This window comes from Cyprinus carpio, chromosome A11, assembly GCF_018340385.1.
Source record: "Cyprinus carpio isolate SPL01 chromosome A11, ASM1834038v1, whole genome shotgun sequence".
NCBI lineage: Eukaryota > Metazoa > Chordata > Actinopteri > Cypriniformes > Cyprinidae > Cyprinus > Cyprinus carpio.
The window spans coordinates 12,709,557-12,917,590 of record NC_056582.1 but is presented as its reverse complement, the minus strand read 5'-3'; the positions used below and the strand labels follow the sequence as shown (position 1 = coordinate 12,917,590).

General features: G+C 37.7%; 2 protein-coding genes and 1 long non-coding RNA gene across 8 annotated transcripts; 1 reads left to right on the top strand and 2 right to left on the bottom strand.

Annotated features, from left to right (window-relative positions):
- Window positions 1-9,064: 9,064 nt before the first annotated feature.
- On the bottom strand, window positions 9,065-34,625 carry LOC109085177 (myoD family inhibitor). 3 transcript variants are annotated; one of them, XM_042766283.1, is made up of 5 exons: window positions 34,125-34,625; window positions 33,360-33,493; window positions 23,172-23,309; window positions 10,951-11,226; window positions 9,065-10,813 (listed from the first exon to the last, which is right to left on the bottom strand). In XM_042766283.1, the coding sequence occupies exons 2-5, from the start codon at window positions 33,460-33,462 to the stop codon at window positions 10,560-10,562; spliced, it is 771 nt and encodes a 256-aa protein (XP_042622217.1). In that variant the 5' UTR covers window positions 33,463-33,493; window positions 34,125-34,625; the 3' UTR covers window positions 9,065-10,559. The 3 variants fall into 3 exon arrangements, with proteins under 3 accessions (XP_042622217.1, XP_042622218.1, XP_042622219.1); XM_042766284.1 differs by lacking the exon at window positions 34,125-34,625 and having other exon boundaries at window positions 23,172-23,311; window positions 33,360-33,494; XM_042766285.1 differs by lacking the exons at window positions 33,360-33,493; window positions 34,125-34,625 and adding an exon at window positions 33,205-33,329 and having other exon boundaries at window positions 23,172-23,311.
- A 5,425-nt stretch (window positions 34,626-40,050) lies between these two features.
- On the bottom strand, window positions 40,051-161,909 carry LOC109075752 (forkhead box protein P4-like). 4 transcript variants are annotated; one of them, XM_042766280.1, is made up of 19 exons: window positions 161,353-161,909; window positions 157,573-157,651; window positions 123,047-123,224; window positions 103,165-103,254; window positions 89,412-89,534; window positions 83,554-83,640; window positions 76,908-77,058; window positions 71,467-71,671; window positions 70,600-70,695; window positions 68,188-68,292; window positions 62,684-62,771; window positions 58,985-59,068; window positions 56,199-56,400; window positions 56,017-56,093; window positions 55,634-55,735; window positions 49,976-50,097; window positions 48,325-48,391; window positions 45,538-45,710; window positions 40,051-45,327 (listed from the first exon to the last, which is right to left on the bottom strand). In XM_042766280.1, exons 2-19 carry the CDS (start codon window positions 157,575-157,577, stop codon window positions 45,180-45,182), a joined length of 2,103 nt encoding a protein of 700 aa, XP_042622214.1. In that variant the 5' UTR covers window positions 157,578-157,651; window positions 161,353-161,909; the 3' UTR covers window positions 40,051-45,179. The 4 variants fall into 4 exon arrangements, with proteins under 4 accessions (XP_042622214.1, XP_042622213.1, XP_042622216.1 ...); XM_042766279.1 differs by having other exon boundaries at window positions 76,908-77,061; window positions 161,353-161,908; XM_042766282.1 differs by lacking the exon at window positions 157,573-157,651 and adding an exon at window positions 151,036-151,117 and having other exon boundaries at window positions 76,908-77,061; window positions 161,353-161,908.
- An 8,813-nt stretch (window positions 161,910-170,722) lies between these two features.
- On the top strand, window positions 170,723-172,961 carry LOC122146718. The gene is made up of 3 exons (XR_006161237.1): window positions 170,723-170,875; window positions 171,088-171,124; window positions 171,941-172,961. It is a non-coding gene; the product is annotated as an uncharacterized LOC122146718 (long non-coding RNA).
- The last annotated feature ends 35,073 nt before the right edge of the window (window positions 172,962-208,034 follow it).

Below are 208,034 nucleotides of genomic sequence, written 5' to 3'. Positions count from 1 at the left end.
ATTTTAATTTTTTCTTTTATATATGATTCTATTCTATTCTTTGTTGTTGTTGTTTTTCTTTTTGGATGTGAAGCCTCTTCCTTTAGAGTCCCAGGGGCCTCCTTGATGCTTGGGGTACTGTTGCTCTTTCGTCCCACTGCAGACTCACCTGCTCCAGGCCTGCTGAGCACTGGGTCCCCTGCCTCAGTTTCAGCACACTGGGACTGCAGATGCCGCTGATCTGTGACATATCTTAACCAAGCTGTGCAAATACATGCTTCATTTGAAAACATTTATGGACCTCATGAATGATGGTAGTGATGTCATTATTATGATTCTTGCAGTATATATACATCACTCCGGTCAATGTGCCGGCCCGTGGGTCAGACTAGCCAGACAGATGCTAATTTGACTCACCTGGTACATTTAGTTTGCCGTTTTGGAGTCCGATGATCATTTTGCACAGTGAAATATTTCAAATCAAGCGTATGTAAATATTAGAGAAGACAAAAATCTCCAAGTGTTTAAGATGAGCTGAAGTTCAAGGCGAAATCGGAGAGCCAGTTAGCCCTGAAAAATGTTTACTTGTGGCAAGCCTCCATGAAGGGCTGCGACATCCTACAAGGCTACGGTCTGTGCTCCTTGTTTGTGCAAGCTGCACTGAGTCACTGTGGGTTAAACAGAGGGTTGTTTTTTCATGCTCTGCCAAGCAGTCCTTTGACATTTAGCTCTGATACATAAAATGCTGTGTTCTTTTGGGCTTAGACACTCACAAAACACACCACTGAGGTGACGATACTGTATACACACATATATGTGATTGCAAAACAGCGTCAAAAATACTGGTTCAATTCCAGTAAAAAGCAATCAAATCATCAGTAGTTTTGCATTACCTTGCTGATTCCACTTTCATTCTTTCATATAGGCTTATATAAGAATTTTAAATGCATCTTGTTTAAAAGAAATCTACGTTGCTGAAAACTTAAGTGAAAACTTAAAACAAACAAACAAAAAAAAAAAATACATGCTATTTGTCCATCTTAATTTTCCATATTTACATCATTTATACAACTATTGTGTCTATTATATCAGTGAGGCACATTTTTTAAAAGTTGCATTTAAAATATGTTTTATGTTTTTATGTGTGTGTGTGTTAATGCTTTGAATTAGCTATTATTTTTATATTTTCATTTTTTATTTGAATTTTTTTTTTGATATTTTTTATACTTTTTACACCTTGATGCCCATCTTGTTACATTTGCTGATGCAGTCATTTGGCTGTAGACCAGTAGTTGCATAACAGTATAGCCATAAAACAGCAGGGTGCATATTGTACTGCTTTTTTTGTCGCACAGGCTTCCATGTCTGCTAACGACAGACAAACTGTAACAGCATGCCACGAGGAAGTTTGCGCAGCAGACGTGCAGACAACCTTACATCAGAACAGTCACCCACCAAGATCAAAGTCGCCACCCTGCTGTTCTGTCTGTTTTTACGCCACTGTCTGCTTTTTCATAACCTCGCATTGAGCAATACTGTACAGTAGATATACACCAGACTTCATATCTAAATTACTCAAGTTCTTTGTGGATGTAAAATGTTGATGCATAAGTAATAGTAAAAATGTTATTGTTTCAAATAAATCAAATTTTCTAACGGATTTCATCCATGTCATCATTCCAGAAAAGCATCTTCAACAACTTTAAAGGGATACTCAACCCCAAAAGGAAAATTTTGTCATTAATCACTTACCCCCATGTCGTTCCAAACCCATAAAAGCTTAGTTCGTCTTCGGAACACAATTTAAGATATTTTTTGATGAAAACCTGCGGGTTGAGACTGTCCCAAAGACTGCCAAGTAAATAACACTGTCAAGGTCCATAAAAGGTACAGTATTCTTCATCGTCAGAATACTCCATCAGATGTGCAATCTGGGTTATAAGGAACACTTTTTGTAAGCGAAGAAAACAAAAATAACAACTTTATTCAATAATTCCTTTGTCAACAGTCTCCTCTGTGTCTCTCCATATCACATGAATGCTGTGTATGCTCTGCTGTTTCTATGTGTATTTAGCCTGTATTTGAAAATAAAAATTTGTGGCGCGGATGACACAGAAGAGCATATGATGATGATGGCAGATGGAGTATTCTGACGATGACTTTCATACTTTTCTGGACCTTGACAGTGTTATTTATTTGGCAGTCTATGGGAAAGTCTCAAGCCTCCAGGTTTTCATCCAAAATATCTTAAAATGTGTTCTGAAGGCGAACAGAGCTTTTACGGGTTTGGAACGACATGGGGGTACAGTAAGTGATTAATGACAAAATTTTCATTTTGGGGTGGAGTATCCCTTTAAGTATTACAGTGCTCTTATTGCATACCATATAGGATGATTAGGCTGTATTTAAGAGGCACTTATTTTGTTTGTTGCATGTTGAATTATACTTAAACCTAGAGGTGTGGATGCAGAGAGAGAGAGAGAGAGAGAGAGAGAGAGAGAGAGAAAGATTAAATAAAAAAAATTATGTAGCTTTTGTTAGGTTACCAATTTAACTAAAATCACCTTATGTGAATCGAAAAAAAAAAAATCAATGAATAGAAATGTTTAAATAAAATACAATTTTATGTCAAATAAAATGTATTTCATGTAAAATAAAATAAAATAAAATGCATTTTGTTAGTTTACTAATTTGATTAAAATCATCTTACATGAATAAGAAAGCAGAAAATAATTCAATAAAAATATGAAATTCAATTCAATTAAAATATAAAATCAAAATATTAAAAAATAAACAAATAATACACATTTCCCTAAAATTTTGTTTACAAAATTACATTATTATAACATAAAATTATAAATAAAATGATGCAATTTTATTATACTTATTATTTACAATTATTTTATTATTTGTAATTCTGTTTGAATTAAAATATGATTCCTGTTTAGAAGGTTATTTTGAAGATGTCCACATGAGGACATACACACACCACACACACACACACACACACACACACACACACACACATATATATATATATCCATTTTATTATACAGGTTATTTTGAAGGTGTTTAAATGTGAAACTCCTAAAGGTGCATCAGTGAACAGAATGTCACTGAGATTACGAGAAGCACAAATAATAATAACAAATATGTATATTTTAATTTAGCTAAAATATAATAAAATTCCTGTTCAGAGGGCTTTTTTGAAGGTGTTTATGAGTAACCTCTCATCAAAAGGAGCATAAGTGAACAGAACGTCACTATATAACTCTATAAGCTCATGAGCAGCGTTTCTAACGCTCCTCTCATTGTTGCATTATCTCTAATATTCACTGTATGTATGGCAGGTTCATTATTAAAGCCACTTACAGTAATCTCATCCATCTTTTAATTTTTTCCCTGCTTCTTAATTTTTTCCCTTCTCGCTCTCTCTCTCTTTCTTGAGACTGGTTTTTGATTAAATAAAAAGCCGAAGGGATGGATATGGCTGTTAATTGCATGGGGCTGATGCGAGAGCTGAATCAACACAGACGAGAGGTCATTAAACCCAGCCGGTCCCCTCCGCTCCGTTTGTCTGACTGCGCTCCGAGCTGCTCCCCCCTCATCTGTTGTGCAAATTCTGCCTTTAATTTAACTTTGCAGTGTTGGGTTGCTCCAGTCCACCGGAAATAATCTTCCCTCTTCATCTTCAAACCACTGTTATCCCCCTGCTCTTATTGTGCAGTCACGTAGCCCATTGTCCAACTACCAAACTTCAATTAAAAGAGGACGAATATATCTGGGCATTCATCAACTGATTCATTATTCTACAATCCGTCTCCCATCATAGTTATTTGGATAGGTTGATTAATCTCTCTGTCATGCATCTATAAAGATATATGATGATTACATAAAAAAAACAAAAAACAAAAAAAAACATCAAGGCATCACAGGAGTTTCATAAAGATTGGTGTGCACAATCATTTGAATCTGAACAGTGTAGAGCAAATCAAAAGGGCGAGAAACACAAAAAACTCCATCTTATTATCATCTTTGATTACAATTAAATGTTTATGCAGTGCCTGTTGGCATTATCAGAGAAAAATGTGTAGGATTGACCACACGAAGACGGTTGGAAGATCTCATATTTCTGCTGACGGTAAAGCCTCGGCTGCAGAAGCACCCTTATTGTTTGCCAGGACTAAAGGGAAGCATTGTGCTCAACAAGCATGTGTTTCTGATGAAAGCATCAGTACAGCGCAGGACTGCTGTGCCGTAACGCAGAACTTCAGAGACAAAGTGAGAGAGACAGAACTGTGAAGGGAGGGGAGAAAGAGCGAGAGAACCATGTTGCAAAAGCTTATGATTTATACTGCAAATTTATACCTTCATATTCATTGCTTCATGACATTGCAGAACAAGTCATCTCTTGTTCTTTCTGCCGAGGTCATTAAAAAGAAAAGTGAGCTCTGAATGAGAATGAAAAATCTTCAGAAAGAAAATCAGATCTGAAAAATGATTTTACATTTTTTATTCTAGAATACCATGGTAAAAGTCCACAAAAAGAAAAAAAAAAAAACAGGCATAAGTACATTTTTTTGTGGGAATTGGATTTGATGTCACTCATTTTTAATATATATGACACTGGAACTTTGTTTTAATAGGAAGTGATGTCACTTTCCAAATGTCCAGACATCCACTTAACAGTTTCATCATAAGCCAATTTACCTGTTATTGGAAGTAAATTGAACACAAGTGCCGAAGTGATTCCATAAGGAGCCATTTCAGTCGTTCATGTTATGTTCAAGCTTCATTGTGCAAGTTAAACAAATCCAGACCCAATCAAATCCATAACCGTCTGCCAGGCTGCACTGGTTTAAAGGAGCCACAATAAAATACACATTTCACTCATATTTTAAATCATTTTCTTCTTGAATGAATTTCTTGTAATAAGCTCCATTGTGTGCAAAGTAATTCTAAGCACATTTCTGTGATTTATCCCACTGAACCTGCACATACAGCAATGATTTTCTGACTGCTTCAGTTTTGTTGAAAATACACATAGCACACTTATGCTTATCTTTATGTTGCTTGCTCTAATTATTGTCTGCATGGCAGTTACGTGTAAGTGTGCTTGTTGGACACAGAATAAAAGATTTAACAGTATTATTGTGGAACAGTATCATTTTTGTAAACAATACACTACTGTTCAAAAAATTACCAAGCATAATTATTTAAATAAATACATAAATCAGAATTTTCAGCAGAAAATGTGTTTCTTGTGATCCTTCAGAAATCATTCTAATGTTGATTTAATGCTCAAGAAACTTTTCTTATTATTATCTTCACTATTGTGCTACTTAACTTTTTTTTTTTTTTTTTTTTGTGGTAACTTACATTTTATTTCAGGATTCTTCAAAAATTGTGGCTATATACACCACACACACAGCAAAACTGAGCACACAGTGGTTGAAGGAGAAAAAGGTGAATGTTCTTGCATGGCCTAATCAGAGCCCAGACTGAAACCCCATTGAAAATCCGTGGAATGAATCCAAGACTGTAGTCCACAAACACTCACCATCAAATTTAACTGAACTTGAGCAGTTCTGCAGAGAAGAGTGGACAAAAGTCTAGATGTGCAAAGTTAGTAGAGTCATATCCAAACAGAATAAACACTATAATTAAAGCAAAAGGTGCTTCAACAAAATACTGAAACAAGGGGGTGATCCTTTTTCCAACTCAGTGATTGTTTTTTGTTTTTGTTTTTTCTGGTGTTATATCTTTCACTTGGATGTTATAAGCTGCACTTAGTAAATACAGCTGGATAAACCAAAAACTGTTTCCATCTTCATTTCAGGCTGCAAGAAACAAAATATGATTATTTTAAAGATGGGTGATTCTTTTTATAGCCACTTTATGTATGTATGTGTGTGCATATATACAGACGTTGTGAAATCTTTTTAAATGTAGTCAGAAAAACACATGATATTGTAGTGCATTATGGACTGTTTTCTTAAATTTTGAGACAAAATGTTACAGGATCAGAAAAGGTTAATGTTGGAAGATGTTAATGTCAAAAATGGTTGCATATTTTTAACAACAGCAAAAATTGCCTATTGAATTATTTAAAGTATTAGAGAGAAGGCATAAAATAGCCAAAACTATTTAAAATATTAGATTAATATTACACTAAAAGTTAAAATTCATTCAATATATTGTTTACAAATAAAATTAATTAAATAACAAAAACATGATGTGACCTTTTAAGAAAATAAGCAATTAATGCTTAAAAAATATACATTGCCTTTTTATCATTCCACGTTTTTGAATGATTGCCTGATTTGATTGATCTTTCCTGTTTACAGAAGTGCAACACGTGCTGTTACGACTGTGCATTTGTTTGCTGTTGTGTGCAGAATCTCATAAGTGCATTTGAGCTATTGTGTGTGTTTGAGAAGTGTCTTGAAGACAGAGTGAGTGGAGTGTGTGAGCCAGCTCTTTTACTGTGGGAGGACAAGATGTTGCACTGTAGAGAGAGCAACTGGCTCTGGTCCCAAATATCTTGTGACTCACCAGGCCTCTTCAGCAACGATTCCTCTGCTCTGTGTGTGTGTGGGTGGTATGTGTGACTGGGGTTGTGCATATACACTACATGTGCACAGATCCCACAAAATGATCATAAAACCACGGACCGTGCTCAACCTTTGGTATTAGTGAAATCCAAACAGAGAGATGTGCTCCACTGAGAGCCATCCACATTAAGAAAAACCAAAAGAACCTGACCAACATATTATATTACGCTTTGAATATACCCACTCTCTCCGCAAAATGTTTATTCTAGTCTCAGACATACATTTGCAGTTGGTTTGATTAGCGAGGCCGGATGCATTAAGTATAACCAATAATTGCTCTGTTTGATCCAGTTTGGTTTGGATGAACCATGCAAGTAATAAGGAGACCATTGTTTGAAAGGCATTAAGTGTTTCAGTGTCCTCTAAACACTTCTCAAACACTCTGAATTAGAACTGCATGATTAATCGAAACAAAACTGAAATCATGTTACAGTGTAGTGCAATTGCGAAGCCTGCACTTTACATGTGCTGCGTGTTTCAGAGTGAAGAGCAGCGCTGTGTTCATTTACACACGAACAGCTCATGATCCGGTGTTTTTAGTGTCTCAGAGCAGCTGTACCAAACCTTTAATGAGAAGCACTTACAAAGCGGCTGTTGTCCAAAAAAAATAAAAAATAAACAAAAACAAACAAACAAACAAAAAAAAAAATTGAACACAAGTGCCGAAGTGATTCTGGCTCCCTGCAAAAAAATTATTACACACACACACACACACACACACACACACACACACACACACACACACACACACACACACACACACACACACATATATATATATATATATATATATACATATATATTACAGTGAAATATTGCAATAGTAATATTTATTGTTTTCTGTATTGTTTTTGTTACTACTACTACTAAAAAATTATTGAAATAATATAATCGTGATTTTTTTGCCTAAATTGTCCAGCTCCTATAAATAAGCACAGTAAAAAAAAAAAATACTAATAATTAAAATAAAATATTTAATGTTTGAATACGAAGACAGCTATAAAAATTAAGATTGTAAGTTGTGCTGTAAAGTAAGATTTTTCTTAATACACACACACACACACACACACACACACACACACACACACACACATTTATATATATATTTTACAGAACAAAAGTTTACAATAGTAATACTTATTAATTTAATATTTTTATTCAGGAATAATATTAAAAATTGCTTTTTAAATAGCAATCACATTTTTTAATCTCAGTTCCAGATTTTGTGTTCTGAACTCTTGAGAAATGTGGAATGCATGCTAGCTATCCCTTTATTATGACTTCTTTAAAGTCACCAAGGGTTTTTTACTCTCCTAAAACAGTCAGACTAGCAGCATAAACTGGACTACTTGTAAAAGCAATCGAAATATGGCTGCCGTTGTCCTCTGTTGACCCCTGCATTAATAAAACAGACAATATGTATTCTGTTTGGCATCTTTGTGACTTCTGGAAGGAAAGAGAAGCTGAATTTTCTCTGCGCTTGAGGCCAGTGGGTTTTTCACATCAGGGTTATTAATCTATGATTTTCATCACAACTGGCGACCTCTTCACCTCCATTATAATGCGCTCTTTGCAATTTCATACTTAATTTTCAATAGCCACTTGTCCTCTATTGTTGTATTGTGAGAATATCCAGACGGGATTGGTGAAAAATATGAATATGTTCGTGAGAAAATGAGAAACTGTATAGATGCATTGTGTGTGTGAAGACACTGGAGTTCTCAAAACAGATGCAGATGTTGGAGAATGTGTTTAACCTTTGCCTGGATGGAACCTTTGTTTCATGCAAACATTTAGAAACCAGAACTGCTCTGACCACCAGGTTAAAACGTGAAATTCCTGTCTATAGATGTGTGTGGTTAAGACTCAACCAGGGATAGAATCTACCACCCACATCCCACTATGACCATATTTATGGACCACAGACTTAAAAGAGAGAGAAAAACAGAAGGAAAGAGAGAGGTAAGAGGCAAATTTAACAAGAGATGTAACAGAGAAGGCCTTATCACACATTGCACTGTTGCCTTGAACAGACATTCCTCTTCAACGACTTTGGCAGCCCTTTAAGAGCCTATTAAACCACACTGTTTTCTGTTGCCCAAGCCTCACAGAGCTTTCTTGGGCAACAGAAAAGAGGTTGAAGGCAATGCCTGTCCAAACAGCAGTCTTTTACACATAACTTCACACAGCTAATAGCAAAATAAGATGAAAATATGTGGATTACACGTAACAAATGCTAACAAGATGCCACTGTATATGATCTGATTCGTTGTAAGCAAATAAAGCAGATATTGTTTAGAAAACTGATGTATTTCCCAGCATGAAAGGACCTTAGACCAGTGGTTCTTAACTTTTTCTGACTTCAAGGCCTTTTTTCGTTAAAGACAATATTTAAAGGCCTATATAATTTAATGTACTTCTGGTACTTGTACTGTAATTAAAATAAACCAAAAAAATATATATATATGGTGTCAGTTTAATGTTGTACATCTTTATTTATTTATTTAGCATTTTAATTATTATTAAAAATAAGTTTAAACTAAATTTAAATTATGTGAACCATTGCCTTTGATACATTTTGGAGGTTGACCTCTGATGCCAGACAATTGGATTCCTTGCTATAAAAAAAAATACAAAAAAAAAAAAAACCACCACCACGTATAACAGTGATATATTTCTTTTATCCTGTTATTTTATTCCATTACTGTACAATATTGTCCAGTTACAAAAGTATCCTGTCTACTCCAGTTTTATTGCAAGCAAGAATAGAGATTTGTCCTTAAAATGTAAACAATTCAAATCAACGCACTGCTTTCGCCATCATTCTGTGAGATCATTATGTACAGGTTATGATTTATATTATGGGCTGTTGATACTCAAGACTACATATGCGCTGCTCTAAATTTAGACAGTAAGGAAACCTGTTTTTTTGAAAGGATAAAATAATACTGCTAACACTAGGCATTTACTACATCAAAAAAAAAAAAAAAAAAAAACAATAGGTAGATACATAAATTTAACATTTAGATTCAAACAACTGATTTAAATGGAAAGTTTTGGAATTACAAGACAGATATTTCACATTGGAAAAAAATTACGGAAGCAATTCACAACCGCTTACAGTATAATATTCCAGTATGTAAGAAAATTGATTGATGAAGTAAAAATGATAGAAAGAGTGAGAATAAGAACATCACATGACCAAATGTAGAGACTGACATGATTCTTTTCACGTTTATATACAATCTAAGATACAACTGTAGTATGGCACCATATATTAAATAGACGTCTTTCTCCCACTCGCATACATCTATGAGTTTCACACTCACAGTTTATGGCTTTTGTAATCTTCAAAGGACTACACCAGTGTTCTACAGTAAGTGTGCGTACCGAGAGGTGATATTTGGGAACAATGTTACAAAATAGCGCTAGTGTTGATTGTGTATGTGATCTTTGGATAAATCTTCCTTTTAGGATACTGTATTGTTTTTCGACAACAGATCTGAGCTGCAATTCAAGCTCTTTTACGGTGTGCATTATTGTGGAATTCTTAAACCACTGGATGGCTGTGGATTGTGCATTTATCAAAAGTTTGGCACTAAGACGATTTCAAATAACTAACAAACACTGACATTTACAAACCATTTTTTGGCTTTTCTCAGTGGCCTCATAAGTCTTTTGGATGTTTTTGTATTCAGCATCATGCCAATGTAGACTCAATGAAACATTTTAAGCAGAAACCAGTCCCGAAAGAGTTCATATGTATAAAGACTATTGCAGAATATCACCACTAGTGTATGACGCCCTAACCCTTTTCCTAGCAAGACAGTTCAAAAGGAAGCTACTAGACTGTAACTCACAACTCCAACTAGGTTTGCACCCACTCCAGAACATCGGATGTCATTCTTTGCTTGTTTCTTCCCAAGTCCCAAATCAGTGAAAGAGGCAGCGCCCCCTATCGGAGTCTCAGGAGGAAAAGCACAGCCCACAACACTCCATGCAGATCTCCAGACAGTCTGCAGACTCGCAGCACGCGTCAATGATGCCACAGTCCATGTCACAAGGCAGGTCACAGTCGCCACATTCCTCTGAAGCGCAGCAGCAGCAGAAGCACGAGTCGTCTGATGCGCAGGAGCCACATGTGGCGCAGTCCAGCACGATGTTACACAGTGTGAGGAACTCGCAGAACAGACAGGCCAGGATGCAGTGGACACAGCAATCTGGACACAGCACAGAAAGTTAGTCACAACAGAAATCTCATTGGCTAGTGATGGCTATCTCCGTCAATCAAACTTCCTGCAAATGAAAGAAAAGTGTACAAACAATCACGGTTATTGTGCAGTGAGGTCTGACTCACCATCCTGGGCCTCTGTGGGGATCTGGGAGCTGTTGGATTTGGAGCTACCTTTGCTCCTCTTGCTGCTCTGACTGTTGATGGATGGGTTCGACTGCAGTTTCTTGGGGTTTTTATGGGCTGTGGATGAAGATGAGGAGGATGACGAGGTGGCTCGTGAAAAGGTTCCGTTTCTAACCCCATTGCTGTGCGGCTTGCTGTCTCTCCTCAGCAGCGCCGCTGTTTCAGTCGAGTTAGATAGCGTGGGGTGTATGGGCATAGATCGTGCCTGAGGTTGATCTGAGACAGAGAGAGAAAGAGAGAGAGAGAGAACAGACAAAAAGGTGAGCAGGGTTATAGTTGCGTTTTATACCAGCTTTTTCTGCTGCTGTGTAATTATTCTCCTTTTGCAGCCTAAGGATGTGTAAAAGAAAAACAGCAGCTGCATATTTGTGGCTAGAAGACTTTGTTAGCATCTTGTTACTTCAAATGGAATTAACTATTTCCTCACATGTACCAATCATCTTTCAAAAAAGTGCCTGAGGCAGATTCTTGTGTAATACCCAAGAACTTTACTTAAAGATCCCACTGTACAGAAAGGGAGAGGTAGTGTGCTTAATTGTAAATTTGACCCATGCTAGCAAAATCAGTCGGAATGAGAAAATTTTCAAAAATGAGATTCATATTCTACATTTAAATACCTTCAGAATTATATATAACTTGTTGGAATCGCACCAAAAATGACTGAGCTACAGCCGTTTTAAAATCGAAAGAGTCAACAAAGTTAATTTTAAGAAAAATCGAGTTACCTGCATATATTTTTTACTAAATTATTATTATTATTATTAAATTAAAAATATTAAAAAGTGTGAACTTTTTGCTACTCTAAATCAGAGACTATTAAAACATCTGTCATATGTGTAAGATCACAAAACTAGTCTAACGAGGCTTAGGAAACTTAATGAGTATATAAAAAGCACATTAAAAATCACAATGTTGCTTAATTTTATAAATCACCAACAAAACCAGCAAATTCAATTCATCTCCCAGTCCTACTTTTTTCAACAGGTCAACCACAGGAGGAAACAAGGGCAAGCCTGACTGAGATTTATTCCAAAGTAGGGTTTGTTTCTGGGAAAGAGCCTTCAGTGTTCAGTAGGGACAGGGGTCCTGACGGGAAAAGCACATGTGTTAACAATATCAGCTTGATGCTTGCTGGTCGGCAGTGAGCATGGGGTCTAGACTGTTGATATGACTAGACACAATGATATGGCTCATGATTTCAGATTCACTGTCTTAGTTACTTTATCATTTTCATCTGTCTCTTCTACAGTTTGTTTACTCATAATGTTTCCTTTATTTTTGGTTCTGTATCGTTTCAGTGTGATGGCTTTCCCCCCAACCAGCTTCAAAGGACCAAAGAAAAACAGTCCAAAACAAACAGACAAGCAAACAAACAAAGAAACAGGAATTAATAAACTGAGATCAAGAGACCAGAATAGATTTGCATATCATGGCTTCAGAGTTGCAGGAAGAGTACACAAAGGAACAAACAACCAAAATGAGATCACCGCTACGCTTCATTTCCCACAGAGAGCAAATGACAAGACAATATACACAAATCAAGCAAAGGAGCAGAAGTTGCAGGAAACATTTCTGTGTGCCTCGAAAATGAAAATGAAAATGAAATAAAACCACAGACATCTAGGGGTCCAAACAGCAGAGATTTTATAGTAGAGGATGGCTTTAAAATAAATGCAATAATCAAGCTCTACAGTAAAGAGTCTGAAACATGCAGCAGACTAACAGCCTACTTTCTCTAATGTAACTTCCGAAATATACTTTTTTTTTCATCTGATAAACATGCTGTAACATATTCCAAAAAAATATTGAATTAATTTTTTAATTATTGAGAGATTAATGGGAGCGGTGCATGGACACAAATTTATTTGTATAGCGCAATTCACACATGCCGATAGTTCAAAGTTTTGCTTTAAATAAATTGGTTTACACTTGGCGTTTATGATAAATGCTCTTCATACTGAATGCCATTAAAATTTATGTTTGTTTTATACTTACGATTACAATTCCTGTTCTGTTCTAAAGACCGTTACATTTAAAGGATTTGTTGTGGAGTGAGGGGAACTAAATGGTTTATGATGTTTATGTTTGTAAACATTTATTTTTAATTATTGGCATTTTACATTATTTCTGAATATAATAATGAAATGTGACTTACAGCCAGGTGCAACCTATTTTCTAAAAAAATACGGTATCTGCAAACTTTCTGACTGCAGCCACTCTCTCTAAATCGAATGCCTCATAAAAGTCTGAAACATTTTTCAGGTCTAATTAAAAATAAATGCTTTGTTTCGGGCACAGGCACTGATTAAACAAATACTCAGTTAAGCTCTTGAATCTGGGCACCGTATGGGGGACAACTGTTTGAAAAGCACAATCCATGCAGGCTGCCATTGAAAACAAAAGAGTGAGCACAATGATACGCAGCGTTGCAGCCAGATCAAGGTAATGAAAACAAAAGGAGATGCATATCAGCTAAGTTATAATTACAGCGTCAGTCTTTTTGTGCACTGGGTGTGAGGATGAGGCCAAACGTTTGGCGTTCTGAAGTTCAGACACAGTCTCCCTGTGAGTTTACAGCCTACAAATGTTCTAGTGTTCCTCCACAAACTGCTCGTGGAGTTGACTTTGGCAAGCAGTCTACAGCACTTCATATATTTTACTCTTGAGCACTGCGAAAGACTAATTATTCTGGAAAAAAAGAAAAACTATGTGAAATGCAGACCTTCAGAGCCAAAGGAAATAAACCCTCAAAACAGAGAAAGGCTTAATGGATCTTTTATGTGAAATGTTTTGTTATATTTTTTTTGTGAATGATGATAGTATTTAATCCCATCTTATTGCTGCACTAAACATTTTCTTGACCTTAACGCACATTTCAGGTCACACAAACGACTGAAGGGAATATTAAGAGAGCCAGGGTTCATAGGAATACGTCTGGTGCCCATGCGGAGGCATGTGGACACGACAGAGTCCAGGAAAAACATACACAAACACACCTCGTTCTATTCACAGAGTTTGTTGGTTGATGGTTGAAGGTCCAGAAGACAGAACTGGCAATCAGCTACATTAGATAATGGCTGAGTGGACACATGCCCACAGTGTGCTGGTGTTGGAGCCTGGCCGAGGTCAGACCGCAAGAAAATTCATTCCGATTGGATATTTTGCCATTTCAAACATTACTCCAGATGTTAAGTTTGTTATTAAAAGATAACTTTATATAAAGTGCATTAAATGTCAGAGTCTATGAAAAGACTAAAAGCTAGCATTTCTTCAGAAGTGAAAGCAGATTCTTCTTTCAAGCGGGTAAACATCAACCTTGAGTCCATATGTTCCGTGTTAGATTGGTGGGGTGTTTCTAATGAACTTCCACCCCCATTGTTTGCCAGGCATTATTGTGTATAATCTTGAGCTTGCCAGCTCTAGATTGAAGGATCAGCCCTTCAGAAAAAGTTACAGTAAACCATAGAGATACATCTGACATTTGAAGCCGTGTGATTCTTTGCGATTCTTTCATACACAGAGAAAAAGTCAGTAAACCTGAAATACATCATCACCACCAGCTGCTGAGAGGTTCACAGCACAACTGTGGTCGGGCATCTATAATATTACCTTTACAACACATTACCCTTCAAAAGTATGGGTTAACTAAGATTTTATTTTAATAAATATTTTTTTGAGTGCCAAATCAGCAAATTAGAAGGATCATGTGACACTGAAGACTGGAGTAATGACTGCTGAAAATTAAGTTTTGCCATCACAGGAATAAACTACATTTTAAAACAGATTAAGATATAAAACAGTTATTTTAAACTGTAATGCTATTTCACAGTATTACTGTTTTACTGTATTTGTGATCAAATAAATGCAGTCTTAGGTAAGCATAATAAGATTCTTTTAGGAACATTAAAAACTATTTCTGACCCCAAAGTTTTGAACAGTAGTGTACAGGTGCATCTCAATAAATTAGAATGTCATAGAAAAGTTCATTTCAGTAATTCAACTCAAATTGTGAAACTTGTGTATTAAATAAATTTGTTTCTCAATGACTGAAGTAGTTTAAATCTTTGGTTCTTTTAATTGTGATGATTTTGGCTCACATTTAACAAAAACCTACCAATCTCCACAAATTAGAATACTTCATAAGACCAATAAAAAAACATTTTTAGTGAATTGTCGTCCTTCTGGAAAGTATGTTCATTTACTTTACATGTACTCAATACTTGGTAGGGGCTCCGTTTGCTTTAATTACTGCCTCAATTCTGCGTGCCATGGAGGTGATCAGTTTGTGGCACTGCTGAGGTGGTATGGAAGCCCAGGTTTCTTTGACAGTGGCCTTCAGCTCATCTGCATTTTTTGGTCTCTTGTTTCTCATTTTCCTCTTGACAATACCCCACAGATTCTCTATGGGATTCAGTTCTCGTGAGTTTGCTGGCCAGTCAAGCACACCAACACCGTGGTCATTTAACCAACTTTTGGTTCTTTTGGCAGTGTGGGCAGGTACTAAATCCTGCTGGAAAATGAAATCAGCATCTTCAAAAAGCTGGTCAGCAGAAGGAAGCATGAAGTGGTCCAAAATTAATTTGTAAACGGGTGCAGTGACTTTGGTTTTCAAAAAAAACACAATGGACCAACAGTGCGCCCTCAGATCGCACCCTCAGATCACTTGGACGTGGTTGTGTACAAGAGGTAAAAACAATATAAATACTGTTCGTTTTCTCAAACAAACCGCTCATTTCGTGTCTTAGGTCATCAATGTGTACTTACGATGGGGTATTGTTTAATTTGGACTTCTCTGTGCATGTTCTTTGAGGTGGTGACCATAGACCTGCATTAAATGACTGACAGACAAGATTTGGTTTGACCTAAACACAGTTTGACCTAAAAATATCAAAATTGAAACTACTGCGGAAACAAAGACACCTACATCTTGGATGCCCTTGAGGTAAGCTAAAACATACCAAAATTTATTTTTTTAAAGTGAACTATCCCTTGAATGCTCAGGAAACCACGAGTTTCACAATTTGAGTTCAATTACTGAAATAAATGAACTTTTACACAACATTCTAATTTATTGAGTTTGTGTTTATTAACAACCATAAATGTCTTTTAACACAGAATCCCAGATGTGCATCTCTTTTCTAAATAAGTGGTTCTTACAAATCACAGAGATGAAGGTACACAAATTTTGCGGCCCATATACATTATGGTCCAGAAAGAGCACACTTTAACCAGTATTCTGTACATAACTATTGACTAAATATTGTCTGATGATCTGTGTTTGCTAAAGTTACTTATGTAAAAAAAAAAAAAATACAGTACAAATGCTTTGTAGTTTCACTAAGTAGTGTTCAGTAAATATCTGGATATTGCTATAGGAGTGTTTGCAAAGGAAAATAATTCACACTAAAACTCAAGTGATGGTATAGCAATGCACAAATAAATGCATTTAAGTGTGAATATGAAACGTGTGATGAAGGCTACTTTATGAAATGAAAGTTCAACTCTTTTGTAAGTGTGGCTCACTCACTCACAAGATGGCTCAGAGAGATAAAAAATAAAAAAATAAAAATAAAAAAAAACTTGTTGGACAATAACACAATGGCTTTTCAAATCCAGCCAGAGAAAAATAAAACATTTTCAAGAAAGATTAAAACTTGTGTTCAGACATATACTCTTAAGAAACTGTTTCACAGGAGCACATTGTTTTCACAGTGACTCATCCAAACTTGCATTCAGAGTGTCTATTTCAAGGTTAAATAGATAGATTAGTGGCTCTTGGAACAGCGCTGTATTGTACACTGCTTGAGCTACACCCACAGCATTTCAGACTTTTTTGACCTAAATAAAAGTGCACACGCGGTTAAAGGGTGTAAACATATATAAAAACCAGTGGGCATTTTTTATTTTAATTTTTTTTTTTTGGAAAGTTGGTGGTCATGAATTGAATCCACAATAACATGGGGCATATTTGTGTTATCCTGGACTGCAGTTTTTGGATGAGGTATTTGACTCGGGGATGCAACTTTGTTTGTGTGCATTCGTGTTTAGGGCAGTAAACGCAGCGTCAGTTGGTCTCCTGGGCATCTGCCAGTAAGACAGAAATTTCTACAGAAGCCAGAAGTTTCTCTGCTGAGAATCAGAGGGCAAAACTATGATGTCTTGTGGTCTCATATTCAAAACAAAGTTCATATACATGCATAAAAACGTGACATGTTCACATACATTTCAAAGCTCTGACACATTGCCATATATTCATTTCACATACTGAACACAAAATCCTAGTCAGGATTATGGTGAAGGAAGTCGTTGTTGGGTTGTAGGTAAATCAATACTGAAAGAGACTGGATGTCCACCTTCTATTAATTCAATCAGTTTTCATTATTTACCATGCACCCACAGAACACAAGAAAAAAGGGAGAGATGGACAGAGTGAGAGTGTCAAGAAATGGATGTGTGGATGTGAAGCTGATGACAAACGACAAGAAGAAAATCAAAAGGGAAACAATTCTTCATCTTTCAGAGAGGCTTTACTGAAGTTCTCTCATCTTTAAATAGTCTTCCGCTGCTAAAATAATAGTCCTTCAGTGCATTACTCCGCAGTCTGAAATCATCTGCGGGTGGGGACACTCAGATAAGGGGTGAATCATCCTCAGGTTGCTTGTAAAAAAAAAAAAAAAAAAAACAAAACAAAAAAACAATGTAAAAGTATATTTCATAAAATTATATATTTTCCAAAATCATCCATAAAGCACATGGATCAGCAGCTCTTAGCATCACCCATTCTATCCTTATCTAAAATGCAAAATTCAGGCCTGAGATGTCAAGTTTCTCTAGGTGTGCAGATCACTCAGGACCCACTATATCATCTGAACATGTGGCTTTCTGGGCCCCTGAGACCCCCAGACGTCAGCTGCATTATCTCACCTTAAATTCCCTGCCCAGGGCCCCTGGTTTCCCATAACACCTCATTTAAAGTCCCCCACTGATCCAAACAGCCATGAGTAACACTATCTTTTGTCTAAAACCCGCAGGACCACAGAAGCCAGTGAGTCAGCACTTTTTCATTAATACAAAATGAAAACACAAACACATGAAATCTTCAAGAGCAACAAGCTTTCAAACATAAATGATTATCTGTTCTTACTGAGAAATGTTCAGCTGAAGACACAAAATAAATAAATAAATAAAAATAATGTGTAGGACAGATGGTGCAAATAAAAGCACCATATCTTCACACCAGTGAAATGGAAATCCCCTACTTTTTAAACAAGGACGCCTGTTGTCGGTAAAACTGAAAAGAAAAAGAAAACATCCAAATGTGGCAAGGGATAAATGATATGGCTCTTTGAAAAGCAAAGCCAAATTTTACAGGGTGGCCTCAAACAAAAAATACAGCATACAGTATGTTCGCAAGAGACCAAGTAGTCTTTAATCCCGTTCTGCCTGAGCTCATTTCAATGACAATCTCCAGTGATGAAGACTCTAATCAGAGAATTTTTAAAGCTGTAATTTAAGCCTGCATTTTTCCCTCTTCCTTTAAGTCATTTATTTCCCCTCTGAACACTTATAATAGACGATGTGATGAGTGAGACACAGGAACTGAGCTTTAAGCCCTGCTGAAGCTGAATAATTCAATAAAAATGCCAGAATGGGACTGAGAGACAGGATATGCAATGAGACCATTCTCTGACCAATTTCAATTTTTATCAAGCCATCTCAGAAACCGTTTTCCTATACAGTATATGGACCTCCCCAGTCATAATTTTCCTAGCTAGCCTTCTGACAATCATTTGAGAGGTAGTCACTTGATCAGTTCAGAGGTAATGCATTGATAAAATATCTTGAAATGCTCCTGCTAATGAGAGTGTATGAGGGGGATGAGTGATTGTACTGATGCACAAACAAACACAACAGTCTAGCCTGCCAGTACTGATTACTGTCATTATGTTATTGTATCACACAGGGGGAGTTTGAAAACCAGATGTCCCAGGCAAATGAAATGGCTCTTCAGAAAAGCCATGTCTTTAAATTTACCCTAGGGCTCAACATAAGGATGACCGAGTGGCCCAGGGCCAATGTCTGAGTTTCAGGCCAGTTGACAGAACAATCACTTGCCTTTTAGTTGCCATGTATTGGTTTTGAAACAAAAGAGCACCTCTTATGGAAACGGTCACATAGAAGTTCATTCGATCTTTAAGACCAAATAGTCTCTTACTTAGATTTCTGCAATACTTATATAAATATATTTACCAGAACTTGAAATACTGCATATTAATGAAAATGATGGATAGTGAGCAGTTTTTTTTTTTTTTTAAGCAACCAACAAATGGTGTTGTAAAAGCAATCTCCACTAATATGACATCAACACAGACTCTGCTAGAAGACCTGAACCCATGTTTTCACTCTCTTTTCCACTTCTCAATCACACTAGACACAGATTCAAACTAAAAAAAAGTGAATTTTTACAGCCTTTCTGCACTCTCACAGCCTGTCAAAGGAATTCAATCCGGTGCAGCCCTGCTGATTTAAAGGTCTATCAGCATGCCTACTGAGCAGTTCAGTGTGTGTTCTTGGGTGTTTTGTGTTGTGTACCCTGTGCTAAGTGATTGCTTGTGAATTTGAGAATCGACCACTTGACTTTGTACAGTTAAGGTTTATAAGAGTTATTGTTCTTTGATCTGGGGGAAAGAGAACAGGTAAGCAAGTCGCACAATATACATATTGCCTGTAGTTATCAAGTGTTAGATCACACTAGGCAAGGAGTGTGCGCCAACCCTTGTATTTCTTGTGTTGTGTATGTAGAGTAGGTTATATATGGTGTCATATGCACCGAAGATTTTAATTTTTCACATTTTTGTTTTGGGAAAATAGTTTATGGGAATCGTTTTGTTTTGTTTGTTTTGTTAATTTGGCACCATTCTAGTTCCTTTTCCACTCAGTTAACTATTTCTTTTTTTTTTCCTCTCGTTTTTTTTCTTTCTTAAAATTGTTGCATTATAAATAGCTCATACACTAGTGGCTTTGGCTTATAGTCACCAAACACCTGATTTAGCATTATTTTCTATTTGCCTATGGTTCTTTCTACTTCCTCCACTCTTTCCAGCAACAATAACACAACTAAATGCTACGTTCTATCCAATAGACCTCTAGAGTTTGTAAAATGTCCATTTAGTTATGCAATCGTAATGCTGCCTTTTTTATGGCCATTTTAAAAAATGTGCAAGGAACAAAAAGCCAAGAAATGCAGGATGCATAAACTCCTTTTTATGTTTTCTTGTTACTGACGCGGAACGCTGGGTCTTTGTGGGGTCTTAAACATCCCGATGTGCTGGCCAAGCATTTACACAAATCGGCCTGTAGAGAGTCTCCATTGCACCTCACCCAGCTCATTACTGGGAACTTGTAGACAGGTAATGTCGTACCATCAAACCAAATCTACACATTATGACACACTAAGGTGTCACAGATTTGTGGAAGTGGGCAAACATGAGCTGTGCTTTCAGTATCATTGCCATATGAGCAGTCAACATCCACCAGGTTAGTGTGATCACAATCCACATGCCTTCAAGACAATTAACTTAAGTGAACATAATTTTTCTAAATTAACTGTTGCTAGACTGTGAAGAGACAATGAGATCATGTTACAAGCTTTTCCGCTCTCAAAGTCTCTGCAAGAATTGCAGTCACGGTACTTGCAACCACTGCAACCAATTTTGTTTTTAGTCTGTGCCTCGGTTTCCTGCAAGATAAAGTTTAGCTGGTTGCATGCTCAGATGTACTGTAATGGTCTCCAGGAGGAGGTGAAGGTGAGAGAGGAAATGGCCACAGAGCCCAGCTGTAGACGCCCCAGCACAATTATTCCTGTAAATAAGCAGCAGTAGGTGTCTGGAATGTGTCAGAACACAGGCTCAAACTGGACAACCAGAGCACGACCTCAAATACCACACACACAGTGAGGGCCTGTCCTTAGCATACTTATTCTTGGTAAGTTTTACATAACCTGAGACTGTGTGCAAACATGCTCATGGCTGTGATGGCTGTCTCTTTGGGGTCCTGCACAGATCCATTTATTCATCATGGAATAACACTTACAGGAAATCACAGTCAGCTTTTTTTCCCAGCAATAACTGGTAAAAGCACCAGTGACATGGGGCTTTGATGACTTCTTCTAAAGCAGCTTGCATTTAGCCATCAGTGGAAATTTTCAGATTGTGTCTAAAATCACGCCTTTGAGTTTAAATACAAATGTGAAATATTAGTTGCTTTATACAGTACTGTTTGAGAAATTACATTTTTTATTCAGCAAAGATGCATTCAATTTATCAAACGTGCCAGTAAAGACATTTACAAGGTCCAAAAAATGTATATTTAATAGAAATGCTGTTCTTTAACATTATCAACAGTAATAAGGAATGTTTCTTGAGCACCAAATCAGCATATTAGAATGATTTCTAAAGGATCATGTGACACAAAAGACTTGAGTAATGGCTGCTGAAAAAAGAAGCTTTGCTATCACAGGAATAAATAACATTTTAAAATGATTAAAATAAAAAAAAGCTCTTTTAAATTGTATATTAATATAATATTAATGCGAAAAGTAAGCTGAAAGACCATGAAACACTATCACCAATATATGCCTTGGAGAGCAATAAGAAAGCTGGCATTGACTGCCAAAAGCACAATGTTATAACTCACCTGGCACTGTTGCCAAGGCAACATCACAACAATAGCAGTTACCTCCATAAATATCAAATCACAGTTATTAAATAAGGCAAGTATGGGTCATTTCACACTCCTCTTAACCAACTTCAGCCGACATGAGACCCTCTGTCATTGTCCTGCCAAAGTGAATCTATGAGAAAAAGTGACAGTGACGTGACATGTCTGGGTTCTTACAGCCATATTTCTTAAACCCTGCATTTTACAATCTTTGCTCTACTGTTTTATGAATGTATTTAATACACCGAGTAGATAAAAATGAACACAGCTGAGTGTGTGATTAGTCAATGTGTTCATTATGTGTATGTAGTTATTTCAGGTTATGGGTGGGTATGCTGTCCCAGAGGGGACTGTGATGGTGTGGCTCAGTAACAGGACACATCAACAATCTACCCCTTAGTCAGAAGACTTAGTCACAGCCTTCTGACTAGTACACACCCAGTCTACATCTACACACAATCAGAGACACACTACAGACTCCTTAGCACTGGTACACACGTCACTGCTTCATCTCCAGAACATTTGTTGCTCAAGATTTTACTATCATTCAGAGCCCTGCAGTTAGTGCACTTGCTCTGAGCTATTGAGATGATGCACCGATATACTATATGGGTGATGTCAAACCCTGATCCCATTCTCCACACCATTTCCTGTCCTCTCTAACGTCCTACAAATATGGCAATACAGAAAGATTTCACTGACAAACCCAAATTCACCAGAGGCCTCATTTATAATTATGTGTGTATAATAATCCTATAAAAATTTCCAAAATGTTCCTATTAATGATTCAAAAAACATCCATACACAAAATAAATCCATACCACTTAATAAATCACAGTTCATCTGCACACAATTCTGTAAAAAAAAAAAAAAAAAAATGTCAGAATTGAGATTTTCTGATTTTTTATTTTTTTTGGTCAGATTTTCAAAAAAATTGTACGATGAATTGTGAGATGAAAAGTCGCAATTGTTTTTTTTTTTCTACCCAATGGCAGAAACAAGTTTTCAAACAAAGCAGTTGCTGATTTGTGCATGTAATTAATTAATTAATTAATTAATGCATATTGTGATATTCATATATTCTGTCTATTCATCTTTACATTTGAACATTTTTTAATAAATAATGCATGTTGGTGTAGGAATAAGACATTTTTACAGCATTTTTTTGCCTTTATAAATCCTAATTTTTCCTCTCTTTTGACATAGGATGAAATACACAGAATATAGAATCAAATCCTAATCAAATTGTATGTGCGTTTTATAAACAAGGCCCCAGAATCTTTTATAACAGAGACCTTAATATCTCTGTCCATCTGGCCAGTGTTGTCAGTCCTAATTTCCTCATAGTTTCATCTGTTTCCATAACAATGGAACAGACAAACCAAGTACAAACAATCTGTGAATGGCTGCTGGGTAACATAGTCCAATTGTTTCATGCTTACATGTTATACTTTTGCCAGGAGTGCTAGTGAGGTCCAGTTGGGACAAGCTGTTGTTGTTGTTGCCATTCTCCACGTCTCCTGTCTTTTCCATGGGTGGGGTGTTTGAATTTTGTGCTTTCTGCTCACCGGTTTCATTCCCTCTGAGGCCAAAAAACACAAACAGAGGAGAAAGAAAGAAAAAAGTTATACAGAGATTTACACAGGGCTTCACCATCATATCCATTTCTAAAGTGTCATGAAGCAACAACAGTACAATGTGGATGCTCAGTTTGGAAATGTGTTTATATTTGCACCCGCTATTTTGCTAGATCATCACTTTGCATGCACGCTGTGCTCAAGTATCTGTGAAAGCGCATTCATGCAGTCAGCAGCATGTGTTTGTGTGTCTGTGTTTTATAAGTTAGCGCTGGAGCCAAGTGGTCTTATTATGAGGCCATGTAATTATACAGGGCTGTCTGAGGAGGCTAGAGCAGCATGACATCAAAGAGGGTCAGGACTGGGTCTTAGGGATGAGAAGCACTGTGTTTAGCTGAACTGAGTGCAACGGAGCTCTGCTCTGTCCCATACCTACCCAAATGGAAGCCAGCTGGGCTTTACTGGCAGTCTGATAAACACACAGCATCTCTTGTGGAACATCAGTCCACTACTCTCTGTTTATTTCCTTTAGTGACTCTCTGCCTCGTTTTGCTTTACTTGATTTTGGCAGACTCTAGTTTCTACCTTTTTTGTGTGATTTTGTGATGTGCCGAAGGACTTCTATCTTATAATTTTGTTGACAAGAGGATTGCCTTTTTAAAGAAATTACATTAGCAGGGTCAAGATTGATGACAACTGATTAGTCATCCAACAAATGTCTATTAGGAGTTTTGCATGGTAAAACCCTCTCAGAAAGGTTTTATTTTGATCTGTAAAGCATTGCAGATACAGCATTCAAATTGATGTCTTTTTGTCATTGCATAGAGTTATAGAATTAATGTTTATTTGTTTTTGTCATTGCAAAAGTTTATAATCTATTTTTTTCAACTATTAAAAACCATGTCCAACCAGTGTCAGGTCAACCCGAAACTAACCTGATAATGGAGTTTTGTCATTGCATAAATTATTTTACTAGTTGCTCCGGCAAGACTAGTCAATTTAAAAAAAAAAAAAAAAAAAAAAAATATTGCACTTATAGTAAAAGTCCTTGGTGAAAAAAAGAGAGCCAGAAAGAAAAAGAGAAAAAAGGGAGAGGGGTGAGTTTGAGTGACAGGGATCTTGACCTATCAGTATCAGACAGATCAGCTGCTGACAGAACTGTAACCATTTGCTCTTATTTATTTTCTCTACTAAACTCTTTTACCTCGGAGCAGGCAAACAAAGATGACTCACGAGGGGCTTCCATCCCCCATTTCCTCAAACAAAACTCCAACAACAGACAAATTGTCAGGGCCTGACCTCATAGCTCACAGAAACGTCAACATTCTCTGCTTCTCAACTTCAATGACAAAGTACAGCTTGTTTGCAACACTTCATGCCAGCAGCACAAATATCCCCTGACACTTTGCCTGCTGAGGTCTCAAAGCATCCTGTGGTTCTGTGTAGACCCCTGGGCCTATCCTGTATGTGGCTGTGTAGTAATGAAGGAGCTGGAATTGGTAAGTCCACATCTGGAAGCAGCTGCTGACAGAGCAGAAAGTGTCACAATAACAGCAGCAAAAGTCCCCAAAATCTATCTCTAACCATGACACAGAACGTGCGAGCCTATAAAGCAAAAAGCAGTTTATTTTTTTTCAAAATATTATTCAAAATATTTGACAATGAAATTCTGTGATTGACCAATCAGAATCAATGTACTCCAGAAAGCTGTGTTATAATACACACTCAGTTATTAGAGTGAAGCAATACAGAGACAAAGAAAGGGAAAAGTGAGAGAGTAAAACCTGCAGGGTCCAGAGAGTTATAAGCTGATGTGGGTGAGTGTTAGAGCAGCGCTGGAGCTGTGGACAGACAGGGATCACATTTATGAACCATTTTAGCTTTAAAACATAGACCACTGAAGCCTGCCTCAGTAACGCTACTGAATAGAAGTCTGCTTATATACCGCTCTGGCACTGAAGCGTGTGTCAGCTCCTTCTGTTCTCCCATTGCAGTGGATCACTGAGCATTAGCAACTGGATCCCAGCAGTTATCAAAGGCACAGCTTTAATTCCTCATCATAATCAAGGCGTACAGCAGGCAGGGGAGATTTACTGCGCAGGCATCAGAGTTTCAGCTCAGCCTTCCATATTATGTGGTGAGGAATTTCAAGAACCCGCACTTAAAAATCTCAGCAATTACGCCACGTTTGCGAAATCAGATCTCTGGGTTAACGATCTAGGGCTTTAGACACACTAGTTGTTTTAGAGCTGGTCAAGTACATTACAAAATAAATACAAATTTGCAAAATGTGATGGACTATGGTGTGTCTATAGGATATTACTTGTACACAAAACATGTGTGGAGCCTAGAGGCAGAAAATGTGTGGAAAGTTTACTTGACTTGTAAACACAGCACATACATTTCCCAGTAAACAACATAAGAACATAGGAATAAAAATATAGGATGTGGGTAATGGTCATAAAGATGTTATGGAATTAAATGCATTGCACTGCATTTAATGTACAACAGGAATGAGGTGTATTATGGTAAAGATTACTTGGAAAAATGTACATCAGCATCTGATTGGTACAGTCCCAGTGAAGTTTTAAAGCAATATTCTGTAGTACATTGGCAAACATGTCTAGTTCACCCAAAAATGAAAACGACATCAATCATGTCATTTCAAACCTGTGTGATTGTCTTTTTCAGTGGAAAACAAAAGCAGATGTTTTGAGTATAAAGTATAAAATCCCCAAAAAAATGACACACTTCACCTTTATCAAGTGAGCAGAATGACGAATGTTCTGCAGGTGTGTACAACATCCAGTTACCAGGCCAAGACACTCATCCATGGCTGATTCTGAGTCACTCTGCTTGCCTCAAAGTTCTCCATCTCTCTCAGTGTCTCTCTTTTTCTCAATCTCTTTCTCTCCTTTCTGTGGTTTTGCCTTATTTACTCCTGAGGTCTGGGAGCACACATTGAGACTTTCTATAATCTTCAAGCAGTCAGGTATGAGGTCTGGTATTAGAGCAGCCATGTGGCTTTACAGGGACACTTTGAAATAGTCTCAATCCTCAAACCCCAGCCTTTCTTTATTCTGTGCCCCTACTAATGCTCTTTCAGAAGAGACTGACAAAAGAGAAAGAGAGAGAGACTGACAAGAGACTTAGAAATATTTCACACCCCTACACATCTCAGTGGAATAGCTGAACTTAAGACTAGGCGAGAGACATGCTTGAATTAGAACTTCCTCCAACTCTGGTATCCAGAACTTCTCCTTTGACTCGATGAGACCTCCCCTAACAGCGATGACTGTAAATTCAGCTTTTAATGGACTACAAGAGATTACACCATTTGAAAAGGTACTTTCTCTTGTGCAGCAGCAAAAATATTATCCCTTTCAATCCAGAGAAAATTTGCAGAGTTGAAGTGTAAAACTTGCATCTTTACGGTTCAGAGTGTGCCTGGAGAAAAATGTATTGGAATAACACGACAAAGAAAACTGTTAAATATCAGGCAATCTCAAAGGCGGGCCTAGAGGAGCAGTGCACCGGCCACTTGTGTTGGGAGTTAATTACTTGTCATTATCCTGCCTAATTAAAACCATCACTCTTTAAAATCCACCGAGGATGATATCATGCTAGCACAATGCGAGGATGGGAAAAACAAGGGGGAGAGGTAAAAGAAAAAAAGTACAGATGAAATGAAAGGCATAAAAATTAGGTCGATTTTATGCAGCTGTAGGCTAATATTATCATCGGCTTCAGGTTTGGCAGACAGGGTCCGCTGTAGCTCTGCAGGCATCTGGAACAATGTGCTGGCCACGGGGCACAGAGAACAGAGGAATACATTGGGAATTTCGACCGCTAAAGAATGAAACTACGCTGCAGGCTACGTTCCTGAAATTCACAACTGGTGTACTTTGAGATCACTTTGCAGGGATCGACATTAACGCTTGTCCGCTTGTCCGGGACAAGTGGATTTTGTGAAGGGGCAAGTGAAAGAGAATTTTACTTGTCGACCGGACAAGTAACCTGATTAAAATTTTAATAACAAATAATAACTAGGGCAGCACCAAAACTTTGGGGAGAATGATTCTGATTATATTACTTTGAGTGTAAATGGTGACTAATAACGGATAATGTATTAACAGTATCAAGGTCACGTCAGTTGAGGCTCGTGCAGCCTGTCTGACTCGCGGAGAAATCAAAACTTTAAGCACAACAGCACACACAAAGAAACATGAACAAACATACGGTAGAAAAAAGATAATTATTCTATATAAGAGTGATGTTTTCCTGACTTTCAGCTCGATTGCAAATGTGATAATGATTTTATACAACTTTAGTTAAATAAACAAGTAATATTAAATAACTGACTTATATTTTAGACACATTATTGATAATTTTTGGCAAAGCCACAGCAGAACAGCCACGCATCTCCGAGCAACACACAACAGTCTTTCGTTACTGAATGATTCAGCATTTTTGAACGAGTCAATGATTCAGTGAGCCATTCATAAAGACAGTCACTTGCTTCATTTATTGAATGAATCAACCATTTGAACAAATCAGTTGAATCAATGATTCACTCATTAAGATGGTGACTTGCTACCACCTACTGGTGGTTTAATTTCTTTAAGATACTTTAAAAGTATCATTGCATTTTTCCAACATTTCATATTTGTATGTTAAAAAAGTAAAACATTAATCTAATAACATTATTTATGCATCTGCAATTTTGAGTATATGAATTTATGGAACCTCTTATCTTCATTAAACAGTCTGAGTAAATACATCTAAATGAGACTTTCAATGCATCGTCTGTGTTTCTTCTGCTGTGGAAAGATGGAGTTTGTTGATACTGAGGCCATTTGAATGGTAACAATCATGTAGTGTCTTTTTATTCTAACTGAATGTATTGACAAAATTTAGGAATTAGACGTAAATGATGACATACATGTAATCAGTTTAGGAAAATATTGTCCTTCATAAAGTTAAAAAGTGTAACAGCAATCAATTTAAGGCATATATCACAAATATGCTGATTAAAGTTATACCTGATAGAGCACTGATGAGACTATTGCTTCAGAATAAATTACATTATGCCAAAAAAAAAAATGTGAATGACTGATTTACTTATCCAAAGGATGTGTCGAGCCCTGACTTTGAGAAAAGAAGGTGCTAAACACTTAATTTTGTGTTAAAATGCAAATATAGAGGGTGAAAACAGGTCATCAATGGCATAATCCAAATGTGTTGTACCATGTCTTCATAATGATGGATATTTGTCTCCCTAAAAACATTACGCAACGTGAAATGTAACAGAACATGCAGGGAGTTGCACCCATGTGGTTGATTTTTGCCTTGCCCTTGAGTCAGTCAACCTCAGTCATATAGTATGCTGCTCCCAGAAACAAAACCCCACTGACTGTTGCATATTTATTCACATTCATCTGTATCTTACTCAACACACTGCAACTGCATTAAGTGCTACAGGAAACAGGTGGTGCCACTTAGTGGAGCATCTCAGATGGATTAAAGCAGAGCCCCTCATTTAAAGCCCACATTCATCCTCCCCGTTACACATTTGTGAGCCCATCATGACTTTGACAATTTTTTTTAGCGATGACCCCTCAGGGATGTAATTAGGGGAGCAAAAAGGAAAATAATTAAGCAAATGTCTGTGGCTGATCCTCTGAAGAGACTTGCTGATAACTATGGTAACATCTTCACTTAGCTTGGCTCTGAAACAATAGAGTCTAATCTGGGCTTGTAAACTGGCCAAGAGTAAAAACACATGTTTAGGGGGGGAAGCTTCAAAGAACTGTTTGGAATTTATCCAAATTCACAGATTATTTAGCAAGTACAATAGAGGAGGGGGAAAAACACTGCAAGCTCATTAAAAAAGAAAATGTCTGGTATTTAAGAGGTTTTAGGGAGGATTTAACAGCACTATATCTTGTGCTTGAAAGTTTAAGTCAATAGGTTTTTTATTGACTTAAACTTTTGTGAGGAGATAGAACAGTGTGAAGAAAGTGGGGGGTCTGTATCTCTGTTTTAAGGCTTGGCGTCTTCGATGCATGGCATGCCACATCTCCTGGTTCTCTTGAACCCTTTCACGAGTAAGTTTAAAATATTCTAGCTGACCCACAAAAGTCTTTTTTAAACTTTATTTCTTTATAAAGATGCACCAAAAACACCCCCAGATTGTCATGGGGTAATGAACTTCAAATCATAAACAGGAACCACCAAAAATATTTTTAGAGAATAATATTGTGACACATAAATTATTTTTTACTACACAACCACAGACAGGAAATTTTAAGCATTCAAAACAACAACGTAAAAAAAAAAAGTTTAAAGTGGACATACGGTAACACACACAGTTTCTACCAATCTCATGTTAATCTTGAGTACCTATAGAGTAGCACTGCATCCTTCATATCTCCAAAGAGTATTTAGTTTTATCAGTTTTATAAAAGACACTAAGATACAACTGTGCCGCTTCTCCCCAAAAACAGTCAAGCTCCTTGAGGTGTGCCGTGGGTGGAGTTAAACTGTAGTGACTGTCTGCAAGCTGTGACATCAACATAAATAAAACAGGAACAAAAACCTATTGACTTAAATTAACTATGGCTAACGAATTAACGAATGAGGCACGTTGATGGGCGTGCTCTTGCTCTGGTTGATGAGTGCGTGTGCTCTTCCAGGAGAAGTGCCCATACAAGGAATTCTGCCCTTTATGGCGTCATACAGGGATATACTCGAAAAAATAACTTTACAAAACTTATACAAACCCTGAAGGAATGTTTTTGGCACAGAAATACTCTGCCATACGTCCAACTCACTTTTTGAGACTTTGGTTTAGCATGAGAAACCAACTCTTTAGCAGTGTAAATACACTTTAAGTCAGAATAGCATTAGGCATCCCCTTTAATAATCAATACTTTTTGCAGTTAAGGTGTCTAAATGGAATTTGTCAGTTGGCTTTAGTTAAACAGTTCTGTTTTCATTCTCAGAATAGTATTTTAATAAAGTATTTTTCTTGGTTCACACACATACATGGTTGACCTCAAATCACTTAGAGAATTTTTTTTTTTTTTTAAGAAATGAAAGGGAACCTAGGAAATGCTAATAAAAACTGTCCTTCAATCTATACAGTATATTCATTTAATTTAGAAATTATGTATTTTTTTAGTATTTATTTTATCATATTAACTGCACAGCTTTTACAAAGTTGATTATTAAAATTGTTGTCTATCACTAAATTGCAGTTGTAAAAAAAAAAAAAAAAAATTAAATCCCCAACATATAAATGCTTTCCACACCATTCACCACAGCTCTTTAAAAGATAATGCAAATGGTCCTATGAAAACAAGATGCACAGATATCATAGGAATTTGTTGTCCTCTTGCAGTCTCCCACATCTACAATAAATCTATGAAGTTCTGTTATATTTGCTCATCATGTAAAATACTGTTACATGATCTGTGGACACATTCATAAAGCTTAAAAACAAACAGAGCTCTGTCATCGCTGTCAAATCATAACTCAATTCAAGCAGAATCAAAGATGTTGGCAGTTTGTCAAGTTTCAAATTACACAAAAAAGCCTTTAGCCTTAATTCTTGCTGAACCTAAGGAAAAAAAGTTAGATTTTTCGAAATAGCAAATCCTTCAGTGTATCTAGCGAAAACAGCTTTAGTCATGCGCTCTGGAGAGCAGGGAGTTAGTGTGGATGTTTCATCTCCCACAGTGAGTCAGGCCTGTACACTGAACTATGGCACCAAAGCTACAGAAAGTCAATGAAGGCAGTGTTCAGCCTCGGACGGGTGCCATATCTGTAATCAGGGGGCCTCATGCAAGCTTGTGTTTTCATAAAGTTCTTTCGACTATGTGTAGATCATGTTGGACTTAACTCTAAAAATTAAAAAAGCAAAAACGTTTGCAAAATCATCATCCTTTAAATTGTGAACATTTAAATTTAGACAACTACAAACACCTTAAGCTAATGTCTAAAAGCCCCGAGACGAGAATTCCTCAAAGCCCAAGTGAATGTGCTTCATGTTGAGGTGCAAACCTCAAATATGAAGGAACAATTCAGAGCTAAATCTAATTAGCAGTTATTGGCCAGATTGCATATATGCCTGGGGGTCTAATTTTTACTGTGGCTGGCTTACCATGGTGACAGTCACACAGGAATCAACACGCTCACTGATTTTTGCAGCACTGTTATGCAAATGGAGGATTGAGCCAGGACTTGCCCTCTTCCTCAGTAAATACGAGGCCTCCGCCTGCGGATCTGATTCCTGTGGAGAGGACTGTATCAGTTTGCAGAGGTGGTGAGCTAAAAGCCACTTGTTGTTCGCGCACGTACATGTGTGAATACAAAAGTTCACAGGCCCCCAGACCAAAGATGTACAATTTTGGTTGTACACACAGGCCATGCATATTCTGCAGTGCCCTTTGTATAAAGCACCATGACTAATCAGGAACTTTGACCCCTTGCTACTAGGACAGTACGGCAGATCTGAAGAACATTTCCAAGAAGCTCATTCCTCCTCTGGAATTCAGAGACCCTCAATGCCCTACTGACAAACCAAAGCTCACTGAACCCCATTCACTGCAAAGCATGATGCCAAAGCTAAGCAAAGCACATATTCTTCAAACCACTAAATGCCTCACTAGCACTGTGAGTCCTGTTTGCAGACTTCCACTAGCCAAGCACAAAAACAATAGTGTCTACTCTTATTAGCTCTGTTCTAAATCTAGTGAGCTGCCATTCTGCCTACTGCCTACATACAGGAGCCTGCACCCAAAATGGAAGGGAATTCAAAATAGCCAATGCAAGTGAAAAAATAATTAAGATTCAATGAATTATATTTATAATATACACACACACACACATATATTTACAGCATACACTAATACACCAAAAAGAAACTAATTAGCTTTTTTAGGAAGAATGCATTAAATTGATCAAAAGTAAAGTCATTTATAATGTTACAAAAGTTTTACAAACAGTTTTATTTGTAGATTTACAAAAAAAAAGTTAAGCAGCATTCAACATTGATGATCATAATGATATTAAAATTATTTGTATTATTAGAAGGATTTAAGAATTGCATGACAATGAAGACTGAAGTAACGACTGATAAAAAATACAGCTTTCCAATTAGAGGAATACATTCTATTTCAATAGAAAACAGTTATTTGACATTAAAAATTTCACAATATTCTTCAAAATATCTTATATTATATTCTTTGTATATAATTATTTTTTTCTGTTTAGCAGGAGAATGAAATTCATACAGGTTTGGAACAACTTGAGGGTGATTAAATTATGAGAGAATTTTTATTTTGGGGTGAAATATATCTTAAAGAGTTTGGAAAAGTTTGGAAAAGTTTAGGAAGCAACATCAAGTTGCTTCCTACAGTTGTTGCTCACTAGGTTTTGGAACAGCTATTACAATAGGCGTCTTTTCTAAAAAAAAAAAAAATAGTGTTTTAGAAAATCATAATCATCTTGACCTTAGTATATTTGAATCTCATTACATTGTCGCCATCGCAGTGCATGGACCTGACCACAGCAAAGGATCAGATGAGAAGCAGACGTCTGCCTCCTAATTTTGAATGTCTGGCAGTCACCAAAGACAGACTGCATGGTCTGATACAGTTAAACACTGAGCGTCACATTATTTACAAAGATATACTGTATTTATCAAATTTGCGTTTTTAATCATTGTTCTGAATGGAATATATTTACAATCAACATTTCTGTTGCCATGTCATTTTTCACTGAGCTCAAAGCAATGCATTCTGGGATTGTCTTCTCCATGTAGGATACATAAGATAGTGCCATATAATTTGGTTTAAAAAGGGATCTTAGCAGGCAGTATAAATTAGTTGCCTACCTTTTGGAACAGCCTTCGTGTCGGAAGTGTCCCTATAATGCCTTAAACACCCTGAGAGGGAGTTCACTAGCTTTTGCTTGTGAAGTGTTCCTGATCCACTTATTAGAAATGTATTAAAGTCACATCCAGAGATCTGCTAACAGTGTCTTTTGTACCTGGACATGGCACGGTGAGAGTTTCCAGGGGCCGGCTGTCCAGTTGGGCTCCATCTGGAGGTTCGGTTATGCTGGCACTGGGGCTGTGGTCCTCCTTGGACATCTGTTCTGGAGCCAGGTGACTAGAAATTACCCTGCAAAAGAAACACAGATGAAAACATAGCTAAAGCTTGCGAACACACAGCTGTCCTTGTTCCCACTATCGCTTTCCCCTCCTATTGTTTGGCTCATGTCAGTGGGCCAAAGAACTTAAAAAACACCAGCGGCATGGGAAATAATGCTTGGCTGAAGAAGAAGAAACTAAAATGGCACAATGAAGTAGAACATGGCCAGAAATTATCAATATATGGTGCGCTAAGATACAATAAACTTGTGCAAACGATCAAGTCATTAACTAAATAAAGAAATAAACACAATTTTGATAATCAGACCATGGCATTCCTGTGGTGAAGATGGCATTTCAAAAGATTCTTTAATTAAAATGTAATGTGCAAAATGAATACTAATTTAGCTTCTTAAAACATGTACTTAAAGATTAGATATAGTTACTTAATAACTACTAAAAACTTAAATAATACGAACAATATTATAATAATCTTGCATGAATCGTGCAGCGCACACAAAACCGTGATTGTGTTTTCATGCTGTGGCGAGTCTCTGCACGCTCCTGCTAAAACTCACTCAAACCTGTTGATCGTGTCCACAGTTCACTTTATAGACAAACCTGAGGCAGAAATGTAAAACTTAACAGTCCAAACGTCTTACCCGTAACGGTCACGCGATACCAGTGTTGTTTCAATGTTGCATCTTTTAGGACTCGCGCAAAACAAACTTTCAAGTGTCCCGTTTAGCGGGGGGAAGTCTTTTCTTTCTCTTCATGTATCTCTCATTTCAAGTATTGGAGTTGTTTATTTATTTACATGAATTTTGACACTCGCTGATCCTCATTTGTTCATTTATCTCGCCATTTAACTCCAGCGTTGATTTATCTTCGTCTTCAAACTCTCTCAGAGTCAAAAAAACTTGACAGAAAACATCGTAAAGTAGAAAAAAAGAGCCTGTTATTTCTCACCACTCTAAAGGAAAACAAGAAATAATCAGATGTAAACGGCTATGAAAAGTTTTTTCCTCTCAAATCCTCCTAATTTCCAGAAATGATGAAAGCTCGCGCGCGGTCGCTCAGGACTCTCGCGCAGCAGCAGCAGCAGACGCGCGCTCAGATCCAGACTGTTCGACAGGAAATGACATTGAGGGCTGATTACTCTGACTCCCTGCAGGCAAGAGATGCCTGTACTCTACAATTATACTGATTACACTCTCCAGGACCACATTATAAACAAAAACACATCAATAGAAGACAGAAAAGTAATATATTATATTATAATATAATATAAAAAGGGAATAAAACACAAATATAATTACTATATAGCCTATATGTTTCCTTCTATTTTGCCTTTGTTTAAATTATAGTTTATATTTCAGTTTTATTTTGATAACTACACACACACACACACACACACACACACACACACACACACACACACACACACACATATATATATATATATATATATATATATATATATATATATATATATATATATATCACATATAATGTAAAAACAGATATTTACAAAAACAAGTTTAATAAACAAACAAGTAACTAAAGAGAACGCTATACTTTGATGCCCTCCCATTGTATCAGACGGCTATCAGTACACACCAGCATTGTGCAGACTTCAGTTTTGTGTATGTGTCATACAAACTGATGAGATGTAATCAATGAAAATGCTGATGACTGAGTAAGGTGTGATGTCCACACCCTCACCCGCAACTAAATCTAAAATGACACTCATTGCAAAAAATGCAGCACTCCTAAGACAACGTCAGACACTCATTAGCCTCTGCCAGTGTTTGTTGACTGGTCAATGATATTCAACCCTTCAGCGTTTTTGTCTTGTAATTAACCTGACATTTACCAGGTGCCACTCTGCGTAGTTTCTTCTCTCGATGGCCTCGGAATATTGTGATCCTGAAAGCCTTTTAATCTGCCGCATGTTTTCATGGAGACATGAGTTTTCGCATGCTTAAATGTGGTCCAGACTGGGTCTAACAGTGCTTGGGCAATCATCAAGGGATAATTACTCATCCTCATGTAGTTCCAAACTTTCGAAAGAAGATATTTTGAAAAGGCAATGGGATTCAGTGTTGATTTAGACCCCACTTACTTTCATTATATGGACAGAAACAGTTGTAACATACCTTATTTTATGTGCTGCTAAAGAAATAAAGTCATAGAGGTTTTTAATAACATGAGGATGAAGAAAATGGTGACATTTTTGGTGCTTGTCTATGCATCGCTCCATGTTTATAGGTCATTGTACTTATCTAGGTCAACATCAGTGAGTGCCAGATCTGGAGAAACTGAAGAGCTGAGTAAGTGAATGTCTTCCCAAAATACCTTGTAGAATGTAAAAAAACAGTCTGATATGCTCAACTGTTGGTTATGGTCTAAACATTTTTGTGATAAAAATAAATGAGGAGGAGCTAGAGAGGTGCGAGGTGAGTGTAAAACAGGTAGACTGAGAAAATGAATTACTCATGTCCAACAGCGTTTTTCTCTTGGATGTTATTTTAAACATTTGACACTGATTGTTTGTAGCAGAATTGAACATTTTGGCAAGGTTGGGGTAGGAAAGAAGGATGAAAATGTGTTTCTAATCACTCACAAAGATGCTTTTGTTCTCTTGTCCAGGCCTTCTGTTCACTAGTGGTCCGGGCTGAGGTATTCTCTCAGCCGTCTTAATTAGACTCATTATGTAGGGTTGCATGGTGCAGGATACACTTTAATGTTTGTGGGTGTGTGTGTGATTTATCATTCATCTAGATGGATAAGTGGTGCAAATTGGCATATTTTGACACTCAATAGTAGAGTCACGGTGCAAACATTATCAGTCAGACTTTTCTTGAGTTATTCAGTCTTGCTTGAGTCATACAGTTTAATGCTGTTTTTCCCCAAAAAACTTTCACCAAATTGAACAGCAAGTGTAAGTTTCCTGTTTTTTAAACTCTAAAAGAGAATCTCAAAATACTTCAATCAAATAAAAATCTAACTTTCCCAAAATCACACACATTTTCCATATTTTCCCTCAATTTTACGGCAACACCTCTACTGAGTGGAGGGCTGTGTGTTTTAAAGATACGCTTTCAGGGCAGATTTTAAACTAAGAGAATGGATGGCAGGAATAAAAAGACAAGAACCTGATCCCTGTCTAAATGGGTTGGAATAACACTCTCCACCCTGTCTGTATGTCAGTGAGAGAATTTCTTAGAAGACTGAAAGAGTTCTCTGACTGGGCCTGTCCTGTTATTTTCCTTTTCTGTCTTTCCTTTTTTTTCTTTTCTTTTTTCACTCTGCCCCCTTCAGTTTTTGGCTGGTTTATTTACCCCTCCTGGTGGACAGAGCCTGTAACACAACAACAAGACCATCACATGGCCACACTTCAGTAAGGTTTCAACACATGCCTATAAGTTGTCAGCCTGCTGCTCAAAATGAATCTTATATACTGCCACCACACTGTCAGTCTGAGGGCTGCAGACCTACTAGACAATTCAACAGTGGAAATAAATAAATAAATATTCTGCTCAATACTTGAAATGAATCTTATATGTGTTGTTAATGTTGCTTTTTTTAAGTGATAAATAAATAAATAAATACATACATACATAACCTATTAACTACATATCGGTTTATATATACTGTCTATATATATATATATATATATATATATATATATATATATATATAGTATTTTTAATTATAGTAATTTTAGAAAGTGTTCTCAGATTTTTTTATGATTTGGATTATTTAATTGATAAAATCAATGTTTTATGTCACTATTAAAATACAAAGCGATGCAGAAAAGATGCATTGTTCTCGTGATCGATGTCTCATGTATAATATATAATATTCTAATATTTTATCTATCATTGTATTCATACTCTGGCAGTCAGTCTACAGCTTACTAAACAGAATTTAAAGTGAGAGAGGATTTGTGCTCAGATTAAATATGAGCAGTAAATTATGTAACTGAGCGATTAGCTGGATGCTATTACGTGAAGAGTTAATTGCAAATATTACCCCATTACTCAATGGACCATAGATGGAGCACACACAAATACACAGCTGCTGTTGATTTTATTTATTTATTTTTTAATCCTGTGCCCCATCAATCTTGTCAGATGGACCTGACCATGATGTTCCTCTTCTTAAGTGAATTGGAATGGCAAGTGCTTTGTAGACGCCCCATTTCCTTGAAGTTGGGGCCCCTGCTTTCTGGTTCAGTCACCCGCTGTACACCAAAGTCAAAGTGTCACATGCATGTTGCAGTTTTTAGGGGAAGCCACCTCCCTTGCTTGCTCCTGCACCTCACACACAATGGACTATTATTGAGCGTGTCTGTAAGAGAGAGAACCACCACAAGCTCCAGCAGACTGCCACCACAGAGACTGGTAGTGTTTGAGCAGGCAAGACTCTCTCTCTACTACTGTAAACCTCCAAATGCTGGCAAAGATTCACAAATGTTAAAATATTCACAATGGCTAACAAAAGAACAGTACCTGTATCCACCTGTATATTTTATTCCATGAGACGTTCAGGCATTATAATATATATATATATATATATATATATATATATATATATATATATATATATATATATATATATATATATATACAGTGCACTCCATAAGTATTGGAACAGTAAAGACAAAATTGTTCTGTTTGCTGTGGAGTCAAGAAATCTGTAAATACGATTAAAAGATGAATATGAGACAAAACTACAGAATGTCACATTTTATTATTGGGTGAATTAACACAAAGATGTTTTACCAGCTAAGAAGATCAGCACTTTTAGAGTTTCATGTCCCTATCTGATGTGAGCATAAGTATTGGAACAGTTGCCTCACAGGTCTTTCTAAATGTTCAGCTGTGTCCTGATGCTTCAGATATTAAAAGCAGGGAATGTGTCTTATCAGTTATATCCATTGCTTCTGCATTCTAAGTCTTGCATTCGATGATGACACACACAAACCAGGATGAAGACGAGGAAGCCGAAAAAGCAAGCAATTTGGATGCTAAAAGAAAAGAGGAAGTCAATTAGAACTATAGGAAAAACAAAGGGCATGGAGAAATCAAGAGTTTGGAAACTACCAGCGACATCAGCAACCAACGACGACCTGATCGGCTGAGAAAAAAAACAGTAGTTTATGACAGACAAATCATAAAAGCAGTGAAAATGAACTCTAGATACACTTCTGTAAAATCACCAACAACCTCCAGAAAGCTGGGGTGATGCTCTGTCAATCTACGGTCTGCAGGAGAATTTGACACAGAATTACAGAAGCTACACTGCAAGATGCAAACCTCTGATCAGCACCAAAAATAGAAAGGCAAGGTTCTTCACAAATGTTTAAAAAGTTACCAGTTTCATTACAATAGGCTAATGCAATCAAAAGTTATTAGCATTTTTGGAAATTTAATAATTAACGGTTAATAAATGGTTTATTAGTCTTGACCAATAGGTGGCGATTTTACCAAATTAATGTGGCATGGTCAGTGTGAGGTGACAATGGCACATATATAGTTTGATGTAAATATGTCAAAGCGTTGCAGAGATACAGTCCTCAGATGCAGTTTGGCATCTTTCCAGCAAATTTGTTGATGTGCTAAACAAGAACCGTTTCTTATATCAACACAAAATCCATAACTTTCTGCCAGCATGGTCTTAAGATGATCCGAGTCAAATTTATTGAAAATCGGACAGACGATCTAGGAGGAGTTCTAAAAAGTAGGTTTTAAACATAAATCAAAATGGTGGACAGAAAGTTAAGGCAAAATGGCAAAAATTGGTGTTCTCGGCATGATCCAAGGAATCTATCAACATCTGTCCCATTACAATAGGCTAATGTAAGCAAAAGTTATTAGCATTTTTATAAATTTCATTAGAACTTTTTTCGTAAGGAGTTTTTAAAGATGCTTACCGACTTCGTAACGATACGTCAATGCGTTCGTAAATTATAGCATTTTATGACAAAATTCTAAATGGTCGACGCCCAAAATGGCTGACATGGAAATTTTTTTTTTTTTGGCCCAACCAATTAGAAGTTATAAGCAAAAATATGCATTTTTCATATCTCCTGACCACTAGGTGGCACAGTGCCGAAACTGCAGGTAGTCTCAGGTTATGTTTGTTATAACAAACACCAAGCTTGGTCTCAATATGCCTAACCATTGCGGAGATACAGCCTTACATGCATGTTTGTGTGCTTTTCGTGGAGTTCTGTGTTATTCAAGAATGGTTGGACGAATCAACTCGAATTCCATAACTTTAACTAACTATAACTAAGCACCTTCAGTGCTTGGCCCCTAAAAAGAATAATGTAAACTTCAATAATGACATCATATGTTGTAAACAAATATATCAGTAGGGCTATGCATTATGGACATACAGTATTGGGGCATGTGCATATTTATATAAAATGAGAATGATGACTTTTGATGAATGAAATGCAATTCATTTGACTTAATTCATGAATCATATGATTATTTACAAAATAATAATAATAATGTTAATTCTAATCAAATTGTTAGTAAAAATGTAGAAAGAAAGCTACAATACACAGCCTTAGACAGTGTAATAAGTATTTTTATTGCATTTTATAATGCCATTGTCAATAATTAGTACAGATTACATGCAACTAGACCTACTGTACAGTTTTTTTTATTGTCTGCATGGACAGACACAAGAAGATTCAGGTTACAAATACACAGATATATGTGTGTGTGTGTGTGTGTGTGTGTGTGTGTGTGTGTGTGTGTGTGTGTGTGTGTGTGTGTGTTTATACAGCATGAAGAAAACGGCAGTGACTGGCATAAACATGGTCACCGGGGTTAGAACGACAAAGGTGGATGGCTAGTTGCCTTTTTTTTTACATTTTCTATACCATTTCAAAAGCCATCACCTATACTTCCCCCAAGTCTCATCTGAAAAAGCAAAACAAATTTAAAAAAATTACAGAGAAGTAAACAAACAAGTTAAAATGAAACTAAAGTACACAGAAGTCACTGCTGAAAATGTACACACATTCGTAAAAATACAATAAGAGGAGAGTCGAAGTGGTAGTTCCATTTGATTGGCCGAAGAAGTGAATATCATCAGGCAAAAGCTCCCCTTAGAATACTGCAGCTCAAAGCTATCCATCACCAGGCAATGGATCTCTGAGGCGACATGAGGGTGTGGTTACAGTTCTGGCAGACTTGATCGATTTGGAATACAAACATCTAGCCACAATCCTTTTGGTGGTCATTGAAGATGAACAAGAAAGACGCACTCGCTCGGCATAATTCAACCAAAGAGAGCCAATCCATGCACTTTCTCAGAGAACTTCTATACAAATCTGGAGCGCTATTGCCTTACCAGAGATAGCTTTGAGTGCTCATGGTAAATAAAGGAATGATTTGACTTTAAAGGGAGTCTGTACATATATTGGCACCTAAAATGACCAATAATTAAAAAAACACCTTAAAGTTGCTCTTTCTTATAAGCAAGAGAGGGCTACACATTTTTTCTTCAATGTTTTTTTTTTTTTTCTCTTTCATTGTTTTTGTGAAGTTTTGGTCCTGTCTTTAGAGAAAAGTCCTTCTGAGGTATCATTACACAATGAGTTCAACTTTTTAGTTTGTTTTCTCTCTTTTTTTCCTTAAAAATGCATAAATGCACTACAGAGACAAAAAGTATCAAAATAGACCTAGCTAAGATAAATATACAAACAGGTGTGTTACCTTAACCACTTATCTAACTCTTTTTTTGAGAGATAAAATCAAAAAATCATCGTCCCAGACATTTTATGACAGAAAAACTGGGAAAACAAAACCAAAAAGGAAACCAAAATTTAACCATTATACCTGCAGCACATAAAATGATAAATACATACACTTTAGCATAAGCAATACAGTATAGGAAATTCTGAGCTCAAAACTTTACAATAGCTAAAAACAGGTGCGGAAACATAAAAGCCAAAAGAAAACAAGTAAAGGAAACACGAAAAGCAGGGAATGCCCTTGAGAGCTAAGCCGAGCGGTAATATACAATAATACATCATTACAATGCGTGTAAAAGTAACGAAGAAGTCATGGCGATCACCACTAATGCGTTTTAGTCCACATCTTACAAAACAGCTTTGTTTACACACGTGCCTTAAAGCACAATTGTAGTCCATTTAGTGAATGCAGCAATTAATTTGTGAGAGTTTTTCAATTCCTTTGCAATCCTCAGTTCTTGTAGCACAAGCTCGTTGGTTCTCTTTGGATATTTTGGTAAAAATAAAGGCTCGTTTTAGCAGAAGCGTGATGATCTCTCAGGGATAGTCTGTCTCTGTGTGTGTGTGTGCTATTTTTTCCACTGCTGTCACAAAACTACACTTTGCATTAATTGGGAAGCGGGGTCCGTGTGAGAGTGGCCTGCATTAATGCATTTTGCCTATCATCATTTCTGACACCCAGCTGACTGGCCCATTGAGTACGCTCTAATGACCGGCCAGCTCGATGGCTCTCATTGGCCTGGCCTCTCATTATGCATGTGGAATTAGAACACACAATTAAGCCTTCGCACAGAGGACCTGTACATAGACACTATGCTAATAGATCACTTAAAGTGGGGAATATGTGATTTGGAGTAGACCCTTTTAAATATGTTGACCACTTAATGCTTCATACTTAACAGGACTCAGCATTTTATTTATTTATTTATTTTTAGGAGGGGATAGAGAGGTAGTCGTCTGTTTTTCCACCGTTGTGTCTCGTTTATTTGTTTCCATTCATGAACCCGAATTCATGAAAATGAATTTGGAATCAAGAGGAATCAACAAACGTTCACAGCTACGCAACAACGAACATATTTTGGTTATTTCGACAATATGTTTATTTTGTATTTTGTGGAAGAATGAAAAACTAGAAGGGATTTACATCTTTTGTTTGACTATAGGTGACTTTCATTGGCCTTTCTATTTTGTGAGCCGTTTTTTAAAAGGAGGTAGCATTATTTTTGGTTTTATTTCTTTGAAGGTGTTTCAAATGTGTGTATGAAATGAACATACAGACCAGGTACATCAGAAAGATTCTCCAACATAAAAGAGTGGAAAATAATTACTTGAACCGTCCTTAAAATGATTCCTGTCATGTTTGAAAAGATTCCCTATCAGTCATCCCTTTTTAGTGTGGTAAATAATACTGTTCAACAGGCAGGGTAAGCACAAGCAAGTAAGTGCTTGCCTGCTTTTTTTGGTATTCGTTGAACTGTGTTTAATTATGAAATACTGGTAATTGATGTAAACCATAATGCTGAGTAATTGATGCTGGCTTATTCAAGTGCCTTTTGCATGTAAAGTCCTTTGCAATCTTAGACGGTGAAGATTGCGTTCTCAACACTGCAATCGCCTGAGCACAAGATGGGGTAGAAATCTTCCTTTCGCAGATTGTAAGTGCTTGTACATTAACTAAGGAACCGCAAGAGGCTTGTTAATACTGCTTTTTTTTTGCTTTTTGTTTCCTTTTCAGTTTGTTTTTTGGCCTTTAAATATATGTAGTGTTAAGAAATCATTAGGTTAACGTATATTAAAACAGTTCTCTCCTTTTTTTGAAAAACAACAACAAAAAAGCATTTGCATTTTACACTTTGGTTTTTGGAATGCTCTGTAGTGTAAGTCAAAAAACGAATGATTTAGCTGGGAAAAAAAAGGGAAAAATTAAATATTCACATGACAAGTTTGTGTTCTTTTGGCCAGTTCTTTAGGAAGAAGAAATGATAAATAAAAAAGAGTTTTTGGTTTATTAAATATCTCTTTGGTTACCTGTAACAAAAGTAAAATGGGGAAAAACTGAAAAAGCAACATATCTTAAATTAAACTCAGAATTTGGCATGGCACTACTGAGAAAAGATATATATTTTTTATATATATATATATAGTTTAGTGAAAGCAAAATGCTAATCACACACTTTCTACTCACACAGTGAATTGCAAATAACTTTTATATATCTAATAACTATAGAACTTTGAACTGATAATGAGAGAGTCACCATGTTGGTTAGCCACAGTACAAATCCCCTTCGTAATAACAGCGTGAGGGGCAAACACTGTGGTCTGAGGTATTCCGTGACCGTGTTATGTTTTACGTTAAAGCAATATTTTGTATCGTAGCTGATATCAATTGGCTACTATAGAACATTCTGAAACAAACAAGGCGCAAATCTGTGAAAATAAAACCTAAAAATGTTAAGTAAATGAACAAATGAGGCAAATTTGTGGAAAAAAAAGAGAGATATGAGTGCCTGTAAAGTTTTCTCCAGGATCTAACAGGGAGCCCTGCAATGTGTATTTCACCTCTGTCTCTTTACTTTCAGCTTCTCTCTGCTAAAGAAATGATCGAGTGGTTTTGTTGGTATTTGATGTTAGATTTCATCTGTGGCTCTGTTTCGGAAGTTTTCACTTAATTATAAGTGCTATCCTCAAATACTTGTGATCTAACACTAGGATATATTTTGGACTTTTTTTTTTTTTGGAGTTTGTAGAACAAAGGATTTTGGAACTTCTCTCCTAAATGTAACCCCTTTTTGGAATGATGAGAGAATTCAAAAAAGCAAAACAAAACAATCATTAACAGAAGACAAAAGTTGAATTACATCACAATGAAAAATGTCGATCCTTTAGAAATAAATGACTATGAAAATAAAATGAAATCGAAAGCTACTGCACACATATTATGTATTATAATCAACAATACAGTCAATAAAGTCTCTAAGCTGGTCCTCCACAAGCCTCATATCAGTCTGGCTGTCATAACAGCACCACAGGAGAACAACAGCCAAAAAGTTCCTTTTCCTGAAATACGCCTTTTTTGGGGGTAGCAACATTTTCTGTTTAGTTTGACAAAGAGCGAGGGAGGAAAACACGTTCTGGCAGCCTTGTGGATAGCATCAGATAAAGATAGGGACAGCGCAAGCATCCGCTAACACTGCCTCGAGAGAGAACGTGCTCCCCGTTTCTCTAGTCCAGTCATGGAAGGGAGACGAAAAAAAAAAAAAGGAGTTGGTCAGATGGCCAGGGACACCGTTGCCAGTTTTTCAGCTCATTTTGTTTCAGTCTTTGCCTTTGTCGAGAGTGGTGAATTTATCTGTGTGACCGCAAAGTTACTGAGTCTTGCAGCATCCTCTTGAACAAGTACAAAAATCCGGTTGAAAGCAGAAGTCATTCTAAAGATGTGTGTTTGTCATCTTTTTCCTCTTTTTTCAAACATGTGAACATCTTTCTGAGGTAAATCACCGCTGTGTATTTATCCCATGGAAAAGTAGTGTTCTTAGGCCCAAAGAACATCAAAATTAAAGCTAAAAAGACTTAAAATAGAGAAACCTTGAGTGACTTGTGGGAAAAAATGACTAAGCTTGTATACTGACGTCAGGTTTCCCTCAGTAGCTTTAGACACGGTGGTCCGTACTTCTATCAGACCATGTTTCAAAGTACAGGAGGACATGAACGCACAGCTGCTCGACGGGCCTTTTCGGAGGGGACTGACTGAGGAAACAAAAAATAAAGGGTGGAATGGGGGATGTGTTTTTGCATTGGGAGCTGATGAGGTCTAACCCTGTTTTGGTTTCTGAAGTTGTAGTTGGTTTTTTATCTTTGTTTTCTCACTTGATCTTGAACATCTTGAATACGAGGGAGGGACAGGGCCAGTGAGCTCCGCCTCCATCAACACTTCCTCCTACTCCAGCTCCTCTGTGGGAAGCTCCTCATCCATGTCCCGCTCATCACCAGGCATGCTCAGGTTTTGAGTGACAGATGCCATGAGGGACACGGGTCTGCTGTCCTCCTCCATCTCAGCTGGCTCCTCTTTAACGTGGACTTGGTGTCTGACACAGAAATAACAAGCAATAAGTCAGTCTTACCGAGTTTACAGAAGCATGACAAATTCAAATGAGAGATAAACCTTTTAATATGCTTCACTTTTAATATGGTTAAATTGCTTTTAAAGCTTCACACTGCTTTATTCAGTAAAGCATTAACAAATGCACTACATATCAAGGCACTAGTAATTAGTCAGCTGTGTTGACTAGTCTTACCCATACTGCTGCGGAGAAAGGCCAGGGCTGCAGCTGCCATTGCTGTTGACTTGTTCAACAGTGCTGCTGACATCATCGTGGCCGACATGCAGCATGTTGAGGCTCGCACCCGTGCTGTTGTTCATCAGGGTGGGGCTGTTCAGAAGACCAAGACTGCTCTCCGCAAGTGCAGCCTGCACACACAATTTTAAAGGGTTTAGTCTTAGTAAAAAGTTAAGAGGGATGCATGATGGCTGTGTTGCTGTAAAATCATAAAGCATTGTTGATGTTACAGTTGTGAGGTCTGAAAGATCATTATAGTGAAAATATTAAAGTCATATATAAGCTGAAGAAGATGACTGCAAGGTGTTCTCAGGCACAAAGCCCTCTGGTGCCACCATTACACTGACAATGGTTGTGTTTTTTCTCAGGATCTGGGAGTTGTGGTGCAGCAGTTTAACTGACAATGGCGACTATACCTAAAACACACAGACTCACACTCCTGTTACACATGTGCTCACCTCTTGCCCAATGAAAACTTCTCCAAAACTCATTAGCACATGATATACATTAAAGTATATTATAGTGTTTGGTAATACTTTAATTATTTCACTGTTCGCTTAGAATCTTTATTCAAAGGGGGAAAAATGTAAGTAAAAACAGTAACAAAAAAAAGAAACTTATAGTAAGGTCCAAAAAAAAAAAAAAAAAAAAAAAAAACACCAGCAAAAATGCTTCTACTTCACTTTACAGTTCGGACTAAGGTATAAAAGTTACATAACTATAAACTGCTTAAAAAAAAAAAAAAAAAAAACTTCAAACAAGATCCAAGTCAGAAGTAATGGTAAATCCATGTAAGTGTGTTAAATTCACATTACTACAAACAAATCTACATAAACAACTACGCATATGGATATTTTAATGCATAAGGAAAGGTGGAACGGAAAACGGTTCTGCTTGGTTTCCATCATTTCTACAGTCACTTCTGAACTGAAAATTTCATGTGGTACTCATGCCAATTCAAACTGTAGCGACTGCCCAAAATATGCCACCGAGAGAAAAAGAGAGAGAGACAGAAAAAACAACAGAGAGAGAGAAAGAGAGGGAGAGGCAGAAATGAAAAAGAGTTTGAGGGAAATTCATTCTGATTCTGTGGAGACTGGGCGGTGGCGAGAAAGATGATCGGGGTCACACAAGTTTTAAAGGAAGTGAACCAAACAAAGGCTAATTTTTACCCTTTAAACTATAATTAACTGGAAGCCACCTACAATTTTAAGCAAAAACAGACAGATCCAGTAGGTAAACATGTTTAATGCCTGTTTAATGAGATGGCCAGGTTGAAACAGTTTTAAAAGGTTAATTACAGGCGAGACTGTGCCTACCATATGCAGACTAAAACACGTAACACACTCAAGGAATTACAAATGGAACACAGCAGAGAGCCACAGTTCTCTCACACTCTGGTAGGGCGTTGTTGTGCGCATCAGAGATCCCCACTGTTTGTCTGCTCTTTTGTTAAAGGCTAGTTTATGTACGGCCTTTTCAGGATGAGCAGTTCCATTTCCATAGAGATGGCCTGCGGGGTCAGAGCAGGACAAACTGGGCCAGGCCGGTGGAAGTGTGTGTGTGTGTGTGTTGCCTGTGATTAGCTGGGCTGTTTGTTTGTCAGTCGCTGACACTGCTTGTCCTGTGAGGAGATGGATGGGCACAGATCTGACAGAGCGCCACACACACTCACACACCCAGACCAGGACTCAAGCACAAAGGCTAACCTCCCAGATCCATCTCTGTCTCGTCACACAGCGTTCTTGGGAAAAACACACACACGAACACAGAAACACAGAGCTAGGCTCTGAAAGCTCAGAATAAGAGTCGCTGTGACACCGCGGGTTTCAGATGGATTTTCTAGGACAGACACTAATTTTATGCTATGACCTTCATTGACAAATATTTGATGCTATAAATCACATATGGCTGGCTGGGAGCACGTGTGCGATGGAGGGAGGAGAATGGAGGAGGTTTGGGAGAAGTAGCTAATTAGAAGAGGAAATTATTATCAGCGCCCTTGTGTGCTTGATCTGGCCTGATCCGTGCAGGATTCCCACACTTTCTGAGGAATGAATTTTCTAGGATCTATCCAGTTGTTTAAAACAACGTTGCTCATTTAGACAGGTTCACTAATGAACCATTTAGACCAGTTCATTGAAATCAACTGAAAAGTACAGATTGATTTGTTCACATATCAGATCTCACTATGGCAATTTTCACCCTACGCAAGGCAGACCAAATATTTCAGAGCTCTAGAAAAATGTATAGTCATATTTAGAAATATTCATAATTTTAAAGATTTTATTTTCCATGCAAATTCTAATTCAGACTGATTTGCCGAAGAATCATTCAGATTCAGATTAAACTCTGAACTGGTTTGGGAAGACTTAAAACATTCATTTACAAAGCAGACAATCAAAATATTTACTTTATCTGAGAGTTATATTTAGCCGAAAAAAAAAAAAAAACCGGGCCGATTTAGATTTAACAAGTTTGACCGAATAATTTAAAAGAACCAACTCGAAAGAATGATTCACTCAAATATGAGGCACTATGGCTTGCTCAACCCAGAAGCAATATTTATCTGATTAAATATTTTATCCTGCAGCTTAAAATAAAATAAAAATAAAATAATAAAAAATAATTATTCACATTTTAATATAGCTGGATACATTTCCCCATCATTTTCAATGCTGATGAGCACGTGTATGAATGCATAAAGGTGTCGATTTGATGTACTGAAGGCACACATGCACTCACCTGATAGCTGGCATTCAGGGAGCCAAATCCCAGCCCAGAAATCATATTCTTCACGAGAGTGGGACTTCTGAGAAGGAGAAGAAAGAGAGAGGGTGATTAAGTACATGTGTGGATTACAACAAAACACATCTGACCAGAGTGTGTGTTAAAAAAACGCTTCCAAACCCGTGAAAAATGCTGAGGCACTATTCTATTTACAAGAGATAAATAGAAAAGTTAAACAATGGAGAGCAGCACATGCATTCTGACACAGCATATACTGCACACACACACTACTGTTTGTTGGCTTTTGTGTGCTACAGGGCTGAAATCTGGCGCGCAGGCCGTCGGCTGGGTAATTTGCCATCGTCTCTCTGGCAGAGCTTGAGACGCTGTGTAACATCTGTTTGTACAAATGCAAGCAAGGCATGCTTTTCTGCAGTGCATCTGCTCACAATGCACCCTAAACAGTGTAGACACAGACGGAAAAAATATACAGGCGCACAGACACACACACACACACACACACACACACACACACACACACACACACACACACACACACACGTACCGACAAACACAAGGAGGCGAGGCACAAAAGAGACCTTTGTGCTTTTGACTAGAGAGTCGGTAATAGGGTAATGATGGGAAGCCCATTAAGGTAATCATACATGCCAATAATGATTATAGCCCCACTTACAGAGCAGACCTACAAGCTTACACGTTTGCTACAGGAATAAAGCCTGTTTTTGGGACTTCTACTCAATAAACAGTCTTCACTTAAAGAGTGCTGTTTTAATCCAAAATTTCACAGGTTGTTGTGACTAGTATGATTTCAGACAGGCTCATTTTTTTTCAGTCTGTAAAGCTACAGAAGGTTTCAGCAGGCATTCTTAAGGAAGCCAAGCGTGGTAGCACAACTATTTTGACATCAATGACATCAAACATCATTGTTCATGTCAAACTTGACGCAACTTGCCTAAAGATGCAATATTTAATGAGGTGATGGTTTTAATTAATAGTAATTATATTTTGGTTTGTTTCTGACAAAACTACAATGTAAAAAAAAATGTAGGTTTAGGTTTTTGCAAAAAAAAAAAAAAAAAAAAAAAATATATATATATATATATATATACCGTATATGAATTGCCATATTTTATGGTGAAAAACAGTCAAAGGACAGTCCAGAAGTCTCTTTGTCACATCACATTATACTGTATATAAATAATTTTCTTTCTTCTTATTTTACTGTAAAATGTTTCATGTTAATGTTTATGGCATTATTTTAGTGTCATGTGTGTTCCCAATTGTCTTTGTGTGTACAGTATGACCCTGTGCACCATCTATATACAACTATTGGTCATTAGAGATTAGAGGTATATTAACATTATATCACATAATGAAATATAAGAATCTCATTATTGTCATGCTTGTTTTTTTTTTGTTTTTTTTTAACTACAGTAAATTTCTGGCAACCACAGCTGCCAGTTTTTGCCATAAATATAATGGGATTAGATTCAGAAGGCTTTGAACATGGTGCATGAGTCGTATAGACCACTTATATGTTACTTTTATGATAATTTTGGAGACAACAGCACTCTTTGGAACAACAAGAACTTTTATTTTTTGGGTGAACAATCCCCTTAAAGATGACCAATCTGAGTCTACATACCCGGTCATCTTTGGTGGTCTCCTCTTTTGGTATTCCACTTCGTCCACAGTCCAAACAGCACCCTTGACGTTCTCGACCCGCACAAAGCACTTGTGCAGACTCAGGTTATGGCGCACAGCATTCTGGGTAACAGTGACGGGACATACAGAGAAGACAGAGAGCAAAAAGAAGCCAGTCAGTGTCTCGTTCCAGCCATGACTCGACACCGTATGTATCTTAAGCAGAATCGCGACCGCGTCGCTGTCATCGCTGGAAATGCAATTATAGCGAGGCCTGATATAAACAGCCTTTAATAATGGCATAAATCTTATACCTGCTTTCTAATTAAAAGAGTGCACGTGATGATGAGCACAAAAGATTGCATGGCTCAGAGAGAGACGTGTCGACTGAGCGTATCTCTCCATCTCGAACCCGTCCCCCTCCCGCCCGCACCATCTCACAGACACACACAACCAATTAAGTGCACATTCTACCGAGGGGAAGTGACAATGTGGTGCCACACCATCATAACAGTGGTTAAAAAAAAAAAAATAAATTTTTTATTTGAACGCAAAAAAATAAGAAACGATGTGCACTATCCCCCCTCTACCATCAGCAAACCCACCCCCTGCTTTTTTTATTTTAAATTTCACTAATCAGCCACTATCTAGAATAACACCCCCAAGGGAGGCCCCTTCCTTTTCATCTGCTATTTGTAGTTTGTTCATGCCCAATTTCATTACCAATTTTAATTCGTGTATAATTAAATCCTGTGTATTTTTTCCGACGCGCTCTTTTTCTTTTCCTGAATCCATGAGGGAGGGACTGCTGATGCTGGAATCACTCCTAACCATAATTACAAGTGCCATAATCAGGCGAGGCCTCCCTCCTTTGAATAAATTTCCCCGTGCAGGAGCGATGATGCTTAGTTTTGCAAATGAGTATGACCCCAATTTCAGCCTGCCACCTCACCGATTTTATTTGCATTCCCATCCGTGATGAAAGACTAATTCTCCCAGTTAAAACATTAGCAGCAATTTAAAGGGGGTCAGCCTCTGCAGACATAAACAAAATGCCTGCCTGGCTGTGTGTGTGTGAATGAGTGACTGGAGGGGTGGCAGCTATATTAGAAAGATGGCACGCGTGATGCGGATGTCAAACGGTAGTGGACGACACAACGGCCACCATTTTAGCCTAGAAATGAACAGCGACAGTAAATGTACTGCACTGTTTGAAACTGCATTCGCAACCTGTTTTACATCTGCAATTTCAATTTCAAAATGAAACTGGATATTCAGGTTATTGAAATATTACAAAAGGCTATTTCACCGCTGAATCGCTTATAGGACCAGGGACTTGCATTAAGAAAGTAAATATGTGTCAGCTTTAGGCACAGTGGGCTTAAAAACTACACAGCTTACCAAGGACACCAAGACACTCAATCTAGATACAAAAGAAAGTACCAACATACAAGCAGAATGAAATGCTTCCTGCAGACACCAGAATAAATGCTCCACTGAGGAAGAGAGTATGAGAACAAAAATCAGCTTTTAATATTCCTTACAAGAACAAGGCATAGAGAAATAATCAGTGTGGGTTACAAATATTCCCCACTCTTTATACACAATCATTAGTTAAACTACTACTGTGGAATTCAGAAAAGCAATGGGGAAGTTAATGAAAGACTCTCCTATGTAACATCTCCATAAGCCCATAAAAAAAAAAACCTTTTAAAAATGCAGGAGGTGTGTGTGCTGAGAAATTTAGAGCTGGGTCATTCTATGAAACAGACGTCTTTTCCTGATTGATAATAAAGTACTTAAACCTTCTGTGAGACAAATGATGTATTGAGGTGTTAATAAATTGCATTGATAGAAGGATTCGTTACTATAAAAAAGGATAAAATATGATTGCTACAAGGTTGTTACAAAATACATATTGTTTTACATATACACTACCATTCAAAAATTTGGAGTTTACTTTTTATTCAGCAAGGATGCATTAAATTGATCAAAAGTGACAGTAAACACAATTATGATTTTACAAAATACTACCATTTCAAATGAACAATGTTCTTCTGAACTTTCTATTTATCAAAAATAAATAAATGTATCGTGGTTTCAACAAAAATAAAGCAGCACAACTGTTTTTAACATTGATAATGAAAATAAATGTTTCTTGCGCAGCAAATCAGCATATAAGAATGATTTCTGAAGGATCATGTGACACTGAAGACTTAATTTTTACATATATGTCTATGAGGGACACAAATAGCATCATCTTTGCAGAATGACCCAGCTGGTGTCCATCTTATGAATAAAAGCTGCCCTCTAACTGATCAATGACTTCCCCTACTCTCTGGACCTGACTTTTCATGAAATATAGATGGCCATTAAGAGCACCGGAGAACATGCATCTCCATTTCTATATTTAATACCGGGTCAAATGACTGGCAAGAGAGGAAGACGAGTGAGAATGTGCAGTTATTAAAATAAAAAGAAGAGAGAGAGTGTGGAAAAGGTACTATAGGATAGAAAAATGATCTGGCTCTGGTTGAGGAGGAAAAGAAGATGGATCCATTAATTGTTAAATTTCATAAAAGTGAAATGAGTTATTAAAGACATCCCTGCCACTTTCACCTCCTTCCCCTCAACTCTCACTGGCTAAGCTCACTAACTGCTCCTGGGTGCCGCTGCGGTTCAAGACTATTAGCCCGCTGTTCTGTCTCGATGCCCTCAGCCTCCTTGGGTCCCTCTCTCACCTCACCTTCTCTGTTTCTCTCCCTACTTTCTCCCCTCCAGAGGCTCAGGCACACAAATGAGCCTTGGGCCAGTGTTGGCTGAATGTGGGGCAGCACCTCCTCAGCCCAGGCCCCAGGCTCCAGGCTATAGGCCATGTGATTGCCTAATGAGGAGACTGACTGACAGGAAGCAAGCTACTCTTTGCGGTGTCCATTTCCTCTCTGGCCTGACAGCACCTTTCCAAGCTCCTAGTCCACAGTGGGAGTGGGAGGGGGAGGGCAAGAGGTGCTGGGAATGGAGGGATGTATTAGCACATCTTTGGGGTAAAGTAATGGCTATGCAGGGTGATGGGGAGATAGTCCGCTAAATGGGACGGTTACATGATCAGCCCAGGTCTTTAATGACCACTCTGCTCTTCACTTTGGACAGAGAGAGAGAGAGAGAGAGAGAGAGATGGAGAGAGAGAGAGAGAGGTGACTGGAGGCAAAATTTCATAAAGGTAAGTTTAGATAAAAAGTTAGACTTATGATTATGATGATGTAATAATAATTAAATAATAATAATTAAAATATCATAAAAGTAATTTTATATTAATACATCAATATTTCTATGGTGGTGATTATTCTTATTATTAGCAGCAGCATCATTACTACAACTAATTGATAATATTACTTATTAAACTGTCAAGGTATAAAGGTATGTTTAGATAAAATTAAACAAACAAACAAACAAACATGTTAAACTTGTAACAAACATAAACATGTAAAACAAGTTTTAATTTTAATTTTAATATATATTATTATTTGTTTTGTAAAAAAAACTTTTTTAATAATTTATAGTATGTAGAATATGAACAATATGTATTATTATTATTATTATAAGCAGAATCATTACTACTAATAATTAATAATATTGCTTATTAAAATGTCAAGGAATAAAGGTATGTTTAGATAATTAAAAAAGTTAAACATAAACATGTTAAACTTGTAACAAACATAAACATGTAAACCAAGTTAAACATGGTTATTAAGTTTTAATTGTTATTTTATTATATAATATACTATTTTGTAATATTTCAATTTATTAATATTTGATATTTTTATTATTTATAATATGTAGAATATTCATAATATTTTTTCTTATTATTATTCATTACTTTTTCCCCTATTAGTCTTAAAATGTTGGTCTTTAATTATACATCTTTTCGGTTTAACTTCTTTTTTTTTAAATGTGCTTTATAAATAAAGTTTGACTTGACTTGAAGTTTTATCTTTATATTATTATGAGATTTCAATGTGCACGCGCAACACATCTAGTATCAGCTCGCCTTGCGTGACATGAAACCGAGCGCCATATGGTTAAAGCAGCTGACTGGACATCAAAGCTTAGGTACTGTGCTCAGGGGAGAGCTGCGTTCCTGTGGCGGGATCCAGTGGAGTGTTGCATGTCGGAGCTGGTCAGAAGATGCGGAGCTGATACAGAACTGGCTGCAGACCAGTGGGGCACATGCTAATCAACCGATACAAATGAAACTGTCTGATAAGAGTTACAACGCTATGTGCCCATGGACTGATAAAACAGGCTGTGTTGGAATATGCAAAGACTGTTTTATGCATCACTGAATTTGGGGGGTCTTTTGACACTTTTTAGTGAAAGTTATAGCATATAATGCAAAGGAAGCAGACTTGAATGAGTCAGACTTGAACTTCCTGTTCCCACCTCCCAAACCCCATTAGGCAGGCCGACGCCACATAACACAATCAAAACAAAAAGGAGAGCACATCAGGACACCAAAAAAACAAAGAAAAACAGATCTGGGGATGGCCAGGTCGTAACTTGGCTGTCTGTGTGATGCCAGGCGTCATTAATAATCTCGGTGTTATTGGAGCTCTACAGAAGGCCGTATCTCTGTTGTACCCGCTGTACCCCTTGGCAAGAAGGGAGGATTTATTGTTGTTTGGGTCATGTTGAACAATGGGCTGTGTCTGTTGCTCTGTTTTTATCTCTGAAAGACTTATAAAAGAAGGAGCCCTTCTGCCTCATTGCCAGGAGGCAAACATGGACTAGCCAGAGCTTCTTAACATTGTGGCCGCTGTAGACCGGCAGTTTCTGATAACCTAGGGTACAGAGGCCGGTTGCAATGATGTTAGATAAAACATTCACAAAGCTATCCAAACAGAGTTTACTGGCAAAACTTTGTGAAATGTTTAAATACTTGAATAAACTGTTCAGTATTTAACAACAAAATTGTATGTACTGTATATAAAAACTAAACAAAAAAGTCTAACACAAATCATTAAAATGAAAAACATCAAATAACTGCAGAACAATATTTCATTCTTAGTTCAAAGGAGTTTCATTTACTGTTTTTGGAGGTCAAAAATTCACTTGGCTTTAGTGGTGCAGAACCACGGGTCAGGGTTAAGCTGGATAGCAAATGTCTATGATAAATGTCTTGATTTTTTCAAACAATATATAAACAGCGAAATTTACACTACCATTCAAAAGTACAAGTTTATTAGTTTGTTTTTCTCTCTTATGCTCAAGAAGGCTTTTTTATATTAAATCAAAAATACATGCTCAAGATTTAGTGCTCAAGAAATTAAACCGCATTAAAAAACATCTGTACTGATACATTTTTTCCCCACGATTATTTGATAAATATTAAGTTCAAAAGAACAGATTTTTGCAATAAACATCTTTACTGTCACTTTTGATCAATTGAATGCATCCTTGCTGAATAAAAGAATTAATATCTTTCAAAAATATTACCGAGCCCAAACTTTTCAACGGTAGTGTGTATAATACTTCAGGAGGGTCCTGCGTTAGTCAAGAACCTGCCATCGCGATGAATAGGACTTCTAACAAGTATTACTTCGAGTATTATAGACGTCTATGGTGCAAAATAAATTGACTTTTTCACTTAACGGGACATTACCTTCCATGTTGCTGTGTTTCTCCTGAAATAGGCGAACATTCGTGTAAACCAGTTATAGATCTCGTTTAGAGTCAGCTGTCGGTCAGGGGTTTCCAGAATGGCCTGGTTGAATAAAGCCAAGAGAACGGAAGAGAGAAAGTGAGCAAGTGTCAAGAGGTGATTCAAATGGCTGCTATTAGTGAGACATTAGCTGATGGACTGTTTCCAGACGGGCAGGTAGTGCATTATGGATAGTGCTGTGCGTTTCAGCATGACTGACACTGAGCTAAGAGATGCGCATAAATCCTTAGTTACCAGCACACACCTTTGAACTTCGCTCAAGTGTACTGGAGCAAGAGCACACAGTCCAGATCTCTACAGCACACACACACAGGCTGACTTACGTGTCGTATGAGGGAGGCGTAGGTGAATGGAGGCCTGACATCAGCGTTTTTGTAGAATTCACAATTCTGTGCAAGTTCTGTAACAGACGGACAAAAAATCAGCCGTAATTATTTCATACATATTTCAGTGTTGTAGAAGTCGATATGTAGAATATGATGATTTTGTATGGAGGGACACTGACCTGAAGCGATGGGGGTGCAGAACTTGTCGGAGTTGCGCCGACGGATGGGCCCGACTCCATGCAGGCTGGAGGAGCTGATGACGGAGGGTCCCTGCCTCATGGGGGTGATGGGAGTTGCAGCAGAGGTGGGGGGATGAGGCAAGCCCTCAGGAAACCCTTCACTTTCTCTTTTTGACAGCGACACACTAGAGGCCAGGTTCAACTAGGCGGAAGGGAACAAAATTGAAAACTTATTTACACTAAAATTTACCAATCAAAATTCGTTTGAGGTCGCTAAAATTTATAAATGTTCTCTTAAGAAGTCTCTTATACTCACTAAGGAGTAAAAAAAATGAGTAAAAACAGTAATATGGTGAAATATTATTATTTTAAATTAATTTAAAATAACTGTTTTTCTATTTTATTATTTTTTTAAATGTAATTTATTCCTGTGATGACAAAGCTAAATTTTTAGAATCACATGATCCTTCAGAAATAATTTTGATAAGCTGATTTGGTGCTAAAACAGTTAAAAACAGTTGTGCTGCTTTATATTTTTGTGAAAACCAGGATACATTTTTTTTTTTCAGGATTCTTTGATGGAAGGTTCAAAAGAAAAGCATTTATTTGATATAGAAACAAGACATACACAGCATTGAAATTCACTCAAAAAGTCTAAATATTTATTATCCTATTGCAAGAATGTTGGTATTACTTATAATAATAGTATTTATTTAATATTTTAAAATACATAACATACAATATTTATAATATTTATTATAATATGTAATATTTGAATACACATCTTATTGTAAATAATATACAATAAATAATAAAGCTATATTTATAACAATATTTGTAATATTTGTAGTATATATATGTAACGTGTGAAATTTCATACAATTATAAGGTTCATTTAAACAAAGTATGTTTTATGTTTGGAAAGAGGAAATATTGTATTGCATTTGATATATAATATTAAATGTTTACTTCTATTAGCTTGTGTTTTTGTTTACAAAAACATACTTTCATATGTACATACAGTACATAATACCAGAAATAGCACAAAACAATGACAGCGCAAAACATAAATAATTTTCTCCCTCTATTTGGCACATTTAAGTCTCAGTGCAGCCTCAACTCTAATTCACATCATCTTCATGGTGTACAGTAATCTCCAGCTTTGCAATTACCAAACAGGAAATATAATTATCTTTAAATTGTCATTGGTCTCCTGCTGTGAGATACATCCTGCGATCCTTGCCAGCACATCCATGCCAAAAGCAGTTGGCACAGTGACTCCATTATAAGATGATCCCATTCACCCGGTGAAATTCAAACAAAGCACCCCACAAATCATGTTTCTCAGACACAAGCGGGTGCATGCACACAAACGAGGCTCCTCTGTGACACAGTGTCTGCAATTAAAGCCACACAAGAGGAGCAAAACAAAGCGATACATAGTAGGAGGGGGTAAAACAACAATCTGGCAACAAACAATGCTTGCGGTTACCCGCCATCATTGTGGCCCTGCTCTGCCCAATTAGCTTCGGCGGGCAAGGAGCACAAGGAAACAGCTTTCCCCATTGCTCAGGGAGTCTTTTTCAGGGTTGCTTGTTTTTCTCTAATTAAAACCATCATGTGCACGTGTGAGTAGCAAGAGATAGAGCGTGTGAGAGGAGGGGCAGGCATAGTGGGTTGAAGCTAATATGGCGAATTAAACAGCGCCAGCCCTCTATTCTCTCCATTCTCATTGCCACAGGAGCCAACCTGGCCCATCTCCAGTAATTAGGGGAGCAAAATGGTTTAACAGGTACTTAATTATTGCTGGAGCCATGCCAGTTTGCTGTGCCAAACACCCAACGATCTTAATAGCGGTCAATGCCACACACGGGTTTGCGCTAAGCTTCGCCCTAATGCTCACCCTTACCACTTAATGCTAATTCTTTCTCTTGATCACACTCACAATTATAATTTTGTCATTCTCTCTCTCCCTTGTTCTCGTCTAGGTTGCTCGCCCCGGCCCAGTCGCTGTTTCCCATTACCGTCTAATAGCAGCTGATCTGTAGAATTTGTCTCCAAACAGGAGACGCGGCCTACTTTCGCCCTCCGCCTTCATTTATATCCCCTCAAATTAAGACACTCCACTTCTAATTGACAATTAATTTCAACATCTTCGTATTTTAATAAGACTCCTCATCAATCTCAGCATGAAATATTCATTAGATTCCTAATAATTGCACAGGCAGCTGGTGGCTTGAGGGAGAACCGCATTGTGATGACTGCGGATGAAGCAGCAATGTGGAATATCTAGTAAGTCTAGGCCAAAACACTCACTTTCATTTACACTGTGGCATAAATACAAGCATCTTTAAGTACACAAACACTCCTCTAAAGTGGATTAGAGGAAAACAGAGCAGCTGCTACGAAGAGAACTCTATCTATAAGAATCCATCATCACACTTGAGTTGAAGGTGCTTAATGGCTTGCTTGAATAAGTGATTTATTACTTTTGTAAAGCTCAAGGATAAGATGAACAGGTAAACGTAGGGGTCTGCATTGAGACTATAGAGTTTAGCTGCTCTCTAGGAATACAATCCAAGCATTCACACAGATATACGGCAGATAAGAAACCAGTACTTCCTCTGTTCTCCAACAGAGAGCGCTCTTTAGTGCCTCACACGGTTGATTCACTGATCACAAAGTGTGCCGAACAGTTACTTCTCATGCAAAAAATACAGAAAGACACGCGATCAAACCAGAGCAAGTAAGAACGAGATGGTAGAAGTTAGAGGTTATGAACTTACAGGTTGGTTGAAAGACTTTGGCTCAGATGGACGCATGTGCAGGTGGGTCATCATTGCCTGCAGACGCTCGCTCTCTTTGGCCAGCTAGAGAACACACACATACACACATATTTAAAAAAAAAAGTTTTCTTACATAAACCAAATATGTAAAGGTAAAATGTTTATATTTTTCATGTTTCCAGCTTAATATGATATGACAACTATAAGTAAGCCACTTGTAGGTTGAATTTTCTAAAAAAATAATATTCTGTGGTGCTATCAAAACATCCCACCAACCTACTTAACACAGCAATACCCTTATAATAATAATAATAATAATATTATATATATATATATATATATATATATATATATATATATATATATATATATATATATAAATTAAATATAAATATTATACAAAAATAAATTTGTTACTTTACATTTGTTACAATATTAATAAACTTATTATACCAATGTAAAAAAAAAAAACATTAAATATGTGTAAAAATAGGTTTTATTGAAACATTTTCTTATCTTTAAGTTAACTTAAGTTTAAGTTCTTTAACTTCTTAATACCTAAAAATATTTTTTTCATTTTCCTTAATATATGTATGTTGTTTTGTACTACAGTATTTCTGTTCACACTGTTTTTGATGTGCTTTGGGAGCACATGTGTACAATTATTTGTAATGCCAATACAGCACATTAAAAACCGAGTGTCGTCATAGTGTGTGGGGCACTTGTGGGTGCCGTGGAGGGGAGGAGAGAGTAACTTTAGATATTCTCTTGTGAGGATAATTTTGCATTCTGCCTGTTAACTGAGTCAGCTCACAGGGATGTTGACATGCCGTTTCACAGCTCTTGATACCTCCGGGAGAAAACATCTCTCTCACCATTCTTCTTCCCCTCTCCCTCTTTCTCTCGATTGCTGCGTCTCATTCAGAGACACTTGCCCTGTAACCACACTCGTCCTCGTTTGACATTCCCACTGTCATTTAGAGGAAGTGTGGAGGCAGCCGGTTCCTCTTAATCAGGGGGCGACACACTACCTCAGAACATTCCAAGACTGGCACCGTACACTAAAAGTGCCATTTCTCACACACAAAAAACAAAAAAAACAAACAAAAAAACAAAAAACACAGACTGTTGCATTTTACTACACATAGGAAACTGTAAATTAAAATAAAAAAATTCTAAAAATAATCTCCTGAAGAAAATTTGAGTCAGGCAAATGTGGTTACTATGGCATTTATAGGCTTGGTAAGTTGCTGGGCATTGCTAGGTGATGTTAAGGTTTCTGGGTGGTCAAATAGGAGTGATGGCAATAATGATGGTGGCCTTAGCAAATGTCACTGCCTAATACTGCATACTAACTGGTCTGTTTTTTAAATCAAATGTGAGTGGTAAAAATCAACCTCAGGATGTGATTAGACTGTTGTTGTGTTGTACTAGTGCTCTGCGGCTGTGCCCAGTGTTGCTGAATTCATCCACAGATCTGGGCTGTTTATTCACCCATTAGCTGATATGTGTGTTTAATGAGGGGCTGTTCCATGCTGGTCAGCCTGGTAATAAAAAGAGTGGAAAAACTGAGCTGGTATGCTGGGAGAGACAGCAGGTTGGCGAAGGGTGGCTCTGGTCGGTCTGGGTTGGCACTGGGGCGGTGGGGGAGTTGGGGGCAGAGTATGTGACAGGACGGAGGTAGACGTGAAAGGAAATCCTCTTAGACGTGGACTGACTCTCTTGTCACTTCTCATCATCCCTGCATCAATCTGGACACGTGTTTAAACGCTCTTTGCGGGCCATAAAGTGAGCTCGCTGCCTGCGTGCCTGGCAGGGCAGTGGTTTTTTTTTTGAAAGAGTTTTGTTGTGAGGGGTTTATTTTTGGGAATGAGACGAGATGGAGAACATGGGGAGGGGAGGTGGCGTGGAAAGAAAAGAGAAGCTGACCAATTACCAGGTCTGTCGGACTGGCAGTGATGATGGGAAGTTGTTCTGCCACGTAAAGCTGGAGGGTCTGAAGTGCCCGTCTCAATGTAAGCCCGTCCAGGACGTGTTTTTTGTAAGCGATGTTGATTTACAGTTCCAAAAGCAGAGGAATTTCACAGCTGCAGGCGCAGTAATGTTAGTTGCCCTGCTTTTAGTTTGGTGTGTTTGAGAAGGGTGAGCAGCTCCCCCATAGCTAACGGTCTCTTTAATGCAACCTAATGTATTTGACCGATGTCCTGTCAGTGTCTGCCAATCCTAACGGTCACTACACACTCTTCTGACAGTCTCTGCGTCCAAACAAATTACTCACACGGACAATAAAACATCATCCAGCACTAAACACAGCACGTTGCAAGGTCAAGAATAGTTTATGATAATGAAATGCACCTTACATTATTTGTGCAAAAATTATCTTACATTGAAAATTCCTTCAAATTCTTCCCAAATTTATAACAAAAAGTGAAAATTATGTTTTTTTAAAGGTTTTTTTTTTTCTCAAGTGAAACATTTTGGACTTCTGCACACACATTCCAATTATCAATAAAGTCTACTCTGCATAATAATTCTTTTGAATATAATGGGACTGCCAAATGAAAATCTATTCATATTTACTGTTATATTAAAAATTAATAAACTGTCTTTTTTGTCAACTTGACAAGGGGTTTATTATTTTTACATTTTATTAAATTAATTACAATTGTTTGATTGATTTAAATGTAAATTTATCATTATTATTTTTACTGTTTTACATGCATATTTGTTGATTTTGACAAGTGATTTTTTGTTCATTTAAATGTTATATAATACATTTAAAACAATTTTTGTAATTATTTTCGAATGTAATCATGAATTCATTTAATTATCATTTAATATTAATTTAATGATAAGAAGAAGAAGCAGAAGAAGAGAATAAATTTTTTTGTACTTTTGTATTTTTTGTTTAAAGACAATTAAATGATAACTGAATGATAATTGATTCTGCCATTTTATTTACAAGTAGCAGTTAATCTGGGCAACCGCAGTTGTAATCTCAGTTATTTTTCTGATTAATAGTGCTGCACTACTGAAAATAACAAAAAAGCACTAATTTGCACTAAGGCCAACATCAGGAGAGTGACGCGGGCCATGGAGGGTGTCGTGGGCAAAGGATGTCTCTAGCACTTCCCATGTCCACCCTTCTCCTTATCTGCTCTCTCATTAGAGATGACACCACGTATATGTGCACGACAGGCAGCCCGTAGTGCTTGCTGAGAGTCCGTGGCATGAGGGATGAGAGAGGTGCTGGGAAACTCTCTAATTGGGATCCATCAAAGGCAGAAATTCTGGCCTCCTTTCTCACACCCACACTCTAGATCACTCTTCCTTTTACAAGCTCCAGTGATCTCTATCAACTCATGTGGCATATAGTGGGCAGAAAATCATGCCAGCTGGTCGAGAGTGTGTTTTGTATGTGAAACAATTCTGGAACACCAAATCTCAGCATCGATACACCATATTGTTAATTCACATTCGGGCCTTGATCCTCTAAAGTTGAGACTGATGACTCAATTACCTGCAACATAATTACAAGGCCAAAACGTATACACCAAATGCACTTGCTTTGAATAAAGCATCTGGCTAATGCATAAATGTAAATGAAAACACAGGAAGAGAGGTAGTCAGGCAGCTTGAATAGTGCGTTTGTAAGATTTTCAGAGAAATGTTGATTTTGCGTTTGTGCGAGCATCCCACCTGTATCTCCAGCTGTTGAACGACCTGCATCTGGACCCTGCACTGGGCCGTACTGCGATCATCCAGGGCGTGTTCACTGTTCAGGTGCCTGAGAGAGAGAGAAACGCAAACATGTGATGACATATCTTGATACACAGTCTACTAGATCAATCCGCGACCCTATCTTAACTCCCAGAGAGAGATCTGTAAGCACATTTGGACCATCTGCCACAAACTGTGTCACTGACCTGCCTGATACAGTGCACACACACATACTGTACTGCTGTGTCTTAGCTTTTTGGGATTGTCTCGCCGTGTATGCTACAGTTTTAACACTACATGCCCGCGCGTCTCGTCCCGATGACACAAACACACTTATATCCAAATGTAAAGGTCACTGGTGCATCAGAGATCAAATTGCGGCGTCAAACCATGACTTCACATAAACAAATAACCACATCAAAATACGAGCACAGATAACAGTTTATTTTTTCATTTTAGAGAAGAAACATTTGGAATGCTCTCGGGATCACAACAGCCCTCTCAGAGGAAACCCCTAACAATAGTGGATTTCCACTCGAGAAAACACTTTTCACTAGGCGTATAAAATCAATTTCCTCTCACAAGAAAATAAAAACAATATTAGGACATGAAAGATGTGGAAAGAGAGGTTTTCCGCTGAAGACTGTGTCATATGAGCGAATGTGACCATGCTGTTTGCTGAAGTGTATTTTTGAGAAATAAAAAGTATTTGTATTTATTGTCCCTCATTGAAAGAGATGAAAATAACATTAGACATGAATGTCTCTCTATATTAGGTCTGAATGAGTGTCTTAATGTCTGTTATTCAGTTGAAATGCAGCTGGAGTGGGATATTATTTTGGAAACGGTTTTGTTTTTTGTCAGAATGTGCCGCAGGCCATGAACTCTGAGTGGGAGTTGAAAAGGGGAAGAAGAAAAAAAACACCTGGATATGACTTCATTTGTTTTACTCATCAAACACAGCGTCAGATGGGTGAGCTCTGCCCTTAGTTATTCATGTTTTCTTTATGAAGCAATCCAGAACAAAACTCCAAAACACAACAAAACAAACAGATGATGCAGGGCTGAGACACAAATGAAAAAGCAAAATCAAACAAGAAAAGTAAGAACTTAAAGGGACTGTGTCAGAAAGGATACAAAGATGGACTCTGGGGTCTGTAGTTTTGGATAATTCCTTTACACCATCTGTCTACAATTCTATAATCCATTAAACATCCCTCTATCCAAACGATGATGTCATCAAGCATTTGAGCGATGATGTCATTCATCTCTCCAGGTGTGTAGGAGCCCCTCCCGCCTTCTAACCGCACACCTGGTGAGGTTTAATGACTCCGAGGTCAGGGGTCAGAGGAGCACATTATCGAAGATATAAGTATAAGAACCACAATGCTCCCTTTCTAGAGTCGTGGTAAAGCAAAATCTTCCTGAGGAATACTTTATATATTTCTTTCAGGTTAAAAAATAGAACCTAGGGATGCACAATATATCGGTACCATACTGGTTATATTAGACTTTTTATTTGAAAGTTATCAGTATTGGCCAATATTAGATATTTCATTTAATCTTTGAAAATATTAATAATTTAATAACACTAATAAATGTAATCTTTAATCTCAAAATGAACATCCATAATGTAGTGAGTATGCCTAAATTCACTTGTAGCATTTAAATCGCCTGATTTTAGCTTTTAGTTTTTTATTTATTTAGGAAAAATGTTTCAGTTATTAACCAATTCTCAGCTTAGCTTATCAGATGGAATTTTAATATTGGTGCAGTCAATCTCATCTGATAAATTTATTTGTGAGGGAATTCCTTCATTTTTTTAGCAGTCTCCTCATTGTCGTGGGCAGCCCACTGTGTTTTGGTCCCACACGGCGGGAGAGCAGCAAACGGAAGTGTGTGAGCAGCAGAATCTTAACCTTCGAAATACACACTCAGCCTCATGATCCTGGCCTGCTATATCTCCACAACACCCGCCGCATGCCACAACCGTTTTGAGTGTCCGACTGAAGGAAAAGAGGGGTGCGCATTTGCTCTCTCATGAGAAATTAAACAAAAAGAATGATGTCACCCGCTCGACTAATCCAGGCGCAGATAGACATTTTTTCCCCGCAAGCACATGATGATAATAACAAAAACATGATCTCATCTTACACTCCCTCTGCAATCCCGTATCTCTCTTTTTCTGAATAAAGGAACAGACCACAAGTTTTATGGCTCACAATAAACAGTAGCAGCATTTTTCCGAAAGACCCGACAATGAGGCAGTGTTTACTCCCTGCACCCCGACAGGGATTTGAGGAGCATTTACAACGGTCACAAAAAAAAGTCACAAGCCAGCCCCGACAAAGGGCTTGAGTACTCTAACACATTTCGCCCTGGCATGCCAGAGAAAACTGAACATCATTAAAGAGCTCAGATTGAGAGTGTGTGAAATAGAACAAGAGAAAAAAAGGATGAAATTTTAATTTGATCATTCTCACACTACTAGCTAAAAAGAAAGAAAATGAGATTTCATCTGGGGATGAAAAGTTTTCAGCATTTCTTGAACTGATTTCAAGGATTTAAAAAGTGCTGAGAGTATTACACTCTTAGTAGTTCATACCGAACATGTTTTATGTGTTAAATTGCAATGCTTTTTAATAGTTTTTCTAGTTAACATTTGCTAGATGGATATTCTTGACAATTGACCATGTCTCGTTGCTTCTGTGTCTCATGCATGAGTACCAAAAGACACAAAGTCAACTCATAGGAAGTTAAACTGTTGACATGCAGGCTAACACATCAAGGTTAATTTCAAAACACTGGGCCAATCACAAGAAGCAAGGGGAGGGGCAAGTAACACTAGTGTGTTTAGAGCAGCAAATGGCAAATTATTTCATCTCAGAGGAGGCGCTTAGTTATGCCCTGGATGATTATTTTATTTTATTTATACAATTTTAAATAATAACAATACTAATCATCAACCTTTATCTTGTGTTTCTAAATGCAAAAATGTTTTCTGTACATTTGTCTCGCTAACGGAACTTGATCAATATTCCCTCGGTAGCTTAAAAACACTGCATTCATGTTAAAAAATGTTGCGTGACGATCAAAAACATACATCTACTGTGTGTTTAGATAGACAAAGAATTAAAAAAAGAACACATTCTGTGTGAACGTCCCCTTATTGGAAGCTGAAAACTTTATTAAATTACCCAAACTGAACATGCATGGGGCAAGGGCAATGTGTAGAGCTTTGTGAATGGTGGGCGTTCGTTCAGCGGGCACCGATTCCATGTGGGCCTCATTTCCTACTATGAGTGGCAGGCTGCCAGATGGGGTTATAGAACAGACAAAAAAGAACAGAAGGAGAAAGAGAGAGAGACTCCTCTCTTCCTGTCTTTAGCGATGACTAAAGTGTTCTGACTAGGCCATGGTGCACGGCACTGACGGCAGTATCTGTCACCCCCTCCCTTCTTATCTCACGTCCTCTCCCCCCTTCTCCGCTTGCCCCGAGGCTATGTGAAATGAGATACCATGCAACCAAACAACAGCTTTACTCTTAAAACTTTCCCAGACTCTCCGGCTCTTTGATGTGCGTGTCAGCGACCATCATACGCGCTTCCCGCTCCTGCCAGCGTGCACCGAACGCGCTCTTCTCCCCCGTCGCCAGGGACGACCGGAGGAAATTTACATACACATCTTTCCGGCCTGTCAATACAGCAGTCCCCTCGAGGAAGCACAGCTCTGGAGTCAAAAGACAATATGAGGGCCGAGCATCTCGTCAAAGGAAATAAACACACAGGGATGTGACCGCCACTCATTAACGGACAAGAACACCCGGCTACTGTAAGAGACGGCGTTGACCTGCCGGAAATCAAAGGAGGTGTTTTGAGAGAGAGAAAATAAGCAGCAGAGAGAACGTGCATTGCGAGCCTCGAGTCCGCTGGGACAACGGCAGCATCAACAGTCTGGCTCGCACCCCTGTGACAGGCGGACATGTCAGGACTTTCCACTGTGAAGTCTCATTATTTTAACACACAGAGACAATGGGTCTGTTTACATCGCCTTCCCTGTCTGATCTCTTCCTCTCTTTATCTCCTCTCGGCCCCCCAGCGTCCCTAAAGACCCAAAACTGGCAAACACACGCGCAAAGAAAAGAGAAGGCGAGAAGAAAGGAGATTGGGAAAAGGGAGATAGAGGAGGGGAGGGAGCCTCCTTTTGATGTCTTTGCTTGTATCCAAGAAACAAAAGCTTCTAATTGTAAATGAGCTAATTAAGTAAACCACTAACGAAGCGTGAAAACAATTTGCTTGACCTAGCAGTGGAGCGCTCAGGGATGGAGAGGCGGAATTATGGGAGCAGGGAGTTAATCGGCCTCTGACAGCATTGAAGAGCTGTGGGCAGCTACCTGATCAGACGCACACACACACACACACACACACACACACACACACACACATACGACAGGTCAACAGGAAGAGTACAGAACATCTTTCTCTATGGTTACTTGCAGGGCATGTGTGAACTAGCTTCCTTTGCAAAAGAATTAAGCTGATGCTTTTGGGAAATTTTTGCGAAAACCATACAGCTCAATTATGGAGTTTTTGCACACTGTCATAGTATGAATTCAGAAATGAACGGGCCCAAAATGAATGAAAAGTCAGTTTTCTTTTAGTGCATCAACTTGTAGTTTAAGTAATACTTAAATTTCGTTTTAGTACTGTTAGTAGTTTGGGACCTGCTTTGTAGCATGTGTGAAAAAAAAGAGTTTATGCTCACCAAGGCTGCATTTATTCAATCAAAAATAGAGGAAAAACTGTAATATTGTGAAATACTGTTACATTTAAAATAACTTCAGCAACGCTGAATTTTCAGGAGCCATTACTCCAGTCTTCAGTGTCATAACATGATCCTTCAGAAAGCATTCTAACAACAGGATTTTAGGATTCTTTGATAGTTCAAAAGGGGTGTACATACATTTAAAATCTGTGACCTACTACGAAGTTGCTTGCAGCTCTACAGAGGGCACTCTACTTTGATTGTGTTCTGTGACTGTGAAATACCTGTCTATCAAGCGTTAGCTCTCTGTATTACATACACCAGTACAGTCCCACAGCACTGGTGAATGTCTCACGCTCTCTCCAGCAATAACCTTGCGCCCCCCACCTCCCTGTGGAATTCATTCGTCTCTTGTCTGTTCAAACATCACACCTGAACATGGCTGTCAGTCGCCTGGCTTTCTTATTGCCTTTCCTCTCATCCCCACACTCACTTCAGCACAAGAGAAGGCCTTTAGTTTACAGGTGATCTGCAAGCTCATCAGAAAAACGATGAATGCACATTGACGGAGGGTAACGCTAACAGCCAGAGACTTGTTTTGTGTTGGACGCAACAGGCAATGATGGTTTGCTGTGATGCTTATGCGAGTTACGAGCTTTGACATGAAGTTTGCACATTTCATGTTTATGAAGTGGATTTGATGGACAGCTGTCACTCACTTGATGAACTGGCCCATGTCCTCGCAGAGCGCTTCACAGCCAGGCCACTTGCACTCGCCGTGTCCATAGAGTGGGTGCGAGGCCGTGTGTTCCTCGTGGTTTGAGCTGAAAGAGACAAAAAAAGATCTGGTTAGTCAAACTATAAATGATTACATCACACTAAACCTTGACATAAGTGGTAGGAAGTGGTAGTTTAGGGCAAAAAATTGTTTGCTAACACAGAAATCACACACCTCATCTTTAAAAAATCTGAACTCTTGCCGAAGTAACATGATCTTTTAGAAATCATTCTAACATGCTAATTTGGTGCTCACAAAATGTCTTATTTTTATCCATGCTGACAACAGTTGTACTGCTTAATATTTTTATGGAAACCGTTAAATATAACATATAATATATATATATATATGACAACAGTTGTACTGCTTAATATTTTTATGGAAACCGTTATATATATATATAATATATATATATATATTTTTATTTTTATTTTTTTTCTTTAAAAACATCTAAACACAAGCATGCTTAATCAAAACAACCCACTGGTGTCAAGATTTTATTGCAGTTTTTTCAGGCAGTCAGCATGGTAGCCTCACACACATGTGACCAATACAAAGCAATGAAGCAATGGAAACAGTCTGAAACATTTCCTGTCTGGGAAAGCCGATAGTTTTGAGCCAGTCTTTCACGAAGCTTTGAACAAATGCAGTTCGAGAGGACCTGGTAAATGTATAAAACGACAGCTTTTCCATAACTGTGACTGACAGGCTTCCAATAGTAAGTGCATAGCATTGTATTAGCATCTTGCACTACGACGCAGGTTCAAATGTCCTCAGATGCGGCCAGGAACAACAAGCCGCCATCTAATTACGAATAAACGTGGATGATCTTCACATGTTTCTCAGTAACGGTGAGAGTACGGATAAGGTGGCTGCTGATGTGCTGACAGGGCCTACTGGTGGGGCCTGGGGATAAATGCTACGGTCTTGTTTCGTTTGAGATACAGCCACTGTGTGCTCTGTGGCCGAGAAGTCTGGATCAGATCACTCTGGTCTGGCTTCTGTAGAGACCCATAACGGATCAGCCTCGAACCCAGGCCAGCAGTCTCATCCAGCGATTTTTCATTTCGGGCCTGGCCAGCCGCCACGGTCTAGCACGTAGGTTTTTTTTTTCTTTTATTTTTTTTTTGTGAGGGCAGGGACCACAAAATCCTTCGTCATGTGTCTGACTGCTGCTAAGCATGGGCAGGGGGCTAAAGGGGGTGGGGGGGGGATGCACGGCTTGTGGTGGTTGAAGGTCTGGGGAACTCTTCCCAATTCCACATCAGAGTACTGCTTAATATAAAGCAGCTTGCTAGCAGATGAGGCCCTCCTGATGCGGCGTGCACACACACGCTCCCTCCTCCTCTTCATCAGATGTGCTGGCAGTGGACAGCCCACGCAATTCAGAAGCTGCTTGAGCGCTAGACATTACAAACTACTGGCAACCACACTGTCCACATGTGCCATGTATTAGCCTCACCGCACAGTTTTTCTTCCCTTTTGAGTTGCGTGTGTGTGTTTGTGTGTAAATGTGTTAGGCATAAGTCAGGGAGAGCAGTGTTAGAAGAAAACATGATGGATAGCGTGCTTTACTTTCTGTTTAGCCATGTCTGCGTAGCATGACAGGGTGGGGTGTGTGTTAGTGCTGCTGGTGTGTGTGGGTTTATTTAGCTGTAGTTTTGAGGCCCCACCAGCGTAAAAAGGCCATATTACATAAAAAGATCCACAGAACTGCTGGAAACAACACACTGCAGCACCATATAAGCAAATCTCAAAAGTCTGATTAAAAACTTGGTTAAAAACAGGAATGTTGATTTAAAGCATTTTTGCTGGAGCTTTTATTTATATAGTTATGCACACTATAAATACATAAACTATATAAATAAAAAAATGCTAAATAAACTAAACTAAACTAAACTAAATAAACTAAATAAACTAAACTAAAAGGTTAAAAATAACATGCAAATTTTAGATTCATGGTGAGAAATAAATATTTAATTTTTATCAAATCATCTGCAGTTTATAGGCAGACAGGAAAAATCTGGACACTGGTTGAAACTACAAACAGCTAATAATAAATAGCTAATAACTGACGGTGTAGGAAGCAAACAAAAAGTGCTATAGCTATGCTAATGTAACATTTATTAGTCAGTCAATTTTTGTTATTATTAATTTGCACATTAAAATGAAAATGTTTAAAATGCACATATTGTAAGTGTGTCTTTGTGTAAATGTATAGAGTGGGCCAGCTCTTTGTAGGTTTGATAAATTACCCTTATATAAGAACAATAGCAGTCTAACTTACGTCCTCATTTAGATGGATAGGTAACCCTGTGTGTATATACATACAGTATGTGCGTGTGTTACTCACTGAGTGCTCTGCAGGGGAGTGCCTTTGGAATAAGGCATGAGATGCTCGTCACTGGACTCCTTGGTGAACGACGAGATCCACTCAAAAAGTCTTGCTTAAAAATGGAAAGAATGTATGAGTACACCAAAGTAAGACCAATTTGCTCTCACATAGCTGCTCACCTTGCTAAATTGTCACAGAATGTTTTTACCCGCTCCACACACACACACGCACACAAACACACTCATGCTAAACTGGCACAGGGACGTCAGTCATGCTGAAGGCATGCTATGTTCTGAGGAACTCACATGAGCAACAAATATCAAATTAACCCAGGTATTAACATCAGCTCATCAAACAGCACCTGACATTAGAAACCTTGAAATATGTGTAACAAAAATATCTATTTATGAAATCTTTTATGTAGCAGTTGCACTCTGAATGTTAATGACAAAAATACATTAGCATAGCTATAGCACTTGTTTGATTACTTTCAATATAGTGTCAGTTGTTACTTTGCAGTTGCAACCAGTTTCAAGATTTTACTATCTACCTGCCAACTGCAGATGATTTGATAAAATGTAAATGGTTATCACTAACCATGAAACTAAATTTTGCAAGGTTTTTTTTATATTTACATTGATATATACACACACACACACACACACACAAACACACACACACACACACACACACACACACACACACACACACACACACACACACACACAAACACACACACACACATATTTATTTCTTATTTCTCACTTTTGCAATTATTAATTATTATTTACTATTTTTTTACTTTCATATTTTTGATTAATCATACCATTGACAAACTATAAAAAAATCATCACTATGAAGTATGCCTGTGCATTTTCCACTGACCTGTCTCTCTTTGGAGTGTGCACAGAGTTCTGTCCATTTGGCAAAGGATGATGGGGGATCTGAGGTGAGACCTTGGAGGCTGAATATGAGGTAGTGTTGGAGCTGTTGGTGGTTAGATCGAGGCCCTCGTGTTTCATGGCCTCCTCTGTGCTCTGAATACCGGCCACATCCTTCCACAACTGCTGCAGGTCAGTGGGACACATGGCTGTGATGAACAAAAAGCAAGCAAGAGATTACTAAAGACTATAAATCATTATTTATTATCATAAATCATAAAGTCCTTAGACAGAAAAGCGAAAACTACCACCTTTAGTAAACTATAAGTGCTATAATCCACAATCACCACAGAAACACAAAGACAAAAAGGTCCCTTAAAAGCCCTGAGTCAACAACAGGTGCCATATGATGCAACCTTTTCTAGGCAGAGAGTTTTTCAGTATGTTTATATACTAATATATATTAGTTTTTCTCATCTTTGTTGTGCTGAAGACTATAAGCCCAGTGTTGAATGACGAGAGCTCCTTCGGAAAGCATCCAAACCTGCGTCTCTCCTTATCACACCTCCAAAGCCCCCCTCCACCTCACCGCATCTTGAATGGTGGCCAGCTGGCAGTGCATCCAGCCCCAGAGATCACAAAGCCTGGCAGTGTGCTGACATTAGTGTGGCAAGCCATAAAACACCAGGCGCACACCGTGCCACACTTCCTTACGGGAAGGGGGCATGCCAGTGGGACTTGTTATGTTCACAGGACAGCAGAAGGAGGGACCCATCCAAATTTGAGGAAGCAAATGACTAATTTCAGCATGCTTTTGTTATCTTTCAACATCTCCAGAAATCCCCCTTGCTACCTCCATTTGTAATTATCACTGTCCCGACCGGCACTGCAGCTCACTGGGTGAATTAATCTTGGCGAGATGCTCTCTTGGCTTTTTTTTCCCTCAAACTTGCTGAATTCAGGATTGTTTTTGTCTCTTGGAAAGGCAGAGGGGGTCTAGGTTGGGAGGGAGATTTGAGGGTGTAAAAAAAAAGAGGAGAAGAAGGGGGGCCACCCAAGCTCGTCTGGCGCACACTGTTCCCGAAAAGCCACTGCCTGCTATGCTGTCTCACATGGCAAAGACTTAATAGCAATCTAAATATTATGTCTGGTCCGTCTGCATTCTTGTCCCAGACCCCGCCAAAACAAAACTCCTCGCCTGGCCTGGCTCTCTTCATCACCCCTCCCCCCTCTCTTCCCAGCAGGCCTGGGGCCAGGGAAATGATGTATGGCCACACTTGTAGCTACAGGCTGTTGTTCACTAGTCACAAACAACCTGACAGAGCACTAAAGAGCCATGGATGTATTTTAACCCTGCAAATAACCGAGCCAGCCTGGTGGCATGGCACTGTTGCTGTGGACAGGGGGAGGGAGGCGATTTCTGCCAGTTTCTACTTTTGTGAAAGAGCAGCCAGAACATAGGAAGTGGAAGGGAGGACATAGGGTGGAGATGGAGCGGTTTACCTACAGTGAAGTGTTTTTGTATCTCATTTTCTTCCAAACACACACAGTCGCACACACACAGAGCCAGGTGAGGCGTTCCCCCTGTGGCTGGCCACACAGTCTCTATTTCTCACACACTTCACAGAAAACATTGAAGCCAATCTCAGCTTTACATATAAGAGTGTGTTCCTGAAATTGTGTAATATTTAGTGTTCGGTTTATTGAAGCGGATGTGTCATGACATTGACATGTCGATTTCTCTGACATGCATAAACAATGTGGTGTTTTCAAAATATTACTCTGTTAGTATTAGCAGGCTAGCATAGCAACACTGACTCAACCAATGATGTGAGTTTGGGACGGGGCTACCTGTTTACTTGACCAATAGCAGGTGAGTGTTAGGGAAACCTGCTTGGAAACAGACATTATTTTTGAATTTCTTCTTGATGCAGCACAAGTTCTGTCGCAATTTCTCTTATTTCTGTCGCTGTTTAACAACTAGCCCTCATTGCACCTTTGAAGTGCTGTTGCTTCAGCCCACATTAAATGTCTCAGTGGTGTTTGCTTTGGTTTATCGCCCACCCCAGCCAAACAAGGATTTTCTCAACGAGTTTGCTGAGTTTCTGGGGGATATTGTTACCAGCCATTACAGAATCTTAATCTTGGGAGATTTTAATATCCACGTATGCTGTGACTCTAAGCCACTCTCTAAAGAATTTCGAAGTCTTATTGACTCATTTGATTTTGATCAGTGGGTGTCTGACCCCACTCATATTCAGGGTCATACTTTGGACTTAATTTTATCATGTGGTTTACCTGTATTGGACATTAACATCTTAGACACAGGCATGTCGGATCATTTGCCAGTCTTGTTCTCTTTACCTTTTCCTGGAACTACACATAAGCAACAACCCCTTTCACGGCTGACTCGTGTTTTTTCCGATTGCTCTAGTGGTGATTTTACAGCTTTATATTCTGAACTATGTGCCAATCAGGACATGGACTCATGTTTAAGTTATCTAGATGCTCATGAACACTTAAACTTAATAATATGACAAGCTAAAATAACAGTTTTCTATTTTAATATATTTTAAAATGTAGTTTATTGATGTGATGACAAACATATTTTCTAATATGCTGATCTGGTGTTCAAGAAACATTTTTTTTTCACAATTTTTTGAAGAAAGTTTACAAGAACAGTGTTTATTTGAAATAGCAAAGTTTTGGTGTCATTTTTTTTACCTGTTATATTTGATCAACTGAATGCATCCTTCTGAACAAAAGTTTGTTAATTGTAATGTATGTAATTTGTATATAATGTATGCAATTCTAAAGTATGTAATTCTTTAAAATATTACTGACCCCAGACCTTTGAATAGTAATGTTTAAAACGTAAGCATTTATGCTACTGTTTCACCGCAGCTCGGACTACATTACACTGTCTGATTACCATCTAAAAGTGATTAATATTCATAAGTAGATGGCCAATGGGACTTCTCACAAGGCAACATAACAAATCCCCATTTGGTTTATCATGTCTGCTCCCTCTTCTAGCTCCATGCATCACAAATTCTGAAAGAAATAAAAAAAAAATGAAGAAAAGTTTGGCATGGTGATCACAAAGCATTACGCTGAAGTGTGACAGATTTTGTTGCGGCCTTTGGACAGGAATTAAAATTACTTACTGTAACTGTTGATTAAGTATTACAAAGAAACAAAAGTCATCCCAACTAGCAGTCTGTCTAATGCATTGAGTCACTAGGGTTTGAAACTCTAGCCTTTCTGAGCGAAAGACTGGACACGCCAAACCAACACGAAAACATCAACAACAACGGTTGGCGCCACCCATGGATCAGAGAACAAATCCTTTTTAGTGGAAGCTACGGCTAAGCATGACTAGCCAGAAGAATGCACATGGTTGGCTGGCCAGTCATAATGGAGGGCTTCTTTTCAGAGAGGGATTGTGGGGAAATTCCGTGTTTCTGCTCTGTTGCAGGATTTGTTGAAGGGATTCCAAGAGCCCAGAGTTTATTGTTCATCAGACCCCTTGAAACAATGACATAAGCAATGGGGGTGGGGACGGGTGCGAGGGTCTACGCCAGAAAGATGCCAAAGCCAAAAGTTTACAGCTGTCGTGAAAAATTATTTTCATCAATCTGCGAACCTTCCTCTGTCTTGCTCCATGCTCTCTCCCTCTCTCTCTCTTTATTTTTTTTCCATCAGACTACTTTTCTAAAAGCAGCCGTGTGCATGTGTGTGTGTGTGTGTGTGGTAGGCCCACTCAGGATTCTGGATCTTGAGTCTATGTTTTCTTAAGACTGAAATAATCAGAGATGTCAAGAGCAATGGGTGAGAATCGAGTCAAGCACTCTAATAAAAGACTGGGATAATTTTGGAGGCCCTATCGGCAAGAGTGGCAGGGATTTTGGCATGGAAACTTGAGTCGGCTCCCTGTTTGTTCTGTCCTGTTGAAGCTCTTGTAATGTTACGACCGCTGTGGAACCTGTAAAAGTTGATGTGTCTAATTTTGGTGGCCAGTGGCCAGTTTGCAGTCAAGATCCATTTCTGGAAGGGCCCTTTGACAAAACAAGGAAAAATGAAAAAAAAAAAAAATACATTAAAAAATGATCCAAAACCTCCATTTCCTTCTGTAGGATAAGTGCATCTGGAGTGTGTAAAACTCACGGGCACACACATAAGCCCCCTCCTAGCCTGTGCACAAAGCCTGGTGAATTTTGTGGCATATTTTACCTATTATCCAAATGACTGCCTTCCACAAAACCAACAATCAAGCTTTGCTTTTATCTCTTTATTAGCTGATTAAGTTAACAAGCTTCACATGTGGCTCTATGGACATGGCTGTAGTTAGTCTCCGGGGGGCTTCATCCCGCTCTAATAGATTGAGATGATAGCTCATTGCCAAATTTTGGAGGAAGGCGAATAAGGGATTCATTTAACAGCCAGCTTTATTAGCATTAAACGTTGCGCATGTAGTAGCGGGGCAATCTGAGAATGTGCACGAGAGTGTGTGTTTGTGTGTGTGTTTAGGGCTGACTAAGGAAGAATAAGTGGGCGGCGAACACAGACCATCTGGTCCTGGGCTACGGGTATGAACACAGATGCTGCATTTATTTAGCACGCTGCATTTCCTCCAGAGCTCCACTTTCCTTTAATAGGCATCACGAAAAGAGCGAATCAGACACTCTGCGGTGTTTTTCTGGCTGTTGAGGACAAGAGGAGAGCTGTGAAAGAGACAGACCACCGGGTTGAGAGGCCTGCGGTTGTAGCAGCTCACCCTGGGGCTAGACGGAGTCACATGTTTGTGGTCAGTATTGACCAGCTAATAGAGCTGGGGAAGAGTTTTGTACCTTTAAAGATATACATTAATTATTTGCAATAAAACTGTCATAAAAATCCTAAATTCAGCCAAATTCCCCTCCTTTTACAGTAAATGTTTAAAAAGTCTTTAAAATGAAATAAAATACTTGTTTTCATCTTAAACATAATTGTATTTTGTCTAATTAAAGAAGTACCTCTTTCAAGTATAAACTAGATAAAAAAAAGTAAAAAATCTGCCCGTGCAGAAATACATGATACACTCATATTAAAGAAACTATTAAAATAAGACTTATTATTTTATGCAGTGTTTATAACTAAAACTATTAAAAACATGTCAATAGATGCAAGGATGAGATAAAATAAAAATAAATAAATATTAGGTGAACACCTACTTTTTTTTAAGTATTATAGTAAAGAAATAATACCAAAATCACACTGGGCAGCACCTGTAGCCTCACAGGATAGCAAAGGGTCTACTGAAACTCAGTGCTGCAGTATATCAGGTACTGTCTGACAAAAACTGAATATTCAGACATCTTACACATTTGCAGGAAAACTGTCAATCCTGAGCCTTGTTTGCCAGATAAGTATGCTTACTGTGTGTGACTGCACTGTTATGTGTACCTTGCTGCAGGCTCTGAATGGGTACTGCTCCTTGTCCTGGCTGTAGGTTCACCAGGCCCTGTCTTTGTAGATTCAAAATGTGTTGCTGCTGTAGTTGTTGCATCTGGATCAGCTGCTGCTGGAAAGCCAGCTGTTTATTCCCCAACTGCTGCTGCTAAGAATTAGAGAGAGAGAAAAGCATGTTACACAACAAAACAAATAAATGGGAAAAGTGAGAGGAAGAGACTTGTAGAGCTGCAGGATGGAGAGGATGGGAAAGATGAGACATTCATTGGCTTTTATAAGCCTTCAACCTTGTCCAGGACATGTTTAGATAGGACATATCCTGGAATAGAGATATTTTCTCCTCCAATCACTAAAGCACTTCCTGTGGCGGTAGACAACAAGCAGACAACAAAATGCTGAGACTCGGTTCAAATTGTAGAAGTGCATTGTGAAGCCTTGTGCATTAAGAGATAACGCATTAATCTGGGAGTGACAGTTCCATGTGGTCTAGGACCGACACCAAAGACACGCTTGCAAACATTCTTGTTCATTCCTGCGTGTAGCAATCTGTTAGCATGTGGTTGGCTCGCAATTAACACGGCAATAAACAGTGACTAACAACATCTGTGCACAATGTTAAGAACAGTTCCAGATTATATGACATCAGATGTTTATCATTTTACGATAAGGCTTGGTATTTTTTCACTATGCATGAAATGTGCTTTGTGAGACTTGAGAAGCGTGACTCCAAAACCCTCTTTCTCTGTTTCATAAACATGTCTCAATGTGTGCAGACAGTCATTATTTAGCTATCAAGAGATATATTTTTGTTCCAGACGACTTCTGGTGACGTTTAACAAAGAGATGAAAAATAAGAAAACTGTTTTATCAGCTATGACATAAGCACTGTGTACTTCAAGACTTGCCCTAAACTTGTATAAAAACATGACATGAGTGAGAAAAACCCATCAGATCTTAAGCCAGAGGTGGGAAGGAACAGAAAAAAGGGCCAAAGTGCACACTCATTTCTAGAGCATAGAGGTGGAGAGTTCTGTGTGTGTGTTTGTATGTGTAAGGGTAAGGGTGAGTGCTATGGAATACATGGCATGTGCCGATAAGGTCAGCTGGTGTCGTGGTGATAAATGTCCTCCTTCCTGAACTGGCCTGCGTCGAACCACTGTTTCCAGCAACAAGCTTTTTGATGTTCCCCCAATGAGAGATGGGCCTTATCTTCTTTAAGATAACGGCACGAAAAAAGTGGAGGGGAGAAAGAAAAATTGTTCGAGGAGGGAAGGAAAATAAAAAAAGAAAAATAATTAAAGGTAGTTTCTTAATCTCACTGTCAGAGAAGTGTTTGAGGCCTCTGCCTGGGGCACAAGGCCCCATGGGAAAGGGCCACATGGGTCAACATCAACAGAGAAGAGAGAAAACACAAGCCCTTTCCAAAACCTAGTGAGGTGCTTTGTTCCCTACTACCTACATATGCAACTATCTTCAAAGGCAGTATCCTAACAATCATGAATCCTCATAAATGAACAATTTGGAACAGGCAGCAATTCAAATAGAGAGAATCAACTCACAATTGATTTAAATAGTCTTACATTAGCATGCTGCTAAGCTAACTAGTGCAATACTCTAAAAAAGCAAGCAGGGCAGTAAGCATCTGACCAACTGCAGCAATGAGTAATTAAAGCCATTTTAAGATGACTTTAAGCAAAATGGCTGAAAAAGCATAAATACAGTCACTAGTAATGACTGAAAGGTTTATCACTGAGGACCTATAGGTGTTGCAGTGAACAAACTGATGTGGTGAGATGAGAGTAAGTTGACAAAAAAAAAAAAAAAAAAAACATGCAAGTTTTTGGGCAAACCGATCAGAAGTTATAAGCAAAAATAGCCAATTTCATATCTCCTGATCACTAGGTGGTGCTGCACCGGAACTGTGCAGGTAGCCTCAGGTCATGATTATTATAACACACACCAAGTTTGGTCTCAATACACTAAAGAGTTGTGGAGATATAACCTCACATCCATTTTGGTGTGCTCTTCACCAGATTCGGTTACGTGTTATCCAAGAATGGTTTGACTAATCAACTTGAATTCCATACCTTTTTGCCAGCATCATCTGATGATCTGAGCCAATTTAGGTGAAAATCAGACTAACCTTCTAGGATTAGGTTTTTCAAACTCATAAAAATTGCAAAAAAAAAATAATAATAATAGGAACGTCAGTAGATACAATAGGTGCCTTCACACCTTCGCCCGCTTGGCCCCTAATAAAAAACACATTCCACACATAAATATTACGTTAAAGAATACATTTTTAACTATATTGAATTATTTTTTTCAATATATTCACCACTTAATGAAATATTTACAAGTATTTATAAATGGTAGCATAATTAAGTTTATGCTAGGCTTTTTTTTTGTAACTATGTGGGGAGATCACTAGAAATTTGGAACAGAGCAACTGTTAGAAACTCCAGATGCCAGATTCACAAAAAAATAAATAAAAAAAAAATAAAATAAAATAAAATTCTTCTCAAATGTTATTTTCTTCTTATTTTCTAACTTAAAAACAAAGTTAAGATTTTTTGTTCTTATATTCACAAAAAACATTTCTGAAAAATGTTTTTAACTTTTTCGTTAGGATTGTTCTATAGGCAAAATTTAAGAAGAATTTGAATTTCTGAAAAGCATGTTCTGAAAAATCATGGTAAATAACCTCTTAAAGTTAGGATAACCTTGAACTTTTCTTAAATCCCCAAAGTTCAGATGTTGAATGAATTTATTAGGTAGTTTCAAATATTAAGCAATAATAATTTCTAATTTCTGGCAGCATTCAGCACACATAAGAGTGCCAAAACACAAAAAAAATTGTAAATATCTGAGAATGTCAAGTGCAATTCTTGAAATATTTAGAATTTTTTTTTACTTTTTGCTTTCATGAATCCAGCTCTCTGTGGAGGGCTGTACTTGTTCTTTTCCCTAACTTTTGAGAATGACAGATTCAATAAAAGTTTACAGAGAAGAATCAGTTAACATGCAACTGAAAGAAGTTTGGTCACACCAATATTCAGCATGTCTATCCCTCTTGCTTCCTCCTCCTCTTCATCCCTGTATTCTCTCCTTTCTCTTTCTCTCCCTGTTTGGGTCCCATAGGACACAGTTCAAGTTCTTTAACACATTGTGTCTGCACGCTGTTTACATTAGATGCAGTTGAGTGGCTAAAGCTAGCGGAGTAACAGGCCTGTCAGCTTGATTTATGAGCACATCAAACAGAGTTTGGGCACGCCAGGCCCGACTGACAGCGCTACTTCATTAGGCTGACTCCAGGGTGACTCCACGGCTCAACCGTCAAACTGAGAGAGAGAGAGAGAGTGAGAGAGAGAGAGAAAGAGAAAGAGAGAGAGTGGCTGAAACAATAAAAAACAGAAAAAGAGCAAAAGTTGGGATTGATGATGCAAAAATCTTCTTAGTCTATCTCACCTCTCAACCTGCTTGTGCTGACTGGCAGTGATATGTGTGGCAATTAAAGCCTCTTTTACTGAGAGAGACAATAACGTGTCATCTCTCCATCTTCAACTGCTTTACAAAAGCAAAGTCCTGAGAGTTTGAGTTTCCAATTTCAATCACAGATTATATGAACAGGCCACTTGCCATGATCGTTGAAACTTTAAGCTATTAATGACGAATGAAAGGAAAATAAAATATATTGATGACAAAACTGAGGAAGTGGTATTACGGCCAGAGTTGCATCTAGCTTCAGGGGGCAGTTTTCTGTGCTAGGTGGACCAACAGCATGGCGTAACAAAGAAAAGGGAGGTTTCAGAGGATGAAGGGCTTTAAAAGAGGGATAGAGGGATGAGAGACACCACACATACTTGTGTTGCTATCTTCTTTCCTCTCCTCACGCCTGACTGCTTAACTGTTAGTCCAGTGCTGTCAGTGCACTCGTCCCCAGGGGAACACCAATACATGGCAGACAACACACGTGTAAACACACACTCACACAGAATAAACTTTCAAGATGACCTAATATAATATGCTTACATCTGATTTTCCTTGCACTGATACTCCAGACAGCATCCACTTATCAGTTATCTCCATAACCTAAAATGTACTCTACAGTACATAAGTATGAGAAAATGTTTTATGTATTTATTTAATAAATAAAATAAAAAAGAACAAAATAAGAAAATAAAATAAAATGTAAAAAAGGAATCAAACAAAAATGTGCCCTTTTAAAATGAATAATTTCATTTTAATTTCCATCATGCAAGATTAAATAAATTATTAATAATATAAAAAAGTAAAAGAATAAAAAAAAAACACTTTTAATATTAACCTTCAAGCAAACATCTTTGAGCAAATAAGCTACAGGTGGTGTTACAGTAGACTTCCAACCTAATATAACTGTGTGGTGGAGCAGCAGAAAGGAGGACTTCGGTTTCTTACAGAGACAGTAATGCAAAAGCACACATTAAGTATGTACAACATGTCTGTGACATGTTGACCAAGCATGTTAGCATACTTGAATAGGGCCATATTTCAGGCTGACTAAAGATGCCCAGAACAAACGTGAGCTGATCCGCGGGGAAGAGGAGCTGACCAGTGCCCTTCCAATTTAATTTCCCTTCTCTCCTTCCACTCGGAGAGTACATCGTCTCCCTAGCTCTAATATTTAATAAGAGAAAACATCTGAAACACTCCCGAGGCCTTGAATAAGGTTAGTCATGCTTTTTTATACCTTTCCCCTGCCTCTCACTTTTCAGTCTTTTTCCTTTTCTTTTTTATCCCTCATGGTCTCTGTCACATTCCTTGACTATCTGTGGAAAATGTCAGGATACTGGTCTCATTTGTTGGAGCGTAAGTGTGTGTCACTCTGTGTACGTGTGTTTCAGGTACCTCGTGCATTTTCCACGGATTTACTCTATCAGTCACAATGTTGTCTGAGGCATATCTAACGTGTCTTAATCCCTGTCCTCCATGGCCTATAGCATCCACCCTCGCTCACCACCCACCTCAGTCACTCACCTGCTATGAAGTCAAGAGCTCATTCATTTTTTGATCCTCTCAGTCACACATAAAGAGGACAGCAAACCACACTCAACCCTACTCAGCTCAGACGAGAATTGACCTATTTGCTGTTTGCAGTGGAGTTGTTAATAAATACAAATGGTCTGTAGATAATTCTTTCATTTAAACCAGTTGAAGCTAACTAGCTAGTCTTTAAACATGGTTAGTGCTGGGATCTGTTTTCTCTTTTGCTGGATTTTTAGGTACTTTTCAGATGGAATGCCAGCTGAGAGACTAGTTACTGTAAAAAAAAAAAAAAAAAAACTTAGTCAGGCTTGGAAACAATCTAGACCATCTTAAACCAGCCGAGACTCATTTGAAGTCTCTGTTTAGCAGGGCTCACCTCAATCCCACAATCCACTTGTCCTAACACAGGTTACTATTCCCTGCATCTTGCTAGTAACTGTGCTAGCAGCTATGTGCTAATCTCTGCTATTTTGATGGTTTTGGACGGATCTGTAAACGCATCTACCTGACCAGTCAAACCATTTTAACACCAGTTTAGAAAGGTTAAGAGACAAGCTAGACCAATTTAACACCAGTTTGTGGAGGCTGAGAGGCTAGCAAGGCTTCACAGGCTATCTTTCTAGTAACTGTGCTAGTAGCATCTGTGTTATTCTTTGCTATTTGGGGCTTTTTTAGATAGACAGGCTGCAAAAACGTCTGACTGACCAGTGGGAAAGCTGGGAGACTAACTAGACTATCCTTAACCAACTTTCTTAGGCTGGTTTAAGATGTTGTTTTCATAGGGATGCAAACACAATCCCCTATTTTCCTTTCACCTTCACAAGCTACTGTAACCTGCATGTTAATGTGTGCTAATCTCTGTACTAAGCTTTCTGTTCATTAAGCCCTCATGAAAACTCATTGATTGATTAAGTTGTATATATCTCATGCCACTGAAAAACAGGCTGCATAAGTTTGGAATTCATTTGACCGCCAGATTAGTGCAGATCTCCTCTCCCACAGTGCACAGGCAAGTGATTACACCCTTGCCTTTGTTGTGCTGCAGTCTTATCCTCAGTGATCCAACATGATTCCCCCTCACCTTCATTACCCCGATCAGGTCTTTCTCCCCCTCCAATGCATTAACTGACAATTAAAGAAAATCGTCAGCTCCACAATAGTGGGTTGTAATAGGGATTTTCCCCTAGGCTTAGCAAGCAGCGACTTGTAAATTAATGCTTAACGTGTATTAGCGGGGAAGCCCATGACAAGGTTTGGAGCATGGTCAACGTCAAAGAAATGAAAATCCATATTCCCCAAATGTAATTGAGTGCTTGAGAGAGGAGGGAAAGAACATGATGGTAATCGTCTATTTTCCTATTGAGGATTTCATGTAATGCTCAAGAGTCTTTATAAGGTCTGTGCCATTCATTGCAGCACAAAATCCATCATACAATCATCTCACATATGAAAACAGTTATTTCAAAGAGCTGGTTTCTGGCTTTTTTAAGAGGAACTGGCCTCTGCTGTGTGACAAATCATGTATCAGCCATCTTGAGGATGCTCATCTAGGGTGCTATGAGGGTGAAGTACACTGTGAAGTGCACTACAGAGGGAGGAGGCAGGGGTGTCTCACCTCTTTGGCCTGCTTCCCTGCTTGCTGCTGCTGGGTAAGGAGCTGGAGGTGCAACTGCTCCTGTTGCTTCTTGTAGTACTCCTGCAGCTAGACACAGAGAAAGAGAGAGAATGAGTTTAAGTTAATGGAAATGTAACACTACACTGCAAAATATAAAAAAGAGCAAAATAAATAAATAATGCATCAGATGTTAAAACTTTATTTACCATATTGCCTAAGCATAAATCTTACTAAATTGTAAACTTTATGCTTAAAAAAAATCTTAATTCAAGATTGAATGAAAATGACAATAGTATTATTATAATATTACAATTAGATTTTATATAATATAATACTATTTTATGCTAATTTGCAAAGCTTATGCAAAGTCAATTTATTTTATTATTCAGGATATTTAGATATTTTACTAAAATAATAACATTTTTATTTTATTTGTATTTTTTTCCATGTGAGATAAACAAAATTCAAACTTCAGTGTAGCAAGAATACAACATAAATATATGTTGAAAAAAGAGCACTTAAAAAAACCCTCAATAACATACACTTTCAAACATACCAGGTTCATCTGTACTGCAGAAACTAGTATGAAGGTCACATGCATTGTACCCTTTCTCTCCATTTTCTTTATTACTCTATATAAACCATATAAATGGTTTTTAATGGCATTTAAACATCAGTGCTTCTTCTGTAAAGAGACACCATGGCACAATAGGCTGCCCAAAATGGTCCTGTCTATCTGCTTATACTGGAAAATGTGGTGCTATCAAATGAGTCACATGATACTGGGTATCTAGGATGAGGTAGTCGGGTGCAAGGAGTTGCATTTATGTCTAAAGGCATAAAAAAATGAAAACAGGATAAAACAAGATCAGCTTCTAGCTTAAGGGCTAAAGTGCCTCCATAATAAGGCATATTCATCTTTTTTCAGCATTCCTGTAAAAAGCAACTTAAACACCTGGCAGGTGGCATATGAATGTGTCCTGTAAATCATCTGTCCACCTTTCTCTTGGCGTGGCACTCCTGACAGCGTCGAGACAGGCTTCCTTATTTATGATTGACTGAACTAAAACACACAACACCTGTCTGAGAAAGCGCAGGTAAAATTTGCCCTTTGCTTCTAATCTCAGAGCAGTTTTTTTGTTACCTCTAGAGTAACAGTTACGATTAGAACACAGGTGGTAGAAACCAGCCAGAGATCAGCACAAAAAGCCAATTTATGCCTTAAGCATCTGAGAGATCTGAAACACATACACCTGCCTTATTGCTACACAGATGCTTCCCTATTCTTGGCAATATCCTTCAATTATGTGCAATATGGTTTATTATATATTGTCCATTGTCAAATGGAAAAGCACCTTTTGTGTGTTTTTCTGGTTCTGTTTGCTTGCGTGAGGGGTTTGTGTTAAGTTAATAAAGCACAAGAAAGGTGTTTACACACTAGTTACTGATTCAAAACTCAGCTGAATGGGTCTCTATCTCCTCTACACAAGTAAACATAGACTTATTTGTGCTTTATCACATACACCTCGCAATGGCACACCTTGCTCTGATTAAAAGCTTTGGGAACAGCCTGAGGCATGTGGTAGTCATTGATTTTAAGTGAGCACAGTAGGGTTAGGGGTATGTTTCATTCTTCAGAACAATGAAGGTTATTAGACAAAAACATGAAACAGGTGTGCAAGGGCAGAAGAATGGAGAAAGGATTAATCATTAACAATTATCAATTACTAATTCTTTGAAAAATCTTGAGAAGAGCTAAAAGTGTTTTTATTGGTTGCCAGGGCAAACATTACTAATAGTATTCATCATACTTTAGAGGGTTGTTAACTGAGGGTCCATTTAAAAGATAAAATCACTCAAATCGATACCTTAGTAACTACATATTAACATGAATATGAGAATCAAACAGGTGTGTCTTCATGAGACACTCATTTCTTCAGAAGATGCAAAAATTTGTATTAGAACTGTAACTCAAATAGCAGTAAACTTTAACTAGAAGTAGCATACCTTTGATGTTCACTTGAAAACCTGGAAATAATGTTCAAAAATGTTCACTAAAACAAGAAGTAAGTTGTATATACTTGAAGGTTTTCACCTCCAAAGATTTAAATAAACTCACAATAATACTTTTTCCCTTTCATACATTTGAAGGAGAAAAAAAAAGTTACATGAGAAAGGCTTCCTGTTATGCTACCATGTTTACTTTCACCTATTTGAACTAGCTGCTACTTTCAACTTGCTACTCTTTTACAGAGTCCTAAGTCGGACTGGCTTGCACCTACTAACACTGTCATTACACATCTCCAACCGTAGCTCTGGCTAACCGCAGACCCACCGCCGTTTGTTTTACTTTCAGATTATTAATTTACCCAGGAAAGCCTATTAAGATTAAAATCTCAGCTTCGTGAGGATGACCTATTTGACATGGAAGCACATGTTGACCGAAGAAGCAGAGCACGCAGTGGCCACGGTGGAGTGCCTGGGGGAACGCCGGCCACAGCCGCTAGAGAAAAGTTGAATAATGATACCCTCATTAACTTCTTATCACACATAGTGTTTACAGATGTAATGTAGGCTTACTCAAGGAATGAGGTACTTAACTGTGGACTATGTACCACTTCACAACACTGTGCAACTTTAAAAAGAGAGAGTTGACACAAAATACTTTGTGTACTTTTAATAAGACATGCTCGAAAATTAATTCTTTACATAAAGTCTTTTATAATTATTCTGCATGCAGCTTTTCTTTGACCTCAAATTAATTAAAAAGACTAACTGGAATATTTGTCCTTTCAAAAAAAAAAAAAAAAAATTAAAATGAATGTTCACAGTTTTTAACCTAAGATTCTAAAATTTTGACCTAAAATGGTGACTAAAAACTTTAGTTAAGCGTGTCCGGGTTCATGTGACATACTTTTATGGAAATGCCAGAAAGGAAGGGGACGGGGGTGGGGGGATTAATAAAAAATATTATTATATTATATTAAATTATTTTTTATTAAATTAAACACAATTATTAAATTAATTTTCATGACTTTACCAGGTCAAACTTCCATGATATTTCCAGGTTTTCCATGATAATGGAAACCCTGCACTTTATACCAAAATCAACAGCCCAGATGTACTGCTGACAGAATAACTGCAAAAGACAGAAAGCTTTCAGTTGACTGGCTGTCTGTCCTCAGAAAACTTCTCTTGGGCTGACCTGAGTGTATACAAATTTAGACTTAAATGAGCCTTGACTTTAGACGAGCAGTTCTACCAAGCAACACTAAAACATTGTATTTCCTCTACAAAAGCCATCTCACACCACTGCGTCCATTTGACTACCTGTCGCCGTGCCACTTTACAGGATACTGAAGGTGAGCTACCTCGCATCTGTGATGCTGAGCCATGGTTCTTTCGAACAGAGGAAGTCAGCCAGCTGTAAGGTGTGAAACGAGACCACACTACCACAGTAAAGGCATTTGGCCAGCAATATGTCTCCTGTTTTCAGTTTAAAACTCTCCTCCACGCCTCGCTGTCGCCCGCCTGGCCTCGCCGCCTCTCGCCCACTCATTACCCCTTTAATTCATGCCAATATGAAGCTGAATAGTTGCAGGAATAATTAAAGAATAATTAAGGGTTTTTTAATGATTTGATTCAGTGGGCCCCTTTCACGTTAACTGCGCGCCTTGAAAGGCATTCACCTTAGATTCCCATTATTGTGACCTTGGTTTTACTTAACAGCACAGAGAAGGGATAAAAAAGGAAAAATATATCAGCTGGGCTGTAATTAAGGGTTGGAGGGATGTAAAGGTTAACTCACATATACATAAGTGCACATGCATACATAAACATGCACTTGCTCTGGCTTTCCTGCACTCGCAGTCTTTGTATGTAAAATCGTATTCGTAAGGGTATTCACATGCAGAAAAAGCCAAAGCCCACTCGTTCTCCCACACATACTGGGATGTGATCAGGGATGGATTGCTGTACGTGTGTGTTGGCAGGCTCTCTGATTGCTCCATTTGCCGTTTAAAAGCCACTTCTCACGTGGTTCATCACCACTGCAAACCATTAAACCCACTGGCTTTTGCTAGAGATGTAAAACGGCCCATGAACGGTAACTATTTCAATTTCAATATCCTCGTTAAATATAGAATTTTAAAAAAAGAGAGAAATAAAGCGGGAGGAGGGGGACAAAGTGCTAAGTTTCTTTCTCAAACAGCTGAATTTTGATTTCTGTGAGCAAGCGACTCTTGATAAATTTGTCAGATCAGCTTGGCACAATTTATACTCGCCTAAAGCAACCTCCTCCTCCTTACTACTAAATCGATTCTGCTCTCTGTCAAGATTATTTATGTAACAGAAAACCTTTTCCGTCTTTTAGCTGTGAAAAATAATCACACGTTCTCAATCAGGGAGGTTTGGGAGAGGTGCCTAACCTGATTTCTGCCCGAGCAGTGTGTGTGAAAAGGTCAAGGCTGCACAGAATTTTGGGACGATGTTAAATATTTGAGAGACGTGAGAGAAACGGGATTGTTTGTTTCTTCATGTCTGCTCAGGGGCCGCACCTCAGGCCTCCAGGCGATATCGCAGCAAGATAGCAGAGGCCACGCAACTAATAAACAAAGAAAGAATGAAGTCGGGAAGAGATATAGAAAAGTCTGGCTTAGCAGCTGGGTGAGAAACATTGTCCTTGCTTTAACATATCGCTCCCTGACCGCCGGCAAGTCGACATGTAGCAACACCAGCCAAAGGAGGCGTCACCAACACTAGAGTATGCTAGTAAATGCCTCTTATAAACACCAGAGCCAAGTAACATCAAAGCCGGGGAAGATATCATTCCGGGCATGCCTGTGAGGATGCAATCAAAGTTACACAAAATGCGATTACATTACAAACTCTGACATCCACACTCAGGACCTATAAACAGGGTTCGTACGTGAATGTGCATTTACTGTGCCAACAGACGGCACTCTATAAAAGCGTTAGCAACAGCTGTTGGAATGAAGGACGTCAGTCGGAGATTTCCGTCGATTTGGCAGGATTCTTCTATAAAACATGTAAGGCTTGTGCAGTTAGAGGTTTAGAGGGGAGAGATTAAGTTTTCTTAAGGAAGTATGGAACAAAGCATTTGTGATTTTATGTCTGAGTGCACTTATAATTGAAAAGGTTTAGAATGTTTGTTTGTTTAGTTCATAATCCTTGGCACCAACTTGATATTTCCCAAGTAATGTTGAGTTTTGTATGGAAGTCAATTTGTGCTTCAGAGTAAAATAAATAAATAAATCAATAAATACAAAGGTATTTGTGACACTTTTTCTTCATAGTGTCAACTATGACTCGTAAATGTGAATTTGTACATTTAACTTTAAAAGTTTGAGGTCAGAAAAATTTTTTAAAACCATTTTTTTTTCAGCAAAGATGCATTGAATTGATCAAAAGTAACAGTAAAACCAGAAATAACATTGTAACACAAAATTATATTTCTAATAAATGCTGTTCTTTTGAACTTTCTATTTGTGAAAAAAAAAAAAAAAATCCTGAAACAAAATGTAGCACATTTTGAGTTTTCTCAAAAATATATTAATCAAACATTTTCCTCAAAAATGTGTTAATATATTAACATAGTTATTAATAAATATAAATTTGACCAGACGTTGTCCAATATTATGAAACTCCATGAATATCTCCATGAACGCTATCATATCCTGCACACACTTTTGCCGTAAAATGACGGCAATCATTTACCTTTTGTGTGGTTTGTGTGGGCATGTCATGTCTGAGCAGCCCAGACACCACACAAATATCATTTTATGTTCTGTGTGTGGTGACTTGTGAGGCGCCCGTGTCAGTGTGTGTGTGTGTGTTACCTGTTGCAGCATAAGGGCTTGTTGCTGTTGGAGTAAAGCTTGGAGCTGAGGCGGAGAGAGGATCTGCTGCATCTGCTGAGGAGTTATCATCTGTGGGGTCATCATCGCCATGGATACCGGCACCTAATAAGAGTAGACAGACCAATAAATTACCACATGCACAGTTGTGTGTGTATTTGATCCTCATATTTGGTAACAGTGGTTCTGTAACAGTGGCTCCCAGCTGTGGGTTGTGACACTAAAATGTATCAAAGATCTGTTCAGCAGAGAGAAACTATGCTTAATGCAAATTATACCATGCATGTGATAAAATAAACAGGCTTATCGACTGATAAGATGCACAATCTGGGCCCAAAAACAAAATCACTGCACTAAATGATAATTACAGTGAGATAAGCACATATCCCTCACTTTAACATGATACAAAGCCATTTCTGTTTCTTTAGCATCATAAAGGAATGTTGTACTTCACTTTAATTAACTCTTTATCCTGTCATGCCAAAGACAGTACACATAACATCAGCTCTGTTGACACAATAGAGCTCCACACTGCTTGCATTGTAAAGCCCTGGCAGTTTTTCTAAAAGAGAGTGAGAAATCGTGTTGATCAAATCTTCCCTTGAGTATGTAGTCTTTATCAGCCTGAAAGTACTTCAATAAACATAATATTATGATTCGTTATCTAGAGAATCACATCTTTGGCAAAAATAACAAACAGTCTGATAAGATAGCTATCGGCAGGAAACAACTTGCAACAGTCTGGAATTGAGAGCGCAATTTGCTAGACAAGAACAAGGCGTAAAGATGGAAGGCGTGATTCTTATCTTATGACAAATATGCAGAAAAGGAGAGAAACGGAAAGAGAGCTGGGCTCAACAATAAGGATTTCTCTCTGTAGGCCCAGCCAGGGCCATTAGTTCAGATGTTTACTTGCCCTACCAACATTTTCAATGGCCCCATAGTAAATCCCATATTATTTTTAGCATAATATTTAATATTTAAATATTATCACTGATTTGTTTGATGCTTCCAAGACTATTCATTCCTGTTAGTTCATCAGAATCTCATCTAGATAACTTTAACATGATTAAAATCAGCACAATTAATAACAATAATGTTCAAGACATCACACAAAACCAAATGTTTATGTTAAGTTTGAAAGGCATAAAAACACGTACATACAAAACCAACAGATGCAGTGCTGCCCAAATATGGCCAGCGGCAGTCCATCAACTGTCCAGAAACTCTCATATTGGTCATAGTCACCCTTATTCTGTATGTGCGTAAAAGAGAAAAGGTTTGAAAAAGCCTGAAGTCAGGCCGCCAATACATGCTTACATTCTTTAATGATGTAGGACCGGCCACTCTGTGAACTTATGGGCAGCTTTTTAACGGGCCAGCAGTTTCCACCAGTACAATTTGTGGCTGCTTCCTCGAATGCAACTAGCAATCTTCCACTGAGACACACACACAGCCGCTCAGTGGCATTCCATTTATTTTCCTATTTACTGCTCAAGGGCCAGAACTGATCATCTCCCTGCAACTGCTCAATAAAAATAAAGCTATTTACAGGCAACGGCTGGCTTGAAGCTGACATACGAGCACAAACTACAATCCCGCATAATACGTCCATTTATCTACATTTTCCACTCAAAGGGAATAAAAAAAAGACGCTGTGACAACTTCCCAGTCCACTGCCAGTCCGATCTGACATTTGCATTCATTTGTTTTCATGTAGCGCCTGAGCGCTCATATTTTCAGCAGTTTATCTATTCGGAGCTCGAGGGCTTGTGAGGAGGGGCGGAGGAAGGGGGGTGAGATAAGGGGAGGAAAGACGAAGAGAGAGAGCTGCCAGACGCAAATTAAATCTGTAAAGGGCTGATTTGGCTTTGTAAACAAGATTGGCGGTAAATATGAACACCGGCTCTTTTTCCCACCGGAAAGAGGGATGAAAGCTTGCATTTGCGAGCCTTGTGGTTATCACCGACTGTCCGATACTCTTGTATTGTAAACGTCCCTATCACAATCAAACGAGCCATCCGTATCCTTCACTATGAGAAGGGGGGAACTCTTCCCAGAATCCATGACAGAGACAAAGAGGAAAATTATGCACTCTTTTACCCTCTATGACTTACGTGCCACAAGACAGACGCATTTTATGGGCTGGCGTGCCACTCACCTTGATTAATTATAGGTGTGACGGAGGTGAGGCTATGTTAGACTAGCGCTTACAGCTAAAACTAGCAAGCACAGACACATTTCAGCTGATGATATCATGCATTGGATGCCATCGAGGGTGAGAGTTACAGCTTTCGGTCCTCTGCCAAAATTCAGGCACCCGCCTTTGATGACTTATATCAAGGGTTAAAACATCAAGGGCCTACAATTACAGCTTTGAAAGTGAGCTTGTGCACCAAGAGAGGAAGAGGCTTCTGAAACAAAGCCAGGGTGCCATCCTAGGCAAGAGCCCGCAGCAGGCCAGCCGCCAGGCCGACCAGGGAGGGAGGGATGAGTCGTATGCGTGTGTGTTGTTTGTGCATGCAACGGGGGAGTCAGAATGTTAGATAGGGCAAAAGAGAGGGCTCAGCGTGGCGGGTGCTTGGCGTCACGACAATTTGCCACGCGCGGCTGCTTGTCACTAGAAAATGCGAAATGAAAACCTGTAATTAATTGCTCCTCTGCATCCCATTCTCCTGCGGTGACAACCCATACATTCTATTTTATACACACGTTCATTGACATTTTCAAGTTGCAGGCGTAATAATTACCAGAGTTATAACACCTTCTATTGCGGCGCGACAGTGGGATTGACGAGCCGCCTGAATGCTGAGTTGTTAAGGTTTGACGCCATTAATTGCCCCTATAATCTAATATCACAAAGGCGGGCCATTACACACCGTGAGCGGAGCGTGCAATTCGACACTACGGTTTCAGAGCAGTGCAGGAAAACAAAAGCGCGCCATTAGGGACTTGACGGCCGCTAACAAAAGCGCAGCACAATGCGGAATTATATTTTCATTCGGCTTTGTCTCTCGCCCATAAATGATTCCCCCCGTTCATTTGCTGCTGAATAGACCCAGTAATAGAGGAGCCCGAAACCCCAACCATTTGAAGTCAGGCATTTATTAAATGCATTTCTTTTTTTTTTTCTTTTTTTTTTTTCTCTCTTTAAATTAGCATGCAACGGGAAAGAAAGGCAAGGGAGATATTTTGCTTGATGAGCAGAAGCACAGTGGTGAGCAGCTTGCTGTGAATTATCAAGCCTGAAAACTCTTTTACTATATTTTAAAAACAGAGACAAAAAAATTCTATAAAGGACTAAAGACTAGGGCTGGGCGATATGCCAAAAATATCTTATCGATAATCGCCGTTTAAAATTATTGCGATATCCGATAATATAATCTACCTAAGCCCCACCTCAACCATGCCCCGCCCCCGCCGAGACAACATTGCCGACATGCATCATAAACACAAACCATGTTCAGTTTGGTCTTAATTATTGCCACAAAGTTTAGTTTTACTTTAGTTTGTGCTTAAACTAACAGAAAACATTATCTTTGCTGTTATTTTGGTGTTGCTAATAATTTCTACTCTGTTCTTATCAAATTTGTGTTTGAAATTAATTTTGTTTTGTGAGAAGAACTGTTGAGGAAAAATAATAGAACCCAATTTTGAGTTCACCATGGTGAAGATGGATATTCTGGCGGTGATTGTAATAATGATAAATGCAAGTTGATGTCATATAATAATGTCTTGAATAAATTATACTTATTTTCTGATTTTTCTCAATTCTTTTTGGCATTATCACCTGTGTAGACACATTGCATGATGGTAAGTTTAATTTCCTTAATTATAACAATTGCAGCGTTGTTTTTAAACTTGTATTCAAGCTATAACGTATTTGATATTTATCATGTATGACTAAAATAGCCTAGTTTGGAGGTCACTTTTGGCCCGTTTTTAACTAAATAAAAATAACTGCTTCATTTATTTAGAAGCAGGGTAATTTAACTTTTATTTTCGTATTGTAATTTCTATAATTTTTATTCTATTAATCAAAATACAACGCCCACAATATAATATTCAATGTTGGGCTGCCGAAACTCCGAACACGTGCATGTTGAGGGGCGAGCTTCAAAGCATTATAGTCTTCATCCGTTTGCAACAAAACTTCATAGTTTTGTTGCAAATTAATTAAGAATTTATAGTGCTATATCTCAGTTTAATTAAACATAATAATATTGTATACATGGTTTAAAAATCTGTAAAAATATTACAATGAAATGTGCGCTGAAGTAATTGGCGTAGCCTATTTTAATTATATCTGAGGTCAAGGTTTGGTTGGTTAACACGAGTAGTTTGCCCCTAGTGGTCAATGATGTAACTATAGTTATAAAGGGGTAAACAGCATCTTTCTATGTTGACAGTAGCTGAAAAAAATTTGCAAGCAACATTTAAATCACAATTGCAATTCATTATATTATAGATGGATAACTAGTGCCTATTTTCAATAGTCACCAATTATTTATTTTTATAAAAATCTATATATTTATATTTATATATATCTATAATTTTGTCTTTAATTAGTCAAATGGCATTTATAGTTCAGGTAACTGGCTTAAAAAAAGAGCAAAGCAAAGAAGAGCAAAGCTGGCATGGAGATTACATAATTAAGAGAGTCCTATGGTGGCTGAACAATTGCCACTGATATGTACAGGAAGGTTAACATATAGCTTGTTCTGCAATAAAAACAAATATCGGCTTATGCTATTATACGGCAAGTCAACCTGCAAGCCTCCACCAATCAGTGGCACGCAGGTCAAGGATCATCTGCAGAGGGTGGCTCTTGTGGTCATTATCACTTATCTCGCCCTCCTTTGATCAGGTAGGAGGAAAAACACACAATACAGTAAACAGAGCCCATCTATACAAGCAAAACCTCTTTTCACACTCACCCGCAGCTTTGAGTTTGTAAGTGGCGCGCCATCTGAGCAAGAGAAAGCACATAATGTATGGTGTGCATTTGAAGACCATCCCCTAAAACCATCTCCACAAGCTTCTGAGACTGTCTGCTAATAAGCCAGCTTCAGTGGCACCTCTGGTGCCTCCCACCACCATTAAGATTCACCAGCGCTGTCCACGTGCACCACATGCTACCCACTACTGACAGGGGTCAGCTTCAATACAGAGAGAGAGAGAGCAGTGGGGGAGATGGCCGTTCGCAGGGAGCGAAGCAGTAATTAGAGGGGCTATTTGAAGAGCGAGTTTAACTGATTAACAAAGAGAAGAGATGGGAAATGAGGGAGAGAGAGAGAGAGAGAGAGAGGAGAGGCAAGCTGAGCAGCAAGAAGAGCGATGATTCCCAGAGGGTCATAAAGGAAGTAGTAAGGACAGAGAATGCATTCCAATGAGCCTTAATCTGGCTTTTCCTTTTATTCTGGCCTTGATAAATTACAATCAGTCTTATCAACCACCCTCCACTCTTTAAAACACAGACACAAGGACGATAATGTGAATCTCTTGTGAACCTACAGACAGACCCACGGCCAAAGCCTGACATTGTGTGGTTAATCTGGGGTCTGAACGGGAACAAGAGAGAGTGTTTTAATATGAAATCCTCCTCAGCACAAAATATTGTCAATCTGCCAAATGACTCACTTTCATTAAACTAAAACAATCCATACTTAAAAGCATTTTTTTCTCCCCCGAGCTGTTTCACCTGTGCTCCTGGATTCAATATGATTCCATTAGTGTGGATATATGGAGCGTCTCAATGCATTCAGCGATAAGTTGTAACTGTTTCTGCTCTAATGAAGTGGCCACTCAAATTATTTGCTGTTTAAAAATAGATTTGGAAGTTGCAGCACATCTTGCAAGGTAATCAATGCTAGTTGCACTTGGAGTAAACTAAAACACAAAGAATTTTTTTAAGAAAGAAACTTAAGTTTAGATTATAATGTAGTGTGGGATGGAAATATATATTGAATATTTATGATATATTTGGAAATGATTTGTCTGGCAATATATCTATATATATATATATATATATATATATATATATATATATATATATATATATATATATATATATATATATATATATATATATATATATATATTTGAAAGACCTTTTTTAATCATCTTCTTTGTATTTATCTCTATTAACATTTTCAGAAAGTAAAAAACAAAAAAGACAGAGAGAGAGAGAGAGAGAGAGAGAGAGAGAGAGCGAGCGAGAGAGAGAGAGAGAGAGAGAGAGAGCGAGCGAGAAAGAAACCAGGCAGCGAGTACAAAGGTATAGAGGAGATCTTCATTTTGGGAAAGGTCAACCTCCCAGTAATGAGCCGTACACTAAATTATGGTATTTAAATAAATGGATGATGATGAATGCATCGCCATTCTCTGGAGGATTCTTTGCCATTCCATATTACAGGGTAATTATCACATGAATTGTGCCATAGTGCATACAGATGCATACAGACACACACACACACACACACACACACACACACACACACACACACACACACACAAAAGAGCCTCAAGTGAAAGCATATAAAAACATGTTAGTAAATTTTGGACAGACGTGGCAAATCAGCTCCATAAAGCTGTAATTGGGACTGGCTGAGTTATTGAAAGGCTTTTTATAGTTGGAGAGGAATAATATACTTGTCCATATAAAGAAGGGGGAAAATCTGATAAACGGCCCTTAAAGTTGAAGAATTTAGAGAAAAGCTCAAAGGTCTAGTGCTTTAAAGACTGTGAGGGAACTCGGCTCAGACTTGGGAGTATGAATTACGACAGAGCGACACTCATGTGGAAAGGTGGCCAAAGAATTACTTTGACTATGTAAAGAGTACAGAGTTACGGTCATCCAAATCAAAAATCCTTGTTAACAAGCAGGAAGAGTTTAGTTCTTCTAGAAATCTGAGATGGGGTGTCATATAACAGCTCAGAAACACAATTGTCCCACAGTGGTGAGCCAGAAAACGAGAGGATAAATAGTCTTAGACACAATCTTTAAAGGGACAGTTCTTAAAATTGTGATTATACTAAAAAAAAAGCAACGTAGACCACAAAAGAAAACAGCAAACAGGTTTGGACATGTCTTGAGCCCTAAATGTCATTAAATTTTGTAGGGTGCATCAATGTTTAAATTGTATCCAATAGAATAAAACAACATTAAATTTAATGTTATGACCAATAACCAATAAATGGCAGATATTAAAATTCTATAATAATCTGTATAAATCAAAACTAAAACATTATAAACAATTAAATGCTACACATTAAGAAAAATGGATGTTAGTTTTGAGAATTTTTGAAGCTCATATATATATATATAGTAAATCAGCATGCACTAAATATCCAACATAGATAATACCAATATTTTAAAGAATATTTCTAATATAAGCCAATAACCAATATATCATGCATCCCTATTTTAATATATAATATTCTCACAAAACATGAGCCATATACATAAAAACATGATTCTGAAAAAGCTGTGGATCTGACAATAGGTGGCGTTATAAAAAATGACATATAGGAACATTTTGTGCCTGCGCACATGTGTAATGGAGAACGATGGAGGCTTATAAAGTTATAATGAATATGTAAACACCACAGTCAGTCAATCTCAACAATCCGTCTTCAAACTCACTGGCGGCCCTGGAGCGAGAGAGATAATTGAAAAAAATGACAAGGAGATGACTAGAGGAGATATCACACGCAGCATCCATGCACACGTGGGACAACATTCTAGCGCTGTTTACCCCCGTCAAAAAGAATTACTCACTTCAGCGATGGAGGACTGGTAGACTGCCTAACCGCAACCCACAACTCACACTCTCTAATTCTCTCTCCTCCTGCACTAGGGTACCTGCAGTCTGTGCTGATGGCCATTATGATCAGTTTATTCACGGGTGTGTTCATGAGTCTACTGCCCGCGGGCTCAAGCCGGTAAACAAGCCGTCACATCTCATTTACACAACAGCGCAGTTAATCGCCTCGCAAAACCAATACCAAGTGGTGGGCCATGAGGCGAGAGGGAAATGCCGGGGAGGGAGGATGGAGGTTAAAGCTGGGGTTATGGAGGCTCGGAGGGGTCAGAGACAGGGGGTAAACAGGGAGAAAAAGGATGGAGGAACGGTGTACCCAAACAAAAACAGGAGTGATGGGGTTATCAGATATGACGAGGGAATTACGAAAACTGTACCACAAGAAAAAAGGGCTCAAGGAACCGCTTAGCATCTGAGCCTAATTATACAAAAAATTATATAAATTAAAAAAATACTTATTACATAATTATGATATTACACACAAAGCCATATCCTCAGCATCACACTGTCATGGTTTATTTTGCGATAATGTCCAAATATACATTATCCCTTACAACTTCTAATGTTGCAAACTGGTAGCAGTGTTTGCTAACATGGCTGTAGCAAGTCCCATTAGCAGCTACACATTTAAACTGTTGTCTCTGTCTCCTTATGATCACCTTTCATCTCCACCATATCACCATGACTATCACATGCACTTGGCAACAGTGCTAAACTGCACAATGCTAACTCTCCCAACCAAATTTACCCTTCCCCCATCAAGGTAAAGCAGAGTGTGTTTATGAACACATGAACGGGAGAACAAAATACCTCCACTGTTCCACCAGAAAAATGCCCCTCTCTTTATCCTGACAGGAGGGGGCAAGAGGTCACATTTCTCAGGTGGAAGCGATAAGGGAAGCTAGGTGGGGTTAGCATAAGGGGGGATGAGGGAGTGGGGGAGGGAGCTTTTACACAGTCACACCGCCACCTTCAAAAAGCCTGGAAGATATTAGCCTGCATGTGGAGACTGAAGGGTCACTATTGAGCGGGACGCGACGCTAAAGAGGCCTGTCATTTTAATAACAGGCCCGCTGAAAGGCTACAGGCACTGTTACCAGGTGGCTCTGTGATGATGTCTTCCAGGCTAAATAGAGGAGTCCTGGAGCACACAGCCTTTTCACAAGCTAATTTGTTCCAGAATGATCTAAAACCCCCATCGCTGCCCGTCCCCCCAAGGTAGCCTCATTACCTCCCACAGGTATTTATCATATTGCGCTTCTTATACAGTACATGGTGGTGGTACGGGCAGTTTAGTTTGCGATGACTTGTTGTTGTGAGTGTGGTGTGTAATAAAAGCCAGCCACTAGGGGCTGCAGGGCTGAGCGACTCCAGAAAAGCAGAGAATTCTGGGCTGTCACTTGCTTATTTCCCCCTGTTCAGAGATCGCGTATGGGGACCGCTTTCTCTGACAGCATTCGGACAGCATTCGGACAAATGAAAATCCACTGTTGTGCGAGTGGCCCGAGTCAGGCAAGTTCAAGTGGAAAATCCCCCCACCACTCCGTCTTCCATATCCCTCTTCCATTAGTCTCTCGCTTTCTGTGGACGTCACCTCGCACACACACATTTGTGGCTCTATCTAACGCCTCACTGCCCCAGAATAAAAATGACAACAAATTTCCAGTGGAACACAACAGAAGAGAAGACTGGGGTGCGGAAATATAAAAGCCCATTATCGACCACGTTCATTACACTTTTCACTCATGTTTCAGATCAAAAAATGGACTTTTACACTCCACTGCTCAAACCCAAACTCTGAAACAGCCACTGCGGCCCTGGGTGTTTCTCCTCTCGCTCTCTCTCTCTCTTGCCGTCTTCAATCTGTCAGGCCTCTCGCATTCTGGGTCACCCTCTCTAACCCTCTCTCTCTTCAAAACAGCCTCTTTGAAAAGGAAAAAAAGTGCCAACTAAGCATTTCCTCTTAATGGACAAAACAGAGAGTTTTTAAAAATAAAAGTTCAAGAAAAGGGGCTCCATCCAGTGCGGATTGTTTTTTTTCCCCCATTGATTCGAGGTGTCTATATTCATGTCGGTTTACAAAAAATGCCAAAGAATTCTCAACAAAACCTGCTCTTAAGTGGCTATTTGCATGATAAGCGCTGCATTGTATTTTACCCTGATGAAGAACTAACACAAGAGGTAAATTTTCATTTGGGTCAAAGGACTTTCAAAGTTCATGCTGTAAAAATAAGCCCAAAGTGCTTGACCACTCAGAGGTGGAGGTTCCAGCTGGCGTCACTTATCTCTCCATTGGATCATCTCGGATGTGGTGCTCCAGTGCTACCGTGGCAACGCAGCCTCTCTATCAACGCTCAAGAGAAGGAAACTAATTAGCATGTCTCTAATGAGTCTTTTCATTTTTTTTTTTTTAATTAAACGAGGTCCTCAATAACACATGAAAAGAGGACACTTTTTCTTTTCAATTACCAACAGAGATGGGACTGGAGTCACGTGTGTGTGTGTGTGTGTGTGTGTGTGTGTGTGTGTGTGTGTGTGTGTGTGTGTGTGTATAAAATGGGTCTATATAGCCATGTTGATAAATTCTGTGCCCTTTTCATCATTTCATTTCATACACACAGCAGATGAAAATACTCCTATAATGTAATGGAGCTTTTAAAAGTGTGGATTTTATTATGTTGCTAATTTAAATAAGAAAATAAATGAATAAATCACTATTTTTATTAAGCAAAGTTCATTAACTTGATCAAAAACAATAAATATTACCAACCCCAAATTTTGAAAATTAGTGTGTATATAAAAATAATAATAATAAAAAATTTAACTAACAAACCTAAGGAAGTGGACTGCAACCCTTGCCTTGAATAGTTTAAAAAACTCTCTCTGACTCTTTACATGTGTATCTATCTATCTATCTATCTATCTATCTATCTATCTATCTATCTATCTATCTATCTATCTGTGATTCTTCAGCCCTCACTATCCCAAAAAGGCAAAGAATATTACCGTCAAATAAAACGTTTTGGGGAAGAACCTGTTGATCAATGCCAAGGTTCTGGAAGATTCAGACAAAAACCTCTGTAACTTCTACCTTCATTGTCAGTGATGAAGAGGACACATTTGATTATCAGGCACCAAAAGATTTCTTTGTTCATCACACTGCTGTTAACCTGACTGGCTGCCATTTTCTGTCTGGCTAAGTCCTTTAACTAGTTTAATTGACTTTCAAGCCCTGCACTCCCTGTTATTGGACAACAGATTTAAACACCCTGCTGAACCTGAGGACTTTTAGAAATGTAAAAACAACAACAACAACAACAACAACAACAACAAAAAACCTCTGAAATAAGACCCTGAGAGTTAAAAGAGAGGTAAAATAACAGCAAAAATCTCTTGACGGCTAGCTGTTGAACAGCTGAAGGCCTTTTCATAAAAGCATAAGTGGTATGACGCGTCACTGCAAAAAAAAAAAAAAAAAATCTAGTCCTCCAACATGACTCATAAATCTACACACCAGACATTTTTCTTGTTCCAGAGTCAAGAGTAATGGAAACACTCCACAGTGATACTAACAAGGAGCGGTTTGCAGTCCCTTAAACCCAACAGAAGAGCTAGGAATGTACAGAGACCATGGCAGAGAAAGTTTGGGGTTGATGCCCTAAAGCAGTGGACGAGGAAGTGACACTACAAAGCAGAATCTCAGGGCTCACCTTTATCAATATTCAGGGTGGCCTTGTGCTGAGATGGGAAAGACTTCCCTAGAAGCCCAAACAAAAAGCCTCACCTGCGGCTCTACTGAGGGTCATGGGTCGAGGTCAGTGGATCAGACTACAGAGTTCATGAGAACACATCAAATCATGGTGTGCATGTGTGTGTGAACACTGCCTTATAACATCCAGTCTGAGAATACAGTTCTCTATATGCTCTGTAACTCCCTTTAGAGAGAAAGCATGATTAGCTCTTGTGCAAAACTTCACCAAAATACACTCGTCTCCATGATATGACTGATCGCTCGACTGATCCCTAGATATTTAGAGCCCTTTTTAGTGCAAGTCTTGTATTGTTTTCCCTTTTCTTTAAAATGAAACTGAAATGAAACTAATATCACACGTCTCCTAAACAAATTGCATGTTTTGAGATATCATTTATGTCTGTAGTCCAAACAATATGGGACGAGTTAAGTACTGCAGTTTAATACTTAAAGCAAAAGATATTCCAAAAACGAAAATAATGCTGTTGTTGTTTTTTTTAGAAATTGTATGACTTGCTATCATCTATGGAACAAAAAGAAGATATTATGAAAAAAGTCTAGTGACTTTTATTAGATATTTTAAACAAAACAAAACAAAAATACAAACAAAGGAATATACTGTACTCCCCTTTCTTTCTTTCTTTCTTTCTTTCTTTCTGACTTTAGTTCTTTCTTTCTTTCTTTCTTTCTTTCTTTCTTTGTTTTAAATCTTCATTGGGTTCCACAGAAAAAAAGAAAGTTAATTTTTGTGTACACTATGCCCTATGTATAAGCAACAGTAAAAGTGATGCTTGTCTTAGCAAACACTACAATTTAAATAGGAAATGAGCTAAACTTGTTCGATAAGTCACATCAATCATCAAAAGGTCCATTGACAAAAGAGCAACTTGTGAAAAAAAGGACTCTGAAAAAATGTTCCATTGATTTTCCTCTTTTTGACTTTTCGACAAGCACACTGAAGCAAACTTCGACCCAGGGTTCAATCTAATTAGTGTGGTTTGTTAATTAAACGAGTGATCCCCTAACGAGGTAACCTGCTGTTCCTTGATAATGTTAATTACCCTGAAGGGAAAACCTCTCAACACGGTCATTTAAACTGTCATCCTCCTGGATTATTGATGATTTGAAAAAATTCTGGGTGGCTCTCACACACCCCTTTGCTCGTTCATTCACTTGCACTCTCTACTTTTCACCTCTATGCTTGTATTGACTGCATCCACTTCTTTTCCTGCTCGTTATTAGGGGTTACCTTGCTCATCTTCCTCTCTCCTCCACCTCTATCATCAGGCTGAATCAAAAGTGCACCATAATCTGTACCTATATGCCACTCTGTGTTAGTCTCACAAATGTGTTCATACAGGAAGAAGCATGTTTCATGACTGTGATAGCAAAGCTTTACTCTGGTGTAAACGTGAGTGCGTCTTGTCATATTTGACGGGTGTGCTAAAGCAGGCAGTTACTACCACTGCACAAATTCAACATGGCAGGCATGAAGAAACAACTAGATAAAACATTACCAACATGCATGCAAAATGCACAGTGTATTACTAAAAACTAGTGTTTACTCTGAAAAGAAATAATAAAATAAATCATATATATATATATATATATATATATATATATATATATATATATATATATATATATATATATAAAACATTCCAATAAAACTTAGGATTTAGCATTAATAGGCCTGAACCTGGGATAGGTTATATAAAATGACAAAAATGGATATGAACTCTCCACACTACTCTATTCTCTAGATTCCTGTGTTTCTGTGCGTATGCGAGTGTGTCAGTGGGATCAGATGCTACAGGAACGTGTACTCAAGCTTAACCTCCTGCCCAATGAGAAATGAAGTTTGAGCTTAAAGTAGTGCCATTGTTCAGCACTTCACTACAAAGAGCCACATTCATGACTCTAGTCTTTAATATAGTACAAACGGGGGATGGGAGACAACCAGAATCAGAACTTAAACAGACAAAGATCTGAGAAAAGTAAGACATGATGATAAATAGGGCTGGGTGATATTTCTGAAAAATAAAAGAACAAAAACCTGATTTATTTATGCATACGCTTGTGTCTGATTGTTAATGATATGAGCCTGTATCTATGCTTGTGAATCCTTATAAGTGGTTATGTGAGTGTGTGGCACTCATACCTGCACGGGACTCTGTTTGACCTCGTTGCTGCTGGGGGAGTTGAGTCCTGTGGCCTGCTGGAGGATGAACTGGCGTGCTGCCTGGAGGGCCTGTGGACACGAGAAACAAGAACAACACAGCGGTGAGCACCACACATACAAAACACCTTTGCACTCTGCTTGTATTTCCTCAAAATCACAGGAGGGATTCACTTAGCACTGCCCGGTGGGCCCCACCTGTTTGCCAGCCTGAGTGTGTGTGGGGCCCCTCCTGTACAGAGCCAGAAAGGGGCCTTGCTTTCTCTTCAGACTGAAAATGCAACTCTGTAACTCTACCGCACCCTTTTTTCCTTTCTCTCACACTCCCTCAGATCATTTGTCCACTGTGTTGCCTGCTACAATGTCTGTCCCACATCATGTGGTGACGGTTCGCTACCCTATGAACAGATGACAGCAGTATTTTTTTTTAGACTGCACTCGCATAGGATCTTTGGTCCAATTGTAAAATGTGCCGCTCAAAAAAAAAAAAAAAAAAAAAAAAAACATGCAACAGTAAATCAGCGGGCAAACAGCTTTTTGAAGAGCACCATCAGGATGCACATTTGCTTCCTGGCCCTGAAGAGAGAGAGGAAGGTTACATAGTAAATATTGATTTATGAAAAGATGAAGGGGGGTGAAAAGCCCTCTTTAAAAAAAAAAAAAAAAAAAGATAAAAAAAAGACCTGACACCGAACATAAATCCTTAGAGTCATACTCTGATGCATATGCTAACCAAAAAAAGTCCTAACCTGTAAACTATTCAAGTTTTAGACATTTTAAGCCGGCTTTAATAGTTCACCCAGCTGTAAACTCACTTTGAAGGCGAATCTATATGGTTTAACATTCACTTAAAGGGATAATTCACCCAGAAAAGACCATTGTCATTATTTATTTATTCTCATGTCGGGATATAGCACCATAAAAGTGGTCCATACAACTCAGACAGTATATTCAAAGTCTTTTCTAGTCATACAACAGCTTTCTGTGATGAAGAAAAAAAAAGAAAGAAAAAAAAAAGTTGTTTTTCACTGAAAAAATCATCATTGCCATTACAGGAATAAATTACATTTTAAAATATATCAAAATATAAAACACTGTACAGATGATTAATAATAATCATATTATTATTATTTTACTTTATTTTTGATCAAAATCACTTAATAGGCATAAAAGAAAAAAGACCAAAAATAATTATCTTATCGACCCCAGACTTCATCTGTGGTATTTTGTGACAAACCTATGCACAAATGAGATTTTAAAGCTTAAAAAAGTTGCACTTTTCAGATCATACAGACCACTTTTTAGTGCCTTTTATTTATTTTTATTTTTTTTGAGCTTGAAAAATGCCTGGTCACTCTCTGATATTAATGTAGGGGGAAAAGCAGTGTGAATATTCAGAAGCAAGTTTCACAGAAGACAGCAAGTCATAGGAGTTAAGTAATTGAAGACATAATATTAATTTTTGGGTGAACTATCCCTTTAAAACATGGTCATTTAGCACTGATCCGATATCAGTAATAGACTGTTAGTGCTAATAGCCATTATATCAATTGCAGAAGTACTTACTGGATAAATGTGTGGGAGGGCGTATTTCAAAGCCCAGTCCAGGACCCTCTAAATAAATGGTGCCAATCCATTTAAGAGAGATACACCTCTGTCTTTTTTATTGTAGAAGGGGTGGTGGGGGTTTTAGAGAGAGAGGGGGCCAAAAAAGGCGAGAGGCCCCTATGCAATCGGCACATGAGAGAAAGAGAACATGCAGTGGTCGGTGTGATGAAAACCATCTGCATCAAGAGCACTTGCTACTTTTGCTGAGGTCGCAATTGAGCGCCGTGCACACGCACACACACACACACGCACATGCTGTGCAGAAACCCCCAACCCCCCTCCATCTGCGCTCATGACCTCAGCGGAGGGCTGGATAAGCTAAAGTGACCGGCAGCACCTCCCAGCTACGACTTGCTTTGAGAATACACACTCTACTGATGGCATGTGGTGTGAATTACTTCTTACAGACGTGCACACACACACACACGCACAGAGACAACTTGGACCAGATGGTTGTCTGGCAACAATGATAACCAATTGGTCAAAACTGCTGCACTGATTACCACTTTATTAAACTCTTCTTTGATTTTCATAAACGCCACAATTATTTGGATTAAATTTTAGCTGTTTAGTGCACACATTCAATCCAAAACAATTTACAGTGCACAGTTTAATGCACAGCACCTTCTAGAATGACCAGAGGTTAAGTGCTTTGCTCAGGGGTTCAATAGTAATAGATTGTGATATCAGTAATTTGGCAGTGACTGGGTCACCCCTAAATAGGACCACCCCTAAATTTGTGTTTCCAGTCCAGCCTTAACTATTAGGCTAAAACCACATTAGATTAGTTTCATGTTAAGCTTATTTTGTTGGAGTTTCTTATCTTAAAAGGAATAATTTACCTAGAAATGTACATTTTATTATGATTTTCTCACCCTCAATATCAACCCTATATATATATATATCTTATCAAAGACAAAATTAGATGCCAAGCAGCTCTTTTCAATACAATCAAAAACTGTATCAAAAAAATAGCAAAAAATTACCACAAAAATATATGACTTATTTTCTATCTTTTATAAAAGTGTTTTTAAAAATAAATAAATAAATAAAGCATAACTAACATGAAAGCAGTCCATACAGTGGTAATTTATGAATTGGCTTTAGAAGACACATAAAGTGTATGTGAAATTCTATGCTTTTATGATATTTTGTTATGGTGCTTTTTTGTTGTTGTTGCTATTTATGCCATTATAAATCACTTTTAGGAACTTGTGTGTGTGTGTGTGTGTGTGTGTGTGTGTGTGTGTGTGTGTGTGTGTGTGTGTGTGTGTGTGTGTGTGTGTGTGTGTGTGTGTGGAAAAAAAAAGCTGCTCAGATATGATCTAAAATCTCATTTTGTTCTGTGCTAAAAAAAAAAAATATATATACATAAAACAAAAAAAAAAATAGAAGGAAAGTCAGGTATTTGAAATCCTATCAGAAATGGAATGTAGTACACAAGTTGTATGGACCATCTTTACTATTTTACATTAATTGGTTCCCTTTTATTATTTATTTATTTATTTAGCTGCTTCTTTTCATTGTATGGAAATAAGATGCTTAGATTTTCTGCCTAAGATCTCATTTTGTGCTGCATTAAAAAAAGTAATATGATTTTGGAATGAAATGTGGAAGAGAAAAAAAATGTTTGGGGTGAGCTCTTCATTTAAGGAGAAAGGCACAATATCTAGTGATGAACAAGTGGTCAGTACGGCTGTTCTTAATCATGATGCACTGAGCTCAGCAGCGGGACCGGAGGCTGGCGGCACTAAACGGGCCCAAAATGAGAGCGTCTGGGGTCGGTGAGTCTCTCTGAGCAACAGGAGAGAGGCTCTTTTCTGTGGCTGGAGAATCTATTGAGTCTGACTTGCCAATTTTATTGCTTTCACGAACAGTGGAGGTTAAAAAAAGATTTGGAGTACAAACAGGGGGGAAAAATGCTTTATAACTTCCATCCATACATCTAAGCAGGGAGCGAAAAACACATCCAGATTTCAAACAGGAACATGAGTTGCTTCTTTCTTCTCCCTTACCTACTTTCATCTTATCTCTCTCTCCCATCTCTCTCCCAAAGCCTTGTGGCATTTGCTGGTGAGCGCTGCACCTTTAAAGAAAATATGAGGGAGGCCGCGGCTGGCCGGGTCCAACAACAGTTCCATTGTGCTGTTGAGTTAGACAGGTTTTATTGCAGCGCAGGGCGGGCGGTCGGACGAGCCAGAGCGAGAGTGCGAGAGAGAAAGAGGGGAAGGGGAGGGTGAAGAGGTCAGAGCCCAGCTTGGCGGCCTTAGCAGCACAGTGTGTGAGTTCTTCTGACTTGTCATCAGCCCCCCCGTAAATCAACACTCCTGACATCGCCTTTAATAACAGAGCATTTTTTAATTCAGCAGGGCCGTGGGGGGGTGGGCCGGAGGGTGTAGGGTGGTCGGAGGGGTGGGTGTAGGGAGATTTAGGAGGGGGGCTCCTTCTTCTTCCCTCTTTTACCCCTTTCTTTTCCTTTTTTTCTCGTGGCTCTCGCCCTCCCCTCTTTAAGGGGTTTCAATAAAAAAAATGTCTGACAACCGGGTTTCTTTTCTTTTTGTAGAAGAGAGGGAAGGAGGGGGCCCGCAAGGTGAGGGTCCATTATGTGAAAATAGCAGGGAAGAATTAATTTTGGCATACGCACATAGTACGACTCGTTCTCGTTCTCGCAAAGTTGTGACAGTAGCGTCCGTGCGCGCAGACATGCCCGAGTCCAATAATAATACGGCCGATTAAATTTTTGAGCCGCTCTAGGACAGACATTCCAAAACAACACGGTAAAACACACAAACAAGGGTGATTGCGCACCTCTTTCCTGAATGTCCCAGCTTTTATTCATTACGCTCAGGTTGCTTAAGTAAACACAACTGGGAGGTGATGAATCGGAGCCCTAATCCGCCTGTGTTTGTGGGAGTGAGAATGAGGGAGAGGGCAGAACGCGGGGCGCTCGCTCGCTTTTTCTCTCTCTCCTGTAAATCTAAACAGTGAAGTCGGCTCCTCCGCGGACAGGTGGGCACCATATGCTGGAATGATCCATCATCGCTGACAGAGAACCATTGTTGACGCCTGCAACGTCCCCCCGCAACCACCCCCGTAGAAAAACAAAGCCCACGGTGGGCCGTCCATGGGTGTGGGAGGGTGGATGGCGGCAGAGCGGTAGGAGGGCCAGGGTGGCACGAAGGGTCAGAGGGAATCATGTTACTGCAGTTGGCGGATCCAGAGCTGAAGACAGACTGAGGCTGCCACTGTATGCTGGGAGAAGCTCAGGAGATACTGATGCCGATTATGGTAGAAAGAGGCGGGAAGTACAAACAAAGTGCAATCCTTTATTTGTATTTTATTTGTATAGTGTATTTTTCTTTAAACAATAAAAATAATATACATACTAAAAAACGATTCCACAAAACTACACAAAATTTATATAAATAAATAAAAGTCTAATAGTTCCCCATTTAATCTTACTGCTGTCTAAGAGAAACAAATGAGATATTAAACAGTTCTTACTGAAATCAGAACACAGTCTAAGACATTGTTCTTTTCTAAAACTTTAGATGAGATTGTGAGATTACTGAGACTCTAACTTAAGTCTTTTTCTGAGAAAAGGTTTAATTTGTTGTCTGATTAATCTCATTGCATTCTATGTGATCACATTGCATTTATTTGAGATCTTACATAGATGTAATTTGTCTTTCCTTTTGGCCCATCTACATCAAGTTTATGAAACAGATATTGCTGCTGGCCACACTCGACCAATCAAACATCCACCTCTGTGCTGACCTCCAATCAGAGTTAGATATGATGTGCACTTATTTATAGTTGGCTAGTGAGGACCCTTTTAGAAGAGGTCAACAAAGTAACAGTGGTGGCCTTCCTTAGCGCTACGTTTTTAATTCATTCTTATATAAACCCCTGTCAACATGCTCCACTTACACTCTGGCTTCTACTGCTTCTATTTACCCACACTCAAAGCTTTGAGGTATTATGTCACACATTGTGACTTGACACAACAATGTTTTTGTCCTAACTTCTTCATAAAAAAAAAATATGATGAGGAAACAAAATAAAGCAACCAGTATTACAAAGCTCAGGAGACCTAATGGAGTTGACTTTCATTGAAAATATCAAACATTGCCTCAAATATTTCTACTAAAATTCCTTAGGATAAATTTGACAAATTAGATCATTGTTGATATTCACTAAAGCAATCAAATGAATGAGAAAAAAAATATGGGAAATTTTGGTAATTTTTAATAATGATGATAAATTTGAGAATTTTTGGTGTTTTTGATGGGGATTTTATCATTTTATAATTATGAGATTTCTGTGTTTTTATTGTTTATGTGGTTTAGGAGAAACAACTGAGATATTAAAGAGATGATTCTTTCCTATGCTTTATTATAAACAAAAAATAAATAATATCATTTAACATATTTTAGTGTCTCAGCACCTTGTGGTGAAATTTTAGACTAAACGCAAATAGGTGAGGTCAGTTTTCTATTAAAATGAAAAAGCATTTCAAATATACTCTGCAATTTGTTCAGACTGTTTAGGAAAGCAACAGGGTGTGCTCTTCATGTGGGTAATGTTACCTACCTCATACTACAACCACAAGCACAGACAGATGTGTTCAGACGCTCTACAAACAAACCTAAACATGCCATAAAAAAAATCTGTTTTAAGGGTGTGAAGACAGAATATATTTCCAACTTAGAAAATGGCACTTCATAAATAACTAGCCAAAGTTTTTATTTTCCCCTCACTCAACATCAACAGTGTTTAAGGCGGGACTGGAATGTTAAAGTTTAGGGAAAAAAAACATCCTGCGTCGCACCAAGAACTGAACCTAACCTTCTTTTAGCGGTACAAACCGGGGGGACTTGTTACACTTGGGTGCTTTTGTTCAGCATGCACCCTGCATGATAGCCACCTCCGAATCAGGAGTGGAGAGAGGAAGACAAAGACGCCCCTTTTTTCCCCAAACAGGGCCATTCAACCTTAAAGGAAAAGTAAAGCTGGTTCTTTTAAGGTACAGGCTTCATCCTCCTGGAATTAGGAAGTTCAGCTTTCTCCTTGTAATGTGTCTAAAAATGAAGACTAGCGCTGTTTCTGTTTGCTTGCGTTGGATAAGAGAAACAGAAGAAGAGGGGGGCGAGATGAAAGAAAAGTTTCACAGATGTAATACAAGCCAGCATCCAAAACGTCACTCATGTGAGGGATTTGGCAAAAATAATCACACCTGCTTGTACAACCTCTTCAAACTCTGAGTAACTACAGGCGCACAATGCGCCCGCTTCTTTCCTTTCGCCACTCCTGACGGCAGCCGCTTTATTACTTACGAGTGTGACAACTTGTGGGATTGCTTTGTATCTGAATGGCATATTTACATGAAGCATGGCTTTCAGTAGCGGCAGCTTGTAATGTATCAAATGCATCACTGTCAACTGTCAGAGGAATCTGCCACTGCAGATGTGTTTGTCCACACAATCAAAAGCGTTACGCACTGTCGCTTATGGAGTGTTGGCCAGGCCAATATGAACGTAATTTTCCAGAGAGACTATCTGCACCGATAATCACTAAAGGATGAATTATTGTTTGCCAGAGGACCAGACTTACTCTATTTTAATGCTGGAACGCTCTGACACAGCTGGTGACCAAATGAGCTTCATCTACATACTGCGCCTGTTAGCAGCTGTCCCCCCCGGGCTACGGGACGAGGTGTGGGTTGTTCGACGAGATCGTAGGTCTTAACTTGGTCCCCATGACTCAGAGTTGCAGAGCCTGCAGAGCTGTCCAATTTCATGGTGGGTTACAAATAAACTTCACTTCTAACCATATTTCTCTCCTTTTCTTCCCCCACCTCGCTCCTTTTTGGCCCAAGTTGGATTTAATTTGCTGCTTCCTGTTCCATTGTGCGGTTCACAGTCACTCGTCACATTTGTTTTTGTTCACATCCATTAGAACATGCATCTAAAAATGGAAAAATTGAGTGAATTATTCAATGCCGAAATCATCTAAAAAAAACCGCCGCTGTCCATTTTTGCCATTTAATGTAATGTTTCCGCAATATAAAGGCTATGACGAAACCTTCAAATTTAAACGGCTAAAGCAGACACCCATCAGCCATTAAAATGAGGAAAGGGGGAATTGGAGCCAAGGCAATAAAAAAAAATAAAACTAAGGGAGGAAAAAACTTCAAAATATGCTGTAATGTTTGAAAACCCTGACCGCTTTCATTTTTTTCACATCCTATTTTTCACAAAGGGGACCTTTTTGAAACTTGCTGCTTCTGCTGCTTTCCAGATGTGCTGTGCTCACCTCTAAGTCCCCAAAAAATGTTAAAACAAAAAGCCGGCTGGGGAAAAAAAAGTAAATATGAACTGCAACACGATAGCAGCAGCCGCATTTCGGATGACAGGAAGATTTTGTTTTTGAAAACTGCGAAAAAGATTGCGAGGATTGCAAGGCTGTTGAACTCATTAGGAAAAGGCGAACGGTGAAAGAGGCTCAAATGAGCTCATATGTACCTGGTGTCTCTCTTGGCAGTAACTTATCCCCATGTCCCATACTGAAAGAGCAAAAGAGGAAGTGTAATCCATCTATGGTTGGGCTCTCTGGGCATCATTACCTCGTTGTTGGCACCGTGAGCTCACTTTGTAGTGCTGAGGACCACAGCATTAGTGAGAGTTCAATGTTGAGACAGCTTAGAGACAGAAAGAGGGAGAGAGCTTGGAGAGTTCAGGATACGGGTCGTCTCGAAATCCTCCAGCCTAGGCAGCCACACAGCCGGCTAATTGATGGCAATTGCACGGCAGTTTTGCTGTGGTTTTCTTAACACCGCCCTTCTGGCAGCCAAACAAAGTTCTTCTTGATAGGGTTTCAACCTCTCTCTGCTGTGCGGACTGCAAAAACTAATAAGCAGAAATGGACTTTCAAGGTCTTGTCGTATTTAAGAGCTTTTCAAGATCTCGGAGCGAGTCTGCAGGGACGATTCAGGGCAATACGAAGGTGTTGGGGTGCGATGTGAGTCACGGCTTGAGTGACCTAGCTCAATGGGACACCATCCAAAACCATCCTCCTACAAACACATGCTAAACAGACTGACCTGGTCTCCATGGTGAGGATAGCGCTAACTGGCAGCAGGGCTTCCCATCCTAACCAGACATATGGAACACATTTCTTTGTTTTTATTAATAAAGAAAAAATTAATAATAAGCACTTGGGATGTCTCCAAAAGTTAGCTAGTAAAAAAGACACACACAGTGTATTGTTTAAAAAGAGGAGCCCTCAAAACTGTTAGCTTGGAGAAGAACTAAAAAATAAAGTTTGTGTTTTTAGTTTGATTTTGACTTTACACCTGGTAGTGGTTTAAACAATACTGATCTTCAGAAAATAAGCAAAAAGAATATACAGCATAAGGAAAGTTTCTGCCATGTGTTTGAACAGGAGTGGGGAGGTTTGAAGACGAGTTAAGAGGGAATAAATCATACAGAGAGGAAACAGTGTGCTATGAGGCCACGTCTCATGTCTTTAAGCACAAATACCATGGGCGAAAGAGAAGCAGCTACTATAGTGTCCTTTCCCAAAACTCAAAATCTCCTATAAAGATGCACCAAGTAAATACGATAAAGCAAACACACTTTCTTTCAGCAAACCTTCAACAAAACTGAACAAGCCGCAGGTTTCACATCTTCTTCATCAATATTCAGTTACATCAGTAGCATCAATCTATATCATCAATCCACATCACTCGGCAGAAAGCAGGCTTCATCTCCCTTCTATCTCCACCCATGGCTGTTAAGGAGAAAAAAAGAAACCAACATTCTCTGTCTTCTCTTCCCCGACGCCTCTCCCTGTTGACTTTAGTCTCTTTTTAAGATGGCAAACACAAAGAGCAAGCGGAGGCAAGCTAATTAGCAACACTTAAAAAGGGATCTGGCTTCATTGTTTGCAGTCCCTCGCCCTCACCAGTTACCAGGGCAACAACTTTGAGAGCGGCGCTGTGCATATTTCTTTTGCTTTTTTCTTCATTTTCTTTTTGTTTCCCCTGGGGGTTCTCCATTTTTTGGAGCCTGGAGAGGGCCGTTGGGAGGACAGAGATGGAGAGCAGAGGGGTCTCTTAAGCCGAGCACAGAGCAGGGGCTTCTGGGATGGCGTAAGGTTAGGCCTCTGCATTACACAGCACAATACAGAGTTCCAAGTGGGCATTGAAGGCAAGGAAATTGGGCTTAGTAAGTACATAAGTGTGTGTGTGTGTGTGTGTTTGTGTGTGTGTGTGTGTGTGTGTGTGTGTGTGTGTGTGTGTGTGTGTGTGTGTGTGTGTGTGTGTTTGTGGCAAGGAAATTGGGCTTAGTAAGTACATAAGTGTGTGTGTGTGTGTGTGTCACCGCGGTTAAAGGTCCAAGTGTGACTTTCTGTAGAACAAAAAAAACATATATATTTAAAATGAAAACATATTTTGACCAGGGGCTCCAAAAAAAGCCATATGACTCATTTGCATGTTTACATTTGACATGTCATGTTTGGTTTGAAAATGTGCAGGATTTCCAGTCAATAATGACTTAAATTTCGTGCTACTTCTAACATAAACCTATTATCTGCTTTTAGAAGTGCTCACCAAGGTAGTAGTAGAACAGTAACAGTAGAACAGTAATATTGTGAGGTGTTATTACAATTAAAAATAACTGTTTTCTATTTGAACATATTTTAAAAATGTAATTTATTTCAGCATCATTATTGCAGTCTTCAGTGTCATAAGATCCTTTAGAAATCATTCTAAGAACTATTTCTTATTATTATTAATGTTGAAGACGTGCTTAACACTTTTGTGGAAAGAATCATAATCAGCATTTATCTGAAATAGAAATTGTTTGTAAAATTCGTTATTGACATTTAATCTATATATTTACGCTAACTAACCAAATCCAAATCCTGTCATTTAATTCACTTAATTTAATGTTTTTCTTATTAAATGTTCCCTCAAGGTTTGACTACTAAAATAGTATTTTTGGACTTAAAAATAAATAAATTATTATTATTATTATTATTATTATTTGACAACCCCTGGTCACAATATGCTCTAACTCTGTGGCAAAAGCAGCTTGAAGATTCTACAAAATAGCTGATTTTCTGTTTTATCTAAGAAAATAAAGTTATAGGGCTTTGCAGCGATGCACTATTTCAATTTTTGGAGGAACTTTACCTTTAAGAAGTTAGATGTGCCACCAATCCTTGACAGTTTACTCTCTTTCCACCTCATCTGTTGATTTAAAGCTGAGACAGCAAAAACACATGCCAATTAGTGTCAATTATGACTGCTGTTTCCTGACGTGGAGTCCAGTAGGAAGTGTACTCAGGGTAAAGCCCTCCCTCTGCCTCACTAACTTTCTAACTAAAATTCCCTCCCTTGGCACTCTCCTCCTCCTCCTTCTGCCCCTAATTCTCTCCATCCTTCCTCAATTCCTCTCCACTTCAACTATTACCTAAATCTATCCTTCCCACTCCTCACGGCTCTCTCCGAATCACTAAATCCATTTTCCTGTCCTCTTTTTGTTCTTGTCCCTGTCCTTTTCCTTCCTTTCTCTCCTCTCCTCCCTCACTCTCCAGTGGTTTGTCAGTCAGCTCTGAGGGAGTTATACCTCCAAATACCTACACATTAGTATCCATCTGAGAATCTTTCATAATCACCATGGTGACTAGAAGAAGGTCAATGCTTGATTTGCTTCAAGCATTGCCTATGAACAGCCCAGGCCTGGAAATTACAGGCACGGAATAAAAGGTGGTTTTGTGGTACCAAGTTAGACGGTGGGACGTGAGTGTTTGTTGGTGCAACTCTATTATGTTTGCCGAAAACAAAAGGCTAAATGGCTTGTGAGTCAGAGGATAAAAATATGAGAAAAAAATGATAAATAAAACTTTAGAGTGTGAAAGTAAATTAGGATTTCATGTATGAGGGCCCTACGCAAACATACAAATCACATGAATTGATTTTTTTTTTTTTTGTAAAGTACATTTTCCTAATATTTACAGTATATCTGCATTTTTAACCATCAAATCTTTATATGCAAATCTCAGCAGAAATTACACACTTGTCCATTTTTTATTTTAAAACAAAAAATAACCAAAACTATCATTAAAATTAATATTAATCTTAATTAAAATAAACAAAAAATAAAACAAATATATTAAAATAAATTAATAAAAAAAATAACAAACAAAAAAAGAAAAAAAAGAAGAAAAAATAAATGTACTGCTTTGATTCTTTCAACCAACCCATTAACAGAAAACAAATCTTGTTGTCGCAATTATTCCCATATGAGTTTGTGAGTCATTATTGTAAATGTGATCTGTGTTGGGTGACAGTGCTACTGTGGTCTGGCTGTGTGTTTGGAACTGATCTGAGCCCAGCTGTGTTGGCAGTCCTTCTGATATGCTCTGAATAGACAGACGCACTGGATAGACACAGGAAGAGGCAACTGTGTGTTGCCACAACTGCTCCTAATGTAACTTCAGCTGGCTAAAATGATTCCACACACAGAGAGAAGCATACCAGCACACACACGTATGTAAATGCACACTAACGGCGGCCCTCTTTAGCCCTCTCAAAGGTTTCCTTGGAAAAGCCATAAATTAGTTTTATTATCCTCCCATAAATATGACATTCCCACATTCTTGAATAAGGACTCAACGTGTGAAAAAATCATTAGATGAAGAATAAGAAGTATCTATGAGCACATGTGAAATGCATTACACTTTGTACAAACCGTTACTTATAGAAATGTGCATGCTAGACAGCACCATGGGCGGCAAACGAAACAAATAACTTTTATGAGATCAAAATAATTATTTATCAGGGAACGTTATCCAGCTAAATTGACTTTTCCAAGAGCATATATTCTTCATTCCGTGAGCTTTGAGGGAACACAACAAAACAAGTAAAGAAACGTCCTCTCAAATACTTTCTTAACCGTGTAAGAAGCTCAAAGCCAGGCCAGCTTTTCAATAGTACTACAGGAAACCAGCAAGCCGGAGGTCTTTTTTGTATTGCTTCGGCATCTATTGAGGTTGTCCACAGATGCTAGGCAACTGCCCTCCCTTAACACTCCCCCCAAAACCCCTCGCCCCTTGCACCTCGGTCACCACCAGCGTTTCATGACCCAGCTTGACCTTTCTTCTTCACTGACCTCCGTACAATGAGACAGGCCACAATTAAAAGTGCGGAATGCTTTTAAGCGATAACACCTTTCAATGGGCTGACAATGTTCGATTTACTGGATGTTATTAAGCTGGCTTCTGGCCTGGCCCCCATCACCTAGCATCCCTGTCTTAATGGGATATGATCCCTGTATTTAAGTCTCTCCCTCCCCTTTCCCTCCGTTTTTGTGTTCATTAGACTTAAGCCGCTTGAAGGGAAGATGAGAGAGAGCAGCTCTGTTCGTGCTAGTGGGCACCAGGCCTTGAGACCGCTGACACGATGGGCTGCAATTGGTCAAATGAGCTTCATTTCACACAGAGGATGTGATACGGCCATTACCGTCCACCAAGTGCTGAACAGAAGTCCGTTCCTGATGGTAATGAGACGGGAGAGAGGCCAAACACCCTGACTGTCAAACCGTCCAAACTTCCTATCTCACCATGCTTAGCATTTCACATGCAGAAACCCAATTAGAGCATCTAGACTGCCTTACAGGTACCTATGATCTTGACATCAGGACAGCCAACTCAATATGGCCTATCTGTCCAGACATCTAAGATCTATATGCCTTTATCTGCTCTTTCCATCTGCGCTGCGAACAGTTTAATTAAAGCTATCATTACAACCAATTTGCAGAGTCCATTATGGCCTCTTAATGGTGGACAGTGCCAGAGAAAACAAAGAGTAATGCAAACATCACATGCACACGGACATAAGTAATTGTGAGGTATGATAAAATAAAAAGTGGGTGTGGGCTATGAAACAATGACCACAGGAAGACAAACCCTCAAGTGTTTCTAATGATATAGACCAAGGACATGAGAAATAGGAACACTTATGATCCAAATATAGCAAAATATAAATATGGCAATCTGTATAAATAGGTGGGTTTTTCTATTAAAACTGTCAATTAGTTAATTACATATAAATTTACAGCTACAGTATATAATACATTTATAGTATAATATATAAGTATTTAATATTTTTAATAATAGTATATTTAATCAAATAAAAATAAATAAAATATATATATATTTTTTTTTTTTTTTTTTTTTTAATTATAGATCCATAAATATGACAAATACAATGAATAAAATAAATAAATGTCTTTTATTGTATTGTATTAATGAATTCTATTATGTAAAATGTTAAATTAACTAAATATGCATAAATACAAGAATAATTAACTAACTAACAGTTGACCATTGTGACCCATTCCTCGTCAACACAAATTATTTTTCCCCAAGAGTCAAAACGAGTAAAATGTAAAGTGAGTGGAGAAAGAGAAGAGGAAGTGATTTAGACAGTGAAATAATCTGCTCCTGTCTGTAGGCCATCTGATCAAAAGAGCTTTACATGTGCGATGTGGTCTCCATATGCATCAGCTCCAAACTATAACCAGTGTTAAGATGTCAGTGTTTGTCTGTGCCTAGAGGAAGAGACTGGCAATCTGTTTCTCTGTCTCTCTCACTCTGGTGTGTTTCACATCTCCATTCTGCATTACTCTTTCTCAACTCTCCACTAATTAGGGAAGCAGTTGTTCATTTTCTTACTCCTCCCGAGAGTTTAACCTAAAACTCGAAAGTGGTCAAAACTGATCTGAAAGAAGATCCTGAGCATCAGGTCTCCAAGCAGCCCATCATCCTTACAGGGCACATTTAGTGTAAAACTTGGCTAAAAATCACATTTTAATATTAAACATAACTTTTCCCCTCAATTTTGATGTAGGATAAAATGCACTGAATTTATGTACAAATTCGATCATACATATATGATCCCCATGATCTTTAGAAATGTACAGTCAGTTATTAATGTTTTACCCATATTTATCATAAACCAGGTACAGTAAAACCATATATATCCAATTGCTTACATCAACATCACTGTTACCACTCATATAGCAGGATGAGTTATATGCTGAAGAACTTGGAAAAACTTTACAGGAAATTGGTTCTCTTGATACTAAATGGCATACTGATACAAAAGGATAGGCGACATGGTGCTTCAAGAGAGCTGCACAACATTTGGAGCACATCCTAACTAAACGGCCGATATGAAGCGAAACCACAGGTCTACAGTATCCCTAAAGAGAGCGAGAGAGAGATAAGACCTCCCTATTAAAGAAAGCAAGGAGCAGCGGAAGGGTCTGTCAGGGCCATTTTCCCCTGCCCAAGCCGCAGTAGCTGTAAACGGACTGCAGAGCGGGACCATTTGAAGTGAAGAACACTCGAGGGATTGAAAAACAGAAAAACCTTGGTTGGATTCCTGGCTTTGTGCAATAAGAGGATGAAATTCTATAAGGACTCCACTAGTGTGCACTCTTGTTTTTTTCCTCTACCTCTCCTGTCTTCCTATTTTTCTACAAAGCAAAGTGCTTTGCTGGTGTTGGGGTTGTGAAGCAGACAAGGAACATTCCTCAGGGGGGCCCAGGCGCCCTTTCTTGACACATCTCAGCATTGCACCATCTCCCCCCTCCCTCGGTTCCCTCTCTCCAACCACTTCAGCCCCACTTTCCCCCATCGCTCTCGACTCTTTTCTCTTGCCCTCTCTGTCTCGGCTACCTTGTATCAGTCCGTACCCACCATCCCCTCCTCTCCTGAGATGCCTGCCTCCGTTCCTCTGACTCAACCCCATCCTGGTGCTCTCTTTCGCCCCTTCGCCATCTCACCCTCCCTCTGCTCGCATTCTCCATCACTCTGCTGGGCTTCTGTTTGTTTGGTAAAGACTGTTGAGTCTTTGACGTCTGTAGATGCCTGTGATTTCTCCCAGGCTCCCGAGGGGCCCAGGGAGAGAGTGCTTTGTGCTCTGACAACGCGGGCCTGCAAAGAGGGAACTGGGACTGTTTTTCTGCTCCAACGCTTCTTGGCAGGGTGTTTAACCAGTATCACTGCACTATGCTGCTTCCAGGTGAAAGATTTGGAGGAAGAGACTAGACTAGACAATAAACAGAATCAACAGCAAAACTTAGGTTAAGTGTTTTTTGTTGTTGTTGTTGTTTTTAATGCAATTTTAAATAAAACAAGTATTGCAAAGCACAGTTCATGTTCACCATTTTTGGAGCTTTATTAATCGTTTTGTTTATAATTAGGTTAGGAGGACATGTTAAGCTATGAAACTTGCAGCATGTTTTAATAATACAAAAGCCACTTATATGACAAAAGATCAAGGCTAATTATATTTCACATACCGACCCCTTTAATATTATAAAATAGATATACAACTTTAATTACACTTGTCTATCTGCTTCTCTATTACTATGCATTTAAGTAATATATTTTGAAACGAATGCAACAACCTTGTGAAGTACCTCAAGGTACCTGTATGATGACAACAAAGAGTATGCCTTCACTTAAAGCTTGACATCTATCAATATGTCAAAGAATCCACTCAATATTTCCATGAAAGGGGTTTCTGAAAGGCTTCCTGAAACAACCCATAATCTCTTTCAATCCTTTTCTCCATCTCTGCAGAACTTCATAGTGACCCGCTCCATTTAAAAAAAAAATGCTGTATAAGATGAGGATACCGGAGCAAGACATTAAAACTTACTATACGACTTTTTAGGAGGCTCTGCCATGATAACACTTTACTGCTTGCTATGCCATTTTCAGAGCCTTCGTCATTAAAGTAATTTGGCTTCAAGGCCAAACTCTCCATACATTTATAATCAAATGAGGGAACTTGATGATGAACTAATTAATTCATCAGATTCTTATGAACAATGGCCATCTGAGATGGAATAAAGCACAAAACTTTTATCTCGTTTGAAGAAGAAAAAAAGAGGAGGAGTGAAGAAAAGAGAAAAACATTTACGACATCCCCGTGGACAAAAAAAGTCATAATTTTCATTCAGTCTAAATACCAAGTCACAAAGCCTATTCATTGCATTTGGATGCTGATTTTGAATAAAGTGACTATAGAGGCTGAAAAGTAAAGAAAACGTTTAAGCAATAGTAAATTTGCCATATTAAACAGTGACAGGAGATCAAATAGACCGCCTGGGGACATTCTCAGATGAACATTTGTCTGTAGAGCGACTCAAATAACACCAAAGTAAATGTATAAAACTGCTACTGGAAGATGAGCAGGTCTGTGGAGCCTCAATCCATACGGCCATGGAGAAATAAGATACACCTACACATAAATGCTGGCAGGGGCATGTACACACGCATTTATAGGCAAGTAACCACATAAAATATCCTTAAGGAAAGTGGCTACAGCATTTATACCACTGAAGGTCTCTTTGTGGCAAATTTTGCATGTGCACAACAAGTGAAACTTGTCCTAGTCAGATTTTATGACAATGATAAAACACATGAAAAACAAAAATGCTCACAGAAGGACTAACATGCTTCTGTTTAGACATGCCAAAAATCCTGCTAAAACAAATATAATGTAAAGTCTAATTTTTTAAATAACATCTCACAATGTAAGTTAATTTCTCATAAATGTGACTTAAGTCATAATTGTAAGATATAAAATAGCAATTGTAACTTTGTGAAAAAAAATTTTTACGTCACAGTTACGTGAAATAAAGAGATATAGTTGCAAATTACAAGAAATAAAGTTGCAATTATGAGGTCACTATGACTAAGAGTCTCTTAAATAAATACAGCTAAACTGCAGTTTACAACCAGACAAAAGCTTTTTCTGACCTCAAAGAAAAACCAGCAAACTACGGCATAATTATCATATAGAGTTATAGTTACACTGTCAGCTTCTAGTAGACATATGAATTACGAAAACCGTGATGTAAAATGTTTTGGACATTACTTTTACAAGAAGCCACCAAAGACCAAAAGTATGGGCATGCAAGAGAAAAAGTGGAAAAGGATAATAAAGAGAGGAAGGAAAGAGACAGAGTGTGGCATTGAGGCCACGGCGGCCGTATATTTGACATTGGAAACGGTTTAGAACAGAAGGAACTGGGCATTTCTATCTCTAATTAAAGGCTTTGGCTCACATGACCATATACAGGTGCACCAACACCAGACTGCAGAGCTGAGAAGAAAGGCTTTCTTGTGTGTGGTGAAGCCATGGACGCTCAGCGGGAGTCTGCACACACATACTCACAGAGGATGCAGCCAAGAAGTGCAGACATTGACATTCATTACCTTCACTACAATTTCAAGTGGCAGAAAAAAACTATGCAAAGTAATCGTTATTTTACAAGTTCTTCCCTTCTCTCTTCCTGTTCTGCTCACGTGCTCTCCTTTCTCCAAACAACTCACTTCATTGGTTACTTTTGGTCATTTGTGAGCAACTCCAGAGGTCAGATTGCTGAGGCACTATTTTTATATGCTTATGAAACTCCAGGAATCACAAGATCTGTAGGAGGCACTTAAGGGTAGATGGGCAAAATTTACATTTCTCATTTTCATCTACACTGAGTACAGTGTACAGTGTTATAACACATAATATAAGCCCTTAACCTTTTTTAATTAAGATTTATAACATCTATAAAGATTTTTTTTCCCTTTTTTTTTAATGACAGATTGTGTGGAGTTATTTAACCCTTTGATGTCTGAATTAATAATTGTATAAAATATAAATAATTATAAATATTATTTAATTTCAAATATAATATAAAAATTTAATAATATATAAAATACAATATTGTACTTTATAATATTTTACTGTATATTATATATGACTATATATTATATTATTATTTATAATATTTTATTATATAACAATATACAAATATGATTTAATAAAATAGATTATTACGGACACCAGCACCAGAGGGTTATTGAAGACAACAATTAGAGAACATCGTTATCTAACGCATTCATATTTACACACATTAGCTGGGAGAGGTTCCACATTCTTTTAGTAATAGTTAATCAATGTTACATACTAGGACCTGTTAACAGGCGTGCAGTCCAGTCTGTGTCATTGATAACAAGGTCGAGGTGTCCTGTTACCCTCTGCATCTGTAATGCATTTAGGGAAGAGTGTGAACAGAAAAAGAGAATTTCAGCCAAGAAAGTCCGGGAAGTGAGGAAATTCCAACTGACAAACTGGATATGGAAGACACTGACGCATAGGCCAAAGAGCAAAAACAGCACAAGCCTCTGCACGCTGACGTGTCACTGCATAAAACAGTCGCTTAGAGGATTATTGTGACTCAGTCTAGGCTGAGACTGCTGCTGGGACTGGATCTAAAGTGTGAGGAATTCAGTGAAGTCTGCATCATCTACAGGAACTAGAGTTAGGACCGAATGAAATCGCCAAGTGCAGTTCTGGAAAACCACACCGAAATATGAAACGTGAGGACTAGATTTGGTTAAAAGATAAGTTCACCCAAAAATGAAATCACTGGGTCAGTCTCATGTCATTCCAAACCTGTACAACATACTTTCTTCCGCTAAACACAAAAGACTGTGTTTTTTGCTCTTTTGTATGCAATGACAGTACCCTATATTTCAAGTCTTCTGAAGCTATATAATAGCTTTGATTGAGACACAGGCTACTACAAATGGATAATAATTTACTTAGTCGAAATTGAATGTGTGTGACTGAGCATATTAATTTGGGAATTGTATTAACCGATTCACTGAAAAGATCAGACTCAAAAGAATGATTCGGTCAAGTTTTCAGACTTGTATACTGTTTCTCACATAAAGCTATCATATGACTTCAGAAAATTTGTTGTAAAGTGTACCATTTAGAAATGGAATATATATATAGAATATATATATATATATATATATAAATCACCTTTTGTGTTCTACACAAGAACAAAAGTCATCGAGGTTTGGAACAACATAATTCAAACAAGTAATTTTTTACTTCTGTGTTGGGGTGAACTGTCCCTTTCATTTTTATAGTGTTCCCATTGAATGACTGAAAAATGACAAGCTGTAATACTATACACCACAAAAATAAACTCTGTGAGATGTTGAAACCAATGTGGTGCATGTTTGCTTCATATAGTTGGTTGTTTATAGGTTGTGCAAGACATGGGAATTGCACAAGCAACAACTAACAGCTAAACACACTTCCTTAAAGTCAGGGTAGAGAACTTAGGGTCTCTTTACACACACACATACACACACACACCTGCTGCTGTTGAAGATGCAGTAAATCCACCGGGCTGATCTCCCCATTGGTGTCACCGTTGGACCCGCCCTCTCTTCCGCCACCGTCTGATTGGCTGCTTAGGCTGCTGACTCCATTTTGATTGGAGGGTGTTGTTCGAATGGTCTCAGTTGCTGATTCTACCATCATCACGTGGCACCTTGGTAGGGGGGTAAAAAAAAAACAAAAAAACAATATTGAGTGACCATCAAGCATTGTTTGAAGTCTTAGGAAGAATGTTACAATCTATGTAGGCAATGCATTTTATCACAAAAGCAAATATACATACACACTAACCAACAGCACAGATTCACAATCAGCTCCTGTAGAAATACAGTGACACAGCTGCTAACCTTGATAAGAACATAGTAAACAAGCAGTGCGCCATACATCCATTTGGATATACCTAAAGAACCACCTGAGCTTTTGAACAGCCAATGGCAGTCAAGGACACAAATGCGGAGGAAGGCACAACGAAGGTCTGCCTGAAGAGATACTTGTGTCAAACCAAAATGGCATTGTGCCGTGAAAGAGTGGCGTGCTTTTCCCTTTACTAAAGGTTACAATACAGTGCATCAGCTCTGATCGAAGGACATTTGTCTTTGACAGAAAGTGTTGATGCATCCACCAGAGTGACAAAAAAGCCCTTTCAATTAGAAAACCTGTGCTCAAAAGAAACACCAACGTTTCCTGCACCTTATTATCAGCAGTACAAAAACACAAGCAACTTCCAACAGAACAGGAATGCATTTACCGCTTTAAGAGGTGAAGAGAGTCTAAGAAGAAAGAAATAAGCCTTCAAATGAGTCCTCCTCCGTTAAAAGAATGTCAATTTTGTTGTCATTTTTATTTAAAAATACATTAAGTATGCAATTCTCACATAAAATGACTTGAATACACCTATTCTATGTCTGAATTAAAATAACTAATACATTAATATTTTTACGAATAAAAAAGAAAAAAAAACAATTTAAGAATGAGATTCCTGAAAAGAAAATTAAGTAGTGATATATTAAATTGTTTGGCAAGGGTAGTTCAGACTGTATAATATCATATGATACATCCTTTAAAAAGATATTTATTAAATTAATGATTTGTTTAATTAAAATAATTGGTGTGTGTGTGTGTGTGTGTGTGTGTGTGTGTGTGTGTGTGTGTGTGTGTGTGTGTGTGTGTGTGTGTGCGTGTGTGTTTGTGAGTGTGTGTTTAACTTTGGAAATCATATAAAAAAATATTAAACTATTTCTGGTTATACCACATGAAATGAACTTAATTTAAACTTTTGTTGAAAATATTATAAATGTTTTTCATAAATATATAATACCAACAGGAACACACAGAGTACATTTCTAACTCACAGTGTGTGATTTTTTTGTACTTTTTGCTTCCTTTATTTAACCTTGCCCTCTTATTTGTCACTGACATGCTTACGAAAGCCATAAGATATTCATTTAAAAACAAAGATCAAAAACATGGAGCAGACTGTGATTGCATTGTGGGAATGGTATTATCTACACATGTAGTACGTGCCGTGCAGTAAAGCTCGCCACAACAACAGCTGAAGACCGCTATGACAGAGATAGAGAAGACTCTTTACCTGCTTTTACACCAAGATCTATGTCAGGACGTTTTGGAAACTCAAGGGTGCTTTTATGGCTCCGATAAGTTCACAGCAGGAATCACTTAAATGCACCTGGTTGAGGAGTTATACACTTCATCCAAAGCTGTCAACTGAGGCAGTCAAGTGAAACTCGCATTAACTGAAGAGGATGCAGGCATGTCTTGTTTCATGGGGGACACAAACCAAAGATGTGGGTAGTTTTATTCTCTGTGGACCCACAAGGAACTGTAAACCATGTGCGGTTAATTTACATCCACCCAGACCATCTCGGATGTGACATGTAGGGGACACCCCAAAAACTCTTCACCTTCTTTTTGATCATATGCGAGAGTCTCAAATTGTTCGAGATGCCTAAAACTTGTTGCCTTCACCACTGAAGCTGCATGGGAAAGCTCGAAGGAATGAGCAGCTGCTGAGTGAGTGCATCACTGTCATATTAACCAGCCTGGGGTGTAAGCAAGCATGAAGCCTTGTCATATCCCGTAATGGGTGTATATTGCCGCTATAATGGAAGGTCGTAAATAAAGCAGCCCAATAAATCTGCACAGGGAACCTTTGATTACGACTGTGAGACAAAAGTTTGCAGCGTTTTGTAATTGTTTTTGGCAAGCTCATCTAAGCTGCCAATGTTGAGGCTTGCCGCATCTTGTTCAGCCCCCGAAGCCCCTCTAGCTGAACTCTGACCTGTGAGAACTGAGGAAGATGCATTTTTTTTCTAAGGCGATGTGAGGGATACAGAAAGGGTGGGCATTCTTCGTCAGATCGAAGAGATATGCATTTGGGGGAGGGCAAGGTTTGCCTTTTAATTGGGAAGGAAGGGAAATGGGACCAAACTTGCCTTTGCTTCGGGGACAAAAACACACAGAAAAAGAAAAAAAATCAGCTTGCAACAGATAAAGTAAAAATTCCAGGAGCAGTGTCTTCGCAACATGGTAATGCAATGCATTTATGTTCTAATATCAGCAGATTTTATTTGGCACTTACAAGAAAGGGTGGAGGGGGTGGTGATTCATTCTCTATCCTGTTTCTGCAAGTACTGAGGCTGCAACAAGGGATCATGGGAACTTCTGTGACTGCCTGTTAAAAGCTGTTTATATTGCTGATGCTGAGAGTTGCTAAGGTAAGATAGCAACACAGGGATAAACACGTCCCTGAATTCTGATTTGGCTCCAGAAGTGCATATTAGCAGTAAAAAAGTGAAAGCTTTGTAGTTCTGGTGATTTTTTTTTTCTCTTATGCGTATTAAAAAGGAAGTAACGCAAAAACAAACAAGGTCAGGAAATGGAGAGATGGTGAAACAAGCCACAGTTTATTTCATTCATGACTAAATCTCATCCTCCCTGAAGCAAAGATTTTTCTTTCCCTTCTTTCTCTCTCCGTCTACCCCCCAGGCAGCTGCAGTTCCGTTCCTGCGCTCAGGGTGAGGTTCGGTGGCTGGCACGGGAACAGAGGATTCAGAGAGAGCAGGGCTGAAAAGATGCTGTCTGAGCCAGGTAGGCCAAGGGGCCGAGGTCTCATGGGTAGATCTCATACAGGTGGGCTGTCACTTCACACCCTCTCAAAATATAGTAAGCCCAGCGGGGACTAAAAGCTTCCAGTACATCGAAAGGGTCAGAGGTGAAAGGTAGATTGTCTTTTCACAGCTCCCTTTTTTTTTATTCATCCCGAATTATCAACAAAAAAAAAAAATGTACATGAATTTGAATGAATAAATTAAAAACACGTGTATGAATAACATTTCAATGTAATTTTGTAGATGTAGATCATAATTTTTTCAAAAAGTTTTTAAATATAAATTTCCAAATTACATATCAAGAATTAAAAATTCATGAAATATTTTTACATTTTTGGGGCGCCACACCACATGATATTTTACACATTAAATTAACATAAAAAAATTATTAAAAAAAAAAAAAAAATATATATATATATATTTATATATATATATATATATATATATTTTTTTTTTTTTCAAAATTATATGTAACATATATAATTATTAATATCAGTAATCATTATTAATTCATTAAATATCTTTATCTATATCTTTTTTGGGGGGAGTCACACTATGATATTTTGATATTTCACCAACAATCAAACAAAAAATAATAATTTTAATTATCTCTTTTTTTAATATATGGATTAGCATTATAATATAATATAATATAATATAATATAATATAATATTGTTTACTATTATATTATTATAATAGTAAAGTTATAATAGTAAATATAATTTATTATTAAAATATAATCAAAGAGCGAATCTGTAAATGACTCAGTGGCTGAAGCACAGATTCATGAAGTGGAAGTGAATGTATCTCTAAACCCGAATACCAGCTTTTACAGTCTTTCATGTTCTGGTCGATGTGCCGAGAGCTTTGAAGAGGATTGAGGCTGTCAGATCCAGCCGGCTGATCCCAGATCAGCACATCTGCAACCCCAGACTGCAGATTGGACTGGTCGTTCCAGTCCAACTCCTAAACACAAGTCCCACTAATGCCCCCTGGATTCAGCACTTCCAGCCTGGATCACTACACAAGAGTGAAGATGGTAGACGGTCAGCGCCGTGTTCAGATGGTCCATACAACACCAGCTAATCAAATCGGTCTTTATTATTTCAGTTGACAATGAGTATATTTCAGATCCTTCACATAAAAGCTCACTTACTGGCCTCTAAAACACTGAACACTCTATAACGGATAATTGACACTGATACCTGAAATTCAATTTTACACATTTTTCCCCTCTTGTTTGGGTCTTAGTGAAAGAAAATATGGCAAACATTAAAACGGTTAAAGAATTTCACATTAAAGAGTTCTGTTCAAGGAGCAATGGTTAAAATAATGCAAGAATTCAATCTGTAACTCACTTGGCAATGTCGACAGACTGGTTTAAATTTGCAACATCAGCTCTTCTGCACACACCAGAGCTTCATTTAACTACAAAGAGCATTACCCAGATCTAAAAGGAAAATAAAACCGGCCTAATACAAGATGACAACTTTGACAATATTTATAAAAATGGAATACCGCTTTATTCTGCCAATCCTTTCCCACTTTTTTATCACTGACTCATTCATTTACTCCATCTTTCCTGTCCTCTTCTTTATATAGGAACTTTTCGAGGCATATGCGGAACCATTTCACATTTTTCAGTGGGGCTGTTCACTTTTTTTGTCTTCCTTTGCACCTGTGGAACAGCTTTTTCTGCACGTTACGCACACACTAGCAAACACACACATCCTTCTCAGTATTTTTTTTCCCTTCTTTTCAGCAGCTTACCAGATTAATAACTCTTTATCATGTTAAGCCTTATACAGGTCTATTTATATAAGTCCCACAAAGGCTGTTTCTAGTGCCTTGCATCAGCTTGCAGGAATGCTCTTATTAATAAAACAAAGAAGGAGCCAACATGATTAGTGGAGACAGCCACAGTTGTGCCAGCACATCTCACGTCTTCTCCCTCAGGCTACAGAAACAACAGTCCCGAAGAGAAACCAACACTTCGCCAGGAGCGTGCCGCCCCTGTTTGTCACTAAATCTGATTGAGGAACATGAAGTCCACCTGAGAACAGGTACATACTTGATCTGTTTCAAAACCTAGTGAGCTGTCTATAAAATGAGAATTTTAGGTGCACTTTCAACACAAGGCTGTTTTTAATTATGGTGTCTTACAATATACCTCATTATGGACCATAATGCACATCAATATTCTACTGTAGCTTAAACAGTTAAGTATGGTGCTAAAAACTCATTCAAGGAAATAAAAGAATAGAATAGAATAGAATAGAATAGAATAGAATAGAATAGAATAGAATAGAATAGAATAGAATAGAATAGAATAGAATAGAAAGTTGCTTTAGTAAAGCTCAGTGGAAAAAAAAATCAACATGTTGGATGAGAAAAATTATTATTATAAATGCAACTAAAGATATTTTTATTCAGTACTGAGAAGTGTCTATAAAAAATATTTTAAAATATTAAAAAATATTATACTATTTATTTTTTACACTTACAGTATCAAAGTGTCTCTCTGTTAGCTTAGCGAATAGCTATTGTCAGACTTTACTGAAATTAACTGAGTCATGTCTCCTGAGAGGAATGAATTTTTACTTTTAGAGTGTTCCAAATCAGTAATAGGCAGTTACACAGCTGCCTATGTAACAGTAAGGAGTTAGGTTCAGAAACAAATATACTTTTACAAGAAAAGGGTACATCCTGACTGTATAAAATAACAAAAAACAAAAAACATATATATACAGTATATTATTATTATTATTATTAATATATATATATATATAATTTTTTTTTTTGCAGTTAAACCTATAAATTCAAGACAACAAAAAATAAGCTGTTTCTGAAGCAAACACACTTCATTTTGTTTACTTATTTGCCTGATCAGGAAGAACTGTTCCCGGGACACAAAGAGGTCTGGAGGAACGCAGGGAACGCACAGGAACGCAGTCTACGGAAGGATAGGGTGTATTTGTGTTAGCAACTCCAACTGCTAGCCCATGGGGCAGAGGGCAGGTGTGTTTGTGTGTGTGTGTGTGTGTCCCAGTGGTTAGAACACACAGCTTGCAGGTCTTCCTCTACATTTCTCTTCCCTAGACGTATGGTTGGTGGTGGTGGTGGTGCTAGAGAGGGAGGGGGCAGGTATGACTACATCAACTAAAAGGCCAGGCCCAGGGAAAGTCTGTCACTGTCTACCATGAAGACAGATAGCAGGAAAACCCACAGCTGAGAGAGAGCGTGAGAGTGAAAGAAATGTAATGAGCAGGGTACCTAAAGTAAGTCACCACAAGAAAAGGTCAGAAACAAATAAGTGTTCCTGATAGAATAATAAAGGAAAGTCTGAATTGCTGGGTGTCTCTTAGCATTTTTAACCTTAGTCCAGCACCGGGCACTTCAAACGGATCAAATACCCGCTCCTCCCGAGAGGCACGGTGCACTGGAATATCCTGATAGTAAAGAAGAGACTCTCGTTTGAAGACTGCTTAGCCGAGCACTTATGCGTTCCCTTTTTATGAGCGAAGCTGTTCTCCACTCCACTCCAGAGCAGTTTCCCTCCGTGGAAGTGGCACACTGCTCCACTTGGCATTATGACAGAATCCCTTCACGTTGCCACCCACTTGTACACTCACTCACCCCAGGCCTTTAAATTCATCATGAAATGCCAACCGCAACCCTTTTTACTGACGTATTGTGACATTTTTAAGTGAAGCAGGATTTTCCATGAGAAAAACATGGTTGACATTTATTTATTTATTTTTTTAAAACTTAAATTCTTCTTCTTATTATTATTATTATTATTATTATTATTATGTCCATCAGGAATTGACTGGGTCATGAAAATGGGCAGTATATGAAAACAACCCAGCCTCGTGGCAAAATGTTACAATTTCATACAAATTCACACAACGTGATCTGAAAGGAAATTTACAATTTATAATAAAAAAGGCTTTAAGCAGCACTCCTAACTAGGGTTATTATCAAACTAAAATTATTAAAAACATTTTGCAAATTGAAATAAAGTTGATATATATATATATATATATATAATATATATATATATATATATATATATATATATATATATATATAGATTAGACAAAAAAAATGAAATGTTGCCATAGCAACTAACTGAAATAATTTAGTAATAATAATAATAAAGTTGAAGTAACAAGTAACAAAGTTGAAGGAACAAAATTACTTAATGGAAATTAATAAAAACATACCCAACTAAAACTAATCCTGAAATAAAAATTAATGAAACTGAAATAGTAATATTTAGAAGAAAAGGGATCAAATAGCTCTACAAAAGGCTAAAAATTAAACTTCACCCATGTCATCATTTTGCTAAAATGCGAAATAGCCATGAAATGTCATGAGACTGTGTTGGATGAAAAATAAGAGGTTTTGTAAATTCAGATGAGAAAAACTCCTCAAGCCAAAAGTTTTCCTTGCAATAAAATGCAAAACGAAATTGTCCAATAAGAATAGCAACATGCAGAGTCAAGCAAGTTTTCATGTTGGCTTTTAAAGGAACCAATGTTATATCCAATTGAAGCAATATGACTATATCTGTTCACCTACCAAAGAGAAGCACAAGCAAATGTGAGTGATTTTAATAATATTGATTGTTTTAACCTAATGCTAAAGCTCTAAACTGATTAAACTTAGTTAACGGGAATCAATCCCAGGTAAAGGACACAGACTGTCCCTTGGACTAAATAATTCACCCTAGCTGCCTCAGTTGCTCCAATTAGATCCCTGTAATTAGTGTACTGCACATTTCCATGTATGAAGCACATTTCTTCTAAATACCAGGTAATCATATACACTAAGTCCATGTAAACATACATTTTTTGTTTTCCTTTCAAATCCCAGATCTTGAGAAATGACGGTGCTTTTGTACAGAAGATAAGCTACAGATCCAGTCGAACTCAACAGCCTCCTCTTGTGATCACATCCAACAGTTCCAGCCAGTGCAAGTGGGATAGACGGACTTTACCTGCTCACTTCTTGGCTTTAAATATGATTTAACATCTAAGAAATATATCTGTGTGCATGTGCCTTTCCACCATGCTGATTTAAAGAGCACTAAAGGTAAACATTTGGAATGGGTGCTGGTTTATTGGAGACTCAAATGCTTTTACTATCACATCCGAAACCCCTCTCTCTCCTATTACTAAAGCTTAGGACCACCAGTGTCCAAAAATAACCAATTCATTTCCCTACGGCATGGGCTGAGACAAGGGGCGCAGGGAAAACGGGAGCGTGGAAAAAGAAAATGGAATGAATGGAATGATCTGCTTTCAGGAGGCTAATAACACAACTTTGATCTTCTGATAATTTTCAATGGGTTTCAGAGCTGGTGTCCTAATTTCAAACTCAGGTTTTTTTTTTTTTTTCAGTTGAGGTTTTCCTTTTTCCCTTCGATCTAAACTATGGCAGATGACAATTAAGGAATTGCTTACCCGCCGACTGTCACAAAAATCAGAGGCACTTAAAGGACAATTCAATTATTAAGGACATGCCGATATGAAAGTAAAAAGTAAGAAAGATTCTCATGGGGGAATGAAAACGAGGCCAAATAAAATAGAGGAGAAAATTAGTGAAAGTGTATGTGGGGGAGGCAAGATATGTGTTCATATGATGTGTTCATATGATATCTAATGTACCATATGGCAATCTGATGTGACGCACACCTGATGCAGAAGGAGGCAAAGTCCTGTTTGCCAAGCCCATAAAGATTAGCTTCAATCAGGTGGGTTTCGCTGCAATAGGTAAACACCACCAGCATTCCCGACCGATGAGATCACTCCTGTGTGTGAGTGAGTGTGACCGGGGCAAACATTTACTCCCTCTGACACCACCACCACCCTCAGCCTTTTTTCCCTTTGGCCCAAAGTAAGTGATTTTCCAGTCTGCCCTTGATGTTTAAGAGACTGGAGATTTCTATACGAGGCCTCCTATCCATCAGATGAACACAGATCATGGCAAATATTTAGAATAGGTAAATGGATTTTACAAATGGGCCATTTGCCAGCCATTGAAAGCACACACATTTATTCACTTAGATATCAACCTACAGACAGACAGACATTTTAACTAACAATTAAAGAGATAGATAGATAGATAGATAGATAGATAGATAGATAGATAGATAGATAGATAGATTGATAGATAGATAGATAGATAGATAGATAGATAGATAGACAGATAGATATAGATAGATAGATAGATAGATAGATAGATAGATAGACAGACAGAGAGAGACAGATAGATAGACAGACAGACGATAGATAGATAGATAGATAGATAGATAGATAGATAGATAGATAGATAGATAGATAGATAGATAGATAGATAGATAGATAGATAGATGATAGATAGATAGATAGATAGATAGATAGATAGATCTTTGTAGGGATCATGTATTGTGTGTGCGTGGCTCTTTAAAGGTGCAGGTCAGCAGGGGCTTGTGGGTCATGTTAATAGCTGGTGGTTATTATCCTGTGATCATCTAGATGAATAAAGCCATTTCTCATGTCCTGTAATGGTTTAAGAGGCTAATGATGGGGCAAGGGCAGTCTCAAGACCGCTTGAGGCACTAATGCTCAAATTGTATTTAACATGGTGGAACAGAGGTGGAACTTTATAGCTTTGAGGAGCAAGCAATCCAACAACTGCCTAAATGCACCCAGATGCAGAACCTGCTTTATGAACATGACCTTCATATGCAAGATAAAGTTTTAATGAACAGTAACTTTGATTACAGTAAGAGAGGGAAGATGGGGGCAGAGTTTGAGAGTCAGCTGATCTGGATTAAAATAAAAGACAGTGGGAACAGGAAAATCTGGAGTGAAGCCAGTTCATGTTTTTGGTCCATGCCAACTCAACAAAGCAAGGATGCCTTAATGCTGACAGCATGGAACTGGCTGGAGGAGAAAAATGGAATAAAATTCCAATGAATATAAAAACATAAATGACAGCCAATCAGAGCCATGGAAAAAAACTTTAGTTTTAGCAAAAACAGATCACGGTCTGTTGGTCATTCCACTATTATCATGCTATTAAAATCCAATTATAGGTTAGAATCGAACAAAGATTTTCAAAAAAAAATTATGAAAAGGACTGATTAAACTGGACTGTAGAGGAGGAAATGTAACTAACTAAAGACTTTAAATGAGGCGGTGGGGCAAAGTTATGTCTTATTAAGTTCAAAGTGGACATGATATAATTTTACACATCTGCTTTCATGAATGGCACTCTGGATTTCTGAGTTAATTAATTGATTGGATCAGAGTGGGTATAATCAAATAAAATTTTATAACTCTATAATAAAAAAACAACACTTTAGAAGGAGACATGTGGAAAAAATGATAGCATGTCCATTTTTCAAATTAATTGAATTTTATTACTTCTGAACTTGGTCCAAGTCATCTCATAAGCAATAACTCAACGCCATCTTCAAAATGGCTCCATGCCTAAAGATATTCAAACACACATGCATGCACACACACACGTTTGTTTCATTATATTACTGAGGACACTGCATAGACTTCCATTGATTTTCAATCAGGTTAATGATACTTTTATCCCCTACATCTAAACCTACCACTCACAGAAACATCTTCAAAATACTAGATTTAAATAAAAACATGTTTTGGCCAAGTTATAAGCCTTTTTATCTAGTGAGGACCAGTAAAATATCCTCACTAGTGGGTTGTCTGATTATTTTACTATATAAGTAAGGACATTTGGCCCTCTCAAGTATAGTCAAACAAGTACACACATACACATATACTGGTATTCCTATCATTATGGGAGCATTCCATAGGCGTAATGTTTTTTTGTTGTTGTTGTTTGTTTGTTTTTCCTACTGTACAAACTGTATTTTCTATCCCCTTACCCTACTCCTCACAGAAAACTTTTGCATTTTTAGATTTTTAAAACACTTAATTCTGTATGATTTATAAGCTTGTTTCCTTATGGGGACCAAAAAAATGTCCCCACAAGGTCAAAATATACTGGTTTTACTGATATTTTGTCCCCATAATGTAGTGAATACTAGTTCTCTCTCTCTCTCTCTCTCTCTCTCACACACACACACACACACGCACACACTTTTTTTCGGTTGCTTGATCTCTGGGAAAAAAAACACCACTGTTTATAACCAGTAACCAAGAGCAATGAATTGCTAGTAGTTTAATATTATATTCTCCAGTAGTTGCACTGCCTAATAAAGTTCTCACCAAGAGTAAAAGCTAAAATATTAATTCCATCTTCAGCAGTGCTGATTGCATTAAAAAACGTCTGTTTTATTATTTAGCACAGAAAGGATAATCTTTGTTAAAGTGACTTGAATGCAAATTGATATCACTAGAACGAACATTGGAAAAGCATTAGTAATTTGTATCATAATAATATCAATAGAATAATTCATAATGTAATATAAATAAATTAGAGAGGTAATTCATTTGAAAATGGATGCCTTCAATAAATGTCTCAGCCCCCCAACCAAAAAAAAGAGAGCACATACACCAGTTTCGTAGACAAGAACATTAATTGCTTAACTGTAGTTATTGTTATGAGGTGTCAGAACGCGTGTAGAATCAGGGAAGAAACTAAACATGCAAAGTTCGCTTTAATATTACATTAATTTTTCACTGCATTTATTCAATATTCATGAATTATGCTTGCTCTCACTAACTTGTCCTTATATCCAGCGTGAAGTGTTTTTTTTTTCACTATGAAAACAGCAGCTTGTGTCTCAATTCAATTTCAGCATGGATGACTTTAAAAATCAGTACATGACATGTTGCCTTTTCACCTTGTTCGTTTTCCGTTTCTCTCTACGGAACAAGAGCAGCTGCCTTTGTGTCATTATCAGGCTTATTACACATCATTAAAATACTGGAAGAACATTCCAGAAGAAATATACACTCTACACCAGGGAACTCTCTCTCTCTCTCTCTCTCTCTCTCTCTCTCTCTCTCTATGCCTCGTGTGTCACACTTTTTGAGGTGAGTGCGCGTGTGCGTGCAAGAGCGTAGAAGTGACAAAAAAAGAACAATATAATTGAAGAAATGTACGCAGTAATAATAGGTATTCAGAAAATGATAATTCATATTAAACAGGGTGCATAAAGTCAGCCTCATTTGCATGTTTTAGATTATATGCATTTCAAAAGTAATTTCCGCAGGGCATATGAATGACATTAATTCCCGAGTGGTTTCTGCTATAGACCTCAAACTATCAAACACTCAAACATTTAAAAGATGAAAAAAAGAGTACTGCCACATTTGCGAGGGGAGATTTCAAGGTTAAAATATTTGAATGCATGTTTTAAAGTTCTGTCTAGGTTGTTTAAAGTTGCTCCTAGCCTAGTTTAAAGTTCACTAAGCTGTGTTTGGAACAAAACCATCATGAGACTTTATACTCTAAAAATTCAGAACATATATATGTAATGTTAAATTGATGGATGGAGGATTGCTATAACATGACAAAAAAAAAAAAAAAAATCATTCACTTCAAAATTAATTGCTAACTACAATATTAAAATTGTGCCACACAGTATATTGTCAGGTAACCTAAAATATGTGCTAACGTGGTAATGAAAAACATTATGTAATATGAATCAATTAACCTTACTACTGTACGTTAGGTTAAAGCATGAAAGTCAAATTTAAGTGTCAGAACAGGTATAAACAGCCCCGGAGGGTTTTAAAAAACATGCAAATTTTTTACTTCTTACAGTATAAGAGTTGAATACGTAATTTCAATAACCTGAAAATATAAAATCCATTACAGATAAATAAATAAATAACCTGGACACAATGTGAAAGTTGCTTACTGTCCTCCCAGACCCTAAACATGAGCAAGCTCGTCATGCCAATCACTCTAATATGGTACGAGGAGGAATGTGGGTATTCAAAGTGCCAATTTTAATACGGCCCTCCAGCCAGAAGATGAAAGAAAGAGAAAGAGAGAGAGGGAGATCCCTTTTAGCCTCGATTCATTTGAAGAGTGAGAGAGAGAGAAAAAAAGAGAAAGACTCATGAGTAGGAAACCCTCAGATTTGGCAATTTAAGTGGAAAACAGGCTCTGGATGCAATTTTTCATTTGATAGGACAAATTTGGCCAAGTCTCATAATGTTTCTGATGCATACAAGACTGGGGTTTGAAGACTTATGTCTAGAGCAATGGTTCTCAAATGGTGAGTCTGGATAAGAAAGTAAATAGAAATCAAACCTTTAATTTTTTTTTTCTTTCTAATGGTTGTTGTTAAAGTCAAAGGCTGTGTGTCTAGTCAAACTTGAACCAAAAACTGGATTTATTTATTTTATTTTAATTATTTACTTATTTATTTATTTATTTTGGGATTGCATTGGGTCACCACTTAACACCAGTTAACACCATTTGAAAAACCACCAGGCCAATGAGTGGACAAACCAAATAAATCTAAAGTCTAAATGATCAATATGACCTCAACTTACCCATCTGTGTTCACAAAAATTGTGTGTGTGTGTGTGTGTGTGTGTGTGTGTGTGTATATATGTAAAACCATAAAAATAAACCACATGGGAGAAGGGAAGATACAGCCTGGGCTGCTTCCCTTTGTGAAGTTTGTGTTTTGTCTGTCTAAATATTAAGCTACCGAATGTTTCCCTCCACATGATTATCTCATTATGAATTAATGGCTTGCATGCTGCGATGTGTTTGCACAATTCCTAGTTCATGCTAACTGTTTATCTGCCTCGCTATAAGAAAAATAAAACATGGGCCAGAGCAAGTCTAGCCATCAAAATCGTGAGTCAGCTTGTTGTGGCATTTAAAAGTCAAGCAAACATTAACAGTTTGGGCGGCGAGTGGAGAGTGAGAGCGACTCTAATGAACAGCATGCAGACAATACGCTACCATAATCACCCTGACGATCAAGTTCTGTCCTCTTCATTTTACAAGTTTCTGCTTACAGTGCTGACAGGCCACGCTGGCGAGATTTAAGGGAAAGAAAAATGGATTTTATGGCATTATCTTGTTATATATCTCTCCCTGTTCTATACTCTTACTGTAAGACTAGCCTCTTTGTCCTTCTCCAGAGAATGATACTTGGACAAGTTCAATTACGCGGGAAGAGTAAATGCTGAGGGAATAAAAAGGAGAGAAAGGCAGAGTGAAGGAGAAGAAACAGAGAATATCTAGAGGGAGAAAAACAAGCTAATTAATTAGCTTATATTAGCTATATATATATATTTTTTTACCAATCTTTTTTCCTACCATTTCCTACCAAAAATCATGACATACAAAAAAACAAAAAAAACAAAAAGTCTCGTAACAAAGGAATTCACAATGCTTGTATTATCAGCATAGTCCATTTAGCCGGCATTGAACTGGACTACACAAACATCTGAATTAACACCTGAATTAACATGAGTCTCAAAACACCAGCTCAAAACGATGGGTAGTGGAAGTTTGAGTCTTTTTTTTATGGAAAAAGGCTTCCATCTCCAATCAAACCTCGGGCAATAACACACCAATGAAGTGCATACTAAAAGGGCTCATTCCAATCTCCTTACTTCTGACACCAAGCGCACTTGAAAGGCCATCTTTAGAGAAGCGGTTCTGTAATGATAGCGGCAGATAGACTGGACGTGTAAGAGTCATATTCATTCCTTTGGCTTTAATTGGAGAGCTCGCATGACTGACTCAGAAAGGCTGCTAGTCTGGTTCAGAGCCCCGAAGCCTGAGCCCAGGGGCAGCCAGGCAGAGCTAACGCCCTTAGTCAGGAGGAGGTGAATGCCAGCACAAAGCCAACATCAAACTAGACACTCGGGCTAAAAGGTATGAGCAGAGGGCGAGGGGGGTCTGAAAGAGAAAAAAAGAAAGAAAAAGTTGATGCTTTTAAAAGACAATTAAAGCACATTGATTTCTCTTCATTGTTTCAACAAAACACATACCAGAGCATCTGGGGCCTTGCCTGTTTTACGAACACAATCTGTGGTGCTTCTTTGAGTTATTGTAATCGTTTCCTCCACAATAGCACCCACCTGTTGCCAACATTCCCCCGTATCACCGCAGTTATTCACCATGTATCAAGTCTCAACTGCAGAATAAACAATACTACACTCACTGCTGGTAGAAATCATCGACTTTCAAGACCTGTCTGCGTAGCTTTAAACGATTCACTGGTTCAAAAACAACTAAAAAAACACAGCTTGGAATTATCAAGACGGGACGGGAAAAGGGTGGAGGTCTGGAGGGGGGCGGGCAAACGCCATCTGCTATCTTTCACTGGAGACTTATGTCTCCGACTTCTCATTCTCCTCTGGCTTTTTTTTAATACCTTCGAAAATAAAGGAATGGAAAAAAACCTGCATATTTGTCATTTCCGATTGTTTACCTTTTTCACGGCAAATTGATTTTTACATCTCCTTTTCCTGGAAGCGTCTAGGTGAGGGCCTGCCAACCCCTGTTTCTCTGTTTTATGGACCTAGCCCTCTGGAGAAGTTTTAAAGCTTTCAGTTCAGAAGTCATTTAAATGATACAATACCGCTTTTGTCCCAGGCAACTCTGTTTCTCTCTCTCTCACTTGCTCTTCAATCACCCAAATTCCAGCATGCATTCTTTTTCTCTCCCCGAGTTCAAGACTACACGTTTAAAAGGTTATTTTTTGTCATTTCTTCGTGTCTCTTGAATTGGACTGTTCATCTCAAAGACGAAAAGACGACTCATTGCATCAGGCCCGTGTGATGATGAAGTGGGATGACATACAGCTTTAAGTTTTTGTAGACATTTGATTTTACATGCACTGTCAAGGATGCGTTATTGGGTCATTTCGGAATCGAAATTCGCGTTTTGCCTGGGCATTGGGAAAAGGGGCATGGTTTTGCATGACATCCATTTGTCTTTAGTCTGAGGACTTAGCCTAATGCCATCCACTAATGTGGTTTTCACACATTTTACATAGCCAAAAAACAAATTCAACAAAAAAGAGGCATGCCAGATGCTGCACTCAAAACGCAAACATCTAGAATCCATATGGAATCTCTGAAGGCCTTGATGGTTAAAAAATGGCACAGGCTCAAAATCTGTCACCCTTCAAGCTGTGAAGCCTTTTTTATTGTTTATGCATGTACAAATCCTACAAAAAAAAGAGGGGGGGGGGGGTTCAAGGGGAATTCTTTTTCCCTGAGACCTCTAAAAGTAGATCTCAAAAACCTGTTGAGCTGGAAACATCACTCAACCCCCAGAACTTCAGCAGAGATTAAAAGGCTAAATGGACCGGCATGACTAAACATTTCTTAGTGCAGGGACATGTTCAAAGGCTCTTGGGAATTAAAATCCTCATCAATGCTCCAGCAGAGACAAATCCTTATTTATTTGCTATAATAGGAACACGTCTTTCCAAAGCAGCAGGAGGTGATAAACTCCTTGCTTTGTTCTCTTCGTCATGATCAAACACATTCCAGCTACTGAGAGCAGTCTGCTTTGAATGCATGTGGATCTCTTACATACTCCAATTTAGGAATGGACAAATATAAAAAATTTTTAGTGCTCCTATTACTTCCAGAGGACAATGCAAGGTTGTCTGAACACCTCTGGTGCATAAATGTACAATTCCATGTGCAAAACTGACTTTACATCAACCTGGTTCCAAATACTGATACAGTTTTGGGCAAAGCTGTCTCACAATTTTTTAAATAATCCTTTCATGCTTGTCAGATGAATTACAGTTGTATTTGTTATAAAACTGTTACATACAAATTAGCACCGAGAGCACACAATTAAAACCAAGTTAAGGGATTATGTGGGTCTGTTTGCGTGGAAATAGAGGTTGAACCTGTTCGCTGTCATAATTAGGCTAAATGAAATTAAAATGATATTTGCGCCGCTCACAGGTACAGCTGGGACCGGTGTCACAGGGGTCCACTCATCTCCAGTGATTGGATCAAATTGTTGGGCGATTTACAACACCATTCCCACTCAGTGTCAACCAATTAACATTTCCTTAACACCCCGCACCTCTTTGAAGTTAGGTGTCTCCATTGTAATGGGAGGTTTGCAAGGTCAATGTCTTTTATAGAAGCTTTCCGTCATATTTCTGTCTCCTCAGCAACGACATTAAATTGTATTATCACAAGTTAAATGCATTATAAAGGTGCTTTCTAATTTACCAACTGTACTGGATTAAGCCAAAACGGGTTGGGTTGAATTGAAAAAGACACAATGTGTCTATTCACAGGCCTGAAAACGCAGCATCGCTCGTTCTTAATCTCAATGGCGAAGAATAACAAACAAATGTTTTATTGAGTTTATAGCAAAAACTGAATGATAAGACTTTTTTTAATGCTTTTATCCTCCAGTAATTCCACACACACAAGAACACACACACACACACATGCACCGCTTACACCAGACTGACTGTACACATTTCCTTAGCAGATCAAGAAAGGCTTATCACATCGATTTTGAAATTGTCCACACCACTAAAACAAACCACCAACACTTACCGTAACACATAAGTAAACCATACAAATATTCACCAGCTCCTCCACATGGTCTTCCTTAACCCCCCCAATACACACAAACGCATAACTACCAGCTGCACTTAAGTTTTTCCTTCCCTTAAATGTAGAAAACAACCAGGAAAAACACTTGGATTTTGTTCAGCTTAATCAAAACAGACATAAAATAGCCCAGAACGTTGACATCATTTCAACCACTTCCCCAAGGCAGGCAGAGAAGGGTGTGCTCGAAGATTTGACACAAAGGCACATGCTGTGTAAGATGCAATTACAGTGATTGAGTGTAATTTACCCGTGTAAGATGAAACCGGCCAGGCAGATGGAGGAGAAGCCCCGGGAATCGAGTTCCAGCCAGTCTGCACATGGTTGGGATATGGAGCACAGCATCTCACCTTTGAACTGACTAACATTTAGCGTGATGACTTGCCATGCGAACATGCATTCCACATTATCATGGGTCGATGTGATCCTGGATGCGTGAGTGTGTGTAAAACACATATCTAGACCTGCTGAAATATTTTTTTACTGTGTGCAAAAGGTTTCGTGATTTGTTAAACGCTCACTGAATTTCCTCCATGAAACTTCATTCTGAAAGCTCAATTAAAAAAAAATATTTTCTGAATGTTACACCACAGAAAAAAAGGCTTGTAATCTTTTGTGCTTGTTAATTTCTTTCCCATGAGAGGAGGAAGGGAGGAACAAAAGTTTAGGTACCCTTTGAGACGCTCTCTGTCTCAAGGCGTCTCGTGGCCCTTACGGAGACTGACTTTTCACGGATTAACATCTACACTGATTGTTACCTTTTGAACAAAGCAGCTGAAAGGGAAATAAAGGGAATTACAGTCTGCGATGGGCAGTCACATGGTGATGCAGCCAGGAGACAGAACCCTGGGAAATGACTAGAAATGGGGCAAATCAGAATGTAGAAAATGTGTGGAATTTCTTCAGGGTTAGGGACCATCATCTAGCTAGACGTAGATCCTGGACGGAACGTGAGAATCTATCAAAGTTTATCTAGTCAAACAAATCAGGCAAGGATCAAAAGAAGAGGTGAAGAAGTCTAAAAAAAAATATTTCCTTTACTGTTCATAGACAATTATGTAAATAAATAAATAAAATAATTCTGTTTTTTATGTTTAAAAAGTATGTAGTCTATAGATTTTTTAATAAAAAGAATTAACAAAAAAATTATTATCATTATTATTATTATTATTATTAACAAAATTGCACTTAAAATATTTTGAATATTAGAAGTATTTTTTTTCTTAACTCTAATGTTGAATTCATACCCATGCATCAGAAAGCCGGAGTTGTAAAACTGCTTCAAGTTTTTTTTTTTTTAAATATACATCTAAAACAAATTTGCTCTGTATATTCATCTATTCATCAATTAATCCTTATTAAGCACAAGCTTTGTTTGTCTTGTATGCACTTTCAAAGAACATCTCGGTTACTGTATCTTTGCATTTTACATTACAGAGTGTTGACAGGAACACCACAGGCTAGAAAAGCCTGAAAATAAGAGTTTTTGCATAAGAAAAGCTCCCTAAAGATATGCAAGCTCATCAATAATAGACAATGAGGCATGCATATGTAATAAGCACTAAACAGTAGTGTGTACAATCCATGCAACTGTTTATGCACAATCCAAATACCAAGTTTTTGGACAGTGCAATGCTCACATGTACCTGATCTAACCATATAACATGTAAGAAGGTCAGAAACTGCTAAGATAGGGCAGCCCACTTGGTATGAGGGTCAACTTACTGTTCACACAAGCTCAAGCTCACAAATCAAAGCAGTTTCCACTACTTAATCTTAAGGGTCGTGTCTCGCCATGCAAGAGGAACTCGGTCCACGGCCGGCTGGCAACTCTATAAACATTTAACAGCCATTTGCAGCCATTCACAAGCAACACTTCAGCCATGTGCGAGTCTGTCTCCTGGCTGCCCCGATACCTGCCTGCCAGGTCCCTTTCTTTTAAGCTCAGTCGCTACTGGACATGCCTGCCAAGAGGGATAGTGTGTGTGTTTGTTTGTCAGTTCCACTTCCACCTTACGGGCTTCACCTCTCTGAGCTCATTCACAAGTGTGTGTGTTCTTTTAAAAGAAAAAATCTGAATGAAATGAAAACTGAAAAGCAAAGGACTTAAAAATGCGGTGCCATATAGTTACCATCAGCTGGTTGAAATTGTTCCTCCACACACTGACATCCATCAGCATTTTGGGAATTTTAATGAAAGCTTTTGCTCAGCACACTCAGACAGCTGAGCATACAAGAGCCAAACCTGTTCACACACTCTCGTCCAAACTGGAACAATATCTCATCTGCCAAAATGTGTGAAACCAAATAAGAAGTCTATGTAGAGTGTAAACAGAAATGCAGAGCAGGAATCTGGATTCAAAAGGACGATCTGCAGCCCCTGTTTAAAGTTTATCGCCACTGGCTGGAGGACAGCGATGGGCACACGGATACAAGGAGCTGTTCTGTACCTTTTCTTTTCTATTCCTCCTTCCTCCTGTTCCTTTGAAAGGTAACAAGCAGCATTTAGGCAGGGAGCAAAAAGAAGTCAATACCCTCTGGGGATCCAAGTGGATTACAAAATGTCACTTTCTCACAGTAGACAGTCACAGAAGGGTGCGCACACACACTCTCTCAAACGGGGTAGACAAACTACACACTCACTGAGATACACAGTAGTGATTATATTTGTACTCACACAAACACACATACTACAACTTGGTAACAGCTGGTAGACCACCATTATTATAAAAGAGTCCCAGTAACCATCAGTCCTGCAAACACACAGTGTTTAATGTACCACCACAGCTCCATCAGTAAGGTTTGAGTATCACCACCAATCCAGATGTTTTGTGTTAAACTGGATAATTTATAATTGTAATGAATGTTATTAAAGTCAATTTTAATAAAAAAAAAAACATAAACATATTAAAATAACTAATAATTAATCACAATCCATTGACCTTTAAGTAAATATTATACTGAATATCATCATTAGCATTATTATATAAAATAATATAAGACGGTCCAAATCATGCAACTTCCCTTACAGTGCGAGCGTGCAAGTACACATTACATATCATCCATCCTAGAGTATCAAATTCTCATGTCTCATTCTTCTCCTTTAGTCTTCCAGGATCAGTGTCATTTTTAAGCTTTGCCAACAAGCTGTAACACTTACGAAGACCCTGTGCCCGCTGCACTGGAATGCCTGCAGCTGGCCGCTGCACATATCTGCACAACGGAGGAGGGAAAGACATGCAGCGGAACTCTACATTTCACATCAGAAACGTCTAAAGGGACTTCATTCTCATTGAGGTCTCTCCTGACCTTGTTTCATATACAAGCCCCCTTACAATCATTCAGCGCAGAGTCAAAAATATTCCTGGGAAATCATTATTTTTAATTACAAATTATTTGCATGCTGTCAATCCTAAATGTTCTCGGTCCTCAAAATATTAATATTCAGCAAACTTCTCTCACTCCATCAATAGGCGGAAGTCAAATAACTATTACGGTTTTCTTTAACAGGAAGAAAGGGGAAGCAAAGTTCACATCGTCGAAAGGAATTCCAATTAACACCCTCCCGCACAGCAATTAACTGTTAAAATAACTGATGAACAAACTGAAAATCCCTGGGAGTTCAAGATGCTGCTTTTCTAATTAATTCCTGAATCTCCTGCATCTTTTATATAATGAAACACCATTTGTTTGTTTGACAGCACATCAACGCCTGGACGTGGCCAAATAAGTGTAAATAAAAACACAGGCCTTGTTTCGTCCTGTGCCAAATTATTCCAACAAAAATCCATATTTCTGCGTTGGACATTAGAGAAGGGAGCTGACAGCTACGGTCATAGTGTGAGTGTGTGTGTGTGTGTGTGTGTGTGTGTGTGTGTAGAGAGAGAAACTCCTCAAAGGGGAGCTAATTAATAGATAGTGTGCTCAGGCCTCTGTCACAGTTTTCCTGTCAGGTCTTGCATAAGGACAAAGAGACAAAAAAAAAAAAGAAAAAGGGAAAACTGGGGAAAAAAAAGGGAGTGTGTGTACTGGATTTATTGTTTCTGCAAACTACGAACATCAGAGGCAGCTTTGATTTTAACCTTAAGACTGAGGTTAGCAGAGCTAACACAATACCCCCCGCCATTTGATAAGACATTTATTACAAATTGTAAATGAAACCTAGCCTAGCTAAATACAAGAACGGAGAAAAATGATTTTCGTTTCTTGGACACTTGGCGGTACAGTAATGTCAGCAGTGGCTCTATTAAAACAGTATGTGAAATGGACTGCACTGTTCATCTGCTTTATGTCATGCACTTGCTCAAACTGCCTTGGGGTGAACTTTTAACCTCTTTGGGTTTAAGCCAGAGTCACTGAATAACCACAGTTTTACATTTTCATGAGTGCTGTCTGCTTATACAAAATTTGCCTCCTCAAAATAGGGGTGTTTTGGGAGATTGATATAGCGTTGCTAAGGTATTCAAAATGCTATGGGGTTGCTAGGGTGTTTCATATGGTTAATAAGTGCTTAGACTCAACGCCAAAGTTCTATGGGCTCGTTAACAGAAAAGGCATTCACTTTTTTAGAGGGGGAAACATTTTTAAGTGTTAATTTTAGGACAAAAAAAAGAAGAAAAATCAATTTCAAATGCAAACTTAATGTTAAGTAATTTGGCGTTTTCTAGGGTTGTCGAATTGTCAATCTTAAATGATTAACAGTGTCACCGAATGACTTAACATACCAAGCATAACACCTAAATTATAATGTCACAGGTTTCCAGTGAGATTCACAGCACTGTCAATCCTTCCCCTAAAAATATTCAACAAAGCAGTCAGCGAAACCCAGACGCTTATTTGCATATCTCAGACTGTGTGTAGTTGGACACCTCAGATAGCGGAGGCCATCTCTTTTGCATTTTCCTCCATTTTAATATAGTGTGATAGCCATCAAGAAACAGAGCACTGATTTTACAAGCCCTAATACTGAAGCGCTTCATCAGGCCAGGATCCGACTCTTGTCAAGTGAAACTGTGATAAAGTCAGTTTCTAACTACACCAATCGATGAAAGTAATTTATTTACCTCGGGTAGGCAATTTCAGTTCCGTCTTAAGATGGCTGGAGCAAGAGAAAAAGAGAGAGGGAGAGAGAGAAAGTTTGGCTTGGCAGGGCTTTGTACGACGGCGCCCAAGATTAATATTCCTCTCATGAAACGTTCTCGGACATGTGAGGCAACTCCATAAACCGCGCCGGGGTTAATGCACGGTACTAAATCTACACCAAATCTCAGGCAAAGCGAGACGGGGGAGATGCAGTGCCACTATCATTCCCACCTCTTCCCCTCACCTGACACAATCCTGCAGAACCTTGGAGAGGCAGACGCTACATCAAAACCTTCTCCGCACATGATACGGCTCAATCAGAGGGCCTTGTTCGCTTAACCGGTGTGCTCATTAACTTGGCTGGGTAAAATAAAAGGCACATGAATTACACATAATAATCAATACAAATGTGGCCACTCAAGGCTCATACTCAGGTTCTAATGTATATTCATTTTCTTTGTGCTCCAGGCATTTGTTGTGGTTGTAAACCCATCACCAGGAAAGGGTAACCCAAAGGTGAGTATCAGAGCATTATATAAAAACGAGTGTGTGTATGATGTGTGTCAGTGAATGAGAGAGGCTCGTACGGAGAGCATGTGAATTACAGAGTGGGGCAAGTTTCAAAAGAACCATATAATCCTAGCAAGAGCATTAATTCATCACATCTCGCACGCTTTCCTTTACGTCTCTCATGCGTGAAGAAATCTTTAACCGAGACACACATTCTTGCATTTTCTATTAAACACAGCTAGCCATTTAAAGAAAGAAACTACAGTACATGAAATCCCTCCCTCTTTCTCTATTTCTCCACAGCCCTGGATGTCATTTACATGAATCGGATTGCTCTTGCCAACCTCGAGTCAGACCCCATTTATGACGCCCTTTATTTCTGTAAAAGACTAGCAGACTTCCTGACCCCGTATCTCATTTCTCTCTGTGGAGGTTAGAGCGACGGCTAACGCATTCTGAATGGGAGAGGACATGCTGTACAAGGTGGACAATAAATCCAACCACAAGTTGGTGCTAGGACCTGTTATTAAAGTGTGTTTAAGTTTGCGTTTGACTGACAGGACGGCTCGGCGTGAAAGGGTTTCTACCGCTACAGCTGTTGTGGTTTTGTGGACTTGACAAACATAAACCTTTCTTTTCACTATTGTTTTTTCCCCTCTTTTCTGCCGCTCCAACTCCAATAACAATGCTATTTGGGGTGGCTGAAGCAGCTGCGTATTTGTCGTCCCCCACTTTCTCTTCCCCTCCCGTTCCTCCATTGTACGTGATTTCAGTGTCTGGGACAACCGGTTTGATCCCCTCTGCGAGGGTAATTTGCCAGTAGCCTTATGTGTCAGAGTCCTGATAGGGATGAGCCCCACCTGGAGGAAAAAAAGGTGTAACGTTCATTACTACTGAGCTATTATTAGGTAACATAAAGAAAGTAGCTATAAATATTCAAAGAAAGTGTGTAATCCTGGCAATATTGAGTCATTTGAGCTCATGGGAGCTGTAGTTACGGTGCCCTATCATTGTTTTCAGTGTGTAGTCGACACAGTGAGAAATAGTCCCATCCCGGCCGAGGAGATCTTGCACCGCCGGCGGCATTAATTAACTCCTCATGCCTGTCAGAAGTAATAGAGAGAAACGCGTTTAGACACATCAACAGGGCGTCTGGTCGTAAAGAGAGAAAGTTGGGTGAAAAACAGAGTAACTAAGCTCTACGTGGTCCATTGCTGAACCAGCAGCCAATGAGTCAGTCGCCTTGTTAAAACAAGGAAGGGTTCGGATTTCACCATCCACTTCAAAAGCATAATGCAAAAGTCAAAACCTGGTCCCTTTCCAGGAACCATATAATGGTTGAGTGAATCTGGAATATAGTTTTGCAATTAAAAGCAGCGTTTGGGGTGGGAGGGGTGATAAAGTCGCAATATTAAAATATTTTGCGCACATGCACACAGTAAACCCTCACAACTAACACTTTAATCCCACCCACTTTTAAGCTGTCAATCAAAATTGCCCTCTTTTTCACCTACAGCTCCACCCTTCCTGACGGGCGGGCCAACTTCACAGCTCTACTGTATCCAAAAACAAATCTGCCTGAAACCCGACGCCGTCTGCCACTAAAGACACAGACGACATGCGGACTCGGAAATTTTCAGGCTGCTTTACTCACAGTTAGTGTTTCGTACATAAATCGAGCTTGGCCCCGGTATCCTGAGGGGGCCCCTGTTTTAACAGTACACAGACTCGAGCCCTCAATTAGACTTCTGTGAATACAATCACTGGCCACACCGTTTACTATCATTTCTCAACATTTTAATGGGATCCTGCACAAATTCAAATAAATGAGCTCTTCAGATGATGACTCCAGGCCTTCCTACTGTTTATCTACTACAGCCTCCCATTTGACCTCCGTGCCACTCACATCAGTTAGCATGGCTCAACAATAAGGATGATCTGCTGGCCCTTGGCTAGTCTGAGGGAGTTTCTGGCCAGTTGACAAAACTATGTATTACTGTTAAATAATACTGTTAATCTTATTCATCCATTTTTATGCTTTGAAATCTTAAACATTTGGTTTTCTGCGATTCTGCAAATTCATGATCTAGCTGGTGAGTTTTTGTCAAATTATCTTAAAAATGTGTGATTTTTGGAAGCATCAATAAAAATTTTCAAAAAGTACAAATTAATCAAATTACAATTATTGCATTTTATGCCATGCCATTGTTATCCACCAAAATAAACTTTATTTACATTATAGCTGTATGACCTATAGTTGTATAATTAAAAAGAAGAAATGTTTTTGGGGGACAAAAAAAAAAACTTTTGCAAACAAACAACCAAAAACTTTTTGTAAAGAAAAAATCTTTATAAAGAGAAAACATACTGGAAAATATACAAATGCTGTACACCACTCACACTTGCATAATCACAAAAAGCTCTTATTATTTAACAATGTCTCGGTCAACAAACCTTCATTAGAAAAATATTTTTGTAAAGACAATAAAAATAGTTAAATAAAAATTATTATTATTATTAATATCATTAAATACACTGCTAAAAATAAAAAGATCGTTCATGTGTAGTGGGGCTGGTGAAAATTTTGGCAGGGTCAGTAAAAATGGGATGTTCAGCCCTGGTCAGACATTAAAATAAAAAAATCATCAGGTGCCAAGGAGGAAAGAGTCCTCAGTGTATGGTCACTTTAAGAAAACTAATGCTCAACAAAAGCAAAGCTATAATTCATACTCGCCTGCCGGACAAAGCCTGGAAAAGCTGGTGGAATGTTTGCGAGCTGCCTGGATACTCCTGGAGAAGCAGGGTTTCTTATTGACGCAACGGCTGAGAAAATAACACTGGCTTGTGTACCAAGCCCATGGCCAAATATCCTTTTATCAGAGAGTCTGCTTATACCCCAAAAGAGATGTAGGGAAAACAGATGACCAGACAGCAAGCTAAACAGAGAGAGAGGAAGTGAGTGAAAGACAGCTAAATGGGAGAGCGAGGGGAGACGGAGAGACCTCCTCTGCCGTGTTCTCTCCTTTTCATTTCATTTCCATCCTGTCACTCATGTGATAAAGTGGCTACATGAGACTATTGAGAGCAAGACAAACTACAGCCCAGGTCTCAGCATGCATCAACAGTCTGCGCCCCCAATACCTCTCCATCTGCTACCGTCCTGAAGCCTGGATCTCTTTCAAGAAGAGAAAAAAACTTTCCGTCTTCCATGAACGAAGGGCCATCTGGTATTTTCTGCAGAAGGTTCTTCCCTGGTACAATTTTTTAAACCAATCCAGCCAGGCATGCGGAGGCCCGTAATGGCTCTGACATGTCCCTGTGCTATGACCTCATCAGACAGTATGCAGAGCCAGGGCACAGAGCGGTGAAATTCCACCAGAAGGTTCCATTCGGCCCATTATGTCATGCGACTATCCCGACACATGTTGGATTAGCATCATACTGGTCCTCGAAAGTGGGCACGGCTGACGGCACACATCGCCAGCCCACTAACATGACAGGTAGCAGGATTTGTAATTGGAGCCGATCGGTACGCCATATGCCACTCATCTCCTAGCGCCAAATCTCCGCCCCCACCCGCTCCCGCCAGCCCTCTGATGCTTGGCACACTCTGGCTCCCACAGAAAAAAAATCCCTCCACTTCATTAAGAAAGTAAACACAAGTGCTGTCTGAAGTGTCTAATTAGTCCCCTAATTACTCCCTGCTCGTTACTAATGCAAATTAGATTATGCTGCTTAACTTCATCGTGTCCACAACGCCGCTGTTAATTGAGGCCTTTTGAAATTAAATTACTCGCTAATTAGCATATCAAAACCATTAATTCTGTGCCAGAGAGAAAAAGAAAAAAAACAACAACAAACGCCAAGTTTTGCTAATGAGTTTTGCTAATTGAATATGTACGTTCAATATTGAATTTTTGTAAGCCAGGCCCCGTTCAAGAAGCTACTTAGCCACTTGTGTGAGTGAGTTCAAAGGTAAAGGAAGCCAGTCCCATGCCGTTAAAGGCAGCACTCGATTGTTTTGTCAATATTTTCTTGATTGCGCAGCACGTGGGTAATGTTCGGTGAATGAAACAAATACGCCTTTGACAGTAAATAATTTTTTTTTAAAAATAGTAAAAAACTATGGTATGCACGATAAATATATGTATTTGTTAATTTTTTAAAATTTTGAAATAAATTGAATTTGTTGAATTTGTCAATATTTTTATAAGTACATAACCTTTCAAAAGATTTGTTAATGTGTTGTTTTTTTTTGTTTTTTTTAGTGATGTTCAGCAGCCATTACTCCAGTTTTAGCATCACATGATCCTTCAGATTTGGTGTTCATGAAACATTTAGTATAAATTTTCAAAACACCTGTGATGCTTAATATTTTTATGAAAACTGTGAAACATTTTTCCAGGATTCTTTAATTAATAGAAAGTACAAGAAAGCATTTTAGACATATTTTTTTTTTTTTAATTAATAGATTACAACCTTTGAACAGTGTACGGCAACATGGCGTACGGCAACATGATAGTCTATTATTTGGTGAGGTTGTATGAATTTTGTGTTTATAAAATTAATTACTGACCAATGCTATGTAAGCTTTTCTCTTTTTCTCAAGTAGAACCAAATGTGAAGATCTCATCAGTTTCATCAAAACTTTCAAACTTTTAACGCAGTCATTTCTTGTACCTTCACATTTCTGAAAGACTCCATTCAGCGCTCTCAAAGTCTCATTTTAATATCATCTCCAACTTCTCATTTGAATACGGACCTAATGGAAGAGGTGTAGAAGAGAAAAGAAATTCAATAGTGAAATTGAGAGGTAGCCACACAAAAAAAAATTAAATAACCATGATAATTAGATGTAAAGATATTATAATTTCTTTACAAGGATGCATTGAAAATGCTGCTCTACAACATTTGGCCTAATTGCCAGAATTACCATATTAACCAGTTACCATTTGAGTAAGTTGATTAAAAAATTGATTATTCGTCTGTTTCTTTTAGGAGTTTCTTAATCAAAATCTAACATCCTTGAAAAATTAATTTGAAGCCCCTCTTATCAGTTAATTAAATCTGGTTGGAAGTCATTTTTCTGTGAAGCGTGATTAGACAGCGCACTGTTCTGTACTGTTCAGGCCGCATGACGTTAGAAAACTTTTCAATGTCTCATCAAACATTCAGAAATAAGAAGAATAGAATTTCTTTGAAGGGCTGTCTCTTCTCTCATTCTTTTTCTTTTTTTTTTCTTTTTTAAACTACGCCTTTCTGATAAATTACGCTATACCCGAAAGATCTCTCACCCTCATTAACACATTCTCATTACCAGGCAGGAATATAAGGAAAAAGGAAAGAAAAAGAGTGTGTGTGTACTGGGGGACAGAACAAGAGAATAATACTTCTGCAGGATGGATGACTGTATGGAATTATTTCCTCATATAATCCGGCAGAGTGTGTGTGTGTGTGTGTGTGTGTGTGTGTGTGTGTGTGTGTGTGTGTGTGTGTGTGTGTGTGTGTGTGTGTGTGTGTGTGTTTGAGGTGTTTCTGAACTGCTGTCTCAGCTGGAGGTGAACCTTTAGCCAAATTAAAGAAAGAAGAGAAGCCAAAGATACAAATGCGCTTTTCAGACAAAAAAAAAAAAGAAATAAAAAAAGTCACAATCTCTCGAGAAAACTCACAACTTTCCCCTAGAAAAGAAATCAAACCGAAATACAAAAGCACTTAGTGCATGACAAAAAAAATATATATATATATATATATTTATGACCCTTTTAGGTTTTTCTGAGCAACTCTAAAAGTATGGCATCCCAGAATCCTCAGACAGAGGATCTAAGGGGGGCGATAAGTCATATTTGACAAAGTGAAGCTTAACACATATTTCATTACAATAAAATACATTGTAATATCAATATCTTTGGAACGTCTCTGTGGACAAAGTTGTCAAGAAGATAAGACAGTGCATGTCAGAGTCGGGTGAGAAGGAGGCTTCGGCTGGAGAGGCGCGTCGCTCTGAAAGTCAGCCAACACACACGGTACTAAAACGATTTCACCAGACAACCTTGGGATGAGCTGCTGAGGACGACACATTAATATACAGAGATAAAACAGGTGATGAGACACTAATTCTATTTTTTACTGGAATAGCCACATATATTTTCTTTCATTTTCCCCTCCTGCTCTTGCATTATGCTCATTCTTTATCTGTAAAATAGTGTGGCCAACTAATCAGAGCATTTATCAAATTGCTCACATTTCAGCGCTTATTTTGGGGGGTTTCCATAACACGGACTATGGAATTTCCAAAGCTTGACTGACCACACACAAACCTGAGTCTTACTGACCACAGCGGTGAATAATAAACCCTAGCTGAGAACTAAAAATACTATTGAACGTTTATCGAAGAGTTTGAGACCTTAACAGAAGGCAGCCAGGCTACTCTTCATCCACATCGTCTCCCTCAAGGTGTGAGTGAGGCCACGAGTTTCGCTTCCTACTGGGAGCGGGTCAGTTAGTCTGATTAGGTGTTTATTGAATGATTGGGGGATGCTGATTACTCCACTGAGGGGTTCGGCTTACCGGCGGTCAATCAAGAGCCACTCTTGTTCCTAATACAACCACCTCGTGGGTTTTTTTCACTCCTCACAGCCTCCTTACAAATCTGACCTGTCCAATTTTTAGAAAAGCACATACAATTCTGTTTAAAATACAATTAACCTTATGGACAAGAAGAAGAGAAAAGTAAAGAGCACGGCTGAGCTGAACATCTCACCTCTTTAATATTAAAAAAAAAAAAAAAAAAAAAAAAAAAATCCTGTCCTTAATTGGGCCATTTATGACCAGATTTGAACCAAAGTGAAACTAAATCATCAAACACATTGCTTACAGGGTTTAAGCTTTATTTTGTACACTTTTTCTTCTCTGGAATTTTTTTCATTTTTTTGGTCGTGAGATACAAGCCACGGCTGTGTTTTTGAAATTAGCCATGGCAAGCTGGTGTGCAGAAAGTGATTGCTCTAAACCGCAGAGCGTTACTGGGAGGGACGTTTGAGGCTCGCACTCGCAGACGTCTCAGTCTAATAGCACCCAGGAGATGTGCTGGAAACTTCTCTCTGGCCAGCTTTTCACAAAGGCCCAGCACAAAGCCTCATAAAGGAACTGACTCATCACAGATGTCGAGTTCAGCCTAACTCTCCGCTGTAATCATTTCTTCCTTCCCCTTGACTCCAAAACTGGCTGTTTTCTCTAGGAGAACTATCAGAAATCAGACCAAAAAATACAAATTATAAATTATTAATATATATAAAAGCAAAAGTAAAAATTATTAATTATTAATATATATAAAAGCAACTTATATGTATTAAAAATATATAATATATTATTTTGTTAACTTTTTTAGATCTAGATGTTAGATTTGTTTTTTGTTTTTTTTTCTCCCACACTGGTATTGTAGGCTTGTTTTGCTGAGACCTGATTGCTTTAAAGCAAATCATAATTAGCTAGTCCTTGAAGAAATATTGTATTTGTGTTTCAGCTATTGCTAAGAGGTTGTAAAAACTTCAAAAGTCAATCTGGGGGTAAGGCGAAACGAATCAAAAAGCTTTGATAGTTGACGTGATAAAGAAGAATAGCTCACCTGTGCTCAGTGGTCATAATGCCCTGTTTTTCTTATCTACAGATTTCAAAAACATTTTTTTCTCTAAGTGTTCTTTTACCTGCGGGAACTGAATTCTTAACCAAACACTTTACAAACGATCACACAAGAAAAAGTCCTTCCTTACAACCTATTCAAAAAACACAGGCGTGGAAATGTCTGAATGTGATCAAATGCCGCATGCAAACTCTTTAAACAAATTTAATCAGGTTTTAATACAAGAAATAGGTTTACATCTGACGCTTCAGCATTTCATCCGTTCACTATTTTATCTGATAAAAATGATCGCTTGATTGAAAAGAAGTGAAGAAAAGATTAGGTATGCTAGTTTCAAAATTAAGCATACGACCACAACACCATTCTATCTAGAGTCATCTGCAACTTTTATCATGTAGATTCTTTTAATAAAATCCGGGCATGGGTCATGTCAGTAAAGGTAACTCAAATTGAAAGTGAAAAATTACCATAGAATGCCATGTCATCCCAATATCACAGCATTGCAATTCCTCTCCATAAAAAAGCGCATGTGTGTGAAGGAACATAAATTTGGCCATCATTCCTTTTTTAATTAAAGCATTCAGTTCCCTTTCAACACAAGTTCAAGGATGCCAGGAGACTAATTAATTTGAAAAGGTAAGATGTCTGTGCACAAATGTCTTCTGACACACAGATTTAAAGAATATGGAATAATAGTGAGGTAAGAAAGAAAGAGTTCAAGAGGTCACACCACTTCAAGTCGACCTGGTGTCATCTGGTGATCAGAGTTGAAAACAGACCATGGCTGGAGTTTTTGGAGTCAAGATAAAGCCTATCAAATAGCTGCAAAGAGGACATCAATGAAAAATAGCTCAAAAATGAATCCTGGCTTTTTTATTTATTTAGCTACGGCTAATTTAGTTCAAATAATATCACTATGTAGTCGGTCGTGGGTGCCGGCACCCACTGAAGCTCCGCTATAAAGAACCACAGTATATTAAAGCTATGCTGAAGAAGTACAAGACACGCACACATCATCTTTTTCTAAATCTACCACTTTAAAAAAATGTTTTTTTTTTTTTTTAGATCACACACACATTTATATACATTATCTTCCTAAGTACTGGAAGATATTCCAAAAATATTTTAATTTAAATTTGATTCTACTGTATTGTAAAAGTCTTTAACAGTATATGCAATAATTATTCACTCCTCTTTGAATTAAATAATTGTAAATGAAAAGTACATTTTGTAATATAAAAAATATAGAATCATAGAACATTTTCAAAAGCACTTGTTTATACTAACCAGAGTACTCTCCCTGACTTCTCCCTTTAGTGCTCTGATGAATGGAGAGTGAGGGGTTGTGTGTGTGTGTGTGTGTGTGTGTGTGTGTGTGTGTGTGTGTGTGTGTGTGTGTGTGTGTGTGTGTGTGTGTGTGTGTGTGTGTGTGTGTGTGTGTGTGTGTGTGTGTGTGTGTGTGTGTGTGTGTGTGTGTGTGGAGGGGGTTACTATACAATTATTCAGATAACAGCTGGGGATAATATAGTGGCAGATGTCCCCTGGTCAACAATGCTCATGGACCACAGCCGAGAGCGAAAGGCAACTCTAACCAACGGTTAGCAGCGCTCAACACACAATTCAAAATGGACAAAAAGGACTTTTTTAATATAGCTATTTATTTTCTCCTTCACCTGAGCTATTTTAAATGCTGGATTTGAAGAAATTAAATAAATGTAATAACATTCACTTATTAACATATCAGTACACACTTATTAACATAGTACACCTGTTTAGAATATAAAAAATTTATTTGGTGAAAAAAAAATTATAATAATAATAATAATTTTAATAATTTAAATCAGGATTTGGATTTTATACATTACATATTATTTATTTACTATACATTTTAAAAATTAAAATTTTTTTTGATTTTTTATATATTTCTACAATAGCTACCTAAAGATTTTTTTCACTGTGTCTTTGAGTCTGTGACCATGTATAAAAACCCTAGCATTATTTGACATGTGATGGTTAGCGCTAGATAATGTGCTTTTTCCTGCAGCGAGTGTGTTGCGCTGTGCTTCTCGTGCCCCTCAACCCCCACCAAGACAAGATACTTCACCACAAGAGCATCAGAGAAGAGGAAAAAAGACAAGCCATTACACAACACAAAGAAACACATGGATTTAGGTATTTATAACATGATATACATTTTGAAAATGCGACTTCTTTGGAAGGAAAATGCAAAGTGTGTAAGAAAGTTGTGTAGGAACTACAGGAGGGGCAGGAGAAAAAGGGGCTGTGAGTCAATCAAAAACAGAAGGACGAATCTGATTTTGTTTTACACATGGTTAAAAGATAATTATGTCAAAAGATGTATCACGTTCGTCCATTTCAAATGCAAATAACTTAAGCAGGCATCCCCTTGTTACCCATTACTAATACCATAAAAGAAACCAACACTTCTCTACTCCGCTGCTACTTTACGGATTAGCGAATGAAAATTAGATGCATTTATATGGTTATTACTTATATGGTCACACAGTGGGGAGGGGGATTTATCTAAGCGTACAGTGTAGCGCCAGAAACTCCCTCAGGAACGAACCGCTCGCACCTTCGGCAGCTGGGGGTGGATTAGAGTTTTAAACCCGGACTAAGGTTTACCACGGCCGGCAACACTGACAGGAATTCCTCCCGCCATTGCTGCCAGAAAGCCAGGCAATGCCGGGAGGAATAAAACATCAGAGGTTTTCTCCTGTCCTGTTCAGGCAGAAGTTTTCAGTAATCGTCATCACTGTTTCGAGAGCTTAGCATTTGGCATCACGAGCGAAATTTTATCAGCGATAGAAGCGAGAAACAGTGCTGGGCTTCTCTGGAAAACTTTACTAAGACGCATTCAAACAAGCCGCGGCTGTCACTCTGACATCACGTCACGTCTTTTGTGACAGTGCCGAAAGTTTCCTCCCATCTCTCCCAAAGAGCTTTACTGATGCGCCTGCTCTCTGCCGTTCTCTGATGGACATGATGGCTTGTCAGCGTTCCGCTAGGGTTTTTAAAATATACAGCGAGTTGCTTTATAAAGACCTTTGTGGAGGGGGTGAAGGCTCGAGGGGGAGACGGGCGGACTGAGAGAAAATCCATAACACAAATACAGCTGTCAGCTGGAACGCAAAGTTAGCAGAAGCAGCTTCGGTGGCCACAGGAAGCAAGTTTACGACTTCAGGTTGCATCCTCCTTTAGATGCTATCTAAGCTTCAACTATCAATACACAATGTTCTTCATCAAACCAACAGGTACTTCAATCAGCTTCGGTCTAAAAAGGCCAGTTGTAACAGGCTCTAGCAGTGTGACTGACCGTGAAGTGCACTAGTTCACTTTCCACCCGCGTCTGCAGCTCCGAGCTGCCAATAATCTCTCCTGCGGTGCTCGGCTGATGGATATAAAGAAGTAATGATCAACGTCTCAGACTCAAGTACTGTCATTTCCATCCAGTGAACACCCTGCTTTTCCTTCTACCACATTTCCCCAGCTCATCGGAAATGGGCCCTTCCTCTCTCCAAGCAAACGCTAGGGTCATTCTTTAAGACAGTCATCACCTCATTACAGCCTGGCACTCTCCCGAAACCCGGCGTGAAGCCTCCCCTCACAGGAATCCTTGTGCGCAAAAACCAAAAACTGCAAAAAAAAAAAAAAAAATTGCCACTGAGGTCACAGTAAAGAGAAACTGTGCTTAAGAGTTCAAGTGGAGATTTAAATTCACATTGGGAATAAATACACCATAAAAAGACAACGTCTAGCAGCTTCTTAAGCTGCCGGATTGCCAAAACGGCACTTCCGTGCTGCAGTCTGGTCTCTCTCAAAGCTGAAATGGTTAACACCAGATCTTTTCGATATCTAGCTCAACTAATCAGATCAACAGTGTCATCTGGAAAACATCCATCACTCTGGTCTCTTTTTTCTTTATAGTTTTTAATTTATAGATGCTGAAGTTAGTTAAAATTGCTTAAGTGTCAATTTTTTGTGTAGTTAGCTCCTTTTTCCCCTTTCAAGACTCAGAGTTTGAGGAGAAAATGACACCACTCTCCGACTAGTAATAAATGCAATCCTCACTGTCTAAAAACGTGCTTAATTTATTAGTCACATACACTGAAAAATGCTCTGCCTCGACGTTCCACCAAATAACATCTTCAATTAAAACCACATGTTTAATCTATGACTGGTGGTTGCCGCTGGTCAATGCCGGAGCTGATGTGTTCAAAGATGCAAACGAGCGTAAAAATTCCAGCCTGACATTTCATGTAGGGTCAGCCCAAATATGAAAGGGAGAACGTACTGTAGGCATGACATATTTCTCACAAACATGTTTCCGAGAGCAGAGTATTGTTAACAATTTTTTTTTTTAATCTGAATCAGTTAGAGATGGATATGTATTGCTCTTCAAAATCCTTTGGTTAAAAATGCACTTGTGTGAAAACTAACATTATTTTTGGAACCGTAAAAGAGTTTAATGGTGGAAACGCCATGTGAGGGTCTAAGAGACAGTGCTTCACGAGAACCAGAGTGCTTTGTGTTAAAACCACCTGTGATACTGAAAAACTTAATTTTTTACCTCTAAATCACTTGACTGAGGCTCATATGAATTTGAAAAGAGCACACACACACACACACTAAATGCTTTTTGCGCATCACACACCGACATATATTTGCATTAGCACAAAACTGGTTGTTCAAATAAAGTTTCAATCACCAAATGTTCATAAAATATGCATCACAAAGCAACATGTCTTAATGTACACCTGGCAGCAGGTTAGTCTCAACGTAAACGTCCAAAACAAACACATTCCAGACCTTCTCTACCCAGAAAAATACCCACACTGGGCTGAATACAAGTCTGCCATGTAATCCACACATTCATCAAAATAACATATTTAAAAGACCTCTGAAAGTAAGGTGTATAAACATGAAGAACAGCATAAAACAATCACTTATCACAAAACAAGTGATATATCAATTATAACCTGAACTGTACAGTATTCTGGTGTCTGCCGTTAGAAATAGAGTGCTATAACTATCAGCTGAGGTGTAGCTGTTGCCGCTTGCAGCTGCTTGACGGCCATGCAAATAACTAAATTACCCACTTTACTGCCATTTTCATGCGCTCTCTGAATGAAATGCCATATTCTTTGTCAACTTCATGAATTATCACTTTTACTCTGAGCACATAACATCATTCAATCATGCTACTCATCTAACACACAAGCAGATCAAATGGAAATTGTATTCATCACTTTATGCTCATGTTATACATCTACATTTACACATGTCACATTTCAATTAGCAGGCAATCTGTTTATCGTAAGAGGCAATATATCAATGAACGGACATTGTAGAAACAAACAACTACAGCAAAGAGACAAAAAAAAAAGTTTTAGTTCAACAAAAATAAACTAAATATTATTTAAAGAAAGCAAGCTGTCATAAAATAAATTCCAAGATCCCTTTTTTGTGTTTTTAAATGGCATTAGTAATAATGAAGACTAAATAATAAAGAGATCAAACTAACTGAAAATGTCAGAAACACTTTGATCAAAGTAAATCATTTAGCATTCGCACTCATTGTTCAACAAAAATAGATTTATTTTGTGATTTAATATAGATTTGCATTGTGCTGTAAATGTCAACAGTGATTGTCTAAAGATTCACCTATACTTTTTATGAGATTTAAGTGAATTGTGTCAAAAGCTCCATTAAATCAATCTTAAAAACATTAGATTTACACACACTGCAAGATTATGAGAAAGATAATGATGCATATGTAATTATCTTTGACTGATGTAAAGATTTATTTTTAAAAACCAAGTACAGAAAGAGTGCAAATTAACAGTGTACGTGGGTCAACTCCTGAGCTGTAGTTTCCTCTGAAGATTCACTTTTAAAGCTCCGGACTCACAAGTTAAAATTGTTGCTAGATTGTTTTGTGTTAGTTTTGATGTTGCGAGTATTTGAGGGCGAAACAGACGCAGCGCTGATTTGATGAAAATAATAATAATCCATCACGGTTTAAAAATAAAAGAAAAAGTTAATTGTTCATCCATCTGTGTATAAAAATAAATAAATAAATAAATAAATAGCTACACATCACTAAATAAATGCATTAGGTTTTGCATCACTTAAGTTAGTCAACAATCTGTCTGTTAATTCGTATTGGCGGGACGAAAACGACCAATTAAAAAAAATATAGCATATTTTTTGAAGTGCAAAGTTAATACTGTTTCATCTGCGTTTTAAATCTTATTTTGAATATCTACAAACCTTACTAATGTCACTGTATCTCGCGATAATTTATGCATTTGAATTAATTATTATAAATAATCATGCATGCAGAGTTACTCTTATTTTTACATTTCTTTTATTTAATGCGTTGCATTTTCAAGAATTGTCTCAGAATAACACAGCGGTTCAATCGACACTAAACACTAGGAATAAACTTTAAAATTTTCACGTTCCGTTATAATAAATTATTTCTTAATGCTGTATCTCATATAGGCTAAATTAAAAATTACAAATCAGCAGTTGTGGGTTATTTGCCTAAAATCAGATTGCTATTTGCTGAGGGCCTGTTAAAAACAATCAACTAGACGGAGAATAAGAAAGAATTAAGCCAATTTACATAAAATAAACGTAATTTAACTTTCTAGTTTGCGTGCATGTTTGGATGTTGTTTATTAACTTAAATTGTTTATACGGAGAGTTTTGCTGCCAAGGCCAAGCAATAGGCTATTCTACATTTCTGTGGAAGAAGCATATGGTGTTTGAAAAAAAAAAAAAAGTACACAATAACATAGAACTATTCCGAATTACTTTAAATTATCCGTCAAAAGGTATTTTCTTTCTCTCTCTCGTTTTGATCAGATTTCAAAGCAGGTGATATTTTCAAACAAAGTTGCACATGTTCACTAAACTTGTTTTCAGTCTTTTTTCACGATCGAGGTTCAGTTTTATCTAAAAAACCTTCCACGTTATTAATTATGTATTTTATTAAAAAAGTTCAGATAGGCCTATATAATTCAGAATCAGTTATTACTCGCTCGTAGAGAATAATAACACGCTTTCATCTCGGGATTAAAAGTATCGAGTCAAAAAATTGACATGTCTAATCTATTGTGATTGCAAAAACTTTAGTGTGCAAAACATATACGAAAATACACTTAGCCTACTCTAATATTTCTTTCTATTGATCTGAAGAAGTGTGTGATAACGCGTCTGTAAATTCAAATCTGGAATAGCCTACATATTAATATAAAAAACGCTTAACCTCGCGAGGAGCAAATAAGAAGAAGAAAGGAAGAAAAAAGAAGTGAAAATTGGATATGAACCTGTTAGGATATTGTGAAGAACTCTACTTTCACTCTACGGCTGGACCATGTGGATGTGTCCCTCCAGCTCTCGTGAATGTCCCAGTGATTCCAGAAACCTTCAGAAGAGCAACGCAAAAGAAAAAAAAAAAAAAAGGAAAAATCCTGTTCTATGAGTGATGCCTTCAGACCATCAACGACAACTGCCTTTATTAGTCTTCCTTTCCTTTTTTGACTGGCTTCCTCTCTCAGACTGGTCACTCAGTTTGGTGATAAGTGGAAACAATAATCGTGCACTAGCTCAAAGGCTGCATGGTCACAGCGCTCCTCAAAGTTCATGAAGAACAAGCCCGCGGCTTTTTACGCCTCCTCGTCGCTTCAGGTCTTCTCTGTTTCTTTCAGTTAGTCACACGGTGAGTTTTCCTAAAGTCCCAATAATACTTCTCGCTGGAGTTTTTGGCATCTCGTCTGTTCCTCGCTCATTCGCAGAGAAATCAGTGTTGAATTACTCCGCTTGTGTCTTGTGTTGGCGATGTGTTAGAGGACAGTTTGGTCTACCGTAATGCGTCTAGAACAGGCGCGCGCACATCTTCTGCGCTGCAGCCGCTTAAGTAGCACAATACAAACCTCACGCGCGCCAGGCGCTGATCTCTTCACCTGCGCGCGCATCGCGAGTTTAGTTTGGCCATTGTGGCAGCCGACGAGCAACAGATGTTAGGCAAAGGACAGACTCACCATGGGAACCGTTACCTACTCCTCAGGAAATAACAAGTCTGTTCTTGCTGCTTGCCATCATTCATTCATAATTTGGTTTTGTTGTCAGTAATTGTTCTAAACTTAGAATTAGGTGTTCTAAATACTCTTCTTATTATTATGATTAATATTAGAATTATTATTTAAAAAGTATATCATCATCATTAATATTAGATAGTTATATAGAGATAGAGATAACAGTGTATAGTACAATAAGTTACATATTTATTTTAATATATTTATACTTCTGATATATTGATATAGCCTACTATACTGTGTGTGTGTATATGTATGTTAATATTAATGTTATAATTTCACTCATAACCATATGAACAAGTTGCTGATTTATGAAAATCACTCCAACTTTTAATGGATAGTCAAGGTGATGCTTATCTGTTAACTTATCAAAAATGTTCAAATATGATTTATTTTATGGTCAGTGGATACTTTCTCTCAGCAAAAATCCTCTTTTACTTGAACCATCAAAAAAGGCAATAATTCATATCGCCACTGGACAATAGGATACGACCCCCATTAGTCAAGACATATTCATTAGAAAAATCAATAATCCAAGATGTAGCCATGCTGGCCTAAAATGAAAGCAGCAGGCTCATAAAACAATGCTGACTTCACTTCTATGTCCTGCCATATTATAAGATTAACCTTTAAGACGGTATAGCTTTAGATTTAGAAAAAGTTATTCGTCCACTTTTTGAAGTTACTACTGTGTTTTTAATCACAACACTCTGATAATGAACTTTGCACCCACATTAAAAAAAAAAAAATTAATACACTTTAGAACTACACTGATTATTTTGAGGAACAAAGAACATGCTTGAAATTGTTTGTATTGTGTGTGTGTGTGTGTGTGTGTGTGTGTGCTTGTTTTTTTGTTTTTTTTTTTTTTTTTGTGTGTGTGTGTGTGTGTGTGTGCGTGTGCGTGTTTGCAAAATCCCATCAGATTAACAAGATTCAACACACACACAAACACAGATTTACAACACACATGGTCAAGCACGACAAAGACTGTGGTCAAGAAGATACCCTGTGCCCATGGTAACATGGACAGAAGGAGATTGGGTCTGCTCACCGTCACGGGGTTAAGATTAAACACTCTTGTGGTTTGGCAATCACCGGCTAATGAGGCAGTTATGAAAGGATTACAAAGAACCTATAGGATGACTGACTCTCTAACTAACCTACATACAGTACAGTTCACCTCACACAAGCACACACACACACACACACACACCTGCAAGCAAGATTTCAGCTGGGATATATAAGAGATTGATTCAGAGTTTGAATAAACCCAACAAAGATCAATTTTAACAAATTTCCCTTGGACTTTCATTAATCATGTGGCATTGTAGGCTTATATACTAAAAAAAAATTAACTCAAAAATGGTTTTTGGCAAGTAACATTGAATTAAAAATGAAATTTTGAAGTATAAAAACTGAAATAGTATTTTCTTGTAAAACATACTTTAATAATCTTGGTTTTATTTACACTTTGAAAAAAAAATTTTTATTAATTTTTTGTTTATTTGAATGAATGCATTGAGATCTGTGTCTTATTTCTACATAAAATGTCCTATGTGTTAATGAACTTTAAAAATTTTAATGGGCAAAATGAGTATTGTACTTCCGTTCACACAGACTTGGTAAGCCATTTTGATTAGTATTGTTGTGACATGCATCATATGACCACAAGAAGGGTGAATTCTCACTCGGCTAAAGATCTGAATGTTTGTTACCTCATCAGTCCCAAAGCTGACATCAAAGCTGAGGATCAAGTCCAAAAGTATCAGCATTACACACTGTTACGCTCCCTAAGAACCACCCAAGCATACTCACACATACAGACAACTGGATTTAGTTTGTATTTTCACAATTTTTATAATATAAACATGTTAAAAGTGGACTCAGTTTCCTCTCTTTTCTGCTGCATCACCACCAGATCCTAGGCACATGGAAAACAACACATCTATTATCTGTATGTTGTTTGTTTACTCGTACATCTGTTTGTTATTTTCAGAATGTTTCTCACTCCCGCCAGGCAATGGGATATTTGGTGGTGGTGATGCTATCTGCGTGTGTCTGTTTGTTTGTTTACTTGTTTGCGCTGGTCCTTGGGGTCCATAAACAAGAACAACAATGCTGGAAAAACAACAACAACAACAACAAAAACCTTTATAATTTATGAACATTACTGGACTAAAGCAAGGACACTGCAAGTGATCAAGAGGCTTGCAGCCCTTAAGACATATTACAGTTGAAGACAAAGGTGAGTATCTTACTCACTGTAATCTCATAACATTCTCTTTTATGAATGAAAAAAATAAAAAATAAAAACTCTTCAGCACTTTCATCTAGCACTTTCGATTAACATTTAAGAGCAGGCTTTGTGGTTAATCAGGGGTAATAATTATCAAAGTCGACAGGTAATTAAATTAAACATAATTGGCTACAAGAACTGGCTGTACTACAACATTTTTTCCCACATAATTAAAGAGAAATATGTCAGTATTCAGAGAGAAAATGACTTAAAAACAAAAAAACAGTGTTTAGTCACAATAGAGAAATTGATGATGCTTACAAAGAGTGTTAAAACTGATTTTAAAAAAAAGTATTTAGCATTGGACTTTAGCAATCTATTTAGTCCATAATTTACCCACTTTAATGGAATATTCTGGGTTCAGTGAAAGTCAAGCTCAACTGACAGCATTTCTGGGATAATGTTGAAAAAAAAAAGGAAGAAAAAAAAGTAAACGTTAAAAATAAAATAAAATTGTCTTTAAAAAAAATAAGGTTACGGTCAGGTAATTACAATTGAATTTAATGGGGTCTGTTTTTTGGGGGAATTTGAAGAGAACTGTGATTTGAAAAATGTGAAATCTTATTATTTTATAAAACATAATTTTTTCTGGTAAAATTTGGGAATTATGTGAGCTGTAAATTTGTTAACATTTTTTTTACGGTCCTGTTAGGGTTTTAGGCATTATGTTGTCATGGCAATGACATTTTAAAATAACTTTGTGTTATTAATTTTTTAATTTATTATTTTTTTTTTTTTAGACTAAAATCATGTTTACATGCATATTGTCTTCTGGCTGTATATTGAAAGAGTGAGCATTTTAATGTTGGCAGATTAGCCCTATTCACTTGCTGTAACCAGATTTTGCTTTTTTAAAAGAAAAGGAAAGAAGTTGAAATACATTTTTATGGTATCAACATTATGCCACAAGTGCTGTTGATTGAATTCATGTATTGAACCTGATCTCTAAGCTAACTAAGCTAAAGTTTAGGTCACTTGAGAAATGTGTCAGTGGCCTAAATTGTATTTCAGCAGGCAGTGGAATAGACAGAGACACTGTGTGTACACACACACACACACACAGGCCAACTCAGTTACAGAAGAAATAGGCTGTTGCCTGAGGATGTAAAGCAGAAAGTTTAGTGTGTGTGTGTCTACATTTATGTGAAACTGTATTTTTGTGGTATTTAGATTAAAAATCCTTTTAACTGCCAAGTGGGGGTAATGTGGTAAAAAATAATAAAATAAAAAAATTATTACTGTTTACAAACATACCCGAAGGTCCTTAATGGCAAAAGAAATTTAAAGAGAACCAATTACCCTTAAGACTTGAGATTTGGAAATAGGAGAAAAAAAAAAGTCAAAAGAGCTGTTTAGCAGTATTGAAACTGTACCTCCAAATAAGACACTATGATGACAGCTGCAAGCCACTGTTTATGCCACAAGACAGTGGCAGTGTATGCGATAAAATTACACCGTTTGATTGGTAAGAAAGATCATAGACACACCAGCATGTTTTCATTAAATCGTCATAAACGTGTTTACAGGCCCAGCTGGCTTCGGTTAGAGGGTGTTAAATAACGCAGTGTGGTATTGTTTACTCCTCCACCGCCGTGTTCTGTCTCTCTTTCTCTCCCAGGTCTTTCCCCTCACACTCGTCTTTTTGTCAACACTGTATCCATTCTCACATAAACCACATGGCCGAGCTGTCTTCGGGGAGCGGTAACCGATCCTAACGGCCTATGTCATGCGAGGAACTTCATCTTGAATAAAGCTGTCAAAAAAAAAAAAAAAAAAAAAAAAAACAGATCAGTCGGAAAGGAAAAAAGGGACCAGGATGAGGCCGGCGTTTAATGAGCTGTTTTAAGGTGCCGCGTTTTTCATACAGAAAAAAAGGGTTCAAATCTAGCCTGAGGCCACTTAGGAGGAGCTGACCGACTCTGCCTGGCTCGGCGCAGCTGTAGCCCAGCCACAGAGGTTCTGCGAGAGGGCTGAAGTGTCACCTGGATCCCCTGAGAATAGTGAGGGGGTGATGTGAGAAGCAGAGGGCTGCGGGATTGTGGGAGGGGGAAAGGAGTTTGCTAAATTGTCATTCACTGGAGGTGGGGCCAGCGGCGGTACATATGAGGAGAGCTGCCGATTGTACAAAAGGAGGCGGAAAAAGGTTCCTGTTGAAGCAGTGTGTCTGTACACACACACACACACACACACACACACACACACAAAAATGGAGGTGCACACACACACACACACACACACACACACACACAAACCCTCTACTCTCTTCCTCTTGTGCGATCTTGTATCAAAGAAAACAAATGACACGCTGTCTCCCTCCCACCTTTTTTTTTCATTCACTAAAATGACACCCCATATCTCACCAACTGACATTATCAATCTGCAGTTTGCCTAAATCTTCCGGCCAAACTTGCAGTTCTCAGAGGAAATCCAGCAGCATTGTCCTTTGTTTGTGAAGAGATCCCACAGGAATCAGGCCTGACTTTTTCACTGTGCGAGCCGAGGAGAGCTGTCATGCAGGATGCTTGGTAAGGATAGGTACTGTCAGCTCGCTCAGATTCGTGCCTCTTTCAGGAGCTGTTAGACAGCGCAGGCCATGGCATTTCCTCTCTCAATACTGGATTTGGTTTCAATATAAAATACATCAGAGTTCTCTCTCCATGCTCCGGTGTGAAAAAGACATCTGGATCTGATATGAGAGACCACAAGGGGAGCATTTATTGTTAGCTTTTACTCATAGATAGTGTTGACATATTCTTTATTTATAATTTTCTATGAGAGGGGAGAAAAGAATCTTGCCATTTCCAAATCTTTGACTGTTTCCGCAGCACTGACTAAATTAAAGATTGAATCACTTTCACTAGGCTACATTATTAATGAGCCAAAAATAATAATAAATAACTAAATCATCATCGAACAACAACAAAAATAAAATATTTACACTATTTTTATTTCAATAACAAAAATATTTTTTCAACATTCACTCTAATAATCAAATCAAATAATTCTAAATATAAATACAAACAAACAAACAATAAATAAACAATATAAAATCACATTCATAGATACATAATACATAATTTTATATAATACATAATTCTATAATATTCTAGATTTTCAACTTTCACTCCATGCTATGCAAAATCTAATACATATCACATCACAAATCACATACATAAAAATAAATGATAAAAAATAAAATTATATATAAACTATAATTCTATAAGACATTTATTTTCAACCTTTACTCCATTACTAGGCCAAATGTAATCATCCAAAATTACAAACAAAGTAAGTAAATATTATATAAAATAATGTGAATAAAATGTAATATAATATATAATCTCTCAAATAATAATATATAATTATATAAAAATATATTTCTATAATAAAACAAATATTTTCAACTTTCACTCTACTGCTACTAGGCCAAATCTAATAATCCAAAATTATAAACAAATAATAAATATAATTAAATAAAATCACATTCATAAAATAAATAGTAAATATGTAAAAATATACAAAAACCTAATTATAATTACTATATACAGTAGGTTATTTTTTTTCTGTTAAATGACCTTAATAAGACTGTTTATTAACTGTTTTGACTATTTTCTAGTAAATGGTGTTATGCAGTTTTTATCATAATGATAAATGAGTGTTTCCTTTCACACCACACAACTAATTGTTCGGCCGTAACAATGATGACCACAAACCACACTGACCTATGTCTGTATTATGAAGAAAAACTTTATTCTTTCAGAATAATTTCAGAGTGTGACTGGTCACCAATTTGATTTGTATGATTCAAGAGTGAATCCTTATTTAAATTTTAATCAAAAGTAAATTATTTTCCCTTTTTTCTTCGCTTACTCTCCCCATCTATCTTTTTTCTCTCTCGAACTCTTCCTTCTGCACAGAATTCATGACCTCTGCAATTCTGCTTGTCCTTGAGTCCCATAATGAATATTCAGCAGATCAGAAGACAGACATGAAAGTTAACATTAGCCATTTATTTAAAAATCCCATATTCAGATAATCCGCATATTTGTCAAAATCAAACACAAGAGAAATATAAGAGGACAAATTACATAATGAGAGGATGGGGATATGTCTTGCAGACAGGGAATTAGATAAAGACACATTTGGCTGAGTGTGAAGGAAGGAAATGTCCTTGAAGATGGTTATTGAAATCCTGCCGGATGGAAGCAGTTTGCCGTGAACCCTGATGGTATCTGATTGTTGAGGGCTAGTGATGAAGCCCTACGCAGGCAGATGTTTAAACTTTATTTGGTTTAAAGCATGTGAGAAAGTAAGTTAATTTGAGTGCCATATCTTTCACTGTGCACACACACACACACACACACACACACACACACACACACACACAAGTTAAAATGTCTGAATGAAAGCAAACTTCGTGTGTGTGTGTGTGTGTGTGTGTGTGTGTGTGTGTGTTTGTGTGTGTGTGTGTGTGTGTGTTTGTTTGTGTGTGTGTTTGCATGTGTTGTGTGTGTGTGTGTGTGTGTGTGTGTGTGTGTGTGTGTGTGTGTTTTTGAATGTGTCTGTATAAATCCGAAATGCGGAAATGTGCATTATGTTCTCCCCACCACTACTTTCATTTTTTCCTGTGTCTCCCTGTATCTGTATCTCTCCCTCTATTTCTCATTTATGATGAGCCATTACCGTAAGCACTGGGATGAAAGCTTAGGATCTGGCCGACCCGCTCCCTCTGACTGACGCATATTCATTTAAAAATGAGCCACTTATTACCCGTCCAAACTTTTTATAGGCCCACAGTGCACAGTAGAAGACAGCTTTATTCCCACTGAGCCCGAGTGTGGGCCAGAAAGCCTTGCAGCCTTTGATGGTTATATATGTGCACAGGCCGTCGCCTTGGCAGCCACACTCAGAAAGCACGCCATGATTTGTAATGTTACCTTTACAGCTTGAAACTCCATCAAAAAACCTCAAGACCTTACTTTTTTGGGCTAATGTAGGGTTCTGACATATCATTAACAAATAAATTAATAAACACGTAGACACACATGCACACATACACACTTCCAGAGAAATCTGGAGCTTTGCATTTTTTAGAAGTTTCAGAGATTATAATAATAAAAAAAGAGTTATAAATTGAGCAAACAAACAAAAAGAAAATAGGTAATATTTTATATAGAAAGTTATATTTTTAAATCATAAACTACCATTCAGATTTCTGGGGCTTGCAAGTTTCTTTATTTTTTTTTTATTTTTTTTTAATAATTTTTATTTGAAATAAATTAATAGTTTTATTTAGGAAGTACACATTAGATTGATCAAAAGTTTATATTCATTATAGTAATGTCTGCTGAAAATTCAGCTTTACCATCATAAAAATAATTTTCAATTTCAAAATATATTCAGATTTTTTATTTACTGTTTACAGAATTTTTTGATCAAATAAATGCAGCCTTAATAAGCATAACATTTAAAAAAAAAAAAAAAAAAAAAACTGTCTGACCCCAAACTGGTAAAAACGTTTTATGTTAAAATGATTTATTTAATGTTGGTTTTTATGTATTTATTTGACATATGTGGTATTTAAATATTGATGATAGAGGCTGGTATAACTGTAATTATAACTATATTTAAAAAGTATTTGAATTCAGGTAATATCACATTTACTTAATATCACGTTTATTTACAATGTTAACTGCACAATGAAAAATATCATATCGCTTTCACAATCATAAATCCAATAAGCAATCACAGGCATGAAGAACAAACAACAAACATCTCTGACAAAATAACCAGTGTTTCTTTAGTGAACTGCTCCAATCTTGAGGACTTTTCATTTCTCTGCCACGCACCTGCTCAAATATACACAGCAATGCACACACACACACACACACACACACACACACACACACACACACACACACACACGTGATACCACTCTAAAATCTAAGTCTAAGTCCCCTCTAGAGGCTGAATCTGAAGCAGCTCACAAGAGAGACAGAAATGAGAACAGTCCTTTGGGAGTGTAAACATGCATGTGTCTTTTGTGCATGTAATGATATAAGGCCCTGTGATTGGCTTGAGCTACCGGCAGACTGGCAGATTGATTGGTAGATTGATGTTAAGCTTGTCGAGGTGCTGTACATCTGTGCTGACTAATGTGGGCCAATCAGACTGATGTAAACCAATTTGATTTGATTGAAAAGCCAATTGATTGAAGCTAGGACATGTAAGCCATCAGCTAGCAACCAGCAGGGGAATGAAAACGGATGTGAAAGAGAGGGATTTGATTGATTACCTGATTGATTAAGTGATGTAGATGCTAAGTTAAAAAAGCCATCGCCGGCCCCTTTATATGTGTTTAACCCCGCTTCCACACTAACCTTCAGTCTGTAAGCCGCTCAGCAGGGTCCATTACATCTAAGTGTGAATAATTCATGCTCTGGATGCTGTGGCATGGTGGGTAAACACATGTTTAGTTAGACACAGCAATCTACAGGAGGCAAGGCTAGTCTGACACCTTCAGGGCTGTATATCACAGCATAAGAATTGATTTAAAGAGACATAAAAATGGAAAAAAAAAAAAAAAGGAATGTTGGGAAACAAACCATTTTGGTTACCATTAACTTCTATTGTAAATGTCTCAAAATATGTTCTTTTATGTTCCACAGAAGAAAGAAAGTCATACAAGTTTGGAACAACATTAGGGTGAGTAAATGATGGACTATACATTTAAAGTAAATACAGTAAATGTTTGATTTTCTTCTGTCTCATAATGTCAGATTCATGAACAAAACCTTTTTGAGACAAAGAATCACTCGATCTGGTTTAAAAATATGAATGATTCATTCTTGAGTTCAACTCACTGACTCAATGAATCAGTCAAAATGCTTTGGAGATTCACTGTAGAAGATTTAGCTTATCAGTGGAAGAGCCAATTATATTTTGGTTTGTTTCTCACACAAAGCTTGAATCATTATGTTTGTGAACCAATAAGCAGATTTAAAAGATCAGACTCAAAAGAATCATGCACAATTTGAATTTTCAAATTCACAATTCTATAATGAACTGTCATGAACGAAGAAGAGCAAAGGGGGATGTCAAGATTTTTAGTGAATAATACCTCTTATGACTCAAATAATAAATCTTATTCATTTAGAGGACTTGCAAAAGCTGCGTGGACATTTATGACGATTCTATTTTACTTTTTATGACTCAAATAATAAATCTTATTCATTTAGAGGACTTGCAAAAGCTGCGTGAAAGAGCGACTACAACAGTCTTTAAAATTTCTCCTTTTGTCTTTTTTTTTATCTTGCAAAAGCTGCGTGGACATTTATGACGATTCTAACAACATACAGTAAGAGTGAGTAAATAATGACAGAATTTTACGTTTTGGATGAACTATCCCTTTAAAAAGTCACATTTATGCTTAATATCGAAAGAAATCTTAGGCATGGTAATTTTCAGCCACACATGCATGTAAAAAGATAATAAAGCTTATTATGTGTTATTATTTTACAGATTCAGATGCTCTGGCATCTGGAGGCCAGGATCTGTAGCATGTGTTTTGTGTGAGAACGCTGGCCACTTTGCTGGGTGCCCGGCTGATGCCTCATCAAAAATGGTTCTGTTTTTTTTCTCACCCCTTCTTGGAAAGGATTGCGTGGGTTAACACCGAACGTAGAGAGGCATCGTGGAGTGGCAGGCACATAAAATGGCAATTAAACTGCGATGACCCCCGTCGCCTCCGCAGGTCGTTCACTGTCACGGTGTCGGCTGAAAAGAAGAGAAAGGATGCAAACGAGTGCATGGCAGTGGATATGATATGTGTTTCTCCTACAGCTATATAACCTGCAAATCTTACAAACCAGAGCATCAGACAATCCCAAACTGTGCCATCTTACTTATGTGTACTGACAACAGAGTGTATCCAGGGAAGCAGGGCATGTTGGGACGCAAAGGGGCTGTAACAACATTGCAGACTCGTTCTTAAATACAGCAACAAGCACTTAGTTTGACAAGGCGCTGACAGAAGCGCACACGACTTGGGCTTAACGTGGTGACAGCCTAAACTGAGGTGTGTTCACTCCCCCGAGGCAGAAGACACTTGAGGAAGAAAAAAAAAAAAAAACATTGCGATATGAGATGATGCTAGTTGTGCACAATAAATGTTTATTGGGATTTATTGCACTGCTATGACATCCTGGCTGAAAGCTTTCAGTTACTAAATGAGGGAGAATTAGCTGTTGCATTTAGAAGCTTTAAATAGCACTAAGGAAGGAGGGAACACATGGGCAAGGAATTACACTATGTCTGCATGTCTCATTTAAAGTCCATGTAAAAAAATATGCATATGTGAGCGTATATCCAACAGCATCGATACAGTATAAGAAGACCTTCAAAATTCTGCACTAATGCCAAAGAATAGGGGATTAATGAATGATCCATGACCTCATTGGCCTCGAGAGAGTTTTTCAAAGTGACTAAATGCTCTGGAGCAGAATGACAGGCACTGGATGCTTCTGCCATTTATTAAATTATTCCCTCCAATCTGTTTGATGATTTTCATTATTCACACTCAACTGAAATATTAAGGCCTTGAAAAGCCCTTCACTATACTTCAAAATGCAGGGAAGAAATGTCTGAAAAGACATTGCAAAAAACGCAGAGAATTGGAAATGCTCAGGTCAAACTCTCCAAAGAATTGGATTTTTTATTTTATTTTATTTTTTTCCTCACTCATATGTGTTAACTTCGTACAGTGGGAAACCAAATGTAATACTGTATATGGGGGGACACAAAGAGAGTCCACAGATTAACAGACATCTAGGATGGTGATTGTAGCAGATTCAGTCAAATTTTAAAAAATGTACTTTAAAATCGCTAAAAACTAAGGAGAAGAAAGCAATGCTTCATTCGTAAAAATAAATAAATAATAAAAGTTAATTAAATTAGCTAGATATATATATTTGATATATGTGAGGTTTTGTTCTCATAAATTAATTTATATAATATAAATTTATATAAAATAATTAAATGCAGGGACAAAATGAGAGTCATCAGATTAAAAATAACCAGAATGAGGACTGTAACAGATTCAGTCACATTGTCACTAAAAATGTACGTATTTAAAATGACTAAGGAGTAGATAGCAATGCTTAATTCTTACATTACATAAAATAAAAAGAATATATATATAAATTTAAAAGTAATTAAATTACCTGAGTTCAAAATATTTAACCATGTTTCCAGATGTATGGAAATGTGAGTTATACACACACACACACACACACACACACACACACACACACACACACACACACACACACACACACACACACACACACACACACATTTAGATCTAGTCACATTTAGTCACAAAAAAAATATTTTTTTAAATGATTAATAACGAAGGAGAAACATGCAAGCAATGCTTAATTCCTAAAAAGAAAATAAATAGAATAAAATAAAATGCAGTGCCACATGATAGCATGATCCCTGTTCTGCCAACGTCTTGTTGACAACATTAATGCTGATCATTTAAATGTGACATGTTCTCAACAAGAGCAAATTGAATTTGTGGCACACTCAAACAAACGTGCCTTCAGGGGTTGTGAGTCTGCTATTGTGCCTTCCCTCAAGGCAAAAGGGAAAACGAATCTCCATGACCTCTCGCTTTCTCTGTCTTTCTCTCACTCTCCCCTGAGGAATAGCGGCATGGATCATCCCCACAGTGTTGTGCAGATTCTATTTAGAAATCGCTCTGTCTTCCTCCATTGTCTCCACATTTCACTTTTTAACAGGGGCTCGGAAAATTTCCCCCTCGTGGCTCTGTAAAACATTATCCCCCAAGGCCTCTTTCGATACAGAAACAAGCCCAACTGACCTGCGAACAAATAAACAAACAGAATGCTGGAGCACTGGGTCGGAGCGCAGATTCATAAATGGACTCTGGGATCAGACAGGTCAGTATATTTGGCAGGGGAATATTATTATAACCCTGCAAATCAAAATAAACTAGAGCATTTCACCCAACCATGCTTAGCTCCAAATAAGGGTCAGATTGGAACTAATATTACTCATGTAAAAGTCCAGAGGGGTTTATAGCGAGCTTAATTATGTGCTGAGAAAACTGTCGTGATGCTTGAATGATGTCTAACTGTTTTATACTAAAGCAATAAGCCACAAGAGATGTGTGTTACAGGTAAGGGGTGTTCATACACTGTGTGTTCTATTTTATTACATTTTAAAAATGCAATTTATTCTTGTGATGGCAAAGCTGAATTTTCAGCATCATTACTCCAGTCTTCAGTGTCACATGATCCTTGAGAATTCATTCTAATATGCTAATTTAGTGCCTTTTCTTATTATCAGTGTCGAAAACAGCTGTGCTGCTTACTTTTTTGTGGAAGCAATGATGCATTTTAAGGACTCTTTGATGAAAAGAAAGTTAACAAAAAATGCCCCTGCAGATAATTTTTAAGGACTCTTTGCAGTAATTAAATAGGCTCAGAAAGACACAACAACAGACCGAAGTGGCTTACTGCTTTTATAAAATGGTGACAACAGCAATATGACAAAAGTAAAAAAAAACAGACCAAAGGCAATTTTTTAGACCAAAGGCAAATCATAAACTTGAACACACACACACATGCACACACTTACACAAAGTACAAATCCACTTTATACCTAGTGCCTTTTAAAAGCTATTTACTGGCAAAAATACAGAAATGTGAGGTTTTGTTTTCATAAATGAACTTATATAATTAAAAAACATTATAAAAACGGTGACTTTTGATCTATTTAATGCATCCTTTTAGAATAAAAATAGAAATTTCTTACCCAAACTTTTGAACAGCAATGGAAGGTTGTTTTTATTTTTTATTTATTTTATTTTATTTTTTGCATTCAGAAGGACCAGGGTCAGAAGTAAACCAGGGCCTGGGGTAAAAATGACACCAAAAATGACTTCAAAATTTCCCAACATGTTTAAAATGTGAAAGCAAAAAATGCCCCTGCAGATAATTTTTTAAAAGGGTAATCACAGTAATTAAATAGGCTCAGAAAGACAAAATTACACACAGACTGAAGTGGCTTACCGCTTTTATAAAAAAGTGGCAACAGCAATATGGCAAAAGACATCAATGTTCAAAAACTTTTTACAGCAGCTTCATACAGTCAGAATTCAGAATCATAAACTTGAATACACGCACACACACAAAAAAGTACAAATCCACTTTATGCTTAGTGCCTTTTTAAAGCTATTTACTGGCATGTGGTTAAGGCCTATGGTTGGTTTTGAACTGAGGGGATTTAGTTCTTCTCCAGAATGGTTAGATGGAGAGAGTCTGTGAGAGCCTTATCAGACCCTCATGCAGAGTTATTGTGGCTTGTTAGAGTCCAGCTTCCTGTTCTGAGAGACGAAAGGTGTCTGCACTATTCATGTAGGGCACACAGACAAAGAGGGCATGTCAGAAGAACACCAAAAATTCAAAGGCAAAGGGGTAGATCTCCACTGGTAGCAGCCATTCAATAGAATAGTGAAGGAAGAGGCCATGAGGAAGCCACTCAAGATAAATTTAGAAATATTTATTTTAGCCCCTGCTGATTTTGTAAGTTTGCCCACTTACAAAGAAATAAAGGTTCTATAATTTTTGTGGTAGGTTTATTTTAATGGATAGAGACAGAATACCGACCAAAACATCCAGAAAAAGAACACATTATATAAAGGTTAGAGATTGATTTGCATTTCAGTGAGTGAAATAAGTATTTGATCCCCTACCCACCAGCAAGAATTCTGGCTCCCACAGACTGGTTATGTGCCCATGTGGAACACAGATTAGTCCTGACACTTTAAGAAGTTACTCCTAATGTCATCTGGTTAGGTGTATAAGACATCTGTCTACACAATCTGTATCTTCCATTCAAACCTCTCCCACCACCATGGGCAAGACCAAAGAGCTGTCAAAGGATGTTAGAGCCAAGATTGTAGATCTGCACAAGGCTGGAATGGGCTACAAGACCATCAGCAAGAAGACTGGTGAGAAGGAGACAACTTTTGGTGCGATTATTTGGAAATGGAAGTAATAAAAAACAACCATCAGTCGGTCTTGGTCTGGAGCTCCATGCAAGATCTTGCCTCATGGGGTAAGGATGGGGGAAGAAGCATATTAAGGCCATGGAGTGGCCTAGCCAGTCTCCAAACCTCAATCCTATAGAAAATCTGTGGAGGGAGCTGGAATTTTGAGATGCCAAATGACAGCCAAGAAACCTTAAGGATTTAGAGAGGATCTGTAAAGAGGAGTGGATCAAAATCCCTCCTGGGATGTGTGGTAACCTGGTGACCAACTATACTGATCCCCTGCTGATTTGATCTCCACTGGTAGCAGCCATTCAATAGAATAGTGAAGGAAGAAGCCACGAAGAAGCCACTTGAGATAAATTCAGAAATTTCTTACCCAAACTTTTGAACAGCAATGGATGTTTTTTTATTTTTATTTATTTGTTTGTTATTTTTGCATTCAGAAGGACCAGGGTCAGAAGTTAACCAGGGCCTGGGGTAAAAATGACACCAAAAGTGACTTCAGAATTTCCCAACATGTTTACAATGTGAAAGCAAAAAAATGCCCCTGCAGATAATTCCTTTTTTAAAAAGGTAATTAGAGTAATTAAATAGGCTCAGAAAGACACAGTAACACACAGACTGAAGTGGCATACTGCTTTTATAAAATGGTGGCAACAGCAATATGACAAAAGACATCAATGTTCAAAAACTTTCATTTTACAGCAGCTTCATACAGTCAGAATTCAGAATCATAAACTTGAACACACACACACACACACACACACACACACACACACACACACACACACACACACACACACACATGAATACACGCAAGTAAAAATAAGTTTTATTCCTAGTGCCTTTTTAAAGCTATTTACTGGCATGTGGTTAAGGCCTATGGTTGGTTTTGAACTGAGGGGATTTAGTTCTTCTCCAGAATGGTTAGATGGAGAGAGTCTGTGAGAGCCTTATCAGACCCTCATGCAGAGTTATTGTGGCTGGTTAGAGTCCAGCTTCCTGTTCTGAGAGACGAAAGGTGTCTGCACTATTCATGTAGGGCACACAGACAAAGAGGGCATGTCAGAAGAACACCGAAAATTTTAAAGCAGAGGGGTAGATCTCCACTGGTAGCAGCCATTCAATAGAATAGTGAAGGAAGAAGTCACGAAGAAGCCACTCAAGATAAATTCAGAAATTGTCAATTAGGAAGGTGGATGAAAGACTGGGTTACTTTCTGCAGAGTTATAGGTAGTAGATGTATATCTAAATTTGATATTAGCCTTTACTTAAGGGCTGAGAAGTTGCAAGTAAACATGAAAGCTGAAAACCAGCACTCCTTGTAGCCAAACCGCCGCTCTAAAATCCAGATGATGCGCACCTCGCTGTCACGAAGTACCTTTTGTTGCTCTGTGAGTCGATGCCCTCAGAAGTCAAAGTCGATTTCTTTCTTCTGCCAGACAGATACAATCTTGACTAACCTATTTAGAGGCCACAAGCTGCTCCTTGAAGGCTGGCCTATTATGACGCTATAATATAACCTCTGGCAACATCATCACTGTAGTATCACAAAGGTAATAGGCAGAATTGAATGAAGAGATGGGCCTTTATGCTTTCTCACTCAAACTTAATTCTCTTCTCTTTGCCATTTTGACACCATCATTCTTTTTCCTCTCCTTCTTTTCTTTCTCAGTTGAACCATGTGCACAATTCGTCTCTTTACCTGCTATAATACACAATATTCAACTAATATATATGTATATATATATATATATATATATATATATATATATATATATATATATATATATATATATATATATATATATATATATACTGTATATATTTGTCTTGCTCCGCCTTTTTTGCCATTCTTTTCTTATTTAGTATTTTTCTTGTTCTTTTTTCAAACTTCCAAGGTCAGAAAGGACAATGAATGGCACTGGTGTCTGCTTGAATTGTGAACACTACTGGCGGCCATTGCCTCGGTTTCCAAGGCAACACACTAGCCATTAATTTTCAATTAAAGCAGACAAAGAGCTGACAGCACGGGCTCTATGAAAGATGTCAAGAATCTGTATTAATACACGACAAGTGAGCATAATTGTGTGTCCAATCTTTTAAAAACCTCATCTATGCTATCACTGAAATGTGACTGCTGTTGATAATTTGAGGGGTGTGCTTTGTATTTTGTTTTGTTTTTTTGTTTTTTCTTTACCGGAGAGGCATATCATGTGTATTTCAAAAATAACCCCTGCTTATTGCATCACAATTTTTTTCCTCAAGGGTGGCAATTATTTTTATTGTTTTGCCGATATATCTTGACACACTGAGATCTATATTGGTTTTGAAAGGAAGACAGGTGGGCTGATGCAGATCTGACCAGTCCGTAGGTAGTGATTTCCTGTCTATCTTGCAAAGCTTCTCACATTCGTGTTATGACATCCACATCAGGTAAATATTCACCTAATCATTACTACATGAAGAGAGCGGCTGCTCTGGAGAAATAAGTTGCAATCTTTCAAATACACATTCTTATAGATACTGTGTATTCAACTACTATAAATAAAAAGGCCTTCAAATATGCACACAGCCATTCAAAAGTCCAAAGTCAATATGTTTTGGGAAGAAGTCTCTTATGACCATCAATGCTGCATTTATTTGATTAAAAATACAATAAAGCAGTAATGGTGTGTATTATTACAATTTAAAATAACTGTTTTCTGTTTGAATATATTTTAAAATGTATTCTATTTCTGTGATGGCAAAGCTGAATTTTCAGCAGCCATTACTCCAATCTTCATTTTCACGATCTTTGAGAAATCAAGTGAAATATATGAAGCGTGTATGTGATCCATTAATGAACAGAAAGTTCAAAAGAACAGTATTTATTTGAAATAGAGATATTTTGTAACAAATATATATATATATTTATAGTAACTTTTAATCAATTTTCTACATTCTAAATAAAAGTATTAAAGTTTTTCTAAAACAAAAACTTTCTGATCCAAAACATTTGAATGAAAGTGTTTATTAAACATAATGATTTAACATTTCACAACAGTGTTTATGTAGTTCAAAAACAAAAGAGGGTTATTAAATAAATGAATGAATCTTAATTATGGTCCAAGCATTACACTTGAATAGATATATTTAGTTCAAATACAACAAACATAATATATCAGAGTAAACGACAGCATTATTTAACTATTAGATTTTGCTTTAAAAAGGAAAAATGATGCACAAAAACTCTAATCTGCGAGCTGTTTCTTTTCAACCACTTTATTTACATGAACCTTTCAAATAAACTGATTCATTAAAATTAACAATACAAACATTACAAGCGAGAGCACACTTACTGTGCACTTGAATATTACCTTAGTTCACTTGTCTGTACAACTTTAAACACATAAAAACAGCAAGGTAGAGTTTTTGCTATAGAAAAAGCAGCATGTCACTGGAAAAGTTAAGTTACAGTCGCTATATATAGCTAAGCTATTTTGCTACTTTTAGTCAGCTTTTCCACAACACTAAAAGAGTATTTAAATGACTCAAAAAACATGCTTAGAGAGCTTAAAGCACCTCTGGCCTTATCAGCTGTTTGTTTGTTTCAAAGAAAAGGGCCTCTTGGTGAGCAGAAGAAAGTACCTAATGTTATCAAACTTTCACCTGTTATCCTCAATTAGCTCTCTGTGAAACAGGAGCTCTTTTTAAGGAGCTGTTATCAGGCATGCCTGCATGTGGGCAAAGAGGGCAGGGAGGAAGTTGTGGCGCCCAGGGTTTATTTTCAAAATCTCCACCTTTGCATTAGTGTGTTACTGTAGATAACAAGCAGAGAGGCAGGCGACTTGCAACTAATGGCAAGGCCGAGGGGAGGGTCTGGATCGGGGGGCGACCAATAAGATGTCACTGAATAGTGATGACAACAGCGAGTGATGTAACACTTTCTCCACGTCTTTCTGGAGAAGGATTTGAGAAAGCACTGATAAGGTGAGGGGAACACAATAGGGCCACCTGTACCGTCACCAGACTTCTCAAATGAGAGGAAAAAAACACATTGTTTAAGTGGAAAAGACAGTCAGAAGGCTTTTAGATACACTTCCAGAGAACGAGAGGAAGGAAAAGAGATGATATGACATCTATATGTGCCTTTGCTGCCTCATTAAATCAAACAGTTCCAGAATTAGTCCATAAACGACTCCCGCACTTCCCTTCTCTCCCGTCTTACTATATTAGAGCTTATAATTAAGGTAATTACTTTCAAAGAACTCATAATAGGATTCTTCTTCTTTCTTTTTTATTATTCCTCACATGGCATGGTAAATACAATTTAATATGCGTCGCCCCTTAAATGACAAACTGACCTGCATTTCTTAGCTGTTTGCATCAGAAAAGGAATAGTAATCGAGGAGAGAGGGAGGCTGTAATGGCCAAGACGAACTGCTTTATTATTTATCAAAAACATGGAAAATGAAGCGAGGGAGTTTGGTGATTAAAGTCTAAACTGAAACCTCTCCGAACAGTTTGCTTAATATTTAATCACCTATTAGCTCCTCTTCTTCTTCCTAATTATGTAACAATCATTTTCAATTCACAAATTTAATTTCCCGCCAATGTACCTTTTCATTTAACATGTTTTGAGTGTTAATCTGAAAGCCCTGGAAGTGCAGATGCGAAGGTAAAATTAGCAGATGGTAAAGTACCTTCATTTGTGAACATTAAATATCTCTCTCTATGTACACATAAAGATATACGTCATCTACTGCCCTTTAATTTGAGATGAGCAAGCAAGTTAATCATTTAGTAAATATGCATTTACTTGTTACAGGTAAACTCACATATAACTGGTAGAACAAAGTTCAAATTTTAGTCAATTTTCATACAATCAAAACAATAATTTTTAATGTATGATGTCAAAGTTAAAAAAAAGAAAAATACTTAAATAATAATAAATGACACACAAAGTATAATCAGGTTATTCCCATTTTAATAATGTAATAATGTTTGTAATAATAATAATAAGAATAAGAAGAATATGACACAAGGTATAAAAGGTTCAAATATTTAAAATTTTTATAATTATGTATTATAATAAAATTTCTGATTATAATATGTGCAATAATATATTCAATATCATTTTATTGAAAATAAGTAACTGGACTAAAGCCATATTTAGCTGTAATCTTGCCACAAGTTTTTTTTAGGTGGGCACCAACCTACGTGGTGCCTGATGCACAATAAAACATGAATAAACATATTTTTATATTTACACATGCAGTGGGCATAATGCTTCCTCACTTTGTTCACACATAAACATTGAATCACACTAAACACACCAACAATGGAGTCTCTAATTCCCTCTCACTCTTTTATTTCTCTCTCGTTCGCCTTTTTCCAGTCATCACGGACACTAACCATACTCTGATTTGCATGCATCCCTCTCACTCTTTAAAGGCACCTTGGCAGATAATGAGTGGCGTATTCCAGGTACAGCCCTGGAGTATAGCTCCTCATCAGGGGAATTTTCAATTAAGGGATGCAGATTAATAAAGCATAATTGTGAGGCTCAATCTACGCGTGGAGAGAGTGGGAGGAGGAGGGCATGAACGCGCTCCGCTGGTAGAGCACAGCCCTCCAGACAAAACCACACCATCCTTTACTGCAGTCAATGAAACTGTGTGGCCAACGTTTAGTAATAATGTAAAGAAGCAGAACCTGCGGTTATGTAAGATAATGGCTTGAGCGTAGGAACTGAGGAGGTGGCTGAAGACACGTGTATTCTCACTGTTTATCTTGTGAGTTATGAAGGAATGACTCACACAATATGCATGCATGCTCTGTTTGAACAGGGAAGAGTAAACAACAATGGTATGACTACATCTATCTCTGAGTTTACTGCATCTATGGACGTTTCTTCAAATACCTGTACTTTTATGTCCCAGTGAAATTTTTGGTGAAAATCCACCAAAATAATTATTATATTTTAAAAACTATGATAATCCATTAAATAAATAATTATTTTATTTTATGTTCAGATATCTATATATTATCTATATATATATATATATATATATATATATATATATATATATATATATATATATATATATTATATATATATATATATATATATTTATCAGATATCTATATCTATATATCTATATATTGGGTGAACTATCCCTATAAATTATTTAATATATATATAGAAACATATAATTTACATAATATATTATTATATTTCAATTAAGGAAACAACGTGTCAATGAACAGAGAATGAAAGAAAGATGAAAAAGAAAAATCTAGGTACATATTTTCCAAACAATATTCTTATTAAGTGTCATTTATACACTTATTAATTTGTCATAATTTTGTCAAACTATGTAAAACTGTAAAGGTATTGTTAGTAGCCTATGTTTAGCAATGCAAAATATTATATATTATGCAAAAATATTTAACAACTGTACCTTTTCAATACTAAGACCTACCAAAATAGTCAAAAATATTTTAAATGTCACGTTTATAAAATCTTCAACAATTTCAGTGGACAAATTAAACTAGAGAGAGTATAAAACGTGTGCTTTAAGAGTTTATTATTTAGATCAGAGGGCCAAAAGGGCCCATAGTTGAAGAAACACCCATATAAGCACCGGATCAAACAGCTGATTGGTTCATATTGTGTGTCTGACCATGCAGATAAGAAATGACATAGCAACTTGCCAAAAGCATTTGCTTTCTGGAAGTCTTGTGTAAGTTGTTCACACCTGTGAACATAAAAGCCGAGTGACTCTCTTTATCTGAGTTTATCTGCCGTCATCTAGCTCACATCCACAGCGAACAGAGCTGGGTAAACATTTAACACCTTTAGCAAAGCTACTTGTGCTCTTAGTCAGAGATTTAACAAGAGGACAAGCTGTTTTCCTTGTTGGTTAGTTCAGAAAACATTCCATTCGCCTCCACTCCCTTGACCTGTCACCGAACAATGTTTGCTCTAAAGCTGTGATTTATCTGAACACTACAACACACAGGCCCTCCGCTGTCTCCACGGCACACATAGAAACACACACCCACACATTTACTTGTAAACACATTCATACATGTACGTGCACATCCACATACACAAAGCAAAGAAGAGAAAACTATTAAACCTGTTTGTGTAGCCTTGCATTAAACAGCCTTATTAAGATAAAAGCTCTTCTTTAGATCTTTGCAAGTCTCAGATGAATAACCAAACCTTGAGCGTGTCAAGCTGATAGGATGGAAATCTGAAGCAGATTTTTGTGTGTTATTAGATATGAGCCAGATATAAGCTGAATACATTTAAATACCAACTACGGGAAATCCTAACAAATGCTTGGGGCAATTACAACAATCCATTTGTAAGGAAGTGCAAATTGCCTCGGTGGGTTTGTAAATGTTGGTGATCTTGTTCCATGCCATTTTATGGCCCACTTTGCAAGGAAGCAAAAGAACGGATCTGCTTTTCATGACACATGAGTGCATTCACCTCTGCGTGAGAGGTGCAAGTCTGCATGTCTTCAACATGTTTTGCCTTACCGTGATTTACGAGTACATATGTGTGCATCAGTGCCCTTCCATGTGGAGGAGGCACTTGAGATAGACGCAGGGGAGTTGTGTAAGAAAAAGCATCAGGCATCTTTTTTGCCCTCAGGACGTGGGGCAACAGAGCCCAAAGGAGGCAGCGCTGCGGTGTGAGTGACAGGCATGCAGGGCTGCTCGGGTTGGGGCTGGTTTAGTTCACACCCGTGCAGACGTGAGGGAGTCTACCTCTGGGAATTCAATGCCACACCAGCCTCGGTCTCCTTATCTGAAAACAGTTGTGTAGTTTTAACTACAAAGCTTTGTCGAGGGTCTGTGAGGGTTTCGTTTCGCTCCGCCCAGCAGTGAGTCAAATGTAATGATGCCCATTTAATCCCAATTTCCTCATTTACAGTTGGCCTGGGCTGGGAGCTTACAGCTATTTATATACCTCATTTGAGACAATTTGGGTGTTTGTTCAAACTACCTTTATATACTTTCCGTGTGGGAGGGCTTAGAAAAACATACCAACATGTTATAAGAGGACAAAAAAAAAAAAAAAAAACTTGCTTCTTAGACAACAACTGTAAACGTATTACTGTTAAGGCATTTTTTGTTTGTTATTATAAACTGAAGGAGATTGAAAAATGATTTTCAGTGGTAACAACCCAAAGCATGCAAGATATAATTCTGATAGAGTTTAACTTGTATTGAACTCAGAACATTTAGTTAGTTAGTAAGTAAGCAAATAAATAAATAAATAAATGTAAAGCAAACAGATATATAGTCTTAATAAAATCACTGAGAACCAGTACACATGCACAGATCATTCCGTACCAGCAAACATGTCACAACATCTGTGTGTTATCTGAACAGCTGCTGGAGAACGATTAACTGGTGTGAGCTTGCCTTAACACTCCTGTTAAAGACAATTAATGCAGAGCTTTGAGCTAAAATGCAGTACTACTTAATAGGAGATAACAGCTTTTCATCTGAACATGTCAATAAAACAAAACACGAGACAACAGATTTTTATCAGAACAGAACAAAACAAAACAAAAAAATAAAAAATAAAAAACCTTGGTGAAGAATGAAGTGGGCCTGCTATTTTCTACTACAAATCCAAACAACAACTAATGACAAAAACAAAAACAAAACAAATCCTACAATGGAGAAGTGGATCTGCTATTCTCTAATACGTATTCCTTAAATAAGAAATGTTATAAGTTTGACCACATGCAAATTTACATGACTTAGTCACATACACCAAAAAAATGATAATTTTGATCATCAGACAGGAGACAATAGGAGAAGTTCTGAAGACTGTGCAGTGAAGCCACAATGCCCAATGTGTAAACAAACCATGCTTATAAATTGGATCTTTGTAATGAATCAATTGATTCACTTCACCAAAATCTGAATCACTGGTGAGCTATGCATTTACCAGTGACAATACATTTTCAGCTGTCTGTTTCCTTGCGGTTAATTAACTTAAACACAAGTAAAAGTATTTTTACATCTGTTAAACAAATCAGCTTGCCTCTGGTGAAGTGACCAATACATTCCTATGAGTCTCTTGTGATTTGCAGTAAACAGTAATATATTGACTGGTGGAGATTTTATCCATACCACGATTCATGAGCAAGTGAACATCGGAAAACATTGAGCATCTCTGTGGGAAAACACTTATTCTCTCTCTCTCACACACACACACACACACACACACACACACACACACACACACACACACACACACACACACACTGCATGTCCTGTCCTGACTCAGACATGTAAAAGTAATTCCAAACAGTTTCTCAATGCATCATGGCCTTCACTGTATTCTCTCACTCTCTCTGCACAGATGTTTAGATAAAACAATCCATTCTTGCGGTTGAAAAGCATAAGTGGCTTTTTTACCTCAATTTTATCACAACCATCAAGGGAAACTTATTTCGCCAAAAGAATTACTCACACCCCATGCACGCACACAGAGACCGACAAACATATACAAACACGGCATGAATCATTAAGCTAAAGTCATCAATCTGATCAAGTGTGATGAAACCATAGGAGATTGTTATCTTGAACAGATGGAACAATGCAAAGCCATTGATATTCATTAAAGACTACATTAAAGTGAAAGTTACAGCAGAGAAACAAGTTTACACCAAGCTTTCAGTCATGGTTAAAGTGGAAATCTGTAATTGTGTTGTTATTGTTATAACTTAAACTATTAAAAATGGGTTTCATCAATGAATATATCAGTAAAATTAATCAGTAAAATGTAAATTACAGAACAATGTAAAACTACTAAAAATTAAACTACATTTCAAATTAAAGTGAAAACTGAAATTATATTTTAAAAGTCTAATGCTAAATTAATATTAATACTATAATATTATGAAATGTGCATAAAATGTTATTTTTGTCAAAGTCTTTTTTTTATAAATAAGCAAGTCATTTGTAACTTTGTTTAACTAGTTGGAATGTGTTTGAGGTGGAGCTGTTTGTTCAACCAATGGCATATGTTTTTTTTTTTTTTTTTTTTTTTTTTTTTTTTTTGAAAACAACCAATATTTATGCAATTTTGGCTAGTGGAGATGAAATTACACACTTCACCTTTTAAAACCCATAATGATAATGGATGCTACGGTGACTGAAATGCTAATGATTCCCTCAGAGAGCTGATGGTTGTTAGCAAAAAGGACAAAAGGATCAAAAAACAAAATTTTTAATGATTCCAGTCTTTGCCATTTTCTTTTGAGAAGATGCTGACAATTGCACTTGGCGTCACAAACAGGAGAGGTGGAGGAGAGTAACAGGAGGAGGGACGAGTATAATCAATCTGTCTGCAGTGAGCTCTCAATTATATATTCACAAGCATTCTCCATCATTGTTAGTGTTAATTAATTTATAATATAGAAACAAATTACCTTTGCGTGAATGAAAATTACACCTAAATGTGCCGTAGCAGTTTTGCATGGTGATGATTAAATATTCCCACCAGATTCAGAGATGTTTGCAGCAGTGCGCTGATGTACTTGTGAAGCATTATTAAGTTAGCAATAACAACTGGCTAATTTACTTGTGCAAACATTCGTTAGAAGGAAAAAGCAAAAATAGATGTGACACCTGAAGTGCAACAACAAACACTCCTGAGAGAGATAATTAGTAAGAGAGAGTGTTAATACTGATCTCATATGGCTGTCTTATGCACACTGTGCCAACATGTTACATCTCATTTGACTCCTGGGAAGTTTTATACATATGTGCCGTTGTAAGCCTGCTTTTTGTCTCTTGCAGTTCTGATAGATGCATTCATACTTTAAAAAGCTTATTATTATAACTTCACTTATTATGAACTCAGTTTCAGGAGCCAGGAACAATACACCTGCTTTCTACTGGAGATCACTGACAATAGACGAATAAATTTATCTTTAAAAAAAGAAAGAATGAAAATCCTCAGAACAAAATAAAGAAGTGAGCTAGAGCAGATAATAGGAAGAAAGATTATATTTTTTATGTTGTGGTTTTTCTGTTTTATTGGGTAGAATAGATTGATTATAATAATAAGTTAGTTGTACTCAAATTCCTCAAATGAGGCCACGCAGCTCATCTACTTTAAGGCTTAACCAAAGAAATGAAACCCAACACCTTTCAAATACACTGCGTGCCGGAATCTCTTTCTTTGTGGTGCATTTTGTTGTATTTTTCAGTGGAGAGGACATTACGTCAAAGGGCTGTGTGTGAAAGAGCACTGGTTTAGCTATTTAAAGAGAGATGGATTTAAATATAGTGAAGTTTTCAGATAAATAAGCACAAAGCGCTGTCTTAGACCCAATTACCAGGAAAGTTATGCACCTAAAACTTCTTATTTACAAGGTGTTGACCCCAGTTAATTTTTGATAATGTTTTGTAACAGTTAGACTGATTAAAACAGGAGTTTTCATAGTTTTTTGAAAAAAAGGGGGTAATTACAAAAATAAATTAATACTTTTATTAAGCAAGGATGCATTAAATTCATCTTTGCATCAGAGAAATAATTTACATTCTAAAATTTATTAAAATTGATACCAGCTTTTATAAATTGCTATAATATTTCAAAGTATTACAGTATTTACTTTATTTTTGATCAAATAAATGCAGCCTTGGTGAGCCTAAGATACGTCTTATAAAAAAACTTTTTACTGTATACAAAACATAAATATATAAAAATTGGTTATTTTATTTTTTAAGGAAGGAATTTTGATTAAATTTTTATTGGGATTTTTACTTTTTTACCTAAAATTGTAACTGCCCACTTTTTTTTTTTTGCAAACTTCAGCTAAAATATAAAATTGCTTCACTGTGGTGATGTGGATCGAGCAGCGGGGTAATTCAAGCAATATCTGATTAGTAGAAAGTAGACATTAATAATTAGAAATTAACACAGCTGTCAAATTAACTAACAACATTGCTCTCATGACAACGACAGCGGTTTTAACTAGCAGCAGAAATGCTCATTTGAGAATCTCTGGATAAAAACTGTGCCATAAAGCTCCAGTCCATAGAAAAGCGCATACCACGACTGACAGCAGCAGGAGCAGGAGTTTATTTGCTCCAGCGAAAAAGGCATTACAAGGGGAAACCCTGCTCTGAATGAGAGCATCTATGTCAATTACGCTCCCCTGATCCCCGCTCACTATTTACATGCTCACTTGAAAGCTGTAGCAACCTAATGGGATCGCTTTCACAGTGCGATGATAAGCCATATTTTCTGTGTCACCTCAAATTGAGGCATAGCTCTGTTGCGGGGAAGAAGATTAAGGAAGCAGAAGAGAAAAACAAATCTTCCCAACAGGGAATTTGAATATGAAACAAAATGGGCTCCCATTGGCAGGAGCTGACAGGTATTAAAGGCCCCATGGCAAGCATTGTTACAGCTTTGAGAGGAACATGCGATACAAGAGGGTTATAGACTAATAAACAGCAGCGTGAAGTCAACAAGCAGCTTTGCGGGAAAAAGACAACAAAGCCCAGGAGAAAAAAGGGGAAGATATGTTTAAACTGTCAACACTGTCACAGAAAATGGCCCTCAAATTAAGCGCTGCGCATGCGGTGGTAAGGAAAAAGCGGGAAATTGCCTTTTATCACCTTGCTGAACAATGGGCTGCCTGACAGCGCTTAGCCAGATAACTTTAGCATCCCTTTATCCTAGCATATTTACAATTTTAGTCCTCCCTATGTTCTCTCTCTCTCTCCAACGCTCCTTTAACTTGGGCGACTTTCGTGCTTCTCGATGGCTGGGCGCTTTCAAGTGTTTAATATCATGTAAAATAACTGCCGCCCACCACTCCCCTCCTCTCTCGCTGTGTGGTTAAGCGCTACAAAGCCACACGCTAGTGCTGGGACGTCTCAGACGATTGCGCCAGCGTTATCTCCAGTCCTGTTTATTATTGCCATTATTATTTTCTGCTTTAAACGTTTGACTAGAGAGAAGAATGGGACAAAGGCGAATTAAAAAAGGGGAAAAAACACTTGCTGCTGTTCCTCCCATTTGACTTGTTAAATAAACTGCCTATTTATGCCCATAACAAAACAAGATTATATACAAACACAACCTATTACAAAAGCAGCTCTGTTAACCCTTTATAATCGAGGGGTTGAGGAGGCACAGAATCAATTTGAGATAGAATATGAAGAGGCCGCAAGTGAATATTTTGCTGCTAACAACTACAATGGTTCAACATGGCATAAATTGACAGTCCTATGCAAAATACCCAACCCATGGAAAGGGCTATGTCACCGTTTTGGGCAAGATACATGCTTTTTTAAATTCAGGAATAAATATAATTACTGTATATATATTCAAGGTCAATTTTTTTTCAGATTTTTAATTGTTGTTCAACTAAATCAGTCCATTAACATAATTCCTAATCTTAATAATTAAATCATATCTAAGCCTAGATTTTTAGGCATTTCCCCACAACATTTTTCATTTCAAGGGCTTTTTTTGTCACTTTTGGTTACATTATGGCCCCACAACCCGTTCCTCTCTGACTGACGTGGGACACAACTCATCACAACTGACTGAAAAAAGTTGTCCAATCTGAGAACACAAGCCATTTCCTTATCTACGAGTGAGGACTACTTAAAGTCAAATCGAGCAAAACACAACTTCCCACATGAGCAACGGCATTATGTAGAACACTGCAATGAGAGCTTAAATCCCCCTATCTACATACAGAATAAGACTTCCTGTGGCTAGAGAAGTGGGAATGCATTAATAGGGTCTGTCCTCTGAGATTGTGCTTAAGGCTTTATGATATGACTATCTGTAGCTAAGTGGGCAGGTAGATGCTAAGAGCTTAGACAGACAAAAGGAACTTTTGCTTTAAGGCAAACTGAGTTATTATACTTGGTAGAGTTTAGAAGCCTTCATGTTTGAGTATATGTGAATGTGTGAATATGCATGTTTCAGCTGAACCACTTTAAGTACAACAGTAAGTTAATACCTACAACTTGAGAAATTAGATGATCATTCACAAAAGAAACTTTTTAAGATTATGGTGAAAACTAACTTGTGAAATTCCAGCAGTGTTTCAGAGCCACAAATAAATAAATTTATATGATATATATATATATATATATATATATTCAGAGCCACAAATAATATATATGTGGTTGTGTGTGTGTGTGTAAATTTATATTATATATATATATATATATATATATATGTGTGTGTGTGTGTGTGTAACATTAGCAATATCAATAAAATAATCTTCTAAATAAATATCTTTAGAAGTTCAGATTCAGCTGAAATAACAGGTTTTAATAAGCTATTCACTTTTGTTATTCTTTCAACACAAACGTTTGCTCTCAAAACAATCACACAAGTGCAGTGAACAGACTGTAAATACACCTGTATAGACACAATATGCACTACTTGGCATCTGTTGACTATCTCTCTTGTGTGGTTAAATATCAACTTGATTTGATGAGCCAACTCTAGTTCTCCAGCTATTAATATGTTGCCTTTTATTTATGTGGCAGTGGATGTTTCAAATATACACACACCTGGTAACCTGACATCAATAGAAAACTGATTCTCCCACGTCTTTCTCTCGTTCTGCTTGTCTTTTTTTCCTGTCAATTATAATACCGAAATAAGCACACACAAAAGTCGTTTGTTAAGTTTTACACATCTCCAGTCTCATGTGTTTGTTAATTTACAACATATACATATATACATCATTTGCAAAATATACATATACTACCAAAAAGTTTAGGATGGGCAATTTTTTTATTTATTTATTATTATTATTATTATTTTAAAAGAAATTAATAATTTTATTCAGCAAGAATGCATGTAATTAGACCGTAAAGTCACATAAAACACTTTTTTCATTATTGCCAAAAAATTATATTCAAATAAAATGTTCTTTTGCACTATAAAAATGTTGCTGCAATTAGTTATAACTACTTAAAATTTGTTTAGATAACTTAAAAATCTAACTAAACTAAACTTATAATTTTATTTATAGTTTTAAGTCTTTTTTGAGTTGTTTTTTAATTTTATTTATTATTTTATTGTTTTTTTTTTTAGTTGATTTTGAACTTATCACAGCAATCTTTTTTCTCTCTCTCTCTCTTCTTTTTTTACAGTGAACTTTCAATTCTTTAAAGAATCCTTAAGGAAAAAAAAAACAAAAAACATTGTTTCCACAAAAACATTGAACACTGATAATGATTTCTGAAGGATCATGTGACATTGAAGTGTTTAATTTAGCTTTGCCATCACATGAATATATTACATTTTAAAAATATTTAAAAAAATAAAATAGTTATTTTAAACTTTAGTAATATTTCCCAATATTACAATAAAATATCATATTATATTACATTAAAAATAAATCTTTCTGACACAAAACCTTTGTGATGTAAACATATATTTATCACAGTGTTTAATAAATTGCTAATTTTATGAACAATAATCTTAAGAATAACTTGTATTATCAATAACTTATGGCTTTGAACAGGTCATCCTTGTAGAATTTAGTCAATCTTTTTCATCTTGATTTGTGGCATACAAAGAACGTCCCAAGCCATCTGCCACTCACACACTTACAAATACACACATGCATGAACACACAGCTAATAAGCACATATTAAGTGGCTCCACTGCAACTTACTATCTACATGTGTATGCAAATACTCTATTCATCCTAGTTTTGCATATTTGGCCCAAATCACCCATCCCGTCTTGGTGTTGGTCAGGATTCTATTAGAGACCCCTGTTTAATATTAATACCCCACCCTTTTCTATTCAAGACCATGAGTATTCCATTGAGATATTCTGTCTGAGGATCTCAAGGATGACAGTGCTCACGGTTCCTCCAAATTGTTTTGATGGCCTTTCCCTCTGGGAGTCTTTAAAGGGGGCTCCTTAAGGCTTGCCAGGCACGGCGAGCTGTCTCATGCGGTGGGGAGAGAGGGGGTCACCGTATGATTTTGTACACGTTGAGCGCAACACACCCTCCAGGGCCTCCTTTTGACATCGAAAGGGGAATCGTCACTCGGGCTGACGGCTTGCTGACAGCCACAGCCTCGACCCTTTGCATATCTGTACACACTTCAGCATGTTACACGCTCCTGTTCTGACAGCTGAATGTCAGAAACGGTGGTTTTACATTTGGAGGAAAAGTCCAGATGGTTTGACAGCATTATTTGTTCATCTGCAAACAGGCATGTTACATTGTTTCTGAAGCTGTATTTGTAAAACAAATGTTTTCAGCCTGGCCTTTGGTCCTGCGGAGCTGCTGGAGAGGAGAAAACACACAGGAGAGATGTTTACTCATTGGAGCAGTATGGACTACAAACTTTTACCAAATCACTACATATTTCACACACTATTTGATATTTCTGTCAGGATCTACAGTAGCAGCACAAAATGGGCCTGTCTGGTGCTGGTGAGTGATCTGACTCAGCTGTACTAGACCCCGCTGATCCAGAGTCAGAGGAAGTGGGTCATTTCCTGCAGTCTGATGAGTAACACACTGACCTGAGTTTCACCTCACCAATTACGGACAGAAAGAGAGAGAGAGAGAGAAGGAAAAAACAGATATAATGAGTGTGAAACATTTCTATGATTAATAATAGGGAATGTTCGAATTGTGTCAGGGCTCTTGGGGGTCTCGAACCCCATCCTCCACATATTTTACCACCAAATCATGAAATGAAGACTTCATTATGAATTTTCAACTACCTTCAAATGTGACTGACTGATCAGATCAAAAAAGAATCTTGTTTACCTGTATTAAGCACTGTCTGCTTGTTGTGGGACCACCCCAGGTATAAACAGTATTTTTTTTTACCAATCAATTTTTTTCTTTCCCATAGGGATTGTGAAAATGTAAAATCGTTATAAGCCATTAAGCAAGCCAACCGGCTACAAGTTGAATCACGATTGTACAAAGCATTGTTAAAGCAAACAAGTACAGACTGTGTACTTAGTGGCTTTTAGTAAGTGAAAGAATGACAATCCCATGGTGCATTGCAAAAAATAAAAATAAATTAAAAACAATGGAGAAATATGAAACTATTAATTGACAGGTGTTGGTTTTTACCAATAGAAACAATATATTTTAAGTTTATTGCAAAATATTTAAGTATCCTGACAGCATAGCAAAAACAACTTGATTGTGTAATTTGGGTGATTCATTGGAGTCAACGTTCCCTGCGAGCTTTTTTGGCACCATTTGTTCGCTGTAATTGATTGTGGAATTTTCTGTACAGCATCATTGGCACACTCTTAAAAATAACGGTTTCAGCGAAGCTATAGAACAGGGGTCCTCAAAATCCACTTTCCTGCAGAGTTTAGCTCCAACCCTAATCAAACACACCTGAACAAGCTAATCATGGTCTTCAGGTAGGTGTGTTTAACCCAGGTTGGAGCTAATCTCTGCAGGAAAGTGGATCTCGAGGTCCAGAGTTGAGGACCCCTGCTACAGAAAAAAAATTTGGTTCCCCAAAGAACCTTTCAGTGATCAGACCAGATGCGAACAGATGCTGTTGACAAAGTCATTTATCGACTAACAACCTCGGGACTCACAGTATGTCTGTTTTTAAGTTTATAAGTTATTGTTAAAAATCAATTTCCTCATTGAGTTTTTACTTCCGGAACCTGACTGTTGCACTCTGTTATGATCTGCTGTGTGATGACATCACCAGCAGATGATTATGATGTAAAACTGTCATTTGAATGTCATAAATATAATAAATAATCTCCATTGGAAACAGCCATTGAGCTAGCTTTTGGCATCTGGTGGAGTGATAAAGATGTTTTGAAAGCCCTGTTTACTGAATTTATGAACCATAAACCACAGTGCACATTTAACTGGTAATAATACGAGTGCTCATATTTTTAGACAGAGTTGATGTCTCTATTTTGGTTAGTGTAGAGACACACATACTGTATACTAGGTCTGTTTAGACCTGCCGCATTAGTGTGCATCATAAGTGCATTTTGCTTATGTACTTATGAAATGTTGTAGGCAGCTCACTTCCAGGACTGTGTGGAGACAGTGAGTGTAAACTGAAGAAGGGTGATTGAAGGGTGTGTAGTGTGAGAGATGTGTTTAGGGCTTCAAGAGCTGTCTCTCAAAGAAACAAGTGCTAACATGTTGTTCACATAATGAGAATATTCTGGAATCTTCTTGTGACTTTCAAAATGAATCACAAACCCATGTGCACAAACTGTTACAAAATGTTTCACTTGTACCTGTGCTATTCACACTTTTATGCACAAACATACACACACAGTAAAGCCAGAGGCAAAACAGTTTAAATTCATTACTTCGAGCGACTTCTGGCTAGTGATCTCTGATTCGTGAACAAATCATTACAAGGCAAATCTTTTCTTTATTTACCTTCACTTCTTCCAGTTATATGATCATCAGCAAGTTTGTGACTAGTTGTGGGCATGTCCAGGGATGTATATAACCGTTACTGTGGCAACCAGAACTATCAATGCCTACCAGCGACCAACCAGTAACAACAATGTTGCTAGTGGCATGAAGAAGACTTAAAAGCCATGCACACTCAAACATGAATAATGTCTCTCAGTGTGGCAGTCAATTACTGTAAGGTTAATAAGTTAATTATTATTAATCAAACCTTATCAAAGTGCTTGCTTGTCAAAATGGCACATCTGCATATTTGGATCATTTTACATTAAATGAAAATTACTGTTACAGAAAAAAAATAAAGCCTTATAAAACCTCTCCGAGATTTGTTTGGTGATTTGTTTTAGGGAAAATAAGTAGTGGTATTGCGGAGTGAAATCAATGACTGCGAAAACCATAAATGCTCTGCGTGTGTGATATATGACTGAGAGAAAGTATGCTAATCTGTTAACAGCAAAAACACCATATGGATCTAAACTATGAGCATCATTAAGGCAAAATGCTGGCTTTCACTCTTTCACAGATGATTTCATTCTCCACAAACACTGATAAATGACATATGTTGCTGACTGACAATTCAAACAAAAATAAGACCAAGTACTGCGACGCGCAGTCACATCTAAGAGAACAAGATGGAAGACTTGCCACACACTCAGAGATAAAACATCGCTCAAGGCTCTAAAGATCCCTCACATCTGAAGCGAAAGATGAATTTCAAATGGCGACCCAACAAACAAGCCTTGGGCGACTGTCCTCACAAAACGAAGATAGTGTGGCATCTAACAGCAAAAAAAAAAAAACAAAAAAAAAAAAAAAAAGAAAGAAAATTCTTGCTAATTCTTCTCAGCACTGTCTCGCTGACATTACCTCAACACCCACAGCTCAACTCAGAAATGGACACCCCATGAGTAACACTACACAAAGCCGAGGGTAAAACAGGAGAAGTCTGATCTTCACACCTCAGATCACCCTTTGTCTTTTAAAAACAACCAGCCAAACAACATGCAATACACACAATACACAAGCTGCACATTTTTTACGAAAATGTTTTTTGATCAATCGTTTTTGTCTTAGTTTTAGTTTTCACTTAGAAAAGAAGCTCCTAACTTATCCATTTTATAAGAAATATATACAGAAACCAATAATGCTGTGGTACCATTACCATTAAAACATTTTACCAGATTTAAATCCATTCAAAGCACAGAAAATAGTCGAGGCCCACTCTAATATGTTGTTTTTTTGGAATGTTTTGTAATGAATTCTCTGCATAATTTGCTAATTCCTATATCAAGGCACATAACATGAAGACAGTTCGCCTGCTGTGGTTGGCATGGCACCCAACTGACAACAAAGCCCTGCAGACAGCCGCAATTGTCTCTTAGCAATTATAGCCACGGTAACAATAGTATCTGAGAGTGTGAGCATGTGTGTGTGTATGGATGTAGGAACGCAGACCTCTGTTTAAGTCTTATCATAAACGAGAAAGAGGGGTTACAAAGACGACGTCTTATTTACCAGAAAAACGCGGCATATGATGAAAGCCAGTACAGGGGAGAGAAGCAGGCCTCCGTTTTTTGTGCTCAAACAGCTCTAACTTTTTCCCAGGTTTTACAATGCTGCAACATGGAAATACTTTTCATTGAGGCACACCAATGAACACACTGAAAAGGATGTTTGCTTATCAGGCCCAAGTCATGCAAACTTTTAAAAGGGAGTGTGCGTTTATCTGCAAGCGCATGGTTTGAACAGGCTATACTAATGTTGCTATTGAACCAACAATATTCCTCTATAACAATCATCTCTTTATTTTCCTCCCCAATCTGTCAAAGAGAAGTCTTTCACGTGAAAAAAGCAGAGAAAAATAACTTCCTTTCTTCTTCCCAAACAGCCCGGGAGTCTTGCACAGATGAAACGGAGCTGGAGCGGCGTTTCATGTTTTGTTTGGTTTACGCTGTTGCAAACTCTCACACAAATTTGTGTTACCTGCACGCAGCTAGCTTTGAGTTTGATGAAGTGTGGAGAGAGTTCCTGCAGGGAAAGCTGGAATCACAGGCCCAGCGTACCTTTGTGTCTTCAACCCATCAGACAGGAGCAGAACCCTTTTCTAATCTACCGCTCAGTCTCTTTGTCTATCGCAAGTTGGGGTGAGAGCTTAGCGAAAGTCACACCAGTACTCAGAAGGGCCTGGATGAAAGAAACACAGCAATGGAGTAATCCAGCCTGTGTGGACGAGACCAGTTTTCACCACCTTAGTGCACTTAAGGTCAACATGAAGACTTAATGGACCCTGTTCACTTTCTAAATATACAATGTATCATTACAAGTTATTCCAAAGCAGAATAGTTTGACTTCAAAATCTTTTATAAAAATGCAAAGACTTCACCTATAAAAAGACTTTCATTTTCTTTGCTTAAGGGAGCACAAAACATTTTGAGGCAGTTACTTGAGTAGTAAATGCAAAGGGGCTAATTGAGGAGCAGAAAAATGACTAACAACTGCCATAATTGTCAAGAACAGCAGAGAGAAAAGAATTATGGACTTTGACACATGTATAAAATTAAAAAAAGGCATTTATACAGCATCAGCTAATCTAATGTAATCAAAAATAAAATAGTATTGTATCATAATATTGCATAATTATGTTACATAATATCAGATGCTTTTCTATCTGTATTATAATATAATATTATATATGTACTGGTTAAAAAAAAAAAAAATGTATAGCCTGAATGTCCTGGCCAAATTCCCTCCACTGGCCCTTGTCAAACATGGCCTCCTAATAATCTCCATCCACTGAACTGGCTCTATCTCTCTCTCCTCTCCACCTGTAGCTGGTGTGTGATGAGCACCCTGGTGCCGTTGTCCTGTTGCTTCTGTCACATCATCCAGGTGGATGCTGCACAGTTGTGGTGGTTGAGGAGAGACCCCCCTCATGATGATTGTAAAGCACTTTGGGTGTACAGCAATACACAATAAAGCGCAATATAAATGCCTCAATCATTCAATATAATATAATAGTCATGATCACCAGTTGGAGTGCCCTTGATAGCCACCTCTGTCACACAGTCTTGGACTTTCATTTCCCATAAGACATCATTCCTGTTGATTGTTTTCATCTGTTGTTCTTTACCTCTGCCTATATAAGCCTGGTGTTTTCAGTCTCACCTCTTTGTGAAGTCTTGCATATTTCAACAGCTTCAGTTCTAAGCCTTTTATCCTGGTTCTCTCGTGTCTTATGTTTTCTGTTTCTTGATATTCTGCCTGTTTATCTGGATTACTCTGTTAGCCTCAGTCTGTTTATTGTTTTGGCTCAGTACTGTTATTTCATTTGAGCTTAATAATTATGATATTGAAAAAAATTCCAATGCATTATAAAGTTAATATAATGTAAAGGAACCCAGATACTGAAGCAGTCACATGGTTTTCAGACAAAACAAAGCTTCAAACGTTATAGATCACACGCTTTTGGCAAAACAAATCAAGCTCCGATACAATGGTTTGATGTGAAATGTGTTTTGTTTTTTTATACAAGCTTCACTAGTGTTTGACCCATGCCCTACGGCAGTAGGTAGCAATTTCCGATGGCCAAGGAGCTTGATCGGCCATGGACTCCAGCATGCCCTACACTGAGGGTCGCAAGCCCAGCATTTTGTAGTGTCTTCCACTCCAGAGCCTCCACCCGTAATGGCTGCCAGCCCAGAACCTCCACAAGATGGTACGCTGCCTTCAAGAACTTTGCACCTGAAAGCTAGTAATGCAGTGCCCAGGCAAACCGAAAACTGATGTCCAGTGTGAGCGGTTGGAGTGCAGGCATCCCGGTGGTCTCAGTGCTCTCAAGCCCGGTGATCTCAGAGGTTCTGCCACCCTCCACTGCCTTTCCAATAATGGCGGTTGTGTGTTTGTGTTTTTGGGATTTATGAGGTTGTGGTGCGGTCTCCAGTCCATGAGTCCGCTCCAGAACCCTCTCCAGTCTATGAGTCCATCCAGAGCCCTCTCTAGTCCATGAGTCCACTCCAGAACCAGCTTCAGTCAACAAATCTTCTTTAAAGCCCGCTCCAGTCCATGAGTCCATCCAGAGCTCACTCAAGCCTTAGCGCTCAGTCCTGTGTTGGTGCCAGCCTGTGAGTTCCCTGCCTGTCCTGTCTCAACCACAGAGGCCGCCCTTGAGCTCCCCTGTGCCATCAGCTCTACTGAAGTGGTCCTCAGCTCCGTCAGCTCCACCGTGGGGATCTTCGGTCCCATTTGCTTTACTGTGGAGATCTTCGGTCCCATCTACATTGTGGTGGTCATCTGCTCTATTGTGATCATCTTCGGTCCCATCTGCTCTGTTGCGGTGTTCTTCAGCTCCGCCTGTTCCGCCCTGGTGGTCTTCGGCTCTGCCCTGGTCTCCTGCTCCGCCAGCTCAAATTCTTCTTCCTGTCCATGTGCATGGCCCTCCATCCCTCCCCCTGTTCCTGTTTGCTTGTGTTTGACCCTGTTTTGACTACGATTGTGGATTACCTTTTAATAAACTACTGCACTTGCCTTTGTGTCCCCATGCAGTTTTGTGGCTATTAAATTATATTACATTATATTACTACATCCAGTTGCAACATCAACCACTTTTCAATAAGCACTCTCATGTGCAAAGCCCTGAGACTGAGGAGAGAGAGAAAGAGAATGGCCACAAGAGATGGATGAGATTGAGAGGGGCAAGTATGGTGCAATAAGAAAAAATGTAACACTTTATAATAACTTTCATTTATAAATCATTAACAAACATTATATAACAGATCATTTGTTAATATGTATTCACATAGCTAGAAATATGAGATAAGTCTATTTTTAATGTTTACTTATGAACTTACTAAACATTATCTAATGATTAACATATGATTATTTAATGTAAATTGAAATGCTTACAAATGTTAGTAAACTTTCCGTTCATATGATCTCCATTTGTTGGTCTTTGTTGTGTAGACCTCTATTTACACATCTTAACAAATAATCTATTAATTATTTGTTCATGTTTTTGAAAACGTGACGTGACATACAGCCAAGTATGGTGACCCATACTCGGAATTCGTGCTCTGCATTTAACCCATCCAAAGTGCACACACACACACTGTGAACACACACCCGGAGCAGTGAGCAGCCATTTATGCTGTGGGGAACAGTTGGGGGTTCTGTGCCGTGCTCAAGGGCACCTCATATGTGGTATTGCCGGCCCGAGATTCGAACCCACAACCTTAGGGTTAGGAGTCAAACTTTCTAACCATTAGCTGAGCTGGGAAAAAGAGGGGTTTAGAGAGACCTTGAGCAAACCATTTCAAAAACTGTGAGAAAAGAGGTAATGCTGCAACATACAGTATATTATGAGAAAATTTGTGTTTTTATGACCTTGGATCCATGTAAACCCATTGTAGAAGATATCCAAACAAAATTAGGGGTGCTTTAAAAAAGGACAACAATTATGACTAAAAATAAACACATACAACAGGAATGTATTAGTCTCTTTAGGAGTCCCAAGTCCACTTCAATCAAAAAACAAGGATTGATACCTGATTAAAGCTATCCATTAGCATTCTACTAGCACAAACAAACTGGCCCATGCTAACCAATCAAACCTTGACCTCATGCTTGGGAGCCTGGCCAATGAGCAGCAGTTGAAGAGACGAGGAGGCAGTGGAGCAAGAGAAAGCAGTTGTTCCTTTGCGTCAAGTAATAAAGCCACAGATAAGTGTTGAGAAGCATCTAAGTTAAATGGCAGATTGAACCTATGCTGAAATGCCTCTGCGCTGATCTGTTGTCGTCTCTTTGTTCTTGTTGCATGCTTACACTCAACTGATTTTCATCCAGTTTCATAGCAGGTCCACTACTTTGCTTCCTCTCAGGTTTCCAAGCCAAAGTCTTCTTCTTTCAGTCTTTTCTTTTGTGATTTAGAGAAGCAAGATCCCTCCAGGTGCATGGATTGTAAAGCATTATTGATATACTGAATGGTGCAGAGTCTCATAAGTGGACGACTCTTAGAGAAAAAAAATCTTCTGGCTGAAAGGTGATGCTCAAATCGGCCTAGTCTTTGAGCTTCAGGTTGATATTATTCCTTACAACTAGGATCTACTGTCTAAATCAATTGGGGAGTTTGCCTTTGCAATATAAAATGACTAAAAAAACATCCCTAAAAGAACTCACCAATATCCAAACAAGCATTTACACAGAAATGCATGCACATAAACAAACCAACACCCTTAAAAAAAAACACAGAGATTGGCAAGATGTGCATCTTTTGATTTACTCTGAAAACATCCAAAAACTTTCAATGTACCATTCAATGACCAAGGACAAGTCCTCAAGCAGGAAGAATGCTCCACATCAAATCAAATATATTGCTCTATTGCTTTCTTTTTAGATCAAACCCTAACCATTATTCTAAAGCAGAGATGCTGAAGAATGGCAACAATCTTTTTTTCCATCCCTTTCCCCCTGCTTCTTTTCTTTTACATTTTACAGAACTGTGCTTTGATGGTGAAAAAGTTAGGCTGTAAGAAGCAAGTGGGGTGGGTGGAGGTGATGGTGCTGGCGGGGTGATGTAGGGTCTGAATCATGCCAAATACACAAGGCTTCTCTGTTAAAAAAAAAAAAAAAAAAAAAAAAAATCAATCTGTTCGGCCCAATAGGTCTCAGACTGCAATTATAGAAAGCGGTAGCGGCTAACAATGTCTACCTTTATGCACGTAAACTGCACAAAAGAAGAAAATAAGGAGAGAGCTGGGGAAGACGATATATATTGTGAAGCCACAATGTAGGGGCACAAAATAGATTCCATGTTGTTGTTGTTTGTAAGTTGAATGTGGTTGTTGTTGATGTTGTTATTGTAAATGTGGATATGGGTTTGGGTTTGTTTTGGGCGAATAATACACTTTCTATATAAAGGGAAAATAGCTATTTTTCACAATTCTTTTTCGCGAACACCTGGCCTTCACCATAAAAATTGCTTGTAAATCAAAGTCTTTGCAGAACATTCAAGCAAATAAAGGACCTCTGTGTGTGAGTTTATAAAACACCGGACATAATGTGGATGTTATGTGTAGTTGATTTCACCACACATACTGTATCACCACTGCATATTTGCTTCCTGTGCCTGGAAAAAACACAGCTTCAATAAACACACTCTTAGTTACCTCTGCAAATAGAGGTCAAACCTCTTTCTCAAGAGCTGGGGAAGACAAAGTGTACCTGGGAGATACTCCCAATGACAGTTGTGTTATTTGTGAAGCCACTGAGCAAAAACAGACCTCCTAACTACAGCAGAGAGGAAAAGAAGAGGAAACACTTTTCATTCACTGCACTTTCAAATGAAACATACTGCCAAACTCATGCACGCCTCCTTTCTCATTCTCAACACATTCACTGTATGATTGATTATTTACCTTAAAATGTAATTGAGAGTATTGTTTTTTCTTAAAAAAGAAATTTAAAATGTTTACGTTTTATTTCTTTGAAAATACAGAAAAAAAAAACTGAACTTCTGAATTTCTGTAAATCAAGATATATGCTGCATGAAAAAAATAGTATATTCAGATTTGAATAAATAATAAAACAAAAGTGAGCGACACAACAATGCTGAGTCTGGCACTTGTATTATAAGCAACAATAATTTCAGCAGTGCAGAATATCTATTTACACCATGTCCACATGATCTATATTGGAAGACATCTAGAACTTTTATTTATTTTACTTATTTGTTTATTTGTTTATGTGCTAATGCAAATAAAATTGAAAGACTTGATATTGATGGACTAGATGGTTATTTGTTTAATTGTTTATTTGTTTTTGCATTTTTTGTTTTTTTTGCAGTGTATTAATGTTTTCAAACTGTGAAATTAGTTGTAAATATTCAGATAATTGGATTTATTTTTTAATTTTAATGTAGTTGTGTTTATATTTTTGGAATTATGTAAACAACACTTCTTAAAAGTTAATCAAGGCTGCTGTAATTGTAACCTTGATAATTTTATAGATTAATTGTGCGGCTCTAAATCTAAGGCTTGCTTTGCACACATCCTGAAAAAAAAAGAAAAAAAAAAAAAGAGTAATTATTTCTTATTTAGAGCACCGTCCCTCTGGGGTAGAAATACCTCAGTGTGAGCTTTGATGAGACCCTAGCAAATGTGAAACTCTAGTCGCGTGCTTTGTCTCCACAGCCACCCAGAGGAGGAGAGGAGAGGCCAGTTTAATTTTCTGCGCTTCATTAGTTAGCTAGACCTCTGGAAGCCCCCCCATTGGGCCAGCCTGCCACCACACACACACACACACACACATACACACACATCCCTCCACCTGTCTCTAAGGGTGTTCAGCACTGCGCTGATTAGCCCTGCCGACACATGCATGCACTCACACACGTGCACACGTACAGTTCAGGTGTGGCTCGAGGCAGCACGCATGCTTCAGCTCAATTGCTTTTTATCAGATTTCATCAGGGAGCCATTACCTCTGTCTCTTTACCTTTTTAGGCTTAGGTTACCCTGCTATCTTTCTCCTTCTTTTTGTGCCGCTGGGCAGACGCATGCATGTTTAACCATATACATTTTGAATGTGAGAAGGTTAACTGTATAATGTTAACTTCCTGTGGCTAGCTCCAATTTGGCAGAATAGAAAATGCTGGAGCCTTTATCACTACTGAAGATGTTCATATTCACTTTTTTTTTTTTTTTTTTGCATTTGGCTACCTTGTTCAGATAAGATATAATTCTTTCACACATAGAAAGTGTTTCCATTTGTATTAATGCACATAAAAATGCATGTTTTTAATCATAAATTGGAATTAAAATTAGAGTTTTGTGGCTTTTAGTTCAGTGAGTTAATGTATGCTCATCATTTACTCACCCTTATGTCATTCCAAACCTGTGTGACTGAAGTTCTTTTGTGAAACACAAAGAAGGACATTAGGGTAAGTACTGTAAGTGTAAGCTTGCTCATTTAGCTAGTTTATTTTATTCCAACCCAAGTCACTTTAAATTTACTGTGATTATGAATTCCTTATTTGTAGAAACTTCAGAGAATGAATGTCAAGTCATCTACATTGCCGTTCAAAAGTTTGGGATTAGTAAGAATTTTCATGTTTTTAAGGAAGTTTCTTCTGGTCATCAAGTCTGTATTTATTTGATCAAAAATACAGAAAAAACTGTAAAATTGTGAAATATTATTGCAATTTAAAATAACTGTTTTCTATATTAATATAATTTAAAATATAATTTATTTCTCTAATGCAAAGTTGAATTTTCATCAGGCATTACTCCAGTCTTCAGTGTCACATGATCCTTCAGAGATCATTCTAAAATGCTGATTTATTATCTATGGTTTAAACTGTTTTGGCAGCTTTTTTTTTTTTTTATTGTAAATATTTTGTAAAAATATACACTACCCTTCAAAAGTTTGGGGTCAGCAGATTTTTTTATTTATTGTTTTTGAAGAATTATTTTTTTTAATAAGGTTTCTATTTTGAATAAATGTTGTTCTTTTTAACTTTTTTTTTTTTTTTCATCAAAGAATCATGAAAAAAGTATCACAGGTTCCAAAAATATTAAGCAGCAAAAACTGTTTCTAACATTGATAATAAATCAGCATATTAGAATGATTTCTGAAGGATCATGTTACACTGAAGACTGGAGTAATGATACTGAAAATTCAGCTTTGATCACAGCAATAAATTAAATATTAAAGTGTATTAAAACAGAGCACTGTTACTTTGAAATTTTCTGTATTTTTGATCACATAAATACAGTCTTGATTAGCATAAGAGACTTCTTTAAAAAGTAATAAAAATCTTACTGATCCCAAACTTTTGAACGGTGTATGCTAGTATACTCCTAAACATTAAAATAAATAATAAAAGAGAGAGAGAGAGAGAGATGTATCTTTTGAACGAGTCAATTTTATTCCAAACAAATTTACTTTAAATTCACTGTGATCATGATTTACAAACTTGTAGGAACTACAGAGGATGAACACTAAGTCATCTATATGCTAGTGCATTCCTAAACATGTAAAGTAAATAAATACCGTAAATACATTTTATAAATACATTAAACCATTACAGTCTTTCTCCAAATTGAGTTTTAATATAAGATATGTCAGTACAGGAAAGAACAATGCGCTTTTTTATATTTCTTAGTAAGCTTTTCTACAGGCCCTTGCCAGCCTGATCCCAACCTCAAACTAATATTATGCCTGCAAAGAGAACTACTATACTTAATATAGAAAAGTAATTCACCTCTATAAAAAAAAAAAAAAAAAAAAAAAAAAATCTGTGGAGAAATCAGTGCAGCTGCTTCAGGTCTGAAGAGTTTGGGATCAGTACCACCGAATTATATAACATTTCCTCCACTGTCTAATAATGGTCTGGGACTGTGGCTGGTGTGTATTTAGTCTAGCATAGAGCTGGATGATGGCCGAGTACAGTCTAAGCCATGGGTGCCATTTCTGTAATGGGGTTTTCATTTATTGCCTCGAGGATAATCCACTTTAGACAGGAAGCACTACCTACAGCCATTAAGTCTAATCCCATGGACTCAGTTTAATTGTCTGGTTTCTGAACACACTGCAAGTTGTGATGGTCACTGTGGAGGCTGCAGGAAATATATATGAGAAAGCATGACTTTGATGATGATAATTATGATGATGAAACCATCATGACACCAGGATGACTTAAGGAAGGATACTCCCATGTGACAGGAAGTGATTTAACAAAAAATGTTCCTGACAAAAGTAAAATATATATATATATATATATATATATATATATATATATATAATATATATATATATTAAAAAAATAAAAAATAATAAAATTCTAATTAGTAATGGTTATTAATTAAACTTTTCTAAGAACAACATTTGTTTAATTAATGTCAGAACAAATAGTTGCTTTGACATGTAACAAATTGCACTGATTAAAGCTTTTGCATTTAATTAAAAATTTCATACTAATTAATTTTGAAATATATGTGTTTATGTTTGTAATTATGTTGTTAATTAATTCATTGTAATTAATTTCAATTCTTTCAATTTTAATTCAATCTTAATTTCAATTTGCCATAAAATTTAAATGCATCTTTAAAATATGACTATGCATTTCACACACACACACACACAAACACACACACACACGCACGCACGCACGCACACACACGCGCGCACACGCACACACACACACACACACACACACACACACACACACACTCACATATTGTGAATATATTGTAAATATGAAATTGCCCTGATGGAATGGTGTTTGAAAAAAAAAAGTTGGAAAAAAATTCAAGTAGGAGCTTTCAGATTTCTGTAGAAATAATGCAGCCACAAACTGATTGAATGTGTAATGTGGTCATTTAATTCCTCATGTGATCATTTCATGTGCCACTATATCCTCCATACTTGCTAACAACTTTTTGTTTTTTCACCCTTTCACACAAAGCATGCATTTATCTCAACTGAATGCAGGGGCAGCACCTTGCACAGCAATTAACACTCGCTCACACACACACAGATATTCTCGACCCCTCTCCCACTACTGCAAAAACACACACTAATAATCTCACACAGACACGTGCATTCACTCTCACATAGAATCTCTCGCAAAGACAATGCACATCTCACAGACACTCACATGCTCACTCTTCGTCAGATAACAAGGTGTTTATGAGCGGACTGTTTGTGGCGGAAGTAGAGCTGTTCTCTGACCTAGACTCCAGGCCTCGGGGAAAGGTCAAGTCCTCTTGACCCTTGCGTTCCATAAGCCTCGCCTGATGCAGCCCGAAGCGAATTCTGTGTATTCCAGGCAAACACATATACAGACACACATACAGTCTCTGTCAGTCTCACAGAGGCCCACTATCAGTAAAAGGCCACACAGAAGTTTGACACTCCTGAGAGTGAAATTATGATTACTAATGTGAACATAAAACTGAGTTTGAATTAAACTGAAAATAAAATGACACTAAGTTGTGTTTAAATAATGGCTTTAAGGTATTTTTTTGCTAGTGTACTCCTAAAAGGTGACAAAAATTAAAAAATAAAATAGAAATGACACAAAGCAAATCATTGTTAATGGCTGACATAAGTAAACGTAGCCAATAGGCTTTAATTCAATTTGTATCACTACATTTTTTTTTTTTTTGAATTACACAATCCCAGGACAGAAGAGAGGTGTACAATAACCTATTAATCCGCAATATGCTAAATAACATTCAAAACACCTAGCAACACTAAACATGCTAGCATTATGCATCAAAATCCAATTTTATACTTGTTTGGGGGTCGGTAAAAATACTTTTATTCAGCAAGGATGCATTGAATTGATCAAAAGTGACAGTAAAGATATTTATATTGTTACAAAAAAATTCCCATTTCAAAGAAATTGAATAATATAATGTTGTACAATAATGTAACATTGACAATAATAAGGAATGTTTCCTGAGCAGCAAATCAGCATATAATGATTTCTGAAGGATCATGTGACACTGAAGACTGGAGTAATGATACTGAAAATTCAGCTTTGCCGTCACAGCAATAAATTATATTTTGAAACATATTAAAATAATAAAAATAATAATAATAATAATAATAATAATAACTGTTATTTTAAGTTGTACCAATGTTTCACAATATTACTGTTTTTACTGTATTTTGATACAAAATAAATGCAGCCTTTGTGAGAATTAGAGATCTCTTTAAAAATCTTACTGTTCCCAAACATTTGAATGGCAGTATATGTAATAGACAAGTGGACATTGGAAACTTCTTTTAGTAGGCCATCAGAAATAATTACAGATAATTATTTCCTGACACTAAACTCACTCGTTTGAGCACAGAGTGTGCTAAGTTATTTTATATGCGATTATTATTGGCTGAGCGGCAAAGTTGTGTGCTTTGACTGAAAGAAGCCATTTACTGCGTGTTGAGTGGACATGATGTAGCTGTTAGCTACACGTGCTGATTAAATCAAGTGTGATATATCGCATGTTTCTATTTGTGTGGGACTTTGAAAGAGTGGGTACGTCACCACCCTTTGAGCAGATGTTACATTTGG

Excerpts from the sequence above, each read along its gene's own strand:
- LOC109085177 (XM_042766283.1), bottom strand. The coding sequence starts at position 33,462 with ATGTCCAAGGAGGACCACAGCCCCAGTGCCAGCATAACCGAACCTCCA. Across the intron at positions 11,227-23,171 it reads TCCTGGCAAAAGTATAACAT|ATCAACCTCAGGCACGATCT; the intron begins GTAAGCATGAAA and ends TCTCTGTCTCAG. Across the intron at positions 10,814-10,950 it reads CCCCACAGAGGCCCAGGATG|ATTGCTGTGTCCACTGCATC; the intron begins GTGAGTCAGACC and ends TGCTGTGTCCAG.
- LOC109075752 (XM_042766279.1), bottom strand. Across the intron at positions 83,641-89,411 it reads AAGCCCTTATGCTGCAACAG|CTGCAGGAGTACTACAAGAA; the intron begins GTAACACACACA and ends CTCTGTGTCTAG. Across the intron at positions 56,094-56,198 it reads CTGCACCCCCATCGCTTCAG|AACTTGCACAGAATTGTGAA; the intron begins GTCAGTGTCCCT and ends CGTCTGTTACAG.